This window comes from Homo sapiens, chromosome 4 (genome assembly GCF_000001405.40).
Source record: "Homo sapiens chromosome 4, GRCh38.p14 Primary Assembly".
In the NCBI taxonomy this organism is placed as follows: domain Eukaryota; kingdom Metazoa; phylum Chordata; class Mammalia; order Primates; family Hominidae; genus Homo; species Homo sapiens.
The window spans coordinates 64,234,356-64,522,713 of NC_000004.12; the positions used below are offsets into that span (position 1 = coordinate 64,234,356).

Genomic DNA, 288,358 nt, shown 5'->3' on the forward strand with positions numbered 1-288,358 from the left:
TACTAAAAATACAAAAAATTAGCCGGGCGTGGTAGCAGGCGCCTGTAGTCCCAGCTACTCGGGAGGCTGAGGCAGGAGAATGGCGTGAACCCGGGAGGCGGAGCTTGCAGTGAGCCGAGATCACGCCACTGCACTCCAGCCTGGGCGACAGAGCGAGACTCTGTCTCAAAAAAAAAAAAAAATTTATATAATTTATGCACATTTTTATGACAACTGATTATCATTTTAATTATTAACATTTTAATTATGTATTTTACTAGTTATTGGAATTTCAACATTACTCAAAGGAAGACCTCTTTCCGACATAGAAATGGCTGGTAAATATGAAAGTAGGAATTGATATCAAAATGTATCAATAATTACATTAACCCTAAACAAAATTCTATGGCTTGAATGTGAACCCCCCAAGGTTCATATTTTAAAGACTAAATCCTTGCCCCTCAAAGTTCATATTTTAAAGAGTAAATCATTGGATGCAATAGTGTTGGGTGGTAGAAACTGCTAAGATGTGATTGGATCACAAGGGCAGAGCCCTCATGAATGAATTAATATCATTATCAAAGGACAGGTTAAGTTATTACAAGAGCTCTTTGTTATAAAAAGGAGTCTACCTCTTGTTCTCTCTTTTCTGTCTTTCCACCAGGGGATGAATCTCATGCCAATGCCATGGTCTTGGGCTTCCCAGCCTCTAAAACCTAATAAACTTCTGTTAATGATAAATCACACAGTCGCTGGTATTCTGTTATAGCAGCAGAAAATAGACTCAAACCCAGGCAAGACCTGCCTGTGAATCCCAGCACTTTATGCGTCCAAGGTGGGAAGATCACTTGAGGACAGGAGTTCAAGACCAGCCTGGGTAATATTTTAAGATAGCATCTCTACAAAAGAATTAAAAATAAAAAGTCAGCTGAGAATGGTGTCTGTTGTCCCAGCTACTCAGATGGCTGAGACAACTAGGATTGCATGAGCTCAGGAGTTCAAGGCTGCAATGAGCTAGAATCTGAGCCTAGCACTCCAGCCTGAGAGAGAATAAGACACTGTCTTAAAAATAAATAAATAAATAACAAAAATAAAGAATATTTTAAAAAAGAAAATAGTCTAAGACCCAGACTAAATTTTCAAGTTAAAAGATGGAGAGTAACAGACTGGAAAAAATCTAAAATCTGTCATTTATGATGTTTATAAGAGACATCTAAAAGTTTAGCATACAGAAAGCTGGATAGTAAAAGAAAGAAAAATTATTTAGTCTGAAAACACCAACCAAATGAAAGATAATGTTTCTGTATTAACAGAAAACAGTAGATTTTAAACTAAACAAACCTTGTTGAAGACAAATAAAAGACATAAATAGTTTGGTTCTCCAGGAAATTTTATACATTCTAAATTGTACAGACAAAAATAACAAAGTTGCAAATTATATGAAGTTGAAATGCATAGGGGTATAATAAATAAATATGCAATTTCAGTGGAGAACTTCAAAAGAGTTAAGTTTTAAAGTTAAATAAGTTAGAAGACAAGCGGTTAAAAAAGTATAAAATAAATTTGAACAGCAAAATATACAATGCTTATCTAATGGATATTTGTAGAAGATTGTATTCATGCTCACAAACCATTTACAAAAATTTGCCAAATTATTGGCCATAAGGTATAAAAATGTTAAAATATTAAAATTATCCTGAGTACATTGTCTTTAGAAATTTAGGTGGAAATCAATAGCAAATAGCTAGAAATTCCTTACATACTAGTGAATGAAGAAATACATGGCAAAAAGCCATGCCACAAAAGCTATTAAAATAAAAATTAGAAAATGCTTTGAACTCAATAATAAGAATATTTTGCACAGAAATTTGTGGAATAGAACTAAAGTAACGCTTAGATGAACAATTTTAGCATTGAATTCTTATAATAGAAAAAAAAATCTATGAATCCACCTGAGTAAGTTAAAGAGCAGCCAATTAAACACAAATAAACTAAACTGAAGAAAATAATAAGAATAGAAAATAATAAAACAAAAAAATTATTCACTAGAGAAAAATCAACAAAGCCAAACATTGTGCTTTTAAATGCTACTAAAATGTATGAACCTCTGGGAAAAGTAATCAAGAGTAAACAGAGGGAATGGAAAGGCCCAAGCTAAAAATGAACAATGTGATTTTCCTACATAATTTAATTACATTAATAGTCATTTCCTTAAGTAGTCTTTTTCCTTGATAAATGCATTGTGCATCTTTGATTATCTGTTCATATTTGATAATTTTGAAGATATTTTAATAATATTTTTTAAAATTACATTTTATGATTGTTAGTTATATAAAAAACAATGTACTTTTACAGTGCTTTTGCATCTAACAATTCTCTGCAAGTTTCCAAACTTAATTACAAAGATGATATTTTGACTGACTTTTCCTATATATTTAGAAGTTTAGATGAATGAACAAACCAAATCCTGAGAAAATAAAAATTCCTAATTAAAGAAAAAATAATTAAAATTCTCTTAACTATTGAAGTTATTGATTTCATGGTGAAAACATTTTTTACAAAGAAAAATGCAAATTTCAAATGGGTTTACTGGGGAATTCTATCAAACTCTCAAGTAATAAGTATGGCCAATCTTCTATTAAACTCTTCCAGAGCACAGGAGAGAAAAGAAATGAAATGCTCCATAAAAACTCTGACAAATTTTCAATAAAATTTTTAGCAAAAATACATCTCTTAAAAATTAATTCCTAATATTTGTAATTTCTGTCTGCTTATTTTTTCTAAGAGATTTAAAAAATGTTTTCAAAGAAGAAGATATTTGGTTTCAACAGTTTTTCTTTATTGCTTTGATGTCTTACTGATGTCTACGCTGATTTTTATTAGTGCCTTTCTTAGGCTAACTTTGGGGATTTTTGGTTTGCCTTTTCCTAGTTTCTAATAGTGAAAGTTGAAGTCTTCTTTTCTCATATGTGTTTAAAGCTATGAATTTCATTCTAACTACTGCTTTAATGGCAACCCAAAAAACTGATATGTTTCCTTTGTATTTTAACTCACTTTCTATTTTTACTTTTGATTTCTTTTGATCTATGTATTATTTAAATGTGTGTTATTTCATTGAGCAGTGGTTTGTAGTTCTCCTTGAAGAGGTCCTTCACATCCCTTGTAAGTTGGATTCCTAGGTATTTTATTCTCTTTGAAGCAATTGTGAATGGGAGTTCACTCATGATTTGGCTCTCTGTTTGTCTGTTATTGGTGTATAAGAATGCTTGTGATTTTTGTACATTGATTTTGTATCCTGAGACTTTGCTGAAGTTGCTTATCAGCTTAAGGAGATTTTGGGCTGAGACAATGGGGTTTTCTAGATATACAATCATGTCATCTGCAAACAGGGACAATTTGACTTCCTCTTTTCCTAATTGAATACCCTTTATTTCCTTCTCCTGCCTGATTGCCCTGGCCAGAACTTCCAACACTATGTTGAATAGGAGTGGTGAGAGAGGGCATCCGTGTCTTGTGCCAGTTTTCAAAGGGAATGCTTCCAGTTTTTGCCCATTCAGTGTGATATTGGCTGTGGGTTTGTCATAAATAGCTCTTATTATTTTGAGATAAGTCCCATCAATACCTAATTTATTGAGAGTTTTTAGCATGAAGCGTTGTTGAATTTTGTCAAAGGCCTTTTCTGCATCTATTGAGATAGTCATGTGGTTTTTGTCTTTGGTTCTGTTTATATGCTGGATTACATTTATTGATTTGCATATGTTGAACCAGCCTTGCATCACAGGGATGAAGCCCACTTGATTATGGTGGATAAGCCTTTTGATGTGCTGCTGGATTTGGTTTGCCAGTATTTTATTGAGGATTTTTGCATCGATGTTCATCAGGGATATTGGTCTAAAATTCTCTTTTTTTGTTATGTCTCTGCCAGGCTTTGGTATCAGGAGGATGTTGTCCTTCATAAAATGAGTTAGGGAGGATTTCCTCTTTTTCTATTGATCGGAATAGTTTCAGAAGGAATGGTACCAGCTTCTCCTTGTACCTCTGGTAGAATTCGGCTCTGAATCCATCTGGCCATGGACTTTTTTTGGTTGGCAGGCTATTAGTTATTGCCTCAATTTCACAGCCTGTTATTAGTCTATTCAGAGATTCAATTTCTTCCTGGTTTAGTCTTGGGAGGGTGTATGTGTCCAGGAATTCATCCATTTCATCTAGATTTTCTAGTTTATTTGTGTAGAGGTGTTTATAGTATTCTGTGATGGTAGTTTGTATTTCTGTGGGATTGGTGGTGATATCCCCTTTATCATTTTTTATTGCATCTATTTGATTCTTCTCTCTTTTCTTCTTTATTAGTCTTGCTAGCTATCTATCCATTTTGTTGATCTTTTCAAAAAAACAGCTCCTGCATTCATTGATTTTTTTGAAGGGTTTTTTTGTGTGTCAATCTCCTTCAGTTCTGCTCTCATCTTAGTTATTTCTTGCCTTCCGCTAGCTTTTGAATGTTTTTGCTCTAGCTTCTCTAGTTCTTTTAATTGTGATGTGAGGGTGTCAATTTTAGATCTTTCCTGCTTTCTCTTGTGGGCATTTAGTGCTATAAATTTCCCTCTACACACTGCTCTAAATCTGTCCCAGAGATTCTGGTATGTTGTGTCTTTGTTCTCATTTGTTTCAAAGAACATCTTTATTTCTGCCTTCATTTTGTTATGTACCCAGTAGTTATTCAGGAGCAGGTTGTTCAGTTTCCATGTAGTTGAGCGGTTTTGAGTGAGTTTCTTAATCCTGAGTTCTAGTTTGATTGCACTGTGGTCTGAGAGACAGTTTGTTATGATTTCTGTTCTTTTACATTTGCTGAGGAGTGCTTTACTTCCAACTATGTGGTCAATTTTGGAATAAGTGCAGTATGGTGCTGAGAAGAATGTATATTCTCTTGATTTGGAGTGGAGAGCTCTGTAGATGTCTATTAGGTCTGCTTGGTACAGAGCTGAGTTCAGTTCCTGGATATCTTTGTTAATTTTCTGTCTTGTTGATCTGTCTAATGTTGACATTGGGGTGTTAAAGTCTCCCATTATTATTGTGTGGGAGTTTAAGTCTCCTTGTAGGTCACTAAGGACTTGCTTTATGAATCTGGGTGCTCCTGTATTGGGTACATATATATTTAGGATAGTTAGCTCTTCTTGTTGAATTGATCCCTTCCTCCATCCCTTTATTTTGAGCCTATGTGTGTCTCTGCACATGAGATGGGTTTCCTGAATACAGCACACTGCTGGGTCTTGACTCTTTATCGAATTTGCCAGTCTGTGTCTTTTAATTGGAGCATTTAGCCCATTTACATTTAAGGTTAATATTGTTATGTGTGAATTTGATCCTGTCATTATGATGTTAGCTGGTTATTTCGCTCGTTAGTTGATGCAGTTTCTTCCTAGCATCGATGGTCTTTACAATTTGGCATGTTTTTGCAGTGGCTGGTACTGGTTGTTCCTATCCATGTTTAGTGCTTCCTTCAGGAGCTCTTGTAGGGCAGGCCTGGTGGTGACAAAATGAAATAAAAGAGGATACAAACAAATGGAAGAACATTCCATGCTCATGGATAGGAAGAATCAATACTGTGGAAATGGCCTAACTGCCCAAGGTAATTTATAGATTCAATGCCATCCCCATCAAGCTACCAATGACTTTCTTCACAGAATTGGAAAAAACTACTTTAAAGTTCATGTGGAACAAAAAAAGAGCCCGCATTGCCATGTCAATCCTAAGCCAAAAGAACAAAGCTAGAGGCATCACACTACCTGACTTCAAACTATACTACAAGGCTACAGTAACCAAAACAGCATGGTACTGGTACCAAAACATAGATATAGACCAATGGAACAGAACAGAACCCTCAGAAATAATACCACACATCTACAACCATCTGATCTTTGACAAACCTGACAAAAACAAGGAATGGGGAAAGGATTCCCTATTTAACAAATGGTGCCAGGAAAACTGGCTAGGCATATGAAGAAAGCTGAAACTGGATCCCTTCCTTACACCTTATACAAAAATTAATTCAAGATGGATTAAAGACTTAAATGTTAGACCTAAAACCATAAAAACCCTAGAAGAAAACCTAGGCAATACCATTCAGGACATAGGGATGGGCAAGGACTTCATGTCTAAAACACCAAAAGCAATGGCAACAAAAGCCAAAATTGACAAATGGGATCTAATTAAACTAAAGATCTTCTGCACAGCAAAAGAAACTACCATCAGAGTCAACAGGCAACCTACAGAATGGGAGAAAATTTTTGTGATCTACTCATCTGACAAAGAGCTAATATCCAGAATCTACAAAGAACTCAAACAAATTTACAAGAAAAAAACAAACAACCCCATCAAAAAGTGGGTGAAGGATATGAACAGACACTTCTCAAAGGAAGACATTTATGCAGCTAACAGACACATGAAAAAGTGCTCATCATCATGACTGGCCATCAGAGAAATGCAAATCAAAACCACAATGAGACACCATCTCACACCAGTTAGAATGGCGATCATTAAAAAGTCAGGAAACAACAGGTGCTGGCGACGATGTGGAGAAATAGGAACACTCTTACACTGTTGGTGGGACTGTAAACTAGTTCAACCACTGTGGAAGACAGTGTGGTGATTCCTCAGGGCTCTAGAACTAGAAATACCATTTGACCCAGCTATCCCATTACTGGGTATATACACAAAGGATTATAAGTCATGCTGCTATAAAGACACATGCACACGTACGTTTACTGTGACACTATTTACAATAGCAAAGTCTTGGAACCAACCCAAATGTCCATTAATGATAGACTGGATTAAGAAAATGTGGCACATATACACCATGGAATACTATGCAGCCATAAAAAATGATGAGTTCATGTCCTTTGTAGGGGCATCATGAAGCTGGAAACCATCATTCTCAGCAAACTATCGCAAGGACAAAAAAACAAACACCACATGTTCTCACTCATAGGTGGGAATTGAACAATGAGAACACTTGGACACAGGAAGGGGAACATCACACACTGTGGCCTGTTGTGGGGTGGGGGGAGGGGGAGGGATAGCATTAGGAGATATACCTAAAGTCCGAGTTAATGGGTGCAGCACACCAGCATGACACATGTATACATATGTAACAAACCTGCATATTTTGCACATGTACCTAGAACTTAAAATATAATAAAAGAAAATTTTTTAAAAAGTGTGTTGTTTTATTTCTGAATGTAAGATCGCTTATATCTTTCTAATTTCTTATTAAATCTGCTGTGGTCACAGAACAAACTTTTAATTACTTAAATCATTTTGAATTTATTAAAACATGTTTGTTGTTGTTGTTGAGATGGAATCTCACTCCATCGCTCAGGCTGGAGTGCAGTGGCCTGATCGTGCCTCACTGCAACCTCTGACTCCCAGGTTCAACCCAATTCTCCTGTCTCAGCCTCTTGATTAGCTGGAACTACAGGCGCCTGCCACCACGCCCATCTAATTTTTGTATTTTTTTTAATAGAGACAAGGTTTCACCTTGTCGGTCAGGCTGGTCTCGAACTCCAGACCTCAGGTGATCCACCCACCTCTGCCTCTCAAAGTGCTGGGAATACAGGCGTGAGCCACTACACCCTGCCTAGTCTTTGTTAATTTGATAGAAAGGGAAGGCGATGAAAATGGAAGCAGAAGGCAATGAAAGTATAGACGAAAGTACAGAAATTTTATTTGTCTAAGATTACATAATACAGAGTCAGAATATTGGGGTTGTTAGGAAACCCTAGTAAGTTTTTAATTAATTTTAATGAATGGAACTGTGTAAACCTCACAAATGATGAGAAATAAGAGTTTGACTTCATATTGTTGTATTGGTCATAAAGACAAAGTTACATATAGTTTCAGATAGTTTACTGACTGCTATCAAATGTAATTTAAATGGATTTTGCATATATATTATCCATAATATGCTATGTAAAATATTTTCTTTTTTGTTATTTATGGGATTAGCTTTCCTTCACTGTCCTGTAGAAGAAAATATTATCTTTTCCTTAATATTTAATTATTGGTGGTAATATAGCTATATTAGACTTTGGTTTAGTTGATTTTCTTTTGAGATCATTTCATTTTACGTTTTATTCTCATCTCAAAACTTAATTTTCTGAACTATTTTTTTTTCTACTGCATATTAATCTTATGTTTATGGTTACCATGGTAGAAATTTTAGCTGTGGAATTAGATATTCTACCTGAACTTTAAAAAAATTGAATAACTTACTTATACTCATTTACCCATTTCATAACCTCCCTGTATATTGACAAGCAAGAGTATAAAAAGAGCTATGCATTTAATTTTGAATAAACATTATATTGTGTATCCCAGGGGCTAAAATCCAGGAGGAAAATGGCTTTAAAGCAGTTTGTTTCGTATTGTACATATATGTTTTCAGGTTTCATTAAAAACATAAAAGGAGAAAAAAAGAATCAACTATTTCAATCATATTATGAGTGTATTTCCTTGAATTACATATATAATTTTTAGTGGTATTAAGTTTTGCTTCAATTCTCCGTATACTCATATGCCTTCATTCTTTCTTAATAATATACTTAATCTATTTAAGCATTTAATATGCTTAATATATTTTATTTTATGCTTAAACTATATGTCTATTTAGTAAAAGAATGCACCAACCTAGGTATATGACAAAATTCTATTTTCTCACTCCTTGCTTTACTATATTAGCAATATTTTTTTCTTCATGTATTAAAGATGTCAAACATTACTGGCATGTTAAATTTTGCTACCGTGTTCCCATTCTTCTATTTCAGAAAAATGATGTATACTCTCTTCTAAAATAGTATTTTCTTATTGTTTCCATAGACAAGGCCGTGGATCATATTATGTTTTTCCATTTTTCTATGGCTAGTCAGACAGCATATAAACCCATTATGCAAATGAGTAAAAAATGTTTTATAATCAATCCAGTACATTGTGATTTATAATTCACCATTCTGTACTATAAATAAAAACTATAAGACCTGCATTTAGTCCATTTGTAAATTCAGTCAAAGACCACAAGGCTAAAAATTTAATAAGTAATGTAAGCAAAAAATAGCAGGTATGAGTTATTATGTGAAGATGGGGAGATAATAAGTTTAATTTGTCATTCAGTCACTCAAGAATCAAGTTGCACTCCTGACATTTAGGGTATAGCTTCTATAAATTTCCACAGACTCCCATCCTTTTAAATTTAAATTTAATTTAATTTAATTTTTTGTGGGGGATGATAGCTAAAATGATTTCTTTGCCTATAAACAAAATTTTCCTGCAAATACTTGCCAGAACTCAAATATGATTTTCAGGCTATATGAGTCCCTCAAGCTGATTCTTATTTCTTTGAATTTCATTCATGGAATCATGCCTTTATTTTAAATTACACCATGTGACTTTCATTTTGGAGTCTAGGCTTCTCACTGTTTCCTAGATAAAAATATAAAATAAATAGAATCAAAATGGAAATTTTAGCTGTAACAACTCAGGAAAACTATAATAAATCATTTGGAAGTTTTAAAAATCCCTTATTTCTCTCAAATTTTTTATTCAGTAATTATGTACCCATAATCCTCATTTGTTTTGCCTAATGTTTTTCTCTGTATTGAAGTAAAACAATTGATAAATATGTTTTTCAATAACATTTCAGAAATTCATGCAAAACTGAAAAACGATGCTCTGAAAAAAGAAAAATCATGCTCAAATAGCATGTGTGTTGTTATGTCCTTAACAACTGAAAATGAATTTTCTTCATTCAAGGAAACATCCAGCCTTTATAATCTTATTTAAAAAACACTGCAACATGCCTTTAAGTAAAATATTTTTTAAAAGAATGGAGGAATATAGAAACTTAATATGACAGAGTATTACAAAAAAAAGATTCTGCCGTAATTATTTTGAATCTTGGCTTACACAATATATGCCTGGCTGGAGTAAAGAATACATGAAACTAAACATAGTGGTAGATGCCAAGTGAAATAGTTTTTCAATTATAAGCCTTATAATATAAGCTATATTTTGCTTACTTTTAAAAAAACTAAACCATAAGCAATCTCAATGTTCTGTAATCTAAAGTTTCCTTGGAAGTTTATATCATATTGCTACTCATTTGACGTAAAAATATTAGGGACAATTTTATATTTTCTTCTCTATACACATTACTATATTTGGTTATGTTTACATATTTGCAATTACAGTTAGAGATATTATTTAGATTTATATGCATTACATTTCCATATATTTACTTTGAAACAGAGGTATTTTGTTTTTTTTTTTCAACGTATCTCTTCACACACCTCTCTCTTCCCTGACATGTTCTGACCAACTAATCTTGATAACCGTATAATTAAGCATATTCCCTCCTCACTGAAAATATAGTTAGGGGATTTCTGAGAAGGAAGATCATGGGGAATAGTTTTTGAATCTCTAAAAATATACTCACATGCAGCAACAGATCAACTAGGATGGCAAAGCAACATGCGTGCAGATGCACACACAGACACATTCCAGAAACTGTCTAACAAAGTATCCCTATAATCTCCAAATATATCTTGTTGGGGGCAAACCTCCCACTAAAGCATGACTCCTAATACACCATCATGGGATTAGCAACTGCAGTAATAGCAGAGAGAGCCCTAAAACCTGAATCTCAAAAATCTCAAAACAACCACTCACTTGCAGCAGGAGAGGCCTCTATTCTCATTGAAATCTTAAGTAAACAGGTCAGAGGGAAAAAGAAAAATTAACTCTCCCAAGTTAAATGGAATTCAATTGAATACTTAACACCCACAGTGCATCATGGACAGAATATTTTCAAAGAAATTTCACACAATAAGATGCAAATTTTTTCAGTAGAATATTATATAGCAATAAAAATGACCAAACTCCTGCAACAGTAAACAGTATGCTTACAGCCCTCAGAAAAATGTCTGAGCAAATGAAATCAGACACAAAATTATATTCAATATGATCCATCCATTATAAAAAGTTTAAAAGTTGGCAAACCTAATAAATGGTGAAAGAACTTTGAAGAGCGATTTGAGTGGAGAGAATGACATGATACAGGCTTCTGAGAGGCAGATAAATAATAATTTATATCATAATCCATGGAATGGTTATGAGAATATTTTCACTATGTAAAACACCATCAAATGTACACTTATGATTTAATTAAGCTTCGATAGTTTACTTGAAAATAAATGCATGAGATGATAAAACTGAGTCAGTATAGGCATACTTCACTTCATTGGGCTTCATTTTATTGCGTTTTACAGATATTGCATGTTTTACCAGTTGGGGTTTATGGCAACCCTGTGTTGATGTTGAGCAAGTCCATCGACTGCATTTGTGCAACAGCATTTGTCTCTGTGTCACATTTGGATAATTCTCACTATATTTTTAACTTTTTCATTATTGATATCTGTTATGGTGAGCTGTGATCAGCGAGCTTTAATATTGCTATTCTAATTATTGTAATTACATTTAACCAATTTTCTTCAATACCTTTTCTTTCGCATTCATGACTTGGCTGTTTGACACAGGAGACATAGCTTTTGACCTATCTCAGCTTTCAAGATGCCTTCCTCACTAAGCTTAATAATTTCTGAATTTTTATTTAAAATGAGAGACATGCAATTCTTGGTTTCACTTGAACACTTAGAGGCCATTGTAGAGTTATTAATTTGCCTAATTTAAATATTGTTGTCTCTTAGGGAATAGGGAGGCCCAAGTGTAGGAAGACAGATAGAGAAACTGATGGTCAGTTAAAAAATTAGAACAAACACAACATTCATTGATTAAGTTTACCATCTTCTATGGTTGCAGCTAATGCTTTCCCAAAATAATTATAAGTGCTATTCCAGCAAACATATGAATGATAAAAAAGTGAAACAGCATTATTGCTAATATAAAGTTTCAGTGGTCTGGCTAGGAGATCAAACCAGCCACAATATCCCCAATTAAACAATATTGATTATTCCAATTCCTGGATATATAATATGTTTCCCTTTTTTTTTTTTGATGTCCTTTTCAATTTCTTTCATCAGTGTTTTACAGTTTTCATTATAAAGATTCTTCACTTCTTTGGTTCATTCCTATGTATTTAATTTTATGTGTGGATATTATAAATAGGATTACTTTTCATTTTTTTACACTGTTCACTTATAGAAATGCTAGTGATTTTTATATGTTGATTTTGTATACTGAAACTTTACGGAATTTGTTTATCCATTCTAATAGTTTTCCTTTGGAGTCTTTAGGTTTTTCAAAATATAAGATCATATCATCTGCAAACAAGTGTTTTAGTTTTTTCTTTCCCATTTGGATACACTTTGTATCTTTCTCTTGTCTCATTGTTCTAACTATGACTTCCAGTACTATCTTGAATAAAAGTGGTTACAGTGGGCACCCTTTTATTGTTTCAGATCTCATTGGGAAAGCTTTCTCTTTATCCCTATTCAGTATAATACTTGCTGTGAGTCTGTCATATATGGCTTTTATTATGATAGAAGGAAGATATGTCCCTTCTAATCTATAAGATTAATAATTTCTTATTGGCATGACCTAATAGGAAAGTAAACATGGACAATCAATTTATGTAAAATTTGTACTGCTAAGTAATGGAAGAAAAAATAAAGGATTAGTATATGATGCTGGGGAAAATGCCTAAATATAAGGAGAAAATCAAAACAATAAAAACATTATTAAGTCCTTACAGACAATACATGTATATATGTGAAATGCATGTGAATTAAGATAGTAGCCTAAATGTAAAAATAAATACAGTGAAATCTTGAAAATTATTTTTGCAACATAGATGCACCAAGTTGCTTTATAATAATACTGTACTTGCTATGGCAAAAATAAGCCTTTTAATATAGTAGATTTATTTAATAAATAATATAATTTAGCAAATTTTGTGATTTCTATTTATTTAAGGACACAGTAAATAGAGCTAGTGAGCATATGCCTCATACAGAAAATAATTGCAAAGTTTGAAAATGACAAAAGTGCATTATCTAAAATGTCTGAAAAAAGTCAAGTGATGTAAAGGTAACAGAGCACAACCAAATAGAGCATTGGAAACCTTTACAACAAAAGAAAAACAGCAAACTAAAAATAATATAAAACACTGCTCAAACTAATGGGTAATCAGAGAAATGTAAGAATGCAATATCACTTATTAGGCTGAAAAATATTATAAACCACAATTAATGCTGACTGAGAACACACAGCACATAGAGATTTCCTAGAGCACCTCCTAAAGATGTATCTTTAAAAAAAAAATTTTGCCATTTCTTTTAAGGGACATAAAGATAAACTTTAGAGTGAAGAACGATAATAGCTGAAGGTTAAGAGGCAAGAAAGAATTTTAATAAGTAAATAGCATGTCTATTCATACATATTTAAATGAGATGCTGTATAAAAAGATAATAATAAGTTCAATTAATTTGGAAGTTTAAAGGAAGAATTTAATTCCTGGAAAAAAGAGCATGTGAATGAAAGGAACACAATAAAATTAATGGACTCCCAGCTTAGTTATATTACAATATCACCCATCTAGTTTCTCAAGCCAAAAAATTTAAAGTTTTCCTAAACCGCTCTTTTTTTTCTCATACCCAATCCTCTACACCAGGATATTCTATTAACTCTGTCTTCAAAATATATTCAGAACTTGACCAATCTTCACTGTCTTCATTTCCAGCACCTTAGTTTTAGTCACCATCTTTTCTGCTCTGCTTGTCTCATAATTTCTTCCTTCCTCCAATTCTATTCTCAACAGAGTCGGGAGAGTGAGTCCATTAAAATAACAGACAGATTATGTTATGGCTCATTATTTTACTTGAGTAAAATCTGAAATCTTACAGCACAGTCTAGTTCCATGTTTGTTCTTTGGCTTTATTAGCCACTACTTTTACTCAGGTATGATTACTTCACTGCAGCAATGTCAATCACAAAAGGGCCAGGAGTGCTCCCAAATAAGGGAATTTGTATTGGCTCTTCACTCTGACTGAAAATAATATCCATCTGGCTCAGTACCTCTCATCTATGCCATCTGTGCACAAAAGTTGCCTTTCAATGAGGCCAAACCTAATCATGTATATAGCTTTGCAGTTGCAATCTATCAATTCTGCCATGCCAGAAAATGTTAATCATACCCATTACCTCATTTTACCCTGTGCAATTTATCATTTTAATTTACATTTATTTATTTATTTTTTATTTAGTTAGTTAATTATTATGCTGCTCATTTCTCATGTTTTTAAAATGCCAACTCATTGAAACCAGAATTCTTGTTCATTCTTTTCATTCATATTTCCCAGGCACAAGACCAAGGCTCAGGATATAAAAGGTGCCAATACATATTTCTTAAATGACTAAGATTATACTGAATAATTAACACAATTGATCTATTGTAATTATTTTTAAAAATAAAATTAACAACTGAAAACTACAAATTCTTTTTAAGCATACTAAAGATATATAAAGTAAAAGCAAACTGGATCATTAAATAAGTTTCATAAATTTAAATAATTGATATTAACAGATTTTGATAGATGTTAATAATGAACAATAATAAATTTGAACATAATTGTAAATTTGGAAATTTGTAAACATAATTGTAAATACTACATAAAGCAAATAAAGTATAGCAATCAAATTGTAAAAAACCATAAGCTATGCTGAAAGAACTTTATAGTTCTGAATAGTCACATTCTAAAATATCACATGATCCAAAGAAGAAGCAATAGTCACAAATCAAATTTTAAAATAATTTGAGGTGTTCTACACAGAAAATGTACAGCCTTGAGTGATGATATGAAAAAACTAGAAAGGCTAAAAATAAAACAATTATATTTCCTTATTAGGAAGTTAAAAGTTGTAAGAATTATAAAAAGTGGCAAATTTCATTTACAAAGGTTGTTGAACTAATAACATACATTAATTCAACAATGTGACTTTCTTCTCAAAAGAAGGTGTACTCTTTATTTACTCCTCTTGAATCTGGGAAGAAGTGTGTGACTATTTGAAAGTGGCCCAATTGTCCCAAAGAACTGATGTTTACAATTTCCTTTGAAAAAACACAGATACTGACCCTTCCGATCTTAAATGTAACTTGAGAAAGTTACGTTTGTCTTATCTGAGTTCCTTTCTCAGGAAATCCATTCTCCTGCCTCTCAGATAATATCAGTGAACTAAAACTGCATCCAGACAATGAGATGCAAGACCCCTCATTTGTCATAATTGCTTCACTACCTCTCTCTAATTTCTTTTTTCTTCCTGACCACCTGCTTCCTGTTTAGCAATTTCTCTTTTTTACCTCTCTCTAATTCCTGTTTTTCTGCATGTGGCTACATTCCTTCCTTGCTATATAAACCTTTAATTTTAGTTGGTCAGAAAGGTGGGTTTGAGACTGATCCCCTATCCTCTCAGCTGCAGCACCTGAATAAAGCCTTCTTTTCTGCCAATACTCATGGTCTCAGTGGTCGGGTTTCTCTGTGGGCAGAAGTAGGACCTAGACTAAACCCCTGGTGTTTTGGTAATAGATTCATTTTAATAAAGGATGACAGAATGAAGCTAAGTCACTTCTGAAAGTTGTTCATAAAAAGGATAGCACTTCCATGTGACTTCTCATCCTCTTAGGTTAGGTGCTATGTAAGCCCTCAGCTTAATGTAAGATATCCAAATACCATAAAACCTCCATGCTAGACAAAACACATGTAGAGACTATATAAACAAGAGATGTTCCAGAGCTTTAGCTATCCCAGTCTTTAACTTTCTGACTTTTCCCAGCACTAAGCACCAGACTTGTAAATGAATATTTGTTGAGGTGGTTTCATCTCCTGGTTATCCAGCCAAAACATATTATGCCAGATGGAGCAGAGAAAAGTCTTCCCTGCTGTTTCCTTTCCTAATGAATGTCTTACAGAATCTGTGAGCATAATAAACAGTTGCCAAGATGGCCCACACTGGAAATTACCTTTTTCTGAATTCCTCTCTCATGTCTGCACCAAAATAAAAAAGTAAATAAGAGCTGAAAGGTAGAAATAAAGAAGAGGTCATTAGTATCAAAAATCTCAGAAACTAAACAGATTGAGAGAAAGACATAGAGGTTTCCAGTTTTGTCCAAAATCCAGATGATCTTTCAAACTACTGATCCTGGCAGCCAGCAGTGAACCCAACCCAAGAGCCAAGCTCTTCACTCAAGTTGCCTCAAAGATAGCAACTTACATAGATCTGTCCAGCTGTTTTCATTTCATGGTTTTATTTTGAGTGACAGGCATACACAGGTTCCAAAATTTTCCCTAAAACTCAAATCTGCCCAACTACTGCAGTGACTCAGGCTTTTGCTTACATTTTTCTTCCAATAAATAAATGAGGTTGTTGACTTTGTCTTCCAATTCTCATCTTTCTGACTTTCACTTAGTCAATTCTTTCCACATTTGGTCATATAATGTTTTCAATAGTTCTACTGTTCTAATTAAATACTGGATAATACAAGTATAAATGTATCACTTACTATATAAAATATGTATAGCAAATATAAACCTGCTGTTAACTCTCTAGCTAATATTAGAAGATACATAATTGGGTAAGAAAGCTTGAACATAATAAATCCACAAAGCAAACAAGGCATATTTAAGCTTCAGTTATTTTCATACCTATAGATTAGGGATCAGCAATTTTTATGGGGACAAATAGTAAATATTCTATAGTATTTAAAAATGGACCATATGTCTTACAACTACTCAACTCTGCTGATGCAGTGTGAAATTAGTCATGGATAATACATAAATAAATGACTTTGGCTGTGTTCTAATAAAACTTTATTTATAAAGAACAGTTTGTAGACTAGAACAGTCTATAAACTGTATTTTGCTAAATCATGGTCTATAGAATTACAATATCTTCCATGTTAGGCCCTACACTATTTCAACATATAAAATTGCTATGTATAAAATACATATTTTATTATACTTTTCTATCTTAATTATTCATCACTTCTTAATTTCTATCACATATATATTTTCCTTTTGACACTAAGTAACTTAGATACCATGCTTCAGCTTTTCACATACTCAACACATTTTAAATTAATATCTAATTCCACATATCTACTGCCAAATTATTTTGGCTTATGCTCTCACATTCTCTTGTCCATCAGCTAATCATATTATATATCCTCTTGTATTCATGATGGGAATGTGGTAAATGTGTGGGATCTCTTTATGGTAAAGTGAGAAGGGAAATAGTGGCACATGAAATACAAACTGATGGAGTCCCATGGTACTGAAATTTAGTTTGTCAAACAAACTTAAGGATTTATTCCCTTTGCTTCTGCTAATAATATAATACTTAAGGGCTGAAAAACAAGAAGAATAAATGAAACTAGTGTTCAAAGAGCCTGAAGAATTTGTTAAAATTCATATTTTTTGGACTTCACCTTTTTCAGGAGATGAAATCTCAGATTTATCTGGTGACTCTTAAAAGAAAATAAATTACTGTGACATTCCTGAAACATTTGTAATTGTATTTATAGACAGATTTAAAGCCTTCTTTTCATAAAGCTTTGCATTCTGTAGCTGTTGTTGCCTGTTAAAGTCAGAGTAAACACTACTGACAGCCAGCTGTTCCTTTCTTATAACATGTCCAAACTGCTTAAAGTGGATCATTTGTTGGCTTAAATCCACACACATTATGTATGCCACTCAAAACATAAAAATCTTTATCAGCAAATATTACTAATGTGAGTTTTAAATAATATATTTCTCTGAAGTGAGAATTACTCTTGCAGTTATAAAACCCATTTTTTATACAAGAGTTAAAATATTATTAAATATTTATATCACTATGATTTGACTTTGAACAGTGACTGATTAGAGGAATTTTTTCCTTCTTATGACATGGCATTATTAAAAATTTTAAAGCACTATCGGCTACAGAGGTTGGTTGTCTAAGTACATTGAGAACAAATTTTAGACATTTAAGTTAATGTCAGCCTCCTTCCTAAGTAAATAGTAATATTTTCCACTTAGAAATTTATTCAGAAAGTTACTTTGAATTTAAGTTTCAATGAGATACATGGACATGTTTTATCATCCTCAAGTCCCTTAAAATGACATGCCTAATTGGGCATGTAACTGTTTTTCTGGTAGTAAAAATGTATGCGAATATCCATAGATTAAAAAATGGAATCCCAGCACTTTGGGAGGCTGAGGCGGGCGGATCACGAGGTCAGGAGATCGAGACCATCCTGGCTAACACGGTGAAACTCCATCTCTACTAAAAATACAAAAAAAAAAATTAGCTGGGGGCGGTGGCAGGTGCCTGTAGTCCCAGCTACTCGGGAGGCTGAGGCAGGAGAATGGCGTGAACCCGAGAGGCAGAGCTTGCAGTGAGCCGAGATAGCGCCACTGCAGTCCGGCTTGGGCTAAAAGAGCGAGATCCGTCTCAAAAAAAAAAAAAAATGGACCCATGAGTCAAAATAAATATTGATAGAAGAAGAATTGCTATGATATTAGTATGAAAAATATAAATTTCATTTTTTTTTACTTCATGTAACAGTAACAAGGGAACAACAACATGAAGAGTTTTAATTTTATTTTGGTAACTTGAACTTTAAAAATTGTTGTTTTTGAATTGTAAGTCTTTAAATGTTAGACAAACAATGTTCATATCACATGAAGAAAGACATTGAATAGAATTTATGAGAAATAACAGCAGAATCATGTTTTGACATCAATTAATAAATTATATTTTGTGATGAATAAAAGTAATGTAAACCAGAATTTTCTATTATGTTTCTAATAATGACCTGTGATCCTATGGTCCAAGACAGCTGCAAAATTTTTTTTTCAGTGTTGTGATGTCATCAAATTTTCCAAAAGTATGTGCCAAATAGCAACTATCTTTCACTATGCCATTTGTGAAAACCCCAATTAAATTTCTGCTGGTTGCTTAATTTTGTTGTTTAGATGATTTTTCCCTTAAACTGTTATTAAAGCACAAATCCAAGCCTTTGCAGTATGTTCAACTAACAAATTGGTCTGGGCTAGACAGTGGAAAACTAATAGGGCCTATTTCTAATTATCTTTACATAACATTCATGTTAAAATAGAATGCAGTTTCAGAAGAGTGAATAAAAGACGTTTAACCTTTCTGTATCTTTAGTTTTATTATTCGAAAATCTCTTCTAGCTTGAAAATTTTATGATTTCAGTTTCAAGGAAAGTCTAGCAAATGAACCATAAAAGCAATACTGCATTGATCAGGATAACGGATTGAATAGGATATAATGAACATTAGTGATACTTTTATACTCTTGCAGAGAAACCAAGCTATTAAAAACCTAAGGTCAATTTCAGGCATTAGCTACTCATAGATATTTTCACTCCTGCCAGCAGGTAGATTTCTTTAGGCAGAACCTGGACCTGTGTACTTGAATCAATAATGTTATACAATGAATACACTTAGGTACAGTATCTCATGCTAATGAGGCAGACAGCCAATCTTTTCCTCTAGGCTTATTAAATTGACCTGACAACAATACTTGTTAAATATTATAATTGGGTGTATGATCCACTCTTTACTGTCACAGGGCAGGACAAAAATAAAGTTTAGTAGAGATACATTAGAGTGGTGAATCTTCTCAAGTGAAATAAATATGTGAGTATTTCCATAACAAGACAGTCTTTTGAAAAAGAACTACAGTGAAACACTTGGCTGCATATTCAATATTGAAATGTGAAGGGTGTTTTACATATGAAAGTTCATTTTTCTTTTGTTTATATGCTTCATATCAGAAGAATTGATCCCCTCATTTTTCAGTGAAATGGCACAATTAATTCACATTTAGAACCATAATATACAGCTTACAATTATTAACATATTAAAAGCAGGTTGAAGGATGATGATAAGATATTACATCTAACAAAATAATCTGAAAATAAATGAGCAATTAAAATTAAGAAATACAAGCATATAAAACATCCAGAAAAAAATAAATAATGAGATAGAAATAACAACGATGACATCCCATCTTTGTCATTATTTATGGTTAATTAGAATGTGCTTTTAGACCTCATTTGTCAAAATAGCTTTAGAATATTTTTGTCTTAATATTATTCTTTAAGACCTTTGAGCATTATATTTTAACTTTGTGAGGAAGAAGATATGAGTATTGAACATATAAATGACCATATAAACTGAACATATACACTGATTAATGTTTTAAAATCTTACATCTGTTTATATTTTAATAACACATCCAGAATATAAATGCGTAAATTATAGTAACATTTTTATTAGAGAAACTATAGTTATAAATAGGCCTTTGAAAAGATAAATGAATGAAAGGGATATTTCAGTGCTTTTGCTTTTCACTCTAGCATGCATTTCTAGATTTTATGACCTTTTAAGGAAACTGAAAATATTTTAATTATTTTTATAATATCTTTATAGGTGTCTGTTTTGAGACTTTCAGTGAAGAAAACTGAGAAAAATTGCCCATACAATTGCATATTTTAATTCAGATTGCTAAGAGTTGCCTGAGGTTTTGCTGGAAAAAAAAGGAACTTCCTGTTTAAAAACTAATTATTTAGTTCAAAAGCCTCACTTTATATGAGAAAACAGAGGTTCAATAATTGTCTTGTTGTAGAACAAAGTTATTTAACTAAAATGAAAATTCTTCCTTCAAGTTCAGTGTTTTTCCCTAATTTCCAGGTTACATGTAATTAAAAATTTGATGCTTAGGAAGCAGGAAGTGTTATAATGTAAAGTACAATGCCCTATAAATTTTGTTTAAATTACCTTGATGATTTTCACGAGACTAAATTAGCTTGAAATACAAATATATTTGACATAAAATATGTCCTCATTGTTTTCTTATATGGAGAGGAAATTATTTAATTAAACCAGGTGGGATTAGTTGCATGACTTACCAGGTTCTCTTGGCAGAAAAACAGAAGAATACGGAAGTTGAAGTTTGGGGGTTGTAGTGACATTTATTATGTGGTGCATTATGGTGTAGGTTCCAGACATTCTATTTGGTTAATCCAACACTCAATGTTTCAACAAGCAAATTGCAACTTTCTAGCACTATGGGCTCAATAAATACTTTTATTAACACATTGGGGCTACACATCCAGGCAAAATTTCAAAACCAAAAGAAAATGAAAATGAAGCATAAATAAAGGTAATGTTGATCAAATGATTTAGAAACAAACTGTGGGGTTCAAGAGGAAAGATTGAAGCCGACTGGGCTAAAGCCCTAAAAATTTATCAATTGGCAAGCTTAAGTGAGAATAATTAAAAAGTAATTAGTATTATTAAGTACCTATTATATGGCAGGTGCTTTAGGCATATAAATCTGATTTTATTTAATCTAATAATATTACCATAAATTTGATGTTAATTCTCATTTTTATAAATCAAACATTTGAAATTCTGACTTAGAGATTATATGAGCTGATTAAAATCAGAGTACTTAAACTCTCACTCAGGGATCAACTTCCTTTTGATTATGATTTGCATATATCTTGTTTTTATTCTTTCACTTTGAATCTATTTGTATCTTTGGATTTAAAGTGAGTCTCTTGTAGACAGACAGCATACTCCAAGATTACTTTTTAAAATGTGTTCTGCTGATCTCTTTCTTTTGATTGAAGAGGTTAACCCATTTACATTTAAAATAATTACTGATGAGAGGGGACTTCAGTCATTTTTCTATTTGTTTTCCATATTAACTTATAACATTTTTGGCCCTAGTATTTGGCATTACTATCTCTTTTGCATTTGGTTGATATTGAAGTAAAACTAATTTCTTTTTGTGTATTCTATATTGTGTATGTCCCCATGTCTCTTTGTATATATTCTATGTATTATTTGTGGATACCATGGAGATTACATTTAAATTCTAAATTTATAATGCTCTAAATTGATATTATACCATTTTAAGTTCAATAACACATAAAATCTTCTCATTTCATCCTTTGTATTCATTGATGTCACAAATTGCATCTTTGTACATTGGTGTCTCAAATTATAAACTAAAAATTTTTAACATGTCAGTGTCTTACTTATGCAGAAAACAAAACATAAAGTTACAAATCAAAGTCACAATAATATTGGCTTTTAGATTAATACTCTAATAATTTTAATAATGTATTTATCTCTTAAGTTATGTAAAAACAAAAATGTAATTACAAAGCATTGCTACAATAATTGTACTTTTTATAATTATATATTTACATTTATTGAGATTTTTATTTCTATATTTGTCTGTGAGTTGCTGTCTAGTCTCCTTTCATTCCAACTGGCAGGGTTCTAGAATCTCCTACAAGACAGATCTTTTGACAACATACTCTCTCTGCTTTTGTATAGCTGAGAATGTCTTAATTTTTCTCTCACTTTTGAAGAACACTTTTGCTAAATGTAATATTTTTGATTGGTAGGGCTTTTCCCCCCCATCAACACTTTGAATATATCATCCAAATGCCTTTAGTTTTTCAAAGTTTCTAATGAGAAATTCACTGACAATTTTATAGAGGATCCCTTGTGGGTGATGACTCCCTTCTCCCTTGCTTTTTTTTGAGACAGAGTCTCGCTCCATCGCCCAGGCTGGAGTGCAGTGGCACAATCTCCGCTCACTGCAAGCTCCGCCTCCCGGGTTCACGCCATTCTCCTGCCTCAGCCTCCTGAGTAGCTGGGACTACAGGCGCCCACCACCATGCCCAGCTAATGTTTTTTGTATTTTTAGTAGAGACGGGATTTCACCGTGTTCGCCAGGATGGTCTCGATTTCCTGACCTCGTGATCGGCCCACCTCAGCCTCCCAAAGTGCTGGGATTACAGGCGTGAGCCACCCCGCCCGGCCATCCCTTGCTTTTTTAAAAACGTTCTTTCTTTGTCTTTGGCCTTCAAAATTTGATTATAATATGCCTTACTATGGGTCTTTTTGAACTCAACCTGTTTGGAGTTCATTGAGCTTTTTGAATGTTTGTATTCTTGTCTTTTATTATATTTTTGTAATAAATTAATTTTAAATGCTACTGGGTTTTAAATTATATTTCTTTGAAAATTTATAAAATTAAATGTTTACATCTGTCTCTTATTAATATTATTTTGAATTTTAAATGTCTACCTGAGAAACTTTCTGATTCAGCGGATTAAAGGGAGAATTTATCAATCCAGGACCTTAGAGTTTTTAATGCACACATAAGTTGCCAATAAAACAATGTGTGAATTTTACCTTTACATTTTCAGCACCATTTTGGGGGGAAAATATCAGGTTATAATTCCATGAAATACAACAATCAAATGACTTAAAAAATACATAATGCTGATAAACTTTCTGAAATGAAATCTTAGTTTAATCACTGATAGACTAGAACTATATGTAAATGTATTTCTATTTAAATTACTACATCACTGTTTTCTGAATGTAAATGTTGTTTTGGCAAATATATTGGTGTGTAATTTTGATTCAATATGGCCTAATATTTTTAGTTCAATGCCACGTACATGTATTAGTGCTTTGGCACCTTTCAGCAAACTACCTAGTATATTACCAACTCACTAATTTAATTAATTAATCAAATAGCACCACATATGACCATTCTCCTTAGTCAACTTTTCTGATTCTGTAATTGTTTCTGTGTTATAAGTAGTTTACAGATTGTATATGTCAATGATATATTTGAGTGCTCTGAGAAATAGAATTATATTTCCATTTGCAAAGTATTTCTGAAAAATGATGTTCTCAGCATGTCATCATGTTTTATAATGCATTATTCACAAAAGATAGCATAGAAGCAGTGTGATCATCCATTATATTCACTATAACAATGTAAAAATTTAAGATATTTTCTCACATGATATATTTTTATAGTCCACAGGACATAAAACTGCTTGCTTTGATCAGCATTCTCGAATAGCCTATTGTACTTGTCCAGATTTAGTGGCCTTAAATAGACTGAGTTCAAGTAGATGAAAATGATCACTTTTCTAAATACCTACTGAATAACAGTTCAGTTGTCAGTTGTTTAAAATTGAAATTTTCCTCATGTAGCTCTTGCCAGAAAAAAAAAATTGTCTGAATTTTACTATTTATTATAGAGTAAAAACTGATTTTGCCTTAGTAACTTTTATTTCAACATTCCAAGTTAAAAATAAAAGTAGAAGAAGGAAAGAGCCCTAAAACTAAACTCTTATAGTTATGTCATCTATAGATTAAACCCTTGTAGTGTTCTGGAATATTTGCTCATTATTGCAGACACAAAGATCATTAAGACTTAATTCATGCCTTCAACAAATGCACAGTGTACACTATCTACTAAGGCAGACAGATAAGAAGCACATATAATGTTATATATGGTGTATGAACTGCTCTAAAAGTACATTTGAATATAATAAAGTGAGTATATTTGAGAACCCAGAAAAAACAACCACCACCACTTGCCGAAAAGATGAGGCATATAAAGAATCACATTGGGAAAGTTTTATAGAAAACTTGACATTAGTTCACCTTTAAAGATGATTTTGGAGCTTTGTGGTTTTGCTCCTTTGGGGATAAAGACACACACACACACACACACACACACACACACACACACACAAATTTAATTTCTATGATGGCTGGTGAAAGTTAGATTAGACAAATGTCTTCAGTGAACATTTTGAATATTAAAATTTGTCCTCATATATTGCTGCTCAGTTGGCTTAGAGATTGGTATTTCCAGAAGGCAGATTATCTTTTTCACTTATACTTGAATTTATCTTAAATCCATGTTAATTCAGTTGGACATTCTTAATAAATAGTGACAAGTAATTATAATCAGAGTCATAGCATTTAAAAGTATACATGTACTGATTCAACTGTAATAGGACACATTTATTTAAATCAAAGGGGTAGGTTATCAACTCACAGGAGAAAACTGTTATTTACAATAAAATATGTAAAATCGTAAAATAGCCAAAAGAACAAATTGTTTTTATTAATTTTGTTTTGCTATTGCTTTTCGTAACATTTTTTTTTGGATAGTGATGCCATTACATTAATAGAGATTATATATATATTAAAATGCTGAAAGTGCACCAAAAAATTAGTTAATAGAATATTTTCTGGACAAGTGGAGGATAAACTGGGGTGAAATTTGGAAATGTTTCAGTTGATGCAAGTGCCTAGAGTATGAAGAAATGAGAAATTAGGCTCTAATTAAGAGCTGCTGTTGTCATGGAACAACTTTATACACTAACAACAAGTTCTCAATTTCCACCTCAGATTTAAAGCTCAGTTTGGCAGGATAATCTGTAACAATATTGAAAGTGGCCTGAGGCATATAAATAACTTTTTAATTGTGGCATCAAAAGCCAAGATATAATTGCATAGTGGTACCAACTTAGAATGTCATTTTCACTGAACACTCACGGTATGCCTATTGATGGTATTTGTGAACTATGTAGTTTGGGGAATTATTTCAAATGAAGAATTCATGGATACTAATATATTTCCCCCATGAAATTGTAAACACAATTTTGATATGGTTTTGGATAACTATTAAATACACATAAATATTTTAAAACCTAAAATGATTGATTTTGTTTTGTTTTCTTATGTACATTGTAAATAATTTGAGGATAGTTGGAACCAGTTCGCTACTTTGTAACTTACAAAGTGTTACATACCAAAGTAAACAGGTTAGTAATTATAATATGGATGGAGAAACACTTTAAATATGGGAGACATATGTCCAGATTTGATGTGTCTCTTTATCTATCTTGCTTCAATAATGCCTATATCAATCATGAGTTGTTTTAATAATGCTACAAAATGTGAAAGTTATTAAACTAAAGGTAATAGAGTAGAGCAATTTATAACATACCTTTAAAAATAAGTTTTGAGATATATTTTTATAAGTAAAGCTTATTTCGGTCTACTAATTATTGACAATGTGATTTTGGACAAAGGTAACTATTGTACATATCAGGGATTTTCGATACTGACACTATTCGTATCTTTTATTTGATGAAATCACTCCTGTTGGAGAACTGCTGTTGTATACACTCTCTAAACCTCAATATCTTCAACAATTATATGGGAATCTTAAACAGAACTAGGTGGTTGGGAATATAAAATGAAAACACATTGTTCCTGATTGTCAATAAATGTTAGCTATTCATGTTATTTTTATTTTATTTATTTATTTGTTTGTTTGTTTGTTTGTTTGTTTGTTTTGAGACAGAGTATTTCTCTGTTGCCCAGGATGGGGTGCAGTGGTGCGATCTCAGCTCACTGCCACCTCTGTCTCCCAGATTCAAGCAATTCTCCTGCCTCAGCCTCCCTATTTACTGGGATTACAGACATGTGCCACCATGCCCAGTTAATTTTTGTATTTTTATTGGAGGCAGGGTTTCACCATGCTAGCCAGGCTGGTCTTGAGCTCCTGAACTCATGATCCGCCCACCTCGGCCTCCCAAAGTGCTGGGATTACACTGCACATTGCTCATGTTATTTTTATTTTTACAATGTATATTAATATATAGATATGGTTTGCTTATTTGTAAAACACATATATTTAAATTATTGAGATACATATTTCACAAAGGATTACTTTATCAATTATTTATTATTGACATGTTTTTATCTACCAGTTTAAAAAATGTATCAATAGAATTGTGATTATGTTAGATTTTTCTGGGAAATGAAGAAAGAAGAAGACATGATTAACTCAAGTCAGTAGATACAACTGTATGTTTTAAAATAATGGATAAAGCAAAGCCCTAAGAAGAAACAGTATTTATTGTGAAATTTGAAGTCTTTGGATAGTACTATTAAAGAAAGAGATGGCAATTAGATTAATTCAAATAAGTAGTAAATGTGAGGTACCAGCCTTGTAAGTCTCAGCCTTATTTTACCCAGCCCCTTAAAGATGGAGTTGCACTGGTTCAAATGCCTCTGACATTTCCCCCCTCTCTTTTTTAAGAGAAATCTTAATCCTAGGGGTTACAGAGGGATGAATATCCATCTTCTGTAACTTCTTCAGGCTGAATAGGGGCAATGATATTCCTGCCTAACTAGTAGGGTCTATTGTATTCTGGGTAGAGAAGAAAGCATCAATATGTCCAGGACCATTCATAGCTCTGAGTTCTGACAAAAGGTAACATCTAGAAGATTAATAAGTATTTAAATTCAGAAAACTTTATTCCTACACAAAAAGTACAACAGCAATATATTCCACAACAGTAAAGTAAAATTATTCCAAGTAAACTAAATAAGAAGTGCTTTCATGCACTGGGCAACTGTTGGAACCAAGATGTTATAGGGTTGCTAACTGATTCTAATACATGCCAAGAATTAGAATATTAATCCAGATTTTTACATTACTCGTCCATCTTGTTTCTTCTAAGCTGCGGCTAGAGATCACTACTTGTTTACAGGAACAAGCAGTTAATCTAAATTGCAGGAAAAGATTTTAAAACAATGAGAATAGAATGTAATAACAAGTTAACCATAGTTCTTGAAACATAATTATTCTCCATCCAGTTTCCCATTTTTATAAAAGACAAATCACGGTAAGACAAATTTACTTTATTATACTTGGCCTGATGATTTGTATACAATACAGCAAGAATAATTATTTTTCACATAGGCCTTTAAAATTGGCTTCAGTGGAACTCTGTTCCATAGAAGAAATTTCAAACAAGATTTTTTTTTTTTTTTAAGCTGAGACCATCCATGGATTTGGGCCCTCAAATACCTATGAGTTGGGTAAATTCCTCTCCTATTGAGGTTGCAGGATAACTTGGGGCTCCTGGGCCTGTTAGAAAGTGACGTTCTTTACTTACCACACTTCAGAAATGCTGCACGGTAACTCCATAGACAAGGTATGAGACCAGTTTTCCCAAGGGGCTTTTATTGGCTCTATAAATCAAGTTTGATTTCTTAAAGACAGTACGCCATTCCAGTCAAACCCTTGGTAAAATAATCAGTTTCTCCAATTGTGTCTTGTTGCAAAAGAAAACAGTTTCCTGCACTTATGCAAATAACTATATTGACATAAGTTAATAATATGCACAACTAGTTCCAAATTCTGGAAAAATCAGGCAGAGAGAAGCAAATATCCTCCAAATTTTGTTCACAGAAACATACTTTACTCAATTGCTATAAACTGTAAATAGCTCAAAGTAAAAGTTTTCTTGACTTTGACAAACAAAGCAAAGATCAGAAATGTATTAAGCAAAGTCACAAAGATTACTTTAGTCTTCTATTGGTTTGGTTCATGCAGTGAACTCCTGTTCTGCTTGATAGTCATGAACATTTCAGCTTTTCATGAGTCCTGAAATTCTTTTTCTCTATTTTATTGTCACAATTTCCAAAATTATAAGAAACCTGCATTTAAGAATACCTGGTAAAATCCTACAGCTGATTATAACCCACTTTTTGAAGAGGATTAAAACAATTGTCTGTGAATGAGAAAATGTTTTAGGGCATCTACAGTGAAAAACACAATTGACAAAGAATTTTGGTTACCTCTGTGGCAGACAATGATTTCACATGACAATTATAACTATTAATAACATATATAAGTTATGTTAGAATTATAGGAGTTTTCCATAATTTTGAACACATACCAAAAACATATTTATACAAATACAACCCAAAGAAAGCCAAATACCACTTCATATTTGACAATACTTCCTGCATAATTTTTATACCAAATAAGCCAAATTTTATCTTTGCATTAGTGTAGTATTAATGATAAAGCCAATTATTAATAAAAACTTACAGACAAATCTATCCAATTTTAACATCTGGGACCATAAGGTAGTATTTTTCATTAACCTTTTATAACTCTTTACAAATTTTTGTTAAAAAGCAGATCAGTGCTGTAAGAAAAATCTGTTCAATTTATGGAAAAACTGAATACTACCATTTAGCCACTATATTCATACACAAAATTTATTTTGCAAGATTAATCCTTTACACATTGTCCCACAACTTGTTCAAACCTTCAGCTTTATCTTATTTAACTTAAAACAATCCTTTAACCCTTTAATCTAGGCCAAAAAATCATATTCCCATGCCTTCTTATAATTTTTTACCAAAAGCATATTCTATTTTAATTGCACACCTTACATGTAGAACTGTATTTATTTCCAAAGTTTACTAAAGTCACATGAACTAGAAGGCACTATACTTTTTACTTTTCTAACAATATTTGATTTAAGCACCTACTACTTTTAAACCGATTAAAGCTCTTTTATATGTAAAAAATTGCACACATAACACCTATAATACAAAGAAAGACAGAAGATCCTGAAGTTGTAAGATTTTTCATTTGCCAGCTTTTTTCTTTTTAAAGCATGCAGTTTTTATGGTCAAATAAGCAGGCACAGCTGGAAGGCAAAACAGATCCCCAAAATTAAGAGTACTGTTTTTATACCAGATCTTAGATCCCAAAAACAGGGAATCAGCCCATCCCATGGAAGTCTTATCTCTCAGTGCAGGGTGGGAACATCTCCATACTGTCTAGGTGGCCAAGAGCATGCTTCTCTGATCCAAACATGAAGAGCTGAGTATTTCCCTGGAACTGCCATTAGTTGTTCCCAAAAGTATATTTCCTACGTATTTATTACACATCAAAGTTCTCTCATAATGTGAAGTAATTTCTGATACCCCCCAAAGTTAAAAACTTCAGATTATGCAATGCAAAACAGAACAGAGCCTTAGATTTTGAGAGGGACCTATCCACTTTTAATTCCTGGGGATTTATAAAGAAAACAGGTTTTTTTTTTTCCCAAAACAGCGTCTGTGGTTCCACCTCTGTTTTTCTCAAGGAGTCCCAAGCTGTTAAAACTTGAATATTTGCTTCTAATTAAGCTGACTGTTAACCATAACATTCTAAAAAAAAAAAAAGTCAATATTCCTGGCTTTTGAACTTTACCAAATGTAATCTCCCAGGTGCTCAGAGAAAAGAAAATTCAAGATGGTTCTTGGAGGGGAAGAGAATCAACAAATGATAAAGTTCACACAGATATAAACCCAGAAGGGACTCATTCCCTAAGCTAGGAATTGAACCCAGGCCATCATTACAAAATGACAAAGACTTAGCTGCCAAGCTACAGCATTGGTAGTTCCCATTGCTCTTCCTAGGAGGAGCCTAAAGCAGCCAGTTTTGAGCTTGCAAAGGCTTTTAACTGATCAAGATAATTTTTTGAGCTAAATATGACACAAATCCCAAACTTCCTGTTCCCTAGGCAATGGAGACCAAGAGAAAGTACCACCAAGGGGTTACAAGGTCAAGCTCCCAAGGACGTAACTGACCAGTTTGTTGGGCTGTCTTGAACAGCAGGTTTACAGGTGTCCTGTGCCCACATTCTAACCTAAAGTACCTCTCTTTCTGATAGAAAGATACAGAAAGACAAATTCATAGTACAGAGTACAACAGATTCACTACAGCTTAAGAGTAGCCTCACAATTTTTTTTTCCAATAAATCAAAACTTTACAGAGGAGATAAACTGTGATTCTTACCATTCATTTAACCAGTTTGCATAGAGAGAGAAAGAAAGAGAAGGGAGAAAAGCATTGCCTGGGGTGGGGTGAAAAAGGTGAAATGCTCAGGGAGGCCAGAGAAAGATTCACTATTACAGTGACAATGAATTAAAAGTTCAGGCACCTGCTTCTTGGTCGCTAAGGGACGTTTTCCAGCAGTCCCATCAGCTCTCAAGTTTTCCCCTTTTAGGGAGAAAAAGGTCCCAGGGTTTCATAATCCTGCTTATGCCTAATGCTGTCACCCACAGCCAACAGCAAAGAATGCAAGGCAGATTAATTCAAAGAGAATAGTGGTTAACATCCCATAGCACCAGATCAATTCTTAGCAGAGAATGACTTTACTGAGAGAGAGGCCTCTAGCCCCCTAACTCATAGGAAGAACTCTAAACTTCCCAAGTTTTGGGCCTTGAACCCGGGTTTGCTCAAGAGTTCTTGCCTTTTACTGAGAGGAACCTTTAACCCTCTCTGTTTCAGGAGAGACTCTAACTCCCCTAAGTTGGGCCTCTAACCAAATCCCATTCTTTATCTGGGTAAAAAAGCACCCCACTTACACAAAGTTGGCCAATTGGTATGCATAAATGATTCCCTTTTGGCTTTGGGGTCTGTATTACTCTGTTTTCACGCTGCTGACAAAGAAATAGCCAAGAATGGGCAATTTACAAAAGAAGAAGTTTAATGAACTCACAGTTCCATGTGGCTGGGAAGGCCTCACAATTATGGTGGAAGGTGAAAGCCACGTCTCACATAGTGGCAGACAAGAGAAGAATGAGAGTCAAGTGAAAGAGGTTTCCCCTTATAAAACCATCAGATCTCATGAGACTTATTCACTATCATGAGAACAGTATGGGGGAAACCACTCCCATGATTTAATTATCTCCCACAGGGTTACTCCCACAACATGAGAGAATTATGGAAGTTACAACTCAAGATGAGATTTGGATAGGGACACAGCGTCAAACAATATTATTCTGCCCCTGGCCCCTCCCAAATCTCATGGTGTCACATTTCAAAACCAATCAAGCCTTCCCAACAGTCCCCCAAAGGCTTAACTCATCTCAGCATTAACTTAAAGTCCACAGTCCAAAGTCTCATCCAAGACAAGGCAAGTCCCTTCTGCCTATGCGCCTGTAAAATCAAAAGCAAGTTAGTTACTTCTGAGATGCAATAGGGGTACAGGCATTGGGTGAATACAGCTGGACCAAGTGGGAGAAATTGATTAAAACAAAGGGGTTACAAGCTCCATGAAAGTCTGAAATCCAGCAGGGCAGTCAAATCTTAAATTTCCAAAATAATCTTCTTTGACTCCATGTCTTTCATCTGGGTCATGCTGATGCAAGAGGTGGGTTCCCATGGTGTTGGGCAGCTCCACCCCTGTGGCTTTGCAGAGTACAGCCTCCCTCCTGTGTGCTTTCACAGGCTGGCACTGAGTGTCTGTCTTTTCCAGGTGCATGGTGCAAGCTAAGGTACATCTACTTTTCTGGGGTCTCAAGGACAGTAGCCCTCTTCTCACAGCTGCAGTAGACAGAGCCCCAGCAGACACTCTGTGTTGGTGTGCCCACCCCGCATTTCCCTTTCCCACTTCCCTAGTAGAGGTTCTCCATGAGTGCTCCACCCCTGCAGCAAACTATTGCCTGGACAACAAGGCATTTCCATACGTCTTCAAAATCCAGGCAGAGGTTCCCAAAACTCAGTTTTTGATTTACATGCACTCACAGGCTAAACACCACATGGAGGCTGCCAAGCCTTGGGGCTTGCACTCTCTGAAGCTATGGCTTGAGCTGTACCTTGACCACTTTTAGTCATGGCTAGAGTGGCTGAGACACAGGGCACCAAGTCCCTAGGCTGCACACAGCCCAGAGACACTTGACCCCATCCAAGAAACCATTTTTTCTCCTAGACCTCCAGGCATGTGTTGGGAGGGGCTGCCACAAAGATCTCTGACATGCCCTGGAGACATTTTCCCGTTTGTTTTGGTGATTAACATTCAGCTCCTCTTCACGTATGCAAATTTCTGCAGCTGACTTGAATTACTCCTAAGGAAATGCAACTTCATTTTCTATTGCATTGTCAGGCTGCAAATTTTCTGAACTTTTGTGCTCTGTTACCCTTTTAAAACTGAATGCCTTTAGCAGCACCCAAATCAACTCTTGAACCCTTTGCTGCTTAGAAATTTCTTCTGCCAGATACCCTAAATCATCTCTCTCAAGTTCAGTGTTCCACAAGTCTCTAGGGCAGGGGCAAAATGCTGCCAGTTTCTTTTCTAAATCATAATAAGAGTCACCTTTGCTTCAGTTCCCAACAAGTTCCTCATCTCCATCTGAGACCACCTCAGCCTGGATTTCATTGTCCATATCATTATCAGCATTTTAGTCAAAGGCACTCAACAAGTCTCTAGGGAGTTCCTAACTTCCCCACATTTTTCTATCTTCTTCTGAGCCCTCCAAACTGTTCCAGCCTCTGCCTGGTACTCAGTTCCAAAGTCACTTCCATGTTTTCAGGTGTCTTTTCAGCAGCACCTCACTCCCAGTACCAATTTACTGTATTAGTCTGTTTTCACACTGGTGATAAAGACATAGCTGAGACTGGGCAATTTACAAAAGAAAGAGATTTAATGGACTCACATTTCCACATGGCTGGGGAGGCATCACAATCATGGTGGAAGGTGAAAGGCATGTCTCATATGGTGGCCAACAAAATAAAAATGAGAGTCAAGTGAAAGGGCTTATAAGACTGTCAGATCTCATGAGACTTTTTCACTATCATAAGAACATTATGGGGGAAACCACCCCTATGATTCAGTTATCTCCCACTAGGTCATTCCCACAATACAAGGGAATTGTGAGAGCTACAATTCTAGATGAGATTTGGATGGGGACACATCCAAACTATATCAGGGTCTCTTGAGTATTGTTTTTTTTGGGGAGGTTGTCAGAAAGATGTTACTGGAAAAGGGTCCTGGTCCAGGCCTCAAAAAAGGGTTCTTGGATTTCACCCAAGAGATAATTCAGGGTGAGTTTTTGGAGTAAAGTTAAAGCAAGTTTATTAAAAAGTAAAGAAATAAAAGAATGGCTACTCCATAGGCAGAGCGGCCCCAAGAACTGCTGGTTGCCCATTTTTATGGTTATTTCTTGGTTATTTCTTCATTACATGCTAAACAAGCAGTGGAATATTCATGCCTCCCATTTTTAAACCATATTTAAACCAGAGATCACTCTCATCACCGTCTTGGTTTTGGTGGGTTTTGGACAGCTTCTTTACTGCAACCAGTTTTATCAGCAAGGTCTTTATGACCTGTATTTTGTGCTGAATTCCTATCTCATCCTGTGACCTAGAATGCCTAACTAAGAATGCAGCCCAGTATTATGTCTTAGCTTTATTTTACACAGCCTTTATTCAAGATGGGGTTTCTCTGGTTTAAACACCTCTGACAAATGCATGATATATCAAAACTTATGGGATGAAACAAAAGCTGTGTTTAGTAGAATATTTATTATTAAATAAAAAATCATAAATGTAAAAAATTAATGATTATTTGTGCTTCATACCAAGAAAGTTAGGGGGGAAAAAAAGAAAAAAAAAACAGCAAATAAACCCTAAAGAAAACAAAGGGAAAGAAAGGAGATAGTGAAATAGTAGAGACCAATGGGGTAGAAAAATCAAATATGTCACATACAACAATTAAAAATACTATGCATAGCTATATGAACAATACTAATCTCACATGCTTTGAAAGAAAAAAGGAGAAAATAAATACAGGAGCAAATGCTTTATTGTGTTTTTTGCAGCACAAAAATTTCAAAATTAATCTATAATATACTATTAGAAGTCACATTCATTTTTGAAGGATTTTAATGACTGCAAGGTAGCAAGAGGCACGGGACTCTTTAGGATGCTGGAAATTTTTTGTTTCTGAAATAGTCTGGATAGGCTTAGATTATAAAAAATATTTTATAATGTTAGTGGAAAAACAAACTCTTTAAATATTTCTAAGAGGTTTATTCTGAGCCAATGTGAGTGACCATTTTCAGGGAACAGTCTCAAGAGGTTCTGAGAAAGTGTGTGTGAGGCACTCTGGTTACAATTTGGTTTTATAAATTGTAGAAAAACAGAAATTGTAGGTAAAATAATAAATCAATACATGGAAGGTGTGCATTGGTTCAGCCTAAAGAAGGGGAATATGTTGAAGTGGGGGCTTACAGGTCATAGATTGATTCAAAGATTCTGATTGGTAATTGGTTAACAGAAATAAGCTTTATGTAAAGACTTGAAGTCAGTAGAAAGAAATGCTTGAGTTAAGATAAGGGGAGTTAGGGAGGCCAAAGCCCTTCTTATGCAGATGAAGTGCCATAAAGCCATCAAGCTCTCTATTAATCTCTCCTAGATCCAGGAAAAACATAGAAAGGGAAGACCTGGCTGCAATAATGGAGATTCTCTACTAACCCAATTTTCTCCCCCAGAAGAGGACCTTGTAGGACTTTTCAAAGTATGTCAAAAAGATATACTCTAGGGTAAAATATTTTTATTTCCCTCAAGGTCTGCTGTCATTGATGCTATACCAGAGTCAGGTTAGAAAGCAAGCCACATTACACCAGAATAATTTTAAAAATTTTTTTAATGAAATTGTATGGTTTTTAGGGTGTGACTTAACCCTTGCCATGCATGGCCTTAGGATTTGTTTATAAATAGGTACCTTATTTCCATAAATAGTCTGTTTTGTCCATCTTATTATTTCTACATTGATGTAAACTCCAAAAGGGAGGGAGGATAACGAGGCATGTCTGGGGACCCTTTTTCCATCAGGCCAGGAATTCAGTTTTTCAAGTCACTCTGAGGTCCTTGAGGCCAGGAGAGGACCTGTTCAGTCAGTTAGGGATCCTGAGAATTGTATTTTTGGTGTACAATATTTATAAAAATATATAATATTTGATATGTATTTTATATATGAAGCTGAATTTTTTTTTTTTTTTTGAGACAGAGTCTTGTTCTGTCACCAAGCTGGAGTGCAGTGGTGCGATCTCGGCTTACTGCAACCTCTGCCTCCGGGGTTCAAGTGATTCTTCTGCCTCAGCCTCCCGAATAACTGGGACTACATGTGCGCACCACCACGCACAGCTAATTTTTATTTTTAGTAGAGACAGGGTTTCACCATGTTGCCCAGGATGGTCTCAATTTCTTGACCTCGTGATCCACCGGCCTTGGCCTCCCAAAGTGCTAGGATTACAGGTATGAGCCGCTGTGCCCAGCCATGAAGGTGAATTTTAATATATTTTTTAAAACTCTTAAAGAATGCTTAAATTGTAGAGTGAAGAACATGTGTAGAAACTTAGCTGTATAAAATAACATGAAGAGTCCAATACATATTACGTTGATCTGTATTTCTTGAACACAGGAAGTATGAGAAAATATGTTTGAAGATAATACCGGGGGAAAAATACAGGAGACAGTTCATAGAGTCTGGTGGGTTTAATAATTTTTTTCAAACCTTATAGTGGAATAGATTATATTTTTACATGGAAATTCTAGAAAGCATAGAACAGTAGAAAGAAAAAATATATTTTTAATACTCCCAGCCCCAAACAATTATATAGTTTTGGTTATGTATTTTGTGTTATTCTCTTTTTTACATTATAAAATTAATATAAATAACCCTGCTTTTTTTTTTCTTTGGTAGTATTATGGTACATAGTCAGGCAGACATGAGCAGGGCAGGAGAGCCAAATCCCCCAGGAGCATCAGGCAACTATCAGGTGATGGTCAGGCAGTTGTTAAAACTGTCTGTCTAAAATAATAGTTAGTTGCAGCCAGTGCCAGGGAAAGGCAGTCTCCCAATAGATAGCAACATCAAAACTGGTGATTAGCAGCTTCCTGATAAGGTCTCAGGAGCTGGGCGAGTGCACTTGAGCATGCTTACTAACAAAAAAAATGGGAGCGTTCAACTGCTATATGATCTCCTCCTAGAAACACTCAACAGGTGAGAACAGAACACCTCAAGTGATTTTATATTAAATAAATATTTTTCATAGAATTTAAACATTGGCTTTATAATATATAATTTTAGAAGTAATGAAAATTGACAACTATTTAAATCTACAATTATTTCTATAAAAATAGAGAAAAAGTATTATAAGTTATCTAAACATCTTGCTTTACAGATAAGAAAACTCATGTCTAAACAGGTAAACATACTTATCCAGTGTCAGATAGTTTAGGATAAACCGGTTATATTTCCTAAATAACTTATTTTCTGAGACCCTTACCTTCTTCTTAAAGTAAAAGTACTTAGATTTAAAAGAAAATCTTATTTGAATTATATATCCAACTGTACTCTATTGTATGAGTCAATATAGGTGATTAGATAAAGCATAACAATTTTTTCTACTTGGAGACTCTGAGGAAGTTTGAGAAAGCTTTTGGAAAATGAACCATCTGAAGAATTGGTAGTAAGTAGATCATTGATGGAGGAAGAAGGAATTGTGAGTATTAGTTTATCAAAGAAATGAAAGCGGCTGGAGGCAAATTGCTAGGCAAATAGGGGCAGGTTTCCCGTGAAACCCCACCTTCTGGCTGGAGACAGCCTGAAATCTGAACCCCAGGCTGCCAGTTCCACGTAGAATCCACACCCACAGTGAAAATTTCCTTGATGCCTGTTAGCCAGTCAAATGATGCTTTTTCCAGGCCCACTCATGGACCACTCAGCACACACTTCTTCCTGCCCGTAGACCAATGAGCATGTACCTCATTCTGAGCCCATAAAAACCCCCAGACACAACCAGACTGGGACAGACATCAGGAGCGCCCCCCAGCGGGTAGGAGCTACCCACTTTGGGTCTCTTCTCTGCTAAGAGCTGTTCTGTCACTGGGTAAAAGTCTTCTGCCACGCTCACCCTCCAGTTGTTGGTGTAACCTCATTCTTTCTGGATGTGGACAAGAGCTTGGGCCCCACCGAATGGCAGAGGCTGAAAAAGCTGTAACACTCTCCTGGCCTTCTTGCTGAACTGTGGGCAGGCCTGCAAAGGGCTGTAACACATTCCTGGCCAGCTTGCCAAGCTGTGGGTGGTGACACCATCCCGATCATCGGACTGTGAAAGTGAAAGTGAAGAGCGCCAACACTTCTGGGGGCCCAACTTCATCAGGATTCCCCAAGCCGGAGCTTGTGGCCACACCATGTGATGGGAAGTGATGGCAGGGGTGAGATAACCAGGGAGTTCTAGGTGGGAGCAAGGTGGCAGGACTAAAAAAGCCATTATAATCTTAGTCATTTGAGAAATATTTATTGGCACCTTTTATATCCTAAGCCTTGGTCTATGTTCCTGGGAAATATGAATGAAAAGAATGAACAACAATACGATTTCAATGAGTTAGCATTTTAAAAACACGAGACATGATCAGCATAATAATTAACCAACTAACTAACTAACTAACTAAATAAATAAATAAATAAATAAATGTAATTTTAAAATGATAAATTCCTCAGATGCCGGCTGTGGAAATGAGAGAGCTGTAGCACCCCGCCCCCCTTGGGGTTCTGCAGTTGCTGGCGTCTCCAACTTTTTTGTGTGCCACCACGTTCCCCACATTCCCCTCATCCAGACCCCAGCGCCTGCAGCAGAAACTGCTTGCTGTACGCCTGGTCCAGCCGCAGCCTTATACAAAACTGGCACCTGTGTAGGCACCTGGAGCTGCCTGCTGCACCACAACAGCCAGAGCGCCTTGTTGTGCGCAGTGGCTGGATCCTACACTTGCTCGCTTAACACCCCTCGTAGCCCCACACTTGGCTCACTCTCACCAGGCCTGGGTTCCGGGCTGTTAGCGGGAGCCAAATGCAAGCTACTGGTCCGAGTTGGGGCAACAAGCTCTGCAGGTGCGAACAAAACTCAAGCAGAGGCACCACCAGCCACACAGGTTTCTGGCTGGCAAGAAGTGACACCCAAAGTATCCTGTGACAGAAACGACTCTCGTTTACAAGCTGACAGAACAATGGGATAAACCAGAAATTATGTACTGGGATTATTGAGAGTATTTCTTATATTTTTAATAGTTTTATTTCTGGCAACAGACTACGGGATTTCATTTCCCAAACACATGGTATGAAAATGTCTTCTATATTCTCAATAAAATCAATAATTATGCATTTGTTTTGTAAATATTTCTGAACGACTTTTTTTCTCACATTTCAAGAACCATTAGCAAACTAAAGTTAAAAACCCAAATCCCATTTTAGCAGGAACTTTTATCTCAGGAAATGCTGCTGTGTATTTTCACAATCAAACCTCCTCTGAAGGAGGCCTAATTAGAGGCTTCATTATGCACCTGGTGAAAATTAACTTTTAAGCAGCCTTTAAAATAAGTTTTTAAATTATCATTATGCAAAAACTGCAAAAATACCTGTAATTGTATTTACAAAGCAAAATTGTTATAATCACCTCTAACATTCAGGAGCAACCTCAGGATTTTAAATTTTTTAATAAAAATTAAAATAGAAACCCTCATTATTGATTCATGAACCTTTTTTTATGAGCACAAATGTTATCATTGACATTTGTCAACTGCTAAAATTTAACATGTACTGAATGCTAGTTCCTTAAAATTGAACTTAAATATCTTGGAAATATGTTTAATTACTGGAATAAAGGTAAAGGTCATATATAAAATATTTAAATATTATTATGAATTTTACTATTTTCTTAGGGTTAGATTTTGGAAATAGTATTTTAAGAGAGAAATAAAATTGAACATACACATTTTAAAAATGAGACTATTTTCATTTTGTATGCTTCATTTAAGGAGTAATGTTGCTTAAAATTGATCTGTGTGTGTGTCTGAGTCAGAGAGTAACATTTTTTTCCACCAGTGTTGCTAACAAACAAAATGCACTGCAGTCTATTTTGAGCCACAGTTAGCCAAAAACTAAAAATGCACATATATAGTCAAACAGAATTCTTTTTTTTTTTTTTTTTTTCAAGACCAAGTTTCCCTCTTGTTGCCCAGGCTGGAGTACAATGGCACGATCTCGGCTCACTGCAACCTCCGCCTCCCGGATTCAAATGATTCTCCTGCCTCAGCCTCCTGAGTAGCTGGGATTACAGGCATGTGCCACCATGCCTGGCTAATTTTGTATTTTTAGTAGAGACGGCGTTTCTCCATGTTTGTCAGGCTGGTCTCGAACTCCTGACCTCAGGTGATCCACCCGCCTCAGCCTCCTGAGTAGCTGGGATTACAGGCATGCGCCACCATGCCTGGCTAATTTTGTATTTTTAGTAGAGACGGCATTTCTCCATGTTTGTCAGGCTGGTCTCGAACTCCTGACCTCAGGTGATCCACCCTCCTCAGCCTCCCAAAATGCTGGGATTACAGGGGTGAGCCACCATGCCCAGCCCAGAATGCATTTTAAAAGTAACAACTAGAGGTAGAAAAAGTAGAAACTGGAGGTAGAAGGGTTAGGCACTGGAAGCAGTTATGCGGTAATTGATGTGTAGCTGCAGCTGATGCATCTCTTTGTTTTGTTTTGTTTTTCTCTCTCCAGCTATTTTTTATGAAAATACTGGGAAAGACAAAGATGTGGCATTTTAAAAACACTGGGTTTTTTTTGACAAATTGTTTTGGGATAGAGAATTAAACAATTTTTCCAAAAGTAACTACTAGAATAATAATTAAATTAAAGGAACTGTTGATTTTTTAAATATTGTTATCAAAATCTAGTATTAGAAAACTCTGAGGTTATCAAATCTCATATTTCTTACTATGCTCATAAATTTAAATATTTAAATTACTGGGTACTAGTCTTAAACTCCAAATGGGATGTGCAAAGCTATAGTTTGGCAAGAGACCTCCTGTTATGATATTTTCCCACTTTTGCTTGAGATTATTATCAATCTTTGCTTTAAGTGAGATTCATTTCCCAACCGGGTCCAGTCTTTATTTCAGCAGTTTCATCTTCCTTAAGACCCTCTGAACTGACCTATCTTTGGATATGTACAAGAATTACTAAACACCAAGAAAACCAATGGATAATCTGTGAAGATATCATGGGGCATGAATTTACAGAACTATGCATTTATCTGAAGAAAGACTTATAACCAGTAATGGTGTATTTTTAGTTTTTAGAGTTTTGTTTGCTTTGTTTTGTTTTAATAAATGACATATTCGGCAAAAGTTATAGAAAAGAAGAGCAAATACATTCTAAGAAATTATAATAGAGAAAGGGCCTTAGGGAAGACTGAAAATGGGAATCAGATTCATAATTCCATGATTTTTAAAGAAGCATTTACAGGTTGAGGTTGTCAATCCCTTTATATCCCATGTAACCCAAAGAATAAAAGAACAACATATGGATACAACTTAATATTGCTTTTAATACACATATTCTAATTGATTTTAATTAATTCTACTAATTTTTTTTCTAAACATTTATATATCTTTTTTTCATATTAAAACTGTTTAGGATATGTAAGCCAGGCAGTCTTTGATTCCTGTGTTTAAAAAATGAACTGATTTCTACATTACAATAATGGAAATTGTTGATTTGATTCTAATTCAAGGTTTACAGTGTCCTGAAGGAAGAGGACAATTTATGGTTTGGGAGGTAAAAGCATGCATACCAAATTAGTTTGATGGCAATTATAATTGTATTTCTTTAGGCACAATTACTGAAAAACACTTGTTAAGGACATTTGTCATCTAACAATTATAAATTTGGCAACAGTTACAACAAAACAACAAAAGCTCCAGAATGTTTAAAAGAAATACAGGAAGCAGAGGCATACTTTCAAGTGTCAAAAAGAAATATGGGATGGTTTGAGGAAAGCAAAAGTCTTCTTGTGATGAGGCTGACTAAAATGTCTCTCATAATGGGAAAAGTTTCACTCTCAGACTTGTTAATTTTATTTCATGTTCGAAGACATGCTTATTATAAAGAATATTTAATTTAAGGTTTAACAGTAATTAAGCAAGCAAATATGCAATATTTCAATTAAAGTTGAACTTGTTTTGTCTCTTAAACAAGCGAACTATCTAAAAAGTAGAGGCTGCCTTGTAACTGTTTCCTCTCTCACCAATTGCTACATCTGACTCTCAATCTCATAAACAAATCCATCAATATATAGAGTATAAAATTTGCATGTGAAATGGAGGTATTTTAGAAATGTTCTCCAGTTAATATGGCTTATAATAGCATCAAATGCATGCCTTTCACAGACGGCAAAACTTCTTGGCCAAACCCTGTATTGCTTTTATGAAAATATCAAATATATACATACCTTATTAAATTAGAAATGAGGCCTATACGTCTCAAAGCATAGAATTTAACAGTTGCTAATATTGTCATAATATTTTTCTTGACCTAAAAATAACAACTGTTGAAAATACACACACAAGAATTTTAGAATTTGAGAATATATCTTTTATTTATAGGATGAGAGTGTTAACTCTGAGAGAACATGGTATAATGAAACATATTAAAGACAGCATATTACTTCAATAAGTAACTGTGGTAGTAATGTTATTGTTAATTTGTATAATGTGTGTATATATTTTTCTGCATTTAAATTTTTCATTAATGTTTTTCCTATGAATATGATCAAATTATGACATCTATCATAAATAAATGTCATATTTTATTTATTTTAATTTTATATTCAAATGTTTTATTTTTCATCTTCTTTCCCCACCAAACACACTGATATGTAAATGTAATTGAGACACTTACAACTAATCTATGCAGTGTTGAATGCTGCTCCTGCAAAATACTCCATAAGCTAAAATTAAGTTACTTAGATATGTGGCAAAAAACCATGAATATGTGAGATTATATAGATTTGTTTTATATTAAAATAAATGCACAATATTTTAGCCAGCAATGCAAACTTATTATTTACATAAATCTTATATATTAATTTAGAGTATCATTAAAGTTTGTAAGTGTGCACATTTACACACATACCCATATACATATGCATATGTGTACATACTTATGTATAGTAACTCCTAAAACCTGTAAATGAAGGTTAGGTTTTAAAGGCTAAAAATGTGTACATGGCTGCTACAGGATTATACCTGTAGCATTAATATTGACAACAAGATGGTGTAAATTTGTCAGGCTTTTTCTTTTGATGTCTTAGGCAGTGAGACCACCTGGAAATAAAAATGAGAAATAAATTTAAAAAACACATTTCATAATTAAGATATCCTTTAACTAAGGTATGTCTGCCAACAGTAAGGGAATAACTGATACAAAAAAAGTATGATGGAGCAACTGGCATAAGGGAGTGTAGTATAATGGGAAAAAAAATGTCTGTCATATAGGTACCCCATACTTAAAGTCCTTCTTCTAGTCCTACAAGAATGTGCAAACTTCCTAGGTTACTATTTGTCAGGATCGAGTTACAAAAACAGAAACTATTCTTAGTCTTTCAAAAAAGGGACATTTATCACAAGTAGTTGATCATATAGCTGCATTAGGTATATATGATTTACTGCATTGACATTTCTTTTTAAGATCATTAAATGATATCATACAATTTAGCTGAATAGATATTAGGGAGTGAGAATTTTATTGTTGTTATTGTTTTCTCCTTAGAAATTTTAATAGTATGCTTTGGGAATTATAAGGCTTTTAAAGGGGCTTTTTGTTATTTCTTTAGTGGCCACATATGTTAGTAATAAACAGCCCCTACCCAGTGTATATAGACCTGCTTTACAATATATTGTCACATATATATAGTTGTATATGTGTATATAGTTGTATATGTATATATTGTCATATATGCATATAATCTAAGAGCTTTAATGAACATATTTTATAACATATGTATAATCTGAGAATTGAAAATACTCCATAGACTAACAAATCTAAAAATCACAATTTAAAAATGAAGAAACTGAAAATTTTTTTAAATATTTTAAATAATGTGTACTTTGATTTATATAGGTCATCTCTTTGTGAAGTATATATGCATGCTCACATAGAAACTCATACACACACACACATGCACATAGGCTTTCATAGAAGATAGGTATTTAAAGATGTAAAAATAGAACAAATTTTTTCCACTCTGAATGTGCCCAAATTACCAATGTACTTTTGCTTTGCAAGTGCATACAATCCATTTGAAATATGCATATATTTGTGTATGTGTATATATATGTGTATATATATACACATATACACACGTACACACATATTTTGAAATATATTTCAGAAGATGTATAAATATAATTTACATACAAATATAATCTATATATTTCAAAATATATATTTAGAATGATTTTCAAATAATCTACAGAAAATATTTTAATTGTAAATTTCAGTATGATAACATACAATGTCTGTATTATTAACAAATAAGTACACAACTAAATAAAAATGTTACACTTTTAATATAGCTATAATTTCCGCAAGAATTTGAACTAATGACATAATACCTATGACACATCTCACTAACAGATTGAACAATAAAAGAATTAAATTATTGTCAAAATAATGAGATTCAAGTAATTTAAATGTCAAAACTTTAAAAAATATTTACTTTAAAAATCAGATACTTTTTAAATTAAATTTTATTTTTTGAGCGACATAAGAATTGAACATATTTGGGAGATACATAATAATGTTTCAATACATATAATTTATAGTGGTCAGATCAGAGAAATTAGAGTATCCATGGTTTCAAATATTTATCATTTCTTTTTGTTGGGGACAAAATCTCCTTTTAGCTATTTGAAACTAAATGGAATATAATGTTCTTAACTATAGTCGTCCTACAGTGGTATAGAACACCAGAAATTATTCCTCCTACCAAGCTGTAACTTTGTATCCTTTAACAAATCTCTCTCTAGTCTCCCTTTGCTGCAGCTTTCCCAGCCTGTAGTATCCTCTGTTTTATTTTTTACTTCTATGATATCAATTTTTTTAGCTTCCACATATAAGTAATAACATGCAATGTTTAACTTTCTGTTCCTGGCTTGTTTCACTTAACATATGCCCTCCAATTCCATCCATGTTGTCCTGAATGACAGGAATTCAGTTTTTATGGCTGCATAGTATTCTATTGTGTATATATACCACATTTTCTTTATCCATTCATCTGTTGTTGGACACCTAGGTTGCTCCTATATCTTGGCTATTGTGAATAGTGCTGCAGTAAACATAGGGTTCAAATGTCTCTTTAATATACAGATTTCCTTTTTCCAGTAATGGTATTGCTGGATCATATGATAGTTCTATTTGTAATTTTTGAAGAAAGTCCATGTTGTTCTCCACATGGCTGCTCTAGTTTACATTCCCACCAGCAGTGTCTAAGAGTTCTTTTTTTTTTCCCGCATCTTCACCAATATGTTATTTTTATTTTATTTTGAGACAGTCTCACTCTGTCACCCAGGCTGGAGTGCCTTGGTTTAATCATGGCTCTCTGTAGCCTTGAACGCCTGAGCTGGAGCAACCTCGAGTAGCTGGGACTACCTACTGGCATGTGCCACCACGCCCAGCTAATTTTTACTTTTTAAAATTTTTTTGTAGAGACAGAGTCTCAATATGCTTTTTAGAGACAGAGTCTCAATATGTTGCCCAGATCTCAAACTTCTGAACTCAAGCAATTCCCCTGCCTTGGCCTGTCAAAGTGTTAGGATTACAGATATGAACCACCACGGCTGTCATATTTTTTGTCTTTTTGAAAATAGTCACCTTAATTAGGATGAGATGATATCTCATTGTGGTTTTGATTTGCATTTCTGTATGAATAGTTAATGTTGAGCATTTTAAAAATATACTTATTGACCATGTATATGTCTTCCTTTGGGAAATGTCTGTTCAGATCGCTTTTTCATTTGTTAATCAGATTTTTTTTTTTGCTGTGGTATTTTGTCTTATGCAAATAGTATTGTGAAGTATTAATGAAGTAAGACAATTTTATTCAAGGACCAATCCCATGCAAATACATTCAGAGCTGTTCTTAGTTAATTGCATTTATAATTTATACTTTTTATTACCATGTGCATTTCTCTAAATTTAGTGAAATTTTACTATTTTATATTTTTACTCAGTGTATATACTGTTGCTCATGAATTGTTGGAGTATAATAGTTAACTATCCTTAACTAAGTCTTATTTATTGAATTTATATGTTGCTGTTTTCTATAGGAGATAAGATTCTTTTTTTACAATATGAATGGAATCATTGCTGATTTTCTATGAATATATGAATTGAATTTTCTCAGATAAATCTTATGTTTCTTTTGTGCCCACAAAGACATCTGGATACTCATCAGAAGTGTAAAAATTCCAACTAGAAGAAAAAAGAAATAATTATTATTTCTTTCTTATTTCTATGAAATGTTATATTAGGAAAAGGATCCCTAGCATGTTTAGCTTTTAAGATGTTTCTCAAATGTTGCATAATTTCTTATCAATTTTCATTATTCATACCCATTCCCAAGCAATAGCCAATCAATATCGCATGAATGAGTAAACACAGAAAATACATTAAAAATTAAAAATGAATCTACATATTTTATATACCACTGCCACAAAATATTCCCAAATAAGGATTTATTTTTGTACTTAAAAATTTTCAATAATAGTTGCCTGTATGCATATAATATTCCTCTACATGCACATAATATAATAAACCACATTAATTGTGATTCAAAACTTTTGTACAATATAACAAAATGGATAAAATGGACATTACATATGTCCCTTCTACTATATGGAAATCATGCAATTCAACTTCTTAGTGTGTGTTAAAATGCTCAGTATTCAAGATGAACTCTCATACAACCCAACTCTTCCTTTGAAGACAAAACACATACACATGCCTGTGCACATGCACAAGAAGTTTCAAGCGAAATGCGTTGTTATCAAAACTTCTTCTAAACAAAACTTCATTGCTTAATAAATACATTTGGATTACAATCCCTGGCTTGGATTAAGCAACAATTATACAGAGACAAAGAGCAAAAGTACTTCAATATATTTTAATACTGCTAAAAATCAAACTCAGTATGAAACTATGAAATCCTTTTACAATCATGCTATACTTTAGTACTATAATAACTTTTTCTCAGAAACCATTTATCTTAAAGATGCATTTATTTTGATTAATTATCAGTATATCTAGGTCTTACCTGGCAGTGTTTGTGTCATGACTGTGAAACTAATCCATGATCCAATCTGTTATATTAAAACTTAAATTAGCACATACATAAATGGAATCTAGTAATTTGTTCATTTGTGGCTTTAACAGGTAATTTTAAGGCTTAAAATATTAGAAAACTTATAGATAGGAATACATTTTCAAGAAATAATAATTTAATTTTTACATATAAAGTCATAAGCAATCTCATTAAATGGGATCATATTTATAAGAAAATGAAAGACATTGTTTAATATTTGAAAAAATTGTGATTGAAATGTTCTATTTTGTTATACCATGATCTGTGGATAAGACCTCTATATTTTTCCTGTATATATTAATTTATAATACATGTAAATACATAAGCACATGCATTTAGTATATCATGAATAGGATTCAAGCATTTACATACATAAATAACATACCTCATAGGTGTAGTTAGGACATGAAACCAGGAAAAACATCCATGTGAAGGGGTTATAATTTGGACTTGGGAAACAGGCATTGTTTCCTTTTTCAAAGGAAAGTAAAATGTCAATGATGCTACACATTGCAAATCTGATCATATGCTTATTATATAATACTAAGTTCCCCAAAATAACTGTGTACCACATGAAATGTCATCACGTATTTATAGTAACCTATTTTGCAAATTACTCAGAAGAGACCCAGCTTTAAATGTTATAACCTTTTGACTCAAATAAAATAGCTGTCATTTTCATACCATGTCTACAGCTATGTTGCTGTAACACTGCAGAGTACATAAGGATAATCAATTCTTTAAGATCTTAAATATATATAAATTATTTTTACATTATAATGATTGAAATAGTACTACATGCTGAAATTATAAAGTGTGTTTTAACATTTGCCCACCTCTTCACATTCCCCTTTACTATCAAAGAAGATACATTTGTTTGAGATTATTAAATACCTCAAAAATCCCTGTATTAAATTGGTGAAAGTCATAAGGAATTTTATAAAGATGTCATTTATACCAGAAAAGTATGCACACCTCTAATAAAAGGATTACACTGAATATCAGTATAGTTAATATTCTGAGATACCACGTTTCTGTTCAGCAGTCAGGATTGATAGTTACATCTCTCATTATACTTCACATATTGTCACTTTATTTTTGTTAATTATTTTCCCCTTTCACTTGTTTTTAAGAAACATTTTAGATAACAAATTTTTAATGATTTCAGGTTGAACTTGGAGCTGTGACATTTGTAAAAGTAAATATGAATTATAAAATTACTGTTTTATTCTCCATACCAAGATTTAATCAGATAACAAATCAGCTAAACTCTTTTACTTATAACTCTGAAGTCATAATAAAATGTCAGTGTGTTGTTTTCAAAATTGTAACAATTGCTGAAATATCAAAGTTAAAAATTATGCTAAGTATTGTGCAGATTTTACAACTGTTCATAAAAATAAATATGTAGGCCTTTTGTTATTACTGATTTTTTACAGCATTTTTGTAGACACCTTTGTGTAATGTCCTATATTAATAAAAAAAAGATAATTGAGGAATCTACCCAAGTTATAGTTACTGAATTTCAGAGGCAGAAGTTTCAGGAAATAGTCTGCTTTAGAGCCTGTAGTTTATGAGTGTTCAGCCCCTAGAGGTGTGGAATGATCAAGGGTCTACAAATCTACATTTTTTCCAGACCTAGTTTGTCGATTAAATAATGGATATGCCTTATGACACAGAAAAATATATGTATATAGATAATATTGTTTCAAGTATACACAGTTGCTGTTAACTGTAATATTAAATAAGTTTAGGAGTTACTAATTTAATACTTACATTCTTCATAAATGTTCTCTCAACCTATAGTTATTATAATAGAGCTTCTATTAAATTAAAGTCAGGAGGTTTTTTACATTAAAATGCTGCCCCACCAGATTCTTCTTTAGGCATATAAGGTTTATTCTATTTCTTCAGGGAGTGCTACTGGCAGAGAAACTTCAACTTTCAGTACTCCCTATAGTTGGAAGAAACCTCACCCAAGGTCACACTCACTGATTTAGCTTTACTACGGTATTTGATCAATATTGAAAATTGATTAACTCAATTCAGAAGAACATGGATTGTTCATCCCAGTTTTAGAATGTCCCATGCAATCATTGGAGACTTGTTGAGACTATATCGCTCTCAATTTCCTACCTAAATATGATTTATTTCTTCTATCCAGAAAACTACTCCTTAACAATCCTCCTGAGTATTAATCTCCATCCTGGCATTTGCAATCCAGAAAACCCAGCTTACATAGTTGGCACCAGGAATGGCCCAAAAAGCAGATGTTGGAATGGCATTTTAGAGTTGAATGACTTACCAAAAGGCCTGCAATGAGTACTCCATAGCTGATGGTAGGTTCAGACAGACAGCTAATGGTACAGGGTAGCAATCCAAGTGTAAAAATCTTTTACTACTGGTATATTGTTATGTTATAGTGGTTGAAAACAATATTCTATCTGGTCTAATATTACAAGTGGGACTGAATGGCTCAACAAACACATCTAAAACAAACTGCTAATTGGCAATTAAAAGCCAGTTGTGAAAGTTAGAGGTCCACCTAGATAGTATGCAAAGAGGCTCGAAGAGGGCAGAAAAAGCTAAGGAACAGGTCCAGGTCTTAACTGCAAAAGTAGTCAAACTCTAAAGAATGTACAACTCCAATCCAATGCAGATCTGTTAAGTCAAGTTTGTTTACCACAAAATCTTGGAATATCTAGGTTTTCATAAATTCCTTGAGCCTGCAGAGGTGGCCCACTCTTCCCTATGAAAGTTGAGCACATCCTTCCTTAAAAGCAACACAGAAGGCACTACACTGCAAGAATACCCCCCTTGAAGATCTCCCCTATCTTTTCTTCTAGCCACTACAACTAGGGTTATATCACAATATAAACTACCTGAGGCTGTTCTGGGGCTGACAGAGAACAAAAAAGATAATGCCCCAAAGGAGCTGCAGAACCTACCCAGCATGAACCAACAAATTATAGGAGAATACACATGGGGTTGGAATCTGAGGGTGTTTGAAAAGAGGGGTAAAGTATAAAATTGAATAAAGATTTGTTTATGTTTTTGGAGCACTGTCCTGGAATATAGGAGTAAATATCCCTCTAAGATTGTACAAACACACTAATGATATGCACCTGGAAGCATGAACAAAGCAATGGCCCACAATAAGCAAAGAAGAAATGTTAGAATTTCCATGGCAGGCTGGGAAAGAAGGTGCTAAGTGCCTTAGAGAAATAGGAATCCTAGAGCAGATAGTCTACGCAAGGTTGAAAAGAGAGTGCTTCTTTCTATGCAAGGAATTTTTACCCTCGTTTCGTGTTCTCAGGTTTCTTCTCATGTTCCATGGGAGAACCAATAGGATGCACCACTTTTCAAAAATACAGGGAATATGGTAGTGAAAGGAACACCATCATCACTAAGATTCGCATTGGCTCTTTGCTGTATCAGGCTTACTGTAAGTGAAATCATCTTAGAACTGAGATGACTAGTAGTGAACGGGATTAAAGGACCCTTCCTCACACCACTCCCTAGAAAATCAAGGCAGTTCCAATTACAGTACTTAATTGTTCATGAGCCAAAATGAATGGCCTGTTCATAGGAGGCTTGACCCACAGAAAGTTATGTTTGGCTAGTAGAACACAATGTCTCTAGAAGCTAGATAGTTGGATACCCAACAATGCTATTGCTAAATTTAGACAAACAAAATAAATTATAGATGAATAGTTAAGAGACTTGAGACAGCTGGTGCAATGTCAGATCTACTATTCCTTTCCCAGTATTGGAACGTGAATCAGTTCTAAGACTCTAAACTCACTGAGGGAAGAATAGTCTGGGAGGAAAGATATTGTAACACCAAAACAAATGCACATGATAATGATTTCAGTGATCTTTACTAAAAGGACTTCATTGATTCAGGGAACCATATACTAGAAAAAGTGGCATTTTCACATTTTAAGGACTGTTAGACAAAGTGGGTTCACAAAGGTAATTTATCCAGATCATAAATAAATAATAATTGGAATATATATACTTTGTAGTTTGCACAATATGTACATTTGAAGCTTTCTTTCAACTGTCATACCCTCTGAGAAAATGGTCTTCACTAAAGGGAACTGCCTTACAAGGTCTTTTTCTTCCCCAGGTAGACTCATATCCAACTTATCTGTCTCCAGTCATTCCAACTCTTGACACCTCTACAGGGTTATCCTAGCTTCAGATACCCAATAGAGTTGACTGAGTCCATTCTTGTGACTACATCACAGCTCAACTTCCCCTTTGGCATGGTTCTCATTCCTTGCCTCTTTTCCATAATTCCTAACAAACTTCTTTTATACAAATTTCTGCCACCTGAGAACATGACTCATGACATTTTGTACAATCAATATTAAATGGTTCCCTTCTAGACATAACCATGCCTAAAGCACATCTAATAGATATTACAACAAACTCCAATTAATATGTTAGTGAGGGAATAAAAATTCAAGACTAGGAGACACCAGTTTAGAGCTGACACAGGAACTGATAAAGATTTTATGTAAAGAAAAATAATGCATTGAGTATGTAGCTATTAAAAATTCATAATCAAAAGATGAGAGTTCACTTTGAGAAAAGATCTGGGACTTTATAGATCAGAACCCTGAATAGGGAGAAATTGAATACAATTATCTGAAATTAGTTGAGGCCAGAGGTTGTCATCTTGGAAGACATTGTTTCCAAGAAAGAAAATGATGCCCAGAGAAGTTTGCTCAGAGAGGGAAGGCATCATGTGGAAGCTTAAAAGGGAAGGGAAAGAAGGAAGCATGTTCTGGGATTCAAGGAATTTGGAAAACAAGGATGTTAGAGGATGAGAAGACACGATGAAAAACCTCCTCTGTTTCCAGAACACACTTTGTTTTTTAGAGATTTCAGTAACCTCATCTGTAAAAAACTATGTTATTTTTCTTCAAAGTCAATTCACACATTTAATAATAAATGTAAATCAATCAGCATTTACATGATGCTTCTGTGTGAATAAACTAGAAAGTGTTTTCATTTGCAGACAAAAACTAACCCCCCACAAGGAAAACAAAACAAAATTTACAGAACACACACACACACAATTACCAAAGAATGTATCCTTAAGAAATCCCAAAACTGAAAATAGATATGGAAAAAAAACAAGAAGATATAATACAAAATAAGAGTTGATTGTACTCAAGAAATTGTGGACAAGGAAGAAACTTTCCCAGTAATATGAAATATATTTTCATTTGCTTAAGAATGTAATATTCAACAGAACAGAGGATATTAAGCAGATAAAAAGAATAGCCAAAAAAGGGACAAAGATAGTCAAAGAGAAAGTGATAGAGAAGCTAGAGACAGAAGAAGGAACATAGGTACAGTGTAACCCCCCTATACTCCACAATGTAATAAAACTAATTTTAAAATTGTAATTTGAGGAAATTTTTTAGAACGTAAAAAAAAAAAACATGGATTAACCTACTAGAAGAGTACCTAGTGATCTGGGGAAATTGGTTGGGAATCATCAACCCTTAGACACTCCCTCAAAATTCATAGACTTTTATAATAAAAAAGTCACCTGCACATCGAAGCAAAAAAACCATCATTTGACAAAGGAGAGAGAATTAGGTTGGCATCTGATTCCTCAAGAGCAATATACAAAGCAAGATAAAGAGTGAACATTAAAAGAGGGGGGCCTTCTTACATGAACAATTTCAAAATTACTGGATGACTTAAAATTTTCATTTTCAAATGATGACACTATATTTCGAATAAATGAAGAAGCTTGAGTTGATTACATTGCTAGTCACCTAGATAAGACTAAAATTTGTGATATTTCTAACTTTGGCAATGCTAGCATTTTATTAGATTATATTGTGTTTCGCTTCTCTACTAAAAAAATTTAGACCCTCAGATATTTTTCACTTGTGATTCACATGCATCCAAAGAAAATTCAATGTATCTGTGAATTTGGATCAGATAAAAATGGCATTCAATCTCTTAATGAAATATAGGCTTCACTCCACTGCAAATGAGGACCACAAACTACAACAGCATTGGCCTTACATGTAATTTTTTTTCACCAAGATAAAGCACAGATATTTTTAACTCACAGTACACTTCTTTTTAAATCTGCATATACATAATTTATCACCAATACTCAAAAAGTTGAGTACTCATCACAATATTATGTAATGTGTAATAACAAACATATGCTTATATTATAGCTTTTTCATATATTCACCATTGTTCTAATAAAATAATTTTCCCTTGTAATTATATGTATTTTATTTTACAGAACAACTATTCTGGAAAATGTTTTATATGTTTCACTAGCCTGCCAGAAGCGTGGAAGGCAAGGAAATGTTAAGAAATTCAAGTTGATGTTGAATGTTTATCATTTCTATTTGAATTTACAATAAAATTATATATTATATAGGGTTAGCAGTTGGGAATCCCTACATGTAATTGAGCCTAAATGAGATGACTGATTTACCAAAAATATCTTTAAATAATGGAGACTCTGTAAACTTTTTCAAATATACAGGTGAGTATAGAAGTAACTGAGTTTTTGCATTGTTGAAATTTGCTGTTTTATAATGGAATACATTATTAAATAAATGTGGTTATGTTATACAACATTTTAATGGGCATTTCTCACTTTATGTTTTTTGCTAATGACTTATTACTTGCTGGTATTTTATGTTTATTTTAGTCTATGGAAATGATGTTAGACAAAAAGCAAATTGGAGCAATTTTCTTAATTGAGTTCAAAATGGGCCATGGGCCAGGCACGGTGGCTCATGTCTGTAATCCCAGCACTTTGGGAGGCCGAGGCAGGCAGATCACCTGAGGTCAGGAGTTTGAGACCAGCCTGGCCAACATGGCGAAACCCTGTCTCTACTAAAAATACAAAATTAGCTGGGCATGGTGGTGTGCACCTGTAATCCCAGCTACTCAGGAGGCTGAGGCAGGAGAATCGCTTGAAACCGCTTAAAGGCAGAAGTTGCAGTGAGCCAAGATCACACCACTGCACTCCAGCCTGGGCTACAAGAGCGAGACTCCATCTTAAAAAAAAAAAAAAGAAAAGAAATACAAAATGGGTCATGAAGCAGTGGAGACAACTCACAACATCAACAAGACATTTGGCCCAAGAACCGCTAATGAACACACAATGCAGTGGTGGTTTAAGAAGTTTTGTGAGAGCCTTGAAGATGAGGAGCATAGTGACCGGCTATCAGAAGTTGACATTGACAAATTGAGATGAATCATCAAAGCTGATCCTCTTAACAACTACAGGAGAAGTTGCTGAAGAACTCAACATCGACCGTTCTACAGTCCTCAGGCATTTGAAGCAAATTGGAGAGGTGAAAAAGCTCGATAAGTCAGTTCCTCATAAGCTGATCGAAAATATATATATATAAAAGTCATTTTGAAGTGTTGTCTTTTCTTATTCTATGTAAGAACAATGAACCATTTCTTGCTCGGAATTTAACGTGCAACAAAAAGTGGATTTTATATAACTGGTGATGACCAGCTCAGTGGTTGGACTGAGAAGAAGCTCCAAAGCACTTCCCAAAGCCAAACTTGCCCTCCCAAAAAAAGGTCATGGTCACTGTTTGGTGGTCTGCTGCCAGTCTGATCCACCACAGCTTTCTGAATCCTAGCAAAACCAGTATATTTGAGAAATATGTTCAGCAAACCAATGAGATGCATTGAAAACTGCAATGTCTGCAGCCAACATTGGTCAACAGAAAGGACCCAATTCTTCTCCATGACAGTGTCTGACTGCCCATCACACAACCAATTCTTTAAAAGTTGAATGAATTGGATTACAAAGTTTTGCCTCATCCACCATATTCGCCTGACCTCTCACTAACTGACTACCACTTCTTCAAGCATCTGGACAACGTTTTGCAGGGAAGATGCTTCCACGATCAGCAGGGGGTAGAAAATGCTTTTCAAGAGTTTGTTGAATTCTGAAGCATGGATTTTTATACTACAAGAATAAACTACTTTTCATTGGCAAAAATGTGTTGATTATAATGGTTCCTATTTTGATTAATAAAGATGTGTATGAGACTAGCTATAATGATTTAAAATTCATAGTTCAAAACCACAGTTACTTTTGCACCAACCTAAATATACTACTAACTTTGAAATGTTCTCCCAGGCATTGATATTTCAGTGCCATTGTATTTTTCAATGAAAGATTACCATCATTACAAAAAGAAAAACTAAAGGTAATTTGAAATAGTAGGACTTTATCAAATATTGTACAAGTGGGATCAATATTGAGAGTTTAGTAATTTGGATATTCATCAAGTGATTTTGTACTGCTTTTGTTCTTATTCATTAGTTCATTTATTTACATATTTAAGTGATATTGTTGTTTAGTGTGTGTGGGGAGGGTGATAGCGTGCATGCACACTTCATTTTAGAGAAATCATTACTAGAGAATAAGACTTGGTTCAAATATTTGGAAAAACTAGACATAAAAGGGAAAAAATGTGGCACATGTATTTCCAACTATTGATATTTTGATTTTTAAAGATTTTTTGAAGTAAGATTATAAAAATAATTGTTAACATAATTCACTCTAAAGAAAAGAAAAAGAAAAAAGAACTAACCTGTGTGATTGGGATGAGACAACATTACATTGATGAAATGATTCCCAGCTTCACAAATCTGCAAAACATTTTAAACACTTTCAGTGTGATACACCTCTGCCTATTTTTTAAAAAAACATATTCTAGAGTTATATAAAATCTGTGTTGTACATTAATCCCAAAGATTCAAAAGATATATATTTTATTCTAATCATAAAGAGAAATTTTTTTTAATTATAACAATGAAAGAAGTTCTTGCTGGCATATATTGAATAAAAAGTCACAACAAGTTGGAAATTCTGAAGATATTTTTCACGCTGTTTGATAATCAAGTTTAAACTGTCTTGTTAATCGGCTTTGTACTTGTTACTATGGGGAGACTTCCAGATCATACAGAGACAACTCTTGCTGAAGACATATTTGGCATAGCTTCGTATTAATCTCAGTTCATTAACAGTAAAAATATTTCTAGTGAAATGGTGATTGTTTGATTTCCAGCTAGTTTCAGCTCAGTTTGGAAAACCTACTGTGAGCAGTGCTGCCACACAAAGAAACCTGCTGCTTCTCTGTCATCATGACCTCTTGATCATATGCACTCTACTAGTTGTCCCTGTTAATAGGCCATTATGTCCCTCCAAGATCAAAGGCTTACCACCATCGCCTGAGACTAATAATGTTCCCAGTTTGCAACATGTGTCCTGTGAGGGTAAGACCTTTCCTTTGTCTGTCATATATACCTCATCTGATTTAACATAAGCTATGTATTTGACATATAAATACTATGTTACTGATAACAGAACATGTTATTCAAAATTGTTATTGTTTGAAGTCATTCAACTTGTAATATATCCCAAAAGTTGAGCACCCATTAAACTCAGTGCCTTTAATGTTATTAATCTCATAAAATATATCGGATTTTGTTCTTTTCAACCATTTCTGTATGCATTTTTCATATATAATAATAGTTCTATGGACTTTAATTTCTGGATGTTTCTCACAATAAATAACTGGTATATATTTCAACACTTTCTAAATTTTAGGAAAAAATAGATTGAAAGAGAAAATTTAAATCCATTTTCATCATCTAGAACTGTTAGGTAAAAATGCTATTTAAAATAATCATCTTCAATAAATTAATTCACCCAGGACATAATGTAAACAAATACACCAAATATATTAAATCTGTATTTAAAGATCCAGAAAACAATACAAATACAAATTTTGTACCAACATAACTACACAAAATAATTATCGAAAAGGCTTTTGGTTTCTTAAGTTATCATTAGAAAGACAAAGTGGAATTTTGAATTTTCAGGTAATACTTTTTAAGTTGAAATTTTTACATGCAAATGTGGATAAGTGTGTGGGCTTTTGTGGCATGAACCTGCATTCACATGCCACATATTTAATTTACTATGTATGAGAGATTTAGTGAATTTCACATTTGGAATTTCATTTCTTCACCTAAATGCAAATATTAACTTCTGTCTCTAGAGAATTCATGACAATTGAGTAAAGTCAAGTACCCTACACAGCCTATTTGCTCAATAAAATTATTGTGATAATTTTAGTTATCAATTTAATCAATAAAAACTTCCACAGATTATCCTACAGTAATCTCACTTCTCTAGACTTCATTCTAACAAATCGTTAGCACTACAAAACCCATAATTACTAAACTAATGGTTTGTTACATTTCTGTTTAGTCTTCGTATCTTTTGTACATCTTTCAACTTAGACAGCTTGTCATATTCGTTTTCCATCACTCACAGTGCCAAACACAAAAATAGAAAATATTATAAAATATTTATTAAAAAGCAAGTTGTTACCAAAATTTGTGAAAAAATAAGTTTTAGAAATTATAATTCTTCTGATGAAACGTATTTGTTTTGAGATTATTAATATTTTCATACTCATTCAAACATCAAAATATTTTCTTCTTCCTGCTTATTTATCACAACAAAACTAAATATTGGAACGTCAATTGTTTAACCAAATAATGAGCCATGAAAAAAATAGCATATAGGTTTAGTTAGAGCCTGGATAGATTTATAATAACACCAAATTTTTCATTAGGTGAAACTGTCCCTAGAAGAAAATATAATTACATACTAAAACAAAAAATATGAGAGAGAAAGGTAGAAAAAAAGTGGTAAAGAAGCCAGCTTTTCCATTTTGCTATCTACTGATGAAATGCTTACATGGTAAGAGTGGGGAGAAAAAACAACTATATCTCTATGCTTAGAGATTCTTAAATATTAATTTGGCAACTTCTTAAGGATTTTAAAGAGCAATAATAACTAGTAATTTCCATTTTAAGCACTGGCTTTTACACCTTCAGGTGAATCCAATACAGTTTGCGATGCTAACTGAATTAGATAAAACTGGTGATATAATTTCCTTTTAGGTAAAGGCTGAGTAAGATCAAGAAGCTCAGTCAGTGCTGTAAAACTCAATGCATTGTTCTATTACTGATTATAATTGCAGAGCCAATTAAATGTGAAACACCGGAATATTTCTCAGCATGACATATATTTCTCCTGGATTGATGTTTATCTAAATATGTCTTCATTTGGCATACAGTAAGTTTAAAAAGAAATTTAATAAACAAAGTTTGGGGCAGATGCTATGAAGAAGTTTGATTTTACATTATTAAAAGTTAAAATTATCTTACATAATAAAACATGAGATGCTACGTATTACCTATGTGTGTCCCTTATGTGACACAGATGTTCAAGATATTCTAGACAATAAACACATAGTAACGTAATAAAAATACTAAGAAAACATTGCCCAGATAAATTTAGAAAGAAATAGTACTTGAACACTACATGTAAGAAGCAGCATCATTTTCCTACATTATTATAGTATAACAAATTAAGAATATTAAATGACTTAATCATTCACAATTAAAAATTTTTAATAATTGTACTTTTAGTCAAAAAGTTTAACCTATCAAATAAAAATGTTTACATTTTCTAAACACACTCACAGAACTATAAGCAACCCAGGGACATTGCCAGAACTGCTTCTGTTGTCAAGAACAAGATGGCCTAGATTTATTTCATAAAAAGTAACCAGGTGCTTTTTGCTCTACAATGTGATTATATTTAACACTAATAAGGTGTACACTAAAATAGTTAAGATGGTAAATAATATGTAATGTTCTTTTTCCCCATAATTAGTAAAAAATCCACTAGGTGCTAGTGTTTTAAGTAATAATGAACTTTAGGATGATGTTTGATAAATAAAAAAAATTTAAATGAACCTTACATTTTTATGCGCAGGCGTGGCTTAAAGCAAATTTAAAAATATTTATTTGTACTTATATCATATAATCTTTATTGAGTAATTTGAATACTTCTTGCTTCAAACTAGTATTCATTTGAATAATAGCAGAATGTTAACGAACGAATAATCCATTCTATTATCTAGAGTTATCGTCATAAGGATAAATACAAAATAAATTGTCAACTAATACGATATTGAAGAATCAGTGTCTACACACAAAAATAATCTTTTGCTTAAATAAATACTTTGGTCAAGAAAGTAAATAAAAACACTTACTTTTTCAGGACCCTCTATACTCTCATTTCTCTGACCTATTAATTTTATTTTTAATCAGTACTTCCAAATATTTAACAATGTTCAGTGTAGGGCAGTATCAAATTAATAACCTACAAAGGACTTTTGTTAATGTATATTATTGTAAGTGATGTATTATGCAGCATACCGTGCTCTACAATTTTTTTAAAAAAATACACCCTGTTAAATCTCACTCTCAGGTTGAAAGACACAATTGAATTATAATATATGGGATTTCAGCAATAAAGTTGCTCATCTTTTACTGTTAAGCATTGTGTCTTGGTCAGTAACCCGCTGTCATTGTGGAATGATACCAATTACCAATGACTAAAGCAAGGGGTCGAGGGAGGACAGCTTGCAATGATCCACTTTTACAATATTTAAATATTGTTAATTTTTTACAGGCCTCATCAAGTTGATCATTCTCTTCCTTAAAGAAATGAAAATGATGTATCAATAGAACAAAACTCACACGTCCTAATATAGAATTGGTAGCCATCAATTAGTCAGGCTCTGTCATTTTGTGTTAGTAAAATCCTTCTGGTTTCCACAATAAAAATAATTAATCCTTATACTGTGATCTCATAATATTTTCATAAGAATGAAAATGATGTTTTATCTTTTAATGTAACTGTTCTCACTTTTATATGCATTGATATTGTTAATATCATTATTAATTTTTGGCAGGTGCTACATATATATATATAAAATATATATATATATATTTTTTGGAGACGGAATCTTGCTCTGATACTCAGGCTGGAGTGCAGTGGCATGATCTTGGCTCACTACAACCTCTGCCTCCCGGGCTCAAGCAATTTTCCTGCCTCAGCCTCCCGAGTAACTGGGATTACAGGTGCATGCCACCACGCCCAGCTAATTTTTGTATTTTTAGTAGAGACGGGGTTTCACCATGTTGGCCAGACTGTTCTCAAACTCCTGACCTCAAGTGAACCACCTGCCTCAGCCTCGCAAAGAGCTGGGATTACAGGTGTGAGCCACAGCGCCCAGCCGGCAGGTGCAATATCTTATAATTTTATCATTGGAGCAATAAGTAATAGTCATTTTATTAATTTAATTGAAATGTAGACATTGCTAAAATGTTCCTAACACTAACGCTTTTCATCTTTTTCCTTTGCCAAACATTTATTCACTGAAAGAAAATAGGTTATGATGCGTCTTTGGCAAAGCATACTTGTATTTTCCTGTTATAGCTAGACATCAAAATATGCCGTAATAGGTACCGACGAAGAAACATGTTGTAATAATATACTCATGGTTTGCTTACAAAGGTGTTTGTTTCTCTAATAAACACTTGCTTTCACGGACAAAAAAAAAGTGTCTGATGAATCTTCAAGAAAGCATGCTTACATATCTTCTAAAACTGGAATTGTAAATCTGTGTAGTATGAACCAATGTACAAAGAACCGTGGTAATAACATATGCTCAGTTTGTTTAGTTTCAGTTATTATTATTTTATCTATAGCAACAATAATAGTAATAATAATAATTATATCTGTTTTATTTATTTTACCTGAATCAATATTTCAAAAATAAGGACAATTGTAGCTAAATATATTATTACAAAGTTTCACTTAGGAAATTTATTAACTATTCTGATCTTGGACAATTTAATTTCTACTTTAATAGATAATGCATATCCACATAGAATTAAGTGCTTTTGACAATATAAGCCAGTATCACAATGCTTCAGCATTCATAAACATTTTATCTTATTATAATTTATATTACTGTGTTCATAAAATTATAAACCTTTTTTCAATTTGTACTTTCTGCACTTTTATTATGAAGCTCCTTCATACACATTTCTATCTTTTATACAGACATAAAGATAACATGTATTGTGCTTTAAAAGAAATACATTTAGTGTAAATTTTGGGTTTAACCAAAAATACATGTACTAACCAATATATTTTCAGTTTTCAAAATAAATAATGGTAAGACTCTAAATAAAAGTTCAGATATTGCATTTATATTATTACATAATGTGAAATATGTATTAATATTTTAATATATTTTATGAACTTATTTTTTGCATGAAACAATTATTTTATTGCAAAAATTTTGATATAGGAGATGTTATTATCAATCAATAAAAATAATTCAAATCATTTGATTTTGGAATTTGCTTAAGGCTTAAAATTATTTCATCTCTACTATGATGGTCCATTTCATTATCACAACCTTGGAAATATCAGAATTATTTTTTAATTTATAGAGCTCTCATGCAATATTGTATAACATAAAAATATGAAAATATAGCATAAAAATAGCACCATAAAGTGAATATCTTCAGAAAGAAAGTTAGTTTACATACACTAACTCTGAAGTAAATGATGTTTGAAAACATTCATGATTTTTTCACAGGAGTTCTTTTTACATTAGATTCGATATCACATATTCTAACAAGTGAAATCTCTATAGTTTTATAATCACTGCTGATTTTGATTTAAATCATTACTCTTATATTTCTGCAGTTTGGAGTAAGTTAGTCGTAGCTCAAAATAGACAATTATTATAAATTATAATGAAATGAGTGAAGCACAATATTGCCATTAATTTTATATCTTTAATTAGTCAACTAGTTTGCAAAATAAATTTTTAATAAGTAGTGATCCCCAAAAATTTAAGTATAAAAATTGATTCCTGTGTATGTTATTCTTTATATCAGATGCTTCAGGAAATTTGAGATGAGAGCAAAATGGCAAATGATGAAAACACACAGAGTACTAGACTTTGTTTTCAGTCAATAAGTATAAATCCTTTTATTGGTACCTATCAATGGTAGGTAAGTGATCAGAAAATTTGTCATAACCAAATCTCAGTAGACTGCTGAAAATGAAAGCACTGAACTTTGGCACCCTTTTTTCTTTCATGCATCTTATCCATAAATGCCAAATTTCATAAGCAGTTTCTTGGCCTTTCTGTGGTTTATATAGTAGGGACTTGCTCTCCTGTTTTAAAAGCTATGATACATTGTTCCCAGCGCCCTCTTCACTAATCAATGACCACTTCTGTACCCGAGGTTCTTTTCAGCTAAATATTACAAAAAGAGGTATACCTACTTGATAAAAGCATATTTTTTTTTCTTCTCCAAGACCATTTGCATTTTAGGAATAATTTTAAAACACCTAAGTGACTGAATAACTAATGACAACACTGAAGACACAGAGGCAAAACTAGGGAAAATAGTTATTTTAATTACTTTGTAAGCCATATCTTATATGCTATTATCAATTTCTTCCACTTCCTTCATTTTTGAAGACATTAAGAAAGGCTAGAAAAAGAGTTCCTTTTTGGTAAAATCCTCATTCTGCAAAGAATTGGCAAACTTTAATTGCTTCTGGAGAGTAAAAATAAAGTTAAGGGTACAAAAAGATAAAGAAAATAGGAAGGTTCTTTAGGTAAAGTATATTTTGTTTCACAATTGTGATTTTGGTATTTTTATTTGTTGGCTTTTGGGTGGAATTGGATTCAGAGGATGAGGTGGGGTCATGGAAATATAAAGAGACTAAATTATAAAATTTATTCACAATATTTACATCAGACAATAAGATTGCATCTAAAATTTGTGTGGAAAGTTATTCTGATGTCTTCATAAATTTGCCTGTATTTGATTCTCCTTAATTTTTCCTGTAGATTTGTGATACCCGAACATATCTGAGGATCAAATTGTGTTGAAAGTTAGAAAGAATTTAAACCAAGGGAGAGGTGATAGACTATTTCTTTGGATATAATAGAGATAGAAAAAACCTCACCAAAATGGAAGAATTTTCCACCAAATAGGAACCTGATTTTACAACATATTATGTATACATTGTAAATTATTTTGTTTTCCTTACAATTTATTTTGCTTAATATGTTAGAAAACTCAGAATAGTAGTAGAAAAAACAAGAGGGAGATGAAAATAAATTAATAACCATTAACAGTCTACAAAATAGATTAATCTGACATGGGTAATCGAGAATTAACTACAACTCTATTCAACATGGTTCTTCTATTATCTTCTTACTAGGTGATAATCTGATTTTACATAACGACAGGAACAAAATCAATTTAAATGAATAATACTTTCTTCATCTTATATTAAAAGAGTACATAGGTCAAAAATAAGAATAAGTTTTGTTAATATAACGTTTTATCAGCAAAAAAATAGCATTTACAATTAAGATAAGTCTTTTCTGGTTGAATTGCATATTATATAAGATCGATCCATTAATTTCTCCTTTGTTTCTTCTGTACAATATGGATTGTACTATCTACTGTTAGTTTATGTTACAATAAACAGTACATAGTAGAATATAATTTCAAATGCATTGGACTTGACATATGCTGACTATTCTTTCCAAATCATTTGCACATATAGTACTTATAATAACTTTCAAACATACATACATATATATTCAGTTATTATAAATTGAAGAATAGACTTTAAATTGCAGAATATTATGCTTTCAATGAATAGCAGACCTCTTTATGTTTATATGCAAACTCAATCAACTGGTTATTGTTATTATGTCTTATATTGGATTCAGTTTCCTAACACTAATATCTTACTATCATATATTATTTGTGAAAGTTAAATATGTCTTAACAGTAAACACTACTAAGAAATTTCAGGACTAACAGGTCTTCTTTATTTCTTATGACAATTTATGTGTGTAAAAGAGTCACAGTGGTCATTCTATCTTATTTCTAAATTTGGTTTTCTATGGAATATAACTACATTCAATTTTTTTACTTTTAAGAAAGGTTTTCACCTATGCTTAATATTATGCTATGTATAATTAAAAGCACAGGTTTTAATTATATTACTTTCAATATTTAAAAAATATTTAAATCTAAAGATTATATAAATTTAAAGTTTATCAAATTGTTAAATGTGTGATTGAAACAGACAATGCTTGCTATGTGCTTAAATGTGCAATTAAAGTTATCACATTTACCTACTTCATCTCTATTGGACATAGTCTATTACACCATCTATCAGTGTTTGTCTAATTTAGCATCTTTGGGTTTATTAATTTTTGCCTGGGGCTGTATGAAATATACTTGATTAACAAAGTGATATGTGAAGACGAAAAACCAGTAGCTTTATAAGAAAGCAGAATTTTTAAGTCTCTGGGGAAAAAAAGTATAATTGCAAGCTATTAGAATTTTGCTTATGTCTAATTATGCCTCTTAACATTTTATGAAAAATATTATAACATATTTATAGTAACATAACTTTTTTAAATAAAAGAAATGACTTATTAAAAGTTTTATTTTATAGTATTATCATACACATTTGAAAAGAAGGAATAAATACATACATAGCCATATTATATTTGAGAAAAGGGAAGAAATTAATAATATTACATGAAAAGGGAGTTGTCTTAATTACACAGAAAAAAATTATAACCCACAATTTTTTTGAAAAAGTGGACAACATCATAAGGAGGAGAAAAAGTAGACTAATAATCAGATATTAATCTAAAACATACTGAAATTACTAACAAATAGGTGGTTATTATTTTGTTTATCCATGAATTTATTCTTCTCTTCCCTCAGATTTACTGAGTAGTTAATATCAGAACATTAGTCTTAATACAACAGGGGTTGTAGTACGCTGTATACAACATTAAATAACGCTGTTACAACACGTGAATCACAGAATTCCTCTCCTTGAACAGTATGCACAATTGGAAAATTACAAGGCTGTGATATATTTTCAACATATTGTTGAAGAAATTCCAAATACATAAATAATCTGTGCTATCTATTCAAACAAGTAATGAGTTCTTGCTAGGCCAAACTATATGCTGAAAAGACAAAAAAAAAGATCTCTCCTTTTCAAAGCCAACACAGTGGAGGACGTTCTTACCTAAACTCTTAACTAAAGATATGTAGAGAGAGAGGAAGCAAGAGAGGGTCATGTGAGAGCTCCTTACAAAGTGTGGCAGGTGATTTATGACCTGTATTAAAATGGTTAGAAATAAGTTGTTGAACACAAACTTTGCAAGAAATATGAACTTGTAGATGAATCATAGGAGTTAACTAATTTATCAATGACAGGGATGAAAGGAGAACATGAACACAGATGAAAGCAAGGAGTTAAAGAGCTTATAAGCACTTAAAAAAAGTGTCAAATGAAATAATTAATGCATTTTAGAAATAATCAAGAGTCTTGTGTACCCAGATTGATTTCCACACAATTTTATCTACATATATGTTTATTTACATATAACAATCTAAAGAAATTGAATGAGAACAGTTTAGAAAGAGCCAGGTTTCATTAAAAAGGCTAACTCTGAGTTCATCTTGAATTAGTTAAATTAACAATTATGCCAAAGTGTTTTTGGGGTGTTTGTCTGTAAGATTTGCAAAAAATTTTTGCTCTTTATAGGTTGGTAAATGTGCACACAGTAGCATCAGTGAGTATAAATTTTTCAAATATTTATTGTATTTCAAATAATTCTAATCAACCTTTAGAGATGACTACAACATTTTGATTATAAAATTTAGAGAGCTAAAGACTTGATTATAGAAAGTTATATGATTTACTTCATTTTATATCATTATGTATATTATATAAATATATATCATATTTTCTACATGACAAATCTTCAGATACAGTCTGTTTTTCTTAATAATACCAAAATTAGAGCGTGAATAGCAAAATATATATATGATACATACCAGAAAATTGATAGCAGATACTGTGATTTGCCTGTTTCCAAATGCTGGAGAGTAGAAAAAGAATATGTCATGCAGATACTCATAGTTTGGATTGTCAAATATATAGACATAATTCAGGCAGTATTTATTGGGTATAAATTCTATAATCAATAGAACTGTCTAGTATGTAATTCACCTTTTGGGATGATACTTTTGCAATCTAAAGTGTTGACTTTTTTTTCACATGTACTTTTGTTATTAACATAATGATATTTAAATTACAAATGGAATATATTATTAATTTGTATTATTAAACTCCTTGAAGGCAGATTTAGAATTTGTCCCATTTTAAAAGCACACTTAAGTATGGCCAAGCATATAATGGCACCACAAAATAACTCTCATTTTTAATGTTTAACAATAAAAAGGAAAATGCTGATTATAGTCATTTGTTTTCTACATTGATGTTTTGTCACAGGTAGAATTATAAGTATTTTATATTTTTATTATAACAAATATATGATGTATTACTTGCCTGACCTTAAAATAAAAAAAAATATAGGTTAAGTTCCAAAGGGCAGATAAAGAGTAATGTAGAAAACACCATTTAAAGCAATGTTCTAAAGGCAGGGTTGCTCACTGTGGAAAAGTTGGAATATTCAATAATAATAAAAATAGAATTATTTGATAAACCTATCATCATATTTATTAACAGTTGCATTCCTATCTTCTCATTTTATGTATGTGAGCATGTAAATTGTATTTATATAAACACATTTGCATCTACACATAAAAATATTATCCCTTATTTTAAAATGTGCGTTTTTCACCTAACAATATATTTAAAGATTTCTCAATAGTATTAAACACTCATTGTCATAACGGTAATTGAATCTTCATAATAATGCAAGACATGGCTAGCTCTTAAAACATTAATCATAGAATGGCTGAAAAGGTCACTTTAATTTTATGTGTGATAAATAATACTGCTTTGAACATCTTTACGTATAAATCTTTTACTAAATTTTGTTTTCTTGAGCTAGAAATTTAAAAGCATATTTTAGTTAAAGGTTACATAAATATTTTGCATAGATATATATTCATAGAATATATATATACAAACCATATGTACATGAATTGGAAGTCTTGTTTTTATGAAGTTTATATATCTAATAGTAAAATAAAAAATATTAGCAGAGAACATTTAGGAAATAGAGAAAAGTAGTAAGGGAAAAGAAAATGGACTAAAATCTCATCAACCTTAGAAAACCAGTGAATATTATTATTTTCCCCTTTGACATATTCATATATGTTGTACATTTTTATAATATTTGATATAACAATTTTGTAACTTACTTTTCTCTTAATGTTGTACCAATTTTGCCATATAATTAAACATTCTGCTTTTGCCAAATCACAGTTGGTTGCTATGCATCTGTATCAGCCATAATTCTTTTATTTATACCTACTATTCAATGTAACTTTACTCATTCAACTATAGTTATCAAGAATTCGCATGACAGGCACTGAACTTTGCGCTTGTGAGAAAGTACACACAAAGCCAAAGTCAATCTTAATTGAACTTATAGTCTGACCCAGAAAAGTACTAATCACATGATAACAAACGGAAGTTTGTTAAAATTGATAAGTGCTACTATACAGATCTATGTAGTATTTAATAAAATAACTGAAAAGGATATCTTGTAATCTGGGAGGATCAGGGAGGATTCTTCTGAGTACACAATTAAGCTTTGATTTATAAAAATGAATGCACATTAGTATAGAGAAGAGAGGGTTCAAAGCACATTAGGCAGAGTACAGTAAACATATGCCTTATTCTTATTTTTAAATGAAAATGAATAATGATGTGATAAAAACAAGTATCGAGTGAAGAGTCTAATATTTTTCATATTTATTTCCAAAAAAACAAAGTTATAGGTAGTGCGAAGAGAAAAAACTTTCTATTTACATTAGTCATTATAACACTTATTAAAATGTTTAATAATATTTTATAATCTGTATAATGTTTCACATTTAGATAGGTAAAAATAACCTAATAGGCCATTATTCTTTGATTATGTTGATAGTAGACATTTATATATTAAGATTTTTGAACATATACATTCTGATTTGGGTATATTAAAATGTTCCTGCCATTGGGCAGTTTTACAATTTTGATAATCTATTTCATTTAGTTGTATTTAACTATTATTCAAGAAGTATGGAAAATAAACTCTAGTAGAATATGTGATGGAAATATGTATACAACATGCTGTTTTTCAATTAAGTTAGCTTTTGTGTATTAATATACAGATGCTATTAACTTTATGCAGCCAAATTTGATGAGAATAGATTGTGGTGAAAATTGTGATAAAAGTCAAACACTGTTACCACAGAGAATTCTGAAAGGAGTGGGAAAAAGACCAGTTAGCATAGAGAGCAAAGAAGAGCAGTGTCAACTATGACGAAAAAACAACAACAGAAAACCAGAGAAAATAATAATCATGGCAGTAATGCAAGAAAAAAATCCTGAATTAAAGACTTAATTATGTATGTTGAAGGAGCATACCTTATATAAAGTGAAAGTACAGAATATGTGATTAAAGATTAAACAGGTAAAGTCCAAAAGTCCAGTAACTTTTTTTTCTAATTTTGAGGGTAAAATGAGGGAAACTATGTTGTAAGCATGCATAATTTAATGAAAATTTTCAAGAGGAACAATATAAAAATTGGATCAATTGTCTGTTTTGTAATCTTAAGCAGATGGGTTTAATGTGGCAAAGTAAGATATATTAAAACAAAAATTAAAAGAATTACTGATTTGTTTAATTGAAGTGTTTCATTTCATCTTCCTTAAATATGATTATTTATTAAGATTATACCTGCTTTGCTGAAAACAGCTTTAATATATACTATTTCCTTTTTTGTTACCTTGTCATAGTTGCTCTTTAATTATTATTATATCTTTTACTGTTAAAATAATTTAGGAAGTGTTTTTAAATATCACCTCATTTTGTTTTTAAGAATTTTTTTGTGCTTATATTGTATTTTTAAGGTTTATTTTATCTCACCTAAAGATAATGTAGTTTGTGCTATTTGTGCTTTGTGAGTACAGAATTGAATATTTATGATGCAATATATAAGCAATTTCTAAAATTAAAATAAATCTATTAATTATAATCAAAGTTTTGAAATGGGAAAATATTCTATTAAAGACTTAGAAAGTGATAAGAAATGAAAGGGAAGTTTTTTTGCAGCATAAATATAGAAAATAGTGAAATTTTACAGAAAAAAAACAATAAATGGCATAAGCATGGAACAAATTAGAGAGAGTCTCTGGGTCCTGTTATTTGTCAACAATGTGTGTTAGGTATCCTAAGCCCATATAACTAATAGTTTAAGAAATAGGAGTCTCTACTACCTGGATCAAAACTCAAGATAAAGATGATATGCTCATTTTTGTGAAGGGGATCTCCATGATGATGTCTATACAGAATTTATGTAACTGACTGGCTGTGGATTGGCTAACCTCTTGCACAGTTTACTGTTATCTGTATCTATGCTATAGATTATTTTCCAGTTATTTGCTGAGTAAATTTGGAAAATCTGCCTACATTTTCTAAAGTTTAGATATTCATCTGTAAAGTGGGAATACAAACAGTATAATTTTCATGAGGATTCAATGAGATAAAATGTGCCAACCATTTAGCATTTACCTAATAGGAAGCCTTAATAAAAGTTAATTTATGCTTTCTCTATTAAAGGAAAAAGCAGCTTATTCTATCATATACTGTTGTAGAAGTCACATTATTATTTAGCATGATTTAACTAAAGCATAATAGCTGTATCTCATGTATATTACAACCATGTTAAGTGTGGACTTCCTAGACAAGATATTCATTTTCCACTTGTCATAAGTATTAAAATGCTATAATATGTTTTCACAGAATTTGAGTCCTAATTGTATCTTATGCATTTAAAGATCTTGAGCATAGTGAAATTATCTTTTCATGGCATCATTTTTCTAGCCTTCAATGGGGAATATTAAAGCCACAAAATAATGTTTTTAATTAAAAATAAATAGCATATTTACAGTTATTAACAAATAGTCAGTTTTCAATAAATGTTTTACATATATTAACAAAATTAACTACTATTATTATTTTGTAACCAATATGGCAATGAAGCATTTTTCAGAAGTGTATCTTATTAACATAGTCTGGAGCAATACTTCTATGTGCTAACGTTGTAAAGGTAATAAGTACATCTTATAAAATATTTGAAAAATCAGAAGATATAGGAAATTTTCACTTTCAATATTCATAGTTAATTGTTAGTATTAAGACCAGCTGAAGTTTTAATCATTAAAATCAATGACTCTTCACTTCCCAGACTGAACTTGTTGGTTTTGGCAAAGACCCTGAACATTGTAATTCTCTATATTACAACTTCAGCCAAGAAATAAAGGAAGTTTAAGTTATTTTCTAAAATTTAAAAATAAAGTTTGAATATACCATTTATTTTAAACTTTGTAAACACCAGAAATAGCCCACAAAAATAATTGTCAAATAAATGAGAAATCATTTAATTGTTGAGCTTTACATTGTGTGCCTTATGTGCTACAGTAAGAGCTGAAGAGAGAAAAGTCCACATTGAAGGAAGAAATGAAATTCCTTGATCAGGGCAAACTTTTTCCTTGAAGATTAAGAACCAAGGAATTAGGTTTCATCCAGTGTACATTCAACCAAATGTTTCATCTGAGTCAAGAGCCATGATATTTTAGTAAATCAAATCATAAATAGAAACTGATAAGTCACAGAAAAATTGGCCCTATTTTTTGTTGAATTATATTTAAAAGAATAATTAAATGTTTATCATTTACTTGTAAAATATCTGATAGCTGATTAGTATATGATTGTATAATTATACAATAATTTTATCTTTAATTGTTGTTTTTTCATTTTATTAGCTGTTTTTTTGGAGGTTTACAACCTACTAATATTTTTGGTGGTTCGTGTAGAAACAAAATAAATAAAAATATATGAGTCAAATTGGTCTTGTAGGCCTACATAAACATTTAAAGAAATATGATATGAAAGCAATTTAAAATGAATTGTTTCATTTTTTACTTATTCCTTTATGTATGTCATTTAGAATAGAGTTTTTAGGTTGGTCCTTTAGTATACGGTTAGTTAAGAAGAAACCCTACATACATGGTGGTGTATATAGTGGATGATTAATGTAGTAGGCAATCCAAGAAGTAAATCCCCAGTAAAAGGCACAACTCTGCAAACAAAACAAAACAAAATAAAAGTTAGGAAAAATATGTAATATATATTTCAATTGTGACATACATTTATATTACATGCATGTCACAATTTGAAACCACCACATACATTTATATTAGACACTGCAGCATTTATATGTAAAATGGTACAAATTGTCTAAGCTAAATAAACAGAATATTACTTTGCCCAATGTAATAGTGAGAGAGGAACCAGGTAGGGGCTGGTTAGGCAGGCAGAGAGGGAGGGTCTCAGAAGAGGGCCAACACCTGTGGGACTGTGCCTGCACTGCCCCTGTTATGGAGTTAGCAGGACAAAATATGGTTAAGAATTTCTTGTTATACCAAGATGTTTGCTCAAAAGGGACTTTCCAGCCACCTGCAGAGGCACAGACAAGGACTGAGGATGTCCTAAAACAATCCTGACCACATTATAATGCTATTAGCATTGTGCTTTAACCCTCCCTGCTCCATGGGTTTCACTTAGGCACTCATGAGTAATAACCAAGATGGAGTAGCTATAGCCAAACCCAGGCATGCACAGATGCAACACCCCCAGGGGGAATTTTACCACTCCCCTTAGGGTAGAACCCACAAAAGACTTCCTTGTCTTTGCCACATAAAAGACTGAGGACTCAGACCCATTTCTTACAACCCTCTTCATGTCCCTTGTTGCTGCTGAGAGCATTTCTATTGCTTAATAAATGCTACTCTGCCTTACACACTCTCCAGTGTCCATGTTCCTTATTCTTCTTGGTCGTGGGACAATAACTCAGACCTCACTAAACTAAGGAATAAGGAGACTGCAACATTTTGGGGGATTGCTCAGGATCATGGGAAGGGTGAGTAAGGGCAGACTTCTTTTACTTTCATTTCCAAGAGCTCTTGCCTCTCTTTATTATATGAAACCAAACAAAACACTGGGCCTCTGTCAGTCAGTTAAGAGTGAATAGCATGGCTGTTGCTCCTACAAGACTCAAAAGACAAGCTTACCAATGAGGACTTTGTCAAAACCTCTTCATCCGTGGGTGTTGGGAATGTTTATTCTGTTCCAAAACAGTTTCCCTTCATGGAGCTCTAGCCGTTGTGTGGGACTTAGAAGGATATCCTGGGGCAACTGAAGGTATCTGGCTGAGGCTAGATCTTGGTGTTACGCAAAGGCCTTTGGACTGGCTCCAGTCCCTGACACCCCATTAGGGTGTTGGATAAAGATTTCCAGTATTTTATATCACATTTTCTTTCTTTTGAGACTATCATCGTTGCTCTCCCTTCTTTATATTCAATGTTATGTATGTTTTTGCAACCAGGAGAGATAATATTATTGGGAAAATTGAGTAGCTTGCTTACTCATCAGAAGTGTAACCCAGAACAATGTTGCTTTTACCTGTTCTTAGAACAAGGGATATATAAAGATTTAGAGAGTTTCCTTTCTCCAGTCAAGGAGACCCACTGGCACTGTAAAGGAGGCTATTTCTCCCTGGGTGACTATTCTCCTCTCCATCTAGGCTGCTTCTTATTTCCATGAGAGAAGTCAGCACTGCTCAGCAAGCATTGAAGTGTGCACTATGTGAGAAATCAATTTTCTTCTCCTAGGAGGCTTATTTTGAGGGATGCTCACCAAGCCCCAAACTCCTCTCTTTCAAACCTCTGTCTGAAAAGAATTTGGACACAAAGTTACAGGCTAACATTCCAAACTTTGCCAAGGTGCCTGACAAGGCAAAGATTTGTTTCTGTGGAGAGCTCTATAGGTCCTATGTCTGGGGGAGCCCTAATTCCCTGGTTACTAGCACACAGAATTAGCCAAGCCAACCCCTATATTTTCAAAGACACCTATTCTTCCTCCAAGTTTAACAACCCCTGGGCAGGAAGAAGGGGCTAGTTTTGGAGGTCAGTCACTTTCATTTCCTTGAATGCTATGATCTGGCTCTGTCCATTACCTATCAGTGAAGGGATGCTTTTTAAAGATTTAAGGACACCCCCCCTTCATTAATGTTTCTTGCCCCAGTTCAATTACTTCAAGGTATTTTCCAAGTTTCAAGTGGGAAGCTTTGGGTATGAAGCTCAAAAGAAGAAATAGATCTGTGGGACCCCAAAGGTGGTCAACACTGGAGAGCTGGGGTGCAGCATAGGTAAGTGTGACTATTCCTACCTTCCAGCCCTCCTGGTCTGTTGTTGGAGGTCACACTTGCATCCACAGGTGACACCTATAAAGGTTGCTGGGACCCAGAGGATACAAGGACGAGGAGAGGAGAAAGGAGATGCTTTTTCTCTCTCTCTCCCCATCCAAGTTCACCCTAAAAGTGGAAGACAGACTAAGGGATGCCTTTTCTCCCCTCTCTTTCCATATGTGTAACAATCCATCTTCAGCCTGCACTCCCCTTAAGAACAACCTGGATCACTGGGACTCCTTTTACCCTCAGACCCTAATGTTCACTCTGGGCAAGCCCCAACATCACTCATTTATAGAGGCCTTCCAGAATTTAACCCATGTATATAAAGTGTTCTAAAAGGATGATATGTTACTCTTAAATCAAACTCTGACCACTGCTGAGAAACAAGCAGCATTGCAAGCAGTAAAGAAATTTGGATATGAGCTTCATATCTCACATAATACCAGAGACAAGGGAAGGCCTTATCCAGTTGGAAAGACAGCAGTACCGTTGAATGACCTAAATAGGCTTCTAATGATAATATGGGAAGATGGAGGAGAAAACACTTTCAAATGTGCATACTGGAGGACTTACGAAGTACTAGAATTAGGACCACATGAGAATCCCTCTGCCTTTCTGGAACAACACCCTCTCACAGCCTGAAAAAGCCAGAGCAGTTATCTCCCCGTTCCACCTAATGGCAGTTAGGGTTAACACTCCAGAGTGGGGAATGAGAGAGGAGGTAGGTAGGGGCTGATTAGGCAGATAGAGATAGAAGGTCTTGCAAGAGGGACAATGCCTACAAGAACACACCTGAACCACCCATTATGTAGCTGGCAGAAGGAAATGTGGTTAAGAATTTCCTCTTATACCAAGATGCTTACTCAGAAGAAACTCTCCAGCCACCTGCGCAGGTACAGACAAGAACTGAGATGCATACTAAATTGATCCTGATCCTGAACTCATAGTGCCATTAGCATTGTGGCTTCAGCTTCCCCCCTCCACAGGCTTTCGTTAGGCACTCATAAGTAATAGCCAAGATGAAGTATCTATGGCCAACCGCAGGCATGTGCCGATGCAACAACCCCAGGGGGATCTCTACCCCTCCCCTTAGGGTGTAAGCCACAGAAGGCTTCCTTGTCTTTCCCACATAAAAGGCCCAGAATTTATCCGAATTTATCCCCATTTCTGGCAATCTTCTTCAGGTACCCTCTAGCTGCTGAGAGCTTTTATGTTGTTTAATAAATCCTACTCTGCCCTAATCACTGTCTAGTGGCCATGTGTCTTAATTCTTCTTGGTTGTGAGACGAGAACTCAGACCTCACTAAACTAAGGCATAAGGAGATGGTAACAGAAGCATTTTACAAATACTATTTTGATATCACTAAGAAAATGCATTTCTTTGCTCCACTTGTACTAATATTAATGGATATTTGTGATATATGTCAAGTTAACAGAATATTTTAGAAAAATTTGGTGAGAATTATTTTGTAAGTAGTAAATATAAATGAATTACTAAAAATAAAACATAAATTATCAATTGCATAAGATACACTAATATTTTTCTAACAATTAGTGAATTTAAAAAATAAATTATTTGATAATTGGTAGTAACACATGTTGATTGACTGGAATGGAAATGGCTCGGATTTAGGAGTTGTAGTCTATAATGGTGATCTTGAACTGATTTGATTGATTGTAATATCTTCTATTAAAAAAGCAGTCCTAAATAACTTCTGAGGTCTCAGAATTTCAGTTTACTGCTTTACTGCAATGACAACAATAGAATGGCTGTTCTGTTGCGATATTACAAAGCAGATATTTGACAAAAAACAGGACACTTTTTTTACAGACAAACCTTTTTCTGAAAATAGACTTTAAATTGAAAAACAAAATTTAGCTTAAATTGAAAATTGAGTTTCAACATGTTGTCTAATGTACTTTCCCATGTCAATATTTTACATATTTTTTCATGTTTTGGTAGTTATTTGATAGTTCATAACTGTTGCTTTCACAATTTCTAGAAGAGCAAACACACTAGCATCATATTGACAACTGCCATAATAATGGAATATAGTATCACCATTTTAATCCCACACAGATGTATATTTGTAGGAACGTTCTTATATCATATTCTGCTCTTCAAGTGGCACTCAAATAATCTGAATTCAGTGCTTAGTATTACCAAAATTAAAAGATTCCTAGGAGTATCTAGCTTGTCTTGTAATATGAGGTAATGACAAATCTTTCTACAGGGTTAAGTTCAAATTAAATATATCACGCAAAAAGAATGACATTTTAGGAAAAGAATGTTTAAGTATGCTTATGCAATTAAACGTGAAAATCTAAGTTTCGGAAGGAAACAATGATTAAATATTTTGCAAAGGATCCAACATATAAAATGTCTCAATCATTATTAAAAACACAAAGCATCCTCACCATTATCAAATTTTTCAAAGGTGTGTGTCCTGCAGAAACTTTGTGAACAAATAAGGTTTCCAAAAGGTATCGGATGTAGTGTATACAATGACAGAAGCAAGCCAAGCTGGAAAAAAAAATAAAACATAAACATGAAAATCCTTTTGAAGTTCTGGCTTGCCTCATGCATGATACATTTTAATTTTTTTAGTTTAATATGCTAGCTATTGGGAAACATTGTTTCTGGTAGCTAAAACACAAATACTTGCTTTAATATTTTATTTTCACAATTTTCTAAATTTAGTAATAAAAGTAGCTGTTATAAGAGTCTCTATAAATTTACTTCTGATGACATTAGAAATATTTTATAATACCAGTCATAAACTGTTATGCTCACACCTGTCCCAGGAGTGGGTATAAATATAATAATTGCAAATATGTTCATATCGAAATACTTCGACTGAAACAGACAATTTACAAGTTTTAAAAATATCCAAAGCCTAGTTGGAATGTATTTGACATTTTATAATAGTCAGAATAACTTTTTAATTGTCTGGTTGTCCTTTAGCAAGTACTAAGATTGAGAAAATTTAAATTGCATTTTCTGTGCAGTAATAATGTAGTTTTGTGCTTTGTTTTTGTTTTGTTTGTTTTTTCCTATCTAATTTTGTCCCTTTGTGTGTTTGTTTGTGTTGCTGTACTCTAAGTTACCACCTCTTCTTATCATTTTTATATAATTACTATCTTAAAAGTAAACAAAAATGTGATTGATTTACAGCAGTATATTTTTCTGGATATACTATAAACAATGTATTTTTCATGAAGATTTGTACCTATTTTGTTACATATAAAAATGTGAAATCTCAAAAACTTTGGTTGCTATTAAAAAATTCAATACGGATCAAAGATGACCTACTTTTTGTGCGTTGTTTTTGTTTTTAGAGACAGGATCTTGCTGTGTTGTCCAGGCTGCAGTGCAGTGGCATGATCTCTCAGTCTTAAACTCTCAGGCTCCAGCAATCCTCCCACCTCAGCTTCCTGAGTAACTAGACTACAGGACCACACCGCCATGCCCGGCTAATTTTTTTGTATTTTTTGTAGAAATGGGTTAAACCTTGTTGCCCAGGCTAGTCTCAAACTCCTGGGCTCACATAATCAACTTGCCTGGGGTTCCCCAACTGCTAGGATTACAGGCATGAGACACCACATCCGACTGATGACATACTTTAACCAGTAAAGGTTGAGCATAAAAATCAGCATATCATTTACTCTATATAATAATAAAATTAGACATTGAGTTTATTTATACGTTTGGGAGTTGATTTTAGTGGAAATGATTTCTGGTACGAGTAGGGTGACTTTAGGAAAAACAAATAATTAAATAAACACTAACCTGGTTAAGTCAGCAGCAAATTTATCATTATTCATTAATTCGTAAAAACAAAACTGTGAACCTATTATGTAACATAAATGTATTATGTGGTGCAGATACCTATAAGTATAATGGCAGACAAATTCTGAAAAAGGTGAGAGAGCAAGCATCATGAATGTCTGGGGGAAGAGCTCTCTAGAAAGTCAGACAAACAAAAGCAGAAGTCCAGATACAAGAAGCTGCCTTGTGAGCACACAGGGTAGTTAAGGAAATTGGTATCTCTCCTCATTTTATTGTTCTTTTGTAGATGTAGTTACAAAAACCCTTGAGTAATAAAATTTTTTTGTTTTATAAAAAAGCAGCAATGTAGCAGAGCCCTAAGTGAGAAATTTTGGTTCAAGCTATGATTTCTCTATATTAGTACATTCATTTATTTTATATTATACCATGAGAGCATAGAAACCTCCATAGAATGTACAGCTAGAGACTTAGTTTATATATATGCCATCATGCACATCACTGCTAACTCATCAAGTCTGATTTTATTTCAAAATATTATTATTCTATTTAATGATGTTTAACTTCCAAACACTGATTAGTTTTTGTGGATTGCTAAATTAACTGTAAAACCATAAATAGGTGTGAATCCAATTCTTTTTCCCAACCAAAGTATTGATAAAATCTTATTTATTTTAAATCAAGTAAGGTTCAGGATATGAGGGCACAGCACAGAAAAGCACAGCTTCAACTTTACAAATAGCAAGGGAGGCATGGCGCTACACCAGGTTTCTGGTTTCTGTTGAAGAAGATAAGGAAATGTTCAGGTAACAGGTTCATAAGATACTTGACGCAGATACAGTTCCTATGGGAGATGTACCTTTAGTCCCCGTGTGCGGAGGTTTCTAAGTGATCTGAAGAACTTTGTGGTGGTTCGGTCACATATAGAAATCTGCCTTCTACATGAACTTAGCAGAAATTTCTTTTGACATTATAATATGATTCAAAGCAATTTTGGAGACAACATTTTAATGTGTTTCAATTGGATGTGGAATTTAAGAATTCATCTTAAAACAACATCATCCTGAAAATTAGGTGACAGAAGCCCTGTGATTATTTTCTAAATCTAGATACCTAAATCTAGGTACCTAAAACTAGATACCTAAATTTCAAAAGTAGTTTGTGTATCTGCTGTGGAATTACTTTATATAAACTTTACATATTTGTTATTTGGGAATAATGTGGCACAAATACATTCATCACTGAGATACTACCAAACATGCTGTATTTCTGTTTAAGAATAGTAAGGCTGGTGCAGTGGTGCATGCCTATAATCCAGGCACTTTGCGAGACTGAGGCAGGAGGATCCCTTGAGCCCAGGAGTTCAAGAACAGCCTGGGCAACATAATGAGACTTCATCTCTAAAATTTTTTTTTAAGCATTAGCTGGTTGTGATGGTGTGTACACCTATAGTCTCAGCTACTTAGGGGGCTGAGGTGGTAAAATGGCTTGAGCCCTGAAGAGTGAGGCTGCAGTGAGCCATAATTTGAGCCACCGCACTCTAGCCTGGGCTACAGAGCAAGACCCTCTCTCAAAAAAAAAAAAAATGTAAATATGAGTCAATTCCTTTGAGAATGACACTAAAGAAAACTTTTTTCATGCTCTGCTACGTATCTGGTATATGTTACATATTTAGCCTAAAAAAAGAACGCTTTTAGGTTCTCCTTCCAATCTCTTTATCCCAGCCGCTTTTAAAAATAATTGGTCATTCCTTTCACTTACGAAAATGTGAAGAAGTACCTTCCGCCATAATTGTAAGTTTCTTGAGGCCTCCCCAGCCTTGCGGAACTGTGAGTCAATTAAATCTTTTTTTCTTTATAAATTACTCAGTCTTGGGTATTTCTTCATAGCAACATGAGAACGAACTAACACAGTAGCTAATCAGGACAAGAAAGGAGGTCAGTGTGGCTGGAGTACTGTAATTAAAGGTAGGCAAAACTTGATTCGAGGTAAGAAAGTTAGGATGAAATTAGTTCTTTATCTTTTAGTATCCATATGACCTAAATACTTACAATTTGCTTCTTAATTCACTTGGAGTTTATTTAATGCATAAAATTTGTTCAGGTCTTTTTTTTTTTCAACAAATTTCCCTCCCCAGATCCCACTATAGCATCCTGAATAAATATTCTCTTTCAATTTAATTTGGCATATATTTCTTACAGAGAGACAGAGAGAGAAAGATTATTTTCACAATATGCTAAACACCACAATTATATAGAATACTTTGTTTATTGCCTTACTCCTTTTTTTTTTTTTTTTTTTTTTTGAGACGGAGTCTTTCTCTGTCCCCCAGGCCGGAGTGCAGTGGTGCGATCTCAGCTCACTGCAAGCTCCACCTCCCGGGTTCACACCATTCTCCTGCCTCAGCCTCCCGAGTAGCTGGGACTACAGGCACCCGCCACCACGCCTGGCTAATTTTTTGTATTTTTAGTAGAGACGGGGTTTCACCGTGTTAGCCAGGATGGTCTCGATCTCCTGACCTTGTGATCCACCCGCCTAGGCCTCCCAAAGTGCTGGGATTGCAGGCGTGAGCCACCAGCACGGCTGCCTTACTCTTTTTTTGTCATACTTCAAAATGGTATTTAATTTTGGATTTTGACTTATAAAAAGTAACTTGTGGCCGGGCGTGGTGGCTCATGCCTGTAATCCCAGCACTTTGGGAAGCCGAGGCGGGCGGATCACGAGGTCAGGAGATCAAGACCACCCTGGCTAACACGGTGAAATCCCGTCTCCACTAAAAATACAAAAAAAAAAAAAAAAAAAAAAATTAGCTGAGCATTGTGGCAAGCACCTGTAGTCCCAGCTACTCGGGAGGCTGAGGCAGGAGAATAGTGTGAACCCGGGAGGCGGAGCGTGCAGTGAGCCGAGATCAGGCCACTGCACTCCAGCCTGGGTGACAGAGCGAAACTCTGTCTCAAAAAATAATACCAATAATAAAATAAAATAAAAATAAAAATAAATAAAAAGTAACTTGTAAACTTTTTTCTTCCTGTTCATTACTTAGGTCATTATTTCTTTCCTATGTAACATTGCCAAATAAATAAATATATTTTTAGGGAAGCATTTGTATTTTATATCCTATACATGGTCTTTCAATTTTGTAATTGTAAACTTCTTTTGACTACGTTTCTGAATTTCGCAGTTGCTCTTGACAGCTGTGATCATTGGTAAATTACCTCTATTTTAAGGTATACCTAATAGTTCTTAGTTTACAAATTTGGAAGCTGGTGTACATACACTATGTGTGGTTATCTAAAATACATTTCCATAAAATGATATCCACTTCAATCGCGTTTAGTAACAACCTTTATTAATATTTTACCTGCTTACTAGTTCATCCCCTCCTTAACGTGTATGGTGTGTGTGTGTGTGTGTGTGTGTGTGTGTGTGTGTGTGTGTGTGTGTATCACTTACTGTACCACTGGGTGGCGTAATCTTCTAGCACTCTCTTTTCCATCATATATACATGGGATCCTCAAATAAAAGAGGAGGTATATTAGCAGAGGTCCTGTGTATTCAGCCAAAAACACCTGAAAATAAAACATGATTTAGATTAAACGATAAAAATAGATGTTTTTAAGGTTCATTTGTGTCTATGAGTATTAGCCTACTGCATAAATTGGTGAAACAGGTAGATTTTTTGTAACTAGATTAAGTGATATTGCAAATAACGACTTCCTTGGAAGAACCAGGGGGAGAAAGCCTAATATATGTATAGTTAATTTGGAATAAAAATAAATATTGAACCTAATAAACTGGTTTCTTTCTTCAGATATAGTAAAAAGGAGATTTTATTTTAATAAACTAACCATTATTAATATATTTTTCTGTGTATTTGCCCAGTCCAATACACACTTAATCTTCTGTATAAACTGTCCCTGTCAATAAATTGAATGAGCTAGAGTATCTTTTTTCTTTTTCTTTTTCTTATTCTTTTCTTCCCTACCCTACCCTCCATGGGCCTGTCAGCTTGAATCCATTGATTTGACTCTAATTCAAATGGAAACAATTCAGTTTTCTCTATTAGAAATTTTATATTTTAATTCTAATGAGTCTGGTTGTATGGTTAAAATAATTAACTTTTGAGTGCTTGAGCTGAGTGGGGGTAACCATATTTGAACTATAGAGAGACACTAACAATATTTGGAAAGGTAATTGAAAAAAGACGAAGTGATTGCAAAAGATTAATTGGCTAACTGGTCTAAATTTGATAGCTGTTTGATTTTTTAGTGCTAAAATCATGTTAAATTTCCTCTGAAGTATTTAGACAGATAAGGGAAAGTAATTTACTTTGGAGTTTTCAAAGAGAAAAAAATACAACTTAACAATAATAAATTTGACTACCATTAACTATTTTGTCTTCATCTGCTACCATTTTTTTTTAAGAAACAATTTGAATCTGCATGTTTTGCTCAAAAATGCAGTTAGCTGTCCACATTGGTTAGAAATCATGTTCACAGCTCTGTTGAGAAGATTGTTAGAATGAATAATACATATGCATGGTTTCATATATATTCATATGCATATATGTGTGTAATTAAAAGTTTTATATACATACATAATTACACACAAATACATAAATAGTAATTTACATATGGAGGTTTCTTCAGTTATAATTCTGTCTTTTAGAAATATATATATATTTTCTCATGTACCAAGAAAGATTTGTGTGTGAGAAGTAAAAACAATGCAACTTCTGATCAAGTCAATATAAAAAGCAATCTCATTTGAGAGACTGTAGTAATTTATGGCTTACAAAATACCCCATTATTCTATAGAAAATGTTTGCCACTTGTGAATGTGTAATGATAGAATGCCAAAACTCTGGAATAATGATGAGGGTAATTGTTTTAGTACAATAAAATGTTTAAAATAGTTATTTCAACACCAATTGATCTAGTGAAGTCAAATTTGAGCAAATTCTCTAAGAATATATCAGGAATATAAAATGTTGTGTACAATAGTTAACTTGGACCAAGTGTCAATCTTTATTAACTTAATAAAAATGCTAACACAGATCTGAAGTTTCTTCGCATGAGAGGAAATTAAACTATAATCTTATCTCAATCATCTCTCAAAAATAATTCAAGAGAGCCTACTAGTATATAAAATATGTTTTAGAAGGCTTAATATTTTATAAAGAATATTTTTCTGCTAGAATATGGAGGGTTATGAATAATATGTCCTGAAAGCACTAGAGAATGATAAGTAACTTTTGGACAATGCATTTAAAAAAATTATTTCAGTGCAAATAGAAGAAAGGGGAAAAGACGATTTATTAAACTTAGAAAGTAATCAGAAAATAGTTCAAGATGAAGAAAATAAGGGCTAGATAGACACATATTAATATGGTCTTCTGAAAATGGAACTGGTCTTTTCTACTAAAGGGAAATAAAACAAAATCAAAACCAAATACAATCAAGTAAACAGATAAGCAGTCATATACAAACCAAGTACATCGCAAGAACTTACAGACTAGAAACTCCCCTATAATACAGAATTATACTGAAGACTATATTCTAAAGAGGCAGATACACCTTTTTCTTATTTTGAAGACAAACACTATATTGAAATTTCAATTTATTTCTATTATCAAATAGTATTTATAGCTCCTCTTTCAAAAAGTTAACTGTATTAAACTAATCTTCTGTTTTGAATACAAAATTCATTGTTTGTACTAGGCAAGCAAGGAAATTGAGAGTCTTTGAAACCTCAGTGGAATCTTCAACGTGATATATGTACAAATTGAAAAAGGTAATAATCGGCCAGGCGCTGTGGCTCTCGCCTGTAATCCCAGCACTTTGGGAGGCCGAGGCGGGCGGATGACAAGGTCAGGAGATCGAGACCATCCTGGCTAACACGGTGAAACCCCGTCTCTACTAAAAATATAAAAAATTAGCCGGGCGTGGTGGCAGGTGCCTGGAATCCCAGCTACTCGGGAGGCTGAGGCAGAAGAATGGCGTGAACCTGGGAGGCGGAGCTTGCAGTGAGCCAAGATCATGGCCACTGCACTCCAGCCTGGGAGACAGAGCGAGACTCCGTCTCCAAAAAAAAAGAAAAAAAGAAAAAGGTAATAATCTGCTTAAAAAATACATTGAAACATGGCTGCAACTGTGAATTGGTGAGAGCCCATGTGCTTAAACTGTGCTTAATGCATTTCGTTTTATCTTGAAAAAAAAAAATGAGTGCTATCATTATTAGGGCATTGTTGGATTTACTGTCTCTTTTTCTAAAATTGCTATCAGCAGTTAAAAAAATGTATATTTCAGAATTGTTGAAAACAAAATAAAGTAGTTTTAACCTTAATCTCCTGAAGATAAGGGTGTTGCATAAAGTTTTGGGAGCATTTATCACTTGTAATACAGTAAGATCACTTTGTACTTAATGAATACTGTTGAAGTTAGTATCCTGCTAGATAAAGATTGTGGTTTTTTTGTAGTTTGACAGATAAATAACATATAATGGAGATTTCTATTCTATATAATTCAAACACAGAATACTAATGAGTCTAGTGAGAAAAACTGATCAAAATATTTTTAAAAAGCCTTTTTCAGCCTTCAGAGATTTAATGTCATTGAGGAATTAGAAGGTCAAAAATGTTGAAATGGGGGATCCAGAGAAGAGATTGAACCTTGCATAAGAAGCCTCATATGAGCCTGATAAGAACAGATTTTTGATGGGGCCTGGGAATAAAAAAACAAAAACAGTTGTTCATCATCTCCAAAGGATGAAGGTGGCCTCATAAAACTGTCTCCACAGATTCTAAAGCTCAACCTAAAATCATTTCAGTCATTGATTTGATCAAGATGACTTGGATCCAATAATACAGTTCATTCATTTAGAAGATGGTAACTTATATTTGAAAGAAGATAAAAATCACCGTAAGTCTCAGCTATCATTAAAATTTTTCACATACATTTTCTGTACTTAGAAATATGCAGGTATACAAAGACCAAACAGACTGTGAGCAAAACCAAGAGAAATAGCAAAAATAAAAATAAAAAAATTAAAGATGCACATAACAGGAATATCAGACACAAACTTTAACAAAAACTATCTCTTATGTGTTAAATGAAAGATAAGGTTGAGATTTTCAGATATGTAAAAACTTTGAAAAGAAAAATATTGAAATGTAATGTAAAATTTAAAAGAAGAATTTAAAGAGAATAATGGACAAGAAATAGTTGAATAGATAATGGTAGCTAATTTTTCAAATTATATGCATGTGTGTGTGTGCGCATGAACACATGAAACCACCAACTCAGATAAAACTAAAGCAAGGTAAATAAAAATATGATAATAATTGTGCATATCATAGTCAAATTGCCGATAACAAAACCAAACAAGAATTGTTTAGAAAAGACACATTACTTTCAAAGGAGTAAAGCTGACTTTTCAACAGAAACAATGGAATTCAGAAATTAAAAAAATAAAATATTGTGAAGTCAAGAAAAGAGAACTGCCAACATAAACTTATTTTTATGTAAAAATATTCTTTAACAATAAAAGTTAATAAGGACATGTTAAGATAAACAAGAATGGAGATAATTCATCAATGACAGAACTACAATAAAACACTAAAGATGTTCTTCAGGGAGAAGGAGACAGATGTAAGTTCAGCATTAGAAGAAATAACTAAATCGCAGCAAAAAGGTTAAGTCTAAAGGATAAAGTATTTGTTAGATAAAATTTTAGTAATGTATTTGGATTTAAGATATATGGAAAATTATATTGTACCAAAACCATGAAAATGAGTCAGGAGGTGCTCAAATGTAAAGTCATTCAATGTCATATTCAATATTTATGAAATATTTTTACCTTAGTAAAATCAAATGTAAAAATGTATATTAGCATTTAATATCTCAAGGGTTCACTCTGTAATCTCTTTGGTAACCCCTAGAATTAGTAAAATAGAAGATATAAATACCAAAATAACACAAAGGTAATAGAAAAGACAGCATGACAATTAATTCAAAATAAGGTAAGAAAAAAAGAGAAATAAGGGTTATAGAACACGTGAGACAAATTGAAGAAAATTAGATTTAGACATTAAAAATGTGAAATTTACAATAAAAATAGGGTATCATTACAGTGTAAAACATAAAACTACTAAACTCATAAGAAAATGCAGGAGAGAACTCCAGGACCTACAACTAAGTTGAAGGATTCTTATATATGAAAGTAAAAGCATAATCTTTAAAAGAAAACCTTGATAAATTAGACTGCATTAAAATTGAAAACAATTCTTTCAGTGAAAAGTTCTGCTAAGATGATGAAAAGACAAGTTAAAGAAGGAGAGAAAATATTTCCAAACCACATATACAAGGACTCGTATCTACATTACATAAAGAATTCTCAAGACTCAACACTGTATCCCAGATAAATTTTTTAAAAAGTTCATACAAATACCCCTAATATTCATTGCAGCTTTATTTGTTAATAGCAAAATACTAAAAACCACCCAAATGTAATTCAAAGAGTAAGTGGTTAAACAAAGTCCATTACATCCATATAACTGAATACTACTCACCAATGTAAAGGAACCAATTATTGATACAAACAAAAATCAGGATGGATTTCAAGGACACTATGCTTACAGAAAAATTAACATCAATCTCAAAATATTGTCTGAATCCTTTTATAGAGCATTTTCCACATGACAAAAATATGGAGATGAAGAACACATCAGTGGTTACTCCAGGATAGGAAAAAGTGTATGTAAGTATGCAAAGATAAAAGGAAGAAGTTCCTTCTTAAGGATGAAGCAATTCTCTATCTTGACATTGGTGTTAGATACATGAACTTATACAAGGGATAAATTGTATAGAATTACACATTAACTCATACATACATGAATTAATACAAAAATGGTGAAAACTGCATAACTTTAATTAATTAACAGTCTTCATATAATGAGAATTGTTATATTTTCATATTAATCTTTTATCCTAAGTTTTTTAGTAAGTTAAATGAGGCAAGATTTTACTCAATATTTTGTAACACACTGTTAGTTGGAGAAAAATATTAAAATCTTAATTTTAACCTTGCTAAATTAGATTATTTCCCTATTATATTATTTATTATAGGAACAAATTTTCATATTTTTCAATGAACAAGAATGTCATATGTGGTAAAACATTACTTTTGTTGCATAATTTAGTTGATCTGAAATGGGTGTAATTGCAATGTAATGTGTATATTTTTAGCATTTAATAGAACTGACTCATTTGGAGCAAAAAGATGTGTGATCCATGGGGTTGATGTAGAAATATCCAGCCTATTTGCAGAGTTCTCTTTGTCACATAGATGATTTTCCTCTCAAACAAGCTATAATTTTCTAGTACAATTGTCAAATAATTCCACTATAGTGTGTTTTCTTCTCAGTGCTTATCCAAGTGATGAAGCTGAAATTTCTAATGATTTAATGGTTTAATGCTGCTCACCCTGACACAATTTCTGTAAACAGAGTTCCCTTTTCGTTGTAAATGTGGACAAAGACCCTGTGAATATTTTAACCTTTGAAGACCAAACACTCTTTTCTAAAATCTCTTTAAGCAAAGGTCTGTAGACATCACATTTAAGTACAGTATTAAAACTTTATTTGCAAATGCATGCATCGTCTATAGGTTGTTTTCTAAACATTAAAATGTGCTTCACAAGAATTCATAAGGTTCTAAACTCAATCTTTAGTGGTACAAGTTAGTACTCAAAAGCTCAATATACTTTGGAAAATAAATCAACTATTTTTTTTCATTTGATATTCATTTATTTGTTTGTTCAAAAAATATTTATTGAGCTCCTTACTGTACTGCAAACACGACCATAGAACATTGGCAGCTTCTTTTCTCACCTTTGTGGGCATATATACTACTAATTTCTTAAAGTTTTTCACACAGAAAATATTTTCTTAATGAAAACATAAAATAGAACTCATTAATTACATGGGAAATATATCTTAAAAAGAAAGACTGTTAGAAAATATTCACAGATGTAGCAATATTTTAATTAATAAATTTAAAATTAAATTTGTGTTAGATTAAAATTAACAAATATTAATGTATAAATTATCATACATTTGTAAAACTTACAAAAATTGGTTGTTTAATTGTAAAGAAACAGCTCAAATCACTATGAATGGTAATGTTGATTGATTGTTAATTGTGGCAAAAAGAAAAGTCATTTTGAATAGAAAAATATTAAAAGTAATCACAAATATGGAGTGGAATGTAAATGCAAAGAAAAACTTTCATAGTTTAAATAATACAAATAACAGAAGTTTAATGTAATTGAAAGAAAAGGAGCTCATTATTCTTTGTATATCAAAACTGTTTATTAATTTTTCACTGCCTCTGTTACTAAATATCATATTAACATTTCCTCTTGCTGTTGAAGCTATTCCATTGATTTATTCTATTACCCATGAGTGTTTCAATACTGTGCACTAGTACCAAGTATTTTCACTGCCTCTTAACCCTCTATGTCTTTTCAATGTCGTCCTCATTCATCTAATGCCATTTTCAAATACCATGATTTTAACACCTGCTATTTTCCTCCAAAAAGAGCCAAAATAATATTTTCACAGGCTGAAGGAAGTTTACTTTTTCATGGTCAGTTGCCAAAAGTTTGTTTCTCTGCCTGAGAACCTCCTTTTTAACTGGATATTCTATACTCTTCTCTCCAGTGTCAAAAGAATCTGTGATGTTCCTAGATTACTAGAAGGAAAAGGTAAAGAGATACCATGTAAATAACAAAGCATAGGTGGAGCAGATGAAACCAGCCCAATAGTCCCATAGACAGTTATTTTTGGATAAATGTAGAAATTGACCCCTATTACTGTTAAAGTTTGAAACTTGTATCTGTTCTACCTAAGCTCATTCCTCAGGAGAGAACCTTCAGCTCTCTCAAAAGAGTATCAAAGAACTGAAATTCATCAGATCACCCCACCAGATGCCTCCTTGTCCCTCCCTAGTACATGTTTTCTTACACATTGTTACATTTCTTCCCTGCTATATAAACCCCTAGTTTTAGTCAGTCAGGCAGATGGATGTGAGACTGAGCTCCCATCTCCTCAGGGGCAGCTTCCAACTGAAGCCTTCTTCCTTGGCAATACTTGTCATCACCATCATTGGCTTTCTGTGCAGTGAGCAGCAGGACCTAGACCGAACCTCTGGTATTTTGGTAACAAAGTTGAAGCTCCCAGTAATAGAGTGGGTTGACTTTAAAAAAAAAAAAAAAAAAAAAAGGAACTTATCTTCCTTTTTCAAAACTGTGGTTTTTCTATTGCTCCAATACTTGAGTAGAACTTTGGCCACTCGTCATAGTAAGAATAGAAAATTAAAAATACCTTTCACTACATTTTGTTTCGCTATGAGTTTATTTGATAGAATTAATCTGTCAATAAATTATTTAGAGCAAAATATGAGAAATGTATATTACATTTCAAATTAACACTTACTGTGGTCCAACTGACTTGTTGACCTAGGTCTGTAGCATACAGTGTGACAATGGAGGAAGCTGCAATACTTTGAATGGTAATGTAGTCCTTCAAAAAAGGCCCGCCTAAAATAAAAATAACAAGAAAATTTTATTTTAATACAATTTCTTAGCATAACGATAAAGAATTTCTTAGTGTAAAATCAGTAAAAGCTAAAGATTAATTTAATATGGAAATTACAATGTACAAGAAATCTTCAAAGTAAAACAAAATGTGAACAATGCCATTTTATAACATATATCTAGCAACTCTTCAAATGCACAGTGGTTTCCCAATACCATCTACCCAAAATTTAGACTACCATTAGTTACTATCCTATTATTTCTGAGAACATGTTATATTAGGACCTAAACAAATAACATACAGGAATTTTTTTAAAGTGTAATTTTAGGACAGGTGTGAAGGCTCACATCTGTAATCTCAAAACTTTGTCGAGCTGAGGTGAGCAGATCGCTTGAGCCCAGGAGTTCCATCTTGGTGACATGACAAAACCCTGTCTCTACAAAAAAACAGAAAAAAATTAGCCAGGCATGGTGCTGTGTGCCTGTAGTCCCAGCAATTCAGGAGGCTGAGGTGGGAGGATTGCTTGAGCCAGGGAGGTCAAGGCTACAGTGAACTGTGATCGCTTCACTGTACTCCAGTCTGGGCGACAAAGAGACCCTGCCTCAAAATGAAAACAAAACAAAACAACAAAAAGTGTAATTTTGAGTGTTAGTAGAACTACACCTCAACTACTTTCTAAATGATTTTATAAGAGCATAAATTAGTGGTGGATAGATGAATGGTCCCTCCAAAGCACCGGGAGAATGGTGTAATTTATCTTTTTAAAATATATTCTGGATGCTGTGTGAAAAATAGAAAGAAGGGAAGCAAGGTGATTATTTAGGAGACATTTAAAATTAATCCAGCTGGAGCTGATGTTTGTTGAGATTAAGGTGGTACTGGTGAGAATGTTAAAATGTATCAGTTGTAAATATATTTGGAACATAGCCTAGATTCAACTTCTTGATCAGCTGATTGAAAGGAGAAGATTCAGTGAGGTAAAGACAGTTAGATTTTTGGCCCGAGTACTTAAATGCATTGTAATGTCATTAACTGACATGAAGAAGACTACAGAAAAAGCAAGATCTGAGGGTAAAATTAAGAGTCCTTAAGGTATTTTAAGTGTGTGGTATCTCTTAGACATTCAAGAAAGAACTGACAAATAGGCAGCAGGGTAGAAGTGTGTGTAGATATTTGAAAGTCATTAACATTTAAAACCGTGGGGCTTCATGAGATTGTTTGTGTATTCAGCATGGAAAGAAAGGAATGAAAACACACTAAGGTTTCCAGTATTACAGACTTTAGACATAGTAAGACAAAGATATAACAAAGGTTACTTAAAGGAGCTACTCATAAGATAGAGGTAAAATAAACATAATTGACTCCATTCTTAAAAATAACCATCAGACAAGTCTGGAATGTGTATATGGGAAGATATGTAAAAAAATATCTTTTTAAGCACTATTTATAATAAAATATTTGAAAAACACTTAAATGTTATTTAATAAGGTAAGAGATAAATATTTTGTTTTATTTAAAGAAATGTATACCAAGCAGGAAGAAAAATGAGTAGACTAGAGCTCAAATACCAAAATGGATTAATCTCTCAAATATAATCCTATTATTGTTGTTATTATTATTGTTATACTTAACATATGTTATTTGTGATTTATATTATCTACATCATTAAAAGGCATCATTCCAGTCTCTATTTTTGAAATAAATAAAAAAAGTTAATTTGCATCTACCATTAGATGATCTTTCAGAATCCAAGATATCTGCTTATATTTATAATTAAAGGTCTTTTAAAAGGAAACAAAAAATATACAATTATTGTATATTACATTTGAAGGCAGAAATTTGATAAATCCACTTTTAACAGCCAGATAATTTAGGTGGTCATGTTAATGTATATGGTTCTCTGGGTACTTTATTGAAAACAATTTCATAGTTATATTTTAGAAATTTCATGTAAATTGATTACTATTTGTAAAATACATACATATATATACATATATAATTACATATAATTTGGTATTGCTTTGAAAATGTGAATGTAGTCCTGTGTTTACCTAAGAACACATGTGTGGTAGGCAGATTTCTTAGATAATCCTCAGGATTTCTGCTACCTGTATAATCCCTGAGGTTCTGCATATGATATAGGCTATTACTCTGTTGATTAAATTATATTGCATGGCTTTAAAAAATGAGATTATCTAGGTAGTCCTGATTTATTGCATGAGTTTTTATAATGTGTGTGCAGAAATCAGAGACAGAGGAATTCAGAGATCCAGTGCATTGGGAAGATTCACTGTGCTATTGCTGGCTTGAAGATGGAGAAGGTCAACGTCAAGGATACAGGTGGCCTTTGAGAAAAGACAGCCACCTCTAGGAAGTGACAGCCAGCAAGAACACAGGAACTTCTTCCATGCAACTGCAAAGACCAAACAAACAGACAAACAAACATAAAATGCAAAAGGGTGCTCTCACCATTATTCCATCTGCGATGAGCACCCTTTCTGCAGAAAGTAATAATTGCCTTGCTGAGAGAATTAAATTTATGTTTGAGTGCTATTTCTTTGGAGCACCAGGGAACAAGCATTTCCAACACAAACTCTTCCAATAACACAAAAGAAGATGGAAGTGGCTTTTTGTCAAGAGTCTTCACATGAGAATTCAGTTCAGTCAACACTCTGATTCCAGTCTTATACAATCCTAATCAGAGAATCAAGCCATAATATGGCTTCAATCTAATAAATGATAGTTTTTTTATACTGCTAAATTTGTGTAAATTTGTTACATAGCAATACAAAACTTTCACAATATGGATCAAGGTGAAGGCTTTGATATCAAAATTGTCAGTAGTATTAAGACAATTATGTATAAGAACAAGAAAATGTTAAAAAGGACAAAAAATTCAGCTGGCTTTGTATCACTTGAAAGTGTGCTGAAAATATGTTTCCAATATACATCTATTAGCACCCTTAGAAAAGGGGTTAGTTTCTACCCTTCTATCATGCTTGCCAACTTCAAAGAACAGATCATTGGCATTCTATTTTTAAAATGTGGTCCCATGAATATGAGATTTTGAAAAAATGACTTGATAAAATCTAGATGTATCAATAATCATAGCGTTCAGACTCAAGAAAAAGGGACCATTGTCCTTGGCTTTCCATGATTATGTCCCTTATCAAAGGGAGAGGAATATATAGGGCCAAGAGGACAGGAAATACCTAACTAGATCCCATGACATATCTTTCTAGATCATGCTTCAGCCACTTAAGGGCCCTGAATTTCCTGACCAAATTAACACAAGCACAACCTGGTCTTTGGATATTCCCTCCCAAGTATGGGCCTGGAACTGGGGTACACAACAAACCTAGTGGTTTGTCAAGACTATTGTATAAAGGATGTGGATGGAGCTTTGATGTATTGCTTGGAAACAGTGATGGAAAAAAATCTATTTTTTCTATGTAGAAATCCAATCATTTTAAACATTAGAAATTTTCCCAGTCCTTCCAGGACATTATAAAGCATATTAATAAAGGTAGGAATATACAAAATATTTTACTTACCAGATTATATGACAGATTTATTGTAAAAATTGCTGAAATTCTTCCCCATATGCACACCATATACAGTATGACCTTGTAGTTCTTCTCAGTGATAGCTGTTCTCATATTCCCACCCCTTGAATATGGGCTAACTAGTGACTTGCAGGACAAGTGATCATTTGCTATTTCCAAACCTGGGCTTCAACAATTCTTTAGTACCTCTGCTCATTTTTATACCTCTACTCCCAGCTTGTGAGTAGTCCAAACTATTTTGCTGAGGGGTGAGAGACCACATTGAACAAAGGGAATTTCATGAAAGTTGTGGTTATTGTAGACCAATCATTCCCTAACAGCCCAGCAGCTCACTGCAGCTGCATGCATGAACCTATCCAAGTTCAGCTAAATATAGCACAGCTCAGCAGAGACACAGAGCTAAAGAACTGGTTAAAATTTTACCCATGAAAATCAATGCTTCTATTTTATTTGTGTTTTAAAGGTTTCTTTTGTGTGAGGAAACTATAGAAGTCTCTAATATTCATATAAGATCAATGATTCTAGTACGTATATTTTGGGAGCAAATGTATAAATATTAAGACCCTGCTTTGTTTTGGTATTGCCTTTTTTTCTTCTTAATATTAATAGTTATGACTAAGATTGATGGAGCAACTAGCCTGTGCCAATCATCATATGCATTATAAACATATAAACACTAACACTTTAAAAATGATTTAAGTGGTTTTTTTAGTTCTGCCATATAAAAGAAGACCATGTAGGCAAGTAAGTATGAGAGGGTCAATCAAATGTAGAAATCTGAATCAATCCAAATGAGCTTTGGATTTTGATTTCTTTGCACCATATCTCACTAAATCAGTTGACTTTTTTTTCAAATACATCATTACAGTTCTTTTTAAGGACACTGCGACAACTATATTTTACTCATCTCACACCCCATCCTGGTACACTCAACTAGGTAAATAAATTTGGGAGAAAAGGAATATGTCATATTCACCAGAACACTGAACTAACAGAAATTTATCAGTCTCTTAATAGTGTCCTTCAAATGGAAGTTACATTTGACAATGTTGTCTGTGACACTCTTTGAGGCTTCTTTGTGTAAGAGTCAATTTCATTTCATATATGTCAACATCCATGTATTGAAAGGCACTTATGTGCTGACATGTGCTAGGCCCTATGAAGGCAAAAGTAGATGAGACAATAATTTGTCTTTCTTAAACTCTAGGTAGGTGGGAATTTGTCTTGAACATTTGAGCAAAAATAAATTTGAGAGAATCAGAAAAGTGTGGCTCCTAGAAATCTTGCATATTTCTTTGTTTTGAACATACAGTTCTCAGAGAACGATTAAATGTTTAAGACAGCAATGAAAACACTCGTAACAGTTTCGAGAGACTCAAAGAAATAATCATTTGTCTTTAAGTGCATGTAATACCTAAGAGAGGGCAACCTAAATATTAGGAAAAGCAATAGAAAAAAAATTCAACTCATTATTTATGAAAAATTGGGAGATTGAAATTCCTTAAGAGGTACCTCCTATAGATTTACTATTAAAGGCTTTTTCATTCTATCCTGAAAAAAAGTACATGCTACCCACAGCTTTCATTAAAATTTTAAACTCCAAATTTAAAATAAAGTTGATGTAGTGTCAGCAACAGTAATTATTGGTAGGAGCCATTTTTAAGTGCATTTATTGATAAATTTCTTGAGATCATAGGGTTTAAAAATCTGAGAAATTTGAGGTTTAATAGTGGGCATAATGCTTCTTCTCCAAATTCATTAGTTTTGTTCCTTATGTCACTTATTCTGCTTTATAACAGCAAAAAGAAAAAGAAAAAATTGAAAAAGCTAAGCATTAACCTTAAGAATATATTATGGAGCAGTAGAATGAGAAGGTGACCAGTTAAAGCTTCACAGACGACCAGTTAAAGCTTCACAAACAAAAATATTTTAGTTTCAGAATCTGCTTCTAAAACTCACAGACAGTGAATATGTAAAAAATACCTATTTGAGACTAAATTATTCATTTATAAAAGTGGAGCTCTAGTTTGTTGGGCGAATCAATTAAATAATACTAATATTTGTATATTTGCAAAGTGATAAGTGAATGTCAGCTTTTGAAAATAGAAAAGGGATTATAAATTAAATAAACACATCAGTGAAAAATGCTTCTTACCACATTCTAGCTGCAGACCAACTCGAGAAGGGTACCACTTTGGACCTATTCAATGAAAAATAACATTTAATTGTCAGAAAAAGTGTAACTATAGCTTATAAAACTAACTGTTTCCATGGGAAGACCATTTAGATCTAGGAAGTAAATAAAATGGGTTATCTAGTGTCAGAAATAGAAATAGTGGTTACCTTTTGTAGGGTACTGACCAGCAATGACGGATAGTGACTGAGAGAAAGCATGAGGAAAGCTTTAAAAGTGGTAAGTTTCTGCTTTTTGATTTTGGGACTTGTTATATAGGTGTGTTCAGGTTTTGGACATGCATCAGGTAGTATGAGCTATGACTTGTGCACTTCAGTCTATGTAAGTTTTTCATCAATAAAAAGCTTGAAAATATTTTATTTAAAATTGGGAACTTTAATCTCATTTCAAATTCATCTAATATTTGCACCTGAAATTGGGTTATTTTCTCTATCAAGAGTAAATACTAAGATGTCTATCAGAATTATATGTATCATTGACTTTTAATATTATGAGTTTATTGGTCATAGCAGAAGCATCACTTGAAATTTTCTTTTTGTACTACCGTTAGGAATAAAGAGAGCACTAAATAATTCTGTCGCTATAGAAAAATCAAATCATCTTTATTATACACTGCCATAATGAAGAGTTGATTCACAATTATCAGAATATAACTTTATCTTAAAATAAATTCTATACTATCGTTTTAAAGTCTCCATTAAAAGTTTACTTCTTAACTTTGAGATTAAACTTTAAACAAATTTACCACACGTATAATAAATTTTTAAAAGAGTATTTTTAAAGGAATTTTCCACAATTATCTTCTTTTTTTTCAATACATTCATGGGAGAAAGCAGAGATGACTCAGGACTAGAAAGGGATGAGAGTGCTTCATGGAAATGAGAAACCATGGACAGAGCCTCTATTAATAGGTAATATATTACTAGTTGAAAGAAAAGAGGAAGTTCGGATGAAAAATATATGTGGGTAATTTTAAGAATATATTGTATGTTTTACCTTCTAAAGTCTATTATGTGTGGGTATTGTAAATGCATACACTGACGTAAATTTAACTATCTAGAAAATATGTTATTTTCCTAAAACTAGTAAATCAAAACATAAAACATAGCTGAGAGATGCTACTTAGAGATAATTAGCTCCGTGACTTTCTATAGCCAAGTAATTTTATTTGGTTAAAAATTATATTGCTTTGATTACAACTTTTCAATGCATTTACAATAATAATAAATAAATACCCCAAATATAGCCGTGATATTAAAAGTCAAATTAATATACTCAATTATTAGTACTTTTTAAATAATAAATATTTGTAAGATTGAATATAGTACAATAAATGTTGAAAGGCCACAGAATGATACATAAAACTCTTATTCTATTTTATAAGGGAAAACTGAGGGTTCTACTTTACTATTTTATTGTACTATTTACTGTACTATTTACTGTACAGTAAAATAGTACTATTTTACTGTACTATTGAGGAAAGAGAAAAAGGAGAAACTAAAAATGAAGAAAAAATCAGAGAAACATCTATCATGGCTTAAAGTAACCAAAATATGTTTATATGCTACCTAAAATAATAAAGTCATAATGTGCTGCTTAGCAACACCTGATTATGCATTGAATGCAACAATGTTAGAAGAACCGTGAAGTGTCTGGTAGTCTTAACAAATTTACAGAAATAAAACCTGCCAATTTATTTTCTGAAATATGAACACTAAAATGAATTGAATGTTGACTCTTGTAATTCTAAGACCTTACAAAACTCCTGTTTGGAACTGAACATTAGCGACCTCTTAAGGATACTTAATGATTGACAGGATATATATGGTCATTGCACATGTGGAAATTTAACTCAATATTGATCAAAAGTTCAAATGTTGATAGCCCATAGGGTGGTGTTAACATTATAATAGGAGTAAAATATATCTCAAGTAAAAAAGATGTTAATTAATGTTAAACTTTAATTAATCAGCTGAGCGTGGTGGTTCACACCTGTAATCACAACACTTTGGGAGGCCAAGACAGGAAGAATACTTGACCCTTGGAGTTCAAGACTAGCCTGGGCAATATAATGAGACTGTCTCTACCACAAATAAAAGTTTAATTAATCACAAAACTTTATCCCATAGAAAGAAATAACAAAGGTGAATATCACTGAATTCATATTAGACTATAGCTGATCCTCCCCCCAAATAAAGTGATTAATGGGAGAAAACATTCTAGTTGTCAAGAAAAACAGAATTATATTTGTTATTAACTAAATTTGAAGCATGCAGTCAATACAATAAGAATGGCAGTTCTATTCTAAACAAATACCACATCCTAAAGATGAACATATTTTATTTCTGGCAATATAGACACGCATATAACTATTATTCTTAGATAAAATATAACTTTTATGCATAGAGATCACAAGACAAAAAAGGAAAACCCAATTATAGGAAATAATCAAGAACCTGAGAAATAATTCAGTAAGTTTTGGGGTTTACACAATTTCTTTGGTTTTCTTGCACATTGGGAATCTATATAAAGCCCTAGGCCAGTACTAGTGTTGGTATTGATTCCTATGCACAGATACACATATTTAATTAAAAGAGAGAACTAGAAAGAAATTCACCTCCAGTACAGGTAAAATATGTCAATCTCTGCCTGTTCAAAGATAGAAAATATATATCCCCTGAGAATTTGTAAACAGCCACTGGTGCCATATTAGGTTTTGATGCTTAAGTATATATTATAATATTACTGTCAGGTTTTTGGAACACTCTCATTGAAACTTTAGTTGTGTTCCACTAATGGTGATCTCAAGCTGTAATACTTCTGGGACATCTGGCCCTAGAAAAAATAACCCACTGGAGGACTATGCATTCAGTTTAGGTAACATAGCTTAAAACCCTCAAGTAGGTAAACTTACAATTTAAGTTTTAAAAATCATATAAAAACTAATCCACCATCAGACAGTGTCCAGGGACATGATAAATAATAAGATTAACTCAAGAGAACATCACAAATATGGAATCTCATAGAAAGTCACCTAAATCACTTAAAGATGATTGGAAGATTTAAAATAAAGAATCAAAAATATTAGAAAAACATGGTAGTGCAAAAACCTACAGGATTTTTTGAGAAAAGATCAAATAAAATTTATTGAAATAAAACCTTTTGTACCTTATGATTAAAATGTAATGGAATGATAGTGTAGTCATGCAGAACAAACAGAAGAATTAGTCAATGAAAGGATGAGCCTGAAGAACCTACTCAGAAAGCAGAAAGATAAAGGGATTCAGAAAATATGAAAGATAGATTAAAAGAAATAGGGACCAAAATTAAATGATATAACATGTTCACAGGCATCCACAATAATAAGCAAAAAAAGTCCATTAATTGCAATGACAAACTACATATTCCATCTCATCCATCCCTCCTGCTGAGAACAACTGAAAAAGTATGAGAAAATATTTTATCAAAATCTCCACAGAGTGGTTAAGAAAAATAAAAAGAATTAGGGAACCAAGATCTGGGAGACAGGAGAAGCTCAGAAAGCTGAGTCTAGCAACTACCCTTAGCCACATTCCCCTAAGGGTATCTGTTTATATTGGAAGAAGAAGCTAAGAGGCGAGGAAGCTGAGCAGGGCTTTTCACACACCTATGAGCCTAATGGGACAAAAATCAAACTTTATGCACAAAGAGAAGCCCTGGTAAAAGTCCGCAATTTCAGTAGTTACCCTTAAATAAGGATGAATCAGAAATCAATCAATTCTTAAAGGAAACTAAGCTCAATTTTGAGTCATCTCCATCCCTGTTTGAATTAAAGTGATCTGTAACCTCCAAAGTCCAGCCTTACTGCTGGCAGAGGCAAATATAAATCTTCTCTGGAAGGAGATCGCTTCTTTATTCAGACCCTATAATTATCTCTAAATTTTTTCATATATAATACCAGGCCTCAATAAAATAGAACGAAGAATGCTAGAAGACAAGACATGATGAAAAACCAGGGGGAAATTAAAAAGGTATTATAGAGATTCACCAACAATTCAGATAAAGTTTTCATACACAATTAAGAATAACTATGATTGATATAAACATAAAATACAAGACAGAATTATTTGGAAATCTAGAAACTACGGAAAGAAACACAGACATTTTGGAACTGCAAAGTATAGTAAGTGGGTTTATGAGATATCATTTAATGGTAGAGAGAAAAATAGTGAACTGGAAGTTGGAAGAAAATATCCCAACTAAAGCAAAGAGAGATAAATATGTGGAACGGGAAAGGTGTAGGATATATACATGATGAGCAATGAAAAAGTACATCATTCTAATATATGTGAAACTGAAGTGTGAGAATAAAAAAGTTAAAGAAAAGTGAAAAAGCTATATATTGAATGATATGATGGCTGAGAGTTTTCCAATACTGGCAAAATATATCAAGATAAATATTAAAGAATTACTGTAAATAACTATATAGATATATAAAATAAAATGTACACATACACATATATTGATATATAATTAAAGACATATGATGACAAGATCTATATACTGAATATATATGTAATGAAAACCAGATGTAAGTATATAATTGCTAAACCATTTGAAACAATAATAGAAAAATATTTTTAAAAAACAGATTAAAAAACAAAAAATGTCATAAATATTACCAACAAATTAATGGCAATTAAATTAATAGAAGAGTTCTAAAGAGCAATATAAGATATTGGCCAAATAGCTTTTAAATGAAACACTATTGAAAGAAAATGTAAAATAAGGACAAGTTTAATTTGACTAACAAGTCTTACTGTCAATAGAACACGTCTTTCCGTCATTAGATTAACATCTAAAGGACCAATTTGAGAAAAAGAAGTTGATTTCAAGAGAAAGCGATGAGATGATGAAATAAATAAAACAATATTGAGCAAAATTCTGGCATGCATATGGATAATTCTATACAAAAAAGCAGAATATCTTATAATTTGATTATATACAATGTGATTATAATACTACTAATAATGTATGTGCATATGCAAAAAATATATACAACCATAATGTACAAAATGGGAAGTATTCTTTGACTTTAAACCATCCTGCAAATTTAGGAAGAATGCACAAAACAAAATTAAGGAATAGGAAGTATTAGTTGGGGAATGGAATGCTAAATAGGAAGTGTCATGGCATGAGAGAATGTCCTGGCCGGGCGCGGTGGCTCACGCCTGTAATCCCAGCACTTTGGGAGGCCGAGGCGGGTGGATCATGAGGTCAGGAGATCGAGACCATCCTGGCTAACAAGGTGAAACCCCGTCTCTACTAAAAATACAAAAAAAAAATTAGCCGGGCGCGGTGGCGGGCGCCTGTAGTCCCAGCTACTCGGGAGGCTGAGGCAGGAGAATGGCGTGAACCCGGGAGGCGGAGCTTGCAGTGAGCCGAGATTGCGCCACTGCAGTCCGCAGTCCGGCCTGGGCGACAGAGCGAGACTCCGTCTCAAAAAAAAAAAAAAAAAAAGAAAAAGAGAGAATGTCCTGTGTAAATTGCATTGTCACTTTGAATATGTTATTTTATTAGAATTGTTATACTCCTTCTAAACAGTGGAAGCCTACAGACCTAAGAAAAGGGGCAGGCACATGAATTCTTGTCTTTCTTCTTAAGTAATAAACATCAAATATTACCCAAAATTCTTCCTTGATGTGCTAAAGATATTGGCTGCTGATTTAATATTGTTAAATTAGCTGGGTTTATTTTGTTAAAAAAGATTCATTTAGTACAATACTTCACTGGGATTAAATAGACCATTTTATTCTCTGTAAACCATTTCTTTGCAGTCTTGTAAATGCTACCTACATAATTAAGTGATCAAGCCAGAATGAAACCAAGGATGCCAGTGAGACATTTAATGGTTTAGTATGAGATGTATGATAGTGTTTATCTATCTGAAAAATGAGAAAACTATTTCCGCTCTCATTCTCAACAACTAAAAGTGTTTAACACTGAAACCAGCACCAATCAATGTCTATAATTTTGCTGACCTTGAAAAACAATGCAACTGCTAAAGAGTTTACTTTTACAAAGATAGAGTGCACTAACACAATATAATCAGCAACTGCAGAAAAAAGTTTCTATAGGAAAACAAAGACATGCTTCTGGAAATGGAAAATTTTAAAGCTGCACAAAATCTCTGAATTATACAATAAAAAATAGGATGAAGGAAGGATGCATAAAGCAACAAGCTGGTTGCCTGTGATACGAAGCACAAAGCAAGAATTAAGTGGGGCAGGAAGACAGATTGCAACCAAACTATTTATTTATGCTCACTGGTTAAAATTTGTAACCAGTGTGCTCACTGAATTACCCAACATCATCTAAGGAAGAAGCAAGATTGGTCATCATAACTATGTCCCCATTTACATTAGATACTATCCGCTGTGCAAGTCTCCCAGAGGACCCTTTAACTCAGTGACAGTCCTCCCAATTTTACTTTGCAGAAACAGTAATCAGACCTGATTGTCCACCTCTTCATACCTTCTCAGATTTTCCAACATACTTTAAGGCAGGGGTCTCCAACCCCTGGGCCACAGACCAGTCCTGGTCCCTGGCCTATTAGGAACCTGGCTGCACAGCACATGGTGAGTGGTGGGCATGTGAGCAAAGCCTCATCGGTGTTTACAGCCATTCCCCATTACTCACATTACCGTCTGAGCTCTGGCTCCTTGTCAGATAAGTGGCAGCATTAGATTCTCATAGCAGCACCTACCCTATTGTGGACTGTGCATGTGAGGAATCTAGGTTGCATGCTCCTTATGAGAATCTAATGCCTAATGGTCACTATCTCCTATCACCCCAAGAGGACACTGTCTAGTTTTAGGAAAACAAGTTCAGGGCTGCCACTGATTCTACATTTTGGTGAGCTACATAATTATTACATTATATATTACAATGTCATAATGATAGAAGTAAAGTGCAAAATAAATGTAATGTGCTTGAATCACCGTGAAACCACTCCCTACATCCCCTGTGTGTGGAGAAATTGCCTTCCATGAAACTGGTCTCTGGTGCCAAAAAGGTTGGGGACTGCTGCTTTAGGGCACTCATGATCTGTCTTCTAAATCATCAAATTCCACTCCAAAGAGTCCTTCATTGTCCTGCTATGATATAAAACTTTTCTTCCTCTTCTTCAACTAGTATTTATATTTCATAATAAATTTACATGATTGTATGTCAGAAAGAGTATTAGGAGTCCTTTTTCTTATTAAATGCTGCTTCAAAAATATTTGTTTTCTTGATTTGCATATGTTGAACCAGCCTTGCATCCCAGGGATGAAACCCACTTGATCATGGTGGATAAGCCTTTTGATGTGCTGCTGGATTCGGTTTGCCAGTATTTTATTGAGAATTTTTGCATCGATGTTCATCATGGATATTGGTCTTTTTTTTTGGTTGTTGTGTCTCTGCCAGCCTTTGGTATCAGGATGACGCTGGCCTCATAAAATGAGTTAGGGAGGATTCTCTCTTTTTCTATTGATTGGAATAGTTTCGGAAGGAATGGTACCAGCTCCTCTTTGTACCTCTGGTAGAATTCAGCTGTGAATCCGTCTGGTCCTGGACTTTTTTTGGTTGGTAAGCTGTTAATTATTGCCTCAATTTCAGAGCCTGTTATTGGTCTATTCAGAGATTCAACTTCTTCCTGGTTTAGTCTTGAGAGGGTGTATGTGTCCAGGAATTTATCCATTTCTTCTAGATTTTCTAGTTTATTTGCGTAGAGGTGTTTATAGTATTCTCTGATGGTAGTTTGTATTTCTGTGGGATTGGTGGTGATATCCCCTTTATCATTTTTTATTGCATCTATTTGAATCTTCTCTCTTCTTTATTAGTCTTGCTAGTGGTCTATCAATTTTGTTGATCTTTTCAAAAAAACAGCTCCTGGATACATTGATTTTTTGAAGGGTTTTTTGTGTCTCTATCTCCTTCAGTTCTGCTCTAATCTTAGTTATTTCTTGCCTTCTGCTAGCTTTTGAATGTGTTTGCTCTTGCTTCTCTAGCTCTTTCAATTGTGATGTTAGGGTGTCAATTTTAGAACTTTCCCGCTTTCTCTTGTGGGCATTTAGTGCTATAAATTTCCCTCTACACACTGCTTTAAATGTGTCCCAGAGATTCTGGTATGTTGTGTCTTTGTTCTCACTGGTTTCAAAGAACATCTTTATTTCTGCCTTCATTTTGTTATGTACCCAGTAGTCATTGAGGAGCAGGTTGTTCAGTTTCCATATAGTTGAGCAGTTTTGAGTGAGTTTCTTAATCCTGAGTTCTAGTTTGATTGCACTGTGGTCTGAGAGACAGTTTGTTATAATTTCTGTTCTTTTACATTTGCTGAGGAGTGCTTTACATCCAACTATGTGGTCAATTCTGGAATAGGTGTGGTGTGGTGCTGAGAAGAATGTATATTCTGTTGATTTGGGGTGGAGAGTTCTGTAGCTGTCTATTAGGTCCGCTTGGTGCAGAGCTGAATTCAATTCCTGGATATCCTTGTTAATTTTCTGTCTCATTGATCTGTCTAATGTTGACAGTGGGGTGTTAAAGTCTCCCATATGCAAATCAATCAACATAATCCAGCATATAAATACAATCAAAGACAAAAACCACATGATTATCTCAATAGATACAGAAAAGGCCTTTGACAAAATTCAGCAGCCCTTCATGCTAAAAACTCTCAATAAATTAGGTATTGATGGGACGTATCTCAAAATAATAAGAGCTATTTATGACAAACCCACAGCCAATATCATACTAAATGGGCAAAAACTGGAAGCATTCCCTTTGAAAACTGGCACAAGACAGGAATGCCCTCTCTCACCACTCCTATTCAACATAGTGTTGGAAGTTCTGGCCAGGGCAATTAGGCAGGAGAAAGAAATAAAGGGTATTCAATTAGGAAAAGAGGAAGTCAAACTGTCCCTGTTTGCAGATGACATGATTGTATATCTAGAAAACCCCATCATCTCAGCCCAAAATCTCCTTAAGCTGATAAGCAACTTCAGCAAAGTCTCAGGATACGAAATCAGTAAGCAAAAATCACAAGCATTCTTATACACCAATAACAGACAAACGGAGAGCCAAATCATGAGTGAACTCCCATTCACAATTGCTTCAAAGAGAATAAAATACCTAGGAATCCAACTTACAAGGGATATGAAGGACCTCTTCAAGGAGAACTACAAACCACTGCTCAATGAAATAAAAGAGGAGAGGGCACAAACAAATAGAAGAACATTCCATGCTCATGGATAGGAAGAATCAATATCGTGAAATGGCCATACTGCCCAAGGTCATTTATAGATTCAATGCCATCCCCATCAAGCAATCAATGACTTTCTTCACAGAATTGGAAAAAACTACCTTAAAGTTCATATGGAGCCAAAAAAGAACCCACATTGCCAAGACAATCCTAAGCCAAAAGAACAAAGCTGGAGGCATCATGCTACCTGACTTCAAACAATACTATAAGGCTACAATAACCAAAACAGCATGGTACTGGTACCAAAAGAGAGATATAGACCAATGGAACAGAACAGAGCCCTCAGAAATAATACCACACATCTACAACTATCTGATCTTTGACAAACCTGACAAAAACAAGAAATAGGGAAAGGATTCCCTATTTAACAAATGGTGCTGGGAAAACTGGCTAGCCATATGTAGAAAGCTGAAACTGGATCCCTTCCTTACACCTTATACAAAAATTAATTCAAGATGGATTAAAGACTTACATGTTAGACCTAAAACCATAAAATACCTAGAAGAAAACCTAGGCAATACCATTCAGGACATAGGCATGGGCAAAGACTTCATCTCTAAAACACCAAAAGCAATGGCAACAAAAGCCAAAATTGACAAATGGGATCTAATTAAACTCAAGAGCTTCTGCACAGCAAAATAAACTACCATCAGAGTCAACCGGCAACCTACAGAATGGGAGAAAATTTTTGCAATCTGCTCATCTGACAAAGGGCTTATATCCAGAATCTACAAAGAACTCAAACAAATTTACATGAAAAAAACAAACAACCCCATCAAAAAGTGGGCAAAGGATATGAACAGATACTTCTCAAAAGAAGACATTTATGCATTCAACAGACACATGATAAAATGTTCATCATCACTGACCATCAGAGAAATGCAAATCAAAACCACAATGAAATATCATCTCACACCAGTTAGAATGGAGATCATTAAAAAGTCAGGAAACAACAGGTGCTGGAGAGGATGTGGAGTAATAGGAACACTTTTACACTGTTGGTAGGACTGTAAACTAGTTCAACCATTGTGGAAGACAGTGGGGCGATTCCTCAGGGATCTAGAACTAGAAATACCATTTGACCCAGCCATCCCATTACTGGGTATATACCCAAAGGAATATAAATCATGCTGCTATGAAGACACATGCACATGTATGTTTATTGCGGCACTAGTCACAATAGCAAAGACTTGGAACCAAGCCAAATGTCCAACAATGATAGACTGGATTAAGAAAATGTGGCACATATACACCATGGAATACTATGTAGCCATAAAAAATGATGAGTTCATGTCCTTTGTAGGGACATGGATGAAGCTGGAAACCATCATTCTCAGCAAACTATCACAATGGCAAAAAACCAAACACCACATGTTCTCACTCATAGGTGGGAATTGAACAATGAGAACACTTGGACACAGGAAGGGGAACATCACACTCTGGGGCCTGTTGTGGGGTGGGGGGAGGGGGGAGGGACAGCATTAGGAGATATACCTAATGTGAATGACGTAAATGATGAGTTAATTGGTGCAGCACACCAACATGGCACATGTATACATATGTAAGAAACCTGCATGTTTTGCACATGTACCCTAGAACTTAAAGTATAATAAAAATATATATATATATATGGAAAAATATTTGTTTTCCATTTTCCTTGTGGAATGCATATCACTAGACTTTACTATCTAATATTATTTCTTCTAATTGCTATGTCTAATGTTCTTTCCACCTAAATCACTGATCATATTAGCATAGCACATCCTCTCCTCCACTATTTACTTATCAATGTTGATGATTTTAACATCACTTTAATTTTCTGCCCTTTAGGTCCTTGATCTACTCAAATCTGAAGATTCTCTGCTCTGCAACTCTTTCCCCGCGTCTTATACTAAGAAATGCACTACCCCCAAACTAGAGATTTCAAATATCTTACTTCTTATAATCACCATCTCTCCTTTCTGCTTATTTACACTAATAATTCTCTCTAAAACATTCCTTGATTTTCCAAGAATTATTCTACTATTTTCACGATCATAAATTCCTCATTTCTCCTAAATTTCATGCTATTCTGGACTAAATTATAGGATCCATAACAAATCACAACCTGAGGAACGTACCTACTTTACTTTGCCCTCTTCTCTCTTGGTCTCACTATGAGCAACCGTAAACCTCGTTTTACTCAACTATTTGACTTTCTGAGTTACTGAATTACTCTATACAGAGATAATTTTCCTGATACTGATGGCAGCATCAGGTCATCTGTAGAGGCTGTTGCCATCATGCCAGCTGCAGTAGGGAGGTGAAGCCAGGACTGCATGCTCCATGGAGCTGGCAGAAGCCAGGAAAAAGCGGGAGATTCACCCCTTATAAGTAGGGGCAGGAGTTCCCTGGGTTCTACTGCAGCCATCCAAACTGTGGCTGCAGACCCCAGCCTCTCACTCCATGGAGCAGGCATGACAATCACCCCACCGAACACAGCTGCAGCCACCCAAATCATGGCTGCAGGCCCAGGAATCCCTGAACTCTCAGAGGTCTAGGGAGGCCCCGCTGCCTTCACAGGGTTGAAAGTGTCTGCTCCAGCTGTCTGGCTTCTCTCTGCTCTCAGTGCCCACTCCAATTTCAGAGCAAAGTTGGGACCAAGCCCAGGCACTGTGACAGCCCTACCGGGTTTGTGCACACTTGGAGCAGTGCTGACACACCAGCCCCCTGCTGCCTGCTGCTCTAGCCCCCTCTGGACTTTGGGCACTGACAAGCAAGGGAGGAAAGCCATAGGGGTACTAAGGGCAGCTTGGCACTGGCATGTAGATGCCCCTTGGCATGAACAGCCTGGGCACCATAAACAGCAGTAGGAAGCAGACAGGCTCCTGGGCAGAGGGGGCCAGTTCCTGGTGAGGCCTCATCTTCAGGCCGTGAAGTGCCTGAAGGATGGGGACCCAGCTGCCAGTCTCACAGACTGGGATGTGAACTTGTGGTGTCTTTTCTGGGCCCTCCCTTGGCTGCCTATGGACCAATCAGAGTACACTTCCTTCCATCTGAAGCCCATAAAGGCCCCAGGCTCAGGCAGAGCTGAGGAGAGGCGGGAACTACCAGCTGCAGAGAGGAACAACCCACTCCAGGGCCTCCTTTTTGCTGAGAGCTTGGAAGACAGCAGGATGACCTGCTTGCAGTGGAGAACAACCCATTGCAGGACCTCCTCTCTGCTGAGAGCTGCAGAGATGATGGGACAACCTGCCCATGGAGAGGAGCTTCCCACTCTAGGGTCTCCTCTCTGCTAAGAGCTGAACACTTGTTGGGAGACCCTGGTGGCAGAAAGGAGCTTCTCCCTATAGGTTTTCTCTGAGCTGTTCTATTGCTCAGTCCAAGCTCTTCTTCATCTTGCCCACCCTCCACTTGTCTTCATACCTCATTCTTGCTGTTTGTGGGACAAGAACTCAGGATCCACCAAACAGCAAGGCTAAAAGAGCTATAACAAAAATGGAGCTAAAGGCCAGGCAAGGTGGCTGACACCTGTAATCTCAGCACTTTGGGAGGTTGGGGTGTGTGGATCACCTGAGATCAGGATTTGAGACCAGCCTAACCAACATGGCAAAAACCCATCTCTACTAAAAATACAAAAATTAGCTGGGGGTGGTGGCACATTCCTGTAATCTCAGCTACTTGGGAGGCTGAGGCAGGAGAATCATTTGAACCTGGGAGGTGGAGGTGAGGTTTCAGTGAGCTGAGATCACATCATTGCACTCCAGCCTGGGCGACAAGAGTAAAACTCCATCTAAAAAAAAAATGGGGCTAAAACATCCCCCTTGCTTGCCACGTTGCAGGTGAAGAGAAGGAGAGAAAAGCTGCAGCCTTTCAGGGAGCCCAGACCTGGGAGCTTCCAGAGCCAGGCCTGTGACTCCCTCTTTGGGCCCCTGTGGTTGCTGGCATTTCTAAGCTTCTGGGTGCTATCACACTCCCTGGTGACAGCTGGGGAAGCAGCTTGTGGTGTGCCTGGTCCAGCTGCAGCCTCACAGAGAGCTAACACCCATGCTGGCACCTGGAGGTGTCTACCCTGTGGCAGGAGCCAGCATGTCTGACTGTGGAGTGGCCTGATCCAACACTCACTCACACACCCTTTGTCACTCCACACCTGACTTCAGTTTCCCTTCGAGGTGTGGGATCCGGGCCAGTAGCATGAGCTCAGTGCAACCTGCCAGGCCGAGTGGGCAGAATGAGCCCAGCAGGCCCAAGGAAAACTCAGGCAAAGGCATCACTAGCCACAAGTTTCCAGCCAGAAAAGCAACACCCTAAAAATCTCATAAAAATACTGCCAGATGGAGCAGATCCTAGTATTTTCTGCCTGTTATTGTTTCCCCACTTCCCTGTTTTTGGTCTTTATATCTGAAATTACTTATGTCTATTAAGATTTTTAGTGTACATTTCTCATTACTGTTGTGAAATCTCCATGAGAACAAGTACTCTGGATCATTTTGATCACCACTAGTATATGCAGTGATTGGAGGACTGCATGACACTGAAGAATGTGTGATGTGATTTTATAATATTTAAATAGATGCATGGCCTTTTTTAGAAGAAGACTTGGTAGTAGTTTTATATATATATATGTGTGTGTGTGTGTGTATGTGTGTGTGTTTATTTATATTTATATATACCATGATTTTAGTTAAATGTGAGACTGTTACTTATAATCCTTTCCCTATCTGAAGAGAAGGTGATTACTGCTTAACCACCAAAGTCTGTCCACATTCACTGTGTTTAAAATCTGAAATTATACTCTGTTGTTGTTTTACTATTCTCAGGTAAATGATTTCCATGAATCTTAGTGTTCTCATCTGTGAAACAAACAATAAAAACAAAAATAAATGGAGGCCACAAAAGTATCTATCTATTCAGGACACTGTGAGGAATAAATGTAATAATATGTCAAATTACAAAAAAATTATTAAGAACTCATTAAATATACTATTAAATTATAGTTTTAAAGCAACATTAAAAACTTTTGGTCTTTTGTATAGGTGGAAGCATTTCTGCTAAAACATGATATATGCATTCCTGAGACACGTTTTCTGAAAAAATAACACTATGAAAATACAAGGTTATAAAAACATAAAGTTAGGGAAAGATTAGTTAAAATCTTTACAACTCTGTGTTGTGATCACTAACAAAACCAGCAATAGTCATAATAAAAAATAATAGTACAGTTAAAATTATGTTTCTAATAAAAAATTCAACAGAAAATATAGTTCGCCTTCTTTAAAAAAGGGGGAATAAAGGGTGATGAAAATGTGTGTAAGAATGAGTTTCCAGTGCTTAAATTAACAAAGATAAAGGGAAATTAGACAAAATACATTTCTAAGACAGAGCACCTGGCCAAAGGAGCTTGGTAAGAAATAGATATTGTGATACAGTGTATATTAATAGCTTATATCTCTCCGTGTTTATGTTGTATAGTTTGTGCTCAGCTAGTGTTACTTGGTGGTGCAAAATGATACCGTGCTCAAAGAAAGGTTTATAAACAATTGTAAATTCCACATCATACTGATACCATTACCCTATTTACCAATTTTGCATGAGTTAATTAAAGTTATAGAGACAAATAAAGCAAACTATATAACCAAGTAAACATATTCTTACAGTCAAATGTAGTTGTTGCTCAACAGGAAAGAAATCAAAGAAACATTTATCATGATATCCCTCAAAGCATTAAATGGATATTTATTTACTGTCACTAAGATAAACATGCACACACACACAGACACACACACACACACACACTTACTTAAAACATTCTTTCCAGGCAAATTTAATGCTTTAACAAAAATCAATTCTGGTAAATAGAATTTTATTCATCTCATTCAACCTTGTTATGGGGAAAATACTTTCTTGCTACAAATTATTCAACAGTTAGGTTTCTACTCATGGAAGAATGATTTTCTTTCAAAATCTTGCTGGTTGATTGCTGATACATCAGTTTGTCAAAAGATTAACCTCAATTACACACTTTAGAGCCACGGAGAGAAAAAAATAAAGTATGAACAAAATGTCATGGCTTGTGGAGAACATTTTAACCTGCTTTCATTTGTAATCTATAGAAAGCTTTTTAAAAAAATACCAGAAAACATAAAATTTTAAAAAAAATAAATATTAATAGATGAGAGGAAGGGGTCTATCCCCACCCTCCCCCACAGTAATCTGTGTATAAATATCTGTGAAATGTATAAGTGAATCCAATGCAAACCAGCTAGGTTACCATTTGCATTGATTTGTTTTTCAATTGTCAGCATTTAGAAGAGGAAGTAATAGGACAAAATCATAGGAAAAAACTCATATATATATATACTCACACATATACATATATTATAGCTCCATATGTAACATATTTATACATATAAGATGATACAAATATAATCTCTATTTATATCTCTATATAACCTATGTCTATATCTATCTATAAGATTCTATATCTATACATCTATCAAATTTTATTGATATATGGTAGATAGATAGATATAAAGACATGATATTTGATGTTATATTTTTTTAGTTTTGATATAGGAGTCTGAAATTCCTGGTGCATTTTTGAGAAGCTCTGTCTTGTGAAAAAAACACAATTTAGGACATTTTATATAAATTATGGAAAAGGTAGCATCTGGAGTTATTTGCATTCAGATTGGAAAGTAGAATGAGGTGAGAGACTTTACACTTGCTTACTATTCAAATGCACAAACATTAATGGTGAATGTTGAAAATGGTGCCTGACATTTAATTTAAATTTAAAACAAAGTGTAATTTAAAATTAAGGTGTAATTTAAAACAAAGCTCCTATGTGAAATGTAATGGCTTTAAGGCTTTGAATGAAACTACATGCTACCAACCATAGCTCTCAGCAAAGAGGAATTGGTAAGAGAAAACAGAAAAACAAAATGACAATCTGAAAACGTTTCAGATAGATTTTTATTCTCCATCTTGTTTTTTGTTTGTTTGTCTGTTTTTGTTGTCTTAAACAATAAGACATTTATTATTTCACACACCAGGCCAATGTGAGTCAGGTAGCTCTTGACTGAGTGACATGGAGGTTAAATCAATCCATCACAAGTCAAGTGAGATTAACATTGTCCATAAAGAAGTTAAAGGTTTTCTGGCCATCAGAGAAATGCAAATCAAAACCACAATGAGATACCATCTCACACCAGTTAGAATGGCGATCATTAAAAAGTCAGGAAACAACAAGTGCTGGAGAGGATGTGGAGAAATAGGAACACTTTTACACTGTTGGTGGGACTGTAAACTAGTTCAACCATTGTGGAAGTCAGTGTGGCAATTCCTCAGGGATCTAGAAATACCATTTGACCCAGCCATCCCATTACTGGGTATATACCCAAAGGAATATAAATCATGCTGCTATAAAGACACATGCACACGTGTGTTTATTGCGGCACTATTCACAATAGCAAAGACTTAGAACCAACCCAAATGTCCAACAATGATAGACTGGATTAAGAAAATGTGGCACATATACACCATGGAATAATATGCAGCCATAAAAATGATGAGTTCATGTCCTTTGTAGGGACATGGATGAAGCTGGAAACCATCATTCTCAGCAAACTATCACAACGGCAAAAAACCAAACACCACATGTTCTCACCCATAGGTGGGAATTGAACAATGAGAACACATGGACACAGGAAGAGGAACATCACACACCGGGGCCTGTTGTGGGGTGGGGGGAGGGGGGAGGGATAGCATTAGGAGATATACCTAATGTTAAATGATGAGTTAATAGGTGCAGCACACCAACATGGCACATGTATACATATGTAACTAACCTGCATGTTGTGCACATGTACCCTAAAACTTAAAGTATAATAATAAAAAAAAAGAAGTTAAAGGTTTTCTAAGTCACAAGCAGACCCCAGTTAAGGTCCTGTTGAACCTAATGCCTTTCTCCTGTGTGGATTAACTGATATAGAAGAACTGTATGGTTGCAGGTAATCTTTTCCACTTTGACTACACATTGTAACATCTTCTTCCACTGTAATAAGACTAACCCAACACTGATGGGTGCCTCAACAGCAAAAAAAAAAAAAAAAAAAAAAAACATTTATCATATCCCTCAAAGTATTAAGTGGATTTTTATTTACTGCCACTAAGATAAATATGCACACAGAAGCACACACACAAGAATATAAACACAACACACACAAACACACACAGGCTTACTTAAAACATTCTTTCCAGACAAATTTACTCTTTAATAAAAATAATGAATTCTAGTAAATATAATTTTATTCATCTCATTAGATGTTGTTATGGGAAAAATACTTTCTTGCTACGAAATATTCAAAAGTCATCTTTCAACTCATGAAAGAAGCATCTGTGGCTTTTCCAGGTGTACATTGCAAGCTGTCAGTGGATCTACCATTCTGGGATCTGGAGGATGGTGGCTGTTTTCTCACAGCCCCACTAGGCAGTGCCCCAGTGAGTACTTTGTGTGGTGGCTCCGACCCCACATTTCCCCTCTGCACTATTCTAGAAGAGGTTCTTCTTGAGAGCTCTGCTCCTACAGCCGACTTCTGTCTAGACATCCGGGGGTTTCCATACCTCCTCTGAAATCTAGGTGGAGGTTCCCAAACCTCAGTTCTTGACTTCTGTGTACCTGCAGGCTCAACACCACGTGCAAGCTGCCAAGCCTAGGGGCTTGCGCCCTCTGAAGCCTAAGCTGTACATTGGCCCCTTTTAGTGATGACTGGAACTGGAGCAGCTGAGACACAAGGCAACAAGTCCTGAGACTGCACAGATCAGGGGGCCCCTGGGCCAGGCCCACAGAACCATTTTTTCCTCCTAGGTTTCCAGACCTGTGACAGAAGCTGCTGCTGTGAAGGTCTCTGAGGTGCCCTGGAGAATTGTCCCCATTGTCTTGGTGATTAAGTGTGGCTTTCCCTGAACATGAGTGGCCTGGTACTGCAGCACTGGACTGCAAGTTTCTCCTAGTCTCCTGGATATGAAGGACTTTTTTCATATGTTTGCTTTTAGGTTCTTTACAAACTAAACCCTGTCCTTACTTCTGAAAAATTTATCGCTACTGTTTTGCTTCTCGTTCTGGTGAAAATTTTGCTGAACTTGAAGCCTGTTCTGTGTGTGCCTACGTCTGTACAGTTTCTACCCAGAATTGTGTTATTTGACATTCAGTCAGGTGAAAAACATCCTTTAAGTCAAGGACAGGTATCTCACAAGAGTGGGCCATATAAATGCACGGATCTGCCTTTACAATCCTGAATTGTGACATTCTTACATAAATAGCCTGTTCAAAAAGTTGCCTCTTCATCCTCCACTCAATGTCATTAATGCAGTGAGGCCATAGTGCAAAATAATCCATCATTCCAACATGATACAGGAATCTTTGAGTCACATAAAAGAACACTGACTTATCTGGAAAAAAGTAAATGGCCATATCCTCAAATACCACACAGCCCTTCCTAGAGTTCATAGGCATTTCTGTGGCATGGGAATGTGTCCAGCTGCCCATGTGACAACTTTATTCTGGGACATCTCAAAATCAATGTGTTCATAAATTTAATGCCTAATGGCCTTAAAATCTACTCCTTTATAACTTCCTGTATTAGTTCATTTTCACACAACTGTAAAGATACTACCCAAGACAGGCAATTTATAAGGAAAGAGGTTTCGTTGACTCACAGTTCTGCATGGCTGGGGAGGCCTCAGGAAACTTACAATCATGGTGCAAGGCAAAGGGGAAGCAGGCACCTTCTTCACAAGGTTGCAGGAGAGAGAAAAATAAAGCACACGGGAAATTGCCATTTATAAAGCCATCATGTGTCATCACAACTCATTCACTATCATAAGAACAGCAAGGAGGAAACGGCCCCCATGATCCAGTAACCTCCTCTCTCTGTATGTGGGGATTACAGGTCCCTCCCTTGACATGCAGGGATTATAATTGAGATGAGGTTTGGGTTGGGACACAGAGCCAAACCATATCATTTACCCCATGGCGCCTCCCAAATCTAATGTCTTTTCACATTAAAACCAATCATGACTTTCCAACAGTCCTCTGGCATTTTGACGACAACCAGTCAGCAAGTCTCTAGGAAGTTTCAAACTTTCTCACATCTTCCTGTCTTCTTCTGAGCCTCTAGACTGTGTCAACTTCTACTCACTACCCAGTTCCAAAGTTGCTTCCACATTTTCATGTTATGTTTATAGCAGTGCCCCACTCCGGGTACCAATTTACCGTAGTAGTCTGTTTTCATACTGCTATAAAACACTACCCAAGACTGGGTAATTTATGAACAAAGGAGCTTTCATTGAGTCATGGTTCCACATGGCTGAGGAGGTCTCAGGAAAGATATAATCATGGCGGAAGGCAAAGACGAAGCAAGGACCTTCTTCACAAGGTGACAGAAGAGAGAGAAAAATAAAGCACAGAGGAAACTGCCATTTATGAAACCATCAGATCTTGCGAGAATTCACTCACTATCAGGAGAACAGCATGGTTTCAAGAAAGCACCCCCAGGATCCTATCACCTCCCGCCCTCAACATGTGAGGACTACAATTCAAGGCAAGATTTGTGTGGGTACACAGAGCCAAACCATATAACTTCACCATTGCCATTCTTCCAGATATTCTGGTAGGTAAATGTGGAAAGTTATTTCACCCTTTATTTTTGATCCTACCTCGGTTCCACATCTAATGCAGCAGGAATTCTTTTTTCCGGTGCTGTCATTTTGATCTACCCAGAATCTGATCACTTCTGTCTCATCTACTGACATCAAAGTGGTCTGTACCCCACTTTAGTCTCCTAGAGTCTGTTCTAGCATATTTCTTACTGTGTCCCTGCTTCCACTATCTTTCCCAATAATGGTCCATTCTTTGTCTGAGCAATCTTTGGGGTTTTTAAAAAATTGTAGCTCAGAACATGTCTCATCCTATATACAATTTTTCATGGTTCCCGGTGAGATTGACCACTCTACATCCTGAGAAAGTGATGTTGTAGTCAGGGAAAATATCCAATGTCCACTGCGCAGGTAATGGCATGGAAGAGATCCCTCCTCTTTGTTCCAGTTACCTCAGTCCTGAGAACATCTTGGATTCTTCAGGATACAATGTCTGGTGCCTCCAATCAGGAGAACAGATTCAAGAGAAAACAAAATTTCAAAACTCCATCTTGTGTTTAAATGTAATTCCTTTACTAGAGGCTTTTTGGAAATTACAAAAAAAAAAAAAACCTAAAATTTTCATAAATTTTTTTTAATAAAATGTGAAAATAATTTATAAAAAACGTTTTTTTTTTTTTTCAGATGGAGTTTCACTCTTGTTGCCCAGGCTGTAGTGCAATGGAATGATATCGGCTCACCACAACCTCTGCCTCCTGGGTTCAAGCAATTCTCCTGCCTCAACCTCCCGAGTAGCTGGCATTACAGGCACGCACCCCTACACCAGGCTAATTTTTGTATTTTTAGTAGAGATGGGGTTTCTCCATGTAGGCCAGGCTGGTCTCAAACTCCTGACTTCGTGATCTACCCACCGCGGCCTCCCAAAGTGCTAGGATTATAGGTGTGAGCCACCTCCCCCAGCCTATAAAAACCTTTTAAGAATAAGCATATCAGGGTCCCATTGCTTTGATCTTGCTTTGAAATATGGAAGAGTTTGATTACCCTGAGTGAAAATCCAAAATCCTTGAAGACATTATTCCTGAAGATGAACCTAGATTCTAAGCTTTAACACAATTGCAAATGCTGTGTAATGTGAATGAATTATGACTCAGGGCATAGTTTTAAATATTAATATTACTTAGCATATAGTGATTGAATATAGTTAATTTAATTGAGAACTATGGAGTAAGTCTTAGGAATATATCACATTATGTTGTGGTGCACAGCCAGGCCTTGAAGAGATAATACAGGAATTCGACCCATGAATTGAATTCCAACATTTCCAGAAGGGCAATTTCATTATAGAAATAAGTTGACTATACATCAAAAATAATAATGGAATTTATAGGTGAAGAGTAATAGTGTGGTTGAAAACAAAAAGACTACTTACCAACTTAAGCAGACACTAATTCAATTCTCAATTATATTTTTTCAGAGTTGATTTCTCAGATAATAAATGCACTGCTTATGAGAAATTATAAAATACTTAACATTATTTAATGATTCATGTTTAATGAATATGGAGTGTGCTTTTCTGCATTTTAACATAAGGAAAGAATCAACATCTGTCTGTTGACAGAAGCAGTGCTGGGCATTTACTTAAATAAAAAGTTATCAATGTCCCACAAAACTGTACCTTAATGTATGGCTAAACTGAGTCAGAACACATCTTTTTAGTTTCAATTTATCCTGTGAAAACATTGTCATTGATTTATTTTCTCAACAAGAGAAATAATTGCCAAAATAGTAGCATTTTCATACTTTATTTAGCTTACAATGTTGTTGTCATTGTGATGCTTTCAGAAAAATGTCCTGTGGATCTCAGCTCTGGATGAAGTAGATAGAATAATGCAACCTATTTCCCTTAATAAAAGTTCAAATTACATAACTAGGTGTGAAGGTTAATTTTATCTGATGAATTGGCTGGGTGACAATTCCCAAATATTTGGTCAAACATGATTCTGGATGTTTCTATGAAGGTGTTTTTTGAATGAGATTAACATTTTATTATATTTTATTCTTGGCAAGTTTTTATTGACTAATATTAAGATTATATAATTTAAGAGATTAATATTTAAATAGGTGGACTTTGAATAAAGCAGATTGCCATTTGGAATGTGGTGGAGCCATATCCAATTAATTGAAAGCCTCACTTGATAAAGACTGATCTCCTTTGAAGAAGAAGAAAATTTGCCAGCGGACTGCCTTTTAACTCGAACAGCAATTTTTCCCTGAGTCTCCAGTCTGCCCGCCTATCCCATCAGGACGTGCCAAGCCTCCACAATCACATGAGCCACCCTCCACATTCTTTTGGTTCTGTTTCTCTAGAAACTCCAACTAATTTAATAAATATGGTAATATAGTCAAGTTGTGTGAAAAGTTTTATAGAAATCAGTGATTTTAACTAATCAGTTTCAATAGTTAACCTTTTAAGCTGATAATTTATGTAAGTACCCCCAAGTAAAATATGGGTTATGGTGGATAACACCAAAGGAGGAACTGGAGATCATTATAAAAAGTGAAAAAAGCCAGACACAGAGGATGACTTTCACAGTTCTCACTCATATTTAGAAACTAAATAAGTTGATCTCATGCAAGTAGAGAGTAGAAAGATACCAGAGGTTGAGAAGGGTGATTGGATGGGAAAGGGGCATGAAGAGAGATTGGTTAATGGATATGAATATACAATTAGACATCAGGTATAAGTTCTAATGTTTGATTGCAGAATAGAGTGACTGTAGTCAAAAACTGTGTATTGTATATTTCAAAGTAGCTAGAAAAGGGAACTTTTTTTTTGGCAGAGTCTCACTTTGTCACTGAGTCTGGTGTGCAGTGGCATGAGGATGGCTCACTTCAGCCTTGAGCTCAAGCAATCCTCCTGTCTCAGCCTCTGAAGTAGCTGGGAAGGAGACACATACCACCACACTTAGCTAATTTTTAAATTTTTAGAAGGATGAGGTCTCACTATATTGCCAAGGCTGGTCTCAACTCCTGGACTTAAGTGATCCTCCCACCTCAGCCTCCCAAAGTTCTGGGATTACAAGAGTGAGTCACTGTGCCCAGCCAAAGGGACAACTTTAAATTTTCCCAATATATATTAATAGAAATGATAAATAAGGTGATGTATACTATAAATACCCTGACTTGACCATTACAAATTCTATGCATGTAACAAAATACCACGTGTACTCCATGAATATGTAAATTATTATGAATTGATAAAAAAGATTTTAAAACATTGTACATGACAAACATTTTTAATAAAAAGCGTGGCAGTCTAATTGCATAGTAAATGGTATATGTTATTTATGGAGGGCATTTGTGAACTACACTTTATAAATTAGTCTAATTCAGTATAGAGCAAAATATGCCTAATACCAATCCATTGAATGCCTTAAATCTTACTAATTAATCTGCTCAAAGCACTGACATCAGATCCTTAATGCAAAATAAGCATTTATGTTAAGCATTTGGATCAAGGCCTACCTAGCCCTGAAAAGAAAAATTGAACTAATATTGATTGCCATATCATTTTCCAATTCTTAAGTTAAAACTATTTTTGTTCAAATTCTAAGACAAATATTTAAAGAAATATTGATGAATGGTGTTAGAAGCTAGCTGTTTCCTGATGTCAAGAATAATAAAGTGAAATACACAGTTTATTACTTCAAATACCTGAGTCTACCAATAACAGACACACAAAAAATTCAAAGTACAATATTAGTGCATTGATGAATAGGCTGTACAAGCACCAAGGCACATCAACAATTTCTCTTGAAGAAACTAGGATAAGAAATTAATATTGAACAGAGTCTTGAGTCATCATTAAAAAACAATTATTGTATTCCAAATCTGTCCTGAGAGAGGAATAGATAGATAGATAAGTGGATAGATAGATTAGACAGATACATAGATAGAGATAGTATCTAAATTTTACAGGAAGCCTGCATGATTCATAATAATATTGCTTTTCTCCAATGAAGATGCTGAGCTCAATAATTTCAATTACTTTTTCACCAAGTAAGAACAGTAAAGGGCAGAAAATTTTATTGTTACATGTATCACCAATATCTTATGTAGATGTTAATTTGTATGTGAATTCTGGCTAACTTATATGTCTTTATTTTTTAACTATAGCATTACTTCCTCTATAGTAAAATTGAAGCTGCTTTAAAAGCATGTATATGCTCATGCACATACATATCCAAACATTCACACACACCACATGTAAGCACTTCTATGTGTTTAGGCATATGCATAAGAAAATATCAGATTCAAAGTATGTTCTTGTCTTCGATGCTCATTATTTACAGTATAGATGACAAATATATCTCTAAAAAAAGTATAACTTGTTTTGACAACTTTTTTCTAATTTTATTTATTTATTATTGTTTTTACAGATGGAGTCTCATTCTGCTACCCAGGCTGGTGAACATTTTGAGCTCAAGTGATACTCCTGCCTCAGCCTCCTGAGTAGCTTGGATTACAGGCACAAGCCACTGCACCCAATTCAATACTTTGTTTCTAAATCACAAATTTTTATACTACTGGACTAGTTGTATTTTTCTAATGATGAGCCATAATAATTATATGGTAAATACAGGTAAATAGTGTATAACTATTTTTCTTTAGTAAATTACAGTTTAACAGTGGGGAAAGCTGAGAAGTGAAGATATAAACACAGAATAAGAAGTTCTCAGAGAGTAATAAATACCATGCTGTTAAAGTAAAAATCGAAAAATTCAACATAGTTAATACACAGTGTGCATATATTTTGAGGGCTGATATATCATAAGGAGCTTCAACTTGATGCTAGAGGTACTAAAGAATGGATAAAATAAGAGAACAGAGCAATACATGAATAAGGCATCCAACAGGAGACTATTATAGGTATACAGATTAAAAGGTATAAAGACTTGAACTGTGGTTGTTATAATTAAGGTAATGTACTGATTGCAGATATAGTATGGTATAAAGTTGATAAACTGAGTGGATAATTGGATATAGAATGTAAGAGAGACAGTGGTGTTTATAATGATACACAGGTTTGAAGATGGAGTATTTGAATTAAATTAGTATTCGTTGAATAAGGAAAGAGAAGAACAAGCTCAAGAAAACATGCTGAAGTTGAAGTATCTGCAAGATACTAATATATAAGATATCGAGATGCCATACTGACAGATTAATGTACAGTGGAAAGTTCTGGGAATCAGTTAGTTTTGATTTCATTTTTCAGTTATTTTACACCATGATATTTTTTAAACCATGCAAATGTTTGAGAGCACACCAGAAATAAAAAAAAGTAGAATTAAAGGGGAAGATTGTTGAAGATGGAATCTAGGCAATCCCAACATATAAGAGACCAAAAAACGATAAAAAGCCCTCAAAGAAGTCTGAAAATGAGAGGCCAGGAGAGACAAACTATATACTACAAATCAAGTGAGAAGAGACAGCTAAAATCAAACAATAAAACAAACAAACAAAATGAGTCAAAGAAAGGAATGGTATGCCACGTCAAATGCAGTTGAAAGTTCAAACTAGACATGCTCAAATACGGATTTATACTTTAGCACAAAAGAAAGTGCTGATGACCTTAGAAAGGTCATTGGCATACTGACAAAGAACACCATTTTGAAGTGAGTGTTAAATGATAGATAGGAGAGGAAGTGATGACATTGCTATCAGTGGTTTGTAAGTTGGAAAAATTTTGATAAAAGAACAATTTGAAAGGTAGAATTTGAAGTTGTAGAAAAAACAAGATCAAAGGAGGAAATATTCTAGGATATGGAGAGGGAAATCATAGCACAAATAGATAATCATGTACAGAATAATTTGCTTACCCTTTAAAAGTAGAGAAACAGAGGATGGTAAGTAATATAAGAGAGGAGAATGAAATTCCTGATGAACTAGGAGACAAATCTCTCTTTTACAGCAGGACAAGTAGCTTGAATAACATGACAGATTTCTAGAAAATTTTTCCAAAATTGCCCAAAATAGGAGAAGTAGATAATCTTAAAGATATTGGTGAAAGCTCTAAGTGATATAGCAGAGAATGAACAAATTCGCTGGAGGGGCATGATTGTTGTGATTTTCTTTAATAGAGCTCTAGTGAAGGAGTTTTTATGACAGAGAAAGAATAAGGTTAGATGGAATGGGGTCTGAGGTTTGCACGGTAAACCCAAGCATCTGTATTGACCAACTAGTAATAGAGCAGTTGATAAAATATAAAATAAACTAAGCTAGGTGATAAATCTGAAGAAGGAAACCTTCTAGGCAATGTATGTCTATGAGCTCTAGAAACCAGGAGTCCTGGAGCCAGAGAATGAGACAATTAGAATGATAGATGATCAACTGGCTTTGTTCAGAGTTTCAAATAATAAAATTCAGTTTTAACTAGTGAAAAGAATCATGGTGTGGATAAGTAAGTAAACTATTTTCCTTTAGTAAAAAGAACCATGATATGGATAAGTGAGTAAGTAAAGTAGAGTGGAAGTGAATATTTCAGGAAAGCTAGTAGTTATGAGATTAGCATACTTGATATATCATCATTTTAGAATTATAATTTCACTTATTTTCATTGTAAAATCAAAGCTTAGACTGGGGAAATCTTTAAGCTGCATTTCAGAGGCCTCAAAGGAAACAGAGAAAAGTTGGATAGGTCATTATAAAACAAAGAAGAATGAAAAGTAATATACTAGAATGACATGAATCTCATAGTAGGTGAAGTTTTTATGTGAGTGAAAACTTAATGTGTTAAAAATTAAAACGAAATTAGATGAATAATGTACTGTAGATTGTCAGAAAATATGTACATTTCACCCTAAAAACATTCGGTCAACATGAAGATGTTGCTATGGAATTTTCTACCTAAAATATTTTTCTATATTAACTTTTGTACTCTCCAAATTAAAAAAAAAATTACATTAGAAATGACCAACATAGGTTTTAGACTCAAGAGATTATGTAAAAGGGAATTAAGAAGTTGTATTATTAAGAATAAGTTAAAACAGGCCGGGCACCGTGGCTCACGCCTGTAATCCCAGCACTTTGGGAGGCCAAGGTGGGCAGATGACGATGTCAGGAGATCGAGACCATCCTGGCGAACACAGTGAAACCGAGTCTCTACTAAAAATCCAAAAAAAAAATTAGCCGGGCATGGTGTCAGGCACCTGTAGTCCCAGCTACTTGGGAGGCTGAGAATGGCGTGAAGCTGGGAGGCGGAGCTTGCAGTGAGCCGAGACTGCACTACTGCACTCCAGCCTGGGCAACAGAGTGAGACTCTGTCTCAAAAAAAAAAAAGAATAAGTTAAAACATTAATTATAAAAATATTTTAAAAATATATACATGGTATGGAGTTTCTGAAAACAATTGTAGGGAAAAGAAAGAGAGATCAGGCTGTTACTGTGTCTATGTAGAAAGGAAAGACATAAGAAATTCCATTTTGACCTGTACCCTGAACAATTGCTTTGCCTTGAGATGCTGTTAATCTGTAACTTTGCCCCAACCTTGAGCTCACAAAAACATGTGTTGTATGGAATCAAGGTTTAAGGGATCTAGGGCTGTGCAGGATGTGCCTTGTTAACAAAATGTTTACAAGCAGTATGCTTGGTAAAAGTCATCGCCATTCTCTAATCTCGATAAACCAGGGGCACAATGCACTGCAGAAAGCTGCAGAGACCTCTGCCCTGGAAAGCCGGGTATTGTCCAAGGTTTCTCCCCATGTGATAGTCTGAAATATGGCCTCCTGGGATGCGAAAGACCTGACCGTCCCCCAGCCCAACACCCATGAAGAGTCTCTGCTGAGGAGGATTAGTAAAAGAGGAAAGCCTCTTGCAGTTGAGATAGAGGAAGGCCACTGTCTCTTGCCTGCCCCTGGGAACTGAATGTCTCGGTATAAAACCTGATTGTACATTTGTTCAATTCTGAGATAGGAGAAAAACCGCCCTGTGGTGGGAGGCAGGACATGTCGGCAGCAATGCTGCTTTGTTATTCTTTACTCCACTGAGATGTTTAGGCGGAGAGAAACATGAATCTGGCCTACATGCATATCCAGGCATAGTACCTCCCCTTGAACTTATTGTGACACAGATTCCTTTGCTCACATGCTTTCTCGCTGACCTTCTCCCTATTATCACCCTGCTCTCCTACCGCATTCCTCTTGCTGAGATAGTGAAAATAGTAATAAAAACTGAGGGAACTCAGAGACCAATGCGTTAGCAGGTCCTCCATATGCTAGGTGGCGGTCCTCTGGGCCCATTTTTCTTTCTCCATACTTTGTCCCTGTGTCTTATTTATTTTCTCAGTCTCTCATCCCACCTGATGAGAATTACCCACAGGTGTGGAGGGGCTGGGCTCCTTCAACAATGAGTGTTCATTAAAGAAAGTTGGATGGAGGAGATTAATTTACAGATGCATTTGATAATTTTCTAAAACCAGATTATCTCTATACTTTCTCAACTCTATAGTAGAAAAGGTAAATATTTTAATTATATGTTTATTTTATGACAATGTTCTACCATGTAATTACACACACAAATACATATAAACTAGCACCCATAACTGAGACCTATATATTAAAATGCAGATAGTTCTTATATAATGCCATATAATATCACCCTCCTATGCGTTAAATGATACTATGACTAAAAGCTCTGTCAATGTAAATGTATTATAAGAATAAATTACCACATTTCAAGATGTGAAAAACAGTACTCATTAAAATAAGTCATGGAAAGATAAGAATTGTATACAGCATCATATTGGATAACTATTAAAAATGAAATATAACTGTATTATATAAATATTTGGACTATAATACTGACAAAATAATACAGTCCTGAGAATGTTTGGTATTCAAGTTTACCCTGAAAAATAAATAGAAGAGATGTCAAGAAGTTATCTGATCACAATTTAATTATCAGGTAAAAAAATGGACAAATCATGTTACAAAATAAATGATCGTGGAAACAATTTTTAAAGTAGAATTAATTCTCTGATATTCAGATATTATTTTGAAAACAAAGAAATTAATATAAGTTTATCTGAAAGCTGTCACACAAATTCATTAACAATTATAATAAAATTTAAAACTATGAAAAGAAAAGTTAAAATAAAAATTATGAGAATTTTATTCATTCTTTATGCCAAAATAAATTATAGATACTCAGATATTTTATGTAGAAAATAAAACTAGAAATTACAAGCACAAATTCTATTTTAAAAATTAGATGAAAAATAATTATTTCTAAATAAGCCATACAAAACCCAAAATATAAAATATGTAATAGATAAATTTCGATGTTTGAAATTCATTTTTTTCAGAAGAAATAGAGGAGGAAAGTATCTGTTACATGTATATTAATTCATAAGGACATTATATATTAGGAAGAAAAATGAAAGCATCCAAATGAAGAAGAATGTGGGTAAAGACCATGAACATGTGATTTCTACAAAAACTAAATATAAATAATAAGTGTGAAAAAATGTATTCACTACTAATCCAAAATAGAGTCTAATACTAAATGAAGTCTCTTTTCTGCTCACCAATTATTAAAAATTACTAGGTCTGTGAATATCCAGTATTATTGAAAAAACGAAAAAAAAAAGACATTCTGAATTATCATTTTCGGTCTGTAAATTAGGAGATAAAATTCAGCGATGTATGCTAAACGTTAAAATGAGCTTATTTATGACAGCATTTATTTTGCCTCATTCTTACAAATATGACTGAAGAAGTTCACAAGGATAAATGAGCATAGCGAATATTTTAATGTATGATATGTCATAAATGTTTAGGAAATATTTTTCAACATCTAAAAAATATTGTTAAATAAATAAATAATCATCGTATTGCCTTCTTATGGAGGCAGTTAGAATTTATATCTACAGGATGTATATTGCACATCAAGCAAAAGTATATTTCCAGTAATATTATTTGGATCAATATATATTTATGTGGAAATACATATAGAAATATTTTGATAGGAAAAGGTATTGGAGAACAATAGGTAAAATTTGTGTCTATCAGAAGAGATGGGTCATCATATTAATGAAAATGCTAGCAGTAAGTGTATAATACTTTATTCTTTGTAATTTGTATTTTGGGAAAAGTATCTGGTATATATATCTTATTATATTGAAAACTGAAGCTATTATTATCTTTCAAAAATAAACTCATTGTATTGAATCTGATGCCTTCCCAACATAACATACACAAATTGAATTTTAAAAATTGTTTTTATAAATGAGGCATTGACGCAATATTATTTTTGGAATAACAGAAATTATTGAGATACAATATAGCACGTCTGAAATTAGCAATAAGATTCAGTATATTTTCAAAAGATTTATCACAGGAGGAATCTAAGTAACTTTGAATATGTCCTCTTTTAGGAAACGTGAAAAATAAATGATATTTTAAATCAACTATATTGATGAGAATATCCATAAGGACCAATAATTTATGATATTTTCTTGCAATAATGAAGTATTATTAATAAAGCATTTTAAAAGCTCATGTATTTATTTTTAGATTGTTTATATGGAATTCCATTGTGATGCTTTTTATGGTTTTCTGAAAATTTTTTTAAAGAGAAAAAAAGATTCTCTAGCATTTTTATATTACTCCTCATACACTAATCCTGTTAATGCATGCAATTAAATCAGAAACACCGGCTGTTGAAAGAAAAAGTATGTGTGCTTATTAAAGTTTGAGAGTCTTTCTTTGATTATAGTAACAATATTTTTATTACCTGTGTGTGTTTGTGGGTATATTTTTTAAAATTCTTATTATTGAGAACATTCTTTAGAATATGATGACTACTTTTTCTCACCATCCAGATATCTATCTCCCGTTGAATTGTAAATGCCATTATACTGTGGCATATTCAAATAGAATAAATGATTCTGCTATAAATAGACTATATTTTCAAATAGTTATTGCATTTGTAATGTGTTGCTCACATTCAAATATTGCTAACCCAACCGTCTAGATGCTTGATGATTATTAAAAAAAAAAGTCCATAATATCAGGCTTGGAAAACATCACCATGTCATGAAAGATGAATCAAAATAACATTGACATTGCACAGCAGTACATAGTTTTAATGCTGTGCCATAATGAGAAACAAAACCATTCATAGAATCACATTTCATGCACTTCAAGAATGATTAGCTATGACAGTTTTATTACATGAACCTTGACTGGCAAAATGGCTCTCCCTTAATAAGAGTTTGATCTCCTGCAATTTTACAATCATATATCACATAGGTAAATAGAATCTCACCATTTATATGAGTATCCGACGACATTAATATATAGCAATATAAATTTGACTAGTATTTTAAAGTAGTAACAGTGAAAACAGGTTCATTTGCAATGCCAAATACAGCCTGAATAGTATATGTGTTACTTTTTATTGACGCACAAAGAAAATACAGGCTTAAGTAAGAAATTTAAGTGATGTACTTAAAAGACCTTTTAGTGAAACTGTCAAGAATCATAGAGACAAGAAAATTGTATTCTTCTATATATCTTTAGCTGAACTTCAAAACAGAAAACGAGAAATCGTAAGTAACCATATGTTCAAAGTATGATTTATTCGTACAGTTTTTGATTGATAATATGTCTTACATCAGATATATTTGAAATGTAGATTCCTCCCAAAATAGTATTATCTCAGTATGTTTGCAGCTCTTGATAATCTAATGGGATAATGGGAGATAAATTCAGTGGGAGATACCCACTTAATTTTTTTAAATGTCAGATAGTCACTTGAGGCAAATGAATCATTATTTTATCTGCAATTTTAAAGTTGAGTAATAATTTCTTCAGAATTACTTTTTCTAAGATTTGACAATTCTTTTCATTAATATATTCAAGTTGTTGAACTATTTTGAAGTATGTTTCAGCAAAGGTAAAATGAAAATATACAGACAAACTTTAAAATCAAGAGAACATCTGTTAGCATAAAGAGTAAGATTAGATAACATTAACTTAAAATAAAATTGTGGGGAACAGCCAAGATGGCTGACTAGACGGAGTCAGGAAGAACTTCTCTCACCAAGACAGACCAGACCATCAAGTAGATTAGCACACTATAAACAGATCTTCAGAAAGAAGGAAGTCATTGAGTATGGACAGAGGGAGGACACAGATCCTGGGTTAAAAGGGGAAGGAACTGGGAACTCTTCATGGGGTGGCCAAGCATTGGGACTCATTCCTGGCCCTGAATGGCTCCTGGGGAAAGGGTGAGTGCAATAGGTGTGGAATGGCCTACTCTCACTATGGAGTTCTGGAATCCCAGCGGTGAGAGACTGTATACTGTCCATGGACATCTGAGCTGGCAGATAGAACTTCCTGGGGAATTGGCAGAGACAGAACTCCAGCCTGCATAGGGCGCAGAAGGTTTGGTGCAGGAACAGGCACAGTGGAGCACAGCCATGGTCACCCAACCCACAAGGCTCAACATACTCCACTAGGTGGCTTTAGCCTTTGTTATCTGCTGGACTAGACAGAGCGGGGTGGCCTTCCCCATGTGACAGGGCCAGTCTGATCTAAGCAGCCCTTTGTCTGTCAGCCTCTCCCAGGGTCTCAGCATGACTGCACCCACTTGCAGCACAGCCTCAGCTTGTCAGTGGTCACTGCCATAGCTTTCACCAGCTGACCCTGACTATCCACCAGAGTGCTTTTGCAGACAGACCTCTGCCAGCATACACCCACACACGGCAGTCCTCCACCAGTGCACACTTGCCTGCAGCCTTCCACCTGCCACTTTAGTGACTTATACGCATACACAGAACACCTACCTGATGAACCTGTCATCATCCCACCAATGTACACGTGTGTGTATATCTACAGGTGTGCCCATATGCATGGACCGTCTGCCGCCACCTATCCAAATGTGCAAGGGCCCACTTCTACTCTACTGAAAAATTTTTCATGCAGCCCCCATTGGAGTGTGGTTGCCAGAAGATTGGGAACATCTTGGACCCTCCAGCACAGTACACACTTAACCTTGAGAGGTCAAAGAACAAAGCTGCAGGCCTGGGCCCAGCCCTCCAGTGTTAAAACATGCAGCCCAGGAGTGCTGAGCTAAACCTACACTGCCTGAAAGCAACCAGAAAGAAAACCAATAGACTAAACCCAACTTATTCCATAGCCAAACCCTCAAGGTCACCAAAGAACACAAAAGCAAAATTCCCTATCTGAGAGACAACTTCAAAGATTAAGGAAATATCAGCCCACACAGATGAGAAAGAACCAGTGCAAGAACTCTGACAACTTTAAAAGCCAGAGTAACTTCATACCTCCAAAAACCTGCACTAACTCCCCAGCAATAGTTCTTAACCAAGTAAATGGCTGAAATCACAGACATAGAATTCAGAATCTGGATAGAAAGGAGGCTCATCAAGATACAGCAGAAGGTTAAAATCCAATCCAAGAAAAACTAAAATGGTGCATGTATTAAAAGATGACATAGCCATTTTAAGAAAATAACAAATTGAGCTTCTGGTAATAAAAAATTCACTACAGGAATTTCAAAATGCAATAGAAAGCATTCATAATATAATTGACCAAGCTGAGAAAAGAATCTCGGAGCTTGAAGACTGCTCATTTAAATCAACACAGGCAGACAAAAATAAAGAAAAAGAATTTTTAAATATGAGCAAAACCTCAGAAATGTGAGAATATGTAAAGAGACCAAACCTACAACTTATTGGAATCCCTGAAAGAGATGAAGTGATGGAGCAACTTGAAAAACATATTTGAGGATTCTGTCCACAAAAATTTCCCCAACCTTTCTAGAAAGGTCCACATGCAAATTCAGGAAACTCAGAGAACCACTGAGGGATGCTATGAAAAACAACCATCCCCAAGACTTACAGTCATCAGATTCTTCAAAGTCAAGCAAAAGAAAAAAATAAATAAATAAAGGCAGTTACAGGAAAGAGGCAGGTCACATTGAAAGATAACCCCATCAGGCTAACACCAGACCTTTCAGCACAGATTATACAAACCAGGAGGGATTGGGGCCCATATTCAGCACCATTAAAAAAAGAAATTCCAACCAAGAATTTAATATCCAGTCAATTGAGCTTCATAAACAAAAAATAAAACTTTTTTCAGAGAAGTAAATGCTATGAGAATTTCTTACCACCAGACTGCCTTACAAAAAGTTCTTAAGGGAGTGCTAAACATGGAAATGAAAGACCATAACCTGCCACCACCAAAAATACACTCAAGTACATAGTACATTGACTCTAAAAACAAGTGTACAATCAAGTGTACATAACAACCAGTTAACAACATGAAGACAGGATTATATCCTTAAATATCTATATTAACCTCAATGTAAATGGTCTAAATACCCATTAAAAATCACAGTGGCAAGTTGGGTAAAGAAGCAAGACCAAACTGTAGGCTATGTTCAAGAGACCCATCTCATATAAAAAGATAGTCATAGGATTAAAATAAATGAATGGAGACAGATATATCAGGCACATAAAAAAAAAAAAAGAAGTGGTTGCTAGTCTAATTTTAGGCAAAATAAACTTTAAAACAACAACTATCAAAAAGTACAAAGGAGGACATTACGTAATGATAAAGCATTCAATTCAAAAAGACTTAACTATCCTAAATATATATTCACCCAACACTGTAAATACCAGATTAATAAAACAAGTTCTTAGAGGTTTATGAAGAGACTTAGATAACCACAAAATAATAGTGGGAAACTTCAACACCCAACTGACAGTGTTAGGCAGATCATCAAGGGAGAAAACTAACAAAGATATTCATGACCTAAAATCGACACTTTAAGAAATTGTTTGAAGTGCTCGTTCCCCGGTGCCATAAAGAAATGGCACTTCAACATAAAGTTAATTTACTTAGCATAAATTTAATTTACTTCCTGCAGAAAGGGTACACTACCCACTAGTTTTGCCACGAGAGTACACCCAACAAAGGAGACAGGGTCATTTATAACCTGACGTGTCCACCCTACTGCTGTGTCTGGTTTCCATTGGCTGGAACAGGAACTCACATTCTGTATTTGTCCCGATTGGCTAGCAACTTAGAACTTTTTAAAAGAGGAGAACAAAGGAAGTAGGAAGTAACTTATGGAATGCTGAGAAAGGTAAAAACATTTTTAAATAAAGAAGAGGAACAGGCTATAACCTAATGCTTGCTTGGACCAGTATAAGCATGTCAGGGCAAATATTTAGGCTAAAGTGTGGGAGCTAAGAATATAACGTACATTGATTTCTTTATTATGGCTAGCAGATATTTAAGAATGTTAGCACAGGTATTTGAATAAATTTTGCTTCTAAGAGAAGTTACTGTTTATTCCTAATTAGATGGGGAGGAAAGTCTTTGAAGAGGAACCTCTACTTTACTTTTTACAAAATGAACCTAACAGATATCTACATAATACTGCACCCCTAAAAATATACATTATTATTTTCACACCACACGTAATCTAAGATCAACCACGTACTTGGCCATGAAGCAATTCTCAACAAATTATGAAAAACTGAAATTATTCCAGTTACACTCAGAGCACAGCAAAATAAAAATAGAAATCAACACTAAGAAGATCTCTCAGAGCCATATATCTACGTAGAAATTAAACAATCTGCTCCTGAATAACTTTTGGGTAAATAATAAAATTAGGGCAGAAATTTAAAAAAAAATCTTCAAAACTAGTGAAAACAAAGATACAACATACCAGAATCTCTAGGCCACAACTAAAGCAGTGTTAACAGGAAAGTTTATAGCAAAACATCTATATTAAGAAGTTGGTAAGCTCTCATATTAACAACGTCACATCTAGAGGAACATCTAGAGAAAAGTAGTAGCAAACCATCCAAAGCTAGTAGGCAGAAAGAAATATCAAAAATCACAGCTGAACCGAATGAAATTGATATGTTAAAAACCACATAAAAGATCAATGAAACCAAAAGTTTATTTTTTAAAATAATAAATAAGATTGATAGATGGCTAGCTAGATAATGAAGAACAAAAGAGAGAAGTTCCAAACAAACATGAGCAGAAATGATATAGATAACATTACCCCAAAGAAATACAAAAAGAAACTCAGAGACTATTACAAACACCTATGTGCACAGAAACTAGAACACCTAGAAGAAATCGATAAATTCCTGGAAACATACAGCCTCCCCAGATTGAAATTGAAAAAAATAAATTGAAATCCTGTACAGACCAATAATAAAATCCAAAATTGAATCAGGAATACAAAACCTACCAACCAGAAAAAGCCCTAGCCAGACAGAATTGCAGCCAAACTCTACCAGACTTTCAAAACGAACTGGCACCAGTGCTACTAAAACTATTTTTTTTTCATTGAGGAAGAAGGACTCCTCCCTAACTCATTCTATGAGGCCAGCATTATTCCGATACCAAAATCTGGCAGAGACATAACAAAATAAGAAAACCTGAGGACAATAACCCCGATGAAGATATGTTCAAAATTGTCGACAAAACAGTAACAAACTGAATTCAGCAGCACATCAGAATTGGCCATAATAAAATAAGCTTCACAGGATATTGAACAGGTGGTTCAAGGTACACAAGTCAATAAATGCAATTTATCATATAAACAGAACTAAAACCAAAACTCACATGATCATCTCAATAGATGCAAAAAGGCTTTTCGTTAAATTCAGTATTGCTTCATGTTAAAAAAAAAAAAGCTATACATAAAAGGAACATACCTCAAAATAATGAAAACCATGTTTGCCAACATTGTACTAAACAGGTGAAACCTGGAAGCATTCCACCCGATACCGTAAACAAGACAAAGAGTCCGACTTTTACCATTCCTATTCAACACAGTACTGGAAGTCCTAGCCAGAGCAATTAGGCAAAATAAAGGAAAAAAGGCATCTAAATAGGAAGAGAGGAAGTCAAACTATCTCTCTTCATAGAGGATATGATTCTGTATCCGGAAAACTCCATAGTCTGGGCTCAAAGGCTCCTAGAATTAATAAACCACCTCAGCAAATTTTACAATACAAAACCAATGTACAATAATCAGTAACATTTCTACACACCAATAGTACTAAAGCTGAGAGCCAAAACAAAAATACAATCTCATTCACAATAGCAACAAAAATATAAATACCTGGGACTATAGCTAATCAGAGAGGTAGATGATGTCTACAATAAGAATTACAAAACACTGCTGAAGGCAATTAGAGATGACACCAAGAAACAAAAAAAAATTACATGCTCATGTATAAAAAGAATCAATATTGTTAAAATGGCCATACAGACCAAAGCGATGTACAGACTCAATGTTATTCATGTCAAACTACCAATGACATGTTTTCACAGAATTAGAATAATAAAACTATTCTAAAATTTATGTAAAACCAATAAAGATCCCAAACAGCCAAAGGAATCCTAAGCAAACAAATAAAGCTGGAAGCATCACATTACCTAACTTCAAACTCTACTACAAGGCAATAGTAATCAAAACAGTATGGTACTAGTACAAAAACAGACACATAGATCAATGGAACAGAATAGGGAGCCCAGAAAAAAAGCCACACAAATACAATAATCTGATCTTTGGCAAAGTGGTCAATAACAAGGAATGAAGAAAAGGACTCCCCATTCAATAAACGGCACATGGATAACTGGCTAGCTACATGCAGAAGATTGAAACTGGGCATCCTTCTTGCACTATACACAAAATTCAGCTTGATTTGGTGAATTAAATACTTAAATGTAAAGATGGATTAAAGACTGAAATGTAAAACCCAGACTGTAAAAACTCTGGAAGACAAGATAGGGTAATACCATTCCAGACACAGGAACCGGGAAAGATTTCATGACAAAGATGCCAAAAGCAATTGCAACAAAAGCAATGATTAACAAATCTGATCTAATTAAACTAAAGAGCTTCTGCAAAGCAAAAGAAACTATCAATGAAGTGAATGAACAACCTACAGAATGGGAGAAAATATTTGCAAACTATGCATCTGACAAAGGTCTAGTATCCAGCTCCTAGCAGGAACTTAAACAATTGAATAAGCATATAACAAACGACTGCATTAAAAATGGGAAAATAACGTTAATAGACATGTAAAAGATGATACACATGCATATGAAAAAAGCTCAGTGTCACTAATCATTAGAGAGATGCAAATCAAAACCACAATGAATTAACAATCTCACACCAGTCAAAATGGCTATTGTTAAAAAGTCACCATATAACAGATGTTGGCAAGTTGTAGAGAACAGGGGACACTTATACACTATTGGTGGTGGTGTAAATTGGTTCAGTCACAGTTGGAGATTTCCCAATGAATTTACAACAGAACTATCGTTTGGCCCAGCAATACCGTTACTATGTATATGCCTGAAGGAATATGTCATTCTACCAAAGAGACACATGTACTCATGTTCACTGCAGCACTATTCACAATAGCAAAGTTATGAAATCAACCTAGAAGCTCATCAACAGTGGACTGGTTAAAGAAAATATGGTACATATAATGCCATGGAGTACTATGCAGCCATAAAAAAGAATAAAATTATGTCCTTTGCATCAACATGGATGGAGCTGGAGGCCATTATCATGTGTAAATTAACATAGGAACAGAAAACCAAATACTGTGTGTTCTCACTTATAAGTGGGAGCAAAGCACTAAGTACACATGGATACTAAGAGAGGAACAATAGACACTGGAGCCTGCTTGAGGGTGGAGGTTTGAAGGAGGGTGAGGGTCAGAAAACTACCTATTCGTTACTATGTTCACAACATGGGTAATAAAATCATTTGTACACCAACCCCAACAACAAGCAATTTACTCATGTAACAAACCTGCACATGCACCCCCTGAACCTAAAAGTTGAATAAAATAATAAAATAAAATTCTTATAATTTTAAAACTAATGCAATCATTAATACATTCCAGAATGTCTTTCAATTTGTGCATGTATGTGGGCAAAAAACCAACACAAAATACAAATACAAAAAGTGTCATATATCACATAAAATTCTCATCACTTATATGAATATCTAATGACATTAAATATACAGCGAAATAAATTTGACCAGTATTTTATTGCAATCACACTGAGTAGTCAATTTTTAATGCCGAATAAGAAATTTTTTGTTACCAAATAATAATGACCTTCAAAATCATAATGATCTTTTGTCTAAAATTGAAGAATAATAACAGTATATGGTATAAAATTGTTTAAGAATGTATGTAGTATGCTAAATAAAGAGTAGAAATTTTTAAAATTTTTTCAGTTGTAAATTGGTAAAATATGATTCACAAAAATGCTTTCACTCTTGCTGAAATATTTATTTCAATTCCACGGAAGATGCTGATGTATCTCTTTTGTTATGCTCAACTGTGGGAAGGGAGTTCATAATTTAGTTTCTTTGTCTCCAGTGGGCACATTTGTTAGGATTTCCTCCATAACCAGGGCATCAACACTACCAGGTTTTATTAACCTGGTAGTGTTAATCTCAATCTTGAAAGCCACATATACTATGAAAAAGCTGGTGATATTGCTGCCCAATAATAAAAGGGCTTATTGGACCTTCCTGACTAAAGTTCCTAGAAGGTTCTTAGAATGTCCACTTGTGTATATAGCTTTCATAAAATGTAACCATGTCTGTTACCAAAAAATGTTACCATGTTACCAAAAAATGAATTCATGAATAATTTGGCAAATTACCCTATTTCTCCATCTAAAATGTTGACAAGGCTCATAACTGTTTGTTTGTTTGTTTTCTTTTTTTGTTTGTTTGTTTGTTTGTTTGAGACAGAGTCTTGCTGTTGTCGCCCAGGCTGGAGTGCAATGGCATGATCTTGGCTCACTGCAACCTCTGCCTACCAGATTCAAGCGATTCTCCTGCCTCAGCCTCCTGAGTAGCTGGGATTACAGGCGCACGCCACCACACCCAGCTAATTTTTGTATTTTTAGTAGAGACGGGGTTTCGCCCTGTTGACCAGGCTGGTCTCAAACTCCTGACCTCATGATCCGCCCGCCTTGGCCTCCGAAAGTGCTGGGATTACAGGCATGAGCCACTGTGCCCAGCCCTCATAATTGTTTTTTAACCCAACAAACTAGAGGGAGAATCTTAGGTACTTTTTGAGGTAGCAGTAGAGGAAATTTTATTTTTTTAAAGTATTCTGCCACTTTTTTCATTGGGTGCATTTATCATTTTTCTGGCTTTTTTTGTTAAGAGTTCAGGGAATTCCACAGCCTTGTCCAGGGGACTGCTTCCAAATTGCTCAGAGAACACTCATTATTTTCTACTATATGTGATAAATCCTCCTGCTCTGCTATCTTTGTCCTGAGTTAGTTACTATCCTTGAACCTTTCAAAGTTTAGCATTATTTGTATCCCCCAGCATTTTGGCAAAGATTTATATGCATTCCAACTGTCACAATAAATTATATACCCTTTCTTGTGGCTGAAACTACAATTGTCCTGCTAATTTCATTGTTTCTTACCTTGCTTTGTTCCCCATGGTTCTTTCTGGGAACTGCTTAGACAAGTAGTCTGATAGATAATAAACATCACTAAAACTTTGTATGGTGTTTTCAACTAATAGATAACACGAAAGTCATGGGCAAAATGATTTTGCTTTTTTTGTTCAGAAATGTTTATGACACAGAGTCAGTGTACAAATTATGCTTCAGCTGTTAATCATTCATTGACTCTTTCAATTTATATATTACTATTTTTAGAACAATCTCAAAGGAGAATATTTCGTTAGCAATTTTAAGCCATATTTTCACTCTTCCTCTATATTCATATTAGCTGTTGTTTTTATTAATAATTTAGTAGTTTTTTTACACTGCCATATGACCTTAGACAGGGATTTCAGTTATTGTAACCAATTGTGAACTATGTTCAGATTTACTGTGTTATTATTCATTACATAATTTCTAAAATGAACTTTGTAGTTTTCTATTTGAAAATAAGGATTAATAAATAACCTTTCTCAAGTAAAATAACTGGGTACTACGGGGACTTCTGCCTGAAGAAATTAATGAGATTTTTTCAGGCAAATAGAGGGAATGGAGGTTAGTGGTCATAGTACAGGGTACAGAGTCACACTGCCTGAGATTAAATTCCATCTTTGTCACTTATTAGCTGCGTGACCTGGGGCAAGTTATATAATATTTCTTTAAAGATTTTTATCTGAAAGATAAAAATTATAATTGTACCTAAATGATCATAGTATTGTCACAATTATTTTAAAACTGTGCTACAATAGAAATATTTTAGGTCCGTGGCACATAATAAATTTTGAAAAAAGTTAATTGTTTTTATTAGTAGTATTATAAATGTTAATGCAAAGTAGAGTAGGACATGTAGTGATGTTATAAGACATTGTATTTGACAACAAGTGCTACACATTGTGATTAACTATAATATTTAAATTATATAGAAAAAATGAGAGTACAGATTGAAAGAGTGAGGAAAATTTTCTTAGCCCAAAGGCATATATATCTTGATAATTAAGTGGAGGGTTTTAAACAGAGAAAGATGATTCTTACTGGTATAAAAAAAGATGTGAACAAACATGGAGAAAGGTATAGGAATACTTTGCATAAGAGACAATTTAAACTTAAAGAAAAATGTTTTAAAGGTAGTTCAAATGGTCAAGAAACCAAGAAATACCGATGCTATAACATTGGTAGAAAATAAGAAATTTAACAAATAGAAATTCATTTGAAGAGGAAATATGGATGTTAAGTATGAGAAGACAATTTTTTGGAGATAAACTTTGTAGGTTTTAGAAATAGATTCTCCAAAAAAAAAGTAGATTTCACCAGGCGAAGAATGCCAGTGAAAGCTAAGAGAGTTGTTTCTGAGGGATAATATTTGATAAGCACAGGAGGCTAATAATTTCTCAGAGACATTTAGATTTGAGAAAAGAAGGAAAAGCAATAACAAAATAAATTTCACAAGCAGAAAGTTTTTTTCATATCTTTACCTTTTCATTATTATCTCCAGTTATTATCTTAAATGCAAATAATTTTTATCAATTTGACTAATATGTTACTAGTCCACACAAAATCAGTGAGTAGAAAAATTCCAGTAATATCATCCTAATTTCATAAGGGTGTTATTTCTGATGGTTCCCTCTATTTAATCTTTAGTTATCCTAAACAATTTTGATAATATAGAAAGAAATGTGATCTAGAAACCCTAAAAAGTATTTACTACTTAAAAATTGCCAAAACATGTAATAAAACTTTTATCTCAAGTAAGGATCCATGATATTTATGATGAATTATCCAGAAAGAAAACTATTAATCATGTGCTTAGTAATATGCTAATCTAAACTAAAATATCACATAGTTCATACTGTACATTTTGTATGAGCTTTGAAGTAAGCTTTGAAAATATGTTTTGATATAATTTTGAAAATATTTAATAAAGGGCATGATTTGCTGCTGCATGAAAATTGAACCTCATTCAATATTTTCACACACTATTTTTTTCACCCAACTTCAAGCCTGTGATTTTAATTGTAATTGTGGTGTTTACCCACATTGAATAATCACAGAAGTGGTCATCCATTATAACTGATGGATGGCTGTAGAAACTGTATATGCTATTTGGAGTGCCATTTAGGGCATCTTATCTTGTGAAAACAAAGCACTTTTAACTACAAACCCAGTAATAATAATACATAATTATTTTTACATTAATTATATTGTAATTTACATTGTAAATTATAAATTCAATTCAATAATAAAATACAATTACCTTATCATTATAATTAATTAAATTATAATTATAACTAAATTGTAAAACAATCACAATTACAATTAATTACATTTAATCAAAACCAAATAATTATAATAAACAATTAAATAATAAATAATTAGAAATAATTTTACAAACAGTTTTTATACAAAATGCTACCTTTACACATGTTCATACAGTGGTATTTCCGAATCTCTGTTAGAGATTTCCTGGCTTACAATAATTCGTGCTGCAGTTCCTATAGAACATATTAAGCAGACCTTCGCTTTATCAATTTTTCAAAGTATTTACATAAATATATATTTTATTTTATTAATGCAAAATATCACATTCATCTGCTTTTCTGTGGAAACCCAGACTATAGGAATTTTTCACTTTTCTTTGCAGGCAGAAACATTTTTCTCATTCCTGCTCCAGCTAGCCACTTTATAAAATCAACTGTTCTGTCCCGTCATGCTTATTGAAGTTCGTTTCTACTTACATCTATATCTAGATAAGATACTGCCCAATTTATGAGTAGCTAATAACCACCAATTATGTCCTTAAGTGTAATTTGCTATGATTTTATTTTTCAACATGTTCTAATAAAGTCATATTTTATCCCAAGAGAAAAGTGGGTTACTTGTTGAATTGGGTGACGATAGAAATAGAGTGGTATTACTCTGCTAGAATAAATAATAGAGACACACAGTAGTTTTTAAAATATCTTTAAAATGTTAAAAAATATTTACACAGTTTTGGTCAGAGTGTCACTGGGACTAATAATTCTTTATTTTTCAGCTAGGTTTTTAAAATAATGTACAATTCCTCTATGGAATACTTGTGAGCAGATGAACATGAATAGAGCATGATATAAAGGTACATTAGCGTGAAAATTTCTTAAGCTCTCTAGAAGAGACTTGAAGATGCAAACAAGAACAATAATTACAAGTGTTAAGAAACAAATAGATCAAGATAAAGAAAGACCAACTGAGGATTTGCAGCTGGGGACATTTCATGCATTTTAGCTGCATTAAATGAGAAAAGCATAAGAAATGAGTGAAATTATTTGTTTGTATGTGTATGCATAGATCTAATTTGTAGTTTTATATGCTTCTGTTTTCATGAAAAACATTCCTCTCTCCTTGCCTTAGCAGCTAACACATGAAGAGTGGTTTTCTCTCTTTCTATTTCTTCACCAGTCTGATTACTGTGGCATTACTAGAGTAAACTAAGAGATTATTCTTATAACAAAGCAGAACTTAAAAATTACAAACCTTGGAAGAACATTAAGATTGTCACTGTATAGAAAAGACATATTACAGTAAAAAAAGTTCTAAAATAAAACAAAGAAAAATGTAAAGCTGATAAGTCTGAGAAAACGTAGGAAGACAAAATATCAGGATTAATCAAAACGAGAACAAAAGATAGAGATAAAAGACATATAACAAGAATTCTGCCTTCAGGAAATAATGTCTTCTGATAACATATTTTTTTTTTCTTCCCAAGATTAAATTCCCATTCCAGGGCCTGAAAACAAACAATGTCAGAAATGTCATAAAAATTAATTTGGTGTCAAAAAGTAAAGTTTTTTAAAACCTGACAAATGTGGCTTTGTAAGTATATGATTAATCTCTTTGGTATATATTTATGTACTTTAATAAGTATCCAATGTTATCTAGTTTTAAAATATGCTAAAAATATAAGATCCTAAGGCAATTAAGAGAGAAGTTCTTTTTACTAATGTCCATATGTTTACAGATTTTTCAGGATTAGCAATGTTTTTCAATGTCTTTCAAAAATTGGCAAATACATTCTTTTAAATACTTTATATAATGTAATGCAGCAAAAAGTGTTTTTGTGTGTCTTCAATTTGTAAAACCTAAAGATCAATAAAATTTTGAAATACACTATGATATATGGGAAAATGCTGAAATATTATTTTTATATTTTAGATGATTGAAATAATATTAAAATAAAGATAATTTTGAAAAAGTGAAAAAAGTCACTATTTAAGTAAAGCTGTTAAAGATTAGTACTTACAAAGGAAAATAAAATAATAGCTATCAATAATTCTTGCCCTGATATAACTATTGAAACTAACTATACTATTGTCATATTGTCAGCTATCTACTTTTGCAACAGGACATTTCTAGGATTTTTTGTAAGCTGCTTACTTAACTTCAGTTTCCTAAGTATTAGAAGCAGGCTCTAAATCACATAAATAGAAAACGCGTTCCTTTAAAAGTTTAAGATTTCAAGTAATTGTTATGTCTATTAGTTGACATAAATTATTATAAAAATAATACTTTTTTGTCAGGGTGACTGCACATTCTTTTACACATAAACTCGACTTTGATTCATGTACCCATTTTCCAACAATAGAAATAAGACTTTGTTATTATTGTTTTACATACAATCTTCTTGTTACACCTTTCTACTTTATATTAAAAAGTCATTTTCAAATGTCTTCCTACTTACTACTGTAATCTAAACTGTCTGGAGACACTTTATTAGATAGAATTGGTCTAAGTCAGTGTAATGCCACAAAGGTGGCAATTCAATTACTAGCTTAATGAGATCCATGTTTTATGCTAAGATAGAAATAACTATTAAAATAAATTTATTTTAAGTAGAAATACACCAAAAATACTTATATATACTATATACACTATATATATACTATACATACACACTATATGTATACAGTATATAGTAGATATATATATATCTACTATACTATAGTATAGTATATAGTAGATACATATATATATATGTATATAGTAGATACATATATATATATATATATATATATATATATTTATCTTTTTGGTTTTGTTCTTTGTCCCTTATTATAGTGCTCTTCTGGCACTGTTCAACATAACCAATTCCTATATGACTTTATAGCAAAATAAAAAATATCACCTTCCTCAAGAATTTTAAACTGAGTAAGCATATTTCAAGCAATTGTATTCCTTCCTGCATAGGCTTTCCATTTCATTACGAATTTTAAATAGATTGTACTCAAATGTTTATAAATTTTAGGTACATTCACCATTTGCAATTTATTTCTATATTCTTTTTTTTCTTTATGGGAAGGTTTTTATTCATAGATTCTTTTTTAATGTTTTCTTTTTTTTTCCAGAAATTCTTTTTATTATTATTATACTTTAAGTTTTAGGGTACATGTGCACAATGTGCAGGTTTGTTACATATGTATACATGTGCCATGTTGGTGTGCTGCACCCATTAACCCGTCATTTAGAATTAGGTATATCTCCTAATGCTATCCCTCCCCGCTCCCCCCACCCCACCACAGGCCCCGGTGTGTGATGTTCCCCTTCCTGTGTCCATGTGTTCTCATTGTTCAATTCCCACCTATGAGTGAGAACATGCGGTGTTTGGTTTTTTGTCCTTGCAATAGTTTGCTGAGAATGATGGTTTCCAGCTTCATCCATGTCCCTACAAAGGACATGAACTCATCCTTTTTTATGGCTGCATAGTATTCCATGGTGTGTATGTGCCACATTTTCTTAATCCAGTCTATCTTTGTTGGACATTTGGTTTGGTTGAAATTCTTTGCTATTGTGAATAGTGCCACAATAAACATACATGTGCATGTGTCTTTATAACATATAGAAAGTTTCCTGTTATAATAAAATTAAGTTTAAATATAAATTAAAAACAACTTTGTGAAGAAAAATTGGAAATGCTGGAGATTAAAGGATCAATTAGAGTTAAATGCTAGAATATTTATGCCAAAGAAATATTAAGCAAACTATTGTTCCTGAGCTCCTTGTAGAACTATGGTTTTCATACACTCTAACATATATTGCACTTATAGAAAAATTTAAACCTATTTGAAAATAAAACATTATGATGTAAATTCTAAATAATATATAAAACTTACATGCTTTGTGAAACTTTTGCTTAACATCATGAATAGTAGATGATTGTGTCACCTGAAAAGGAAAAGAAAATAGAGTTATTTTTAAAAACTGTTAATTTGTTTTCTATCCATTTAAGAAAAAAAAGTTTAAATATATCATAAAATTCTTACACAATAAGAATTTTTGCTTCATTTATCTTTTTAGTGATTACTATTTTGACAAGCTTGAAATGTTGCAATCAGTAACAATATAATTTTTTAAAAAAATTTGTTTGTATACAACAGTAATAGCTTTATTACATTAATTCAATCCAATTTGTATCCCTAAGATATATTTTTGAATTTTCTTTGTCCAAAATAGTCAATGTATTTTTCCACATCTCATAAAACTATCAATTAAAAATATGTCTTAATGCACAGGAATGTAAAAGAATGTATAGCAATAGTACCCGAGGATGTGAAGTTAATTTATATGGACAAATGAGAGAAATGTTTACCTCAGAATTTTATGAGACAAAAGTCACCTTAAGTCCCCTACTGACATTATTTAAATCCCCAAATAAAAGTACTAAAGGTCCATTAAAATGCATGTGAGATATATTTTTTGGATTCCTTAAGTACATAGTAATTTGATAAAATATTTGGTACTAAATTACTAAAACAAACTCTATAAATTAAAAAATGAATAAAATATTTTTTATTCATCTAAATTTAAAAATTATTGAGGACTAAAGTTCCATGCAAATACTTCAAGCCATCGCAATACTTTTTTTTCTGAATTTGTCTCAAAAGACATTTTATGATAATTCAAGAAAATATATTTCCTTTCCCTGAATAAGCATACGATACTAGTGAAATTTATTATAATCATATGTCTACATGATTTATTTATGCTACACTAAAATCCCCTTATAACTGTTTTGAAAGGGTTAAATAAAAAATGCATAAAATGTTGGTGCATAATAGTCCATAAGAATTGTTACATTACATTTGATGTTTTATTATACACTGAAAGTATAACAACAAATACATTTATTTTAACATATTTCGCCTTCTACTTAACAGGATTGTGACTAAGCATTCAGTATACTGTTCAGAACTTTTTTTATGATTTCCTGTGTGTATATGATTTACTAAATAAGACAGTTATAAGATTTAAGCCCTAAAAAGTAACAGGTATTTCAATTTGTGTTATGCTATTAATAGCAAAATGATCCTAAAACATTCTGTGTATATAAAGTTATAAATATTTCATGGCAATGCTCTTCTCTGAAAGATGTTAGAAAAAAATTTAAAAACAGTTTATATAGAGAGTAATATATATTTATATACTTGTGCATATATTTTAATTTTGGTTATTAACCTTTAATATTTAAATTTAATTTTTAAAATATTGTTTTAACAGTGTCCGTTGTTTTATCTCAATGTTTCTTATTCATTCAGCACCTTTATATGTTGCTTTCTCTGACAGAGTGGAGTAAAGGCCACGTGATATTCCCCAGAGTAACAAATATTTGTCCATTAGTTGTATCAAGGGCCATGTAATTTTAAATAAAAAATAATTTTCATAATCAATAATCCCTCGATTTGAGTTTGATATGTGTTCCTCTCACACTTTATGAGGGCACATTATCTTGTATTATGCATTGGTTGTTTAATCTATATGGAGCTGAGGATAATGACCTAGTGTTACTTTTGTTTTGTTTTATCATGTAGTACACCACAGAGCATATAATAAGCTTTAATTAACTTTTGTAGAAGTCAAAAATAAAGCTGTGAGTGCAAACACGTAAAACCAGAGTAAGATCAAAGTTTCTTAATCTGATATGCAAAAGCTGTATGCCATTCTCCACGCCAGAATAATGCAATAGACAAACTTCTAATTTGATATATGCTTTTTTCTTTCAATTTGCTTATTTTCAAGACTAACATTGTTTTCCTGAACGAAACCTTCATGTGGAATAGGGATGTATTATACACTCTTAACATTTCTAAAAATTTTCATTTGACTTTCACTTGTTAGAAAAGTGCTGATTTTGAATAAATTCTTGAGAACTGCCCTTTCTGCAGTAATTTTGGACAAAATAAATCAGAAAGAAATTAACTACTAAATGATTGAGACATATATTCAATTAGCCACAGGATTGTACTTGATCTGCTCTTTTCAGTCCTTTAGTTGTACTGAAAGCACAAAGAGAGGAAAATATGATAATTAGCTGAGCATATAAGAGCTTCTGATGACTAAATTGATGTCTCAGTGGCTTCATCAGGGAGTTTAGTTATCATAACTTCCACTTTTTAGTCAGTTTTACAACATCTTAAAAAGGATAAACTATCATCGTGATAATTTATTCATTTCCATAATTATACAGATGGGAGTTATCTGAAACCCTACATTTGAAACCTTAATATTCCCTTCATTAATGTTTCTTCCTCTTAAAAGAAAATGAATCTTAAAATAGTGAGTAGGCAAGGCAAATGATGTTAGTTAAACCAAGAATTTACTTCTAAATTTTAACTGATTATAATTAAAATTTGAGTTATAATTACTTTATCCTACATTTAAGTTGATGAAAACAAAAAAGCTTTTTCGTTCAAGCATTTAATCTGGAATTTGTTTGAATTTGCCCAATATGCATTTACTACAGTTTTTCACAGAAACCTTTTTTTGTAATATTGCTTCTTTTTAAAACCGTATTTTAGCCACTTTCACAGTAAATTCTTAAGATGAACAGCTGTCTCCAAAATACTGCTCATCCTGATTACAGCAATAAAAATTAAAGTATAAGAAAAAACAGCAACCACTTGACATTCATTTGATGAGGTTTTTGTAGTATAAAAACCTAAATTTGTCACTAAACTTTATTAAAACAAAGAACTTGTCTAAAAGTAAAAGTACAGAAATAAAACCAAAGTAAAAGATGAACTGATATAAATAATTAGATATAGTGGTGTGAAAATGCAGACACAGATACACAGAGAAGTACAAAATGCCAAATGCAGGTTTCCTACGTAAACAGAGCTGTTTTTGAAGACACAAGGAAGAAAATTGCCGAAAGAATCACATGTTAAGCTTGATTAATTCAGGAAAATGGAAAAAAATAGGTCTGAGAATTTCCATTAGAAGATTTTAGGCCAGACTTGGTGGCTCAGGCTTGTAGAATAAACACTTTTGGAAACCAAGGCAGAAGGATCACTTGAGCCCAGGGCTTCAAGACGAGCCTGGGCAACATGGCGGAAATCCCATCTCTCCAAAAGAAAAAAAAATTAGCAGGGCATGGAGGGGTGTGTCTGTAGTCCCAGCTATGCTGGAACCTGGGTGACAGAGGGAGACCCTGTCTCAAACAAACAAACAAACAAAGATAAATAAGGTAGTAGATTAGCAAATAGAATGTATATTTGCATATTTTATTCAGAATGGACAAGGATTTTCTCAGTAAGCAAATGTTATTTTACTAATAAGTAACCTTCAGATTGCTCAGATAAGTAGATAATCTATAGAAAATAATTTTTATACAATCAAAATGTGTTCAGTATTTTGTAGAATAGCAAGAATTTTCACTATGAATAAAATTGACAGCGCACAGTGAATCTCAAGAAATATGAGTTTTAACAAGGTTTAAATGTTTAAATTTTAACTGAATTATACTATGGTTTCTCTTCAGATCATATAAATTTTTCGCCTTTTAAATTTAACTGAATTTTATTTATCTAAGAAATTGAAATGTTTTATATTGTATCAATTTTGTTTATAAACTAAATTATTTAAAATTAGTTCTTTGTTAAGTAAAACTATATGTATATACATATATATGTATGCATACACACATATCCTGTTTTTGTATCATACAAAATGTTTCTTTTTATATTGCAATAACAATTTGGTTAATATCAATTATGCCGTTTCTATTGAAAAAAATGTAAAAATTAACATATAAATTGATTTTGTCAAAGTATTTACCAAAGAAAGTTTTTATCTGAATAATGCTCTTTTATATGAAAAATTTTATTTCTAGGAAATTATGTGTAAATTTTATTTAGAAGTACAGCCTAAAACATTACTGGTCTTTTATTTATGCAAACACACACACACACATACACACACACACACACACACACACACACACACACACACACTTGACCCTTGAACAATGCAGAGGTGCCAACCCACCATGTAGTCATATTTTAAAACAATTTTTATTGATATCTAATAACTATACATATTTACGGGGTGCATGTGCTATATTGATATGTACATGAAATGTGAAATGATCAAAACAGTATTTAGAATATCCATCACCTTAAACACTTACCATTTATTTGTGTTGGAAGCATTTCAAATCCTTTCTTCTAGCTATTTTGAAATATACAATATATGTTAATTGTTAATTATAGTCACCCTACTATGCTGTCACACAGTAGAAGCTACTTCTGTTATCTAACTCTATGTTTCTACCCATTAACTAACCCCTCTTCATTCCTTCACTGTTGTTCCCAGCCTCTGCTAAATATTATACTCTGTACCTTCATGAGATTAACTTTTTAAAGTGTTAAACTTCTTTTTAAACCCCCACACATGAATGAGAACATGCAGTATTTGTCTTTCAATGCCTGGCGTTTTTCAGTTAATATAATGACTTCTAGTTCCATCTATGTTGCTGCAAATAGTTGATTCTATAGCTTGGTTATTGTGAATAGTGTTGCAATAATCATGAGGATGCAGGTATCCCTTTGATATACTGATTTGTTTTCCATTGGATAAATACCCAGGGTGGAAGTCTGGAATTTATAAAAATTCTATTTTTGTTTTCTGAGACACTCTCTATTGTTTTCCATAATGTCTGTACTAATTTCATTTCCACTGATAGTGTATAAGAATTTCCTTTGATCTGCAGCCTCACCAGCATTTGTTTTGCCTTTGTCTTTCCATAATAGCCATTCATACCAGGGTAAGTTAATATCTAATTGTAGCTTTGATTTGTATTTCCCTTATGTTAGTGATGTTGACCACTTTGTTATATATCTGTTGGCCATTTGTATGTCTTCTTTAGAGAAATATCTACTCAGATTATTTGCCCAATTTTCCATGGAATGATTTGTTTGCTTGTTTTTATGCTTCTGGGAATTGAGGTATTTTAGTTGCTTATTTAGTTCTGAATATTAGTCCCTCGTCAGAGGAATAGTGTGCAAATATTTTCTTCCACTCTTTTGCCTCTTCACTCTGTTATTTCCTGTGTTATGCAGAAGCTGATTATTTTAATATGTTCCCATTTGTGTATTTTTGTTTTTGCTACCTATACTTTTGAGGTCTTAGTTATGAATTTTTTGCCTAATGTTCTGAATCTTTTCTCCTATGTTTTCTTTTAGCAGTTTATGGTTTGGGGTCTTAGCATATAAGTTTCCAATCAATTTTCAGTTGAGTTTTAGTGTTTGATAAAAGATGGGGTCTAATCACATTCTTCTGCATATAGATATCCAGTATTTTTAGCATCATTTATTAAAGAAGTTGTCTTTTCTTCAATGTATATTGTTGGCATCTTTGAAGACAATCAGTTGACTATAAATGCAAGGATTTATATCTGGGTTCTATGTTCCATAGGTCTATTTCTATTCTTGTACCAATGCAATGCTGTTTTGGTTACTATAGCTTTGAAGTATATTGTAAGTCAGGAAGTGTGATGCCTCCAGCTTTGTTTCTTTTTGCTCAGTATTGCTTTGTCTATACACGGTCTTTTGTGGTTCCATATAGATTTTAAGATTGTTTTTCTATTTTGTAAAGAACGTCATTGGTGTTTTGATAGGGAATGTATTGAATTTGTAGATTGCTTTGGGTGGGGTGGTGTGGATATTTTAACAATATTAATTCTTCTAATCCATTAGCATCAGATGTCTTTCCATTTGTTTGTGTCCTCTTCAATTTCTTTCATCAGAGTTTTGCAGTTTTCCTTGTAAAGTTCTTTCCCCTTCCTGGTTAAATTTATTCAATTTTTTTTGGTACCTATTGTAAATGAGATAAAATTATTGATTTAGTTTTCAGCCAGTTTCTCATTGGTGTATAAAAATGCTACTGATTTTCATATGTTGATTTTGTATTCTGAAAGTTTACTGAATTTATTTATCAGTTCTAAAATATTTTTGGTGGTGTTTTCATGTTATTACATATATAAGATTATGTCATCTACAAAGGACAACTTAACTTCCACATTTCCAATTTGGATGCCCTTTTTTTTTTTCTTCTTTTTCTTTCCTGATTGCTCTGAATAGGATTTCCTGTACTATGTTGAATAAGAATGGGTATCCTTGTCTTGTTCCAGTTCTTAGATAAAAGGCTGTCGTTTTCTTCCCCATTCAGAATGATGTCAGCTGAAGGTTTGTCATATATGCCCTTTATGTTGAGGTATGTTCATTACATACCTAATTTGTTGAGAGGTTTCTTTTTTTTAATCATAAAGGGATTGTGCATTGTATTAAATGTTTTATCTGTATCTATTACAGTAATCATATGCATTTTATCCTTCAATCTGTTGATATGATATATCATATTTATTGATTTGCATATATTGAAGTATACATTTATTCCTGGAATAAATCCTACTAAATCATAGGGTATTATCTTTTTGATGTGTTGTAAGATTTTATTTGCTAGGACTTTTCTGAAGATGTTTGTGTCTTTGTTCATCAGGAATATTGGCCTGTAGTACTATTTGCGTGTGTGTGTGTGTGCACGCAAGTGCACGTGTGTGTGGGGGGATGTGTGCATGTGTGATCATATGGTTTGGTTTCAGGATAAAGCTGGACAATGGAATGTTATGAAGAATTCCTTTCTTTTAGAATTTTTGGAATAGTATGAGAAAAATTATCATTAGTTCTTATTTACAAGTTTGATGGAATTCACCAGTATAGCAACTCAGTGCTGGGCTTTTCTTTGTTGAGAGATGTTTTATTACTGATTCAGTTTTGTTACTCATTATTGGTCTTCAAACTTTCTACTTCTTTCTGACCCAATATTAGTAGGTTGTGTACGTCCAGAGGAAATTTCTGTATATATATATATATATATATATATATATATATATATATATATAGTATTATGTATATATAATATATATTATGTTATATATTATATATTATATTATATTATATATTATACATTATATTATATATTATATCTATATTATATATATATACACACACATACACACACACTTACACACACATACACACACACTATATAGTGTTGTTAGGTGTTTGTTGTTAGTGTATATATATTTAGAATTGTTATATCCTCTTGCTGGATTGGCCTTTTCATCATTATATAATGACCTTCTTTGTCTCTTTTTAAGTTTTTTATTTTCAAATTTAACTAACTTAGCTAATCCTGTCTTCTTTTGGTTTTCGTTTGTATGGAATATCTTTTCATCTCTTCATTTTCAGTCTATATATGTTTTTACAGATAAAATGAGTTTCTTGTAGGCAACACATAGTTGGGTCAAGTTTGTAACCTAATCAGCCAATTTGTATCTTATAAATGAAAAATTTAATCTCTTTATATTGTAGGTTGTTATTTATAGGATACAACTTATTCCTGTGATTTTTATAACTGTTATTCTATTATTTTGTATGTCCTTTGATCCTTTCTTTTTTTTCTTACTATCATTGCAGTTTGGTGGTTTTCTGTAGCGGTAACATTTGAGTCCCTCCCTTTCTTATTGTGTCTGCTCCACCCATGAGTTTTATACTTTTTTGTATTTTCATGGTGGTAGATATTATCCTTTTGCTTTCAGATGTAGGACTCTCTTAAGCATTTCTTGTAGGATCAGTCTTGTGGTAATGATTTCTTTCAGTTTTTGCTTATCTGGGAAATGCCTTATTTGTCCTTGATTTTTGGAGGATGACTTTGCTACATATGGTATTCTTGATTGTCAGTACTTTTAATACATTATCCTATTCTCTCCTGTACTTAATGGTTTCTGCTGAGAACTTAGCTGTTTGATGAAGATTCCTTTATATGTGACTTGATGCTTTTCTCTTGCTGTTTTTTTAGTATTCTCTCTGTCTTTGATTTTTGACAGTGTGATTACAACATGTCTTAAATAATATCTTTTTGGTTGGATATATTTGGGCATCTTTAAGCTCCTGTATCTGGATGTCTATATCTTGCAAGATGGGAAATTTCAGCTATTAGTTCATTAGGTGGAGTTTCTATGCTTTTTTTTGTCTCCCTTCTGGAACACTCAAATTTTGAATATTTGGTTGCTTTATGATGCCCCATATGTCAGGCAGGCTCTCTTCATTCTTCTTTATTCTTTTCTTTTTGTCTGTCTGTGTTATTTCAAAAGACATGTCTTCAAGTTTAGAAATTCTTTCTTCTGCTTGATCTAGTCTATTGTGGAAGCTCTCCATTGTATTTTTATTTAATTAATTGAGTTCTTCAGTTTAAATCTTTTTTATTATATCTATCTTTTTGTTAAATTTCTAATTTAGATTACAAATGTTTTTCTGATTTATTTGTATTTTTTGTGCTCTTTTATGTCTCACTAAGCTTCTTTAATATTATCTTGAATTTATTTTTAGGGATTTCATAGATTTCTTTTTCATTGAGATCTGTTGCCAGAGAATTACTACATTTCTTGTCATGATTTCTCATTTTATCATGTTTCTTGCCTCAATATGCTGATATCTGCAGATCTGATGTAACAGTTGCTTCTTCTAATTTTATGGATTGGCTTTCATGGCAAAAATTTTTTCCTGTAGATGTCCCTGTAGTGTTTGTTGGGCAGGGCACTTTGCCTTTGATTCTTGGTGGGTGCAGTATTGTAGTCTCTGTATGATTTATGCTGTAATCAGCATCCGTATTGTCTATGTGGTACTCAGAGGCTTAGGCTGCACTTGTAGGTGAAGGCTGTGGTGAGGCTTTACTGGAAATTAGAACATCAGGTGGGTAATGCTTAGACATCAGTAGTGTCAGCAGCAGGCCATGTGTGCCAGTCATTGGGTGCCCAGGTGGTGTATGCAGGCACCCAGGTGGTATATTCCAGGTAGGATGATTCTTGGGCCTCTTGGTGGCTTCTCATGTGCTTACAGTGACAGTATTCAGCTGGTTAGGCAGGTGGGTACTCAGGCCTCTTGCTTTGGGGTGTTCATGCCAGTCCTGTCTGTGGGCCAACCCTTAAGACCTCTGGTAGCATGCACAGGTGTCAGCAGTGGTGGCAACTGGATGAATGGGCCAGTCCTGAGGCCCCAAGTTGGCATATGCAAATGAGTGCTGTTAACTGTGGTGGTGGCAGGCTGGGAGGGGCCATCCTCAGGCTTTCAAGAGGCACATGCAGGCACTGGTGGTGACAGATGGAACAAGTGAATCCTCAGAGCACTAGACAATGTGTGCAGTCATCAGTAGGCTAAGGTCCCATTCTCAGGCCCCCTAGAATGCATTTATAGGTACTGGTGGTAGTGGATGGAGGGGTCAATCCTTACACCCTTAAATGATGCATGCAAGCATTGGTAGGGGCAGTGCCAGTTTGTATGGACCTGTTCTCAGGCCCCCTGATGGTGTGCATGGACACAGGTTGTGGCTGGTTTATCTCCATACCCCTGGACATTGTATAGGGCCCTGACAGCATGAATAGGCCAGTCCCTAGCCTCCTGGAAGTTATGCATGAATTCTTGTGGCTTCAGCCCCCTGGATAATGTGCACAGACACTGGAAAAGGTGGTCCCAGCTTGGGTGGGCCTGTCTTCAGTTCTCCCCAATGTTATCTGCAGGCATAGGCTATGGTGGGTGAAACAGGCCTCCAAACAGTGTGCTCACATCCAGCAGTGGCAGTGGTGGGCAGTGCAGACCAGTTCCCAGGCCCATGGATGATGCACACAGTTAATGGCCGTGGGTGGGGTGGATCTGCTGTCAGGTTTTCCTGATGGTATATGTGGGTACCAGGGACAGACAGATGGGTGGGTCAATCCTCCAGTTCCTGCACAATCCTCATAGAGGCTGGTGGCTCTGGTGACCAGGTGGGCCAGTCCTCAGGCCCCTGATAGTTCCCAGCTTATTAGCTGTGGCAGGCCAGGTGGATTGATCCTTAAGCTCCTGAACAGCATGTTTGGCCACTTGTGGAGTAGTATTGTTGTGTGAGCCAGGCCTGTCTTCAGGCCCCAGGATAGTGTCCAATTTGGCCAGTCCCCAGACACCCTGGAGCATGCAGGTTTGGAGCAGCCTGTTGATAGGGAGGTCAATGGTGCAATGTTGCAGTGGCTGCAAACAGGCAGCTCTCAGGCTTGTGGGAGTGTGTACTTTAACTCTCTTTGTCCTGGCAGCAGCCTCCCTCATGCACTACACCACCCTCCTGTTTCCTGGGACACAGGATACTGCATAGGCTGGGTGCTGAAGAAACATCCGAGCTGCTATGTCCATCTGGTGCCATGTTGCCATAGCTTTCTAGGTGGATATGAGGGGATGTCAGTGGGGCTCTAGGAATGTGGAGATGCAGGGGTTGTTGGGCCCCAAGGCAGGATATAATTTACTGGGGACTGAGCTCTCAAAATGGAGCAGTGCAGCAGCTAATTTGAGTCTTAAGAGATGTGTGGAACGCAATGTGAACTCCCTCTCTGGAATAATGTCATCGTGTGGACTCCAGGCAGCTCCTTATACTAGTCTTGGGGCCCATGAGGGCTGAGGGGCTATCCCAGGGCTAGGATTAGAGGAGTCCATGGTGAAAATGTGTACCATTGGGAAACTCTTGCTTACCTTTTCCCCACACTTGGTTGGGCTTCTTGCTTTACTTTCTTCACCTTTCATGATTCAGAGCTTTCATGCCACTTTCCTGCTCAATTTCAGTGTTCTCTCCTAGATGCCCTATCCAACCTGTGATCATCTATCTGCTTTGTGATTCAATCCTTCCTTGTATAGGAAGCAAATGTCAGGTGCCTCTAGTCAGCCATCCTGAAGCCCACATATAACTTTTGATTCCCCAAAAGCTTGATTACTAATAGCTTACTGTTGACTGGAAGCCTTACCAATAACATAGAATCAATTAACACATACTGCATCTATATAATTACAGCATTATTAACCATTATAAAGCATATAATATGTATTATATATGGTATTCTCAAAGTAAGCTAGAGAAAAGACAATATTATTAAGAAAATTATAAGGAAGAAAAATTATATTTACTGTTCATTAAGTGGAAATGGATAATCATGAAGGTCTTTATCCTCATCATCTTCATGCTAAGTAGGCTGAGGAAGAGGAAGATGAGGGTTTGGTTGTTGTCTCAGGGGTGGTAGAGGTGGAAGAAAATCCATTTATAGGTGGACCCATGCATTTCAAACCAATGGTGTTCATGAGTCAGCTGTATGCATATATATATGTCAGCGTAGAGGACAAAGTATGGGAAGTGATTTTTGGATATGTAGTTTTTCCTGTGTAATTTTTCTTTTGCTTATTAGAGGATTTATCCTTCATTGTCTTTTAAGCTCTATTTTTATGACAGATATTAATACTTATGCTGTTTTTCAAGGTTTATATTTAATTAAGAATTACTATTTCAAGCCAAAATGGAAGCCTGTTACTCAGGCATAAATTATTAAAATCAATTTGTTTTGTTTTGCGTTATTTTATAATAGGCTTCATTTTAGAGCAGTTTTAGGTTCACAGCAATGTTGAAGAGAAGGACCAGAGATTTCCAAGGTACTCTTTGCCTTTACACATGCATAGCATCCCCTATTATCAACATCTCTCACCAGTATGGTACATTTTTTACAACGGATATATCTACAATGACACATCATAATCCCCACAGTCCACAGTTTACAATGGGGTTCACTCATGGTGTTGTACGTTCTATAAGTTTGGACAAATTTATAATGACATATATCTAACATTATAGTATTATGCACAGTGTTTTCACTGCACTAAAAATCCTCTGTGCTTCACACCCCATCCCCACTGGCAACCACTAATCTTTTAGCTGTCATCATTGTTTTGCCTTCCCAGAAAGTCATATGGTTGAAATCATAGTATGCAACCTTTTCAGATTGCATTTTTTCACTTAGTAATGCACATTTAAATTCCCTGAATGTCTTTTCATGGGTTAATAGCTTATTTCTCTTTAGTGCTGAATAACATTCCACTGTCCCTGTGTAACAGTTTGTCCATTCACCTACTGAAAGACATCTTGGTTGTTTGCAAGTACTGGCAATTGTGGATGCAGCTGCCATAAACATCTTTATGCAGATTTATGTGTGGACATAAGTTTTCAGCTCATTTGAGTAGATACCAAGGAGCATGACTGCTGTACTGTATGGTAAGAATATATTTAGTTTCGTGAGAAACCATCAAATTGCCTTCCAAATGGCTTTACCATTTTGCATTCCTAAAAGCAATGAATGAGAGTTCCTGTTTTTCCACATCTTCCCAGCATATGATGTCAGTGTTCTGGATTTTGGTTTTTCTATAAGGTTCACAGTAATATCGCATTATCATTTTCCTGATGACATATAATGTAGAGTCTCTTTTTGTATATTTATTCGCCATTTGTATATCTTTTCTAGTGAAGTGTCTGTTAAGTTCTTTGGCCCATTTTGTAAAAGGGTTGTTTGGCTTTTAATTTTTCTGTATCTATTGATAAAACTATGTGATTTGTTTTACTTTATCCTGGTGATGTGATGAACCACATTAATTACTTTTTAAATGTTGGACTAGTCTTGCACAAGTATGATAAATTTTAAGAGTTCTTTGTATATTTTATAAATATATATTACATACATATATGTCTTTTATCAGATAAGACTTTTGCAAATATTTTTTCCAGTTTGTTTCTTGTCTTTTTATTTTCTTGGCACCAGTTTGGTACTTATTTTCATATAGTAGAAATTTTAATTTTAATGAATTCCATCTTATTAATTTTTTTTCAAAAGATCTTTGCCAAATCCAAGGTCATGAAGATTTTGTTGTTATACCATAAGAGTTCTATAGTTTTGTTTATAGTTTTAGTGTAGTTTATAGTTTTACATTTAGGTCTGATATTTATTTTGAGTTAATTTGTGTGAAATGTGTAAGATGAGTCTAAATCCTTTTTTTTTTTTTTGCATGTGGATGTCTAGTTGCTCCAGCACTATTTGATGAAAAGACTATATTTTCTACATTATGTTGCCTTTGTTCCTTTGTCAAAGATCAGTTGACTGTATTTAGATAACTTTATTTGTGGGTTTTCAATTCTGTATCATTGATACATTTGTTTTTTCTTTCACTAATATCACATTTTCTTGCTTGCTATAGCTATAGAGGAATCCTTGAAGTAAGGTGACGTCAGTTCTTCAACCTGGTTCTTATTTGTCAATATTGTTTTAGCTAGGCTGGATCTTTTGCCTCTTCATATATACTTTAGAAACAGTTTGCTAATATGCACAAAATAACTTGCTGGGATTTTAGTAGGGATTGCATTACATCTGTACATCTATTTGGAAGGAATTGACATCTTGAAAATACTGAATCTTCCTATCCACTAACATAAAGTATCTCTCCATATATTTAGTTCTTTAGTTTCTTTCACATCCAGAGTATTTTAGTTTTCCTCATGCTGGTTATGTAAATGTTTTGTTAGATTTATACCTAAGTATTTTAATTTTTATTAGTAATGAAAATTACATAAATACAAATAAATAAATATAAATAATGTGAATATGCATAAATAACAATTACACATGATTGTTTTATATATAATTTTGAATTGCTCTTATTCATTAGTAGGATATACAATATAGTAACATGACTGACTTTCATATATTAACCTTGTATCCTGAAACCTTGCTGCAAATCCATCATAATTCCAGGGGTTCTTTCTGTTTTCTTTTACTGTTTGTTTCCTTGGGTTTTTCCAGACCAATTATTTCAGATATTCTACATAGACAAACATGCCATCTTCAAAGACTTTTAATTTTTCCTTGCCTATCTGTAAACTCTTTATTTCCTTTTTTTCACATTAGCTAGAACTTCCAGTAAGATGCCACACAGCAGTGGTGAGACTAAACATCCTTTCCTTCTTTCTGATCTTGCTGGGAAAGTTTTGAGTTTTTCACCATTAAAAATGACGTGACCTGTAGGTCTTTCGGAGATATTATTGATGAAGTTGAGGAAGTTCCCCCTCTATTCCTACTTTATTGAGACTTTTATTATGGAGGAGTGTTGGATTTTGTCAAATGATTTCTCTGTATCTGCTGATAAAATTGTGTGATTTTCTTTACTTTATCCTGGTGATGTGATGAACCACATTAATTGCTTTTTAAATGTTGGACTAGGCTTGCACAAGTAGGATAAATCCCACGTGGTTGCAAAGGATACTTCTTTTTATACAGTGTTAAATTCATATGCTAATATGTTGTTGAGAATTGTTACATCTATATTTTTGAGGGATTTTGGTTTGTGATTTACTTTTTTTATAAGCCCTCTGTTTTTGGTGTCAGGGTAATGTTGGCATCATAGAGTGAGTTAGGAAATATTGTACAAAATGATTGTAGAGAATGGGTGTGATTTCTTCCTTAAATATGTAGTAGAATTCACCAATTAATCCATCTGGTCCTGGTACTACTGTTTTGATAGATTATTAATTATTGATTCAATTTTTAAACAAATATATGCCTATTCAAAAATGAAAGATAATTTAAATTGTTCTTGGAAACTGAAAATTGGTGACAAATTAGGTTATTTTAGCAAATATTTGTTCTATCCCTCCTCTTTATTAGAAAGGGAGGGCTGGTGGACATTGGACTTAGCTTTTTGGTTTGCTTCAGCCAATGGAATATGAACAGAAGAAGTATGTCCATGTTAAGCCTTGCTTTACAAAGCATTATAAATGTTCATATACCTGGGAGCTACTGACTTCTACCTGATGAGTGTATGTTCTCAAAGCTGCTGGTTCTTACTGTTTTAGTTTTGTCCCGGTATTTGCCTGTTACAGGTCTCACTTATCTGGCTTAGAAGCCAGGCAGCTACAATTATTCCAACTGAACAAACACATTAATAAACTTTGCATAAAAAATTGAGGCTCCTTACATAATTAAAGTGAATGAACTTTAGCACATGAATTTTGGAGTAAGTATTTTTGATGCAAAGAGACTTTGTTTAACCTCACAAGGTTATAAATGTTCAAATCGCTGTGTTCCCTCTCTGGGCATTTCTCTCAGAGGGAATGTTTTATATCTTCAACATGTCAAAGTGGAGCATGATCATGTAACTTGATTGGCCTGTGAAATGTAACAGGAAGTTACAAGTTTAGCATATAAGCAGAAGTTTTAAGAGCCATTATGAGTCCACCACATTTCTGTTCATTCTACTTGGAAACTGACAATAATAAAGACAAAAGCTGTTTAATTTAATCTGCTCCATAATGAATAGGTCTTTGAGGAAAGCTACAGTTCATCCACATTGAGCATGTCATATAAGTGAGCATTAGACTTTTGTTATTGTACATTATTGATTATTTGGAGTCATTGCTTACTTTAAACTGAGCAGTCCTCTTATTAATTATATTGTCCAAGTAGTGTGGTTTTATTTTAAGATAACTAGAATAAATCTACTGACGTAAAGAAACCTCACATCCTATATCCCTGAGAGATAACAGATTTAAAATTGATTTCAAAAATTTAGAGCACTTCAAATTTTGAAGTGATGGTCATATACTTATTTTTCCTACTTAAAGATTTATGTTACAGTTTTTAAAATATGACAAATATGAAATGAGTTTCAAGCAAAAATAATTAGGGAGGAAAATCAATTTTAGAAAGTTCATATCACTAATGAATTGTTTGACATCAAACCACAGAGATAGAGGCTACAATTATTTCTGCATCATTGGCTCACTGTCCTCATAAATGCTACCACGTATTGCCAGCCACTAAAAATGATTGCATTACTTTTTAAATTTAACTATGTGGATTGCATGCTCTTGGAAGAATTTGTCCTCAACGTATAAACAAATTCAGAGTATCTGACATTAGAGAGAACAATGAAAATTTTATCATTACATATGTCTGAAATTCTAAAAAAAGTTTGATGATTATATGAACCATGACGGTTCAACACATAATTGAATTGCTTTGGTGATCCTATGTAAAAATAGCTTATGTTTTGTCAAGGAAGTTGATCTCACTCATTCCCATTACTTTGAATGCCATATATTTTCATATTCTCAAATGTATATTACCAGCACCAACTTGTTTTCACAGCTGCAGACTTACACATACAACTGGATGTTTAACCAGTCTGCATGATTGTCTCAGAGTAATTTCAAAGTTAAATGACCAGAACTGAGTCCTATATGTATTAGGCAAAAAACTGTGTCTACCCCATTAATAACATCAACACTCAAACAGTTTTTAAGCCAGAATCTTTACGTCAACTGTGATAATTCAACTTAATTATCTAAGAAATCTCATCATTCTTTTGATACAACTTTATATATTTAAGATAAGCTCATTTCTGCTGTCTCTATTCTCAATATTATTGACTAGAGATCCTAGTATATAGTAGGTACATTCATTGAAGACATTAACAGAGACTGGATAGATTAACTCATATAGCCAGTTTATTGAATGCTCTTATGTGAACAATAAAACACTTTATAAATATGCCTCCCATTTTTAAATGAACTATATGACATTGATATACAAGCAATAATTTAAGAAGAAATATGTTACAATGATATAGAAAGCTGCTGTCACACTGTCTTTGTTACAGGTTCTTCTAATGATTGAAGGATCTTTAAAAATAAACTGACAAAATCAAGAAAGCTGTCTTTAATTCAAATTTAATTGAATGCACCTGCTAGAATAGTCTAGGTTGTGTTGCAAAACCCAGTGGTTTAAAACAGTCCATGCTTATTTTCTACACATACTGCATATATATCACAGATTAACTGGTGTATCTGCCCTGCATTCTCCTCACTTTAGAATCTATACTGACAAAGCAGAAGTCATCTGCAACATTGACTGTTTCTAAGGCAAAAGCTAAAAGAAAAGGTAATTAAATTAGGTTAGGTTCTTCCAGCTTCGGTCTGGTGATAAATGTATGCATTCCACCCATATTTCATCAGCACAAAACATGTTACTTCAGGGAGGTAGGTGAATTAAATCCTACCATGTTCCCGTATGAGAACCAGTTAAAAACCATAATAAAAATAGTAATATTTATTTGCGTCTACACTTCTGATCACCAACTATTTAGTCCAATCTCCTTTACATTTTCGAGATACACACAGCATATCCTCAAGAAATGCAAAACCCCTTCTAATCATGACATCGAGCTCAAACTCCAGACTCTCTGAATGATATAAGATATGCCTATTTAACCTAGCAACCTATGAACTAAAAGACATTATCTGCTTTCCTAGAGCCCATTACCTATCCCCAAGCATTTGGGGAGAAAACAATAATTTTAAGGCTTATAAAGTATTTTTTTTAGTCGAGGCTGATAGATATTTTGAATTTAAGACTTAAACTCTGCTTTTATATTTATTGTCTGTCAGCTTCACAAGCTTTCATATAAACTCTTCTCTCCTGAAATGTATTGCTGTAAGCATCAAATTTTTATTGGCTACCACAGGTGGTATTAACAACTTTTTTCTAGATCAGCAATTTCATCAGGCCTATGCTGTACTTTATAAGTTACTATACACAACACTTTACAAATTACCACAGCATGACCTGGATTTTCATCTTTCCAGCTTCTGATGTTTTTCTCACTACTCACAAATGAACAATTAAGCCATCTCTACATCATGTAAATATGTCTTCCAGCACCACCTCATTCCTAGCATCAAGTTATATACTAGTCACTCTACTATCCTGCTTAGTACATAACTTGGTGCTAGGAATGAGGTGGTGCTGTAGTATCATTTGTGCTTGACTAACAAACCCCGAAGTCCCAGAATCTGGAAATAATAGTGATTGGTTGATGATGCTACATTTCTACCAATAGTTCAGTCTGTTTCCGTTACCAAAATCTGTGATATAATTGATAGTAAACCTATTACCTAGAAGGCTTTTGGCATTTAAAGTAGAGGGGGGAAAATATTCTGAATTCTCCCTGACTGAAATCTTTGGCAAAAAAGGACATGCATCACTTAGTTTTACATTTTCTTATTTGCAAAACACATCATGTGATCATACCTAACTCCAAAGGGATAGAGGTGATTCCAAATCCAAATGTGATTTTGACTGCAAAGGGGGGGAACATGAATTTCTTCCATGTGTATGGAAAGATAAATAATGCTCCTGCCTTATCCATCAGAATCTTGCAATCACAGAGATGTTCGAATGGAAAAGTTACTTTCAAAATTAATTGTATAATAATTTTACAAATTCCTCCTTGTAAGAGGAGTTGTTTTGATTATACTGCCTTCCTAAGGACATTAAAATTGAAAACAATATGAGGATATTTTAGTTTCTTAAAATATATTTTATCAGACTTAGAGTTCATAGCTTTCCCATTTCTGCTTCTATATTGAGTAGTTTTACTATCTTACAGAAAATAAATATTAATATAATGAATCTAATATATTTATTGTTAATACATCATATATGATTGTATTTAGAAATTATAGACTCAAGGAAGAATTGTTAAAATTAAAAAAATTATTATCTGGAGTGTTCAAGAAGGTCAGAGTCCCAGTTACGATTACAATATTTTCTCTGAGTCTTACATAAGAATCCATCATGCATATTATTTTTATTTCTGAAGAGCTAGCTAGCTAGATAAAAATAAAATGTTACATACATATTTTAAGCATTGTGTATATGTCTAAATATATGTATATATATAATGCTGTTGGAAATTCAGACTTTTTTGGAGTAAGAAAATTTGATAAGTAATGTAATTTAGTTTTTCCTTCTTCAAACAAAATATGTTCTCTCCATCTTTAACCAAGACATTCATTTCTTGGGCAAAATAAGATAAATAAAAATGGTCAGCTCATCTGATGTTAAAAATATACTATCAACTATTTTCTTATGTGAATTATAACGTCACTTTCATTACCAACATGACCTGCTATGTATAGTGACTGTAAAATCATCATTGCAGATAATAATAAAAATTTCCTCTCCACTGCAGTATGGCAGGTAGCGTAGCCTATGCTCCTTATGGTATAGAAGAGACAACTATCAAACATAATAGCACCATTTTCCTCATTGTTGTGTAGCTAGATTTTTAAACATTAATTTTATTAGTGTCTTTTGAAAGTTGAAAGCTTAATCTTCGATAATTGTAGTGGACATGCGCCTCCAGAATGTATTCATTCCACAGACTTTAATGTAGAAAAGGCAGCCAAAGGTACTAGTCCTAGAATTTTATCTTTATTAAAAATTTAATTCACACACAATTCCCGTGGCATAAGATATATATTTTACATACATTTTACAAATGAAAATACTGTGACCCAAAGTGGATATTAACAAGGTTATTTAACAAGGTCACACAGTTAAGAAGCTAAAGATAGGTCTTGAACACAGAGTGTTTCCATACTTGTCCTTAACCACTATACTACACTACGTGGTGGAGGAGAGTAAAATGGAAATAGGAAGAGAAAAATTTATTGGGCATTTACTGTGCAGCAGGTACTACTTTACTACGTATACAGATAAACATTTGATCATCAAAAATAACCTTGTGAAGTAGGAAACACTGAGCTCTTTAAAAGATAAAAAAATTGAGATCATGAAATATAAATATTTTCCTAATGTTACAAGTCAAAAAATTAACAAGCATTTTTTTTTTTTTTTTTTTTTTTGAGACAGAGTCTCACTCTGTTACCCAGACTGGTGTGCAGTGGCACAATCTCAGCTCACCACAACCTTTGTCTCCGGGGTTCAAATGATTCTTCTGCCTCAACCTCCTGAGTAGCTGGTATTACAGGCACCTCGTCCACACCTGGCTAATTTTTGTATTTTTAGTAGAAACAGATTGGCCAGGCTGGTCTATGTTGGCCAGGCTGGTCTCAAACTCCTGGCCTCAGGTGATCCTCCTGTCTCAGCCCCCCAAATTGCTGGGATTACAGACGTAAGCCACCGCTCCCAGCCAAACGTGAATTTTTTTAAGCCCTGTAAATTATGTATTTTACCCAAATTATATTTTAATACTTAATCAATTGCATACATTTACCATTAACCTAAGTTATAAAAGTTACTTAACATTGTCATAAATAACTGCTCATTTATTAAATGCTAATTTTATGAGGAAAGAAAGTTGTCACTAGATCATTAGATAAGTTTGAGCACAAAACTTTAGTGAAAAGGAACAACTAACACGATCACAATGTGTTATATTTAAGTACACACTAAGATCACAGAACCAAGTTAGCTAATGATTTGACAGATTCATTGTCAGACTACCAAAATGTATTGATATCATGTAATCTGGACTTGACTTCTAAAATAAGCATCAAACAAAACCATAAAAAGGGCAAACTGAGATTATTTCCCCAAAATACAAATACATTATATAAGAAAAATCTTTATCATTTTTTTCTATTTAATTTTTATTGTAGGTTGAGAGGGTACATGTGCAGGTTTGTTACGGGGGTAAACTGCATGACACAGGAGTTTGGTTATTTTAGCTTAGTATGAAACAACCCAGGTAATAAACATAGTAGCCAATAGTGAGTTTCTTATTCTTACTCTCCTTCTACCCTCCACCCTCAAGTAGGCCCCAGTGTCTATTGTTCCCTTTTATGTGTCCATATGTAATCAATGTTTAGATCCTATTTATAAGTAAGAACATGCAGTATTTGGTTTTCTGTTCCTCAGTTAATTCACTTAGGATAATGGCCTCCAGCTTCTTCCATGTTGCTACAAAGGACATGAGTCTGTTTTTTTATGGCTGTGTAGTATTCCATGGTATACATGTATCATGTTGACTATATCCAGTCTATCACTGATGGGCATTTAGGTTGATTCCATGTCTTTGCTATTGTGAATACTGCTGTGATGAATATACATGTGCATGTATTTGTCTTTCTAGTAGAACAATTTATATTCCTGTGGAAATATGAATGGAATTTCTGGGCTGAATGGTAGTTCTGCTTTAAATTCTTTGAGAAATCTCCAACTGCTTTCCTCAATGATTGAATGAATGTACATTTCCACCAGGAGTACATAAGTATTCCCTTTTCTCTAGAACCTTGCCAGCATTTGCTAATTTTTGACTTTAATAGTAACCATTCTGACTATTAATGTGTGATGGTTTCTCATTGTGGATTTGATTAGCATTTCTCTAATGATTAGTAATGTTGAGTATTTTTTTCATATTCTTGTTGGTTATATGTATCTTTTCATGTCCTTTGTCCATTTTTAAATGTGGTTGTTTGTTTTTTTGCATGTTCAATTGTTTAAGTTCCTTATAGATCTTGGATATTAGACTTTGTCAGATGCATAGTTTACAAACACTTTCTTCCTTCCTTAGGTTGTCTGTTTACTCTGTTGGTAGTTTCTTTTGCCGTAAGGGACCTCTTTAATTTCCATAGGTCCCAGTTGTCATTTTTTTATTATGTTGTAATTGCTTTGGGAGTCTTCATCATAAAATCTTTACCAGTTCCTAGTTCCATGATTGTATTTCATAATTTTTTTTCCAGGGCTTTTACAGTTTTAGGTTTCACATTTGAGTCTTTACTCCATTGTGAGTTGATTTTTGTATATGGCGACAGGAAGGTGTCCAGTTTCAGTCTTCTGCATATGGTTAGCCAGTTATTCCAGCACTATTAAGTGAATAGGAAGCCCTTTCCCCATTGCTTGTTTTTGTTGACTGTGTTGAAGATCATCACACTATCTGATTTCAAACTGTACTACAAGGCTACAATAACCAAAACAGCTTACAAAACCAGACACATAAACTAATGGAACATGAGAGAGAACCCAGAAATAAAGCCACACAGCTTTATCTATTTTGTTTGAACTCTTATATTATAAAACAACAAAAAAAAATTTATCTTGAACTTTTTTGCTAATTAGTGTGTCATGCACATTTTCAGGTTTCTATGTAGGGAGATTGCCTTCATTCATTATATACCCAAACAGTAAAATCTAGGTTAAACTAAATTTAACTAAAATAAGTGAGAATGGAATGTCATATTTATTTTCTCTGTAATACCACACTCTAAATTTTATTACCACTGGATATATAAGTTTGCCTAACCTATGTGGCTGTAAGTACCTTTGAAAGGAACTACAGTACATTTATTAAGTTTTGATACATACATGGTCCTAAGATGAATGTTTAGATCCTCCTAAAACTAATATGTTGAAATTTTAACACCCAGATGATGGTATTGGGAGGTGGCGCCTTTGTGAGGTTATTAGGGATTAGCACCCTTACAAAAGAGGCCTGAGAAAACTCCCAGACTACTTCAGCCATGTGAATACACAAGCAGAAGATGGCCATAAACTATGAACCAGGAAGCTGGCCCTGATTAGGTACTGAATCTGCTGGTGCCTTAATTCTGGATGTCTCAGCCTCTTGAACTATGAGAAATATTTTTTCTTTTTTTACCAACCAGAAGAAAAATACAGAACACTTCACGGATTTGTATGTCATTGCTATATAGCAGCCATGCTAATCTCTTTATTGTTCCAATGTGCTGCTGAATCTAGCACAGATTTCTGTTGTTTATAAGCCACTTGGTATTTTATATTTTTGTTACAGTAGCTCAAACTGACTTAAACACAGGGTTGATATTCAGTAAAAATTAAGTTAGGAAAGAAATATGTGTGTGTGTGTGTGTGTGTATTTCTGATAGTTTCAAGTGTGTCCTAAAAAATGTGCCCAATGACTTATATTTAATTTGAACTGTTTTATGCTTATTCCCCAAACACTGTTTATAAACACATATATTAAAAAGTAATTATCTTTAAAAATTTTATTACAATGTGTATATTTCATTAAACATTATTTTATAGTAGTTTGATACATTTAATGGATGTGAGAATTTTCATGTTATTATTAAATTTGTAAATTTGAATTTGTATCTATGTCCTAATTTATTCAAGGCTCTGTGCCATAGCCATTTCCTAGGGAAAATTTTCTTATGGAAGGTTGTATTTCTCAGGTGCGTCTAATGAGAAAACTCATATCATTAAATAATATAGTTTGGATGTTGTCCCTGCTCAAATCTCATGTGAAATGGAATCTCCAATACTGGAGATGTAGCCTGGTGGGAGGGAAATGAATCATGGGGTCAGATTTCTCGTGAATGATTTAATATCATTCTCTTGGTACTGTCCTCAAAAAAGTGAGTGAGTTCTCACAAGATCTGGTTGTTTAAAGGTGTGTCACATCTCTTCTCTCTGTCTCTTTGTTCTTATTTTCACCATATGATACACCTGCTCCCTCTTCACCTTCTGTCTAATTGTAAGATTCCTGAGGCCTCCCCATAAGCAGGTGCCATGCCACTATACTTCCTGTACGGCCCACAGAACTATGGGACAATTAAACCTCTTTCCTTTATAAATTACCCAGTCTCAGGTATTTTTTATAGCAATGTGAGAACAGCCTAATGCAGGGTGAAGTATTGCACACCTGAGAATCTGGAAGCAGCTTTGGAATTCACTAACAGGTAGAGGTTGGAAGAGTTTCGAGAGTTCAGAAGAAGAAAGGAAGATGAGGGAAAGTTTGAAACTTAAAGACTGATTAAATGATTGGGACCAAAATTCTGATAATGATACGGACAGTGAATTCTAGGCTGAAGATGTCTCAGAAGAAAATGAGAAACTTACTGGGAACTGGATAAAAGGTCACTTTGCTATACCACAGCAGAGAGCATGGGTGCATTGTGCCCATGCCCTAGGGATCCGTGGAACTTTAAACTTGAGAATGATGCAAGCGTGTGTAGCCTGCCTTATTTTGTTGTTGTTGTTCTTGTTTTATTTTGTTGTTTTAGGCTTGAAGCAGCCTGTAGACATGGTTTTAGTTTCTGTCTTCAGTGATAAGCATAAAAGAGAGATAAAGAAGAGGCTTTACTGGCCCAACCAGACAAACAGAAACTCAGAACCCACGAGTGTATTCTCTCCCTGGGACACCTCTGGTTGTGGAATAAATTTCTAAGCAGCAAAGTGTTCAAGATGCACACTGGCTACTTCTCATAGCCTAATTTCAGATGCAGTAGCAGAAGAATAACTTGAAGTTGGAACTTATATTTAAAAGAGAAGCAGAGCATAAATGTTTGCAAAAAAAATGTAGCCTGGCCACACGGCATAGAAAAAAAAAGAGTTTTTTGAGAAGTAATTCGAGCAGGCTACTGAGCAACCACTTGCTAGAGAAATTTGTGTAACTAAGAAGAAGGCAAGTGCTGATAGCCAAGACAATGAGAAAAAGGCCTGGAAGGCATCTCAAATATCTAAGAGGCAGCCCCTCCCACCAGAAGCCCTGAGGCCTGGGAGAACAGAATGGTTTCCTGGGCCAGGTTTTGAGCCCTGCTGCCTTGCCTAGACCCAGGACACTGCTTTTGCCTCCTGGCTGCTGGAGCTTCAACCCTGGTGCAAAGGGACTTATGTACAGCTTGGGATGCTGCTTCAGGGAGTGTAAGTGGTTTTAAGCCTGCAGGTGCACAAAGTGCCAAAGTTGAGGCTTGGGAACCATTGCCTAGATTTCAGCGGATATATGAAAAAGCCTGGGTGTCCAAGCAAAAGCCTGATGGAGGGGTGGAACCATCATGGAGAACCTCTACTAGGGCAGTGGGAAGCCATCATGGAGAACCACTACTAGGGCCGTGCAGAGTGTGAAGTTGGAGTCTCCACGCAGAGTCCTCACTGGGGCACTGCCTCATGATGTTGTGAGAAAAGGGCCACTGTCCTCCAGATCCCAAGAATGATATATCCACCAGCTTATGTTTGCCTGGAAAAGTTGCTGGCACTCAATGCCAACCTACCAGCCTGTTAGAGCAGCCATAGGGACTGAACCCTGCAAAGTCACAGGAGTGGAGCTATCCAAGACCTTGGGAGCTCACTTTATCAAACCAGTGTGTCTTGGATGTGAGACATGATATCAAAGGAGATTATTCTGGAGCTTTAAGATTTAATTATTGTTCTACTAGGTTTTGGACTTGCATGGACCCTGTAGCCACTTTCTTTTAGTGGGTTTCTCCTTTTTGGAATGGGAGTGTTTACTCAATGCTTGTACCTCCATTGTATCTTGCATGTAACTAACTTGTTTTTGATTTTACAGGCTCATAGGTGGAAAAGACTTGCTTTGTCTCAGAGAGACTTCAGACTTTGGACTTTTGAGGTAACACTAAAATGAGTTAAGACTTTGGGGGATTATTGGGAAGGCATGATGGTATTTTGAAATGTGACAAGGGCATGAGATTTTGGAGGGACCAAGGGCAGAAAAAATATAGTTTGGGAATTTGTCCCTGCCCAAATCTCATGTATAAATGGAATCCCCAGTGTTGCAGGTGGGGCCTGGTGGGAAGTGATTGGATCATGGGGGAAGATTTCTCATGAATGGTTTAGTACCATTCTCTTGGCACTGTCCTCTTCATAGTGAGTGAGTTCTTGCAGGATCTGATTGTTTAAAAGTGTGTGCCATCTCCCCTCTCTTCCTCTTTTCTCCTGCTTTGGTCATGGGAAGTGCCTGCTCCCCGTTAGCATTCTGCAACAATTGGAAACTTCCTGAGGCCTCCCCAGAAGCAGATGCCACTAGGCTTCCTGTACAGCCTGCAGAACTGTGAGCCAATTAAACATCTTTTCTATATAAATTACCCAGTCTCAGATATTTCTTCATAGCAATGTGAGAATGGCCCAATGCAACAAATATAAGGGAAAACATAATAAGTTTGCCCAGTGTCACAACCTGGATAAGTGTGTGAGGTGGCTGAGTGTCTTAAAGCCTAAGCAGATCCCAATACTATCTTGCCTCCCAAATGTGGCAGTCTTGAACAAGCTCACACAAGATTTCTTCTCCGTTTTATAGAACTGTCTTCAGGGTTTCTACTACACATTTTATCTTCCACGTAGTTGACAGATTTAATTTCTGAAAGGCAGATCTGAAAAAAAATGATTACCCTGTTCAAAGAAAAATAGTCCAAATGCCCTAGCAAGGCAATCAGGCCCTCTCTGATCAGCCCCAGCTATACCATTTTAATCTCAGTTTGCTCTGTTTTGAAGTATCACACCATGTACTTAATTACACCAACCCAGGAAGCTTGGCTTATTACTTTCCTGCCTCTTTTTTTCTTGGATATGCTAAACTTTCTTCCTGGGTTGCTCTTTCGACCTCAACCAGGCTAATGTTCTATACTATATACTTTTCAAGATCCTTTCAAGTGCCATCTTCAGCTAAACAATTCTTTGACTCTCATACTCATAACTAAATTTCTTTTACATAAAAGAATTATTTCCCTAGACTTCTCAGTATAATTTGTGTTAAACTTGTGTATGCTATTTATTATATTGTAATTTGTTTTAAATGTGTTATCTGTCTTTCCAATTAAATTCATGCATTTTAAGGTTAGCAAATACATTTCATTATAAGCTTCGTGTAATCTAAACTATTTGAATAACAAAGCAGGCATAGCTCTCTCAAATGTGTACGTCTCTCTTGACATAGTCACCACTTCACTGCTAGTTTCCGTAGACAGAAATGTTATTTAAGCTTTATGTATGTTTTTAAACTAGTGTTTCCAGTATTAATTGTATTCATTCAATCTTGATTTAATAGGAAATAGGTTTTCTCTTATTTGCACAATATGCTCCCCTTAATTTCATTCCTTTAATGGTTAGCATTTCTTTGTTTACCTCATCTTCTCAGATTTACCATTTTAAGTAGAAAATTTCCAAAGAAAACACAATTTATTCACTTTTCATTGGTCTAAAAAATTTAGATCATTTTTGCTATTTTTTTATATGTACAAAACAAACATTTCAGAGTTACTTTTCCCTTGCCTACCAAGGGAAATACAAACTTTAGAATCAAATTCAAGAAAAGCCTGGATATGACCTATTCTTTTTTCTGAACCCAAGATAGTTTTATTGTAAAATAACATTTAGATGGCTTTCAAATGTTTGAATCATGGCAGTGTTAAAAATATTTCCATGTCATCTAATTTGGTGCTTCTCAAACTATGTAGAGTAAAGTAATTTTTTTTAAACTTCTATTTTGTCATGGACTGATACATTTGTAAAATACAATGAAAATAAACTATTAGAAAAAAATACTAATATATCAATTATAAGCCTCACTATTTTATGATTAAAATAGTAGGTTGGGCAAGCATAAAATATCTCTTTTAAACGTCTATGATAGCTTACAAATGCCCACTCCTAACTATTGGATTATATACAGTAATAATAGATATTTGAATCATTACTGGGATGAGGAGTACATCTGCTTATAGGAGACCCTAAGTGGCACATAAAGGAGTTGTCATCTCTTTTGGACAATACGGAATGAATATGAACTATACAGATTGTGACGGAACACACTTCAAGCAAGGGAATCAAATTTTCCTGAAACTCAAGAAATAAAAATTACAAAATGTGTATTGAGCCTGATAAGTAGTATAGAATGTTGACACATGTAGTAATAGAGAAGAGCTAGAAAGTAATCTCAAGAATGTGAATTGGGGTACATAAGAGATGTATAAAGTTGAAAAATGAAGGGTAAGTCTGTAAAAAGATCTGCTACCTACAAAAGCAATGCCTTCCAGTGAACTCACGTGTCTTATCTCCCAATCTCCCATTGTTTATAATCCCCCATCCCAGATTAGAGTTCTCCCTAAATCACTCTGCCTAAAGTAGTCTAGTTAAACTCAATGAATATCACACCATTTAATATAAGGGATACTTATTGCATTTCTCTGTGCTTCTTAGCCATATTTGACACCACTAATCTTGTCCTTTTTACTTAAATTATCTTGGTGAGGTTTCTGTGATAAACATTCCCCGTGTTCCTATCTCTCTGGTACATTCTCCTTGTTTTCCCTTATCATCTTCTCTTTATTTAAAACACATGCTGAAGTTTCTCAGGCCTCTGTAACTGGTTCTTTTCTCTTCCTACTCATTACATTGTTCTTTACAAATGTATCTTCTCTAATCCAACAGCTACAAAGATCACCTATACATTTTAAATTTCCAAATCAACATATTTAACCATGACCACTCCCCTGAGTTCTTCACAGCCAAAGGTCTAATGGTTAACTATACATGGATATCACACAGGAATCTCCAACTTAAAATGAAAAAAAAAAGGATGATTTCTAACTGCCTGTCTACTTGTCTGCACTCAAAATAAGAAAGCAAGCTAGCAAGCAAGCAAGCAAACAAACAATATTCTTCCCTCCCTGAGCGCACACACACACACACACACACACACACATAGACTTAGTAAATTATTTTAGCCTCAGGCATATCTCCCTGTTATATTCTTCTTATAAACTATCTAGGACACACATAAATATAACTTCTCCAGGAAAGCCTTCCTGTTCCATAAAAAATGAATAAAAGTCAGAGATACCAGACCATGCCTAAGGAAAAAGAAATCACACTCTCAGATTTATACTAATATAGAAGACTTTCTGAATTCAACTCCCATGTGCTTTTGATTAATTCTTATATCATGAAACACCATAAGAAATAGGAAAAAGAAGACTGAGGGGGCATGGGGAGGAGGAAAAGGGGGGCAGGAATATGAGGAAGAGGCAGAAGAGTAGATGGAGCAAAAGAGAAGGAAAAATGAAAAGAAAGACAAAAAAAAAAAGATACTGTCATTTGCATGTACACGAAATTCTGAAAACTGCCATGTGGCCATTCTAAGGCAGATACTATTCCCATTTTACAGATGAACAAACTAAAGCATAAATATGCTAAGTATCATGTACAAGGTAAAGTATTAAAATGGCAATGTCAAAAATTAAGAATTGTCAAAATTTCTAAGGTTACAAAGGTATAATTTGTATGCACTCTTACTATCCTGTAATTATTTCTACTGTTTTCTGAGGACAATTGTTATTTTTACTATTAGAAGAATTAGAGAATTATTGAATGCTTTATTTTATTCATAAGAAATATTTAAAAAGCTTTTGAGAGTTTTACCAAAAAAAAAAAAAAAACAATAGGAGAAAGAGAGCTCTTGAGGTCAGGTTACTTGGAGAAAAGATTGAAGAAAATAGAATGAGATGATATTGGAAACATTTACCATTTATCAACTCAGGCTCTTAGAGTTCTTGCATGCTCTTCAATCATTGACTTATCAGTAGATAAGCTTCTGACATTTTACAAGAAAGAAATGAGACAACAGCAGGCAGCAACTGGAAATGGTTCATTGTTATATTTTTAAAATTTATTTTTCCTACAATCTCTTATTTTTAATGTTCCAACAAATACTTGAAAATGGTATTTAACAATTATTTTAAATCTGCTCTCCATTTTGTTATCCATGATTAGTTATTTTAATCATTCATGGGAACTAGCTAAATGAGCTAAATAAATATTCCCATCTGCTTTATGAAAATCTTATTAAAATTGTCATCAGAACATGACTGTCTATTAATGAATTATACACTAACACAAAGTTAAATTATATGTATTTGTTTTCAGAATAAGCTGGGGAGAATTTGAGCAGTAGGTAAAAGGGTTTGAGAGAATGTCTTTTTATGTGAATGTATGAACAAATATTCTAACAATAATTTGATTTGATGTAGAAAATCATAAACTTTATTTTCAAATATTATACTCCTCCATCTCAAAACTATCACTACTGAACATGAATGCTGTGTCAAATTCACATGTTTCTTGAACCGGAGTGCACTTATTCAACACATATTGTTTAAACACTTTATTTGTGTTAAACATTGCTATTAATGCTGAAGATACAAGTGTGTAAAACAAACAAACAATCTGATATTTTTGTGCTTATATACTAAGGGTAGGCCAAATAATGAACTAAAGAAAGAAAAATAAATAGTAGTTTAGTTGGCAATAAGTCTAGTAAAGAAGTAAAACAAGGAAGCATAATAAAAAATGTTGGCTAGCTTTGCTCTCTTAGTAGTCAGGAAAAGCCTCCAGGAAATGTTAACAGTTAAGATCTAAAGAAAAGCATTGACTAGTTTTGAGGAGCAAATGATATTATCTGCCAGGATTTAACAGGCTAGTTCTTGTTGTTAGTAGAGGATATATTGAAAGTGATAAAGACACAAGTAGGAGGAAGATTCAGGAGTGCTAGAAGTAGAAGGGTTGATATATTTTGAAGCTATTGCCAAGAAGATGGATTGTATGTGAGGTGTCAGATTAAAAGACAAGTCATGATTTCTCCAAGTGTTTGGCCTGAGCTATTTGAAGGATGTAGTTGCCACTTATTGGCTTAAGTAGCTCTGTGGAAGATGTTTGGGAGAAGACCAAGTGGTCAGTTTTAGAGATATTAAGTTTGATATGCCTGGTAAACATCCAGATAGCTCAATAGATTAAATCGATATATAGATATGTAGATTTACAGTCCAAGGAAAATAATAGGTTACAGTATATGTTTATGAGACATCACTAGGAAGTTTTTTTTAAATTATGGAACTCAATAAAGTAAATTATTGTAGAGGAGGAGAAGTTGTGATGACTCAGTTCTTGAAAGTCCATTCCTAATAAGTCAGTTGAAGAATCAGCAATAAGGAAAGGGAAAAGCCAACGAAGTTGGTTAAAAAAAGTGTATATTCTCCTGGAACTCAAATAACAAATGCTAGTTAAGGAGGAGGCGATTAACAGTGGAAAATGTTGTTGATATACCCAGTAAGATAAGACGTGAGAATAGGGCTCTGCATTTAGCAAAGTATTTGCCGTGCCTCACTGGTGACCTCAGTAAGTTCAGATTCTGAGAACTGATGGAAGTGAGTGCCCAAATGAATTGGGACTAGGATACAGTGAGAAGAGGCAAATGAAAGCTGACAATATGAATACCTAAGGAAAGTAATGAGAGAAATGGGCAAAAACTAGAGACGACAGCAGAGGCAAGAGAAAGCTTTTTTATTTGTTAGGCGCGCGCGCGCGCGCGCGTGTGTGTGTGTGTGTATGTGTGTAATTAAGTTAAAGAACATAATAAATATATTTTCTTTCATCCTAGGACTTTTCTCAAAATTTTTATCTCATGAATATTTTGAGTCTATACTTTGTCCATTTTAAAGTTTGAGTAATAGACATAAAACAAAGTTTCTGTTAGAACATACATTACTAAGATAATACATCTCATTTAAGATATTTGATAAATATATCTATCCTAAGCATTATAACAAATCATGTCAAAGAATAATTAAATATTAAGAAGTCAAATTTAAATTCTTAGCAAGTTATCAAAAGGCTCAGCATTTGTTATTGTTATATTTTATGTATATTACTTTCTCTCTCCAAATGATTATTAAAAATAAAATAATAATAATAATTTTGTCCATATTATGGTCAAAGCGCTATTCTAAGCATGTAACATATATTATCCCTACTCTACTAGAAGTTTCCAAAGTAACATTTATTAACTTTATTGATATGATTTTATTAACCCATATTCTAAATAAGGGTCTTGGGGATGAGCAATTCAGTGACTTTCTTACTCCTTGATAGACACAAATGATGTAACAGGGATTGAGTCCAGATATGCTTAATTCCAAAGTACATGGTATGTAAATTGTACCACTTTACAGCATAGTAAGTATTGAAAGACGGGCACTAAGTTATAAGCAACATTTCTTTTGTACACTGGGTAGAGCCAGGTACAATGAAAGGCACTTAATATGATCTTACTACAAAGTTGTTAATTTGTCTAAGAAAAATAACATCAGGAATAATAATAATAATAAATAAATCAGTCTTTTTTATGTTTACAAATTCAAAATGTTAGAAATTACTAAGCAAAAAAAAAAAATTAATCTAGAAGACTTTTTTCTCTGAAGTGTCTCACCACTATTATGAAACAGTTTATCAATTTACAAACTAAAACAAGACACAGCAAGATCCACTTCTACTCAGACATCAAAGATTTGAATGCAGTAAATTGCACATTATATAGGGGTGATTGTGCAATAAAGGATTATGAGCTATCCAGTGTTAATCCTCTATTTAGCCTGCTAAGTTTCTATAAAGATCTGCCACTTGAGATGCAAATGTCAGGACTCTCATAGTTCAAACATGAGACTCCCATGCAAAATTGCAAAATTCTTATCTCTGAATAATGAATATTTAAATTTCATTTCTTCTAAATGTTTAATTTTTTTCACAATTTAATTAACACGTAAAAATATAAAAATCCCTGTCTTACCTTCAAATAAAATATGAATAAGAAAAAATTTAAATGTGTAAGGCAAATAATTAGGAACTAATTGGCATGTGTGTGTGTGTGTGTGTGTGTGTAATTAAGTAAAAGAACATTTAAACATCATGAGTTTTTCATTACTTTAAGGTGGATTGCCTGTCAGGGTCTATACACCTGTCAGAAAGGACACAATAACCAGTGTCATTTTAGAATTGTAGTCTTTGGAAATCCTTGACTTATTTGATTTTCATTCCATTTGTTGCACTGTGTCCTTGAATTTAACTGTGTTTTTTCTTGTAAGATTTGTGTTTTTCATAGTGGAATATTATAAACATTAGCAACTTCTGAAGAGTAATTTTATTTTTTTATTTTTCTTATGATATTTAAATATAAAATATTTGTGTAATATATTTAAATATTAAATATTTTGTATGATATTTAAAAATCTCAAAACTTCACCTTGATACTAAAATAAAAGTAAATTATAGAAGTCCTGAAATAAATATATCAAAATTCTATTTTGTATGATATATACTCATCGCTTATATATGGCCTCAGTAGAACTATAGAAAAAGCATATGATTTAAAACTGTACAGAAATGGTTTTAGATCTTTTAGTTCAATTCATGACCTGTGTGCACTAATAAAAGGTCTTAATCTTTCTTTTCCATCTATGAATTAAAGTTAATATAACTCAATTTATAAACTGCTCATAGTGTTATAATTACTGAATAAGAAATTATATATTATGTGCTTGGCAATTATTAAAGAAAGGACTAAACAGCTTCTTTTTTCCTTTTTTCTAAAGACCTAGCTAGAACATGGAAAAACGGAATGATTGATTGCATTTTATTTTTAGAACACAGCAACAAAAACGTATTCAATATTTTTGTAAAACAAGATCAAGCTCTATTTTATTACCTGTACAAATATGCCTTTCTCATATTAAGTTAATAGTACTTTTCAAATTTATTAAAAACTGAAAATGCTTGGAATATTATTTATGCATATATTTATCTAAAATATAAACATATATTTATAATTTAGTTTTCTAACCTAAGAAGAGTATATTTTCTCATTCCTTAGTGCAACACCTGTGAATATGGATTTGGACGAGTAACATTTCAAAACATTATTTTCATGAACTTAAATAGTGTTTTTGAAGCAAGTAAACTTTCATAAAAAGTGAGGTAGTCACTTTTTAAGAAAAATAATAAAATCAATTCAAAATAATGCTTAAATGATTAAATTTTTTCAGACATATTACATGTTACTTCTAACAACTACTGTGGCTTTTGCTTACTATTTTCTATAGAAACTAATCAAACTCTATGATAATTTGTATATACAATGAAGTACACGAAGACAAAAACCTGGAGACATTTTACATGTAGGAAAATAGGTTGAGCATTTGTAATTTTACCTGTGGACAATGGTCAATGACAGCATAAAATTCACAGACCAATGACAGAACCTCATTATTATCTACCATTTAATTAATTTAAATTGAGTATGAGAGATGCATTGAACATCTTCTATTAAAACAATGCATAAAGTATGCATCCTGTTCACCACAAAATTAAGGTAAAAGTCAGAAATGTATTTCAGAACAGTCGTGTTAGAATTTAATCAAGCAATCAATAATATTTGGGGCAGAGAAGAAACACTTAAACAAACAAACAAATAAATAAATAAATAAACTCACCTTATCCAGAATACATATCTGTTTCCTTGTTTGAGCATCAAATATTTCAATCTCAAAGTGAGTCGTTTTTGAATGTTTGACTGCTGGAGTTGGTCTTAGAGGGCCCGCTGAGAGTACAAGTTTTGACAAAAAGTGAAAATTTCTCATATCATCCTTCAGTATGAACCGTGTAGCTCTTTGGGAAAGTAATGCTCTCTTGCGTTCCGAAGCGAGGGACTTGTGCCTTTTGAACATTGTGTGAACTAAGAGGAGGGTCTGTCATGTCAAAAGTAGAAAATTGCAAGTGTGTTCCTTTTGCATCAGTTAAATACTGCTGGAGAACCTTTGAAAGGTCAAATGGTATGCCATTCCAAGAGTTCAGTTTTATTTAGCAGGCTTGAAAACAGTGACTGATCTTATTTCTATATATAACACGCTATTGTGATTTGCTGTGTAGAGTATTACTTTACCAGCAATTGAATGATTTCTTGCTTTCTCCTTTTATCTCTGCTTTGTAATATGACTACTCTTATCTGAAATTCCAAAGCAAGAATAGACAGAACATTTTCATCATCTCTGAGTTCTGGATGCACTGATCTTCAAACACACACACACATTTGCATTGAGATGTATTTAACATTAGCAAAGTGCTATCTTAAAGTTAAATTTTTAAAAGTCCTAGTACATTACTATGTAACATTTAAAAAATCCTGTCTAAGGTAAAGAGAAGTGGCATATATATGTTTATATATGTTTTATATATAAATATATGTGCATGTGCATGTAAAGCATTCTAAAGTGAAAAATTTATTTTTGTCAGTACTAATTACAAATCCCAACGAACTTAAAATAACTGTTACACAATATAAAATGATGAATTCTTCACTTCATATAAACATTGAAAAGATAGCAAACTATGAGATTAGAATTTGATAGAGAACAATTTTGTAACCTGGGGAAAAAGAAGTAAACATTATTTTAACATTGTATATCTTTGGAAATCTGTTGAACTGATATACAAAATCTGTAGTCAGCATCACATTTTCCACAACACTATGTTATAGAAAATACAGATAGCCTCAGAATGAAAAATGAAATCTGAAAAACATCCTGGCAAAAGAGCTTTTAGAAAAACTCCTAGTCCTCTGAGATATGTAAATCTGATGAAGAAACAACTGAAAAAAAAATCCAAAACATATTATCACTGATTCAAAATGATATTAAAGGAAAATATTCTGGAATGTGATTTTCAATGAAAACATACAAATAAAATGACACAAAATATATAGGGGAGGAAACCTGTTATCTACCTGAGGCTAATCTTTACTTTTATAAACAACTAAAATAATGTATTCATTTTTAATTTTATTATACATTATGCCCTAGAGATTCACTTTACACTCTTCAGTTATTATGTTGACACTTAATATTTTATATTACATTACATTCAATATTTTATATTTTCAAAAATATAAATGATAGGGATATGTGTCTTTTTACACGTATGTGTGGGCACACATTATGCAACTTTATCATCTGGTTGTTCAGCACTTCAAACTTGGAATCATCTTTAACTTCTCCATTTCTCCCACACCTCACATCTAATCCATCAGAGATCCACTACACAATCTGTTCACAGTTACAATCCAAGCATGAATCTCACCTGTATTGCATATCCAAACTGCTCTTCCTACCCCAACACTAGTCAATCAATAGTCTATTTTTAAAACAGTAGGTGGAGTGACCTGGTTCTATATTAAGTGGGTAACTTAATCTGCTCAACACACTGCAGGGGCTTTCTATTTTATGTTAAAAAAAAAAAAAAAGCCAAAGATATTTGCAAAGGTTTGCAAAGTTCTGCATCACCCAGCACCCTATGACATCTCTCTGACCATATCCCCTAACCTATTTACAGCATTTAGAACAGTTTCTAATATGGACTGGTGATCCATAAACAGTATTAAATAAATTAATTAATGACCAAAAAGTATAATTTGAATGTGTAACAGAATGATATTGTGCTAAGTTATTGCATTATATTGAAATGACCTAAACACTATTCATATAATGTTTCTCCAGATTTTTTTTTTTTTTATTTAAAAAAAGGAATAGTTGGCTGGGTGCAGTGGGTCACGCCTGTAATCCCAGCCCTTTGGGAGGCCGAGGTGGGCACATCACAAGTCAGGAGTTCGAGACCAACCTGGCCAACATAGTGAAACCCCGTCTCTACTAAAAATACAAAAATTCGCTGGGTGTGGTGGCGAGCGCCTGCAGTCCCAGCTACTCGGAAGGCTGAGGCAGAAGAATCACTTGAACTCAGGAGGTGGAGGTTGCTGAGAGCCAAGATCGCACCACTCCATTCCAGCCTGGGTGACAGAGCAAGACTCCGTCTCAAAAAAAAAAGAAAAAGAAAAAGAAATAGTCAAAAGAATTCAGAAGCCAATTGGAAAGAGCTCTCATAGCCAAAGTTTGAATAATTCAAGCAACAAAATAAGTACTAATAATAATGGGTTCAAATTCACAAAACAGTATACCTAGGAGTTCATACCATTATAAATAAATGATTGAATACATAATAAATAAATAAATAAATAAATAAGAACCAGGAGCAAGTCTTCCTTACACAAGACTTCCACATAATTTATGGATATATTGTCTCCTTGAGTGTGGGTTTCAATTACTGACACATTTACAAAAAATAATGAATGAAAAGGGAAAAACAGCCACTTTATAGAAGAGAAATCCGGAAAGCAGATAGCATCTTAACCACTTGACCAAGTCTATTATCACCATGAAAAGTCATGTTGCCATTCATGTACTCATTATGTCATGAAAGGAGAAGAATGCTTCACTCTTGTAATATTCCTCCAAACCTCATTATCTCAATCCAGCTACAAGAATACATCAAGGACAAATTGAGGGACATTTTACATAATATGGGACCAATACTATTCAAAAGTATCAACACGATAAAAAATCGAGAAAAATTGAGACTGCGACAGATCAGAAAAGCCTACACAGGGACACTACTGGAACATTCGATGTGCTATCCAGGGTTGTTTTCTGGAACCAAAAAAGAATGTTAGTGGGAAAATCTGTTGAAATAAATATAACATCTGTAGTTTAACCGTATTGCATCAATGTTAATTCTGAGTATGGTAAATCTACTATAGTGATGCAATATGTAAAATTAAGGTAAATCCAGTGATGAATATACAAAACTTTCTACTTTTTTCTCAGGTCTGATAAAATCATTCCAAAATAAAAGGTGTAAAATAAACTTACACCCACCAAAATAATAACAAAAGCAAGGAATGTAGAAAGAGACAAAAAGATGGGGGGGCGAGTATCCCTGAAAAGAGGAAAATTGCATCTATTCACCTAAGTTAAAAATTTTGAAGGGAAGTAAAAAATTTCAGATATTATACTACTTATTATTTTATTACCTATACATGAAGTAGTTTTAAAAACAAAATATTTGTTATTTGTTAAGGTGTTTTATATGGTTTTGCTAAACATATCACAATGAAAATAACATTGAATTAATACTCGTACTAGATAATGGATATCATTTGGTAAACTATATTCCAATTTAAAATATATTTAAAATTTAAAAATAATAAAAATACACACACATTAATAAAAATACACAGTCAAAAGATGGAATCTTCATTCCAGTTGCATTTAGTTGTTAAAAACACTGAACAGAAAAAATTACATTATATTCACTTCCTATTTTTTATATTTTTTAACAAAAAGCATTTCATTTCAGTTTAGTCTCCATTTGAGGTGTTACTTCTTTTCAGCTCATTTTTAACATTAACAACAAGGCTTAGAGCAGTTTTAATTTACAGAAAAATTAAGCATAAGGCACAGATTTTCCTAATAATCCTTTGCACATCCTCAACATTAGTTTCTTTAATTATTATTTAACATCTTTCATAGTGTAGTAAAATTTTTATAGTTGAAGAACCAACATTGATATATTATCATTAACTAATTTCACTAGGTTATTTTAGATTTCCCAGTTTGTGTTTTACTGTGTTGTGACAAATGCAAAATGTATCCACCATGACAATATTATACAGAACAGTTTTGGTGACCTAAAATATTCTATCTACCAATTGTTCATCCATCCTTAGCCCCTCTAAGCCCTGGAAATCACTGATGATTTTATCATTTTCATAGTTTTGCTTTTCCCATAATGTCATTAGTTGGAATATGTAGTACGTAATGTTTTCAGACTGGCTTCTCTCACTTAGCAATTCATATTTAAACTTCCTCCATGTTCTTTCATAGCTTAACAGCTCATTAATTGTTTTTAATTGCTGAAAAATACCTAGTTGTAAGGATGTACCATATTTTGTTTGTCCTTCCTATTAAAGGAAACCTTGTTTGTTGCTATGAGTATTTGTGTGCAGGTTTTTATATGAATATAATTTTAAATTTATTTGGTAAATAGCTATGAGTATAATTGTGGGAATGAATGGTAAGCTTATGGTTAACTTTATAAGAAACTGCCGGAATGTCTTTTAAAGTGGTTGTATCATTTTGCATCCCACCCAGCAATGAATGGGAGTTGCTGTCACTCCACATCCTCTCCAGCATTTGGTATTGTCAGTGTTTTGGGTTTTAGCCATATCTAATTGATGTTTTGTGGCATCTGTTTGTCTTATTTCATAATGACGTGATATTGAATATATTTTAATATGCATATTTGATATCTGTATATCTTCTTTGGTGAGGTGTTTGTTCACATCTTTTGTCCATTTTGTAATTAATTTGTTTTCTTATTTTTGAGTTTTAAGATTTCTTAGTACATTATAGATATAGCTCCTTCATCAGATATTTGTGTTACAAATACAAACTTCCAGTCTGTGGTTTCTCTTCGAGGACCTCACAATAAAAATTGTGTTTTTAATCTATGCTAAATGCTACCCAAATATATGTTGGAAGACACTGAACCTGGGGATGGGCAGGTGAAAGAGAAAACAAAATAGGACTCTAAAGGCAAACCACTTGCCCTGTATTATTTTGTGTCAGTATTCATGCAAAAATGTTACATATTAGATAAAAAGAATTGGAATTCAGGAAGTTACATAATGAGCAGATTTTCAAAATACTGTATACATCAAGCTACATTATTGTTAGATGTAGGCAAACACATAGGTAAGAAAGATACATATAGAAAATGGCATCATTTACTGGAAATTGTATGGATTCAAGAAGCTCTTTCTTCTAAAGAGTTATATGATCTCAAGATTTCTATTAACTGATACATTTTTATAACATTATGAATCTTATAGGACTTTTATGAAATCTAACAAGAAAATTCATATAAAGTAAACAGAATTTTTTTGAAAACAGAAGGTGTTATATATATATGAACAGATTATATATATAAACAGATCTATGTTTTTCAAATCAGGTTTCTGTGTCTTTCTTCATCCCCATCACCCTGCTCAAACATTAAAATTATTCCTGTGCTTTCTCTTTCTAAATTTAAATCGTTGTAATACACTTAATAGTAATAAGTATACTAATAGGCAAACTGTTTTAATGGGTTTGGGCCTTGATCCCCAAAGACACAATCTTGAATGCCATGACCCTGGATGCTGAAATCCCAAAAGATAAAAATTCCTACAGTTTAAAATCCTGGAAATCAAAGTCCTGGACGATCAAAATCCCAAAAATATAATTCTGAAAAAAGTATTTAAAAATTCTATAAAATGTTTATTTATATGTTTAAATAGATTTACTTCAGAAACATTAAAAATATGAAAGAATACTTCATGGACCACTTTACATAATAAATTAGGAAATAATGACATGCATATTTTTGTGAGTATAGACACTGGTATACTAAGAACTGTCACATCACTATAAAGTATGAGCAGATGAACCATATTCATAAATAAATAGGTCAAAAAGTAAAATGTATAAACACATAGCACTGTAGTTGGCAATTTTGTGCACCCAATTTTTTTTAGCTTTTAACTGCAGTAATTTAAAGTACCATAATGGACTACCTAATTGTTCAAATAAGATAGATCAAAAACTGTAATGGGTGCAGTCTCTTAAAGAGCTAAGATCTTGAGAAATTTTATTGTGTGCAAATGCAGATATACAAAAGTGACACCTTTTAATTTACTGAGGAAATTTCAAGGACTTTCTGTACTTGCACAACACTAACCCACAAAGTCAATGTTGTGATAATACACTTTCATGAAATCAAATTTGCAAAAAAAATGCATAAAACAAATTAGAATGATCTAAATATCTTTACACAATATATAACCCCCCAGTATTGAGAATTAGGCAAAGATGAAATACATAGCATAGTAAATTAGTGCTATATGTGAAGAGGAAAAGGTTATATGAGATTAAATAATTTGGCAGGGAAGATTTGTTGTATTTTTTGCCTGAATTTTTATTTCTTCTGCATTCTTTGAAACACTCACTGCACTTATATTTGGAGAATGGTTGTGGTCTACTAAATCTGTAAGTATATGCTGCCCATTTGAATATCTGGTTATTGCACAGCCACTGCAATTAAAAAATTCTCTGCCTTCGAAACACTGATAATAATGACCTTTAAGACTTCATATTTCACCATTAAGTAGTCTAGTAAATTTAATTTTAATAGCATTTTTGTGAGAGAACAATTTCACTAGTCTCTTCTATTGTATTGTAAGAAATACGGTAAGAAGAAATAATATTGGGCTTCCCCAGTACCAAATCTATATTATGGTTCTCCAGAGAGACAGAATCAATAGGATATATACAGAGATAAATAAAAGAGGACTTGATAAGGAACTTTACTCATGCAATTATTGTGGTTTTGAAGTCCCACAACAGGCCATCTGCGAGCTGGAGACCCTGGGATGTCAGTAACAGGGCTTTGTCCAAAAGATGGAGAACCTGAAGATCTGATCTCTAAGGCAGCAAAAGAAAAGTCTGTCTCAGCTCTCAGAGAAACATCAAGTATCCTTATGTATTCATTTTCTCTGGGAGCCCAGTTGATTTGATGGTCCATGGCAACAATGAGGAGAGATCTATTCCACCTGGTCCATCCAGACTTACACACTAATCTGCTATGGAAACACCGCAGAGTCACACCCAAAATAATATTTTACAAGGTTTCTAGATACCTTAATCCAGCTGACACTTAAAATTAAGTCCACGATTCCAGACTTTGTCAACCTGGCCGCCATATTCATCTCCTTAAATCACACTTAATTTCCAAATAAAGACAGTAACAAGGTAGTAGTTTAATCTAACATGATGCAACTATCCTGCATACAACTGAAAACGCACTAATCTCTTACCTAGCATTTAGCATTCAAGGTTTTGACATTTGGGATTTTAATCTTTTGAGATTTAAGACATTAGGAATTTTAGACTTAAGACATTAGGAATTTTAGACTTTGGGAATATTTATCTATAGAGATTGTTTAAAATCTTTTGTGATTTCAGGATTATGGCATTTAGGATTGTATCCTTTAGGTTTATTATTGGCACTGGGTTCTAACCAGGTCAATTGACTCACAGAAATATCTTCAAGTACATTAGCCTCTTCACCCATAAAGTTTATATAGTCTCATTTCATTTCTTTTTCCAATTACTTTTTTTTTTTTTTAGAGATGGAGTCTCACTCTGTTGCCCAGGCTGGAGGGCAGTGGCGTGATCTGGGCTCACTGCAACCTCTGCCTCCCGGGTTCAAACGATTCTCCTGCCGTAACCTCCCGAGCAGCTGGGATTACAGGTGCACACCACCACGCCCAGCTAATTTTTGTATTTTTAGTAGAGATGGGGTTTCACCATGTTAGTCAGGCTGGTCTCGAACTCCTGACCTTGTGATCCACCCGCCTTGGCCTCCCAAAGTGCTGGGATTACAGATGTGAGCCACCGCGCCCGGCCGAAGAGATCTTAATGACACAGAAATAAACTATTTTCTGAATCTCACACTTCTGAAATAGCTAAAAAAACAAAAACAAAAACAAAAAAAAAAACTATTTGACCAATAAAATTAAAAGCACCAGTGTTAACATTTCAACTAATACATAACAATTACGAAATTATTTTGGTTACTTGAAATATATCCCTTGCAAAAGCAGAAAAGGGAGAAAAGGTAAAAATAAGTGTTGTTACCATGACAAAATATCAGTTTTAAAGTTTTGAACAACAAAGCAGAATTTGCTGACCTAAAATGATTATCAATAAGAAACAATAATAAATAAATCTGTTAATGCTATTATACATAAATGGTATTGCTCTTCTAAAAAACACAGTGTAGCTGCAACGTAGAGGAAAGTGCTTCGGAGTTAAAAGTCAGATATGGGAATTATTTTTCAAACTTTGCCAATGCATGATGTATGATATTGAATAAACTGGGTAACCTGGCCGAACACAAATTATCTAATTCATAAAATGAAGTCATCCTCAACGTGATTTCTAATGACTCTTCTATGATTTCTAACCAATTTTTGAAAGTTTGTTTCTATTTAAAATCAGTGTTAGCTAAAAAGTTAAAACTGCACAATAGATAAAATCTGCACAAAGCTCTTCCTTGAGAAGATTATTGTACAAAGTAATATCTGTAAAAATATACTATGACTTTCTATGACCATATTAATAATTAATACACCAGATAGAGGTGGAAGGCTCTTTACTTAAGACTATGGTAAAATTAAATGGTTTCCTGTAGAGAAAATAAATCAGACTGAGATTTAATCTTTCTTTAAGAAAGCTAGGGAAAATGGTCTCATCTTGTGTGTACAAGATTCAAGTTACTTGTAAAATTAACATATGTATGGAAAAGGGGGAAAAAAAGAGGGAACAGAACTTTCTTCAAAGTCAATTTGAACCAAGCCATCTAACTTGATTGTCTTTTGAAAATTTATATGAATATTTACAAAAATGTTTTCTTTGAACAGTTTATACAAACTCACTACAAATCATTCAGTCTATCTTTAACTCAGCCCTGCCTGCTACACTCTCTTTAATTGCATGCTATTCTTTTATTAGGCAGTTGGCTCTGCCTTCTGTGTTCTCTGAATCATTCCTGGAGAGTTTCCAGATCATTCCACTCTGCCCTTCCCGAATCTGAGCCTTGCTATTGCAGTTGTTCCCCTCTTTGTGTTGGCACATGCTGCCCTTTGTTTTGGGAGCTGAGGCCATGCCTATTTCTTCTTTTCCTTTCAGGGATTTCTTATCACAAAGAGATCCTTTACCAACATTGAAAGAACTTGAAAAAAAAAAGATCCCCTTGCTTGAGATCCTCACACATAGAAACAAAACTACACATTTCTTATGTACCTTGACTTCTAAATAGTTTGGTAAGTTGTGAGAGAATTATAACCCAAAAAAGTTAAGATTCAATTTGAGAATCAAGAACTAAGTTTATTTTTATTAAATTATATGTAGCTGTTTTTTTTTCATGGCAGTGAGGGGATCAAGGACAGTACATTTCTTTGTTTCATAGATATTCATGAAAACTTAAAATATACCAGTCAGATAAGAATGAAACAGTACAGAGTGAGGGTGCTGACATTTCTTCTCTATAATTTAAAATATCAATAATATTATTTTTATTCATGTCTATGTGCACATATCGAATAATTTTAGTAATATGATCTTGGATGTGTGATGTGTATTTTTCCCTAGAAGCAGAGAGATTGACTATCATTATATTGACTATCATCCTGCCTTATGATTCTGAGAATATTTTATTTTTATTTTGAAATATACTTCATGCCACAAGATTTGCATAGATCAATCTACATTTTAAAAAGTTATGCCTGTATTGAAGTACTCATGATTCACATAACAATAGCTAATGCTCATGTGAGGCTTATGATGGCCGAGGCAATCTATGCAGTGCTTAACCACCTAACAACTCTATAAGGTATCTATTATTACAGATGCAGAAGCTAAATGTTAGAGAGTTTGAACAACTTAACCAAAGTGATAATATTCAAAAAATGGCACAACTAGTCATGAAGAAGTCTAAGCTGTTAATCACTTCACAGCATCACCTTTTATGACCACACAAATACACACAGCTAAATACATATGCGGGTGTCCATTATTTATCATTATAGTTAAAATCATTCTATACAGAAGCATACATATGCTATCAAGATATAATTGCATATAATATCAAGATATTGTATTATATCAAGATATAATATAATACAGGCGTGAGCCTGTAATCCCAGCACTTTGGTAGGCTAAGGCAGGGAGATCACGAGGTCAAGGGATGGGGACCATCCTGGCCAACATGGTGAAACCCCATCTCTACTAATAATAATTAGCTGGATGTGGTGGTGCGTGCCTGTAGTCCCAGCTACTCCGGAGGCTGAGGCAGGATAATCGCTTCTGCCTGCAAGGTGGAGATTGCAGTGAGCCGAGATGGCGCCACTGTACTCCAGCCTAGCAACAGAGCGAGACTCCATCTAAAAAAAAAGAAAAAAAAAAAGATACAATTGGTACTGCAAAATACAAAATAGATACACACAGTTTTCAATGACAACTTTTAAAACCCAGGGATCCTTCACACACAATGTCTTCCATGTGTGAGTACCTTTGTGTGTATGTGTGTGTGTGTGTGTGTGTGTGTGTGTGAGTGATTCTTTAGGAACTTAGGAACTTAGAAACATTAGTGATGCTTTTGACAAGTTTGCTCTTAATGAAATAGAAAAACGTGATGCTTCTTGACAGGTACATAGGCTCATGTTTCTCTGACCTTCAATAACTCTAAACTAATATCATTGGTCACTTTTTCTGCAATTTCTACAACTCAACCATTCTGGGATTTACAGGGCCATGGTTAATAGTTAAACTCAGAGTTAGACAGTTTTCTTAAAGATTGATGAGGGCCCTCACAGGTTCATTATGTTTACTACATAAGGAAATTAAATCATACTGTACTAAACAGCACTTTACTGTAACAATGTATTTTGGTATTTGAAATATTATGCCTTTTATAAATAAGATTGTATTTTTTAAAATCTTAGGGTTTACCTTACTTCATCTTGTTTTTAAAGAGCACAGCACAGTACCTTATGCATAGTATGGCCAACTTTCAATAAAGGTTAGTGAATAAATATATAAATGTCAACATAAAAATTATGCTTCAGACAATGTGGTAAAAATATATGAATTAAATGTAGTTTTATGTTAATAAATACAGTAGCTATCAGAATTGAATTAGAGTCTATGTGGGACCAGAATATTCCTATGATTTCATAAGGAAATAAAGATCCAGTCAAGAATAGTACTACCTAGATTCAACTGTGTCTGTCTCCTGGCAGAATGGACAAACAACAGATAAATAAAAAATAATCATATATACGGAAGATAAAAGTCTCGGTTATGTTTTGTATATCCTGTCCTATTATAAGCTCAGAAATGGTGAACAAAGGCAAAATATTTGTTATAGAATATCAATTAATAAAAAACAATAGCATCTCAAAGACAGCATTTTGTTACCACTGTAGAACAATTTTTTCATACAAGATTATTCAATGGACGACAAAACAAGATATTTACATAGTTCCAAAGTATCTCCATGTAGTATAATTACTATTTACTGAGGAAAAAATGGGAATATCATTGAAACCTGGGGGCCACAACAATGACCATGTGATTTATGTTAATATTAACAAGCATAGGATAAACTGGTATCTTGTATTCCTTGATATAATTTGCTGAAAAAGATATAATATGAATTCTGTGTCATTCTTGTGAAAAATAAAGTTTACTCCAAATATAAGGAAATGTCAGACAGTAGACAGGCAACTGGACTAAATTCTCCAAAAATTGCAATGGATAAGACAAGTAAATAATTATTTTATATTAAGGGAGACTAAAGAAATGTTAATAATAATATTTATAATTAGATCCAGGGCCAAGCAGAAATTTCTGCAATGCTGTTATAGAATGAATTTGAGGTCATTGAAGTAAGAATTAACTATATATTAAATAATGTCAGTGTAAAAATATTAATTTTATTATAGTTATGTTGAGTTACTTAGGAAGATATGGCCCTGATGTCCAGAACTAAATCTCAAATAGTTTGGGAATAAATAATATATTCATAAATGTCAAAAATTTGTTAGGGTTAAGGATATTAACCGGGGTAAAATATGTTCACTTTGCTTTCATTCTAACTCCTTTTTCAGCCTGTAATTATTTAAAAATAAGAGATATTTATTTTTACAAATGAAGAGACCCTCATATACAACATTCAAAAGGGATGAAAAGTAAATATGTAAGTAGAGAAGCCCGTAGTTTTCCATGTTTTTCTCATTTGCAATGATATCAAATGTAGGAATCTAGAATTTTACTTTCTAGATCCATGACACCTTGTGGCTAACCTTCAGAACAAGGAGTTTCACTGTAATGACATTAAATGACATATTGTCATCTGTGTAGTCTACACAGAAAGGGCACTCAATCAAGTCTGAAAAGGAATAATCACTATAAAATTATTATAAAATACATATTGCAATAACTATTTGACACCAGGAACTCTGAGAAAATGCCATAAAAATCATCACTGTTTTTCTCCTTATTTTATGTAATTCCTCATGACTTTCCTTTTCTTTGTAAATATTAGTAAATCTGCAGGATAATTATATTAATACAAGCACCCTAAAACTGAATTGCAAATATCATATAGGTCATTTGCTAAGCGACAGTGATAAATGTCAGTGTGCTTATTATATAACTCTAATTGATACAATACAATGTAATATATCTACACATATATATTTTTTCTTTAGTATTATTTTAACTTTATTCAAGTTGATATGCCAAACTAGTGTTATTTATATGACCTATTGTGTTGATAAATATTATCGTTATGCTTGTTAACTTCAAAGTCTCCAAGCTGAAAAAACACTGAAAATTAAATCAAAACTATTAAAGGTTAAATACTGATGAAAAAGAAATGGTTAGATACAGATGAAGAAAATGTGTATATATCCATATATTAAAATATTCAACTGTATCAAACTACATATGAAAAATGATTTCTTAGTAATACAAGTTAACAGAAAATTATCTACTATAAAGTAATTTATTTTTTGTTCAATATGTATAGGACCATACTTTGTTTGGAAAGAGCTAACCCTTACATTAGAGCATGTGGTCCTGTATATCTGTATTTAGCTGAACATATCTGAGAGTCTGAGGATTTCTCTTCTTCATTCTACTTTCAATACATTTACCCCCATTCCTTTCTCTCAACTGTTGACTTTTTTTTATATTTCAATAAGAAAATATAGGCAATCATAAGAAAATTTTCATCTATCAACCTGATATTGTGTTTATATAGTCCTTCTATGTACTTATACAGCATAGATGGACTGTTTTCCCACCTAAAGTCAGAGCCCACTCTGACCTAAGACACCACTATCTCTCATTTGAATATGGTAATAACGTTCAAACTGCCATCCCTGCTCTCATCTTACTCCCTGAAAGCCAATTTTTACAGAAACCAAACTGATCTTATCGCCCTGAGAAGTAAGCACCAAGATTATATTATACACTACAGAATCTTCTCTTGTTAGAGCTGCAATCTTCTCATGTGTCTTCCCACTGTTCTCAATTGTTCTGCTCCATCACTCTGGCCTAGCTGTTTCTAGAACACATCAAGCTTTTCCTCTCAGGTTTGCACTTTGTTTTCACCCTTCTTGGAGGGCAGTTACTCCGATTTTTGGAAGATTACACTTTTTTTCAGGTCTCTGTTAAATATAACATATACAAATAATGCTTTTGCGAGGAGCGGCCAGCAGTGGACCGAGTGAAATGAGTCAGTCCCGTTTCCCCCGCTTGAAGAAGGGTCAAGGTCAAGGGAACAATTGTGTGTCATCTCTCCTTCCACAGGTAAAAGAAGACACATAGGAGACTAATCCGTCTCTCTCGACATATGCCCGCAATTCTGTCTTTATTCTTTTTTATTTATTTTTAGCACATATGGCCATTTGACACTCTGAATATGCCTTTATTTGTTTATTTGTTTTCTTATCCCCACTCCCAGTGGAAGATGAGCTTTACAGAGTAGGGATTAGTCTATTTTACTGTTGTATCTTCAGCACCAAAAATAACTGCCTGGCATGTGATAGGTATGTGAGAAATATTTATTGAATGTTTTTGAATGAATTAAGTATGAAGCCAAGCAGACAGTTTAAATGCGCTGCAGTTCATTGTAGCTGAAAATAGTCTTAAGATTTAGTTGTTGAAAATATCAGAATCATAAAGGACAAAAAGACACAGTAACATATCTATTCTTTATATCAAGAAAAACTCTCTAGACCAGAAGCTACTCCTGTCATACCTCTGATCATGTTTTCAAAAGAGTTTCCTAAGATTTTTCGTTGTTGATCCTTCAGACAGACTATATCATTCAAGATTTAGAGAAGAACATAGAAGTACTAGTATTTTTTGGCTGTCAGTCTGAACAGATATCTTGAATTATTAATAAAATGAGTGAGAAAGAGCATGAATATAGAAGATGATGGTTTTCAGAACAGGCAAACAGCAACTAGTTAGTGCATTTAGCAGCTGTTTACATTTTTTAAACTTATCTTTCACAATTCTAAAAAATTGTTTATGGTAATAATAAAATAGTTTCTTCAATCACATTGTGCATAGATAATGCAATGCATTATCTCTTATAGCCTCCCTCATTTTTCATTAATCCACATCATAATTATATAGCAGTAATTTCCTCAAATTTCTAAATATTTATCTTTCTCTCTCATTAAAATCAACCTTCATAACTCTTAAGAATTTCATACTGTCCATATTAATTTTTATTGGATTGGCAAATCTAAGTAATCTACTCATCCAGTTACTCCGATAAAGAATAATACTGAAGGGAACATTGACATAAAAACACAGAATTCACATAGAATGGAAAGTAAATATACTATTAGATATAAGAATTTACACATGATGGTATGAAGCTCTTTCCCTAACACTAAAAAATGATTTCTTATATTTTGTAGATGTCAATATTATATTTTTAGAGTTAAAAACTAATAATAATGGCTGGATCAGAAGACTGAGATTTGGAGTTTTCACTTTAATATTGCTTTCCCTTATGTACTCAGCTAATACTGGTTTTATGATGTATACTGATATTATGTTACATAAAGTGGTTTTCCATCAGGAAAACAACATATTGATCACACATGCATGCTGCTCAAAATTACATATTGGTATTACACTACTTTTCAGTTCAACTTCAAAAAATTTATCTCATTTTTAAGATAAATTTTTAGATAACTAAAGTATTTAATGGTCCTTTATAATACTTTTCAAATATATAAATTATGTGTCTGAAGAGAATCCAAGAAAGGATACTTCAAAGTCATGGTATCCTGCTCTTCTGGTTCAAATTTGATTAAGAAAAAAATAAAGTTTCTTTTTCAAAATTTTGCTTAATCATTAAACTTGGTTATACACTCTATTTCAGTGAATATATTTTGAAAAATTGAAATAAATATTTTTTCTGCTTTTCTACTTAATAATTACATAAAATTTGGAGACTGAATCTCAGATTGAAACAAATAAGTTGACTCTTTAATTAGTTCTTTGTTGCTGTCATTAGTCATAATCTTGAACTATTTGTGGCAGGTCACGTGCATTTTTGAAGGTTCCATTGGAGGAAAAGCTCCAAGAGCACTTTTGTTTTTATTATGTCATCATTTTACCAAATGCCTGTCATGTGCTATGAGATAATGCTTGTTTAATATAGAATAAGAATAGTTATGCTCTTGATTCTAATTATGCTAATACAATTTCAAAATATATTTTAGAGAGCTTATAGATTTGTACACATGTCACTGAGGTATACCAATGCTAGAAACCAAAAAACAAATAAAATTGCCATATTTTTTGTAGTGACATTTTATATACTCCTGATAATCTTACTTTCTCCTCAAAACAGTCATGTGTAATTGGTTCTAATCTTCATTAATTAGAACTGGATACTGGAAAACAATGTGATTAAGCACACCAGGCTTGACCCTTGGTCTTCTGAGGACAATTCAATGACTGCCTGATAAAAAGTATTTCAATCCAATAACTTTGTTAAACAGTAGAAGTAAGAAGAGAAGTGAAAATACACTTTTTAAAGGCAAAATGAAGGTTTCCCTATATGGTGGAAGATGTATGTTAAGATTTAACCCTATCAGGCACCAATCTTTGTGCATCTGCATGTTTTTATAGTTTTAATAGATATTGTGTTTGTGTATCTATGCATGCATATATATATGAAAATGTATATATTTGAACATGTGATTATATATGCCAGTTTCATCAATTTTATTTCTGAAATATATTATGAAAATAAAATAGTGTATATAATGTAGCTTTAAAGTTTGAAGAATGTTAATAAAATAAAACAAGCATCACGACATAGTATTAAAAGATAACATTAAAAGTCCTGACTGTGCCCGTACATAAAAGCATACTTTTTGCTCCTTCAGTTAATAATTTTTCTTAGTTTTTGATTATTTACTCTAAAACAATTATTTTATGGAGGTTTGAGGGCCTCTTTTTGATATATATCTAAATAGTGCTTCTACTTCACTGATTTGCCTATTCTCCAAATATTCTATTTTTGAGAATCAGATGTATTCATGCATGTTATCATAAGTGATTACAATAAAAGAAAATATTCACCAATTATCAGACCTAACATGCCAGACTATATCATCTCATTTAAAATTTATGTAATTGTGGTTAGACATTTAATTTTTTATTGTATGTCAGTCAGGGTTTTTTAAAATTTCTGGTTTTTGTCTGTTGCTTTTACCAACAATTCTGCAGTAAAAAGTTATATGCATCACCCTTGGTATCCACATTAAGTATTCCATTACATTGAACTCCTAGAAATACAGTGACTGTCACAAGTGCAGGTGTGTTGTGTTGTACTGGATAATGAAAATATTTTCTCAAAGTTATTCTGTAAATTTAAAATTTCAGAAGTGTCTACCATTTTCATTGCCCCAGAAACTTTTCAGCACTTGATATTGTTAAGCAATTTTTCATTTTTTTTCCAACACGATGTGTGTAAATGTTTTCTCACTCTGATTTTAATTTTCATTTCCTATTATTGAAGTCTTTCAAGTTTACATAAATTCCATGGTATATTTATTTCCATTTAGTTAAATGAGTTCAAGATTTTTGTTTGTAATTTTCTATCAGATTGTTTGCTCCTTCAGATAATTTGTACAGCCTCTTTACTGTTTCTGTAAATATTTATTGATCATATATATTGATAATATAGTCACCAAACTTTTGACTTGTTATTTATCCTTTTTTATGATGGACTTAATTAAAAAAAACTTACTTTTAATGGAGTCTAAATTTTCAAACTTTTTTCTGTGCCTAACTACTTTTGAATCTTAAAAAAAAATTGTATTTTCAGAACTAATAAAGCTTTTCCTCAATATTTTAAAGGTTTTCAAATTGGGTCTTCTAAATGTAACCTCAAAATTCATTAGTAATTTGTTCATTAATGTTATAATCCAGGTTTTATATATTTTTTTCTACATGGATAACAAATGGATCCAGCACCATTTACTTAATACTCAACCATTTCCTGCTAATATGCAATGTCAGCTTTGTATACACAAGGTTTCCATATAAATGGTGATCAGATTGTTGTTTTTTATATATTACAATTAATGAATTGCCCATTCCAGTACCATTTCTAAAGGAATTTTATTGCTACAGCTTTACAAAAAGCCATGACATTAAGAAGGAGAAATAAATCCTTCTTCATTGTTCTGTAGGTTTAGCTTTTATATGTTTGACTCCTTACTCTTTTTTACTAATTTTGGAAATTATGCTATCAAGTTTCCTGAAAAAAGTATAGAAAATTGATTATTCTTATAAATTGAAGAAAACATTTTAATTAATTTTAATAATTTTTTATGATTCATATTTTTTCTCTGAATTATCTTCAAATTATATTGTTAGACCTTATATTGCTTTTCTTTTATGTTTTGCTTGTTAGAAATTATATCTTAATTTTAAAAAGAAGTGGTGATACAAAACATTGTAGCTTTATTTTTTCTGAATCGATATTAATGATATGTTTCTAAATACTATTTTATTTTTATTTCACAAGGGTTTTTCTAAATTATATATATATGTATTCATATTTATTTTTGTGACAAAGTCTCACTTTGTCATTCAGGCTGGAGTGCAGAGGAATGATTTTGGCTCACTGTAGTTTTGACCTCCCTGGATTAGGTGATCCTCCCACCTCGGCCTCCTGTAACTGGGACAGTAGGCACTCACCACCACCACATCTGGCTAATTTTTGTACTTTTGTAAAGGTGAGGTTTCACCATGTTGCCCAGACTGGTCTCAAACTCCTGGGCTCAAGTGATCCACCCACCTCAACCTCCCAAAGTTCCGAGATTACATGCATGAGCCACTGTGCATGCATGCAATTAAAAATTTGTCAATTTTTAATTGACAAATAATAATTATATATATATATATATATATATATATATATATATATATGATTATAAAAAGGATTAAAGGTAATTATTGGTGAGGATTCAGTCTGGATACTTTCAATTGACCATTCTTTCAGTAGAACAATCTTGATTTCAACTTGGTTGAAGTGACTGTCAAACACATCTATTGAGTTAGTATTTTTTAGATGCACTATATTTTAGTTCAGAATATTTAATAGATTGTTATAGTTGCAAACTCATAAAATGTCATGTAAATTCTTTTACCCTTTTTTAAAGAATTTATTTTACTAAATGAATCATTTATTTCAAAAAGACTTAAATATTTGGATATACTCTATAATATTTGGATTTCTACTAATTTCAATATTTAGATGACACATGGTGTGGTTTGGCTCTGTTTCCCAACCCAAATCTCATGTTGAATTGTAACCCCCAATGTTGGAGGTAGAGCCAAATGGGAGGTGATTGGATCATGGGTGCAGATTTCCCCCTGGCTCTTCTCATAATAGTGAGTAAGTTCTCACAATATCTTGTTGTTTAAAAGTTTGTGGCACCTCCCCATCACGCTCTTCCTCCTTCTTTGGCCATGTAAAACATGCCTTCTTCCCCTTGTTCCGTCTTCTGTCATGATTGTAAGCTTCCTGAGGCCTCCTAAGCCATGCTTCCTGTACAGCCTGCAGAACTGTGGTCAATTAAACCCCTATTCTTTATAAATTACCCAGTCTCAGGTAGTCCTTCATAACAATGTGAGAATGGACTAATAGGAAAAATTGGTACCAGGAGTGGGGCATTGCTATGAAGATACCTGAAAATGTGGAAGTAACTTTGGAACCAGTCAACTGGCAGAGGTTGGAAAATTGTGGATGGCTCAGAAGAAGACAGGAAGATGAAGGAAAGTTTGGAACTTCCTAGAGACTTGTTGAATTGCTTTGACCAAAATGCTAATCATAATACAGGCAATGAAGTCCAGCCTGAGTGGTCTCAGATGGAGGGGAACTTATTGGGAACTGAAGCAAAGGTCTCTTTTGTTATGCATTAGCAAAGAGGTTGGAGGCCTAGAAATCTGTGAAACTTTGAACTTGAGGGAGACGATTTATGGTATCTGGTGGAAGAAATTTCTAAGCAGCAAAGCATTCAAGAAGTTACCTGGCTGCTTCTAAAAGCATTTGTTCATATGCATGAGAAAAGAGATTATTTGAAACTGGAAGCTATGTTTTTAAAAGGAAAGAAGAGCATGAAAGTTTGGAAAATTTGGAGTCTGACCATGTGGTAGAAAAGAAAAGCACATTTTCAGGGAAATAATTCAAGCCAGCTACAGAAAGTTGCATAGGACAAGCCAAATGTTAATAGTCAAGTCAATGGGGAAAATGCCTTGAAGTCATTTCAGAGACCTTTGTGGTAGCCCCTCTGATCACAGGCCCTAGGAAAGAAGAATGGTTTAATGGGCAGGGCCAAGGCCCCTCTCCCCTGTATAACCTTGGGACACTGCTCTCTGCATCCCAACTTCTCCAGCTCCAGCTATGGCTATAAGGGCCCCAGGTACATCTCAGGCTGCTGCTCCAGAGGGTGCAATCCCCCATAAGCCTTGGCAGCTTCCACACTGTGTTAAGCCTGTGGGTGTGCAGAGGACAACAGTTGAGACTTGGGAGCCTCTGCCCAGATTCTAAAGGATATACAGAAACACCTGAATGTCCTGTTAGAAGTCTACTGCAGGGGTAGAGCCCTCATGGAGAAACTCTACTAAGGCAACGCAGAGTGGAAATGTGGGGTTGGAGCCCCCACACAGAGTCCCCACTGAGACACTGCCTGGTGGAGTTCTGAGAAGAAAGCCACTGTCCTCTGGACCCCAGAATAATACATCCACCAACAGTTTGCACAATGCACCTAGAAAAGCCACAGTCACTAAACATCAGACTGTGAAAGCAGCCATAGGGACTATATCCTGTAGAGCCACAGTGGCAGGGCTACCCAAGGCCTTGGGAGCCCACCCCTTGCATCAGTGTTGCCTGGATATGAGACATAGAGTCAAAGTCAAAGGATATTATTTTGGAGCTTTCAGATGTAATGACTGCCCTGTTGCATTTCAGACGTGTTTGGGGCTCGCAACTCCTTGGTTTTGGCTGATTCCTCCCTTTTGGAAAGAGAGTATGTATTCAATGCCTGTACTCCCATTGTATGTTGGAAGTAACTAACTTGTCTTTGACAATACAGTCTCATAGGTGGAAGGGACCAGCTTTGTCTCAAATGAGACTTTGGATTTGGGACTTTTGAGTTAATATTGAAATAAATTAAGACTTTTCAGGACTGTTGAGAAGGGATGATTGCTATTTTGAAATGTGAGAAGGACATAGGATTTGGGAGGGGCCAGGGGTAAAATAATATGGTTTGGCAATGTGTCCTCACTCAAATCTCAAATTGAATTTTAATCCCCAATGTTTGAGGTAAGGCTAGATGGAAGTTGATTGGATCATGGCACTCACCAAGCACAGCAAAGAGCTCCCCGTTGCTGTTCTTGTGATAGTGAGTGAATTCTCATGAGATCTGGTGGTTTATAAGAGTGTGGCACCTTTCCCCTCACCCTCTTCTGCTTCTCCAGTCATGTAAGATGTGCCTGCTTCCCATTCACCTTCTGCCATAATTGTAAGTTTTCTGAGGCTTCTCCAGCCATGCTTTCTGTACAGACTGTGGAACTGTGAGTAAATTAAACCTCTTTTCTCTGTAAGTTAGCTGGTCTCAGGTAGTTCTTTATAGTAATTTGAGAATGGACTATTATAACACATAAGTCTCTTCATGTTTTATATAGTATTACTTTTCTCTACAAAATAAACCTTTATTGTGATAGTTTTGTACCATTTTCAGCTTCAGAATTTGGACTCTGAATAGCCTCATGTTCAAATTTGCCACCGTAGCTCATGGTTCCATGCAGATTTCTGCTAGATTCCCTTCCCACCAAAACTAGTCTTCTGCCTGGAAAAAGCTGAAGTACTCACATTCTTGGCCCAACTAAGATCCAGAAAAAAGTCCAAGACAAAGAAAATAAAAGTCATTACTTCAACTTTGAGAGTTTCTCCTCTCTTTGCAAATGTATGCATTTGATTCCTCCTCATTTCTTCTATAAAACTGTGATGTCTTTGAAGACAAAATACCTACATTTTAAATTAGTTTTCTGATTATTCTAAGTGTAAGAGTTAGTCTGACACAAAATACACTATACTATCCCAAAGAAGAAATCTCAAATATGATTTTTTAAGAATAAACTAAGTAGAGTTTGAGAATGGAGAAGCTGCTGCAACAGGGCCCATGGCGGACACCCAGGACAACTTGCCCAATGACATTAGAGTGTCTAGCCTGGACTGCCATGAGGCCTTCTGCCTGCTGTCACCCACAGAGCACCTCTTCTATCCCCACCACCTGTCCCATGCCCCCTGGTATGGAGGCCTGGCTGGGCTGCTACAGGCCTCCCCTGAGGCCCCCTACATCTATCCTCTGCTCAGCTGCCGCTTCTGTGCCCAGGACCCCGACCAGCTGTGCCAGCGTGCCTTGGCCAAGGGCCTTACCGAGAAGAAGTATCAAGAGAAGTTGAAACAGGTGATCCTAGGAGTGAGGCCGACCAGGGGCCTCTGGCAGACCTGCAGGGAGCTTATGCTCTCTCTGGAGCTAAGGCTTCGACACTTCAGGCTAGGGAAGGAGGGAATCACCACCTATTTCTCTGGGAATTGTACCATGGAAGATGCCAAACTGGCCTAAGACTTTCTGGACTCACAGAACCTCAGATCCTACAACACCTGGCTCTTCAAAGAGGTCAACGGAGAAGGGAAGCCCGACTATGAGGTGTGGCTGACTTCTGTGCTCTGCACAGAGCCTTCCCTGCACTCCGAGGTGACTTCCAGGCTGAAGAGCTACGAATTCCGGGGAAGCCATTTCCAGGTGACCCAGAGGGACTAAGTGTTCATCCTCCAGAAGGCAGTGGAGCAGATGGAGAAAGCCAAGGCATATGCAGCCAACGGCTACCAGGGGCAGATGCTGGCCCAGTATACACAGTGCTTCACCCAGGGCTCCATCGAGGCCCACAATAGGGGCTCCTGTTTCTAGAGCCAGGACAAAAGCCCCATCATGGAGAGTTACAGCGGGTTCATCGCGAGCTGTAACCCTTTGGTTCCCGAGGACAATTTGAAGGTTTCGTAGCCATAGTGAACAAGGCCATGAGCGTCAAGTTTGAGCGGCTGGTGGCCAGCGCAGAGCAGCTGCTGAAGGAGCTGCCCTGGCCCCAAGTCTTTGAGAAGGACAAGTTCCTCACCCCCGACTTCACCTCCCAGGATGTTCTTGACTTCGCTGGTTCTGGCATCCCTGCTGGCATCAACATCCCCAACTACGATGACCTGAGGTGGATGTAAGGCCTTAAAAATGTGTTGTTTGTGAACGTACTGGCTGTGGCCTAGGCCATGCAGCAGGATAAGCTCACCTTCCTGGAGGAGAATGACAAGGACCTGTACATCCTCTGGAGGGGGCCCTCCTTCAATGTGCAGATGGGTCTGAACGAGCTGTTGGGCCATGGCAGCGGCAAGCTCTTCCTGCAGGATGAAAAAGGAGCATTCAACTTTGACCAGGAGACAGTGATCAACCCAGAGACTGGAGAGCAGATTCAGAGCTAGTAGCCGAGCAGGGAGACCCGGGACAGCAAGTTCAGCACCATCGACTCCACCTACGAAGAGTGCCAGGCTGAGAGCATGGGTCTCTTCCTCTGTCTCCCCCGCAAGTGCTGGAGATCTTTGGCTTCCAGGGGGCTGATGTGGAGGACGCGATCTATGTGGACTGGCTCCACATGGTTCATTCAGGCTGGGCTACTTGCTCTGGAGTTCTACACACCTGAAGCCTCCAACTGGTGACAGGCCAATATGCAGGCCCGGTTTCTTATCCTGAGAGACAAGTCTTTGTCTTGTCTTGTCTTGGGTGACAAGTCTTTGGGTGATTCTGAGAAGAGTGGCATGACCTGAATTAATAATATAATGTTGGTTATTCTATTGAAGATAGACTGAAGAGTGGACATAGAAATAGTGAGAGCAGTTAGGAGGTTGCTTCTGTGTTCCAGGCAAAACATGATCAATTTATACTGGACAGTAGTGGTGGGGATTGTGTGATGTGAAACTCCTGAGCAAAAGTAAACAGGAGGCTAGTGACGGACTCATTACCATCACTCCCACCACAGGCTCTGATGGACACCCGGATGCCAGGGTCCGCCTCGACTGCAGCAAGATCCGGTCTGGGGGCAAACCTGCCCTAGAGGGCTTCCTGCAGAGACTTCAGGTGCTGAATGAAGTCCACAGGGGGATGTGGCCGGAGAGTGGGCCATGTACAAGCGGTATGAGGCCCCTTGAGTGCTTCCTCACCCTCAGGGACAAGGTACGTCAGCGTAAGGAATCTCAGAAGCTCATCGTTCAGCCCAACACTTGCCTTGAAGGCTCAGACGTGCAGCTTCTGGAATTCGAGGCCTCAGCTGCTGGCATCATCGGATCCTTCTCCGAGCATTTCCCAGAGGATGGACCCGAGTTGGAGGAGTTACTCACACAGCTGGCCACAGCCGATGCCCGATTCTGGAAGGGCCCCTGAGGCCCCACCTGGCCAGGCATGAGGAATATGTGTGGGGCCTCTCCCCCAACTCCATGAAACCAAGGCTTCAAGTGGCCCTCCATTCGCGGGTATATTTAGGGGCTGGGGAGGGGGAGGGGCAGGAGCTTGGACGTTGATACTACATCAGCTGAGGGTGGTGACACTAACCCCTTCCATTTGTCAGCACTTTCCAGCTTTCCAAGTGCTTCCCCTCTGTGATCGCATTTCATCTGCACTGCCATACGTGGAGTGAGCAAGACAGGGTCCACCAGCCCGCCTACCAGATGAGGAAATGGCAGTTCTGAGAAGTCACTGGTCTAGATCCTGCAGGTGGCTCGTGACAGCTAGGGTTCAAAATGTTCTCACCAAATCCAATGCTCCTCACATATTAATTTTATAACCAGGCAAATAAATATTAGAGATAACCATCAAATAAATAAATAAGCTAAATAATTTTGACTGATTTATTCCATTTACATTTATGACATTTCTCATATATCAACATCATATATATGGATTGATTTCACTTATTTTATATTTTATTTACCCATTCTATCATTAACAACTTTACTGGTTTATTTGTACCCCATTCTTTGGATATTTTAAAAAATATTTTATTTGGCCGGGCGCAGCGGCTCACGCCTGTAATCCCAGCACTCTGGGAGGCCAAGGCGGGTGGATCACGAGGTCAGGAGATCGAGACCATCCTGGCTAACATGGTGAAACCCTGTCTCTACTAAAAAAATACAAAACAATTAGCCAGGCGTGGTGGCGGGCGCTGCTCGGGAGGCTGAGGCAGGAGAATGGCATGAACCCGGGAGGCGCAGCTTTCAGTGAGCCGAGATCGCGCCACTGCATTCCAGCTTGGGCGACAGAGCGAGACTCCGTCTCAAAGTGGCCATTATTTGGTATATTTTTCTTCAGTTCTGAAACAATATAAAAGACTTGCAGAAATTATCTAAGTTTTCAAACATTTACTGTTTCCTTGGATCATTTTTTCTCAGATTTATTAGATTATTTTTGCTCATTTCTTGAATAAATCCTTTAGTTTTCTGCAGAAGTACCCTGCTTAAACTAACCCTGTAGGTTATATATTGGATATATTGTTTATATAAGAAACATTTTACCTTATTCTTCTTAAAAGAATTATGTTGTGATTGCAATTAAAATTAAGTTATTTAGGCTGGGCGCAGTGGCTCACACCTGTAATCCCTGCACTTTGGGAGGCCAAGAAAGGGGGGATCACAAGGTCAGGAGTTCGACACCTTCCTGGTCAATATGGGGAAACCCTGTCTCTACTAAAAATACAAAAATTAGCCAGGCATGGTTGCGGGTGCCTGTAGTCGCAGATACTCAGGAGGCTGAGGCAGGAGAGTAGCTTGACCCTGGGAGGCAGAGTTTGCAGTGAGCTGAGATCGCGCCACTGCACTCCAGCCTGGGTGACAGAGCAAGACTCTATCTCAAAAAAATAAAAAATAAAATTAAGTTGTTTGAAGATAGTACTTTGCTGTTCCTGCTTCCATTATTTCTATGAAGCTATAAATTGACCATCTATTTTCATTTTTCTCAAAGTAATTTTTTTCTTTTTTCTTTTTTTCTTTTTTTTAGACAGGGTCTCACTGTGTTACCCAGACTGGAGTGCAGTGGCATGATCTCGGCTCACCATAACCTCTGCTTCCCGGGCTTAAGCTGTTCTCCAGCCTCAGCCTCCTGAGTGGCTGGGATTATAGGCAAGCACCACTACCACCTGGCTAATTTTTGTATTTTTAGTAGAGATGGGGTTTCACCATGTTGGCCAAGCTGGTCTTGAACTCCTGACCTCAAATGATCCACCTACCTAGGTCTCCGAAAGTGTTGGGATTACAGGCGTGAGCCAGTGTGCCCAGCCCCAATTTTTGTCTATTCTGTCTTCTCTCTCGCTTTTCACCTTTCAGGATGCTTTAAAGATTTTCTCTTTACCTTTGGTTTTTGAAGTTACATTAGGATATATCTGGCTTCAAATTTCATCTTATCATTCTTGGGATTCACTGAGTTAATAGAATGTAAAAATTGATTTCATTCAATCATGTGTAAGACTGTCATTTTCTCCTTCAAATATTCATCTTTAAGGGTTAAATTTCTTTGGATATAATGACCATTTTTAATATACAATTATAGTTTAGGTTCATTTGAGCAAATTTTAGAATGTAAGAAGTTCAACCATCACTTTTTTTTTTTTTTTTGTGAGACGGAGTTTCGCTCTTGTTGCTCAAGCTAGAGTGCAATGGCACAATCTCGGCTCACTGCAACCTCCATCTCTCAGGTTGAAGCAATTCTCCTGCCTCAGCCTCCCAAGTAGCTGGGATTACAGGTGCATGCCACCACACTAGGCTAATTTTTTGTACTTTTTAGTAGAAATGGAGTTTCACCATGTTAGCCAGGCTGATCTCAAACTACTGATCTCAGATGATCTGCCCACCTCGGCCTCCCAAAGTACAGGGATTACAAGCATGAGCCACCATGCCTGGCCTCAACCATCACTTTTAACCACAATTCCAAAAACTGATTACTGCTAACATTTCAGTATATGCAATTGTTTATTTTATTTATGACAATTCAATACAAAAATATTTTAGGCTATACATATAAAAATATATTTTAGGCTATATATTGACGAATAGTAAATAAAAGTGATTTTACAATAAAACTGTAGTGATCCCATAGTATTATATCTGAAATCCTATTTAATCAAGTATCTTTTACATCCTTAAATCATTTCCAGCTACCCACTTTAATACTTTATTATTAAGATGTGATAATGATTAAAAGAGGCAAAAAATTCTTGCCCTCACAGAGCTTACAATCTATTTGGAGAAAACCAAAACCAAATAACATAAAATAGTAAATATTTAGTATTTTGTAATATCATTAATGCTAGGGATAAAACGTGTAGGTGAGAAAGTATATAGACTATCTAGGTTTGTTGTGTAAAGTAAAGTATTCATTAGAGTATCCAGGAAAGATTTTCATGAGAAGATGTTTTGATGAAGACATGAATCAGACACCATTCATGTGAATACCTGGAGGAAAACCATGCCAGAAAGAGAACCGCCTGTATAAAATTCCAAAGTGGCAGCATGCCATGGAGAAGAAGCTAGAGTGCTGGCATGATGTAGGAATGAGGAGAGCATTTGGGATTGTCATCAAATGGCTGCAAAGGGTCACCTTATACTGAAATACAGAAGTCCTAGTAAGGATTTACCTTTTTACTACGAAGGAAATGACAAGTCTTTGGGTGATTTTGAGAAGAGTGGCATGACGTGAATTAATAATATAATGTTGGCTACTCTGTTGAAGATAGACTGAAGAGTGGACAAACATAGAAATGGTGAGACCAGTTAGGAGGTTGCTTCTATGTTCCAGGCAAAACATGATCAATTTATACTGTAAAGTAGCAGTGGGGATTGTGCGATGTGGTGAAACTCCTGAGGAAAAGTAAACAGGAATTGCAGACAGTATGGGTGTGAATAACTCAGACTGGGAAAAGAGAGTGTTAAGAATGGGAAAGGAAATATCAAGAGATCATATTCATAGGTAAATGCTATTCATATTTCTACTCATTTAATTATAAATACGTGAACATGAAATGCTGTGTCAAAAGATATGTACATTTAAAATATGTTGCTGTCTATTGTCAAATAACTTTTCAGTATAACTTCTACTAAATTATGCATTCCTGAGAAGCACATGTAACTATTTTTCTTCACACTCTTGAATACTAGTATTCCTCTTTTTCAATTGCTGTAAATTTTATGACTAAAAGTACATCTGAACATTGATATAATATGCTCTTTAATTAGAATAAATCAGTTGGGTTTTAAGCAAACTTAATTAAAAATACTTGAGTAAAATACCACACAGTTTGATTTCTCCCTGCTCTCTACATTAATCTTTATTATAACTTGCTGCCCATGTTTTTCATTTGTCATTTCCTGCCTACAGGACATTTAAATTCTCTTACAAGTTTTGGGGATTCTCTATTATGTTCCTTGAACATTGGAACCTGAAAGGAGAATATTCTCTGTATTTCCATTGTCTGGCAGACAGGAATTGGTAGCTTGCATTTTTTGAAATAGTCTCTCTTGCCAACAATTCAGGTTCTCGATTGAGTGACTCAACTGGAAAGAGAGAATAAGTTGTATTTGCAACATGTATTGAACATGGTACACAAGCATGGGTAAGGAGCCTTGACTAAGTGCTTTAAATAGTGAAGTCCTACAGACATACTGAATGTGGCCCTATTTAAAAGCTACTTCTCCAGCCTTTAGTAATTCTCTTCCACCCTTCATATTTATAAAATAATCCCATTCTTTGCTTCCTTCAGCCAGAGTTGCTAGTATGCGAGAACTCTGACTGGTATTAACTGCAATCTCTATTAGGCTCAAAATAATTATTGTACATTGTTGTTGCTTAATACTTTAATAGAGCAAGAATATTGTTATTTGCCTTTCTCCGTGGTCCAGGATATGTAACCCTCCTGCTCCCAAATATCACCCAAGTATCTGAAAGTGAGCTCACTGCAACCTTGGCGTTATCAGTACTGCACAGAGCCCTCTTCAGCTGCATAAACACTATCTATAAAACCCCAGCAAGCCTTTGTTCTTTGCAGTTAGCCCCTTGTCTGCTGATCCTGCTCATTGCCTCCTCACAAAATATTTTCGTAGTTTCTCTAATAAATCTACTTTTCTATAACTAAAACTGTCTTGGTAAATTCTTTTACCTCTGCACCACCAGCCCAGATAGTTGTCACTCTTCCATGACAACAAATGCACAGGAAATTTAAAGTAACTAATAACCCTTCATATATTTTATTTAAAGATTACTTTTCAAGATTTTATCTTTGTCATTTGCACTCTTTGTCAGAAAAATAATCAAGGAGTATCAAAATCAAGTCTTGGGTGGGAGGTTATTTTATTTAGATTATTTTGGGTCATTCTACATATTTTCAATGACAATTTACTCATTTTTAATTTCTTATTTTAAGGTATATGGCACATGTATATGAAAATTTTGCATGGAAGTTAAATGTTATGATTTACGTGGATCAGAGTATCTCATTGTTTCCACAAAATATTTTTTCCCAGTATAAAATTTTATATCTTGCATTGGTAAGTACTATTTCAATTCCAAGTGACTAAAAACAACTTTAACTGGGTGAGACCGAAGCAAACAAGCAAGCAAGAAAGCAAACAAACAAACAATTACCCTGAGGGGTCAGGGTAATTTATGGTTGAGATGTCATGTAAACGAAAGTTGAGCAGGAAGCTTCTGGATAAGGAAATTTGCAGCTGAGCATCTAACATCCAAAATTAGGGCTGGAGAATGTTTGGGTTTTGGGTTTTCCTATTCAATTGGGATCTCCACTCCTTGCTGAAGGTCTTTTCACTGTCATTTCTTGCTATACACTAGCTTCCTATATCTCATGGAAAATTGGTCTACCAAAAGCTGGCAATATTTAGAGTCTAGCCACTCTGAGTAACATACAAATCAATTATCCCTTGGCCTTCAAGATCAAGAATCCTGAAGACAGAACAAACTCTGCTAATGTTCAGGAAAGATCACATGCATATAAAATATTTTTTAAATTTTGATGTTATCTACAACTTAGTAAATCCGGAAATGATTATTATAATGCAATTACTATTAACTTATACTGTCTCTAACACTGTAGTATAACATATATGCTGTGTATTTTAGGCAGGGCCTGAGTGTGAATTTTCCAATAGATTAGTTAAAAAGAAAATTTCATAAAATACTGTTCATTTTTTAAAATCCTATAAATGCTTAATATAGTGTCTAGCACAGAGAAGATTCTCAATAAAATGTAGAAAATTCTGAATAATTAATTTTGCTAAAAGTCCATTCAACTAAAATTTGATTTTCATAATACTGAATATAATCTGGTTAGAGTTCATTCAAGCTTCAGCTGATTATACATCCACTTAATTTGTATTCCTGAAAAGTTTTATCTCCCACAAAGTTTTGCTTTTCCTGTCTGCATTCCCTAGAATTAAACTTCTCTGTTCTCAGACTCTGAAGGCTGGGATCAAGACTAAACTTATTTCATTGAAAGCAGGAGTATTCAATTAATTGGTTGGATCAGAGATGTCGATGAAAAGAGTAAAACTCTGTAAAATATTTGAAGAGATTTATTCTGAGCCAAATATGAGTTACCAAGGCCCATGACATAGCCCTCAGAAGGTCCTGAGAACATGTGCCAAGGTGGTCAGGGTACAGCTTGGTTTTATATATTTTAGGGAGGCATGAGACATCAAACAAATACATTTGAGAAATACATTGGTTTGGTTCAGAAAGGCAGGACAACTAAAAGCGGGGGCTTCCAGGTTATTGGTAAATTTAAACATTTTCTGGTTGACAATTGGTTGAGTTTATCAGAAGATCTGAAATTAATGGAAGGAAATGTTCAGGTTAAGATAAAGGATTGTGGAGACCTAGTTTTATTGTGCAGAGGAATCTCTCAGATAGCAGACTTCAGAGAGAGAGCAGGTTGTAAAATGTTCCTTATCTGACCTAAAAGGGTTCCTGGCTCTTAATTGATTGATTATCTCCTGGATCTGGAAAGAAAGGAAGAAAAACAAATGGGGAAGAGGATTCTCTAAAGAATGTGGATTTTTCCCACAAAAGACTTTGCAGGGCAATTTCAAGGTATGGCAAGGCAATATGCTTTGGGGCTAAATATTTTTTCCTTGTCTTATAATGTTATGCCAGACTCAGATTGAAAAGTAAGTCACAATATGTAGGGTCAAATAAAACGCATCTGATGAGAATTTCTGGTTTGTAGGGCATAAATCCCTGGATCCCTTAAGTAGGAATTTGGACAAGATAAAAAACAGAGCTTACTCCTCAGTCTCCCCTCTTGGCCAAAAAGCATTCCAAAGAATGCATATGCAGGCCAACAAAACAGAAACATGTCCCATGGCACTAGGAGGCTCATTCCTAGAGTTGTCTGATCTAGTTATATGCAAGATTCCAGAGCACTAGGAAGGCTCATTCCTAGAGTAGTCTGGTTGATGGGAATAGTTTTAAATATTTGCAAGTTGGGTCATGGAGAGAGGACACAAAATGACCTAATGTAACAGTCAATAGTTCAAGGGGTGAGATGGAGTCAGGCTAGGGTTTAGTCTATAAAAAAATCCCACATCATCTCTATTTTGTGAGCTATTATGATCCAAGTCTTTAATCGTGCCTTCTTCCTTTTGCTATATCTGGCATAACATTTACAAGAGATATATAATGCTAATACAGTTACAAATACCATAAAGATAGCAAGGATTAGTGTCCAAGAAGGTTATAGGTAGAGTCAGAGGGCAGTAAACAACCTAACCAGCTAAAAAAACCACTGCATGCATCATCGTATTCTTTGATCAGACTCACAATGTGTTTACCCTCTTTATCAAGGGTCATTTGAACCTTATGATACATCTTATTTGAGGATTGTAGGACTGACACTAAATCAGAATCCAATAAATTTAATCTCTCTTCCTGCCAATTTATCTCCATAGGTATAATATCCTGAGGAGGGAAAAATCAAATGCAAGGAAAGCCTGGTCCTCAAGTATAAATTGTCATGGGACCTGTTAGCAGTAGACAAATCTATTTTCTCCATCACTTTTTTATTGCACCATATACTGGTATTTGGGAGATAAAAGGAGGTATTGTCACAGGAGGAGTCATATAATTCTGCAGTATCCTTTTGTTGCCTTGCCCAACAGAAGCAGCCCTTCCCGATATGCCAGATGCTATGTCCCATGGGAGTGGATATTAGAGGCAAAATTTGGGAAAAATCAGGGTTCCAAGTGGTTTGAGGCATAGCCATTCTCCTTTTCTGTTTTAACAATCTGAAAAGTATGTGGGATGCCATGTGTTATTACCAGCTAAAATAGCACATCTGTTTCCCAGGCAGAGTATTCTTGTGTGGTTTATAATAGTCCCAGTGCCTGCCAGTTGGACAACAGACTGCCTTTCAGCCTCATTTAACTTCGGTGTCTGTGCTCTGAGAATACAATGTTTAAGGTCACATCTACCATCCAAAAATCTCCATAAGTTTGGGGGACCATATATTTTACACAGGTGTTTGGATTGTGCCTCAGTACTGAGGATCATAGGCCATTGCATTGTAGCCACCTCAGATTCCATTTGCAATAAAATAGAAATGAGCCACTGTTCAGTAAAAGGACATGCTCAGCTGGGCGTGGTGGCTCACACCTGTAATCCCAGCACTTTGGGAGGCCGAGGTGGGCAGATCGCAAGGTCAGGAGATCAAGACCATCCTGGTTAACACGGTGAAACCCCGTCTCTACTAAAAATACAAAAAATTAGATGGGCGCGGTGGTGGGCACCTGTAGTCCCAGCTACTCAGGAGGCTGAGGCAGGAGAATAGCATGAACGCAGGGGGCAGAGCTTGCAGTGAGCTGATATTGCACCACTGCACTCCATCCTGGGTGACAGTGCGAGACTCCCTGTCAAAAAAAAAAAAAAAAAAAAGAGAACATGCTCATTCCCATCTTTGAGTTTAGGAGTATGTTTTCATGGTTTGTCTGGTTTCTTCTATCTATTTGATGAGTGCTGCATTATCTTTTAAATATATCCACTGACTGGTTAGGTTGTTTCCTGCCCTCTGACTCTACTTATAGCCTTCTTGGATGCCTAATCTTTGTTGTTGTTATGGTATTTGTCACTGTATTAGCATTATATATGTCTTGTAAACGTTATGCCATTATTACTTCTATCCATTTGATGAGTGCTGTATTATCTTATAAATCTTTTCACTTCCCATCTTTTTCCCTCTTCCTGGAATAGCATTTCTTCTATGTGGCCCTTTTTTGATAGGGAATTTTTTTCTAAAGAAAGTCTCTCTTTATTAGTCATGAGCTCAGCTTGCCCCAGTATGCCTAGCCCTGCTCCAATTCCTTCAGTGAGGTCATGCTTTAGGTTTTTTTGGGTGGCCAATTTTGGTGTATCCACTAGGAATTACGTTGCCATTGTACACTGTTGGCATTTGTACAATTTGGATAAATGGAACCAATCCAGAACCGTTGGGTATCCCAAACAATTGTTAAGTGGGTGGAGATTACCCTTGTCTGGGTATTCCAAAAGGCTTCCCAGAGGCACCCTGGTCTTAGAGTGGAAATTGTGCTGTCAGGGACCTCTGTCCAAAATTAACTCCCATAAATAGTTCTTTATGGGCAGTGTCAGTGTGGTTGGTGCTGGATAGGTGCATCCAGCTGCAAGCACAGGGCAGGTGGTTATTTAGCAGGCCATGCTATGGCAGTTTACACAGGAGGTAGCTAGATTTTTCCCATTATAACCGGGCAATTGTCTCAACTGATCATCCCTAATATCTATTGTTATGCAACAGTCTACCTGGTTAGACCCCTCAGTAGTCGTTCTGAGGCATTGTTATGAGTCCTTTGTCTAAATAGTACTCAATGATTGGTTTGTTTCCTAGTAAGGCTTTAGGTATAAGGGGATATTGCCTTACATTTGGCAGGGGTTTGGATTTATTTATGGTTATCTCTATAGGGACTGCTGACTGAATTCTCCCATTATCTGTGGAAGAGCTTGCCCATAAGGAGTCTGTTACCTTAGATAAGAGAGGCTCTAATTCTTCCTGTGCAGAATCTTGATTCACTTTCACAAGCATAATATTACATGTAAGTCTTCTGTGTCTCCCAAGTGGAGAATCACTTCTCCCTTCTATGAAAATGAGATGTGAGCATTATGGGTCTCTAGGAAATCCCATCCCATACATCCCTGGTGTATGGGGGCACTAAGTACTATAAGAAAAACATGATGCCCCACTAGTTATCCTAATTGAAATAGAAGGGGATTTGATTTAAGGGCTGTAATAGGAGAGTTCAAAAACCTTACCATTTCCACTTTTTCTTTACTCCAAGGGAGAGGGTTCTAAATAAGGTAGAGGTGAGGACTGACAGTGTAGCACCAGTGTCGACAAGGACTTTGGTATTTTCCCCATTTATGGATATTTCTACTCCTAAAGCATTAGTTAGAAGTAGAGGGAAAACCCTCTGTATTCCCTCAGAGAATCCCTATTCTGAATTTTAAGTTGTTCTGTTGCCTTCCTCTGGGGCCCTTTGCCCCTTTGTGTTAGCACCCATTTAAGTTGTTTGCATTCCTTTTTTAATTTTTTTTTTTCTTTTTGCAATGGTGGCAAAATGCTTCCTCTTTGGGTTGCTTAGATTTCTGGGGACCGTGGGACCCTTGCAAATTCCCAACTTGGTTACTAAGTTGTTTTAGTTGTAAACTCATAATTTTAGAGACTGTTTTCTTTTCTTTCTTAATGATTGTGACATTTGGTCAGCTTGGGTGACTAGGTGGCTAATGGGCAAGAAAGCCTAAGCTGCATTATTCCTCTTCATTAGGGTTGCTAACTCCTTATCTAAACCTTGAGTAAAGCCAGAAGTTAGTAAGTTGTCACTTCTACTGTGCTCAAAGTTTTCAGGAAATACTCCTGAAAACTGTTTGAATGACTTTTCAAACCTGATGTAAAAGCCAGACATGGTTTTGTTAGGTTACATTCTACATTGTTGCACCTTTGCCCAATCTATAACCTTGGGGAATATCTGTGAATAGGTTCACAGAGGTGATTGCAAAGCTCTCTGCATTTCTCTCTTCCAGTTGTATCTATTCTGTCAAAATCTTCTAAAAGCTGTTTCCAACCTGCTACTTTAAACCATTCTTCAGTTTTGTTTTTGGGAACCAGTAACTCAATCAGTTGATACAGGTCAGAGAACCCTGAATCATAAATCTTAAGTGTTAATTGGAATTCCTTAGCAAATCCAAAGGAATCTTTAGTCGCATCGGGGAATCCAGATACCTGGGCCTTTAACTCTGATTTTCCTGGGGGTCTATATTATGTTAGGATCCCCTCTGCCTGTGGGTTTTACTCTGAAAGGAGCAACCACTATATTATTTTCTCCAGCTATTTCTGGTCCCCCTGTGGCTTCAGGCAAGCGAGTACAGGAAGGAGAAGGAAAAGTGAAATTTTCTAAACAAGGAAGTTCAGAGAGCAGAGGGTCAGGAGGAGCAGAAGGGGAGACAGTTTCTAGAGCCTTCCTGATTTCAGAAGTGGCCTCTACTAATTTCTTTAATTCTAAGACAGTTTCAAAAATTTTTATATTAACTTCCTGGAAGGAGGCGAGATTATTTTTCCCTCTTTTTGAGGATTCTAGGTGCCAGCTAAAGTACAATTCTCATTCATTTTCTTTGATTTGGGAGGCTAATTTTTCCAATCTAGCATGCAAGAAAACTAATTTAGGGATATCAAAAGTTCCCGATTTTGAAAACCTAAGACCTAGGTAATCTTTAGTAAGATGTTCCCATTTATATGAATACTTGCAAGTAAAGGTGCCTTAATCAGTAAACATAAACCTAGCTGGGGTGCCCGTAGGGGCCTGCTGTCCTTTCCTTTTCTCTTTATTGGAGGGTTTATTTCCCATCCTCTTTTTTTTTTCTTTTTTAGAGGCACTTACCTGTGGCTTAAGGTTTTTGTGTGGTGGATCACTATGTGCTGCTTGTGGGCTGGACTTCACAGTGTGTCACTCCTGAGTCATTTCTACCTTCTTACGTGCCTCAATTTCTCTTTTCAGAGGTCTATTAACTCTGAGAGGGCTCCAAACATTGGGTGATCAGCCCTTAAGTGCATTTCCTGGACAAGCCTTTTTAAATTAATATTAGTTGGGAAGTTTCTTATAGAGTCGCTGCACATTGTGGAGGGTCAACACCTTAGACACTCCCATGAGGCCCTTGGTCACCTAACAGTGACTTTGGACTGGGAAGAGCAATGCCCTTTCTCTTCAGAGCTGAGGAACTCAGTCTCTCATTTACATATGAAAAATGACAGTTCAGTTCCTCATGCAAAGTGTGCACAGACAAACAAATTGAGATTAATTTTGAGACAAAAGGCAATGGAGAAAGACCCTTTTGAATGCACCTCTGAAACTAAAATTAGGATTTTAACCAACTTCTTATGAGAAAAGAGATAGAAAAAAAAAACCAGCTAAGAATAAATAAAGGACCATCAACCAAACTCAAGGGGCGGGGTTCAGGAGGACTTACCAGTTCCACCCGAGGAAACTCCGTGAGGTTTTTAAGGTACCCTTCTGGTACCATAGCTCAGGTTTTGGGGAACTCTTTTGTGGCCCTGAGTATTCTCTGAGGCCTCATGTGTTTGGGTGCCAGATTATTGTCAACAAAAAGAGTCAAGCTTTTAAAATATTTGAAGAGATTTCTTCTGAGCCAAATATGAGTGACCATGGCCCATGACACAGTCCTCAGGAGGTCCTGAGAATCTGTGCCCAAGGTGGTCGGGGTACAGCTTGGTTTCATATATTTTGGGGAGGCATGAGACATCAATCAAATACATTTAAGAAATACACTGATTTAGTTCAGAAAGGCAGGACAACTAAAAGCACAGGCTTCCAGGCTATACATAAATTTAAACATTTTCTGGTTGATGATTAGTTGAGTTTATCTGAAAATGTGAGATTAATGGAAAGAATGTTCAGGTTAAGATAAAGGATTGTGGAGACCTAGTTTTATTGTGCAGAGTAATCTCTCAGATAGCAGACTTCAGAGAGACAGTATGTTGTAAATGTTTCTTATCCGACCTAAAAGGGTGCCTGGTTCTTAGTTGATTATCTCCTGGGTCTGGAAAGAAAGGAAGATGAACAAAGGTGGAAGGGGATTCTCTATAGAACATGTATTTTCGCACAAGAGGCTTTGCAGGGCAATTTCAAGGTATGGCAAGGAAATACATTCGGGGTTAAATATTTTTTCCTTTTCTTATAATGTTATGCCAGAGTCAGATTAAAAAGTAAGTCACATTATGTAGGGTCAAATAAAACCCATTTGAGGAGAATTTACGGTTTGTAGGGCATGACTCCCTACATCTCTTAGGTAGGAATTTGGGCAAGATAAAAAAATCAGAGCTTACTCCTCAGGATACCAGGACAGAGAACTGGGAATCATGATGGGCACCAAGAAAAATAATGGAGTCAGAGGAAGCTATCCAAAAAAAAAAAAAAAAAAAAAAAAAAGAACTTAGCAACTTAAGATTATAACATTTTCTTGTCTTTGTTTCTCCCAAATTGAACCATGGTATCGTTTTTGCAGCTTTAGTGGTATGTACATATGTAATTGATAACTGCTTAATGTGCATAGTAATTATTACCACAAAGAGGTACTTGTGTAAAGAGTCGTTTGAATATATTAGCTGGAAATAGTAATAATTTTAGCTAAAATTTTATCTATCAAAACATATCTTGTTACATGTAGTTAGGCATGAGCAGGGCAGGAGAGGGCTCTCCCCACAAACCAATGAAATGTTAAGTGATGGTTCGGCAATTATCGCGTTGCCTCTCTAAAACTGATAATTTGGCAGCCAGGGAGAGACAATCTCCTGACGGTCCACATCTGTTAACATTGAAAGTAGTAATTCAATGCAGGCCCTAGGAAGAAGCAGCTTCTTGGGTATATGCGTTAAGAGAAAAAGTGGCAAAGTATAATGTTGTGGGGGAACACGCCACTGGTAAAAGAAACAAAGACTCAGATCAGCAAACGTATAAAACTCTGTAAAATACACTAACTGTGCTCAATTCCAAATGGTAAAGAAAGCACTGCACGTGCAGAAAGCCCACCCTAGGGGAAGAATCATGGGGAAAAGGCGAGCCTTTAAGGTCCCAGGATCAAGGTTAAAGAGGCTCTTTTCTCTCTTTTCCTGTCAGGCACCCACTTGGATATTTTCCAAGGGTTCTTTCTTTTATTTTCTGGGCCGAAGCCTTTTCAATAAACTTCTGTGTCAGCCATTTTCACACTGCTATTAAGACATGCAAGAGACTGAATAATTTATAACGAAAAAAGCTTTAATTGACTCACAGTTCCACATGGCTGAGGAGGCCTCAGGAAACTTGCAATCATGGCAGAAGGGGAAGAATCATGTCTTACATCGCAGCAGACAAGACAGAGTGAGCAAAATCAGGAAAAAAACTGCCTTATAAAACCATCAGATCTCATCATACTTTTTTATCACTCATCATGGGGGAAACGACCCTCATAATTCAATCATCTCCCACTTAGTCCCTCTCTCAACATGTGGGGATTATGGGGATTACAATTCAAGACGAGATTTAGGTATGGAAACAGAGCCAAATCATATCACTTCCCCTCCTGCTCTGAAACTTGCCTTGGTCTCTTTTTCTGCTTTATGCCCCTCGATCAAATTCTTTTTTTTTTTTTTCTTTTTGAGGAAGCAAGGACTGAAGTTGCTACAGACTGGTACTGATAGGCCACTGGTAATATGGGGTAACTTGGATCACTTCCACCAGTCACAATCTCAAATGTTAATATGCCTTCTTCTAAATTCCTGGTTTTGCTGAATATTGTTTATGAAACTAAATGCCCCAATTTCTTTATTTCTAAACATCTAATTTTGCAGCATAAGATTAGAAATTCAAAGAAGCTAAAAAGAAACACAACACTAGACTAACATTTTCTATCCTTTTAAATATTTTATATTTTGCTTTAAATTTACACAAAATATATCAGTACATAGGTATTTTATATATGTTTTTCATATAAGCTTATACAATTGTACTAATAAAAATTTAATTTCTTGTCCTTTTTTTTTACTTCTTGCCAAACAGTCTATCATCAGTGAAAATTCAAGAGATGTGTCATCTGGCTATTTTCTTATAAAAATACACTGTAAAATGAACTAACTGCCTGCTAAAACATGCTCTCATGTGCATAATACATATATTAGTCATGTTTTTCCACCTCAGAAGTTTTATCTTTTTTCATCATAATATCAGTGTAGAAATAGGGAAAATATGGTCTGGCACAGTGGCTCACTGCCTGTAATCCCAGCACTTTGGGAGGCCGAGGCGGGCAGATCATGAAGTCAGCAGATGGAAACCATCCTGGCTAACACGGTGAAACCCTGTCTCTACTAAAATACAAAAACTTAGCTGGGCATGGTATCGTGCGCCTGTAGTCCCAGCTACTCAGGAGGCTGAGGCAGGAGAATCACTCAAACCCGGGAGGCAGAAGTTGCAGTGAACCGAGATTGCACCCCTGCACTCCAGCCTGGCGACACAGAAAGACTCAGTCAAAAAAAAAAAAATAGGGAGAATATGACTCAGTGAATGTAGATACCAAAAAGCCCCTTTCACAAAGCCCTTTCAATTTTTAATGAAAGGTTCTGAATGAGAGAAATATCTTTGGGCATGCAAAAAGAGAAATGCACATTTTGGATTCCAACAGAAATTCATTTTATATTTCTTGTTACTGGGTAAAAATTCATTGCATATGCAAACTTCTTCACACCCAAATCACAATTTCATTCTCTCAATTTGAGGGACCAGGAAGCCATTCATCTGAGTTTATCCATACTTCAGATCACCAACACAAACTGCAACCATGAGAATCCTTACAGAATTTTTAAATTATGTCAGTTTATTTGTTATGTATTTATGTAAAATTTTCCAACTGGTTGATAGAAGTACATATTAAATCCTAAAGGATTAAAGGAGAGTAAGCCTATACCAGAAAAGCACAAATTTAAAAATTTAAATAAACTTATCCACAAAGAACAAAGCAGAATGAAAAATAATATGTCATCATCAATATTCTTATTTGAAATAGAATCAGGTAAACATTTATATTGAAAATTACATATAATAGTATTAGAGTTAGATTTTATAATTCTAAAGTACCTAGAGGAAAACAAAAATTATCAAAAGAAAACATATTGTTTAATGTAGGTTTAAGAATTTTGTTTTGTTTTGTTTTGTTTTTTCTTCAGATGGAGTGTTGCTCTGTCATCCAGATTGGAGTGCAGTGGCACGATCTCAGCTCACTGAAACCTCTGCCTACTGAGTTCAAATGATTCTCCTGTCTCAGCCTCCCAAGTAGCTGGGATTACAGGCACCTGCCACCTCGCCCAGCTAATTTTTATATTTTTAGTAGAGACAGGGTTTCACAATATTGGTTAGACTGGTCTCAAACCCCTGACCTCAGGTGATCCACCCGCCTTGGCCTCCCAAAGTGTTGGGATTACAGGGGTGAGCCACCGTGCCCGGCAAGAACTGTTTTTTAATAACACTAGTGACTCATTTCATTTGTGAATATAAAATAATTTAAATAAAATATCAAGAAAATGGATATTAGAATGTCTTCAGTAAATGTCACAGGTTAATGCTATATTCTCTTCTCTCACAATAGGAAAAGAAATGAAATTATTTTCAATTATTTTTCCTCTTACATAAAGCCAAGTCAAATAAGCTTTCTGAAGGACAAGACAGAATTTAATATTAATTCCCTGAAGTCTGCTTACAGAACTGGGATGGGTAGCTTTATGTGAATTTCTTGAAAAACAGAACCAGGAAAGATAACTTCATGAGGACAGCTCCTGGAATTTGTTGTAACAAGGAATGCATAGGTCTGCCTTCTAGGGATTAAAAGGGACTAGAGGGCAGCCATTGTTTTCTCTTTGCATGCATTTATTCCTTGATCTAACTCACCACCACTACAACCACTGCCACTCACTGATTCATCAAATATTGGGTAAATAATGATCTTATTTGTTTTTATTAGCCTTTCTTAAATGCATATACAGCTCCCATTTATTTCACTGTTTAATCTTAGAAGTGTTTTTCGTCTTTATTTATAAATTTGCTGATGCTTTGTGGTCAAAAATATTCTATTGTACTTAAACCTTGTTTATGTCAATTAGCCTGTGGTAAAATTCCTTTTGTTATATGTCGTTTTGCTTAAAGTCACAGTTTCCAAGAACCTATTAAGTGAAGACTTACTGTATATGCTTTAATTAAACCTCACAATAATACAACATAAGAATGGTAGAAAAGGAAAGAGGAAACTCTGTAATATCTGTAATGGATCCAAATCTAGGGAAAGAAAAATTATGTCTTCTACAGACAAAATTATCTCATATTCAATTTGAATATAAAAAAGTATGAAATTTCATTCAGTTGAGCCTAAATAATGGTCAACTACAAATCATGAGTACAAATTTAACAAGGCAGAGGAAAATGGTGGCCAGAGGCTTATTTACTCTTCACTGTTACAGTATGGAGAGATTGGGCACTTCATGGGTTAATTTAATAGAACTGCTTTGTAAACTGTTTCAGCCAACCACCATGTCTGAAACAAAACTTGTGACTTAACAATTAAGAATCATTAGTAGGTAAGTTTTAAGAACAATACCGTTTAAAAATTGTATTAATTCCAAATAATATAAAGATCTCATATTGCATAAATATGGAAAAATAAAATAATTGAAATAAAATGGTCATACCTTATAAACGGACTTTTATCCTCCTGTTTGTCTTTAACATGCATGGCTTTCTTATGTCATTTAACTTAGGAAAGGGAAGCCAGACCCTTGAGTTAACAGAAAGTCCACGTTAAATATCTGAGAATTTGGGGAATGAGAAATGAGTATCTCTCACTTTCATGTCTTTATTTATTTTAGGAGTGAAAGTAATAAAATACCTTCTTTGGGGGTTAGCACAACAAGACCCAAAACCATGAAGAGGTACCATACAAGTATAATTACTTCAATTTTCACAAAAGTTTCAGTCTTTCATATAATCACTCAAACCTCTTTACTTACATGCTTTATTATCCCTTCTGCCCTTCCAACATTTCACAACCCTTGCACTGGAACTCTGAACTTATCAGCATAAGCAAAATTTTTAACATCTTCCACCTCTTCTGTTTCCTTTTTTCACTGCTAACTTTAACCAAGATCAGACTTTTCTGAGGCCATTTCTTGCACCACAGCCCTTTAGTACATTATCCACTTGCTCCCAAATACATTTCCCTGAGCCTGGAGATGGATCAAATAAATGTATTGCTTACAATTGCCCCTAAATAAAATTTTAAAACCTTACTCACTTGCACTGTCTGCACTAATACTCTTACCATAATTCTTGATAATTTAAAGAATGCAATTAGTGTTCCCAATACATTTGCTGCTAAGTTCCCTGACCTTCTTTATTCTAATATTTTTGTTCTCCACTGTACCCCTGTTACATCCTCAATCATATATAGCTTAGACATTCCCATGACTAGTAAACTAGTCATTATATCTTTTCTGTTACCTACCTATTTTAGTCTGTTCTTTATTCTCAACTTAAAATTTTATTCTACAACCATCACTTCTGTTTTCCAACCACACTCCACAATATTTACAATACTAGCAAACCGGGACATGCATTCCACTGATCTTACCACTTTTTTAAAGTTCCTTATTCCCCTCATGTTCTTCCTCCCCTCACTACCCAGCATATGGTTTATAGTCTCATCTTAATAACTGCACCTTACAAAGAAATCCTGATGTTACTTAGTATGATTTCTCCTACTCTGGTTAAACTCGATGTATTACCTATTTTCCACTTAATTCTAGGTAAGTAGGAATGTCTGAAAAAACCTATAAAACTGCACTGATTTTACTCACATTAAATTAGATCTAAAAATTATTAATGTTTCACAATTTGCTTAATACATTTTCCCACTTCCCTCTCCCACCTTCCTAGATGCCCTTTTCACTAATTTTCTTATATCTTCAAGCCTCCACTACATCCTCTATCTCCAATTTCTTGATAAACATGCAACCTATTTTTTTCTGAGAAAATAGAAGCAATTTAAAAAAACTCTCATGTTTCTCCTACCTATAAATGAATAGATTTGTTTTCATAAAAATGATTTACCTACTACTGTTAAGATGGATAAACATGTATAATTAGTTCTAAGGCCAAGCTCTTTTTTAAACTAGATCCCACCTATATTAGGCAATTCTTATATTGCTATAAACCAATATGTGAGACTGGGCAATTTATCAGAATAGAAGTTTAATTGGCTCATGGTTCTGTAGGTTATACAGAAACCACAGCAGCATCTGCTTCTGATGAGGTTTCAGGGATCATTTACTCATGACCGAAGGCAAAGTGGGGTTAGTCAAGTCACATGTTGAAAGCAGGAACAAGAGAGAGAAAGTCAGGAGTCAGGTATGGGGAAGGTGTCACACATGTCTAAACAATCAGATCTCATAAGAATTTACTCATTATCATGAGGAGAGTACCAAGAGGATGATGCCAAACCATTCATGAGAAATACACCTCCATAATATATTCACCTCCCACAGGACCCACCTCCAACACTGAGGATTATAATTCAACATGAGATTTGGGTGGGGACAAATATCCAAATTATATCATCATCCTTTTTTGAATATCAAAGACATAGCCCCAGGAATTATATCTTTTCTGTTACGTACCTATTTTAGTCTGTTCTCACACAGCTATAAAAAACTGCTCAAGACTGGGTAGTTTCTAAAGGAGAAAGGTTTAGTTGACTCACAATTCTGCAGGTCTGGGGAAGCCTCAGGAAACTTACAATTGTGGTGGAAGAGGAAGCAAATATGTCTTTCTTCACATGGTGGCAGGAAAGACAAGTGCCGACCAAAGAAAAAAAAATCCCCATATAAAACCATCAGACCTTGTGAGCACTCACTCACTAGAGTGAGAACAGCATGAGGGTAACCACCCCCATGATTCAATTACCTCCCACTGGGTCCCTCTCACAACATGTGGGGATTATGGGAAATACAATTCAAGTAGAGATTTGGATGGGGACACAGCCAAACCATATCATTTCACCTCTGGCACATCTCAAATCTCATGTCATCACATTTCAAAACACAATCATTCCTTTCCAACAGTCCCTAAAATTCTTAACTCATTCCAGCATTAACCTAAAAGTCCATGTCTAAAGTCTCATCTGAGGCAAGGCAAATCCCTTCTACCTATGAACCTGTAAAATCAAAAACAAGTTAGTTACTTCCTAGATAAACGGGGTAAAGGAAGTGGGGAAATACAGCCATTGCAAATAGGAGAAATTGGCCAAAACAAAGCATCTAGAGGCCCCATGCAAGTCCAAAATCTAATATGGCAATCATTAAACCTTAAAGTTCTGAAATAATCTCTTTTGACTCCATGTCTCACATCCAGACCACAAGGATGCAAGAGGTAGGTTCATACAGCCTTGGGAAGTTCTGCCTCTGTGGCTTTTTTGGGTACAACTCTCCTCCCAGCTGCTTTCATGGCTAGCATTGAGTTCTGCAGTATTTCCAGGTGCATGGTGCAAACTCTTGGTGAATCTACCATTCTGGGGTCTGGAGGATGGGTCCCTCTTCTCACAGCTCCACTAGTCATTGACCCAGCGGGGACTCTGTATGAGGGCTCTGACCTCACATTTCCATTCTGCAGTGCCCTAGCAGAAATTCTCCCTGAGGGCTCCACACCTGCAGCAAACTTCTGCATGGACATCCAGGAATTTCCATGCATGCTCTGAAATCTAGGTGTAGGATCCATAACCTCTATTCTTGGCTTCTGTGCACCTGCTTGTTTAACATCACGTGGAAACTGCCAAGGCTTGGTGCTTGCACCCTCTGAAGCGATGGCTGGAGCAGCTGGGATGCAGGGCTCCAAATCCCTAGGCTGCTCACAGCAAAGGAGCTTTGGGCCTGGCCCAAGAAATCATTTTTTCATCCCAGGCCTTCAGGACTGTGATGGGAGGGGCTGCCATGAAGGTCTCTGACATGCACTGGTGACATTTTTTCCATTGTCTTGGTGATTAACATTTGGCTACTTTTTACTTATGCAAATTTCTGCAGCAGGCTTAAACTTATCTTCAGAGAATTGCTTTGTCTTTTCTAATGCATTGTCAGGCTACACGTTCTCCAAACCTTTATTCTCTGCTTCCTCTTGAATGCTTTGCTCCTTACAAATTCCTTCTGCCAGATATACTAAATCATCTCTCTCAAGTTCAAAATTCCACAGATCTCTAGGGCAGAGACAAAATATCACCAGTCTCTTAACTAAAGCATAGCAAAGGTCACCTTTGCTCTACTTCCCAACAAGTTTCTCTTCTCTATCTAAGACCATCTGTGCCTGTACTTCATTGTCCACATCACTATTAGCATTTTGGTCAAAGCCATTCAACAAGTCTCTAGGAAGTTACAAACTTTGCCACGTTTTCTTCTCTTCTTCTGAGCCCTCTAAACTGGTTCCAAGCTCTGCCTGTTACGCAGTTCCATAGTCACTTACACATCTTTTTTTTTTTTTTTTTTTTTTTTTTTTTGAGATGGAGTCTCGTTTTGTCGCCCAGGCTGGAGTGCTGTGGCGCGATCTCCGCTCACTGCAAGCTCCGCCTTCCGGGTTCACACCATTCTCCTGCCTCAGCCTCCCGAGTAGCTGGGACTACAGGCGCCCGCCACTGCGCCCGGCTAATTTTTTGTACTTTTAGTAGAGACGGGGTTTCACCGTGGTCTCGATCTCCTGACCTCGTGATCCACCCGCCTCGGCCTCCCAAAGTGCTGGGATACTTCCACATCTTTATAGCAGCACGCCACTCTCTGCAGTACCAATTTACTATTTTAGTCCAATCTCACACTGCTATAAAGAACTTCTCGAGACTAGGGTAGTCTATAAAGAAGAGAGATTTAATTAACTCACAGTCCTGCAGGGCTGGGGAGGCCTCCAGAAACTTACAATCATGGCTGAAGGCAAAGAAAACACATCCTTCTTCACATGGCGGCAGGAAGGAGAAGTGCCAAGCAAAGTGGGAAAAGCCCCTTGTAAAACCGTCAGATTTCATGAGAACTTAATATTACCAGAACGGCCTGAGGGTAATGGCCCCTATGATTCAATTACCTCCCACTGTGTCCCCCCATGACACATGGGGATCATGGGAGCTACAATTCAAGTAGATATTTGGGCGGGGAAAGAGCCAAACCATATCACTATTACATTGTTTTTCTACTATGTCATTCTGATTGAGCAAACAAATAATATAGATATAATAGCAAAAGATGCTATAAAATTTTCTATTTTTTAGAATGCTTTATAAAACTTACTATTTTTTACCTACTATCTAATTTTTTTTTACCCCTTGAAACAAAACTTCTAAAAATATTGTCACACACTTTCTTCATTTCTTCACCACCAGTCATTTCTTAAATCTACTCTAATTAGACTTTCATGGATACCACTTCAAACTTGAAATTTCAAGGTTGCAAGTGCATTCTATATTGCTAAATCCAATACAAAACTTTTAGCACTGAAAGGTTTGATGCTTACTGAAATTATCAGGAGCATCACTTCATTCTTCTGCATAAACTCTCTTTATATGATTTCTGAAATACCATTCTATTTTGTTTTTTTCCTATTTCATGGATCATTTTCACCCAGCTTCTTCTGTAGGTCCTTTTCTAAATTTTCATGATTTAGACCTAAGTATTGGAAATGGCTAGAGCTTGAGAAGAGATCTTTTCTTATTTTATTTTACACTCGACATTTTGTGAATTTTTGGAGTCCCATGGATATAAATATCATTAACATCCTGAGGATTTCAACCTTTATACCTTCAAACTGTACTCTTGCTTGAAACTCAGGCTTATGTGTCAAACTGCACACATGACATTTCCATTTAGAAGCTATTTCAAACTTAATAAATAAATCCAAAACAGATGTTGTACTCTCTGTAAACTCTACTCATGCAGTCTGCCACTATGATTGATAGAAACTGCATTAACTAGTTCCTGTGGAGACTAGTGGAGACTAAAAGATCAGTCTCCACATAGAAATCAAAAACAAAGGCGTATTATATCAACGGTCCTCACAAAGCACCGTGATAGCCTCTTATCTCATTCAAAGCATATTTTAAAATCTTTATAGTGGTCTACACAATTTGATGTGATCTTCTCTACACCATTGTATGATCCTCTGACTTCATTTTAACCTTTATTCCTATTGCTTACTCTCTTCCAGTAAAAATTGGTATGGACCATACCAAGCACTTTCTTGTTCTGAGGCCTCTGCACTTGCTATTTTCTCTCTATAAGCCCCTTCTTACACCCCTGCAGATGCTTGCTCTCACACTTCTTTCTGTTATTTGCTCTAATATGACTGTCATAGAGGCTCAGCCTGATCATCCTCAATAAAATAATCCATTACACCTAAAATGATTTAGCTCTCATACCGGGCATCACGTAACTACAAAGCATATTTGCTTTATTTGTTTACTTTTTACCCCAGCTGAATATGAGGCCCAGGATGGCAATAACTTTATTTGTTCTTAGTATTGATATATTCTTGCACTAGAAATATCAACTAACACACAACAGATGTTCAAGAAATATTGTTAAAATGATGGATGATTGGATGGGCAAAGGGATAGATGAAGAAATAGGTGAATGGTATATTACGCTATCAGAGATAGAAACCCTAAAACCCACTCCACAGACAAAACACCAAGGAGGAAGTAAAACTTTTAGAAATACTTAGGGGAATTGAAATATAAGATATTATGCCAATTCCTAGATAAAGCTCCAAAAATAAGGCAAGCTTCCAGAAATAAATTGGTTTGCATTTATGAAGATAGATATTAACTTCACAGGATAACAAGTGCTGAAGCAGGAGAAAAATTATTTTAAGCATAAAAGTAGCATAGAAATAGCAAACAGAGCTGATGGACCTGAAGGTACATTAGAAGGAGGAGTGGTTATAAGGGAAATTCCATTAAAAATTGCATGAATTAATTATGAAATTGAGAGAGTGGGGAAAAAAGGAGGTAATGAATTTCTCAGAGAATCATATCAGGTGTTGATAGTAATAAGTACAGTTGAGACACTTTGGCTTCAATCTTTGACACAATAAAAACATATTTTCCAGGATATAAGACAAAATGGCAACAGCCTTTTCATTTTTAATATCTTCCTGTCAAATTGCAAAATGTTGATGAGAGGCCTGGCTAATGAGAATAATTTTAATTAGCTTGATGTAAGCCCCCAATCCTAATAGATTTTATGAAACTACAAGATTAAAAATTTAACACTACTTATGGCCATATGGAGTGGCCACTGCGAAGACACTGGCTACAGTAAGTGAGGTGTGGCCAGGGTTGTGTGCTTCTTGGGCCAGCAGGAGCCAGGAACAGGTGGGAGCCTTGGCTCCTATTGAGTTGGTGATGTGGGGGCCCCACATTCCTGTGTGCAGTTGCAGCTGGCCAGCTGCTGCTCCAAACACAGTCATCCTTGTGCTCTCAGGGGCCCAGGAAGGCCCCCTGCCACCATGGGCTTGAAAGTGCTTGCTTCTGCTTCTTCTTACTCCCAGCACCCACTCTGATTTCAGAGCAAAGTTGTGTCCAAGTCCAGGCACTATTAAGACCCAGCCAGGTGTGTACATACTTGGGGTGGTGCTGACACACTAGTCCCTGCTGCTTTGGCCCCCTCTGGACCTCAGGTGCCAACCACAAGCATAGAAGGCAGACTGAGGAGGAGTTGAGAGTGCCTTGGCATGGGCTTGCAGGGACCCCTCGACATGAATAGCCTGGATGTTGTGGATGACTTATTGATGGCCGCAGGAGAAAAACAGGATCCTGGGCAGAAAGAGTCAGGTCCACTGTGAAGCCCCACTTTCAAGCCAGGGGTGACCTAAAGCCTGGGATCGGGGCTGTCATTTCCAGGTGAAATCTGGCCCAGAGTGAGAACTTACATAGCTTCTTCCCAGACCACCTATGGCCACCAATGAACCAATCAGCATGCAGTTTCTCTCTTATAAGCCCATAAAGACCCCAGACTCAGTCAGCCTCTAACAGACATAAGGACTACCAGTTGCATAAAGGAGCTATCCACTGCAGGTCTCCTCTAGGCTTAGAGTGGGATATGTGGACAACCTGCCTGTGGAAAGGAGCTACCCACTGCAATTCTCCTCTCCAGACACTCGTCTGGCCACTCGTTGAGATGACCTGCCTGCAGAAAGGAGCAACCCACTATGGGTCTCCTGAGAGCTGTTCTGTCATTCAATGAAGCTCCTCTCCACTTTACTCCCCCTCCAGTTGTTCACGTATCTCATTCTTCCTGGATATGGGACATGAACTCTGGACCTGCCAAATGGTGGGACTAAAAGAGTTGTAACCCAAATAGTGCTGAAACGTGTCCCTGTGCCTGCCATGTTGTGGGTGATGAGGAGAGAAGAGATGCAGCCCTTTTGGGAGCCCAGACCTAGGGGCTCCCTGAGCCAGGGTCGTGACACCTTCTTTGGAGCTCTGTAGTCCCTGGAATCTCCAAACTTCTGAACACAACCACATTCCCCTAATCCAGAGGTGGATGCCTGCAGCAGAAGCCATGTGCAGTACATCTGGTTCAACTGTAGCCTTGCATGGAGCCAGCATCTGTGTTGCCAACCCTAGCTGCCTGCCCTGCTGAACAGCCAGCATGCCTGGCTATGTGCAGTAGCCAATCCCTGTGCTTACTTGATCACACTCTCCTTGCTGCCCCACACCTAGCTTGCCCTTGGCAAGTGTGGGATCTGAGCTGGTACTGCAAGCCAAGTGCAGCCTGCCAGGCCAAATGGGTAGAATGAGCCCAGCAGGAGCCAGCAATACTTAGGCAGAAGGTGCCACTGGCCACAGAGGTTTTCAGCTGGTGAAGTGACACCTCAAGGATCCCATGACACTACTAAATTGATCACATAGCAACTAATATTTTTTCTCTTATATTCTAAACCTCCCTTCTGACATTTTGCTTAAGTTAATAACATTACTTTTAATATCATGGAAATATTTGGCATTTTTCTATTTGTCTCCTTTCTGAATCACAATGATTTCTGTAATGGATTTAAAATGAGTCATATTCATATGTGAATTAATTATTTTGAGAGAATATTTAAGAGAAATTATGTTAGAAATTAGTTACAGAATCCGCTACAGATTTGAATAGGGGATATTCTATTAGATTATCTCAAAGATTTTTTTTTTTTTTAAAGAGTATGCAGGAGTTCAGAAGATAAATAACCAGAAATGAATGTGTCCTTACAAATATTTTCCTACCCAAAGGAAATTGGTAGGTAGTTTTATTTGGCAAGAAAGCAGTACTGTAATTTTCATCAGATGTTTTTTCAACATTGCTAAATATATGAGATAATAACTACTCCCTCTGTTTTAGAAACAGTATTTTCTCAATTATACTAAAAACCAAGGTGTTATAATCATACTATATATTGGTTTTCAACCCAATAACCATTCTTTAGTGATAATAACCCTGTCACCTTGAACTGAACAAGATTTTATCCAGAACTGTTTAATTTCATAACAGCAGAGATAGATGGAAAAATTTAATGAATGTTATCTGACTAAATAAATGAGCTTCTCATTTTCAGATCTATACAAAAATCCCAACTCATATCAGACAAAAATTAAAATTGTGTGTAGAGGGCAGAAGGACTTTTGATTCATTTTATGTTTATTGATTAATAGACTTCTCATTTTTGCCAGGAGATTGCTGCAAAATTGCAATCTATGTGAATAATTAATTGGATAGTCTTGTTTCCCTAACCGAAATGAACAAATGACACCTACATTTAGGTGGGATAAATAGGCTTCTTTTATCATCATGCTAACATTTTTCCACTATTTTTATTTCAATTAACATGCAAATGAAAGTAGCATCCCTAGTATTACAAAACAGATTTTGTAACAAAAGAGAGATGTTTTTAGCAACTTTCTGGTGTGCATGAGAAACAATTAATTTTTACAGCTTAGAGAAAATAAAGGCAATATTATGTATTTCCTTGTTTAGTACAATGATCCACTAGCAGTTTAAATAAAGTTGGCTTATATTAGATTTATTTACAAGTGTTATAATAGAGAAATTGTTGTCTTTTATTGAGCAAACCAATATACAGCATTTTCATTTAAAATATTTTCCTAAAATATATTGATGTTCTTTAGAATACACAAAATAAAATTACTGAGTTAATTTAAAAAGCATATTGTCTAAAAATACTGAGGAGGCTCTATAGAAAATTACTTATCTATTACCTAGTCATTTCCAATAGCTAAGACATTTCCATTAAAACCTATTTTGAGCATGTGTATGTGTTTGTTTTATCAAAAGTGCCTTTTAGTTTCTTATACATACATAATATAATTTATTCTATATTATAATTTTTAGGTTTTTTTGGTTGCTTAGCTAGAAACAGTTGAAAACCATCTGTTAAAATCCAGGTGAGCATTTATTTATTTATTTATTTATTATTTTAATTTCCAACTTTTACCTTCAGGGGTACCTGTGAAGGATGTGCAGTTTTGTTATACAGGTAAATGTGTTTCATAGTGGTTTGCTGAACAGATCGTGTCATCATCTAGGTATTAAGCCCAGTGACCATTAACTATTCTTGCTGAAGATCTTCCTACCCCCACCCCTCCCCTCCTACAGGCCCCAATGTGTGTTGTTCCCCACCATGTGGCCATGTGTTCTTATTATTCAGCTCCAACTTACAAGTGAGAACATGCAGTGTTTTGTTACCTGTTCTAGTGTTAGTTTGCTGAGGATAAAGGCTCCCTACTCCATCCATGTCCCTACAAAAGACATGATTTCACCTTTTTATGGCTGCATAGCATTCCATGGTGTATATATACCATATTTTCTTTATACAGTCTATCATTGATGGGCATTTAGGTTGATTCTATGTCTTTGGTACTGTGAATAGTGCTAAAATGAACATACATGTTCATATGTCTTTATAATAGAATGATTTGTGTTCCTTTGGGTATATACCCAGTAATGAAATTGCTAGACAGTATGGTATTTCTGTCTGTAGGTCTTTGAGGAATCACCACACTGTCTTGCACAATGATTGAACTAATTTACACTCCCACTAACAGTATAAAAGCATTCCTTTTTCTCCACAACCTCGCCAGCGTACGATATTTTTTGGCTTCTTAATAATAGCTATTCTGACTGGTATAAGATGGTATCTTATTGTGGTTTTTATTTACATTTCTCTAATGATCAGTGATATTGAGCTTTTCTTCACATGTTTTTTGACCACACATATATCTTCTATTGAGAAGTTCCTGTTCACATCTTTGCACACTTTTTAATGAGGTTGTTTCTTTCTTGTATATTTGTTTAAGTTTCTTATAGATGCTGGATTTTAGACCCTTGTTAGATGCATAGATTTCAAAATTTTTTTCCTATTCTGTAGGTTGTCTATTTACTTTGTTGATAGTTTATTTTGCTGTGCAGAGAAACTACAGAAATTAACTTAGACAATCTAATTTAATTAGACCTAATTTGTCAATCTTTGCTTTTGTTGCAATTGCTTTGGGGATCCTTGTCATGAAATCTATGCCCTGGCCTATGTAATGAATGGTATTGCCTAGGTTTTCTTCTAGGGTTTTATAGTTTTGGGTTTTACATTTAAGTCATTAATCCATCTTGAGTTGATTTTTGCGTATTGTGTAAGTAAGAGGCCCAGTTTCAATTTTCTGCATATGGCTAGCCACTTCTCCCCACAACATTTATTAAATTGGGACTCCTTTCCCCATTGCTTGTTTTTGTCAGGTTTGTCAAACATCAGATGGTTGTAGATGTGTAGCCTTACTTATTGGCTCTCTATACTTTTCCATTGGTCTATGTCTATTTTTGTACCAGTACCATGCTGTAAATGTGACTCATCACATAAACAGAGCTAAAGACAAAAACCACATGATTATCTCAATAGATGCAGAAAAGGCCTTTGAGAAAATTCAACAGCTCTTCATGTTAAAAATTCTCAATAAACTAGGTATTGAAGGAACATATCTCAAAATAATAAGAGCCATATCTGACAAACACACAACCAATATTGTACTGAATGAGCAATAGCTGGGATCATTCCCCTTGAAAAACCAGCATCAGACATGATGCCTTTTCTCACCACTCCTATTCAACATAGTCATAGGAGTTCTGGCCAGGGTAATCAGGCAAGAGAAAGAAAGAAAGGATATTGAAATAGGAAGAGAGGAAGTCAAAATATTTTTGTTTGCAGACAACATGATCCTATATCTAGAAACCCAATCATCTTGGTCCAAAAGTAATAAGCTGATAAGCAACTTCAGTTAAGTCTCAGAATACAAAATCAATGTGCAAAAATTGCTAGCATTCCTATATACCCTCAACAGGCAAGCCAAGAGCAAAATCAGAAATGAATTCCCATTCACAATTGTTACAAAAAGAATAAAATACTTAAGAATACAGCTAACAAGACAAATGAAAGACCTTTTCAATGATAAATATGAGCCACTGCTCAAAGAATTCAGAGAAGACATAAACAAATGGAAAAGCATTTTATTCTTATGCATAGGAAGAATCAATATCGTGAAAACGGCCATACTGCCAAAAGCAATTTATAAATTCCATGCTACTACCATTAAACCACCACTGACATTCTTTTTTTTTTTTTGAGACGGAGTCTCGCTCTGTGGCCCAGACTGGAGTGCAGTGGCGCGATCTCGGCTCACTGCCAGCTCCCGGGTTCACGCCATTCTCCTGCCTCAGACTCCAGAGTAGCTGGGACTACAGGCGCCCACCACCACGCCAGGCTAATTTTTTTTTTTTTTTTTTTTTTGGTATTTTTAGGAGAGACTGGGTTTCACCGTGTTAGCCAGGAGACATTCTTTATAGAATTAAAAATACTATTTTAAAATTCATATAGAACCAAAAATTAGCTTGAATAGACAAGACAATCCTAAGCAAAAATAACAAACTTGGAATCATCACTCCACCCAATTGCAAACTATACCACAGGGCTAGAGGTGAGTATTTACAGGGAAATTTTAATTTTCTATTTTTGAATTAGTGACATTAAAATGTATTTATAATAAATATTTCTAGTAATTAATTGCAACAGTTAAAACTAATATTGCAACAGTTAAATATTGCAACAGTTAAAACTAAAAATTGATGGTGCTTGACATTCTTAATGAATCAAACGGCCTGGCACGGTGCCTCATACCTCTAATCTTAGCACTTTGGGAGGCCGAGGCGGGTGGATTGCCTGAGCTCAGGAGTTCAAGACCAGCCTGGGACACATGGTGAAACCTGGTGTCTACTAAAATACAAAAAATTAGCCTAGCATGGCAGCGTGCACCTGTGGTCGTAGGTACTAGGGAGGCTGAGGCAGGAGAATTGCTAGAAACCAGGAGGCGGAGGTTGCAGTGAGCTGAGATCGTGCCGCTGCACTCCAGCCTGGGTGGCAGAGCAAGACTCCATCTTTAAAAAAAAAAAAAAAAAGAACGAATCAAGCATAAGTTTTCTATATTTAAAATTCTCAAAGTTACATGAAATTCATGCAGTGATATGTGCAGAAATTATCATACACCTTTGGGCCATATTTAGAAAGATGAAGGTGTCAAAGGATGAACATGTATTTGTACCAGAACTAATTATAATAGAACCTTCTGATAAAGGATCAGAAGCAATTATGGCTATAAATACAGTATTAGATGTTCTATGATCAGAACTCTAGATTAATAATTGGGACATTGGGTCTCTGGATTTACTTCACTTCTGATCCATATTACCAAATAATAGGCCTTATACAAATGCATTTCAAAAGCTTGCAGAAGTGAATGAATGAAAGCTTGCAGATTTATTTCCTCATACAATGATACAAAATACAATTCTGAAATCATTGTCTCTCATACTTATTTTCTTTTTTTAATTGTTGTAAGACAAAATGGAATATATATTGAATACATCTGTAATTGTTGGAAATAAAATTATATTCACAAATAATTTGTATTATTTGTTAAGAACAAAAGCAAAAACAAAACTTATCTCTCATTAACACATTGAAGTTTAAATGTAGCGCCAATGTGCCATGAAAGTTGTCATCTATTCCTGGTAAACTGATGTAAAAATATAAAAAGAAATAATGAGAAAAAAATGGTGCCACATATTGAATACTCTCTGAAGGAAATATTAAGACTGTAGGTAGGCACTCTTGGATTAATATTCTCAAACATTAATAAACAAAAAAGGATTAACCATTACTTAATGAAGAAACATATTTAATTTCCCATTTAGACAAGCAAACACGAATAAAAATTCAGAAATAGAAATAAATTTTTAGGAGCTGAACTAACTTTTGGGATTGCCTTTAAACTGTAAAAAAATCTTAATTTATTTTGTTTGCTTCTTTTTTTCACTTTTGATTGATTTCCACGGATGATTTATATTCAGCAGGTTTATTATGGTAGAGAATAACAGACTTTATGGCTGTCAGGAAATGCTAGAAGTAAGATGGTTGGCAGTAGAATTAATTGTCGTGATCAAAACCAAACTAAACAAAAACAAAAACTGTGAGATAAGGCCTCAGTCTAAAGTTAAAATAACTTAGGACAATACTGTATAGGGAAAAAGACAGCAAGAGCCAAAAAGACTGCCTGAACCATATAAAGAAGGCCAGGGTTCTGAACAATGCTGTAATTTAAAGAAAAACTAAAATGTAAAGCAGAAAAGTGAGACAAGCATCAGTGTACGTATCAGAACTAAATGGCAGGCCTCTAACTTTCCTGGGTCACCGCTGAGACATTCAATACCAGGTCTGCTACAGAGAGGCTAAAGCCATCTATAAACCAAAATCACACCACAAAACCGGAACTGAGTTCCTAACATGCTCCTTGCCTGATCAAAGTTGTTTAAGGAACTTGGAATGCGTGAACCAAGTTAAACTTTTCCTGTTTTCCTTAAATTGAACAAATAACTCATAAAATAGTCTATTTGGTTTGGATTAAATCAGCATTCTGAGTTCCTCACCAGTCTCCGAGTGTGATCTGTTATGATTCTGAGTTTAGTTAACTTGTTTTTTCCTTCAGTCTTTTAAAAATATATTGAAATAGTTTTTGGTATAACTTTTCAAATAAATGATTTATAAATGATGGACCAACAGTACTTGCATTACCAATAATATCTTCAATAACAGTACCAATACACCATTCTAAATGAGTAACTTTTTATCTAAAAAAGAAATATATATTAAGGTTTCTCTTAATTGTCATATAATTACACAGTACTTGTGTTTTATTTTATCACATTGGCTTTCACATTTATGAAAACAGAAAATATTTCAAAGGCTCTGTTGATATACAACTTACTCCGCAAGAAAATGCAAACCTGTCTTTATGGGAGTTTTGCAACTTTTTTATTTTCTTTACCTATTGACCTACTGGAAAAGAGCTGTTACATTTTTGCATTAATCTCTGTGTGATAGCACCAAGAGAAAACTGCTCCTGGGAGACCAAAACAGTTGCCAAGACAAACAAGTAAGCAGACTCTGTCGAAAGGGAGCACTAGACACGCGCCATGCCTGAAGAGCAGCATGTCAGTCTGTACCTATACCTGTCCTGAGATTTTAAGTATAAGACCTTCCAATTAATTGTTCAATCAATTTCATTCAATTGCAGAATGACAACAGCAGCCCTTAACTGTAAGCTGGAGAGCAAAAAAAAAAAAAAAAAGAAAGAAAAATGAAGCTTATTTTCTTTGTCTTGATAACTCTGATCAAGATGATAATTTGTCCAGATGCATATCTCCTTATTTCTTTGAAATTTCTACAGAAGTGATCCTCAAAATAAACAAATACAAATAAGAAACTAAACAAAATCAAGTAAAGAATCTTCATCATGACTAGAAACTAAGGGTTAGAATCATAGTCTTTTCAGAATCATTGATGACTGTTTTTTTTAGAGAGCCCACAGGTGGGACCAAACTAAAAGAGGTCTGTGTGAAATAGGGTGATGTACAAGGAATAAATATGAGAAGCATCCATTCTAATTCAATCAGTTCATAGGATAATCAGGTGCCAATTCTATGAACAGGTAGCAATTGGCTTCTATTAGTATTGATGAGAAGATCAAGTCTTAACATTTTATTGTCCCCAGCCTCTTCTGGCAAAGGCCAGAGATTACAGGTTTTTTTCTTATTGTGAAAATCATACCAAATTCAGAGAAGTAGCAGAACAATAAAACTGTACACTAACTACTTATAATAACACAAACTTCTGATTCAACATAGACTATTTAGTCTCCTCATATTGTACATTTATGAGAATATATATTCAGGCCACTACCTCAATGTTGGCATACAATTTTGAGCGGAAATTAGCAAAATGTCAGCCAACATCATGCCAATATCTACCTGACTGTAAACCAACTCTGAGTAAAGACTAATCTTTCTGTTTAAGTGGCAGAAAAAAAAATCAGTGGATATTTTTAAAGACTATGGTTCAAAATCACATATTGAATTGAGAAGACTGACCATTTGAAATAAAAAGAATAAAAGTAAAACATTTTTAAACTGCTAATTTCAGAAAATTCAAGGCAACTATAAGCAAAAAGAAGCTGTGTGCAAGATCTGCATACACACATACACACACACACACACACACCCCTATTCAGATCCTATTCAAAGTAACAATAATATTATTATCACATAGGAAAAATGTAAACAAAATATGTAAATGGCAGGAATATAATTACAAAACATTGTGAAAGTTAAGAAAAAGTTAACTCATTTCATGTAATGTAATGTTTCCTTCTTTTTGAAAGACACCAGTATTCTACATAACACTAAAATTATAGAGCCCCAGACTTAAAGATGCTATTATATCATCAATTTTAAATGTATCTTGTATCAAAATGTTATTTGCAAAAGTATCTTAGAATCAGTGAAATACAGTAATTTTGTCAATATGCCAGTTTTTCTAGGATGGAGTGACATTCTCATAATTAGATCAACTACTTTAAATTTATGTCTAACAATAGACATATTATATATAATATAAACACATATGTATTTGTTGGCATATGACTTCAATTAAAACTCTACATGTATTGACATTAGAAACATTCTTTTGAAAGAATAAATTATGAAATAAAATAAAATGAGTTTCTATTCTATTTATGTAGAATAACAAAGCAGGTTTAACCTAGTAGATATTAAAATATATACAAGAACAATTATTATAGGAGGGGACTATTGGAATGATGGTATCCAATGAATAGTAAAATAGAGTAAAATCAATGGTCATGAAATAAAAATAGTGAGTATAAGAAATGAATACACAAGCAATTTACCAACTTTCAGTGAGGAGTAGAGGAATCATTCCAAAATATGCCAAAGGGGGCTTCACCTGAAATTTTAGAGCTATGATGGCCAGTGGCAATATGTCAGAGGCAAATTGACTTTTCTGAATATTTCATCCCACTTTATTTTTGAAAATTAGCTACAGTACCAAACACTTTTTAATCCTTTATTATAAAGTAGGGGCACTATAAAATAGTCTGATATTAATATGCAGGATAGAGAACTCAGAAATTCTTAAAATTACCAAAAACTCAAATGAACATGCTACTCTTTAATGGGAAAAAATCGCTTGAAAATGCATATAAATACATTCTAAAATGTTTTCAACTATAGCAAAAAGTTCAATACTTTGAAACAAAATGTATTTCATTACTGACATGTTACAATATGTGTATGGAAATTCCCTTTCATATAACCAAACCTAGAAAGAGATTCAAAGTGTAAAAATTCAGATGCTGTAGGTCTTCTAAATATAAGAGATTTGGAACCATGCAGAATGTTTATAAGATCATCTCACTCCAAAAAGTAGACAATTAAATTAATTATAAATATTAAATAACCAACTTAAATAGCATAGGCTTTATAGATAATTTGAATTGCATCAGACAATGCAAACATAAATATTTAAAATATAGCATATTTGTTATATATCTCCTAAAATAATACAAAATAAACCTAGTAATCATATATGAGGTCTTTTACATGTGAATAAGTTGAATACTCTCCAAAGATCAACTTTATCTCAGATAAGTTTGCTTTTCTTATTTGGGGACCAATTTAAATTAGTGAGAACCGCTTAATAATATCAACTACTAACAAAGTATTTACTATTCACCACACAAAAAATCTAAGAGATAAAGAAATATTCTGAGTGGATGTGTTGTAACAAATGCAGACTCTAATCTATGTTTTAAAATTATAGTCTATAATTTCTTTAAGTTATATCTTTTTTTCATATTTCTATCACAATTAGAGAAAGAGATAAAAATAAAATAAGGAGGAGGCTATTAGAATTCAAACCCTCATTCAACTGAGTTGCCATTACAGGACATATTTTTTTTTCAGACTATGATAAAGAAATTGACACTCAAATAAGTTTATTACACAACTACATACACACATGGATGCACACAAACCTGCATGCACATTCCCTCTGCTGTGATGATAAGCAAGTTAATCCATCTCACTAGGTGACTGACACCTGGCTCTACTCACGTGCCACTCATGAATGAGATTAGAGTTTTAGTAAAATATTTTAAGGTAAATGAAAAATTCTCCATATGGGTTTATTTCCAAAAGTGAGATGTGCATACTCAGAAGATCAGCGTTAAGTATGAAAAACTTTGTGAATTTGATTTTCAAATAGGAAGAATAATCAGTTCAAATTGTGTTCATTTATTAATCAGAAGTCAATATTATTTGTTATTACAAAGGAAAAAATACTTCTAAGGATAGAAGTGTGTGAATATAATGAGGATTACTAAGAAATAGACACAAAAGTCAAATTACTTATAGAAATGTAGAGAAAGTAAGTGATTTTCAAAAAAATAAACATCGGACTGTGGCAAGAATTTGAAAAGAATTAAAAATACTAAAAAATCTCTTTTAAAAGACATGACTAGATGAAGCAAAAGTAATGGGTGTTAGAGTAGCCTACGTGTTATTTAAAATAACCAATGTGATGTCCATGAATCAGTTAGATTATTTCACATAGATAATTCAGAAAATATTTAGAGAATAGATATAAAAATGTCTAAAGACATGGAAAATAAGTTCCACAAAAGCAGGCCCAATAGTTCTCACTTATTTAAACTATCAGTTTATGCCAACTATTCTGGGATCACATAAAACTTAACAAAGACTAAGTTTACTCACAATTTATCTCATAGTTTTTGACCATATGATATTAATTTATATTTTCATATCTCAGCATTAACGTAATCGTTGATCCCTAATCTTTCACTATTTTCATGATATTAAAATGTTTTACTTCAATTTAAACTATTATATTTATGATTAATAAATGTTTTTATGAATGGATTATTTTAAACATTTGGTAATAGGAGAATAAAAGTATAAATATTGATATTTATTGAATGTTTATAATTTTTTGTATTAAAAAATACGAATAAGTGCTAATTATTGTAAAGGGAAACTATCAATTCAGAAGCTGTTAAGCCAGGTCCAGGATTGTCTATATTTTCTGAAATTATTTTTATCAAAGAAAATGGAAAAATGTCTACCAATTATAAATGAGAAAAGTGTAATCTCCAAACGTGCTAGAAACAAGTTGCTTTTATATAATGCCAATTAGTTATTTTTTCTAAAATAATTATTAGCCTAAAACATATATAACACACATACTATTCTTGAAATAGTTAATGTCACATATATATAATAGTCTATATATCACAGTCCATGCCTTATCCAGTTATGCCTAATTAACTTCCTAGATTAGTAAAGTATAATATATGACTACTCTAATTTTATTGAATATTTAGAAACATTAAGTAATAAAAAGGAGAATACATAAATGCAGCATCTTTATTAGTTAAGGTAACACAACCTGTAACATTCCAGGACAAGTAGTAGAACAAAAATACATAATTTCTGACAAAATGTATATATACATATTAGACTATTTTGATTTCTACAGATTAACAGCAAAGGGATATAAGCTCTAAATGTTTTGAAAGAAAAAGGAAAATGTATGTACTAGCAAGCATCATGAGTCAGCAGAAGTAACAAAGGGTAGAAATACATGACAGAGACTTGGCTATTCAATTACACATAGAACACATAAAACAAGTTGAAAAGAGATACACATAATAATGGTAAAGGATCATTTAAAAAATATGAGCAATGATCAAGACACCTTAAAAATTAAAAATTACTTTGAAAATAATAAAGAAGATTTTTCTATACTATATTACATATTTTATAATTATTCATTAAAGAATGTCTAAAAGAACAGAGCAGATGCATTCAACAAGAAAATTATAAAGTATAAATTCAAGTCAATAGTAATTACAGGAAATGTCAATGTAGATTACAAAATTGGGTAAAAATTTATGTACTATTTACCTAAAAGGTATCTAAAAATTAGGATATGGATAGTTTGAAAGTTAAAGGGTTGTAAAATAATGTGCATGGTAAAGCTAAAAACTAAGAAAATATGTGAGGTCATGTTAATACTAAACATATGGAATTCATTGAAACAACATTATTAAACAAATAGGTACCTAATACTTTATAATGCTTAATTCAACAGTAATAATATTTCAAAGTATACATGCACCTAATAATATACCATCAAGATAAAGCATACACTGTTTTAAGATAGTTATGCATACCGGTTGACAAATTCCCTGTCACAGTTGAAGATTTTAAATACATCTCTCTTGTTATTCAACAAGTTAATCAGTCCAAGTAGTAACAGGGTTAGGAAAAGTTTGAGTGACATAATAAGATCCAATACATACATGCAAATGTATGTACATATATACATAGAAAGTTTTACATAAAAACAATTTGAAAGTATGTATACTTTTGAAGCACAGATGAAACATTTGTGAATATTATTTATTTAAAAAACTAAAATCTAGGCTATTAAAAAAATCTTTATCATTTTCAAAGAATATGTAGCATTCCATGATTTCTGACCACAATATAAGCAGTATTGAGATCAATGGCCAAAGGTGTGCTGTTTGAAATATATTTCACTTTCATGAAGAACATTATTTCTTAAAATACTGGCTGGACATGGTGACTCATGCCTGTAGTCCCAGCTACTCGGGAGGCTGATGCAGAAGAATTGTGTGAACCTGGGAGGCGGAGGCTGCAGTGAGCCGAGATCGCGCCACTGCACTCCAGCCTGGGCGACAGAGTGAGACTTCGTCTCAAAAACAACAACAACAACAACAACAACAAAACAAACAAAAACAAAAAAAATGACCAACATTAAATAAAATCACAAATAAACAGCTTAATCATATTAATGAATAGGAAGACGATAGAATAAATGTGTGGAAGTTCCCAAAATTTGTCTATGAAAACCATGTAACTTCAATAAATAATATCAACCCAAATTTTACACTAAAACTGAGAGTTGGTTTTATAATTTACATAGAGATTAAAGGTCTTAATATAAAGAAGATGGAAAAAAAATAAGGGAAATTGTCCTACCGTATATGAGAATATGCTATGGTAGTAGCGATTAAAACTCTACGCTATTAGCACCAAATTATATAGCAAATTAATAAAAGGACACATAGAGTGAATAAGCAGACTCATAGCTATAACTATTGATAAAAGGGTACATAACGTTGAGAAGCAGACCCATAACTATATAATGTGATGCTAAAAGATGATCTCTGTGAAAAATGATAGCCATTGAACTACATACACAAAAATTATTTTATATTGATTAAAAATACCTAAATGTGAAAAACATCTTTCTTAAGCTTATAGCATAGATAAAAAAGCAATTTTTATTATTTTGAATAGCAAAAAACAGATTCTTTTATAGGACAAAAAAATTGCAAAATAAATGTAAGATGGATATATTACATAAATCCTTAAAACTTTATAAAGATACATCATAAAATGTGAAAGAAAAATATAACAGCAAGATATTTGCCATTCATATATATAAAGAGCTACATATCAGGTTAAAAAAGAAGAAATAATACCCACATGGAAGGGAAATTCAAAGAGGTAGAGACATGTATGATCCACACATACATTAAAAAGTGTACAATATCACTAATAGTCAAGGATACACAAATTGAATTGTAGGGTCAATTATATACCATTTAAGGCTCAGAAGATTGCCAAAAATTAATATTTGCAATCTCAAATGCTGGTAGTAATGATGAGAAATAGGAAATAGAATACATTAATACTTTTCTAAGCATGTAAATTTCCACAATTAAATTGATAACTAATTGACATCATTAAGTAGGGTAGAAGATAGGCAAAAATTATGACCCAGTTCCACTCTCAGTTATTCTTAGCCCTAGAGAAACATTCACATATTTATATGAGAAGAGCTGGACACAAATATTCAGAACCTCATTATGTGTTGTGGTCAAAAACGTTTCTCAATAAGAGTAAGGACAAATGAATTATGGTTTGTTTATATAATGGAATATTATTAAACCATGAAAATAAATGAACTGGAACAATACAAATAACAAAGATTATTGTCACAAATATATCAAGCCAAACAAAAACAACAGCAGCAGCAAATCACATAGCAAAAGAAAAATTAAAACACATAGTATAATTATCATTCTTATGAGTTTTTTTTAATATACAAAGCAAAACTCTGTATATTATTTAGAGGCACACATGCAGTAAAACTTAAAGAAATACCAATGAATATAAGTTGCTACTTCTTAGGTGACATCAAGAGGAAAGGAGAAAAATTATGGACAGTATACATGAGGGTTTTATTTTTACTACAAGGATGTATTCCTTATGTTTACTAATATGTAAATGAGTGTTCACTATTTAATTTGATATACAAATATATAATATACAGAGATAATGTATTCTATATTACTTTCTTATGCCTAAAGTCACTTATTAAATTTTAAAGTAAAAGTCATACAATCTTACTGACTGAAAGAGAATAAATAAAATTATTTTATAAAGTACACCAAGTAAAGACTTTAAGAACTTGGAGTTAAATGTTCAGCAGTAGTAATTATCTGCTCTGGACAAGTTACTTAATTTCTTCAAATCTCACTTTCTTAATTTGTAAATCAAGGATAATAACAGAATCTGCTAAATAAAGGCTGCAGATTAAAGCACAAATTTAGGTAAACTGTTGAGCATGATGCCTAGGCCATAGTATTTGCTCAATAAATACAAACTGTTAATCTCACTATTATCAATAGCATATTATAAATTTAAATATAATTATAAATGATGGCATCTAGTAATAATATAATTTCAACACATCAGAAAAATAGCAAAATATTGCTTAGAAAAATTTTAATATGAGTATAGAAAAAAATTAAAATGTGGAGAGCAGACAAGAAATAAAGTCCCGCATTTTATAAATGTCCCTTTAAAAATAAAAGATAGAAATGCTCTTTTGCAGCCAATTCTCAATGTTGGTTACAGTTTAAACTCACTTTTACTTTAATCTCAGTGTTTCAACTTACTGTAATGAATTCTTGAACAGAAGAAAAGATTTAAGTTATCTGTCCCAAAAACGTGGAAATAATATGGGGTAATGATAAATATGTGGTTACCTATCCTTCCAAAAATCATATTGGAAACATATGCCATTATAGATTATATCTGTGTGCAATGCTTCACAAATTATCAACATCATGGAATATTTTTCTTAGCGTTAACGATTAACTGTTATCATATTTCCAGAGAGTAATTTGGTCTTATATGCCACATGTTACGTATAAAGTTGTTAGAAATTTGGTAGTGTTTCAAGAGTGTTATTACTTGAATCTAAAGATAATTTCTAAGTAAAGGGTTGGAATTATCTGAGTGCCTAAGGAGTATTTTATTCCATCTTATGTTTTATAAGAAGGTTCTCTTAAAAATTCTTATTTTGCATAATTTTGTTCCAACTAATTTAAAAGAATTAGTTTCAGGCCTACAAGGCAAAACTGTCTGGAATTCAGCTGAACTTCCAGATGCTGTTTAAATAACATGAAAGTAATTATATAAATTTTAATTAATAAGGCATCATGAACTTTTTCTATTTTTCTTACTAAATAAGCAAATGTACATTGGAAGTATATGCCTTTTAGAAGGATAAAATAATTTTTGGTGTATTATTTGGTATTTTAAATATATGCCTGTGGGTAAATAGAATTAAAAGTCGATGGCCCTGAAGGAAAACTGAAGCTGATCTTTTCCAGATGTACCAAAGAGACACATTTAGGAACCAGAAGTTGCATTTATATTGATATATTTTTCTAGGTTTGAGAAGTTCTCTGTTATTATCTCTTTGAATAAACTTTCTACCCCTATCTCTTTCTTTACCTCCTCTTTAAATATTTCAAATCTCTTTATAGATTTTAAAATGACTATTTAATGTAGTGATGTGAATGTTTAGCAATTAGGTGTTGTCTTATTTTTATTTTTAACCAAACTTAATTTAATATTTGAGGGACTATAGTAAATAATATTTTTTGACTAGAACAATAAATGGATTAATATATATTATTTTATTCCTTATGTTAACTAACATTTTTACTAATATGTTTACTAATATTACTTATATGTATATATTAGTAATAATATATGTATATATTAGTAAACATAAGGAATAAAATAATATGTATTAAATTAAGTTAGTTTAAAAATAAAAATAAGACAACAGCTAATTGTTAAACATTCACATCACTATATTAAATAGTCATTTTGAAATCTATAAATAGATTCATTTTTTCTTACCCACAGGCATATATTTAAAATACCAAATAATTTACCAAAAATTATTTTATCCTTCTAAAAGGCATATACTTCCAATGTACATTTGCTTATTTAAGAAGAAATGAGATGATACATATGCTATGAAGTAGAAAGATAAAAATATGTATAAAAACTTTGACATTTTGTAATAGAACAATAAATGTATTAATATATATTATTTGAAATGATATATATGCTATGAAGTAGAAAGACAAAAATATGTATAAAAACTTTGACATTTTATAATCTTTTCTGAAACTTTAAAATTAGCATTTCCCCTTAGATTACTAGCAAACTGATAATCTTTGAAATTCAATTGCACTAATTTAAAAAATGGACATAAAGTCAGATTTAAAAAAAAATGTAATCCTGCTTGGCTCTTTGAAATACTTTTAGTTGAATTATTAATTCCTTTGTCAACAATAGTAGTTAGTATTGATTATAATCTTTCCAGTTGTATGTTACCTTCACACTCCCTCTTTCACTCCCATAGTCTTGTGACTATATACCACCTTTACCAGTCCTACACGGTATACTAATTTTCCTCATAGGAATGTCACAGATTTTAGAGCAAGTTCCATTTAATGACTGTAAACTTTTAGATAATCCCTTTTAGAAAATCCCACCTAGCAACAGACTCTAATGGAAATGACTGTTGTACCAATTAATCATTATGAAAAGAATTTATAAAATAAAGGTGCATCAATGCTGCTGGTATGATTTCATTTTAAATATAAGGAGATGAATCCTCTCAACATTATTGTAGTAACTATAATATTCACCAGAAATTACAAATATAATTTTTTACATATTGACATTTTAAGCCTCAAAAAGAATGTCATGTAATTAGAGCTGCAATACATCTCAATTGCAATAAAAGAATAATTACTTGAAAATAAATCTCAGTCTTTAATTGAAAAGAAAGAACCAGATAGTTTGTCTTTGCAATTTTGAGGAAGGCGGTATTTAATTAAATTCCACACGAATACTACTATCACCGTATATAAAAGAATCAAACATTTACTGATAATTTAAAAAAGATATTTTTAGACTTTATTGCATTTAAACCAGGCAGTTTATATTTTTTAAAAAAATATAGTAAGCAGGCACGTCTTTTGGAAAGATTTTTACGAGGGAAAGATTTGTATTAAAAATAGATACTTCTTTCTTTGAAATAGTAAAGTTTGGATAACACATTGAGGATGTGAACATAAAAGTATGTGTAGAGTATAATTTATGTTTATTAAGTACCTGTTATGTGTTAATCACTGTTCAAAATATATGTTATACTTTCTCTACCCCAGCCTTCACCACAACCCTGTATTTACCTGTGAGAAATCAGACTTTGACAGATTATGGACACAAAATTAGTAAATAACAAATTTTGCCTAATTCTCAATGCCAAGACCTTTGTATAATATGCCATGTTCTCTCAAATTATTAAAATTATTAAGATGTGTGAATAGACTGCACAAAACTCTATGTAATAAATTGTATTACAATATGGGAACTTCTTTAAAGAAAAATTCATCAGAAAACTAAGAGTGATAGTGTGGGGCAGAGGACAGGGGGTTGTAAGAATATTTTATTTGACCAACCTATGTAACACATGGCTTTATAATAATGATCTCAAGAGATATGATATGTAATTTAGCACCTCAAGCTTCAACTTGAAAATAAAGTATATGCAGAAATATGTGTTATAAAATGTGCCTTTAATAGTCAATAAAACTAGCAAGAGTCATTGCTTATTACCTGATAGCTAGTAGGTTTTCAAATTAAAAAATTCATCTGTTACACTCCACTTAGCATATCTATAACTTTCCAACAAAGGATACAATCTTCAAGCAATTACTTTAATGGGCAAAGGATGGAAGGCTAAAATAAGAGGTAATAGAAGGGAAAATGAAAAGCAATTGTATATTGTCTATTAAGACAGAGAAGGAGATCACCTGGAGATGCAAATCTGTTTTCTCAAATGACTGTATTAACAGCATATATAAAAACTGGAAAGCAGCATATATGCATAACAGCATATATAAAAACTGAAAAGCAGCATATACATATAAATATATGCTTTATTAATGGTATATATAAAAACTGAAAAATTCAGACAGCTTCAGATGTAGTCACAGATATTTTTATATTTGTAGTATTTATTATAATTAACGTAAAGCAACATGCAGAAACCAAAAGAGTGATTGTCATGATTCACTGAAGCAACTATATCTACATCCATATAGAAATATGTCTCACTAATTATGTATCTGTACTAAAACAAATCTGTTGAAATTCTTCACTCATTTTAAACCCTAATATTAACCTTTTTATTCAGTAATATTTAAAAAAATTTGTAAAATTTTAATTACACATTTGAGCAAGCTTGTAACTCATTGGACATAGTGTGGAATAAAAATATAATCTAGAGCACAAGAAGTCAAGAATATAAGAGAAATGGTTAAGCACTAATATGCTTTCAGTGGCAAGTGAGATTTTTTTCTTTAAACAGGGTCTGGTCCTGCTGCCCAGGCTGGAGTTCAAGTGAGATTTTTTTGAGTCACCCTACTGTGACAAAGTTGTCATCTAGTGATAAAAATAATTTAAAAGGGAACAATTTGATACTAGTGTAGGTGTTGGCAGTGTTAGAACTTCTTATCCTTTTGAGCCAGCGAAAATTGCCAAGACTAAAGATGGATAGTTACTTGAAATAGATTGTTTCTGTAGGATACTGAAATATTTAGTAGGCTCTTCACTTTGACTACTATATTACACTTAAAAAGTTTAAGTTTATATTTTGTGTCAAAATATTATCCTTGCAATAATCATATTTTTGTCTTTATTTTTAATTACTTAAACACTTTTATTCATATGTACATTTTTCCATCCAACTCTAGTTCATGATGTTGGCTTTAGAGTTAGAGTTCCTCTGTGTTAGGAATTCAGAGCTTCCTAGCAGGGTATCTTCAGCGTCTGAAAATCCTTTGACAAGATACAATGGCTTTTACTCAAAATTATCTAAGGGTAAGAATATATTACCAAAAACATGATTATCGGGTGTCTCTTTTGAGAATTATCATATTCTTTCTTTAATCATGGGAACCTTATCTTTCCTTGTTCTCAGTCCTAATAAGGAAAGAAGAGAGTTGAAATAACAAATGAAAATGACTAATGGAATATTCTTTATATTTTTTCATAGAGAATAAAGGATATGAAATGATGCCTGATGGCAAAGGTAAATAAACAGAATTGAAAGTCGTTAGCACTGAAGGAAAATTGAAGATAATCTTTTCCAGATGTACCAAAGAGACACATTTAGGAACCAGAAGTTGCATTTATATTGATATATTTTTCTAGGTTTGAGAAGTTCTCTGTTATTATCTCTTTGAATAAAGTTTCTACCCCTAACTCTTTCTTTTTTTTTTTTTTTTTTTTTTTTTGAGACTGAGTCTCGCTCTGCCACCCAGGCTGGAGTGCAGTGGCGCAATCTCGGCTCACTGCAAGCTCTGCCTCCCGGGTTCATGCCATTCTCCTGCCTCAGCCTCCCGAGTAGCTGGGACCACAGGCACCCGACACCACGCTCAGCTAATTTTTTTGTATTTTTAGTAGAGACGGGGTTTCACCGTGTTAGCCAGGATGGTCTCGATCTCCTGACCTCGTGATCCTCCCACCTCGGCCTCCCAAAGTGCTGGGATTACAGGCTTGAGCCACCTCTAACTCTTTCTTTACTTCCTCTTTAAGATCAATAATTCTTGGCCGGGCGCGGTGGCTCACGCCTGTAATCCCAGCACTTTGGGAGGCTGAGGCGGGTGGATCATGAGGTCAGGAGATGGAGACCATCCTGGCTAACACAGTGAAACCCCCTCTCTACTAAAAAATACAAAAAATTAGTCGGGCGTGGTGGTGGGCGCCTGTAGTCCCAGCTACTCGGGAGGCTGAGGCAGGAGAATGGTGTGAACCCGGGAGGCAAAGCAGTGAGCCCAGATCGCGCCACTGTACTCCAGCCTGGGCGACAGAACGAGACTCCGTCTCAAAAAAAAAAAAAGATCAATAATTCTTAATTTGCCATTTTGAGGTAATTTTGTATATCCTACAGGAGTGTTTCATTGTTTTCTATTTTTTCTTTTGTTTCCTCTGTGTATTTTCAAATAACCTGTCCAGTCTCACTAATTCTTTCTTCTGCTTGATCAGTTCTGCTATTAATGGACTCTAATGCGTTTCATCAGTATGCCAATTGCATTTTTCATCTCCAGAATTTCTCCTTGATTCTTTTGAATTATTTAAATCTCTCTGTTAAATTTATCTGATAGAACTTTGAATTCCTTCTCTGTATTATCTTGAATTTTTCTGAGTTTTCTTAACACAGCTAGTTTGAATTCTCTATCTGAAAGGTCGCATATCTCTGTTTCTCCAGCATTGGTTCCTGGTGCCTTATTTTGTTACTTGGTAAAGTTACGTTTTCCTGGATAGTGTTGATGCTAGTAGATGTTCTTCAGTGTCTGGGCATTGAAGAGTTAGGTATTTATTGTAGTCACTGTCTGGGCTTGTAGGTGCCTGTCTTTCATGGGAAGGCTTTCCAGACATTTGACAGGACTTAGGTGTTGATCTAAGCTGGGGGCTCCACACACCCAGTAACAATGTGGCCCTTGTGGACTCGTAGAGGTACCACCTTGATGGCCTTGGGCAAGATCTAAGATAATTCTCTGGATTACCAGGCAGACACTGTTGTCAACTTTCCTTACTTTTTCCCAAACACACAAAGTCTCTCTCTGTTCTGAGCCACCTAAAGCTGGAGGTGGAGTTACAAAAAACTCCTCCCTGTGGCCACCACCACTCGACTGCACTGAGTCAGACCTGAAGTCAGCCCAGCAGTGGGTCTTGTCCAAGGCCTGTTATATCAACTCCCTGGCTACTGCCTATGTTCACTCAAGTCCCTGGAGCTCTACAATCCAGTAAATGGCAAAGACAGCCAGGCCTGTGTCCTTCCCTTCAGGGAGTTAATGTCCCCAGGCCCTGAATGGATCCAGAGGTGCCCTCAGGGAGTCTGGGATTTGAATTAAAAACCTTAGAAATCTACCTGGTGTTCTATTCTACTGTTGCTGAGCTGGCACTCGAACCACAAGATGCAGTCCTTCCCACTCTTCCCTCCCCTTTCCAAGGGCAGAGGAGCATCACTCTATAGCTACCACCACCCAGGCCACTAGGAATACTGCCAGACTACCTCTGATGTTCCCTTAAGGCCCAGCGGCTTTTAAAATGTCTTGTGGTGAATGCTGCTTGCCCTGGGACTCACCTTTCAGGGCAGTGGGCTTCCTCCTGTTTCAGGGAAGGTCCAGAAATGCCATTCAAGGGTCAAGTCCTGGAAGCAAGAGCCCACTTGGTGCTCTACCACCATGTGGCCATGCTGGTACCCAAGTTGCAAGACAAAGTCCCCTTTATATTTTCCTCTTCTTTTCTCAAGCAGAAGGAGTTTTGCCCTATAGCTAACACAGCTCAAAAACGTGCTGAGTCTAATCTGAAGCCAGCAAGTCTCAAAGGCTAACCCAAGGTCCTAGATCTAGTAACTCGGTGTCACTGTTGATTATTTAGGGCCCAAGGGCTCTTCAGTTAGCAGGTGATTAATGCTGCCAGGACTAGGTTCTTTCCTTCAAGGCAGCGGGTTCCCATCTGGTGCAAGGATGTGTCTAGAAATGTCACCTGGAAGCTAGGGACTGGAAAAAAGGCCTCCTGACTCTGACTGGTGCCCTATCCTGCTATGGCTTAGCTGGTATTCAAGATGCAAGTCAAAGTCCTCTGTATTTTCCCTCTTCTCTCCTAAAGCAGGAGGAAAGGGTCTCTTTTGAAGCCAGGAGCTGTGCAGCCTGGGGTTAAGGGAGGGATGAGGCCAGCATTCCCTTGGCTGCACCTACTTATGTCTCAGTATGTCACGTGTCTTCTCAGTCCACTGTCTCTGGGCCTAGTTCAGTGCTAGGACTGGCCTAAATGTTGCTGTCCTCATAGCCTATACTGCTTTTCAAGTTCATTTAGAGACACAGAGTTCTTTCAAGTTCACTTAGAGACACAGCACTTTAGCTCATGGTAACGAAGTTTGCAGGAACTCAAGTTCTGACCACTGGGATGGGCTAGTCATGGGCTAGTTCCCTCTGGCTAGCGCTGATATAAGGGCTCTCTCCATAGGCAGATGTCAGCTGAGTTTGGGCCAGTTTTTCTTTCTGCTGTAACAGAACAGCAATGAGTTTAATGCCTCACAATTGCTGTGTTCTCCCTCCCCCAGCACCCAGAGACATTCTCTGCACCACCCTGTGGCTGCCAGGAGTGAAGGAGGCATGGCATCCGCAATTCTGGATTGTTTTATTTATCTCTTCAGTGACTCTTTCAGTGATGTGAAGATAAAATCAGCTACTATGGGGACTTAATTGATTTTTGGTTCTTGTAAAGGTGTTTTTGGGTTTTTTTTTGTTTTGTTTTGTTTTTTCTCTGTAGATAGTTGTTAAACTGGTGTTCTTCGGTGGCGGTGGCGGGATGATCATTGGAGACTTCTTTTCCACCACCTTGCTCCTCCTCTGAAGTGGTATTTATATTGATATTACTAAACTTGTTACAGGTAGTTAGACAGGCATGAGCGGGACAGAAGAGGGCTCTCCCCCACCCACCATGAATGTCAGGTGATGGTTTGACAATGATCGCATTGCCCCTCTAAAAGTGATAAATTGAGAGCCTGCCCTAGGGAAAAGCCATTTCCTGATGGTCCACACCTGTAGCACTTAAGTGCTAATTGAATGCAGACACCAGGGAGAACCAACTTCCTGGCCATACACGTTAAGAGACAAAAAGACAGAGTATGACCTTCCAGGGCACACCACTGGAAAAGGTAAGAAAGCCTCAGGCGGGCATGCATAAAACTTCCTAAACACACTGCTGTGCTCAGTTCCCAAGGGTAAGGAGGGCACTGCACATGCGGGCAGCCCATCCTAAGGGAAGAATCATGGGAAAGGGGTACAACACATCAGAAGTGGGCCAGCCTATAAAGTCCTAGAATCATGGTTAAACGCCTCACTTATCCTTCAAGTGGCCTCACTTATCCTTCAAGTCGCTTCCAAGTGTACTTTCCTTTCTTTCCTGTTATAAACCCTTTTAAAATAAACTTCCACTCTTGCTCTGAAACTTGTCTCAGTCTCTTTTTCTGTCTCATGCCCCTCAGTCAAATTTTCTTCTGAGGAGGCAAGAATTGAGGTTGCTGCAGATCCATATGGATTTGCTGCTGGTAAGTCGGATACCTTCCACTGGTAACAAACTTAGTCCCAATTCTTCTTCTGATTTTATAGTACAATTACCTTGTTACTTCATGATTCTAATGAAAATTCTGAATACATGCAGAATTATTTCCCTTTCCTTAAAAATTACCAGTATCACAACCTAACAAGAACATTTTCCTCCCACGTTTTCTAATTATCATTTGAAGACTGAAGCTTTCACCTTTTTTTCTAGAATAAAAAGATAGATGATTAGTTTTAGTTCAGGAAACTTGTTTCTATAGCTATTTTTTGTTCTCTAAAATTTCTCTACTAGGTTGATGGATTTTTCAAATCCTCAGATGTAGACCCCCTACTGATTATAAATCAGTTGCAATTTCTAAAGTGGGTGAACAAGTGCTACCTGATTTTCTTTAGGTTTCTCACATACATTTTCAACAACATCTTAAAATTTGTGGTAAGTTTAATATTTTTTGAGGAAATTAAAATAAAATTTACTGGATATCTTCATAATTATACCTTTTGGCATAATTTAGCTGATAGAACTTTCTTAAAAACAAACTTAGAATGTCACTTCTATGCTTTGGCTCAGTCCTGTAATTATGTTTTCAAAGCACTCAATGAAAAAAAATGCACGTATAACTGAAAGAAATTTACAGACATTTTATATGTCTCTACATAACTCAAAGGCAAATTACACATTTAATATTAAATTTGAGATCTTAGACAAACATATTGTGAATAGGCCATAAAACAAGGTAAGTTAAAGAAAACCCATTTCCATGCAGTTGTACATGGGACATCTGACTCCATAGTAGTCTTTATCATTCATTTATCTACAAATTCTAATAGATTGTCAAGTAAATATATTCAAATATATTCAATTGTAATTAAATTAATACAAATAATTTAATTTGGAATTATTCACAACTAAATGTTTTATCACAATCTTTAAAGTATGCAATATTTTGATAATTTATATTAAGATCTACTGTATCGGGGTTCAATCAGAGGAGCAAAACCACTGGAATGTGTATATAGATAAAATGTGGGATCTGTCACAAGGATTTGACTTTTACAACTGCGGGAGCTAGTCAGGCATTCACTGTAAGCCTGCTGTGTCCATGTCTGATTCTAAACCCTGAAGTCTGTGGCAGATAGTGAGGAAGAGATGGATATATATAAAGTTGAAAAAGAAAAAAGACACGCAGGAAACCATAAGAACAGACTGAAATCCACATCCCTTAATGATGTACGGATGTCCTGCAGGAGAAGCTAGACTTGCTCCCTGTGATGCTAAATAACTGTCCCAGAAGTCGGAGAAAAGGAAGGAGGATCTAGGAATGATGGAGCAGTTGCAGGTCTGGCTGCTGTCTCACACCAAAGAGGTCAGCCAGTAGATGAGTAAGAACATGTGTGAACCACAAAATAGTTGTTGCTTCATTTCGGACCACCAGATCTCACACAAGAAATTACTGAATACAACTCCACTATTTATTAGGTAAAAATGAATATACAAGGTTTAGATAAGCATGAAAATAAAGATAATCATGGTTTTAATTGATTGAAGGGAGGGGTAAAAAAACCTCCCTTCTGCTACAAAGAACAAATTTAAGTAAAACAGAATCTGAAAAGCTAAGCATAATGTAGCAGAAAATTTATTGCACATATCTTAAATGATCTGTAAAATAAATTCCAAAATTGCGATACTTCATAAATTCATAATACTCTATAATTCATACATGTCACAGTTAATCACTTATCTTTCTTCAAAAATAGAGCATAACATTTACTGTATTTTTATATTCAGATAACTAAATGAATATCATAGATTTCTTGGCCTAAAAGAGTGTCATGAAGGGAATATCTATTATTAATTGAGTACTCACTATATGTACAGTATTTGATAGGCATCTTAGAAAGTTACTAGTAAAATAAAAACTTGTGTTTGAGTACAAAATGAGTGCCCCATTTTGTTTTGTGTCCCTATACCATTACAAATATTTCATTATATTAATAAATTCCCTGTACTTGGAAAAATTTGGGGGTTTACCAAGAAGATACCAAAATTTATTTTGTAATTCTGATATTTTCTTCAAGCAGATTAGAATAATTAAACATATCAATATTTGCCTGGCACGGTGACTCACGCCTGTAATCCCATCACTTTGGGAAGCGGAGGTGGGCGGATCACGAGGTCAGGAGATAGAGGCTATCCTGGTTAACCTGGTGAAAGAAACCCCGTCTCCACTAAAAATACAATTAGCCGGGCGTGGTGTCGGGCGCCTGTAGTCCCAGCTACTCAGGAGGCTGAGGCAGGAGAATGGCGTGAACGCAGGAGGCGGAGCTTGCAGTGAGCCTAGATCGCGCCACTGCACTCCAGCCTGGGCGAAAGTGTCAGACTCTGCATCAAAAAAAAAAAAAAAAAAAAAAGTGTATATATATATATATATATATATATAAATATTGAAAATGTTCGAAGTTCTTTCCAATACTTAGAAGGAACTAAGATCAAATCATATCAGTGCTTGAATATGCCAGTTGAGAGCTCCAATATTAATTCCCACTGATAATCCTCATTGCATAACTAGGAATTCCCAAAGTGAGTCTAATATGAACTCAGAGAGCAAACTTGGTTTCTGGCTGGGTAATTGCTAACTTCAATTGCTTTTATTTTTAGTACTTCATCTCTTCTCTGGCCACTGCTGTCCAGAGATTTCCTGTCAACGCTCACCCTCAGTTCACTCCTCTGAGGTGGGTCCATCAAGGTAAAGCTGTTCTCTGCTGAACTCAACAAGAGACATCCTCAGGCTGTTGCCTCCAATTTTTATGGGGCCAAAAAGCCAGGAAATCTCTTGTAAAGACTTTTAACCAGTTACAGAGATTCCCATGAGGTTTTTCATAGAATTCATGAAGTGACACATGAAATTACACAGCAAATGTCTGTAATGCAACACAAAATTTAAAAAATGTGTATATATATTTGGCAAGAAAAAGTTGATAAGACACCAGTGATATTAGAGTTAATATTTCACTCAGCAGAAGTTAATACAATGTGTAATTTGAAATTCTGTATTAATCAGATGTGAAATGAAAATTTCTTATTTATATTTTTAAAAAGTTATGTTTATATTTCACCGAAGCTTACTTAATGAGTTATACATTTTAATTGAGTGTGTATTTCTTTTATAGACTCAATTAAAATTAATTGACTACCTATATGGATGCTAATTAAAAAAATTATTACTTACAAAATTATTTATTATTTATGATATTATTTACTATGTCATTTGTATATTCAATATTATTAATTTATGATATACTATTTTGTTATTAAAATATGTGTTCTTTAAAACTAAAACCAGCCCCCATTCATAAAACTGATTGGAAGAGGTACTAGTTCAGCTGACCAATAGAAAGCTGCAATTATGATAATAAAAATAACAATGTAATAATTAATATTTATATGGTAAATTCAATGTGCTGGGAACCGTTCTAAATAGCTCACATATATTAGCTGAGTATTGCCATTTAAGAAAAAAAAAAAAAACAATGCTGAGGCCTAGAGAGGTAAAGTAACTTTCCCAAAATCACCAAGCTGTGAAGTGGAACTGCAATGTAACTTTAGGTACTGTGTGAATTTAACTACTGTACTTTAATTGTTTAATAAATATATTAAAATATGTTAAATGATACTTAAGTTATATTAAATTATGTATTTTAACATGAAGTGCAGGAAGATGTTAAGACTGCCAGGCAAGAGTTGTTTTTTAATTAATCTTTGTATCTTCAGCGCCTAGCCTAGTGCATCACTTAGAGTGGTGTCAGAAAAACTAAACAATTCTGTTCTCAGGGAGTTTTAATACAGGGAGTAGAGACTTTTACATCTTTTGGAAAGTTGATGGAGAAAAGATCCCAAAAGCCATTGTTAGAAGCATGTTGCTCACAGGTTCTACCCCAGAAACTGGAGAATCTCTTAGAGGTTAGTGTGCTGCCTCCATTACTGTGCACAACTGGCAAGTCAAAACTGGGTGATTCCCAAGAACATTCCCTAAGAGTAGCCGTGTGAATCTTGCTTATAGCCTTTAAGCATCTGCTCCCAATGATCTCCAGAGAATAATGGTTCTTCAGTTCTGCCTTGCAGATCTCGTGCTAGTTTCCCTCATAGAAAATTGATAATGCAGATCTATATGTTAAAAGACATTCTGAGAAATAATTCCAGACATCACTGTTATGAAACAGAGGAGAAGGTGAAAGAGGATATAAGAGGTGTCAAGTTGATAACAGGCAAACTGTAATAGCCATACCTGATATAAAGTAAACTTTATGCATTAGTCAGCATACTCCAGAAAAACAGAAACAACAGAATACACAGAGATACAAAGAGATTTATTATGAAGGATTGTCTCAATTATTGTGAAGAAGTCCAAATTCTTCAGGGTAGACCGACAGCCTGGGGACCCTGAGAATAATCGATGTTGTAGTTCAAGTCTGAAGGCAGCCTACTGACAGTATTTCCTCTTTGGGTGGGTTCAGTCTTTATTCTATGAAGACCTCAACTGATTAGATCAAGTGCACCAACATTATGCAGGGCATTCTGGTTTACTCAAAGACTACTAATTTAAATGCAAAACAATATTTTTATAGACACATCTAGCATCCAGAATAATATTTGACCAAATATCTTGGAATTACGGCCTAGCAAGTTCATACACAAAATCAACAATCACATCCTTCACAAATAATTTTAAAGCAAATAATATAATAATAATTAATGTTAAATCCAACTATTTTTATTAACTAAACATTGTACTATATATATGTGTATATATATATATATATGGCACACATGTATATATATGGCACACACACACTATATATAGATATGTGTGTTTACTATACCCTTGCTGCAAGCTTCCATCTGAACAGATTCTTAGCCTATTTTTACACGTGGAAATATAGTACAGCTTGAGATTGTGCAAAACAAAAACCTCGACATTTTTTCACATAAAATAATCTTTTTTATGTGTCAGTAAAATTCTTAATTATCTTCATAGTTTTATCTAGTTCATACTTGGTTTTGAATAGAGACTTCAGAAGATTCTACGTGGATAGGTGTTTACGGAATAATGTAACAGAAAAGGAAACAAGATCTGATTGAAATTGTTGAGTGCCATTTTCTGATCCATTCTGTTTCTGATAATGTGGTCACATGCTGCTTTGTAAATTTCTGTTATGTAGAACTAGAATTTAACACTTATAATCGTAAAAGTAATCGCATATTTTCTGCATGAAAAAGATCATCATAACTGCTGGCTTTTAATCAATATTTATTGAGCCTTCATAGGATGCACTAAAAAGATAGGCTAGGGATTATGTGTTTGAATTACTAATCAGTTGGATAATAAACTTTTTTGTTATTATTATTATTGTGTGTAAATAATAGAAAATAATGGATTTTAAGAAAAGAAAATAAACTTACAACGCTACTGTAAAAGTATCTGAAAAGCACACACAGAAATTTTGTTTAAATAATTTTGTTGAATGTGTTTCTTCATTTTATTCACAGGTTCTATTCAAGTAGTGAAAAATTATGGCACCAGTATCTGTCATTTATCACTCCTGGAAGCAGTAAGATGCAACTTCATTTGTTGAAAGTCAGGGATGTACTGGCTCGTTGCTAAATATTAGAGAAATGCACTATGACAACAGCATATGAAATGATACAGATATTTCTGTGTTTAACGTGTCTGTTTTCTCATTTTAATTTGTTTTCATCTCAAGAATCTGCCAATATCCCACTCTTCTTTTATTTCCACACTTTAAATAAAAAAAAAAAAAACAGGACAGAGTGGGAAGAACATTCATGCGTCTTCAAACCACTACTGCTATACCATACTTCATTGTTTCTCAGGCATGAGTGTTATGACCAAATTTAGGGTCCCCTGGGACTCAGCTTCTATACAATAGGATAATATGAATAAATTTTCCAGCCTCAGTAGTTGTTCTCTACAAGAGGAAATATGATAATTTTTTCCCTCTGTGACATAGGAAGTCGGATATAATATCATCTATAAAATTATATGATTAATTGAAAATGGATCAGAATGTAAAAAAAAAAGTCAGTTTATCTCTTTAGGACAGCTACATTTTGATAATAATCATATTTTTGTCACAAATACATTTCAACAATTAGGAATAAAGACCTATAGAGGATATAGAAAATGTGTGTATTTATTTGTATGTGTGTATATACATATATGTATATATTCTTTATGTGTGTGTATATGTGTGTACGTGTGTAAAATCCTATTGAGGGTGCTCAAAATACAGTTTAGAAAACATAAAATTAAAATATGAAACAACAGGGTACAATGGCACACAGTATATAAGTAAGCTGGAATATGTTTATTAATGGATCCTTCAATCGGAAATAGTCTGCTGTTGTTTCTACTTCCAGTTTTATACATTAATGGATGCCCAGGGTATCCCAATGTCAGTTTTCTTAGACAAAAGTATTAGTTTGAGAAAACCAAGCGCCATAAATATGTTGTGGAGAGCTAGAATATCCATGACATGTCTCCTATATCTCCTATATTATTGTAACGAAAAAAATACATTATAATAAAATGTAATCAGAGGAAGTACATTTGTTAATATATAATTATTTATTGACTACTATGTATAACCGTCATTTTAGGCTCAAAGAATGGAAGAAAAAACAATATTAATGTAATTACTATACTGAAAGTTCATATACTATAACCCTAAAAAGTCAACAAACAAATATTCATATATATAAACAAGGGATAGTATGCTATTGATCTAGGTCCCCAGAGAAACTGGATTCACCCCAGAGGATTCAAATGAAAGTATTTCAACAAAGAGATCCCTTTCACAGAGATAGTCAGGCTTAAGGAAACAAGCAAGAGATTGTGAGGTAATCAATAATTAGGAATAGCAGAAAGCCAAAACTATCTGAGGGCTGAATGGACAAAGGAAAGGAAGGGATACTGAAGCTCATTGAAAACCAGGACTGTGGAGAAGGGGCTGTAGTCTAAGAAAGACACAGAGACTGCTAGAGATGCTATGCAAAACAATATTCTGACACAACAGGCTAATAGTGCTGACAGGAGGGAGCAAAAATGTTTTTTAAAAAAATTAAGAACAAGAACAATAAAAAAAATTTAAAACACCTCTGTCTTCTCTGTGCATCCCATCACCTGTAGGTGGTTCCCACTGCCTGAACTTCCAGGAAGCCAGCTAATCAGGAAATAAATTGGGGGAGGTTAACAAATTTGGGCAAGAACACATTACCATCAAGAGACAAAGCTATTTCCTGAACAACCTTCGATTTACACAAAAGCTCATTTTTGTAACAATAATGCTTTGTTTCCTCTCTTCAAGTATCCGTTTATCTAATGAGGCTCCAGCTAGTTTCAATTAATTTTGTAATTGTAACTACTGCTCTCTAACATAGTTTTTATTAATTTGAAAGTAAAAAAAAACATACAGTCTCAGAGATGACAGTGTGTGCTATTAAATAGAACTTCATGGAATCTAACTATGATAATCAGTTCTTTTTACTATAACCTGTGGCCTATAAAACATTTGGTTGACAATACAAAAAGAAATCTCTATAATAGAGGCACATATGATTTCAAGAACCAATGATTTTCTGTCACCTAGACAATGGTGCTATATCCTTGGGTGCTGACTAGACTATATTCTGAGGGAAGCCAAATCTGAGTCACAGTTTAGTGTCAGGATGTTTAAGACCCTACTATCAGCACCTGTGGGAAAAAGGGAAAGCAAACTAGACAGAGCAGGCACGACTGCCTCAGCCAAACCTCCTCAGAAGCTCTGGAGTAGAAATGGCCCATCTAACCTGTCCTGGGCTGAGCAGGAATGAGTAGCCCTTATAAATGCCTCTTTTTTCCATCTTTCCATCTTTTCTCCTTCCTCCAACCTCAATTAATCGTTAGTTATTTGCCATCCTAACAAGGAGATGGCTTTGAGCAAGGTATTTCTCAGCAACAGGCCATCCTGAAAGTGTTGATGGCTGAAGGCTCTCATCAGACAGCATTCTTGGAATTAGGACAATATTTCTTCTTTGAAGGAGCCTCTCCATTGTCCCTCTTCATATTCATCACAGATACATTTTCTCCTGAGATATACAAACTAACTTTGGCAATGATTCATTCTTTCCGAACTTGAATAGATTTATCTTTCTAGAAGTACTGGATCCATATATGCCTGCATATTATTTATGTCCACTTAACCTGTCTCCTTTCTAAACCTTACCTAATTTATTACACATATGTCATTCTTTCAGGCAATTTCAAATCAGTTTTTGAATTCTCACTCAAATATAGTTGCCAACTGTAAAAACTCCTCTTTTCTTTCTGCTTTCATAAACACCAAAATCAAAGGAAAAAGAGCTTTAAAATTTACTCTTAACCTTCTTCAAAATGCATGGTGGGTTTGTGGTAAATTTGTGATATTTCAGACAGAACTTCACTTACTGGCTACAGCAGTTGAAAATGAAGCAGAAGGCTGTTATGATCATTGGACCCTGAAAATCCCATGCACCGTTGTTAAAACAACATGGTTTCTGTCTTCGGAAAAAGCTTTCACTTTTCTCTCTCTAGCCAGCTAAAACAGAATGTAATTAGGACAGAGAATGGAAATCTAAAGCTCAAACAAAAGGCTGTATTGTTATGAAGTTTAAAGGTGAGTTTGTACAAATATCAAAAACTAATTAAGTAGAACAGGTGATATTTAACTACTTTGAGACTTCAAAAAAGGAAAATTGATTTTTGTCTCATTGGATTAAATTACATTTTCATACTGATTGACACAAAGTGCTTCTGTTACTTCTCTTCCAGACAAGGTAAATACACTAGCTGCTATTTATTCATGAAACTCCGTCTCTCAAAATTTCAGGGAATGTTATTCTAGCATTTTATTATAGAACAAATATTCTGACAGGTGATGATATTTTGGAAAATAAACAGCAATATATACCCAATCACTTCCACTGTGTAATTTAGACCTAAAAAATAAGGCATAGAAGTGGTAGAACATATTCACGGGTCAATGCTTTCTGTCTGATATAAATTAAGATCAATCAAATCAATAAAACATAATTAAATTTTGACCATTAATATTTTTGGCAGTCCCAAAACTAAGGTATTGACTAAGTACTGCTAGTAGTTCAATTATCATTTCATTTACTTCCAGGAAGTTATAAAACGACTAAGAAAAAAAAAGATGTAAGAAGCCCAATAGAACCATTAAGCAACAAGAAAGTTAAGAAAAGTTTCTTTAGAAAATGGGGCAGGGAAAAGCATGAAAATATGGAAAGAATCTTATTCTGTGAATCACAAAATACTCCCCTCCACCTACAGAAAGACACCAGTTTTAAACAATTTGCCTTGCTTTGCTTTGTTTTATAAAGTGAATAATGTGGCCAGGCGTGGTGGCTCACGCCTGTAATCCCAGCACTTTGGGAGGCCGAGGTGGGAGGATCACGAGATCAGGAGATGAAGACCATCCTGGCCAACATGGTGAAACTCCGTCTCTACTAAAATACAAAAAATTAGCCAGGTGAGGTGGCGCATGCCTGTAGTCCCAGCTACTCGGGAGGCTGAGGCAGGAGAAGCCCTTGAACCCGGGAGGCGGAGGTTGCAGTGAGCCAAGATCACATCACTGCACTCCAGCATGACGACAAGAGCAAGACTCTGTCTCAAATAAATAAATAAATAAATAAATAAATAAATAAATAAATAAATAAATAAAGTAAACAATGTGATAAAATGCTTGGAAGGAGAGAGGAGGTTCAGTGAAACAATTAAAAGTTAACCTTTAAAAACAAAATAATTGCATGGTCACCGTTCTAGGCTTTTATTGTGTTGATAGGAGGCTAAAACAGCGTGGACATTCTAGGGACAGTAAAAGGATTTGTAGAATCTCTGTGGGATCAGATCTGGAGAAGAAATGAAGCACATTTAAAAACGAAAAACAAATACAAAAACCAAACACAAAGCCTCATAAAAAGATCAGGGCTATCATAGGGAATTTTATTACTGTATTTTGTATCCTCACTTTCCTCCTCAAACTAAAATTTCAAATGGCTTTCCTTCTTTCCTTAAAATTTAAGAAGCTTAATATTTTCTAAAGGTCTTAAATGATTTTACACCTGATTACTTTTCTGATCTTATTTCCTATCATTCTTCAGAATGGCTCATTCTGCTCTAGCCACACCAGAATCATCACAATTCTGTGAATATTCCAAGTATACTCAAAACTCAAGCCCGTTGCAAAAGCTGTACCTTACATTCCAGATACCCACATAGCTTGCTTGTTATTTCCTTCAGCTCTCTGCTGAAATATCAAGGGGAACTTCCCTGACAACCCTATATCAAATTTCACCACCCACTGTGATCTGTTTAACCATGCTGTTATTTTTTTCCACAGCTATGGTCACTTTAGTATGGTCATTAAGGAAGTTTCAATAAATATATGCTGAATGATTAACTGTATCTCGGTACATCCCTACAAAAATAGTTAGGATAAAATAAACTTTCATTTGTGGGTTATGAAATTGGACATCCTTTAGGGGATAAAATGAAGCACTTAATAGAGCTCTAAGATAAAGCAGGGTTACAGCTAACAAATGCCTCCATGGTAATTATTGAACTAGTCAGTTACTCTGAGAGAAGAGAAAAGGATCTCATAGAATTATATCTCTGTGTGAGTGAGGTACAGAGAAAAGAAAATGAGAAATTTCAGATATTTATTATTTAGTAAAATGATGGCGATATACTATAAAGGAATTTTGTTAAATTCTCTATGTTGGGCCGGGCGTGGTGGCTCACGCCTGTAATCCCAGCACTTTGGAAGGCCGAGGCGGGTGGATCACTATGTCAGGAGATTGAGACCATCCTGGCAAACACAGTGAAACCCCGTCTCAACAAAAAATAGAAAAAATTAGCCGGGCATGGTGGCGGGCGCCTGTAGTCCCAGTTACTCAGGAGGCTGAGGAAGGAGAACGGTGTGAACCCGGAAGGTGGAGCTTGCAGTGAGCCGAGATCGCGCCACTGCACTCCAGCCCGGGAGACAGAGCGAGACTCCGTCTCAAAAAAAAAAAAAAAAAAAAAAAAAAAAAAAAAAGAAATTCTCTATGTTGGAAACTATATCATATGGTTCTGGTGCATGGCTTTATGGTGATTTGATGTGCCTGAAAGACAGTAAGGGAACCAGATGCCCTATGTAGATAAACAGTTTATCAAAGGTATTCTTCCTCACTGATGAGTTTTTATAAGGAGCTACAGAGCAAATAATTAGAAGCTTAAAATGCTGGAGAATGTCAAATTTCCTATGTTTAATAAGGAATCATATTTGGCTCATTCCAAACTGTTTTAAAAACTTCATGGATAAACAAAGCCAAATATTTAATACCTGGCTACATTTACTACTTTTCAAGTCTCTCTCAAAAAGCATTTTTTTTTAAGAAAAATAAGAATAAATCTAGTCTTAATATTTTTCTAACTGTAGAGGAATAAACTTTTCCTACAAACATAGAAGACCCTGAGGGAATTCAATATTCTCTTTCAGGTGACTAACATTTATTCAATAACAGTGGAAATGAGAACCACTAAAAAGAGAGGAGACACTTTGTTCCAGGCCATGCCACTAAATCTTTGGTTCCATTTGTTAAATAAAGTGAAAAAGCATCTAGTTGTTCTAGACTATTAGTTCTTAAAGAGTACAGTGTTTTAGAACAAATATGTAAAAGGGATTTAATCCACCTCTGAACCTGAAATCAGGGATTTCAGGTCCCTCTGAACCTGAAATCAACCTTTTAATGTGAATGTCTCTGTTCTTCATTATTTCTGCATAGATTATATCAAAGTTTATTGCACACTTGGTGATTTAAAAACATGTTGAAGGGTTGATTGAATAAGTCAATACATGAATTAGTGTGCTCAGTAGGAAAGAAGCATATTTTAACTTCTGTTATTCCTATTAATAAGAACATTAAAAAGTAGGGAGACCATTATGTTCTTGTGACAAACTAAAACAGAACTAAACATCTTGAGTTACTTTTCTTGAATTAAATTAATACAAAAATTTAAAATGATATTTCAAGTTACATTTTTCAAATCTTTTAAAAATTATTTTATTGCTTTTTTATTTTTAAGTTCCAGGGTACATGTGCAGAATGTGCACATTTGTTACATAGGTAAATGTGTGCCATGGTGGTTTGCTGCACCTATCAACCCATCAAAAGTGAAGTGATCTTCAAATTCCATGTTATCGATTTCCCACTATGATTATGTGTCATAGTAGAAAAATTTTAAAGTTGCTAAAGAGTAATCTAAACCAATAATGTTTCGTGAAATATTGTTCACTGGCCACTTGTATAATGTACAACTGTGGAGACTTTTAAAAATGGTGAATTTAGTCCCACAGCTGGCATGCTATCAGGACAAAGATTTTTGACAGATTGGGCACACAATGTCCATATCAGAGTTGCTTGAAAAATAGAAAAATGATTTTTACTTATCATATGGTTTAATATGGTCATAATGCTTCAACATAGTGTGTGGGAAGAACAGAGCACTCTAAGTAAATGCTTGTATCAGTACGTTTTCATGCTGCTGATAAAGACGTGTCAGAGACTGTGTAATTTATAAAGAAAAGAGGTTTAATGGACTCACAGTTCAACGTGGCTGAGGAGGCCTCACAATCATGGCAGAAGGTGTCACGTCTTACATGGCGGCAGATGAGAGAGAATGAGAATGAAGTGAAAGGGGCTTCTCCTTATAAAACCATCAGATCTCATGAGAGTTATTCACTATCATGAGAGCAGTATGGGGGAAACCCCTCCATGATTCAATTATCTCCCACCAGGTCCCTCCCACAAAAAGTGGGAGTTATGGGAGCTACAATTCAAGATGAGATTTGGGTAGGGACACAGCCAAATCATATCAGTGTTGCATCCCAGAGTATCATAGTTTTTCACATCTGGTTGGTTAGAACCTGTCCCATGGCCTCACATAACTTAAAGGTGGTAGAAGAGTATACTTATGCAGGCACTTGGAATAAAAGAAAGTAACAAAACCACAGAATTCAAATCTCTGAGTAATGGGACTAAAAAGCTATTTTAAATACTTTCAACAAGTTCAATAAGTATGACGAAATTTATAACCACTACTCTGATTTAACTTCTGTAAATGTGTTAGAGAGATTTTGATTTGAACTATTACGTTTAATTCCTTTACTCATTTAATTCAATAATGTAATTGAAAATATTTGGTTCTGATTCAGTTTGTTATGCAAATATAATGCTCTCCTAACTTTTAAAGTTTCTGTGAATGTAACCAAAATTAATATATACCACTTTCCTAGTTCAAAATGTTTATCATATAACATCAACAAAGCATAGCACTTATTAATATTTTATTCTGCTTATTGACTATCTAAAAAGATGAGGTAAAAAGTAAATGCCAGGGGAAATACATTCCTGTTTGTGAAGTTTCTGAAAAAGTAAGCTATTTTTGCGCACTGCAGTATTTGATGAAATAGTCATCTCAACTACCACAGCCAGTTGAAAATCTCATTCCCTCCATTTGGAGACTTTTACATTTATGTTTACAGAGTTGTCTCAGGAGCTAAAATTAACAAGAAACTATATACACACACACGTACAAACACAAAAACATATATATGTATGTGTGTGTGTATATATATATATATTATATATATATATAATTTCTTAAACCTGAATATTAAAACTAAATAGAACTACCAGACAATTAGGCTCAATAATAATAAATAGGGTGCTTTGATGATTTAGTGAAATTTGTAAGATAATATAATAGTTATGCTAATAAACAAAAAAATGTGAAACAATCTTATGCCAATCAAAAATGAGCCTCATCTAAATCTGCCATTGTCTTAGATGACTATGAGAAGAAAATATAGTATGAAACAGATTTTATGTGAATGACCAGAGGGGATTACAAAACTCTGTGACTTAAGGTGTTTCTCTCTTCTCTGTGAGGGGAACAGCACATCATACTGATTTTTTGATTGAGCCATTTGACAAGCTGGATGGCAGGTCACAGCTGAAAAGACAGCTGGTGTTAGGCATTACCCATCACTCATATGCCAAAAAATATTGTGAGCTCAACTTTGCAATGTTCAAGCACATGCTGATCATGGTCTTTATCTAACATCACATCAGAAAATAGAATAGGGTGTTTTCATCGAGCAAAATTGAGTAAGTCCACATAGCCTATGGGATATTTTGAGTTATACTGCCATAACCAATAATTTGACCAATGCTGACAATCGATTGAATAATTCAGATACATTTAATTTGAATCAAGAGAGAATATTGAGGTATACAATTTAATTGATATAGTTACCATAACGATTGTCAATTTTCCACCTCAGTTTATTACTGTATGTGAGCAATTATAGCTCAGTGAACTCTAATTTCTGAATCATGAAGATGAATACACATATACAGAAAGAAAGAAAGAAGAAAGAAAAGAAAGGAAGGAAGGAAGGAATTGGTGTATAATACTATTTTTTACTAAAATGCATAATCAATTTTATCCTCTACATCTTGCTTGACAGTTTTGGTGTATTACCTGTATTGACTAATCTATTTTCTTACCTATTTTCCCTAATATAGGACAGAATGAAAAGGATCTTTTAGAGAAAAGCATTGCAAGGGATATTTGATTCCTTTACATAGAGTAGAAGAAAACCATGGTTTATAAAGGATATGAATGTTATTACTTATAAAGTAGATTTTAAACAATTAAAGTGATTTATTGCAAACTATTTCCTTCTATAGGTTATCCTGAGTGAGGTTTTTCAAGCACAAAGAAAGGGAGAAAGAATGGATGTTTTTGAAACTTGACATTTCAAATAAATATATAAATAAGATGTCATATATTGTCATACCTTGTCAAAATTAGAATAAATAGAATCCTATTTTATGCCAGATATGGAGATATAATTTAAATTGCATATGGAGAGAAATATATATTTATCTTTTTATAAGCATTGAATAAAGAATAAATGATTCTTTTTTAACTTACTATTATTTACATTTTAATTGCTGTTTAATGCAACTACCAGACATTAATTCTATATTTTATTTATTACACAGAAATACATGCAATCAGTACATATATATTTTACTTATTATGCAAATATTGTTGTTTTATATCTGTAACAAAAGGATCCACTTAAATGTGTTGGGTAGATGATAAATTAAAAAATGTACCCAGCTGGGATAGACAAATTAAGGTTATAATTAGTAAGAAGTTGATAACATTAATTTCCCATCCATAGCAATTACTAGTACATACTAAAACCATAAGCAGTAATGTTTGATTTATAATGTAGTTACTTTAAGAGTCTATTAGAGAAATTAATCAAATCTTTTTTATCACCACAAATCTGGAATATTTTGAAAAGGTGTTAGAATTTTTTATTTAGTGGTAACACTTTTTTTTTACAGTCACAAGATTTAAAATTAGCTTGTCTCATTCATGCACATTGAAAAAATCCTCCCCTCAGATGATAGCATCAAAGAATCAGTCTTTGTGTGTACAGAATAAACGTCAAGGTTAATTTGGGCTGAAATGTGCACAACCCTCATTAATGACTTTCAGGAAAACTTTAATGTGATGGGATTTCTTCTGGGCAAGCTGTGCATTGGAAAGGAGGTTTAGAAGTCCTCAGAGACATTTATCTATCTCACTGAATTCCATTCCTATTACTGTAAGAAACCACATTATTTTTAAACCTCCTTACTAACTTTGATACTCACCCAAAATGAGGAAAACATTTAGTGATAATGTGAGTAGACAACAAATAGTATTTATTTTAAAAATACTAGCAACTACTTGAAGTGTTTTTTTTCTATTAAAGCTAGTGTTTTTGTTGTTATTACAGAATTTATATATTCCCTGCTGCACTGTCATATTGAAACTACAGAGGCAAATAGTAATGCAAATTTTTAACTTTAAAAAAAATTAAAAATTTAACTTAAAAAAAAATAAAGAAGATTTAACTACAGAAAATTTCCAAGAAAATACCAAAATCTCCCAAATACACTTCATTCATTAAGGTTTTCCTATTGTAAATGTTTTGCACATTTGAATTATTATTTTCTCCTGCTTTCTCTCTCATCCTCACATTTGTGTTTATATAAAAATACATATACAGTCTCACACATATATATGATTAAGAACCATTTGAGAATAACTTGGAAACATGAAACTTTTCTTTTAAAAACATCCGTGTATATTTCTTAAGACAGAAGCATTATTTATATAATTATAATAAAACTATCAAAGCCAGGAAATTTGACATTGATGTATTAACATGATCCAACATACAGCTTTACTCAAATTTTGCCAATTTTGCCCCAAATTTTTCTCCTAGAACTTTCTGATCCAAGATCAACACAAGGATACACATTGCATTTACTTTTTATGTCTTTTTTTGTCCTTTTTCAATCTGAATTGATTTTTCAGTCATTCTTTGTCTTTCAAAACTTAAAAATTTTTAAGACCATATGCTTGTTTTTGGAGAATGCCTCTCAGTTTGTGTTTGTCTGATGGTTCATTAGCTTTTGGCTTTGGATATGCATTTTGGACAGTAATATTATATAAATATTCATCTTCAGTGCAATACATCAGGAGGCATATGATAATCATTTGTCTCCTATTAGCTATGTAAACTTTGAACACTTGTTTAAATGGTAATCTCCAAATTTCTCTCTGTAAAGTAACTATTGTTACTTGCATAATAACTAAGTAATTTGAAGGGTGGTTATTTTTTGATAATGTAAATAACCTGCCCATTATCAAAATTTCATTCATTAGTTTTAACATGTATTTTTGCCATAATCTGTTGTTGCTATGATTTTTGCATAATGGCAATTATTTATTCCACATGTATCAATTGTTAGTCTGTTGTAAAAAATATATTATCCTTCTTTTCTATTTATTTTTTATGTCTTGCCCAATGCATTTTACTTAATTTGGTGAATTAAAATCTATTACTATCATTATTTATGTTTATTCCCAAATTATTCCAGTTTAATCAATGTGAACTCATTCAAATGTCTTCTTTAAATTTTTGACACATCTTTATCAGTTTTGTATACTTTATTTTTCTGTCACAAAAAGATATTCCAATCTTATATAAAGTACTTCTTTTCTTCCCCAGCCCTGCAACCATCCATTTCTCTAAGAAGCAATGATTCTATATATTAAAATATTCAGAAAATGATTTGTTCAAGTAGTGTAATTTTAAAATTATTTTTAAAAATTCAAATTTATATAATTTAGAAAATTTGAGGGACATAATATTACATATGTTTGTCAACACAAAAATATAATTTAACCTTGGGAAATATAAAATATATACTATTTTATTATAAAGCAAGATTTTTTTAACACAATGTGATTTAGAAAACTATATATAATACACTATTAAAAATAATAATGTTTTCTCAAATGTACTGACTAGTAATACCACAGTGAAAGGTAACATAATTTCCCAGGTAAATTTGGAAAAATAAAAGAAATATTCAGAGTTAAGAACAACAGTAAAAATATTATTTAATTAGGGCTATTTATATCCCACCAAGGGAATCCCAGAAACTTGACACTTAGGCAGTTCACAACCTCATCTTATCTAGGTATATCATATTATAGTCAAACTCAAGTCTATATCACTTACCTTAGTACTTGAAATATGCTAAGTATGTGCTAATTCACACTTAATGAATAAATAAAGAACTCATGTTATAAAGGTAAAATGGGTAGCTAAAAATGAATAAAGAATTAGAGAAAAAATTTAGCCACTTCTCAGAAAGATTTCCACCTTCGTTGAGGAGGTGCTATGACAAAACAAATTTGAAGTAGATGCTTAGTCTCAAAGGGCAGACTAATCTTATATTTTGTATTCAAAAAGGAAATTATTCTCAGAAATAGGAAGAATATAACACAATTCTTGGTAAGGAGAAAAAGTTGGTCATGATGGATAACGTGAAATATATGGCCTCAACATAAAGTACTTGAAAATCAAATAACAAAAAACGTATTATATTTGTGTTGGCATACAAAGTTGTTTGTGAGGAAGGACTAAAATTTTATCTGGTTGGAAAATAGGGAGGAAGTCAGCATTGATTAAAGATGTTTTACAACAAGAATTCATAAAGCATTAGAGCATAAGATAGATTTCAGAAGAGCAAATATTTCAATGTGTGGATTAGTCCGTTCTTACACTGCTATAAAGAAACTACCAGAGACTGGGTAATTTATGAACAAAGGAGGTTTAATTGACTCACAGTTCCACATGGCTGAGGAGGCCTCAGGAAACTAATCATGGTGGAACGGGAAGCAGACATCTTCACAAGGCAGCGGGAGAGAGAGACAAGAGTGAGACAGGAACTGCCAAACCCTTATAAAGCCATCAGATCTCGTGAAAACTCACTCACTATCACGAGAACAGCATAGGGGAAACTGTCTCCATGATCCAATCACCTCCCACCAGGTTTCTTCCTCAATACTTGCAGATTATAATCAAGTTAAGATTTGGGTCAGGACACATAGACAAATCATATCAGTGTGTTTGTAGTTTTGGGCACTAGGATACACTGGAAAGCTGGATTGATTTGAATTTTACCCTGTCATTTATTCAGCTGATAACTTTTACTGGGTCTTTGATTCTAAAAACTTTCATTAATTGTATTTCCCATTGTAAGAACTGGAAACTTTTTGAGTCCTGTAAAATCGTTTTAACCAGTCAGTTTATTCTTGAACCTATCCATCTTCTGCAACACCTTGCCAAAACAGTCATTAGTAGCCAGCAAACACTACCAAATGTTATATTTTCTAACTATTCCCTTAGAGCTGTCAGACAATCAAAAACATTTTTCCACCTCCAAAATTATTGCAGATGATAGGTTTAACAAATGCTATGCCACTGAATAGCATGGATCACAAAGTTTCTAGCCTGTGGTATTACTTTCCTAGGTACATGTTGCCTAAATGCTAAGCCATTGTTAAATATTTTAGTTTTTGGTCAAAATAGTACCCTTATTTTATATCAATTTCTTCACCAATCAAGATAGTCTAAACTATGTTTCACAGGGATCTGGATACCTCAATATTTTCTCTCTAAGATGTAACATTTCTTCCCTTTAAGTATTGCAGATAGGACAAAGAACGAAGACGTGGAAGATCACGTAAGACCTTTTAGAATCTAGCTCAAGGATTGGTGTACACCATTTCTTTTCACATACCGTGGAGCAGCAATACTCACAGAAATATTTATGTAGCAAATAGGGAAAAAATGTCCTGTTATTCTTAAGAGAAAATGAAAAACTATTTGGTGACCAGGGATCACTTCTCTGAAACTTGAGATAAGGAAAAACATTCTTTAACCACATGTGTTATAAAAGCGGCAATTGGTGCTTATAAAGGGGGGATTTAAGATGGCAGAGAAGAACAATGAGAAAATTTGTGTCATTATATGTATCTAGACAAAAGTGAAACAAGATTGAAACTAATGAAGAATGAAGATAATGGAGGGTAAATTCCACATAGGAGATATATCATCAAAGAATAATTATTGCATTAGAAGACTGAATTAAAATTTAGATAAAGGAATCACAGATCTATTTTCAATTTTCTCACTTGGAAGACAAGGTAAATAGCTCTCCCGGACAATATATAAAATATATCCTATCTTTAAATGGATAAACTTTAGGTTACACCTGTTGAATTTGAATTGCCTATAAACTGTCTTCATAACATACTGGCAGTGGGAATATAATTTTGAAATTATGAACATAAATGAAGGTAAAATCATTTACATAAATATAAATATTAGTTATAGCATTATAAATGGACACGATCCACTTAATTTATATATATATATGTATTTTTTATTCATCAAATATATACATAGCACTGTGTTCCAGGTAAAGTAATATATGTTAGAGATTCGAATAAAAAAAAAAAGGGACCCCCAACATGGAGTATCTCATCTCTATAGCTAAAATTAAAATAATGTAAAAATAAAAATACAGTCTAATACATACCAAATAGAAAACCATTATTATTGCATGTACATAGGTAGATTATACACCAGATAAATATTAACATTGGTGCTAACTGAGAGATAGGATCCTACATTGGTTTTACTTTAGTGTGTATTCTAAATTAACAATTGTCAAATTTGTAACAAAATAAAGCTATATAATACAGTTATCATTGAGTTATTTGCTTGTTTGTCGAATACTTTGGGAGGTGCTTAATTTTTTTGTTATTGCCTTTCTTAATTTCCTTTAGTAGGGATTAACAGTAAAGAGATTTATTAAACATGAGTCATGAAATAAAACATTAAGAAGTCTGAAGCAAGGACTCTTGGAAATTCCAGGATTTAGAGACGGCAAAAGACATAAAGAGAGTGGAATCTGCAAAAGTGACCAACCTTAGATTGTTATTAATCAACTTTCAAAAGAACTTCACTATAGTGCAATTTAGTCTAATAATAGGGTGTTGATGATTAAACTGAAAATGATAAATAGTTGTAGTACATGTAGATTACCTAGCTTGCTGATAATTAAAATAATTCAAAAGTAGGTAAAATAAGCCAGTAGCTAGAGGAGGATATAAATAAATTAAATGTGTATGCAATTATTTTTTATTAAAGTGAACTCTTGAAGCATCTAATTCTCTTAATAAAAGCTATAACAGGCATCATGCCTGTAATCCCAGCACTTTGGGAAACTGAAGTGTGAGGATCACTTAAAGCCAGGGGTTTGAGATATAGTGAGAACTGGGCAATATAGTGAGAACCGGTCTCTACTAAAAAATAACAATAATAATAATAATCAGGTGTGTTGTGCACAGGTTTGAATCCAGGAGATAAAGGTTGCTATGATCTGTGATTGCACCACTGCACTCCAGTCTAGGTGGCACAGCAAGACCCTGTCTCAAAACAAGTGAAAAAAAATTAATAGACCTACATTTTTGTGAACAGTCATTGTGAAGTATTTAATTATATAAAGTTAGTTCTAAATTCTTATTGTTATGATTATTGATCCCACTCCTAATATCTCAGGTTACACAATTCAGTTTATAGATCTCTTTATTAATTTTACTTCAATTTCTCCAAAATTAAAGCATTTATAGTAGACCTTCCTGTTGGAGAGTTGTTCAGTACTTATTCAGAAGGAATTCAAACTGAAGACATTTGGTGAAAAAAGTTATTAATTGAGAGATCTATGAGCCTATTTAAGTGAAATTTTTATTTTTCTAAATTTAATTCCCTGGCCATTGATTTTATTAATGAAATATTCAACATTTTCTATTATTAAAGCAAGACATAATTTATGCCTTTATGAAAATATTCAAACACTTTTAACAATCAATCAATGGTATAAAATTTGCATTTCTAATCTGTAGCCTTTCATTCTTTTGGCCTCTCCAGTGAAAAAGTATGAATTATGTCACTGACACTCTGAAACTTATCAGACTAGAAAAGGGCAAGACACCTTCCCTATCTAATAAATGATGTGTGTTACACTGACAGTGAGATGAGGTGTCTCTCAACAAATACCTTATGTTTTCTCTGCCCATCTGGGAGTTGACTTAGCAGATAGAAACCTGTCACAAAGTGTTAGTAAAAGAGCAACATACAGGAAACTCTGAAAAAGAGCACGCTGTTGTATATAAATGTATCAATATTTCATAACGAATATTTTTTCTGTGTTATTGCAAGGCGATTCAATGCTTCAAAATAATTAGGTACATTCAATAACAGTCAAGATAGCAAGCAAGTGAAATGCAGTGATTTCTTTATCTAGATTATTCTATAGTATGTATTTCTCAAAGAAGAAACAAAGAAAATTTATTATTAAAACACTTATGACATCAAATAGAGTTCTATTAAATGCCTTAAATTACGTCACAAAAATTTTTCCTTATAATTCTGATTATATCATAAATCATCCTAAATTGTATCACTATCTTTCACAAATGTCTGTAAGGATGTCTTATTAAGAAACACTTGTGAAGTACACAGTCCAGAAACAGAGGCTTGCTAAAAGACTGAAATCTAATAATAGAACTATAGAAAGCTTTTCCTTCCCCCAACCTTACCACTATATCAGTAAAAACCTACTTACAACAGTTATTTTTACCACATGCATTACATCCAGCTATCAAGAAAAAATATAAGACATAGCAAAGGTGAAATAAAAATAAAAACAAAAGCCCCCACAACTTGAAGAAATAGAGCAAGCATTAAAGTAGACACGTCAGGGAGGTTGAAACTATCAGCTCCAAAATTTAAGACAATTGAAACTAATATTTTAAAGGCTCTAATGAGTAAAGTAGGAAGCATGAAAGAACGCTGGGCAATGTAAACAGAGAGATGTAAACAGAAGATAGGCAATGTAAACAGAGAGATGGAAATCCTAAGGAAAAAAAAAAAGAAATGAGAGAGATCAAAGACATTGAAATGAAAATGAATAATTCCTTTGATAGACTTATTAGTAGACCAGATGTGTCCAGTATGAAGAAAGTATCTTTGAGCTTGAGGATATATCAATAGAAATTTCAGAAACTGAAAAGACAACAAAAAATAGAAAAAAAATAACTAACAGAATATCCAAAGACTCTCAGAACTACAATAGGTGTAACAGAAACATTGGAAATACAAGAAAGAGACTAAAATACAGAAGAAATATTTGAAACAATACTGACTGAGAATTTTTCCAAATTAATGTCAGACACCAAACCACAGATCCAGGAAGCTATGAGAAAACCAAGCAGGATAAATGCAAAAAAAAAAAAAAAAAAAGAAAATACACCTAGGAATATTATTTTCAAATTACAGAAAATCAAAAATCAAAATAAATCCTGAAAGAAGCCCAGGGGCAGGACAGAACATACCCCTTACCTATAGAGGAAAACAGATAGGAATTACATCTGACTTGCCCTCAGAAATTATGTGAATTAGAGGAGAATAGAACAAAATATCTAAAGTGTTGAGTGAAAAAGAAACAACACCAGTGTAGAATTCTGTGTTGAGTAAAATTATTCTTCACAAGTGAATCTAAAAAGACATTTTAGACAATCAAAAATTGAGGCAATTTGCTGCCAGTAGATCCACCTTGAAAGAAATGTTAAAATAATTTCAGTAGAGAGAAAAAAAATTATATAGGGTACAAATTCTAATTTACATAAGGAAATGAAGAGAATTGATTGAAGAAGGAATAAGTGATGTTTAGAATCAATTATTCTTAATCTATCAGATAGTTATTTGTTCAAAATAATAAAAGCAACCATGTATTTGCTTATGTATGCTAATGTATAAACATATATGCCTATGACAAGTAGAATGAATGTCAGCAAAGATGCAAGATGTAGGAGTAAGGAATTAATGTTTTTTTCTTACTATATGTTACCTTCACAATGTTGAAATGGTATGATGCTATTTGAAAGTGGGCTTATATTAGTTGTGAATGTATGTTGCAAACTCTAGAGCAACCACTAAAAAAATTTTAAAAAACACACAAAACAGTATAGCTAATATCTTAAGAAAGGAGAGAAAATTGAATCATATATAATGCTCAATTAAAGCCACAAAAGTCAGAGAAGAGTGGAAGTCAAAGAAAAAAAACAAAGAACGAAGACTACAAATGGAAAACAGTAAAAGAAAGCAAATATTAATCCAATTATATCATTAATCATGTTGAACATCAATGATCTAAGTACCCCAACTATTTAGATAGAGATTGTCATAGTGGATCAAAAATAATACTCAGCTATATGTTGTCTAAAATAAACCTATTTTAAATACATAGACACATATAGATTAATAGTGAACATTTGGAGAAAATATATGATGCTAACAATTGAAAGAAAGTAGGAGTAGCTATATTAATTTCAAGCAGAGCAGACTTCAAGCAAGAAAAGTTATCAGAGATAATGAAGGGCATTATATAATAATAAAGAGGTCAATTTCTCAAGAAGAAAACATAATCCCTTACATATATGTGAATAACAATAGAGCTTCAAACTGTGTGATGCAAAAACTAGTAAAAATGCAAGGACAAATGGGTGAATGCGGTAACATATTGGGAACCTCACCACCCTTATTTTAGAAGTGGATATATCAAGCAGGCAAAAAATCAGTAAGGACATATGTTAACAACACCATCAAACCACTGATATCCATATAGATTATTTCAATAAATATGTTAGACTACTTTATCCAATAATAGAAGAATACACACTCTTCTCAAGGTCTCACTTGCTCTTCAACAAGATAAACCACATTTTGGGCCATAAAGCAGACAGACTGTAAACATTAAAAACAATAAATCATACAATATCTGCCCTCACAACAAAATAAAATTAAACTAGAAATTCATTATGAAAAGATAATTGGAAAATACCAAAATACATTGAGATTAAACAAGACACTTCTAAATAATGCATTAAAAAAATTCTCAAGAGAATATTTGAAAATTTTAAAAATAAAAATAAAAGCACACCTTGTAAATTTTGTGGGATGTAGTGAAACCGTACTGAGAAGAACATTTACAGCATTGGATACATATATTAGAAAATATGAAAGATCTAGGCAATACCATTCAGGACATAGGCATGGGCAAGGACTTCATGTCTAAAACACCAAAAGCAATGGCAACAAAAGCCAAAATTGACAAATGGGATCTAATTAAACTAAAGAGCTTCTGCACAGCAAAAGAAACTACCATCAGAGTGAACAGGCAACTTACAGAATGGGAGATAATTTTTGCAATCTACCCATCTGACAAAGGGCTAATATCCACTAATATCCAGAATCTACAAAGAACTTAAACAAATTTACAAGAAAAAAATCAAACAACCCCATCAAAAAGTGGGTGAAGGATGTGAACAGACACTGCTCAAAAGAAGACATTTATGCAGCCAACAGACACATGAAAAAATGCTCGTCATCACTGGCCATCAGAGAAATGCAAATCAAAACCGCAATGAGATACCATCTCACACCAGTTAGAATGGCAATCATTAAAAACTCAGGAAACAACAGGTGCTGGAGAGGATGTGGAGAAATAGGAACACTTTTACACTGTTGGTGGGACTGTAAACTAGTTCAACCATTGTGGAAGACAGTGTGGAGATTCCTCAAGGATCTAGAACTAGAAATACCATTCGACCCAGCCATCCCATTACTGGGTATATACCCAAAGAATTATAAATCATGCTGCTATAAAGACACATGCACATGTATGTTTATTGTGGCACTATTTACAATAGCAAAGACTTGGAACCAATCCAAATGTCCATCAATGATAGACTGGATTAAGAAAATGTGGCACATATACACCATGGAATGCTCTGCAGCCATAAAAAATGATGAGTTCATGTCCTTTGTAGGGACATGGATGAAGCTGGAAACCATCATTCTCAGCAAACTATCGCAAGGACGGAAAACCAAACACCGCATGTTTTCATTCATAGGTGGGAACTGAACAATGAGAACACTTGGACACAGGATGGGGAACATCACACACCAGGGACTGTCGTGGGGTGGGGGGAAGGGGGAGGGATAGCATTAGGAGATATAACTAATGTAAATGACGAGTTAATGGGTGCAGCACACCAACATGGCACATGTATGCATATGTAACAAACCTGCCCGTTGTGCACATGTACCTTAGAACTTAAAATATAATAATAAAAAATAAAAGAACATTGGGGCAAATCCGATTACTGTTACCAAGGTAACACAAGAAAAGTTCCTCAAACTAGGAAAATCTACTATTTACTGAGGCTTGTTTTCTTTTTTTGTATCTGCACTAGTGATTGACCACTGTTTTAGAAATATCATTTCCACCTTATATGTATATTTTTAATATTAAGAATGAGTAAAATAAAACCATATGAATTATAGGGTCAAAAAAAAAAAGGAATGAAATTCTGACACATGCTACAACATGGTGAAACCTGAAGACATTATGTTAAGTTAAACTAGCCAGACACAGAAAGACAAATATTGTATAATTCCTCTTATATGAGATACTTAGAATAGGCAAATTCATACAGACAGAAAGTACAGGAGAGGATACCAGAGGCTGGGGAATGGAGAAATGAGGTGTTATTGGTTAATGGGTACAGAGTTCTTATTAGGGATGATGAAAAAGTTCTGAAAACAGATAGGGGAGATGATTGTGCAACATTGTAAATATACCTAATGCCACTGAGTTATAGACTTCAAATGGTTAAAAGGGTAATTTTATGTTATGTATCTTATACAATTAAAAAGCTCAAAAAATAAAGCTTGGGAATTTTTTTTTTAAAAAAAGAAAAAGAAAACATGAAAGATCTAAAATCAATAGCCTAAGCTTCCAACTTAAGGAAATAGAAAAAGGAAGGCAAATTCAATCCAAAATATGTAGAAAATAAATAAACAATAAGAATTAGAGCAGAAACAGAAACTGAAGTTTAAAATGAGAAATCAATAGAGAAAATCACTGAAAATACAAACTGCTACTTGGAAAGGATTTATAAAATTGATTAACATCAAGCCAGGTTAACTCCAAAAAAAATACAAATGACTAATATTGGATCTGAAACATGAGACCGCAACAGATTGTATGAACATTAAAAGGATAATAAAATAGTATTCTATGACTCATTCTATGTCCACAAATCTGATAAGAGATAAAATAAATCAATTATTTGAAAGACACAATTTGCCAAAACTCACACAAGAAGAAATAGACAATCTGAGCAAGTCTGTAGGTATTAAATAAATTGAATAAATAATTGATAACTTTCCAAAATAGAAAGCACAAGGCACAGACAGGATAACTGGTGAATTCTAACAAACATTTAAGGAATAAATTATTCAAATTCTCTACAATCTCTTTTAGAGAATAGAAACAGAGTGAATATATTCTAACTCATTCTAGGAGGCCAGCATCATCCTAATACCAAAGTCAGACTAAACAATCTCAAGTAAAGAAACTACAGACCAATATCTCTCAAAAACATAGATATAGAAATTATAAACAAAATATTAGCATATTAAATCCAACAATATCTAAAAAATTATGCACCACAACCAAGTAGGATTTTTATAATTTTTTAAATGTGACTACATAGTAGCTTCATGTATTTACAGGTTACATGAGATATTTGGAAACACACATGCAATGCACAGCAATCACATGAGGTTGACTAGAGCATCCATCACATTAAGCATTTATCCTTTGTGTTATAAATGATTCAATTATACTTTTTAAATTATTTTAAAATGTCCAATTAAATTAGTTTTTACTATAGCCACCTTTTTTTTTTTTTGCCACCAAATACTGGGTCTTAGTTATTTTAACCATTTCCCCTTACATTCCACTCTCTCTGGCTACACTTTCCAGCCTCTGGTAACCAACCTTCTACTCTCTACTTCCATGAGTTAATTGTTTTTATGTTTAGCTCCCAGAGAAAAGTGAGAAAATGTGACGTTTGTCTTTCTGTGCCTGGCTTATTTTATTTAACATAAAGACCTGCAGTTCCATCCACGTTGCTGCAAATGACAGGATCTCATTCATTTTTACGGCCAAATAGTACTCCATTGTGTGTACGTGGCACATTTTCTTTATCCATTTATCTGTTGATGGACATGTAGGCTGCTTCTAAATCTTGGCTTGAGAATAGTGCTGCAATAAACATGAGCGTACAGATATCCCCTCATTATTCTTTCTTGCTTTTGGGTATATACCTATAAGTGGGACTGCTGGATCATATGGTATCTCTATTTTTAGTTTGTAAGGAATTTCCAAACTGTGTTTCATAATGGTTGTACTAACTCACATTCCCACCAACAGCAAACAAGTGTTCTCTTTTCTCCACATTTTTGCCAGCATTGGTTATTGCCTGTCTTTTGGAGGAAAGCCATTTTAACTGTGATGAGATGGTATCTCGTAGTTTTGACTTGCATTTCTCTGATGATCAAAGATGGTGAGCACTTTGTCATATTCCTGTTGCCATTTGTATATCGTCTTTTGAGACATGTATTCAGATTCTCTGGCCGTTTTAAATCACGTTATTAGATTTTTTTTCCCTCTATTTTTGTTTGGGTTTCTTATATATTCTGGTTATTAATTCTTTGTCAGATGGGTAGTTCGCAAATATTTTCTTCCATTCTGTAGGCTGTCTCTTCATATTGCTGATTGTTTCCTTTGCTGTTCAGAAGCTTCTTAACTTGAGGCCAGGCAAAAGTGGGTCATGCCTGGAATTTCAGCACTTTGGGAGGCTGAGGCAGGCGGATCACTTGAGGCTAAGATTTCAAGACCAGCCTGGCCAACATGGTGAAACCCGGTTGCTACTAAAAATACAAGATAATTACCTGAGCATGGTGGCACACGCCTGTAATCCCTGCTACTTAGGAGGCTGAGGCATGAGAATTGCTTGAACCCAGGAGGCGGAGGTTGCAATGAGCTGAAGTCACGCCACTGCAATCCAGCCTCGGCGACAAAGCCAGACTCTGTCACCAAAAAAAAAAAAAAAAAGGGTTCTTAATTTCTTAATTTGATTTGGTTGCCTATGCTTGTAAGGTACTGCTCAAGAAGTCTTTGCCCACTCCAATGTGTTGGAGAGTTTTTCCAGCATTTTCCTTAGTAGGCTCATAGTTGGAGGTCTTATAAGTGTTTAATCCATGTGGATTTGATTTTAGTATGTGGCAAGAGATAGAGGTCTAGTTTTATTCTTATGTATATAGATATACAGTTTTCCCAGCACCATTAATCAGAGAGACTGTCATTTCTCCAATGTATGTTCTTGGAAACTTTGTCAAAAATGAGATCATTGTAGATGTATGGATTTATTCCTGGGTTGTTCATTCTGTTCTACTGGTCTATGTGTCTGTTTTTATGCCCATACCATGCCATTTTGGTTACTATAGCTCTGGAGTATAATTTAAAGTGAGGTATTGTTTTTCCTCCAGTTTTGCTCAAGATAGCTTTGGCTATTCTGAGACTTTTGTGGATCCATACAAATTTTCGGATTGTTTCTATTTCTGTGAAGAATGTCATTGGTCTTTTGAAAAGGATTGCATTAAATTTGTAGATTGCTTTGGGTAGTAGGAACATTTTAACAATATTGATTCTTTAAATCCATGAACATGGAATATCTTTCCATTTATTTTCTGTACTCTTCACCATTTTAAATTCTCTTTTTGTGGGCCAGTGTCACCTGAGTTTATTCCAGATTGCTTTCTGCTATGACAGGGCAACTTTGAGTTCAATGCAACGTCTCACAATTGCCTCACTCTCCTTCTCCAAAGTATTCAGAATCTCTCTCTGCACCATGCCCCTACTGCCAGAGGATGGGGGAGGGATGGCATTGGCAATTCAAGAATGTTTTTTATCTACCTCTTTAGTGCCTCTTTTAGTGATATGAAGTTAAAACTATGTACAGTGAGTGCTCACCTATTTTTTTTATTTTTACAAAAGTGGTTTTCTTGTGTAAATAACTGTTAAATTGGTATTCTTTCAGGGGAATGATTGGTGGGGACTTCTATTCTGCCATTTTGCTCTGTCTCCAAGAATCTCCAGTAGGATTTATCTCAGGTATGCAAGGCCATTTCAGCCTTTGAATATCACCTAATGGAACCCATCATACCAACAGTGTAAAAAATAAAATTTACATGATAATAAGAATAGACATAGAAAAAGATTAGCAAAATTTAATACCCACTCATGACTAACAACTCTCAGGGAATTAGAAATAGTGGAGAACTTCATCAACTTGATAGAGAATATCTACAAAAACATACAGCTAACATCATACTTAATGATTAAAAACTGGAGGCTTTCTCACTGAGATCAGAAGTAAGGCAACAATGTATCCTCTCACTGCTCCTTTTCAATATTATATTGGAAGTAGTAACTAATATAATTACACAATAAAATATATAAATATTTGGAATAAATTAATAAAATTATATTTGTTCACAGAAGACATGATTGCATATGTACAAAATCTGAAAGAATTGACAAAAAAGAAACTATCAGAGCTAATAAGCAATTATAGCAATATCGTAAGATACAAGGTAAATGTACAAATGTCTATTGTTTTCCTATATGCCAACAAGGAACAAGTGGAATGTGAGATTAAAAACACAATACCATTTACATTAGCAACCAAAAAATATTATAAGGTGTACGTCTAACAAGATAGATACAAGAACCATATGAGGAAAATGAAAGAACTCTGATGAGAAAATCAGAGAAAAATTAATAAATGGAGATATAGTTTATGTTCCTGAACTCCAATCAAAATCTCAGAAAGTCACTGAGTGAATACGGACAAACTGATTCTAAAGTTTATAAGGGAAGACAAAAAGACTCAGAATGTCCAAAACAATACTGAAGTACAAAAAAAAAAAAAAAAAAAAAAAGACATAGAACTGACACTACCCAATTTCAAGGCTTAATATAAGGCTATGCTAATTAAGCCAGTGTGATACTGGTGAAATAATAGACAAATAGATCAACGGTACATAATATAGAGCCCAGAAATAGACCCATATAAACACAATCATTACAGCTTTGACAAAAAGACCAAAGGCAAAACAGTATCAGAGGTCACATTTTCAACAAATGATGCTGGAATGACTAAATATCTACATGCCAAAGGAATACATGTAGACACAGACCTCACACCCTTCACAAAAATTAACTTAAAATAAATTATAAAGTTAAATGTACAATACAATGCTGTGAAACTTGTAGAGTAAATGGCATAGGAGAAAATCTAAAACTAATATTTTTAACATGAGATTGAACAATCTAGCTTTTTGGTATTAAATGAAAGGAGTTCAAAACATATCTACAAAAAAAACTTGCAACCAATATTTATAGTAGCTTTATTTATAATTGCCAAAACATGGAAGTAACCAAAATGTCCTTCAATAGGTGAATGGATAAATAAACTGTGATACATCCAGATAATGGAAGAGTAGAAATGTAATTACACATTACTGTGTGAATAAAAGGCTACATGCTGTATAATTCCATACATATGATATTTTAGAAAAGGAAAAACTGTGGATACAGTAAAAAAGATCAGTGGTTACCAGGGCACTGGGGTTAGGGATGAATAGGTAGAGCATTGAAGATATTTTATGCAGTAAAGATGTTCTATATGACCCTATAGTCGTGGATATATATCATTATACATTTGTTCAAATTCATGGCAAGCACAACACCAACAGTCAAACCTAATGTAAACTATGGACTTTGGGTGATTAGGATGTTTCAATGTAAGCTCAACAATTGTAATATATATACCATTCCTGTGGGGGATGTTAATAATGGGGGAGGTTATACCTGTGTGAATATATGGGTTATCTCTGTACCTTCCTCTCAATTTTTTTGTGAATCTAAAACTGCTCTAGAAATAAAAAGTATTTAAGAAATACTAGCTTATTTGGTATTCAGCATGTTCATAGATAAATCTGTACATGTTTCCAGCTTCCTAGAAAATCTACCCTACTATAGCAGTAAATTTTGGCCCATTTAAATTTTATGATAATGTTTAGTTGTTTACCTGATGTAAAAGAGGAACCACGTATTTTATGTGATTTAATTTGTTTGATATCACTTGTAAAACACTCAAAAGTAATTTAGTAGAAATAAATGTTTGCTTTGGCTTAAGAGAGTATATTGACACTATAATTTCTAAATTCTTTTCAGTTCTGGAATATGATCTATAGGCTATTTCACGTACATTCTCAACCTCATGCATTGATGCCTTCCAAAAATAAACTAACACTTAATGTCATGATCTCTACAAGAATTATTGTATTCTCTCTATATATAATTTTATAAACTGCTTACCTTATATATAAAATTTAATTTTTTAATATTTTAACATTTATTTTTCTTTTTCTTTTTTTTTCTTTTTTTTTAGATGGAGTTTTGTTCTTGTTGCCCAGGCTGGATTGCAATGGCATGATCGTGGCTCACTGCGACATCCACCTCCTGGGTTCAATCAATTCTCCTGCCTCAGCCTCCCGAGTAGCCTGAGTAGCTGAGATTATAGGTGCGCACCACCATGCCTGGCTAATTTTTGTATTTTTAGTAGAAAAACAGAGTTTCACCATGTTGGCCAGGCTGGTCTCAAAACTCTTGACCTCAGGTGATCCACCCACCTCGGCCTCCTAAAGTGCTGGGATTACAGGCATGAGCCAGCGTGCCCAGTGAAAGATTCATTTTTCCACAGAGGCCAAAAGAGACTTTTCTTCTTTACCACATATTATATATTGAAGATGAAAGCTGTCGAAATGGAGAAGCTACAGTTATCAAAGTCCATAAGGCAATTATAACTTTAACAAACAAATATAATCCAAATAATTGTAAAATTTAGTGTCTCTCAATCAACAAAACTGCAAAATATATCCAGTCAATCACGATAATCCACTTTTCCCAATTGCACTTATTTCCTCAGGTTTGGAACATGCGTAGGTTTTTCATTTATCATAAACATAATATATAGTAGTTATACATGGGGAACGACTTTTATCCTTGTCTTTAAACATGAACCACTCCATGTCCCTTACTTCATGCTGACCTACTTTTCATTCCAAGAGTATACTATGTCAAAAATGACTGATAAAAACTCATTCTAGTTTTAAATAATTTCTCCAAACCTACTGCCTAATCTTAGCTTCTCTAGACCTGTAGAGACATTGTCATCAGTAAAGTAAAATTCACATTATGGCTAACAAAAGTGAAGCATCCTAGGCCAGCAAGAATAATAAAGGCCATATCCCCATCTAATTTCCATGTATTTCTCATTGAATGGATGTTATATTTATAATAAGAAAATTATTGGTTATATGCAAATAGATGTATTAGAGCATAAGGCTATGACACAGATGCTGTGAGTTCACACCTTTGCTCTGTCATTTATTAATTGTGTGGCCTTAGATAATGTTTTTATCTTCTTTGTGCCTACTATTCCATTTTTAAAAGGTGGAAATTATATTAGTGCCTAACTCATTGAATTATTTCAGACAATAAGTGAGAAACTACAGATTGTTTAGAATATTCTTAAATCCAAAATAAGCATTCAACAAATGCTATTATATAATTTTTATTTTGCTTATTATTATAATTATAGAGTATGATACAGCCGTAACAGGGAGATCTTTATTTGCTCAGATGTAACAAATCTCTAAGTCACAAAAACCACCTTTACTCTCTTAGATAAGAAAGAACAATTTGTAGGAGGATCCTTGAAAGAATTAAAACTAGTTTTTAATATCTTATTTGTTTTGTTTTTGGTTGGCCTACAAGGGCCAGTGTCTCACGAAAATGTGTTTCTGTGGAATGAGAAAAAGTTCATCAGAATCCAATGAAACAAGGAACTCAAATGAAATTGAAGCATGCTTCTGGAGTTAATTAACAAGTAATAAGGAGAATAGCATCAAAATCTTGGGCTCTGGTTAGGTATTAATAAAATAGTATTGAATGCTTTACTTTCTAAATAGAATCTTTTCAAGAAGTTCATATTTTTCTTAATTGAACCTTTTGCTCATTACATGATTTAGTAAGACTCTTGGCTTATTTTGCCTGTTGTTTTCTTTTCTAATTTTGTGTAGATTATCAGATTATGTCAGCTATGCCAAAAAGAAACAACAAAATGTACTTAGCATTCTTTATTTTTTAAATTTAAAGTATATAAAACTTGTTTTTAACAGAATTATTAATATATAATACACATACCATCAAATTCACCATTTTAAAATAAAACTAAGTGATTTTTAGTATATTCAGAGTTGTATGGACATCACTAAAATATAATTTTAGGAGATTTTGGTAATCACAGAAAAAAACTTTATATCTATTAGCAGTAAATCCTCATTTTCCCCTTCCCCTGGCCTCTGGAAACCACTAATCTACTTTCTGTCTTTATGGATGTACTTACTCTAGACACGTAATAAAAATGAAATTGTACGATATGTTATCTTTTATAGCTCACTTCTTTCACTTACTGTAATTGTTTTAAGGTTCATCTAAATGGTATAATGCATCAGTACCTCAATCCTTTTTATTGCTGAACAATATTATGTTGAATAGATGAAACACTTTTTTTTACCTATTCATCATTCCATGGTTATTTGTTTTCTTTCTACTTTTTGACTACTGTGAATAATACTGCTGTGAATATGAATGTACATCTTTTTGTGTGGACATAAGTTTTACTTCTTGTTGCTATATAATTAAGAGTTAAATTGCTGAGTCATATGATAACTCTACAGTTAACATTGGGAAAAACTGAAAAATTATTTTTCATGATGGTGATCTCATTTCCTTTCCTCAACAGCAATTAATGACTGTTCGATTTTCTCAATATTCTTGCCAACATTTGCTACCCTCTATCATTTTTATTATTGTCATTTTAGTGTGTGAAATAGTATCTCATTGTAATTTTTATTAACATTCCACTAATGAATAATGATGTTGAGCGTATTTTTCTGTGCTCATTAATCATTTGCATAACTTCCTGGAAGAAAATGTATACGTAAAAACTTTGCTAATTTTTAAATTGGGTTATCTACCTCTTAATTGTTGAGTTGTAGTATTTTTTAAAATCACAATTTTAATTGATGATGGAAAGCGAAAGTTTGATAGTAACAATGAATTAAGAGATCCAATATAATAATAAAGCAAAATAACTATTATTTACATATTCTGGTAAATAAATGTGGACATTAATTAATTTACTCAATAAGTAGTTACAGAGTACCTTCTATTTCCAAAACACTTATCTTAACATTGAGCTTACAGTGGTGATATGCCTTTTAGGGCTTCCATTGTTGACAAATAAGGATATGAATTAAAAGTATCTATTCTGTTGCTAATACTCACCTAGTAATAAACAACAGCAAAAACAACAAAAAAATGGTCATAATCAGGTAGATAAAACCGCTCTGTTGAGATGACATCGATCTGAGATTTTAAAATAACAACCTTTTAAAGAGGCAGTGGCGATCATTTTGGGCATTAGCAAAAGCAACGAAAGGTACTAAGGCAACAAAATGATTGATAGGGTTAAGGAAGAAAAATAAGAGGGCTGGTATGGTAGTAATTTAGATTTAGTAGGGAATAGACAAAATAAAATATTCAATGGAAGATCACATAATGCTTTGTGTTCTATGGTTAGGAATTCAGATTTTCTTCTATTAAATTGTGTGAGAAGCTATTAAGAAATTTTAAACAAGGGAATAAAATCTCCTTGTGAAAAGATCACCTTTTCTATAATTCGGTAAATAGTTAAGGGAACAAAAAAGTAGAAGCATAGAGGTGATGAAGGAGGTTATATAATAATCAAAGAAGGAGATGTTGCCCAGGACTCTGGTGGTGATGATAACAGCATAACCTCGGGGACAGATTTGAAAGCTATTTTGGAGGTAGAGCTCATGGACTGGCTGATTAGAGGATGATGTGAAAGGTGAAGGAAATGAAAGTATTCCAGATGAATCCAATTTACATTGCTTGTATCTTTTACCTTTATATATACATATTCTCATTGCAACCTCCGCCCCCCGGGGTTCAAGCACTTCTCGTGCCTCAGTCACCAGAGTAGCTGGGATTATAGGCGTGGGCCACCATGACTTGCTAATTTTGTGTTTTTAGTAGTGATGGGATTTATCATGTTACCCAGGCTGGTCTGGAACTCCTGTCCTCAAGTGATCCACCCACCTTGGCCTCCCAAAGTGCTGGTATTACAGGCATGAGCCCCTAAGCTTGGCATAAAAAATATATTTTATATTGTATCAGAGTGAATTATTAGTGGTGCTTTTTACTTAATCAGGGGAAGGAAGATACTTAATGTTGATTTAGTAAGGAAGGTGATTTTCTTCCACAAAACCATCTTTCAATCAAAAGCCCAATAGAAGTACAATTTGGAAGCCTACTTATGTATTACCCAGACAGAAATATTCTAGATTAACATCTTCTTCCACAAATTTGGGGTTTTTTAATGCCTTCAATTAACCATAACTCATCCAAGAAACTAAAAACAATTCTTCATCAGAGCATGTAATATTCACTATGGTCTATTTAAATGATTAGCATAAATACTTCTTAAATGAGTCAGGCAGTGGCCAGATTGATGTTCAAACTCTACTTCTGTAATTCCTAAATGTTTAATTATCGTGGACCAGTTTTCTGTCCAAAGTGCTCCTGGAAAAATAACATAGTAAATGATCGAGGGTGGGAAGATATGGAATTCCTCAAACCTTTCTTTTCTTTAATAATCCTAAACTCTTGGCTTTAATGTCCACCTGTGATACCAGCTGATATGACAAATATCACATTATATTAAAATATAATATGAATTAAAATATCATATTATCTTCAAATATCTGAACCATAATCAGATTTTCCCAGATGTCAGGAGTATCTGACGTTAGGAGTAGCTAAATTTACTTTATTTGTATCCTTCTCCTTACTTGCTAGTGATTAGACGAGCAATTTTATCAGTGCCAAAGTATCAAAAATAACCAACAATGATTGTTGTAGTCACTGGAACAATAGCTCTAGAGCTGTAGTTTTCATCATCACACCATCCACTGAACTCTATCTTTGTTACATTCCTGGTAACAAATGCTTAAAATGCCATTTAATAAGAAGAGAATTGTGCAAAATTTGGACTGAGAGTCTGCTAAAGCGAACGTAAACTGAAACCGAAATTTGCTGCTTTGTGGAAAATATGCCTGTTGTAACAAATCTTGTATTAAAAATTTGTTTCCTCAAGATTGTTTTCTTTTCTATCAAACCCATGAAAGACCCAAATGGTCTATAAGAGAGGTTATTGATTGGATACAAGGTTTAGACTTAATCCTGTAATATCTGGGCCATAAATCAATTATAGAATATTCATAATAATGGGGAAAAACATTTATTAAGCAGAGGTGGAAGTATTTTGCCACAGTCTTCTCATCCAACCCTATTGTGTGGATTGATTAAATAATTGGATTTACCTACATCACTATTTTACAATTTGCTTGATGTATCTCTGATAGTTATTTCTTCTTCCTCAGATATTGTCACCCATTACAAACACTACAGATATTCCAGGCCCTACTTTGACTTAAATTAAACTGAATAAATATTAGGCAAGATGATCAGATATACTATTCAATGCTTTTAAAAAAGATAAAGCAGGTGGAAAACTATAAAGGAGAGTTTTCTTTTCATTCATAAATATTCTTTTATTCAGTCATTTTTAGTGATTTGTATCTCAGAAGCAGAGCTGATTTGCTAGAACACTTCTTTATCATAAGCAACAGAAACTCAACACTAGTTCAAGCCATATACATACACAAATACTGGTTTGTGTGGTTGGGATTTATTGACTTACATAACTAAATTGGAAAAAAGGAAATGGTCCCCAAGTTCAGAGACTTGAAAGCCACCATGATTCTTTCTATCACTTGATTGTTTCTTTCTATCTGTTGGCTGCATTCTCTTCTATTGTAGCTTTTATCTATATTGATAGGCAACTGTGCAGTGAACACGTGGTTGTTGTGAGAGGGAATATATAGCCAGTGAAACTCAACTATTATAATCATGCTACTTGATTATTAAAATTGAAATAGTTATTTCTCCAAGCTCCATTTTAAAATAATCCTGGAATAGGACTTTAATTCACTCAGCATCTTTGCAGTCCTGATCAAAACCTGGTGGCAAAAAGAATGAAATATCAACACTGGCTTAACTTAGATGATGTGCTGACAACTTATACCCAACCATAAGATGAAGAACAAATGCAATCATGTTAAGAAGATATCAGCTCCTATTTGACAAATGTAGTAAAAGAATGAGGAAAGTAAGTTTTTCTAAAGAAGAGAATCTGAAGTTTCTGGAGAACTGGTGGTTGTCACTGAAACCATTGCCCTGTTGCTAGAGCACAGATTGTTGGGCAATAACAATAAAAAATGTCCACACAAAGGGCTGGCTGTCACTAATAAAGAAAAACATATTGACAAGCTCACAGAATTTGATCACTTCAGAGCACTTGATGCAAACCGAGAAAGAAAAAAAAAAGTAAGTAAATAAATAGAGATAAAAGGGGCCTAAACTAGATCTCTTCCTCACAAGTATTAGTTATTTATGTTAGTAGGTAGAAAATATTTTCAACATTTCATATAATTCTTAAAATATAAAGGGATTTTATTTGCTTAGCAAAATATTTTGCTTCTGTTTTGTTTGAGATACTTCTTAGGTACGCTTTCTAATGTGAACGTCAAAATAATTTTCATACCTAGATTTAATTTGAAGTTTCTAAGTCTGTCTAAAAATACTAATTACCTAGACTCTCCACAGCACTTTTGGAAGGTAGAAGATAACTGTATTTCTCTTTTACAGATGAATGACCCAGAGGCAGAGAGCTTAAGTGTCTTTGTAAAAACCATACAGTCATTCATGTGTAGAAGCAAGCGTTTACTGTAAGCATGGCCACTGCCTGTTTTTTTAACCATCAGCTTAACTGCCGCTTGTTAAGTAGAAGAGGTAGTGATCCATGCCCTCTATTTCCTTCCATTTAATTATCTGGAATCAGACTGGACTCTGAGACCATTGCCTTTTGAATTTATTTTTAAAAGCTCATATTTGAAAGATTTTACAAAAATCTGATTCATGTATAAGAACCTGTTTTGTATTTGGGATAAATCCATGTCATTAAGAGAAATAAAGCTCAGGTAATAAATGTAAGAGAATTTTTACTTGGAACATGTCTGAATGTCTTGAAATTGATTTCACCAACAAAGTAAAATATCTAAGCAAATTCTTCTTAAAAGAAAAAATGGGTTAAGCACATAAAAAGAGCATTAAATGTCCTTATTCAAAAGTCAACTTCAAATGAACCCCTTATAAAACTACAAGAGCAGACTTTTAAATTAGACTAACATTAAACAGGTGCAACAAATATATGTGTCAATACTGTAGTGTTAAGACCTACCATGAAACTAGGATATATAGTAGAATGGCAGACCAATGAACTAGGAACTCTAGAGGTAACAATGATAGACAGCAGTATTAACAATATAGATATGGTTTTTAAATCTTTGATTCAGAATTGATTCTTAACTCCAAACCCACTAATTTAAAAAGAGAGGAAAGATGTTCAAAACAGACTGCACTATAATTGTTTATTTTCTGATTATAAAAAATATTTTTGTTCATTTTAATCTAAGATATTCTCAATAATCAATGTGTGTTTGTAAAAATGCCTATCAAGATGGAGTGATTAAAAATGCTAAATGTAAATTTACATTTTAATGGCATCAACTGTATATACAATGGTAGCAATTATATCTGAAAGTATAGTTAAAATATAATTTGATTGTAATTTAAAATAAGCACCATTTTTGTGTCATTAAGTTGACTAAAGTATTGATTTTGAAATTAAGAAAAAGGAAAACCTATGTTCAACAATAAGATCTGCCATCTGCAAGCTATGTTACATTGGGGAACTTGATGAACCTCTCTGAGCCAGGTTTCTCATATATAAAATGATAAAAAGATATGGTATTATGAAAACTGATTATGAAAACATATGTAAATAGCTTCCATAAATCATTATGTATAGCAACCATTTATGACTCCTAATATAACTTTTTGTTCCATTTTTGACTCATAATAATTGTATATATTTATGGGATAGAAAGCGATATTCCAAAACATATATGCAATTGTGTAAGCATCATCTCATGGTAATTAGCATATCCATCACTTTATACATATTTCACTTCTTTGTTGTGAGAGTATTCAAAATTCTCTCTACTAGGTTTTTGAAATATAGATCACCAATAATAAAGTTTGAGAAAAAAAGGGAATGTATTATACAATGCATAAATATTAGCTGCAGTCACTTTATTGTACAATAGAGCACCCAGAAATTATTTCTCCTAATTGTAACACTATACTTCTTGATCAACCTCTTCCCATCTTCCCCTCATCCTCTGTTCTCCCCAGTCTCTGTTAACCAATATGCTTTCAACTTTTATAAGATCAATTTTTTCCAGATTCCACACATGAGTGAGATCATATTGGTATGTGTCTTTCTGTGCCTGGCTTATTGCACTTAACGGATTTTTCTAGGCTCATCCATGATGTCACGAATAACAGGATTTCATACTTTTATAGCTGAGTGGTATTCTATTGTGTATATATCCCACATTTGCTTTATCCATTCATTCACTATTTGACACTTGGGTTGAATTCATATCTTGATTGTTGTAAATAATGCTGCAATAAACATGGAAGTGCAGAGATGTCTTTTTGACATACTGTTTTCATTTTCTTTGAATATATATTCAGAAGTGGGTTTGCTGAGTCATATGGTAGATCAATTTTAAAATTTGTGAGGAACTACTGTACTGTTATTTGTAATGGATGCACAGTCCACAGTGTATACAAGTTCTCCTTTCTCACAGCCTCACCAGTATTTTTTTGTTTTCTGTTTTGTTTCATTTTGTCTTTTTCACAGTAGCCATTTTAACTGGGGTGAGGTGATATCTCATTTTGGTTTTGATTTGTATTTTCCTTATGGCTAGTAATATTGAGAATTTTTTATATC

General features: G+C 34.1%; 1 protein-coding gene, 1 long non-coding RNA gene and 2 pseudogenes across 10 annotated transcripts; 1 reads left to right on the forward strand and 3 right to left on the reverse strand.

Annotated features, from left to right (window-relative positions):
• Positions 1 to 37,822: 37,822 nt before the first annotated feature.
• On the reverse strand, positions 37,823 to 39,543 carry LOC124900851 (uncharacterized). Its single transcript, XR_007058451.1, has 2 exons — positions 38,354 to 39,543; positions 37,823 to 37,877 (listed from the first exon to the last, which is right to left on the reverse strand). It is a non-coding gene; the product is annotated as an uncharacterized LOC124900851 (long non-coding RNA).
• Positions 41,943 to 175,105, reverse strand: TECRL (trans-2,3-enoyl-CoA reductase like). 9 transcript variants are annotated; one of them, NM_001363796.1, is made up of 12 exons: positions 174,763 to 175,105; positions 140,817 to 140,868; positions 94,157 to 94,201; positions 88,334 to 88,437; positions 80,293 to 80,408; positions 75,471 to 75,576; positions 70,811 to 70,883; positions 65,619 to 65,662; positions 55,355 to 55,412; positions 47,119 to 47,204; positions 46,686 to 46,731; positions 41,943 to 42,696 (listed from the first exon to the last, which is right to left on the reverse strand). In NM_001363796.1, the coding sequence occupies exons 1-12, from the start codon at positions 174,994 to 174,996 to the stop codon at positions 42,680 to 42,682; spliced, it is 981 nt and encodes a 326-aa protein (NP_001350725.1). In that variant the 5' UTR covers positions 174,997 to 175,105; the 3' UTR covers positions 41,943 to 42,679. The 9 variants fall into 9 exon arrangements, 8 of the variants coding, with proteins under 8 accessions (NP_001350725.1, XP_024309729.1, XP_005265721.1 ...); NM_001010874.5 differs by lacking the exon at positions 41,943 to 42,696 and adding an exon at positions 43,347 to 45,844 and having other exon boundaries at positions 174,763 to 175,095; XM_024453961.2 differs by lacking the exon at positions 94,157 to 94,201.
• Positions 163,339 to 163,432, reverse strand: RNU6-191P (RNA, U6 small nuclear 191, pseudogene; annotated as a pseudogene).
• On the forward strand, positions 196,513 to 199,079 carry DPP3P1 (DPP3 pseudogene 1; annotated as a pseudogene).
• The last annotated feature ends 89,279 nt before the right edge of the window (positions 199,080 to 288,358 follow it).

Excerpts from the sequence above, each read along its gene's own strand:
- TECRL (NM_001010874.5), bottom strand. The coding sequence starts at position 174,996 with ATGTTCAAAAGGCACAAGTCCCTCGCTTCGGAACGCAAGAGAGCATTA. Across the intron at positions 75,577-80,292 it reads TTACGCCACCCAGTGGTACA|CTTGGCTTGCTTCTGTCATT; the intron begins GTAAGTGATACA and ends TTTTTTTTCCAG. Across the intron at positions 47,205-55,354 it reads GTCTCATCCCAATCACACAG|GAAACAATGCCTGTTTCCCA; the intron begins GTTAGTTCTTTT and ends CCTTTGAAAAAG.